This window comes from Mirounga angustirostris, unplaced genomic scaffold (assembly GCF_029215605.1).
Source record: "Mirounga angustirostris isolate CCGP_5_RB_7025 unplaced genomic scaffold, mMirAng1.0.hap1 SCAF_15, whole genome shotgun sequence".
Lineage (NCBI taxonomy): Eukaryota > Metazoa > Chordata > Mammalia > Carnivora > Phocidae > Mirounga > Mirounga angustirostris.
Window position 1 is genome coordinate 16064955 of NW_026991723.1, and position 288358 is coordinate 16353312.

Below are 288358 nucleotides of genomic sequence, written 5' to 3' on the forward strand. Positions count from 1 at the left end.
TTGTAATCCACAATATATTACTTTGAAAATCGCTCCATCTTATCAGTTGCCCTTTCAACAGGAGTTTCCTAAACACACTTCTGTGTGTTCACTTAAGTGTACCTACATGTGGTACACAAGGAAAATATTGTAAAAAGCAGAGGACTTCCCCTCATAGGGTGTTGTCTTATGCCTATCAGCAGCTAATCCAAAGTTTTGCCTTTCCCTTAGAATGCCACAGATACAAAAACAACAGGGAATATTCTCTGGTTCCTAACAATGTGGTCCCTATCTTTTTATTTTCAATATATCGCCATTTCTTTTTCAAAGCAAAACATATAATTCTTCAGAGCTAAATAAAAGCAAATCCTATTTTTTAATGATTTTATTTATTTATTTATTTATTTATTTAGAGAAAGAGTGAGAGCAGGGGGAGGGGCAGAGAACCTCAAGCAGACTCCCCTCAGCACAAAGCCCCATGTGGGGCTCCATTTCACGACCCTGAGATCATGACCTGAGCCAAAATCAAAAGTCGGATGCTCATCTGACTGAGCCACCCAGGTGCCCCAAAGGCAATTTTTAATAGAGACAACTGTATTAGATAAAGCCTACATAAAATTATTCACATGGAAATAGATGCACTAATTAAAGCAGGATGAAAAATTAGATTTTATACATCTTTAAATATGATACTATAAGCTACGGATTCTTTGATAAAGAAACTGAGTTCCACTTTCATTGATTCAACAATGACAATATTGAATCCATACAGCCCTCATCGATGTGAAGATGAATATAAAGTGCCCTCTACTTTCTTAGAAGAGACCCCAAACTGTCTCAGATATATTTGGAAGTTTTCAGTTCCCCATGATAAATGCACATTTCTCAAATGTAGGAGGCAGCAGAAGTAGGACTAAGGTATGAGCAGGAGAAAAGAGCAGCTATATCTCAAGGGACAAATGTCAGGGGTGGGGGGTTAATACAGGGAATAATCCGCAAGAGAAATGAAGGGAATGTGAACAAGGATTAATGATTCTGTCACTCCCACATTAAACATTATGGTTCTCTGAATGCCCTTGTTTATCTGAGCCATTCTGCCTGTTTGTCTTTCATTTTGTTGGCTTTAGTCTATGACTCTTCCCCTTGCTTCATTACCCTAAAGTAATTTTATAAATATTTTGATGTTATCAGATGTTGTAAGCTGAATTGTGTTCCCACAAAATTTGTATGTTGAGGACCTAACCCCCCCAGTACCTCCGAGTGTGACTATACTTGAAGATAAGGTCCTTAAAGAAGTAATTAAGATACTGCAGTAATTTTTAAAAGAATATTCATATTTTAGAAATAAAGATTGAAAATGCTAAAAAAAAAGTACTTAAGATAAAATGAGATCATTAGGGTGAGCCCTCATCCAATATGACCAGTGTTCTTATAATAAGAGGAAATCTGGACACAGATATATACAGAAAGAAAATACATGGAAAATCAGAAGAAGATGGTCATCTCCAAGCAAAGGAACGAACAGATCCTTCCCTCCTGGCCCTCAGAAAAAATCAATCTCTTGGTTTCTGCCAACACCTTGATCTTTGACTTCCAGCCTCCAAAACTGTAAGAAGGTAACATTTTGTTACTTACACCACCCAGTTTGGGGTGCTTTGTTAAGGCAGCCCTTACAAACTAAAACATAAAATTGTCTGGATTAATTTACATGTTATAAGTTATGTGTCCAAGAGATCCACTTGTCAGATCTACTTGTCAAAAATTAATGCTTTAGTTTTTGGAAGTGTTAGGGTTAAATTGGGAGTCTGGAGGAAATGAGTGGTTTGGGGGAGAAGACAGGATTCTGCCCCCAGATGGACAAATGCTATATAGAACCTGCCAAGAGACCATGAGAGTGACAAGCTATCCAGGGGATAACAAAAATAAACCAGAAGGTTCACCATATGTTCCTAATACAGATCAAGGAGAAGTGTCTTCTGTGAGACCCAAAAGGAGGAAAACTTTAGTGAGAGAGGTGCCACTTATTCCCATTACTGGGTAATATTGAAAAGTACTTGTTCTCAATTTAAATGAAGCTTAGGTCTCAGAAAGTGGCTAGTAATTCAAAATAAATTTAAACCTAAATGAATTGTCTTTTAAAAAACAAAGAAAAGCAGACCATTCTATATTCTACACTGTTGGTGGGAATGCAAGCTGGTGCAGCCACTCTGGAAAACAGTATGGTGGTTCCTCAAAAAGTTGAAAATAGAGCTACCCTATGACCCAGCAATTGCACTACTAGGTTTTTACCCCAAAGATACAAATGTCCAAAGGGGCACATACACCCCAATGTTTATAGCAGCAATGTCCACAATAGCCAAATTATGGAAAGAGCCTAGATGTCCATCAATAGATGAATGGATACAGAATATGTGGTATATATATATACAATGGAATATTATGCAGCCATCAAAAATTTGAAATCTTGCCATTTGCAACAACGTGAATGGAACCAGAGCGTATTGTGCTAAGCAAAATAAGTCAATCAGAGAAAGATAAGTATCATATGATCTCACTGATATGAGGATTTTGAGAAACAAGACAGAAGATCATAGGGGAAGAGAGGGAAAAATGAAACAAGACAAAACCAGAGAGGGAGACAAACCATAAGAGACTCTTAATCTCAGGAAATAAATTGAGGGTTGCTGGGGTAGAGGGGGGTGGGAGCGATGGTGTGGCTGGGTGATGGACACTGGGGAGGGTATGTACTGTGGTGAGCGCTGTGAATTATGTAAGACTGATGAATCACAGACCTGTACCCCTGAAACAAATAATACATTATGTTAATTTTAAAAATTTAATAAATAAATAAATAAAAACAAGGAAAAGCAGACCATCCTATATTCTAGTAACCTGAGTTTTGGATTTTCTTTTTGTTGTATGACATTTAAAATCAACATGAAAGTCTACAGAAAATGAAACAAATTACTCATTAAATACATCAAAAAGGTCACTGACCATGTTCAAGGAGTCAAACACTGGGTTATAACTATCTTTAACATTACAGAAATACTGATCTAAGAAGTCTTTCTAACGCTCTTATGGGCATTGCTATATGTTTTCAGACTATGATTTACAAAAGATGAAGCATGGGATAATGCTGGTAATCTTTTGGCCATTTTTAAAGGGAACAAGGGTTTCTAGATTTATCATATAAAGCCGCAGGATACCCACCTAAGTTTGCATTTCCAATAAACTATGATATATTCAGTAAAAATATGTCCCATGAAATATTTGAGACATGTTTATTTAAAAAAACATATTATTCCTTGTTTATCTAATTTAAATTTATCTTAGCACCCTATTATTTTATCTAGCAATACTATGTACATTCTCCATTTTTACTCAAAGGTGATAGTTTTTCATAATTTCCTCATCAGAGGTGTCCTGATTATGTTAGCTGAAGTTTTCTGGCTTTACACTAAAATCTTTAAAAACAATAAAGAAACATTTGAATTCACAGAGTTGAATTCACATCACCTGAACATTACATAGCATGGTACATGACAGCCAATGAGGTCATTGGTTCAGTGGGACACCCTGAATATTTTGGTGGGGAATCCAAGAGTCTTGTCCTGAAGTTAATTCACGTATGTTTCTAAAAGTGTTGATTTTTCTTCACTTTATTTCAAAACTATTCAACAAACCACACAAAAATATGAACATAAAGCATGAAAAATATTAACTATCATGTCATATTTTATAGTCGCAGGTTTCAGGATTCTGAAAAGCAGTTAAAGTTAACATTGTCAAACTTCCCACTGATGAGAAATCTTTGATATCTCATACAGAGAGTCACCTGTCTTCAAATTAGCCTTCTCTTTCATTGTCCCCAAACATGGATCTCCCCATTGTAGGGGGAGAGTTTATTCCAGTAGGAATAGATGTATCTGTCCTCACTCTGGGCTGTGTGCTGATTGGTTAATTTTTATTTACTTCACTTTATTTTGTATTTTCTAAATTGCCAAAGTAAGCATACATTGAAGTTAAAGTAAAAAAATAGATATTTTTAAATTAATTTCTTATATAAACTTCTGGATATCAAGACATTATTATCTTTATGTAACATCTCATTATTGGATTGATTTATGGCCTCAGAAACAAATAGGCAAGTAAGATTCTCTCTTTCATGCAATGATCCTTTTCAAATAACTAAAACCAGTGTTTGTCTTTTTCTTTTTATCTTCCTTAAGATAAACAGTCTGATTTTCTGTTAGGATTTCCACATTTCCACCATTCCAGATATCCAGATTTTCTTAAAACATAATGCCCAGAACTTCCACTGTGATGTGAGTAAAGGAAAATAGCAATGAACCCTTCCCTTCTTTTATCAGTAACACAAATGATTAGTACAGCTTACTTTTTACCTCCATACTGTTTTTGTAGAGTGACAGGTTAACTGAGAACTCTAACTCAGGAGGCTATAAATATAAAGTTATTTTTATTTCAGTTATGTGAATACCTCTTTTGTATTCTTCATCACCATGTCAGGCAGAGTCCATAACTTTCTGGTCAGCTCCAATTATTAAAATGAGAAATCCATTCAGATTAAAAACTTTTAATCTCATACCAGATTCGAAGTTCTACCTCTTCCAGTATGCTAAGGCAGGGAGAAGGGCTAGAACTTGAGCTCTTTTCTTGTTTAATCTCACCGTTTCTCTGGTTGACCAACTTTATCCTCTGTGTGATTCTTGTCAACCACATATGTCATCCCTGGTAGCATCCTGAATAGTTCCTTGATTTGGGAGATCCAGCTCTGTGTTATCTTCTTCCATAGCCTACAACCCCCTACCTCCCACACAAGCAGAAGGCGCTATGGCCTCTTACTGACAGAGTTTCAACTGGTGGAGAGCTTTCCAGGATGGAATCATTTCAAGCCCATCTTCTTCCTTAAGTATCTGTTCAGCTCATGGGAATTCAATTATCCATTACACCAAACCTTGAAAGTACAGGCTACATTACTGCTATATCATTTCTGGCCCACTATCTTTCATTTTTCTTTTCTTCTGCTTAGATATTGCACAGGAAAAAATCAAGAGATCTACTACTTAGGAAGATATCCAGCCAGTAATGAGTGTGCTAATCGTTTAATGAAAATTTTGGACCATCTCTCACAAACATATATTTCACATTGGTGGAAATCTTGGCTCTTCTTGTTCTCACCTATTCTCTGCCTACTCTTGATTCTGAGATAATAGAAAAAAGAAAAAAAAGGACAAAAACAAAAGCTAAAAACCTGTCAGCACCCTATTGTATAATTCAAGCACTACTTTAAATACTTTAGAATGAGTTCTTGGGGTGCCTGGGTTGCTCAGTGGGTTGAACATTTGACTCTTGATTTCAGCTCAGGTCCTGAGATCATGTCCCATGTTGGGTTCTGTGCTCAGCAGGGAGTCTACTTGAGATTCTCTCCCTCTCCCTCTGCCCCTCCCCCCACTTGTGCATGCACATGGCACATGTGCATTTTCTCTCTTGTCTCTCAAATAAAATAAATCTTTAAATACTTCAGAATGGGTTCTTGAATGGATTCTTTAATAATCTATAGATATGTATGTCAAAAATAATTTTCCCACAAGATAACAATGATAAAAGTGCTCACTACATCATTTTCAGGACACACTCCCTCCTGGCTAGTTACTTGCCAATTTTAGGTCAGCTTATGGAATTCTCATGGCAACATTCATCCTCCAGTTCCTCAACCACAGGTAAGTTTCCATCATATGTTAATTCTCAGATTTTAGAGTTAAACTTTTCAGATTTGTATAATTTATATTTATTTTTTTTAACTAACCCTTATGCCTTGGAAAAAAACAGAGTAGAAAAGTTGAAGACCACTCTGAATTGTAAGCATCCTCAGAAATGCATTCCAAAAAGAAGTCCTATCTCCCAACTCTTTTCAATAGTACAAGTAACTGATAAGTTTTCTATCAAACACTGTGTTAATCTTCATTAACAGGTAAATATTATTGCTATGGTCATTTTACATATAATGGAATGACACTAAGATTAAGAAGGCTAGAAATTGGCAGACCCATTGTTTGAAAGCGCGTTTGTCAGAAAGACCATTTGCTCTGTCTGACTCCAGAGTTTGGACTTTTAACTCACTTAACCCAGACCCTGCTGGAGCTCCTGACCCAACCCATCACCACTGGCCTATAGTTCAATGGTCTATAGACTATAGTTCAGACACTCTCCTATTTTCCAGCAAGGGATATCTCAATACCATTAAAATTGATGGAGGACATTTGAGTTTCTGAAGTTCTTCCAGTAACATGAGAATATATAATGCGCAAGATCTATAATGCCATTAGTAGAGTATTAAGAGTGCTATGTTTCAAAGATAACACATGCTAAATAAGTTTCTGCTATCTGGCTGGGAATCTACCATAATTGTTAAGGTGGAAAGATCAGGCTGAAATAATTAACTTGTACATGAACTCTTAAAATACAATCTATTCATAAATCAGAGTCTGCCTTTCATCTGCTCTTATTCATTTGTGTAAATTATACAAAGTCTGTGTATATGTCCATGTGTTTTCTTTTACATAGAGGGAAAAAGTAGATAATAAATAATTTGAATTAAATGTTTGTTTGCAGGTGTGATTAAGAGTGTGGGATCTGGGGCTCCTGGGTGGCTCAGTTGGTTAACCGACTGCCTTCGGCTCAGGTCATGATCCTGGAGTCCCGGGATCGAGTCCCACATAGGGCTCCCTGCTCAGCAGGGGGGGGGGTCTGCTTCTCCCTCTGACCTTCTTCCCTCTCGTGCTCTCTGTCTCTCATTCTCTCTCTCAAATAAATAAATAAAATCTTTAAAAAAAAAAAAAAAGAGTGTGGGATCTGGAACCAGACTGGAATCAAGCTGTGGATCAACCACTTAGTTCTGTGACCTTGAACAAGTTCCTGTGACTGATTCTGACTTAGCAGTTCTTCCTCTTAGGATTGCTATGAGGAGTAAAGACAATGAGACATAAATAATAATTTTAATGGTATCTGATACATAAGAAATGTTCAATAATTTTACATAACATTATTGTTGTGACTATTGCTACTGTTTTTGAATGGCCTTACTTTCTAAGAGACTTAATAAACCAAAGAAAGAAGACCCAGGTATTTGCACCTATGCCCTATAATGCTATCTGGTTTTTAGAGTGTTAGTTATGTGATAGAACCAAGAAAACTCATATGCTACTTGTTCACATATGTGGACAAACCAACAACCTAGATTTAAAATGTCTAAAAACAGGCTTATGTTCTCAAAATTTACTTGAAAATAAGTTAAGAAAATTAAGATCACCCCCAATATCTTGAAGGTACAACTTGCTTTAGCCTTATTCTTTTCTACTCGTATCTTCTGAGAGACTGAAGAACATTACACTTGCATGCCCTCTCTCATTTCCTAACTCCCATTTAAATAAAATACCTAAGGGTATATCTGTTAAAACATATTATCATTTTAGTAAGAATATTAGGAACCTCATAACAAAGTGAGAAGTCAAGGTTATATTTGGAACACTTCTAAATTCTTGAATCTGGTAAACGATAAAGCAGACTTCCATCACTATCTCTTCAAAGATACATCAAAGAATATTACAGAAATGTTATAATACAGACACTATGATTGCTTTTTCACATTAATGAAACACCAGATCAAGTTGAAATCTGGCATTAGAACTCAAGAGGAATACAATTCTTTTTTTGTTACTTCTTTATAAAGAGAACATTTTCTAGCTAGTGATATTACAACTAAGAAAACAACAGTACATAATTGAATAGACATATTTATTTGACTAAAGTGATACATTAGGCAACAACGTATTTTTCTGTTTTTGATTGCTTAAATATTGTACTACACCTCGCCCTTCTCTGACCTTCCATTCCCTCATGGCAATTTAATTTCATATTCATGATGCCTCCAAGTAGCTTACTGGAATGGTTTGTTGTCCTATTTTATAAATAAATACTAGGCATTATCATATGAAAACAGAATGCCCAGGTCTGGTTTCAATCCCAATATTCCATCTGTTACTTAAATAGAAAGAAGTGGTCATTGGTACATCAATCTGTGGCATATTTCAATAAATGTAACCATCTTCAGACGGTTAGCTGGATTAGAAATAAGGAGCATATTAAGAAGTAATGTCCTTTTCAGTTTCATCCCTAAAATTACCATAATTCACATGATTACATATACCAAACTCCCCAAAACACCTCTTTAAAAAAGCTTGCATTTATATACGGACTTGTTTACATGTATTTGAAAGAATTCCAAAGTTCTGCTTTTATATGACAGTTCCTATTATTTGTGTGTTGTTTATCCCTTAAGAAACGTAAAGCAACAACCCTAGTGTTTACCATTGAACACAATATCCCTACATATAAGTCTACGTAGAAATATGGCAACAAATTGAACAACCTAGATGAAATGGATAAATTCCTACAAACATGCAACCTACCAAGACTGAATCATGATGAAATAGAAAGTTTGAACAGACTAATTACTAGTAAAAAGATTGAATCAGTAATCAAAAACCTCCTAACAAACAAAAGTCCAGGACCAAAAGATTTCACTGGTGGATGCTATCAAACATTTAAAAAAGAATTAATACCATCCTTCTCAGACTCTTCCAAAAAATAGAAGAGGAGGGAACACTTTCAACTCATTTTATGAAGCCAGGATTATCCACACAAGGATGCCACAAGAAAAGAAAATCACAGGCCATCAGTCAGTTAAGCATCCAACTCCTGATTCCTGCTCAGGTCATGATCTCAGGTGGTGAGATGGAGCTTCATGTTGAGAGCTCAGTGTGGAGTCAGCTTCTCCTTCTCCCTCTGCTCCTCCCCACCACTTGCACTCACTCTCTCTCTCATAAATAAATAAATAAATAAATAAATAAAATCTTAAAAAAAAAAAAAAAGGAAAGAAACTCACAGGCCAATACCCCTGATTAACTCAGATGCAAAAATCCTCAACAAAATATTAGCAAGCCAAATTCAAAAATACATTAAAAGCATCATATACCATGATCAAGTAGGATTCATTCCAGGGATGCAAGGACGATTCAGTACCTGCAAATTAGTCAATGCAATACACTACATTAATAAAATGAAAGCTAAAAATCGTATGATCGTCTCAATAGATATAGAAAATGCATTTGACAAAATTCAGCATCTATTTATGATAAAAAAAACTCTCAACAAGCAGGTATAGAAAAAACATATCTCAATATAATAAAGACTATATATGGCAAGCCCACAGCTAACATCATACTCAATGGTGAAAAGCTGAAAGCTTTTCCTCTAAGATCAGGAATAAGATAAGGATGTCCACTCTCACCACTTTTATTTAACATAATATTGGAAGTCTTAGCCAGAGCATTTAGGCAACAAAAAGAATAAAGGGCAGCCAAATTGGAAAGGAAGAAGTAAAACTGTACTATTTGCAGATAACATGATATTATATAAAGAGAACCCTAAAGACTCCATAAAAGCACCGTTAGTAAATGAGTTCCATAAAGATGCAAGATACAAAATAAATATGCAAAAATATATTCTGGTTCTAAACACTAAAAGAAAATATCAGGAAGAGAAATTAAGAAAATAACCCCATTTACAACTGCATCAAAAATAATAAAATACCTAATAATAACCAAGAAGGTGAAAGAACTGGATATTGACAAATAAAAGACATTAATGAAAGAAACTGAAGAAGACACAAATAAATGGAAATATATTGCATGCTTATGGAACTGGAAGAATTAATACTGTTAAAATATTCATACTGCCCAAAGCAATATGCATCTTCAATGCAATCTCTATCAAAATTCCAATGACATTTTTCATATAAATAAAACAAACGGTCCTAAAATTTGTATGGAACCACAAAATACCCCAAATAGCCAAGGCAATCTTGACAAAGAAGAACAAAGCTAGATGCATTATGTTCCCTGATTTTAAATTACATTACAAATCTATAGTAATTAAAACAGCATGGTATTGGCATAAAAACAGACATACACAGAGATCAATGGAACAGAATAGGAAGCCCAGAAATAAATCCACGCATTTATATTCAATTAATTTATGACAAGGAGCTAGAAATACACAATGAAGAAAAGAAATTTTCTTCAATAAATGATACTGGAAAACTGAATTGCCACATGCAAAAGAATGAAACTTGCCAGCTATCTTACACCATCCATCAAAATTGACTCAAACTGATTGAAGACTTAAACATAAGACTTGAAATCATAAAACTCTTAGAAGAAAACATAGGCTGTAAGCTCCATGACATAGGTCTTGGTGATGACCTTTTTTAATCTGACAGTAAAAGCAAAAGCTATAAAAACACAAATAAACAAGTGGGACTACAAATTTAAAAAGCTTCTGCACAGCAAAGGAAACCAACAATAAACTGAAAAGGCAACTTACTAAATGGGAGAAAATATTTGTAAGTCCTATATCTGTTAAGAAACCAATATCCAAATTATATAAAGAATTCATACAACTCAATAGCAAAAAAAAAAAAAAAAGGAACAATCTTATTGAAAATGGACAGAAGATCTGAATAGACATTTTTCCAAAGAAAACATACAGATGGCCAACAGATACATGAAAATATGCCCAACATTATTAATCATCAGAGAAATGCAAATCAAAAATCACAGTGAGATATCACATCATACCTGTTAGAATGGCTATTATCAAAAAGATAAGAGACCCCCAATGCTGGCAAGACTGTGGAGAAAAAAGCACATTTTTACATTGTTAATGAAAATGTAAATTGGTAAAAAAAAAAAAAAAAAAGAAAAGAAAATGTAAATTGGTGCACCCATTATGTAAGAAGTATGGAGGTTCCTCAAAGAAAACTACCATATGACTCAGCAATTCCACTTTTGGGTAATTATAAAAAAAAAGAGAGAGAGAGAGAAAGACAGAAAGAGAAAGAGACAACTCTAACTCAAAAAGATATATACACCTCCATGGTCATTGCATTATTTTCAATAGCCAAGTTATGGAAACAACCTAAGTAATGATCAACAGATGAATGAATGAGAAACTGTGATATATATACATATATAAAAACAGCCGTAAAAAATTTGCAACAACATGGATGGACCTAAAGGCATTTGCTAAAAGTTAAATAAGTCATATAAAGACAAATGCCATATGATCTCTCCTATATGTGGAATCAAAACAAAACAAACAAACAAAAAACAAGCTCATAGATCCAGAGAACAGATTGGTAGATGCCAGAGATGGGTTTGGGTGATGGCAGAAGTGGGTAAATTGTTTTGTTTATGCCACTGTTACTATTGTTTTTAGTTTAAAAAAAATAAATTAAACAAAAGAATTCCAATTTCTGCTTTTATGGCAGTTCTAACTATTTATTTATATGCCTTATACCTCAATAAATCTAATGCATCAAACCAAGTGCTTACTATTCTACACAATACTCCTACATATAAAGCTACAGCTTCATTTAGATTGGAGAAAATGGAGATATCAGTCATTAAGTAAACCAGTAAACCACTCCCCAGATTTATCTTGTTTTAAATGAATTTAAAAAATACATTATTTTCTTGAGCTTTCAATTTTGTCCTTTTATTCAATTTACCCAGTTCAATATTGTGACTTATTCACTGGTACAAAAATGAATGGTAATAGTGTGAAGGTTCATGGAGTTTTTATGTGTTTGTTTTATTTTAAAATATTTACTGAACTAAATTATTTCAAAAAATAAATATACTGAACAGACAAGTATATTTCGTACCTTAGCAGAAAGATGATTTATAGAAAAGCAAATAAGACACTTTTTTTTTCATTTTGAGCAATAAGAATAAGAGATTATAATAAGCTAGCCATAGTGCTAAGAATATTATAAATGTTCAATGAATATAACTTATTCTTTTATTTTCATTATAGTTTTTATAATCACTTTTATGTCAAAAGAGAGGATACCAAAAGAATATTGATAATCAGAAGTACAAATGTTTCTGTTAAAAATAATAGTGGTACCAGAGTATTGTCCTTATAGTGAAAATGAGAGTTTAAATATATCCTATGAAAAATAGTTTCACTAATTTTAAGAATACAAATTCTTTAAAGTAGGCTCCATGCCCAGCGTGGAGCCCAACACATGGCTTGAACTCCCGACCCTGAGATCAAGACCTGAGCTGAGATCAAGAGCCAGACATTTAACCGACTGAGCCAGCCAGGCACCCCCAAGAAGGCAAATTCTTATATTCTGTCATAGAAAGCCACTTCTGGGAAAATAAATATACTGCATGGTTATTTATATCATCAGCCTGTATTGTTCTTTCAATATTCATGAGTAGAGTTGAAAGGCCTCAAGAGAAGTTCTTCAATAAAGTGATTCGTTCTTGGTTCTAGAGTAACAGTCCTTGCATTGTCCCAAAATGTTTTGTCATATAAAATAAACTTTTCGTGTAACTGTCACAATTCTTGGTGACCATCTAATTTGGCTCATTCATATGATAGTATAAATGAAGTCTGATGCACAAAATAGGAATCATTGTATTACAAAACACAAAATGGTTAACATTTTCCATCTTCTAAAAAAAACAGTGAATTAATATTTAAACACTGAAAAATATTTTTGTTGTCTCCTCTTCTAAAACAAAATTTGCAATGTTTAAAATAAAATTAAAAATTCTGTGCATTTTGTTACTCACAGATCTCAGTTAAACGATCATACTCTGAGGATAGAACCATAAGTAAGTTAAAGCCTGTGCCAGCAGAGCTTCATATGGATTTATAATGCTGAAAAATCTAAATCTTATTTCCTCTTCCCTCTAGTGATTGGGGCTTTTTGTTATTGCTAAGCAGATGAACTGGAATTATTTCCTACCAAATAGGCTAACAGTGTCAGATGCCTAAGAAAAACTGAATAGTAGCCAGAAGTCTTTCTCACTTTATAACAACAAGCTCCCTTCATTTTCCCTACAAATCAACCTCAGTGACCATGTTTGTGTAGTTCTGTCTAATACTGCTGAGGAATGTGTTTGCCTCTGAGGAGAGTTGGGAGAGATGCACAGAACTGGCTAGGAGATAATCATCTTTCATATATCACCACATACTGTGCTCGTCTCAAGAAACAAATATTAAATTTGGTATACTATGTGTTGAATTTGAAAAGAAAGTAATCTGTATTGAATAAAGCACTTAGGAAGTAGAAAAGCATAATAAAACTTGGAAGAAGTACATCAAGTTTAGTAAAAATTCAATGATAATGAAGTTTCTGGTGCGTTAACAACATATACAGGAATATGGAAACTCTATGCATTGGTGTGAGGTTAAGTCACCAAGGGATTAGGTGTGTCCCTTGTCCTTGTCTATATCGAAATGTGCAAATGCATTTTTTTTTTTTTTGCATTTCTATTGATACAACAGAAACAGCTTCAACAAGCAGATTGAAGTTGTCACTTCGTACCTTAGATTCATGATCAAAGTATGACTTGGAGGACAATTTATCACTGGAGCTTAAATACGGCACCATGGCAAGACATTGAAATAAAAAGAATGAACAGCAAGAAAAGTCTCTTCTTGTCCCACAATGGACCATAGACATTTTCTCACTTGTGTGAAGATAGGAAAGCAGGAAATTCCCCGAGCAGGAAAGATGCCTCCATGAAGCCTCACTTCATGCTGTTCCCTATGGCTACTACCAGATGGTTTAGAAAAGGGATGGCAATTGCTGCCTCTGGAAGCCAGCAGAAGGCAATCCCAGTGCTTCCTTAAAGACGGCTTTAATGGTGGGATCTGACTTTTGAATGATAATTCACCTAGGAAAAGTTATCAACACTGAAATGTAACTAAATACAAATAATAATGAGGATGCTATGAACAATGACCAGAATTTCATTAATGCTTTCAACATGCCAGGCACTAGCAATAGGCACTACTGATATTATTTCATTTAATTCTTAAATCACCTCTATGTGGTAAGAACAGTGGGTTACCATCATTCATGCATTTAACTTAACATCATCCGTGGCACTCAACACTCTGTCAGACGTGTGGTCTTTATTTTTTCTTTCCCCTCTTTTATAGAATTTAAGATAAAGTCATAGTTTCCATAGATGCCCTCTTCTATGCCAAATTTTCTCCATACGTTTGTGTATAGCTTCTCTTGCACAAAGCTGGATGCACAGAAGCATGCATACCGTACTTCCTAGACAATTTAATGCATTCTAAAAGATAATTTCACAGTACTCAATTTTTATTCTATTTACTCATCTTAGCACCTTAGCACATCATTGTAAGAGCATGGTAACAATAGCAATAGTTTGTCCAGAGATCATGTGAAGTGTTAGACAGTCTCCTAAGCAATCTACACCTAACTCCCAAAAACTGCTCAAGGTTTTCACTTCCGATATCCCATTTTACAAAGTAAGAAACTGAGGCAGAAGGCTATTGATTAACTTGTCCAAGATGACAAAGCAGTAAGTATTGAGTATTACACTCAGTATTCCTCTCAGCATGATGCTCTTGATCATTACTGTACACTGCCTCATTTCCAAAGCTACTGTACTACAATTATCAATAGTTTACAGATAAAGATGAATAGGCTTAGAGACTAAAGGAAATTGCCCAAGGTCACAGAGTTAATAGTGGTGGGGCTGACACCGCACTCCCCAAAGGACACACCTCTTAAACATTACATCATAACAGAAATTCACACCCCCTCTTCTGCGCCATGGGGCGAGAGTTTGGTTCATCCACAGCTACTAAGTTGTATGTTATCACCTCTGCATCACCGGGCAAGTTATTTGGCCTCCTGTTCCCTCAGTTTCTCAAAAAGTAAAATCAGGCCTCCTGTCCTCTGTTGGTAAGGACAGACAGCAGTGAGGCACTCTCTCGGGACGAGAGAACAGGGAGAGAGAAAACAAACTTTGCATTTCATGAGGCATTCACTGGAAAGCCGTATCTCCTTGCTCCCCAAAAGGATTTGAACAGAACTGAATTAAACAGCTACTAAGAAGTGCTTTGAGATATGTAAAGGAAGAGACCTTACGGGCCACAGTCCAGTGTTGCCATTGCTCCTAATGGTGTAAATGATGAAGATTTTTGCTGAATGATGCCAGTCATGAATTTGAAGCTATCCAAAAGACTGAGACAACCCTTTATGTCAAAGTAATTACTAAGGATTTCAATATAGAATTGAACAATTTCACAATGAAAGACCTGTTTTTTCTTCCCCCAACCATTAACACCAATGTGAAAATCTAGGTGCTACATTGTAAAAGGACTCCCACTTCTTCATGAGAGAAAACCGTGTAGCCATAAACTCTGTCATGAGAAATAAACCTAGGGAAATAAACTTCAGCTGTGGCTAAGTGTCATGGTGATTTTAGCTCCCTTTCACTAGTTACTATTTAACTACAGGTAAAATCTTCCAAGAACGATGCTTCTCAGTAAGGGAAGCCCAAATATTAAGTGGGAGAGCTTTGCCCATATCCATAAACAGAATGGCACTTTCATGCTTAAGTATATACCTTATAACGCTTTATATTATTATGCTATGGGATCGTAAAACTGATTTCACAGCAAGTGGTTTATTAAAACTCCGGCCGTCACACAGCATTCCTGTGCACTGGATTTTCAATTTTGTTGTCGCTCTTGATTCCCTTTTGCATATGTATTTGCCAGGAAAACCAATTACCAGATGGCACATGGTTATTTTTACATTTTGTATGGAGGGCTTCCAGCTGATAATTATGACATTACAGGAAGACTCCTATGCTTTGCATTAAGAATCTTTGGCAGAGGCCGTCACAAGCTTTTCCATTTGACTCTACACCTCCTGACTGATATATATTTATACATTATTTGTAGATAACTCCCATATATCAGGGAAGAATTTCCTTTCTTTTAAATGGGGTTCCACAAACATAACGTTCATGAAACAATGAACTGCTTTTTCCATTCCTTCAGTTCGTCAGCAAACTAATATGTATTTAAAATTTTCTAGTTCAAGGTAACTCAGGACAAATTGTCATAGTCATTGCATATCAGAAAAGCCACAGAGTCCAGTGGTCTATGTGTGACCGAGGCTTTCAGACCTGTCAGGTGGCATCGTGTTATAGCATCCAGTCATTTTTTTTATTAGCTCCCTTGCTTTAATGCCTCTGAGGGAGGTTTTAAGAGAGAGGCAGAGAGAAAAGGAGACACTGAAAGCAAAGGTAATAGTATAAAATGACTATAATTACAATTATGTAGTAGTAATAAATCCAGAATTGCGGTATAACACACCAGAGTAGAGTCAGGCCTTAAAACACATTAGGATTAGAATTAATAGGCTATACTTTTGTTAGTATATCAACCCCCAACCCAAAATACACCTCAGTTCCTAGAAAAACACTGTGTTGTGTTCCTGCTATGCTCCCAACTTGGACACTTCTTTCCAATTACTTTAATTATGTAGAGTATATGAAATCCTGTTTTCTTAAATGTCACCAGTGTTTTCTTTTGACTCACCTCAGTAACAAGAAGTGCATTTTCCCCCTGCATATATATAGTGTTATTGCTGCTGTTTTTACCTTTTTAAAATTATTTTTTAATGTAAGGGAAGAATGGTTATTACAGTGCCACCCAACTAATATCATTTAAATATACTATACGTTTTAGGCAAATATTGCTCTAATATTAATACATTTAAAGTGGGCTGTGAGGAAATGTTTTTAAACAGCTTAATTAAAATTCAGAAAATTTTGCCAGCTTGTTTCCCAGTTTCAATGATAAAAATAAAATGCTGTGTGGTTGATATGAGAATTAGTCCCTAGAGAATAAAGAAAGGACTCAGTAGAAATCTGTGTGCTTCCAGACTGTATTTTCCTGCTCAACCCAGTGAACACGAAGCATGCATAATTTGGCCCTGCTGTCTCTCTATTTGCATTTAGCATACATACATTAAGCTAATTAATCATGTTGTGCCCTACTCCCCCCCCAACAAATAAATTAACTATTCTGTTAACTGATGACAAAAGTGCTAATTTTTAAACAATATCCACACTAAAAATTCCAGGTTGATTCTATTTCTATTTTGGGTGATTATGTATTTATTGACAGCCGATGCTTTTCTAGACTGACCTTCCTCCTTCTCAACATAATTTCTGTGTGATTAATATGACAAAAAGAAAAGGCATGCGCTAAAGAAACCTATATGCACACTGACTGTTCATACAATTAATACTCCTGTTCTCCACAAAGAAAAGCAGAGTAGTGAAAGTATCATTACTGGAAGAAGCTCTTTATTAAGTTGATCCAGTTAAAAATTAGAAGCAGATGGAAGTAACTGGAGAAAAGCATCACGATGGAATGCCTCTTCAAAATTCCTGATATTAAAGTGACTTCTAGAGTAACAATGTTTTCTGTGACTGGTGTCAGAGAAATGTAGACAAGCCTCAGTGCTGACTCTCATTATGAGGACATGTCTTTAAACCTCTCGCTGTTCTTGACCCTGATTTTGAAGATTAGCATTCTGCAAAAATGAGTGATTGGGTTATTCTGGCAAGTTTTACAATCACTGACTTAGAGACTGGTTCTGATCAGTGCAGTACAAGGCTCAGGTAATGCTTGCTCTTCCTGACTTTTTTCTTCTCTCATTTTCTGTTAAGGAGACAATCTAGTGGCTGTGGAAGACTTTACAAGGGTCGGTGTTTGAAAGTTTTCTCTAAAACCACATTAATGGAACAAAATAATGGGGAACCAACTGAGACTGAGGCTTAATTTAAAGTCATTTTCCAAATTAAGGCCTAGCCTTTCACCCATAGCACCACATACCTTACCCGCATTTGTCTTTTCGGTTGGCTTCTATGGATTCATATAACATTAAATATCAAAACACTAAAAGTAAGCACTTTGAATAAAACCTGGAAGAAGTTCAAGATTAATACAGATATTGCCAACTTGGAGAATACATTTTTCCCCCCAAGTGGTGGCATTTGGAAGTTAGGAAGAAAACTCCAGTTGTTTTAAGAGAAGGTGTTCTGCATCCTGAAGGTGACAAAGACAAGGCAGGTAGGAAGTTATCACTTAGTAAATGGCCACAAAACAGAAGAACAATGGAATGGGTTAGAATTCAGATAAGGAAATTAACCCATTATACAACTGAGCAAAGACTTTTTTTAAAAAACTGAAAGAAAATGATTATTACATTGTGAATTTGAAGCTGTTAATATTTGAATTGAAATGTTTAAACTCAAGACATAGAAAATAGTGTTTTCCTCAGTCCTCTCTTCACTATCTCAAAGATATCACATGCAAATTGAGTTGCCTTATTTCGAATTCAAGATAAATATAGAAGGTCATCAAAATTGATCTTAAAAAAGGAAGCAAGAAAGAAAGGAACAAGGACGACAGGGTGGGAGGAAGATCCTTACACAGGTATCTTAGAAGGAAATAGTTAAATCCTATAAACCTGAAAAAAAATTTTTTAAAAAGGTTGTATAACATTGCAAACAAAAGGAGGGAAAATAAAGCTAAAAGTGTGTTTAGAGTTCTGTCTTCCATGGGATTTTTACTTTCTCAAGCTTATGTTTAGTCTTTTGTTCACAAGAAAAAGTTATTTTCTTTTCTTTTTCTCCTTTAATTCTTTATTTCTTGAAAACTTTTTTTTTTTAAGATTTTATTCATCCATTTGAGAGAGAGAGAGAGAGTGAGAGAGAGCATGAGAGGGGAGAGGGTCAGAGGGAGAAGCGGACTCCCTGCTGAACTGGGAGCCCAAAGAGGGATTCGATCCTGGAACTCCAGGATCATGACCCAAACCGAAAGCAGTTGCTTAACCAACTGAGCTACCCAGGCGCCCCTCTTGAAAACTTTTGATGAAAAAATTAGTTGTAAATTTGAAGCATGAGGGCGCCTGGGTGGCTCAGTCGTTGGGCATCTGCCTTCGGCTCAGGTCATGATCCCAGGGTCCTGGGATCAAGCCCCACATCAGGCTCCCTACTCGGCGGGAAGCCTGCTTCTCCCTCTCCCACTCCCCCTGCTTGTGTTCCTGCTCTCACTATCTCTCTCTCTGTCAAATAAATAAATAGAATCTTTAAAAAAAAATTTTTTTAAGCATGAAATATATCCATTTTTTGATCTAGGAAAAAGTCATAATTTTTCCTAGTCTCCAAAAGAGCCAACAGCTCTGCTTGCCACACTATACATACGTAAGATTTGGAAGGATAAGTAGTCCAGAACTTACCAAACCCTTTAAGTGCCTCAGGGAAAGTGAAAGCCATTGATAAGTACAGATATTGATGTAGTATCTTCTTTTGTATTTAAAAAACTGGCAGTGAGAAGACAACTATCTATCATCTATCTATCTATCTATTTTTTCACATGTATGAGAAAAAACAGGCATAGGATGTGTCTATAATAGAATGTTTACAGAAAGACTATCCTCCGGGTTGAAGCTCTTCTCTTAGTCTGCAAGTCATCTTGATTCTTTGATCAAAACAAATCAGGCCATCCCGAAGACTGCATGCTGGGTTGGCCGGCCTTTGCGGTTTCCTAGCATCCCACAGCTATGCAGCATGTCACGTGACAAGGTCACTACCCAGGAGGTGCCGCTGCTCTGCCCCTCAGCACTCAAGCGGCACACATCCACTGGCCTGACCCCTGTTGAAAAGAGGTGATGTTACAGTCAACTGCTGGAAGGCAGGCAAGAGTGGAATGGGCATGAGAGGGATGCTACCGGGCACAATCCGACAGTTTTATCTGACTGGTGGGTACTGAGACAGCATCATGTCAACCATGCTCAACAAGGTAGGATGAGAGTCATCACTCAAGCAACTGGGAAATACTTCCCCCACTCCAGCTCACTGAAATTATTTTCATGTCTTTTTATGTAATGTAGTTTAAAGTGTAATGGAGTATATAAAATGAGAATAAAGTGTGATCTCAGATTTCCTTACCCTTATAAAAGAACCTCGATGGAAAAATATCCCTTACGGAGGAAGGTTGTAGGAGCCCATATGTGAGTTGAAGGAAGGGGTCCTTCCTTGAAAGCGCTCAAGTGATTTGCAGATGGAGGGAAGAGGAGGAGAGAGGAAGAAACGCCGTTCAGCTAAAAACCAGTTTGGATTAAGATGTTCTCCAAAGAAGGACTTCTTGAGCTTTAAAGTTACAGTACAGAAACTTTGGCTTATTTACTTATTTACTTTCTAACAGCATTATTTCACCATGTTGAATACTTTTCATCACATGCCACTGATTTATTCAAACCAAAGCTGAGGGTTGATTTTTTTGTTGTTTTTTGAGGGTTTTTTTTAAAGATTTTATTTATTTATGTGAGAGAGAGAGAGAGAGCACACGAGCATGAGTGGGTGGGTAGAGACAAGGAAAGAAGAAGCAGACTCCCCACTGAGCAGGGAGCCTGATGTGGGACTCGATCCCAGGACCCCAGGATCATGACCTGAGCCGAAGGCAGATGCTTAATCCACTGAGCCACCCAGGCATCCCAAGGGTTTTGTTGTTGGTGGTGTTGTTGTTGTTTAAAATAATTAGGCCGTAAGAGGCAAGACTAAGAGGGAGAGGGAGTATTTTCATTCACCTTATGCCAGAGCAGCACTAAACTTTTTTTTTTTTTTATTTAAGATAATGTTGTTTTGACAGTTTCCAAAAAATCCGATTTTCTCCTATATATTTGTAAATACTGAGAAAGTACAAGACTAAAGTTGAGATTAAAAAATAAATTTGGACTCATGATCTCCCATGTTGATCCCAAATCTGCTTCTCATCTTCTGTTCAATATTTCAATGTTAAATATCAACCACTCACAGTAAATATACACAGTTAATTGCAACCTCAACTTATAGAAAAGTTTTCAATGCACACTTAAAACATAAGACAGAAAAAGGGATAAATGTACTAGCTGGTAGCAGTAATAGAATATTTTTGTGAGATAAAATGTGAGAGTAAAATGAAGCTATAAACATGGAAAGAGATAAAGACTTCTAGAAAAAAAGGAAAGAAAGAAAAGAAAAAAGAAAAGAAAGAAAGCCTGTCTCAGAACAGAAGCACCAATTAAAAAGTGAAAATTTCAGCCAAATCATCAGTTTGAGAGTATGCTTTTTTTTTCCTCCCTCAGAACATATTTTGACATATTGCCATATAACTATGGGTTTATTTTTTTCCAAGTGAATTGACCAAATTAACTGATTGCTTTCGCTTTACAAAATTTCAACCTAAGGATGGAGAAAGTTTTAAATTTGCAGGTGGGTTGTTGCTACTGTCTGCTAAACAAATGTGTTGAACATCTTGTGATTTGTCCATCATGTGCAGCTTGGGTGTTCTTTTTATTTTTGTCTTTAATTGCTTCTTGAGCTAAATATAAAACAAAGCCAGCCTTACTATTGTTGTGCAGTGTTAACAAACCACCTTAATAAATTAGTTTTGGGGTGGAAATCCTGGCAGAGAGCCATATATATTATTGTTTTTGTTGTAATTGCCGGTTTGGGTTTTGTTTTGAAGTACGCTACTCCCAGTTCTGTTTCCAGGTAGTCCTTTACCTGCCATTGAAATGTGCTGTTCTTCCTCCTGGCCTCCTCTGCCTAAAGGACAAAAAAAAAAGCTGGTTCTTCCTCCTGGCCTCCTCTGCCTAAGTGTAGGCAGCTGAAAGGGGACGGGACACAAGGTGACTGCTTCCTGTTGCGAGCTGGCAATTTCAGACTTTTACACTTTGACCTGGCCTAAGATTTACAGAAAAATCATGAAAATAGAAATAAAACAATATTTATAGGAAATAGAAAAAGCATGTGAGATTTACACAAAAATACTGCCCAAGGGCATGAGTTGACATTTCTTGTAAAAAATAGGACGGAATAATATGGACGATTGTCCTTGAGGTTTTTAACAATTAGTCAGCTAACCAACACATATGATTGAAGTGCCAGCAGGTGGAAGGTACCATGGAAAGTAGGATCTGGGCAAAGTGATGATAAATATCCATGCTCTAATACTTTCTATTTCCTAATCATATGGCCAAGTAGCATATCCCCTTCAAACCTCTATTCCATCATCTATAATTAGAGAAACATTTCTACCTCACAGTGATTTTGTGGGGATCAATAAGATAATGCATGTTCAAGTGTTTTGAAGACAACGCAACCCTATTCTAATGAAAAGTATTATTTTTATTGACACTTTTCACTGCTGTGGGGGCTGTCCTGTGCATTATAGGATATTTACGCAGCATCACTGGTCTCTATCCACTAGATGCCAGTAGCAGTCCCATCCCTAGGTTGTGACAACCAAAATGTCAAATTACCAAATGTCCTCTGAGGGGGTAGGGGAAAGACTATGTTGCAGTTTGAGAACATTAATTTTATACACACACACACACACACACACACGCATATATACCAAGAGTAAAAATTTCAGAACCAAGACCATAAAACACCTAATGTATACAGATGTCACTTAACCCACATGATAAACAAAGACCCACCAAAGAAAAATATCCATTTGTTTGGAATTAACAAAAAGCCCCTTTGGACACGTTTTGCCCTGTGCTACAGACAGCAGCACTTAATTCCTTAACAACCGTAACTGCCTCTGTCCAGTGAGGGAGAAAACTGGCCACGTCCTCTTGGGCACTTTCTCCTACCACAGCTGTCTCACTAGTTCAAAGAAATATTTATTTTCTAAGTGATAACATAAGTTAAACACCAAACTTCTCCTTTCTATCAGCCCTACTAAAATGTCTTTGAAATGGATATTCCAATGAAATGAGTACTCCAGTGAAATGGATCAAAATACCTACGGAGTCTTTAAGTTAGGAGAATCATCTGGAGCAGGATAATATAAAAGGAGGAGATAAGCTGAAACCAAGCTTGACATGGCCTTCTACATCCACTGTGACCTTGGGCCAGATGCTTACTGTTCTAAGCCTCAGTTTTCCCAACTGTAAAAATAAGAAAATAATGCAACTTTCACAAAACATGGTGCAGCTATGCTAAACTCTCAAAAAGAGCTCCTGGAATGTTACATAAACCCAATAAATGTTATCAGTTCCTTTCTTTCACAAAAGTAAGCATGTTTTACAGTTTTCCCTAGTTTATAAAATAATTCTACAAAACTTATTTCATTTGATCTCCAAACAACTCAATGAGTTCTGTATTAATATTCTGATTTTACATTGAAGACAGAAAGGGCTCACTAATTTGCCCAAAGACACACAGCTAATACAAAGCAGACAAAAGATTCAAACTTGTATCTTCAGGCCACAGTGCCCATTAATGCCTCCTGTGTCTTCTTTAAATTTATGACCTCTCTAACCATTTGCCTTCTCTAGGACTCATTTTTTTTTCTACATGAGGCTATAGAACTTAGATGACATCAAATATGTTTTTCAACTCTAAAAAATCTTAACCATTTTCTCTAATTGACATAATTTTAATGTACACCAAGGTCAATGATGGGATTACCATGAATAATAACCACTGATATTTATTTGGGGTCAATTATATTACAAGCATGACTTCACACATTTATCTAATTATTTTGATCAAAAATTTCTTAATAAACAAAAAAGGGTACACTTAAGCACTACGTGTGTGCGCGTGTTTGTGTGTGTATGTATGTATATTAAATTCAAGAGTGCTGGTGTATTCCTAAAAAAATTATTAAATTACTTTTGGTTCCATTTCAAATCACAGTTTTGAGTTGTACATCAGATAATTCCCTCCGATAAAAATTCTAATGGTTACTCAAGAGTTAAAATCTTCTCTCACTTTTGCAATTGTGACAATTTGTCTATTTCTGGTTTAATATGTGACTATCTCGAGGGACTTAAGGTGCCATTAGTGAACGCAGAGCTATTGCTGAGGAAATGCTAAATAAAATTAATGTCTTTGGAGTTACTAACCCAAACACAGCCCCATTCCCTGGGCATGTGACTATGGAAAGACTGTGCATATGAGCCTAAAACCCAGGAGACCACAGCATTGTACTATGAAGAAGATCTTGATTTAGTAACATCTGGTCTTTTTGTTAAGCTGAGAAAGGTAGTGAGGATGAAGGGAAATGCAGTTATTATAGCCATGCTAAAATTAATTTGAGAAAGATGACACAGCAGTCATGATTGTTTCCTTGAAGATCTTATCCCCACCAGGCTTCCCAATCCTGAACTTAGGCTGCCAATGAAGGCAGATTACTTTTTCCTGCCAGATCTATGCAGGGATGGGAAGGGATACAAAGAACAAGCTGCTCTGGGAATCTCTAATTCTTCTTCCAAAGCTCTCAAGAAAAGTGGTAAACTCCAGCTCACACAGAAAAGCTGGGGGGAGTCTCCAAAACCTGAACCAAGTGCAGCCCTCCCTTCCTGTGAAATTGAGGAAAGAGTGAAATAAGGGCATCCCACTGGTGCAGGGGATTCCTTCTCCACTACTTCCCTGCTAGGGAGGCTCCTCAGACCCTGAAATTGAGAGTCAAGATAGAAATCACATTGGTCATGGCTCAGAGTCAATGTCCACTATCCAACCTTGTATCTTCTACCTTCCTCTCATTTGGAGAGTCTGATGCCTTACCTCATGCAGGTAAAGTCCTGCCCAGTACCTAAGCAGCCCTGAACAGCCTGCATCCTTAAGCTTCACTACTATAGGGAAGAATGAGGTTTTTTTTTTTTTAAAGATTTTATTTATTTGAGAGAGAGAATGAGATAGAGAAAGAGAGAGCATGGGGGGGGGGAGGGTCAGAGGGAGAAGCAGACTCCCTGCTGACAGCAGGGAGCCCGATGTGGGACTCGATCCCGGGACTCCAGGATCATGACCTGAGCCAAGGGCAGTCGCCTAACCAACTGAGCCACCCAGGTGCCCAAGAGTGAGGGGTTTTTAAAAAATTAAATCATGCTTTTCAGATGCAGGGTCTGGTGTCTCAGTGATAAATTTTGCATGCGTAGGGGTGCCTGGGTGGCTCAGTCGTTAAGCGTCTGCCTTCGGCTCAGGTCATGATCCCAGGGTCCTGGGATCGAGCCCCGCATCAGGCTCCCTGCTCGGCGGGAAGCCTGCTTCTCCCTCTCACACTCCCCCTGCTTGTGTTCCCTCTCTTGCTGTGTTTCTGTCAAATAAATAAATAAAATCTTTAAAAAAAAAAAATTTGCATGCATAATACCAGCCATGCTTTAGAGACACTCTCTCTGCTAATCTGACTCAGATACTTCATACTAGATATCAGCCCATCATCTAAGAAAGCCTCCAATTCAAACCTCTTCATATCTCCTATATTAGCTTCATTTAGTTCTTCTTGGGTGTGTCAATTACATTGTTTAGCTCTCCACCCCTATTCTATCCCAGCTAAATTCTGAGTACATTCCATAGCTCCTGTCTACTCTCCATTCCTGGGCTGGATTCTTCCCTTTCTCTCCTACTGGTTGGAGGCCCTCAGATCTAAAGAGATGTTCCAAAGTCTAATAATAAATAATAGCCAACATTAATCAAGTATATGATACATGCCATGCATAATGCATGATACTTTATATGTTCTTTTCTCCTTACAGTAACTGGTATAAGTATTATTCTTCCCATTTTAGAGAAGAGCTGAGAAACATTAAGTACGCCATCATTATTATAAGCCCTCTATCCCCACCTTTAATAGATACATTCCTCCTAAAGTCCCAGAATACTGACCTTAAGACAATAGCCAAAATCATTCATAGAATCATTGTTTGAGTGATGCTAACCAGCCATTTTGGGGCAGGCAATATGGCATCTAACACCCAAGTTAGAGATGCTTTTAACAAATGTTTTATTAGTTTCTCTGTTGATTCGTATCTTCTTTTAATCGAGCTTATCTGCGTATCACTGTAACTATCCTCATCCCTTATAAAGCAGGACTTTTATTAAGAGAGAATGCAGGGTGCCTGGGTGGCTCAGTTGGTTAAGCGACTGCCTTCAGCTCAGGTCATGATCCCGGAGTCCTGGGATCGAGTCCCGCATCGGGCTCCCTGCTCTGCGGGGAGCCTGCTTCTCCCTCTCACACTCCCCCTGCTTGTGTTCCCTCTCTCGCTGTGTCTCTCTCTGTCAAATAAATAAATAAAATCTAAAAAAAAAAAAAAAAAGAGAGAATGCAGAAGAATGGAGCTGTTGATGTTTATCCAAATAGGAGAGAAGCACTTCTGGTGCCTTCATACACTTATTGTGAGTCTCTGACATTTTATAATTCAATTAACGCTGAAAGATTTCCAGATACATCTCATTTTCCCAACATCTGGCAGTAGGCACAACACTTGATCCAAGCCTCTGTTCTCTCCAATCTCAGTAGCTACACATAAAATAAAAAGTGAGCATCTAAGTTACAGAATTCCTATATAGAAATAAAAGGGAGGGAAATCCCTTCAATTCCTAACTTCTTTACTACATCCCAATTTTGTCCATATCTTTTCTTGTCTACTATTACCACTAGCTCAGATCTGCATCAACTCTGCTCTAGACCACTGGGATATCTTCCATACTGGGACTCTTGCTTCCTCTGCTGCCCCCACACAGCATCCAAAGTCATCTCTGGAAGACGTAATTCAAATCATATTATTCGCCTACATAAGATCTTCTTTTAAATTCCCCAAAACACTTTGAGTGCAGCACAGACTTCTTATCCTGGCTTGCAAAGTGGTATTTGATCCAACTCTTACATCATATTACTAGCTTGCCCACTCCGTGTTACCCACACTGGTCTTTCTTCTCCTCCTAACAAGATCACACATGCATTAGGGCTTCTGTACCACCTGTTCTGCCTGTCTCAATATTGGTCCTCTCAATCCTCCTAGAGCTGCTCTTTCCAGTCATTCAGATTTCAATTCACTCATCCTATTTAGGGCAACCTTCCCTGACCACCCAGTTGACAAGAGACATTTGGTCACTCTCTATCATGGTACCTTATTTTAATCCTCTGCCTAGTCTATCATTGTATAAAATGTGTTTGATCTCTCTTCACTTACTGCATTTTAACTCCTTTATGAGTGGGATTTTTTTTTTTTTTTGGTCTATTTTTCTAACTGGTGCATACCTAATTATACAGTAAAAAATTAGGAAATAATTTGGGGGGCACCTGGGTGGCTCAGTTGGTTATGTGTCTGCCTTCAGCTCAGGTCATGATCCCAGGGTCCTGAGATTGAGCCCCACATCAGGCTCTCTGCTCAGCAGGGAGTCTGTTTCTCCCTCTCTCTCACCGTCTGCCCCTCCCCCACTCATCCTCTCTCTCACTCAAATAAATAAATCTTTTAAAAAAATTTTTTTAAAAAGGAAATAATTTGGAACAAATAAATGAATAAATGAATAAATGAATGACTCCTAGTCAGAAGATGGAGGAAGGTAAAGATCCACTGGGCTAAAAAAGAGAACATCCAGGTCTTGAATAAGTAGATGAAGTACAATGAGAAAAATTATTTTGAAAAAACAAACAAAAGCCTCTAACGAGTTTAAGGATTAAAAAAACCCCATGGTTCAAGGATTGCTTCCTGACACCCTGCCTGACTACCAAATAAGGGAGCTGCTGGAAAGCTCATATAGGATTGGAAGTCTTCCCCATCTCCCAGATCCTGCCACAATCTTGTCTGAGTGTCTAATGCCCTTGAATATCAGACCACCCAGCTGTCCCTACCAATCTCAGTTTTTGCTTCTGAGTTTCAGTTCTTATTATTATAACTTGGCTTTAGGGAGGGGAGCTCTGAATTACTGCTCTCCACCAGTCCCAAATTGCTAAAATCTCAGCATACTTTTCAATACAGAACCCACAGAATGTCAACACCTCAAGGATTACCATGTAAATATTTTAATTTATCTTCCTGCCTTTCTGGCAGCCCTTCTGTATCCAGATTTAAGTGTTTCAAATGTCCTAAAAATTCAAAGTCCTCTAGGACATGAACATCCTTATGAATCAAATGTCTAAAAAAAAAAAAATCAAATGTCTCATAAAAATACTAATAACCACATATTCCATGTTATTTTAATTTTTATTGTAAAAAATATACATGATCTACAGCCACTCTAGAAAATATTTAGACAATTTCTCAGAAACTTTAACATACTTTTTTTCATATGATTCAATAATTCCATTCCTGGGCACTTACCCTAGAAAAATGGAATCTTATAACCACACAAAAACCTGTATATAAATATTGATAGAAGCTCAATTTATAATCTCCAAAAACTGGAAATGAACTCAACCATCCTTCATTGATGAATAAACCTTGGTAGGTCCAAACAGTGGAATACTACTTAGTAATAAAAAGGAACAAACTATTGATACATGCATCACCTTGGATATAGCTCAAGGATATTATGCCGACTGAAAAAATAAATCTCAAAAGCTCACATACTATATGTTATTTGTATAACATGCTCAAAAATTCAAAATGATAGGGTCAGAAACAAATCAGATCAGGGTTATGGGTAGGGCGAGGGAGTGACTTTTATAAAGGGATCAAATGAGGCAGGTTTTCAGGGTGAAAGAACTGTTCTGTATTCTGATTGAGGTAGGTGTTACATGAATCTGGATGTGTTAAAATTCATAGAGCTGTACACAGAAAAATGTATTATTGTATGATAATTTTTAAAATAAAAATTAACTATATATGCCTATACAAATGTGTGTGTGTTTGTGTGTGTGTTGTAAAACATCCAAACAGGAGAGGGGCGAAAAAAAAAAAATCCAAACAGGAAAAAAACACATCTAAAGAAAAATACTAAAGGCCTCTTCCTCTATTCTCCTAAATTCTATTTTCAACTGGTAACTGCTGTGGGATTATGTAGTTCCAGAAAAAATTTCAAGGTGTATACGTTCTCTAGTATCTATCTCTGCCTAGAGATAGATAGATAGATAGATAGATAGATAGATAGATAGATAGAGGTTCACCTATAGGTCTATATTTGCCTGTATGTGTCTACACATACACACACACAGATTTGGACTAATGGAATCAAACTATATTGTTTTTTTTTTTTTTTTTTTTTTTGTTTTTTTTTTTTTAAAGATTTTATTTATTTATTTGACAGAGAGAGACACAGAGAGCAGGATCACAAGCAGGGGGAGTGGGAGAGGGAGAAGCAGGCTTCCCGTGGAGCAGGGAGCCTGATGTGGGGCTCGATCCCAGGACCCTGGGATCATGACCTGAGCCGAAGGCAGACGCTTAACGACTGAGCCACCCAGGCGCCCCCAAACTATATTGTTATGTCATCTGCCTTTTCTTCTGTTGCCACTATACCATAGTAACATTTTTTATAACTACATTATATTCTAATGTATGGATGAAATGATTTATTTAGGTGTGCCTTGTCGGTATTTAGATTTTTTTCTAAATGTTTTAGTTTGTGTTTGTTTTTACTATTTATTTTAAGTAAGACTGGAGTGAATGTTCTTGACACATATTTTTTTGGCATACTTGGATGAGTATTTTTGTAAAAACAATCCAAGAGAGGAGTTAGTGAGTAAAAGAGTATACCCATTTTAAGTTTTTATAGACGTTGCTAAATTTCCCTCTGTCAAATAAAAACAAATCCTAACATAGGTAAGAAGAGGCTCTAGTCAATAATACTATTGAATCTAGTGAAGATGACTACAACAAAGATGTGCAAGCATCTCAAAGGTCTGGCAGAAAAGGATTTTTCTTTTATGGGAAAGAATAAGCAGGGCTATTAAGAATCACGTGTTGGGGAGTGGGCTAAACAGGTGATATAATGGGACAGCTGATCAGAAAATGTTTTTCCCTGAAGTCAGATGATTCTTTAGAGGGACCCTTCAAGAGAGTTTGCTCTGCATGCACAATGTTCAAGGCTAGGCCAAAATTCAGGAGCCTAGAGAAGGAAGGAAGCCTGACTAAAGTTTGATCAAGTTAAGTTAGCAGGTATTTTGTCCAGATTGGTCAGTGGGGACAAACAGTATAGCTAATCATTTATGAGACCACAAAACAGGAATTTGGAGGGTCTGTGTCTCATCTGGTCATGAGGAAACAAGGGAGTCAACTGTAAGTCTTATCCACGTCATATGGGGAAGAGTGAGTCTTTGCAATAAGCTGTTTCTGGGAACATAAAAGGGCAGGGGGAGGGTTTTTTGACCACAGTTATTTTCCAGAACCACAGCTGCTTAAGCAAAGTTAAATACTGCCCCTTCTAAGAATGACTGTATTGATTTATTCTCCTCAATAATATGCCTACTCAATATGCCCTTGCCAACTCTCAATTTTAAAGGGTTTTTAATCTTCAACAATGTGAAAGGGGGAAAAAGGGCATTTCATTCTTGCCTTAATACACCAACCTCTCTCCTCCCTGTTTGTCTCCCTCTCCTCCCCGCCCCCACCCCCCCCGCCACAAGTTAGGCTGAGCTTCTTCACGTGTGTTGTGGCATGCTACTAAGAGTCTGCTGTAGGTACTGTGGCTCAGAAATAAGAACAACGAAGGGTGCAACTTCTATGAGAACAGATGAATCCCTGAGGCTTTAGGAAATCTCTCCCCGACCAAATGGTGTAAAAACCATAAGCCCGCAGCTCTGAGATCCTCTGACCTTGTGGATTTCTTCTACCACAGGCCACCTGGACAGTAGAACCATAAGTCCACCTCCCCCACAGAATAAGGGAGGCCCTGGGGACTTGTCTACTCAGTTGTATGCTTGTTTCATACATATCCTTTTTTGTATTCTTGTTTGCTGGACCAGTAAGATAGAAATAAAAGCAACTTAAGCATGGAGTTATCCTTAGCACTCTTCAAAAATGAACCAGTCAGAGGTCTGGCCTTGCTCATGTGTGTCAGTCATTTATATTATTGTTTCTCTGAGTGAACTGTTTACAAACTTCTCTAGTTTTTCTTTGCTTTTCAAATGAAAAATTTAAAAATTTTTCTAATGAAATAAATTAGCCTTTTCTCATTCTGTATATTGCAAATATAATTTTTTCCCAGTTTATCTTTTGCCTTTTTAAAATATTGTGTAATGCTGTTCTAAACTTCTGGTAGACAATTTTCCATTTTTTTTCCCTTCACATCATCTCTGTTTGATTTCACACTTATAAACATCTCCCTGCTCCAATATTATAAAATCATTCAAATATTTTCTTGTAAATATTTTACTGATATATAATTTTTATATCTGCTTTGGTATTCAATGTCATCTTGACTCCACTCCGGTAATTAAAGCAAATCTCAGTATTATTTAATGGATTATTTAGTTTTTACTTTTCTCTTGGCAGGAGTTGATGTTTATCATGGCTTTCTCTTATTTCCTTTTTTGATGAAATAATTCCTAAAACTATGGAGTTAAAAGATGTTTCTGCCTCACTTTTTTTTAATTGGTGTAAACACCCACATTAACAACTGTTCATTCTCCAACAAAAATCTTCTTTGTGCTATCCCTCTTAGGCACACATCCACCTCGTCCTCCCCTCATCTTTAACCCTTGGAAATCCCCAATCTCTTCTTCACCTACATAATTTTGTTTTACATCAAAATGTATGTAAATGCAATGATACAATATGCAACACAATTCCTTGTGGATCCATCCATGTTGTTGCATGTATCTAGAGTCTGTTCCTTTTTGTTGCTGAGTAGTGTTCCCTAGTATGCATATACCACATTTTCTTCCACTTGGGTTTCCATTTTTGGCTATTCTAAATAAACCTGCTATAAACATTTGTGTATAGGTTTTTCTATGAACATAAGCTGCATTTCTCTGAAATAAATTCCCAAGAGTATAATTGCTAGGTTATATGATACTTGCACATTTAATTTTACAGGAAACTGCCAAAATATTTTCCAGTGTGGCAGCACCATTTTATATTCCCCCAGCAATGTATGAATAATTCAATTTCTCACCAATCTCACAAGACTTCGATGTGGTTTTTTTTTTTTAATTTTAGCCATTCTAATGTAACTATCATTATATATGATTATCACATCACCTTAACTCTCATCTTGGCTTTAATTTTAATTACACTAAGGACTAATTATGTTGAGCATCCTTTCATGTGCTTGTCTTCTTGTATTCATTCCCCAATGAAACACCTGTTCAAGTCTGTTGCCCATTTCCTAGTTGGATTTTTTTGTGTGTGTGGATGAAGATTTTATTTATTTGAGAGAGAGAGAGAGAGAGAGAGAGAGCACAAGCCAGAGAGAGATAGAGAGGGAGAAGCACACTTCCCACTGAGCAGGGAGCCTATCATAGGGACCCTGGAATCATGACCTGAGCCAAGGGCAGATGCTTAACTGAATGAGGCACCCAGGCACCCCCTTATTTTTAATTTTTGAATTTTGAGAGTTCATTATATTCTAGATGCAAGTGAGATATGTGGCTTGAAAATAATTTTATCTGCTCTCTAGTTTGTCTTTTTATTCTCTTACAAAAACAGATTTTAATTTTTGTGAGGTATAATTTATTAATTTTTCCTTTTCTGTATCATGTTTTTCGTGTCAAGTTTAAGAACTGTATACTTAGTTCCAGGTCCCAAAGATTTTTCCCCTATATTTCCTTCTAAAATTTTTGCAGTGTTACATTTTATATTTAAGTCTGTGATTCATTTGATTTAATTTTTGTATAAGGTGTGAGGTTTAGATCAAGGGTTTTTTTTTCTTTCTTTTTTTTCTGCCTATGGATATCTAACCCCAGTACCATTTGTTAAAAGGCTGTTCTTCCCCCAATGAGTTGATTTTGTACTTTAGTTAAAAATCAGTGGATCTATTTATGGGTCCTCTATTCTGTCTCGCTGACCAAAATCTCTATTCTCTGTCAATACCACAGTCTTGCTTTTATATATAGTAAGCCTTAAGATCTAATAGGGAGATTCTTTCCACTTCATTCTTTTTTAAAATGAAATAGTTTAAGCTATTCTAAGACCTTTGCTTTTTCATATAATTATTAGAATAAGTTTATCTATACCCACAAAAATATTTGCTGTGATTTTCATAGGAATTGCATCAAAATTATAAATTAATTTGGGGAGCACTGACATGTTTATTAATATTGAATTTTCAAGTTGATGAGTACATTATGTCTCTCTGTTTTGGTCTTTTTTTTTTTAATTTTTTTAATTTATTCATTTGAGACACAGAGATACAGAGAAAGAGAGAGAGCATGAGGAGGGGGAAAGGCAGAGGGAGGGGGAAAGGCAGAGGGAGAGGGAGAAGCAGGCTTCCGCTGAGCCAGGAGCCCGATATGGGGCTCGATCCCAGGACCCTGGGATCATGACCTGAGCCAAAGGCAGATGCTTAACCATCTGAGCCACCCAGGCGCCCCTGTTTTGGTCTTTTAATTTCTTTCATGAGCACTTTGAAATTTTTAGCATAGAGATTCTATACATGGTTTGTTAGATTTAGTTAAAGTATTTACATTTCTTTGCAGCAAATGCATTTTTAATTTGTTATCTACATGTTCATTGTATGTAGAAATGCAATTGATATTTTTTGTACTGGCTTTAAAGGTATTTTTTCCAGGTTTACTGTATAATTAGTAGGCAAAAACAGGCACATAATTAGTGTGTACAATTTAGTTTGGTTGCACATATATATAATATACTCATGTTATCACCAACCAAAGTAATAAACATATCCATCATTCCCAAAAGTTTGTGTGCCCCTTTGTTTGTTTTATGGTAAGAACACCTAGCACGAGGTCTATCTTCTTAACAAAATTGTAACTGCACTTATTGTTAATCATAGACACTGTGTTGTACAGGAGATCTCAGGAACTTACTCATCTTATATAACTTTATATGCAATGAACAACAACTTCTTATATCCTCTTCCTCCATCCTCTGATAATCACCATTCTATTGTCTACTTCTATGCATTTGACAGTTTTAGATAAAAGGAATCATGCCGGGGTGCCTAGGTGGCTCAGTCACTTAAGTGTCTGCCTTTGGCTCAGGTCATGATCCCAGGGGCCTGGGATGGAGTCCCACATCGGGCTCCTTGCTCAGCAGGGAGCCTGCTTCTCCCTCTGCTTGCCGCTCCCCCTGCTTGTACTCTCTCTCTCTGACAAATAAATAAATAAAAACTTAAAAAAAAAAAAAAAGGAATCATGCAGTATTTGTCCTCCCGTGATCAATCTTGCTGGACTCATACATTCATTCAAGAAATTCTTTTGTAGTGTCCTTCAAATTTTCTACATAGACAATCATGACATCTGTAAATAGGTACAATTTTATTTCTTCCTTTGCAATCTGGCTTTTACTTCTTTTTCTTGTCTTTTATTGTGGTGGCTATAAATTTCAGTACCCTGTCCAATAAATGTGGTAAGTGTAGACATCTTTGTCTTCTTCCACATGCTAAGGGGAAGACATTCAGGATTTTTTTTTTTTAAGATTTTATTTATTTATTTGAGAGAGAGAATGAGAGATAGCATGAGAGGGAGGAGGGTCAGAGGGAGAAGCAGACTCCCTGCCGAGCAGGGAGCCCGATGCGGGACTCGATCCCGGGACTCCAGGATCATGACCTGAGCCGAAGGCAGTCGCTCAACCAACTGAGCCACCCAGGCGCCCCGACATTCAGGATTTTAACATTAAATATGGTATTAGCTTCGGATTTTAGTAGGGTTTTTAAAATCAATGTAAGAAAGTTCTTTATCTCTACTTAACTCAGAGTTTTTATCATAAATAGATGTTGAATTCTGTCAAATGCTTTTTTTTTTTTTTTTTTAAAGATTTTATTTATTTATTTGACAGAGAGAGATAGCGAGAGCAGGAACACAAGCAGGGGGAGCGGGACAGGGAGAAGCAGGCCTCCCGTGGAGCAGGGAGCCCGATGCGGGGCTCGATCCCAGGACCCTGGGATCATGACCTGAGCCGAAGGCAGACGCTTAACGACTGAGCCACCCAGGTGCCCCTGTCAAATGCTTTTTTATATCAACTGGTACACTCAATGATTTTTTTTTCTTCTTTAGCCTACTGAAATGATGGACTGCAAGAATTACTTTTGAACATTATTCATCCGTACATACACAGAATAAATCTCTTTTTTGTCTTGATGTGAAAGTCTTTTTATACTTTGCTGGACTCAATTTCCTAGTATTTTGTTGATTTTTAAAATTAAGCTCATGAGAGATATTTATTTGTAAGCTTGTTTGTCCAGTTTTGGTATAAGGGTAATACTGGCCCCGAAACAATGAGTCTGATTCACAATTTTAAAGTTATCCTGTTATAGAATGTTGCTGACTTTGAGAAGGCTCTATCAGGTTTGTTAAATAAAAAATGTATAGTTTGGCTATACTCCAAGACATGTAACATTTTGTTTTACCAGTGCTGTTTAAGCGCTGTTTAATTCTAACTGGCATTTGTAAAATTTTTCTAGAGTTTCTTCAAGGGAATTTATTTTTATCACGCCCTAACAACAATCATGCTATGATATTTATGTGTTGCTGACCTGTTGCTCTAGTTAACATAAGAGAGTTGTATTTCAGTAATGAATGAAGTACTTTCCTAGAAATCTGATATATGAATACAAGACAAATCATTAAACAACTACTATTTTTCATGATGACAATTTCAATAAACTATTTTAGGCTTCTTACTTCCCCCCAAATAATTAGCAGCAGTGAGGAATTAAGCAAATGCATGTGTGCATGTCTGTTTGATGTGACACATTAAAGTATATTAGATAGTGTAGACATATCACTGAACATGGAAACCCAACATTTGAGGTCACATTCTGCCTCTGCCACTCAGTAGCTATGACTTCGGACAAATCCACCAAGTACTCATATTGATATAGTAGAGATATTTACCTTAATCTTATTATATAAGGGAGATTTAAAAAAAAATCACTTTGGGACTCAATATTAGGCAAATTTTTACTATAACAACTTGCATTTCACTGTACCCTTATTTGGCTTTGAGTATTAGCTTTGGTACAGAGATATATAGCACTGATGCTGACATATGCCAAATAATTTTGAAAAATACTCAATTTGTAGGGGAATTTTCAAGTATTCCAAGTTGGGAAGCTCAGAATTTTATGAATGAAGAAACTTAAAAAAGAACAATATTTTCCATGGAAGAATACTACTACTAAGAAATATATCCGGAAAAAAAGAGGGGTAAAATGGGAAGATGTTCTGAGTGCAAAAATATTAATATACTTCAAAATTCTAAGGTTCTCATTTCATAATTCATAATGCACATTAGTTACCAAAATCTCAGGGAAATTCTGAAATAAAGAAGTTGATAGAGCTTCATTTAACTTATTTATATATGAAGCGCCCTTTAAAAACAACAATAACAACAACAAAATCAAACTTGTTTTCTCCATAAAATTTTGTACATCATGCAGTAAGACAATCCCTTACTCAGAGGAAAGCAAAGCAAAGCCATCAATGTAGGACAAGGGTAACTGTGAAAAAGATATTTTCTTGCTAAAATTTAAAACAAAATTAAACCACATAAATGAAGTCAGAAAATCTTAAAATTTTTAGGAAAGCTAGAAGAGCTATATGGTTTATTTAACTCATATGGTTTTTGAAGTATTTTAATTTACTGAATATTCAAGCACTTTATTGAGTATATATTACATATAATAACATAAAATAAATAATATAAATATATTTAAACATATACTTATAACTTTATAATTTTATATCTCATGTTAAATTATGCAATATGTATTTAAAGATATATATTTAATAAAATATATTAATATATTTTCTAATGCAGATAACTTGGAAAGAAAAATTCTTTTATAAAAGCCAAAACGTGAGATGGGTATGTGCATCTGACATAAACTAGAGACATAAAACATAAAAGATAAAGTCACTGATGAATTTCTTAGGTAAATCTACTCTTTCCCTCTTACCCTAAGAATTACATGCAGGGATACTCAATTGCCTGAATCTCTTGGAGTACAAACTCTCAGGTTCTTTGAACTCTCTTTAGAGTGAGGATTTTAAAATTATACAAGGGTTTGACCTAATAGTTTTTTAGTCTAGCATGCTTTTCCATTTATTTTATGGTCCACATACACACAAACACAAATCACGATAATATCAATATAGCTCATTGTTATGAAGAAAAGTAGAGAAAATAAGAGCTAATGCCAAAGAAACATGCTTTTTCCCTTTGAATTTGGAAGAAATAGTTTAATAGTTGTATCAGAAGGGAAAATCTTACTTCAAGTGTTAGTGTTTTTATACCAGCCCTCCCTGGGATGGGAAGGAATGACAACTGGACATTCAAAGCCTGCTTTATCAAATTGAGGTGCAGTGCCCTATATTGGCTAATACTACATCCAACGGGACTATCTGCCAAATGGAGAAAACAAAGAAGCTTCAAAAGAAACAAGCAATGTGACACTGGCCATATTCAGAGAGTTTCTCTGAATTCTTCCACAACCACCTTCCCCCCCCCCCCCTTAACATATATCTCACATGAGAAAACTGTTATTCCCCAAGGAGCACAACATCATAGTTGGGGGTGACTTCTTATAGCAACTGGTAGTACCAGTAGTTGCTTTCTTCTGTAGCGACCTATGTAATGAACAGTAATGTTCACAGCCTTGCCATGTTTCCATGGACTTAATCATACCTTAAGAAAACCTGAAAACATTTTTGCACTGAATTTAAAACTATAGTAATGTGTCATCAACACCACAGCTAATAATACAAAGCACTTACATCATATGTTCAATGAACATATGTTGATACAACTATCCACTCAGCAAAGCCAAAAAGGAGAGAAAAACATAAAGCAAAACAAAAATATATATAGGGGTGCCTGGGTGGCTGTCACTTGAGTGTCTGACTCTTGGTTTCGGCTCAGGTCATGATCTCATGAGTCGTGGGATCAAGCCCTGGGTCAGGCTCTGTGTGGAGTCCACTTGAAACTTTCTCTCCCTGTCCCTCTGCCCTCCTCCCCTGCCTTCTCTCTAAAATAAATAAATCTAATATATATATATATATATATATATATATATATATAATATGTATATAATATATATATGCCATACATTTCTGCCTACCATTGGGCCCATATAGGCCTCAGAGTGAAAAAGTATGAACTTGCTGTCCCTATCTACCTATGACCCAGATAGGTGCTATCAACCCCTAAGCCACCACTCCATCACCTCCAACTCTTGTATGAGCCTCTCATTGGGCTAAAGGTGATCAGCTGTAGATACACACACATACGCATGTCAGTCAGGAATCTATTTTTTATATGAAGAAAAACCCAACTCTGTTGGACTTAATAAATTTAATTGTGTGTGACATATTTAATGTACTTTATTGGCTACTTAGGAAGTTTTCACAATTTTTTTTATTATTCTTGAACTTAGCTTTATGTACTGAACTGATCATGTAATAGTAATGACTACTTAATATGGACTAATGTGATTTTTAGTGTATAAGCTACTCTAATTCTAATTTAAACTTTATCTATTTACCTACCTAAATTACCTAACCTATGTGTATCAGGACACCAGAGTAGCAATACTATAAAAAACAGAAACAGACCCATAAATACAGAGAACAAACTAGTGGTTACCGGTGGGGGGGGGGGGGGAGGGTGGCTGTATGTGAAGGGTTGAGCAAAAGGGGTGAAGGGGAGTGAGAGTTACAGGCTTCCAGTTATGGAATAAATAGGCCATGCTGATAAAAGACATGGGAATACAGTCAAGGGTACTGTAACAGGATTGTATGGTGAGAGATGGTGGCTATACTTGTGATGAGCATTGGCATAATGTACGGAGTTGTCGAATCACTATATTGTATGCTTAAAACTAATATAACATTCTGTGTCAACTGTATTTCAATTTTAAAAAAGTAGTCTTATTACAGAAATAATTTTAAAGCCCCCATAATTTGCTTTAAATTTATATCTAGAAAGTCTGATGATAATTTTATTAGTAGCAGTAATAGATTTCTGTTGATATATTGATGAAAACACTCTATAGTTGAGAACCACTCCTCTAGAGAAAATTTCACTTTTTTAAATAGTGAGTGAAACTTTAAAAAGAAGGGGAGGAGGATAAAATATGAAAGAGAAAAAGTGAGAGAACATATTTTTCTAAATATATAAAGTTGTTTTAATTAAATACTTTAAGTGTACAAAATACCATTAATGATAAAATAAGTTTCATATTCAGAGTTAAGGATATTACATTATACACTGCTTCCAGAATTACTTTTCATCATTTCAAAATACAGATGAAGCAGTCTTGTTTCATTCTTAGATTGTTCACCCCTGTTTGGATGGAACGTGGTATTGAAATGGCAGACCTGCATACAGGCTTGTGTTAATATTGACCATCATAGGGGAACGCACCTCTACAATTTGGGTTCTATTTCCACATGACTAAACAAAATAGTGTAATTGTATTTGGCGTATAGGAAGGGTGTGAATTATTATAGCCAGAAGGAAGACTGCAGTAGGGAGTTTTTCATATGTGTAAATAGGAGAAGATAAGTCATCTACCCACCTCACAGTCTTATTGTAATGACCAAATGAGGTATTAGATGTAAGGATTTTGAAAAATTTGTAGCACTATCAAATAGGAGCTGTTGGTATATTGTATATATCTAAAATATGTCTGAAAGTGATGTCACAAAACTGCACCAACCTATTAATTCTATTTCCTTTCTGAAGTCTTAAATATAAATAAGGTTAACACACTGGAATAAGAATAAATCAGTTTCCTCAAGTAAATTATTTTGTTTTATTGCAACTGAGGTAGCCAGCCAGCCTCCATAATGGACCCTAATGATCCTTGCCTTCTTGTGTTTATATTCTTTGCAATCTCCTCCTGTTGAGTGTGGGCTGGACTTATTGATTCACTTATAACAAATAGATTAAGACAGAAGTGACCCACAAACTAGGTCATAAAAGGCAGTGTGGTGTAACTCTTAATTGCTCCTTGATCATGTACTAAAGCCAGCTGCCATGGCAGGTACAGCTTTACAAAGAGATCCATGTGGCAAGGAGACCATTTGCCCACAATCATTTGAGTGATTTTGGCATTAAGATTCTCCAGCCCCAGGAGAAGTTTCAGAAGAGTGCAAACATAAGCAGCATCTTGGGTGCAAATTCATGTGTGACCCTAAAGCAGAACCACCAAGCTATGATACCCATGGATTTCTAATCCTCACAAGCTTCATTAAATAATAAATTCTAGTGGCTTTAAGCTGCGAATTGTTAGGTTAATTTGTTACATGATGATAGATAATTAATGCAGATGTTGGTACCCAATGCTTCTGAGCAAAAAATCAAATACATGGGAATGACTTCGAAACCAAACAGCAGTCAGAAGCTAGAAAGATTTTGAAGAGAGGGTTAGTGAAATTTTAAAGTGTCTTGCATATGATTGTTTCCAGAATTTTGAATGTTGAACTGAGGGTAGGTGATCTTGCGAAGGAGACTGCCAACCAGACGGTGTTGAAGTTGCCATCTGGTTTCTTCTCACGGCTAATAGTGAAATGTGAGAGGCAATACATAAGCTAAAGGATGAACTATGAAACAAAAAGAAGCCAGCCCTGGCTGGTTCTGAAAATTCTCAGTCTCTCCAGATGGCAAACAATGCTGAAATTAAGAAATGGCTCCTGAGTAAAGGTCAAACTCTGGAAACTCGCAGGAAATTACAGTCTAAAGATGACACTGAGATTGTGACTATAAGATCCATTGTTAAGACTTCAGAAAGACCAAAGAAATTACCTTACGCCCCATTCATTTAGATAAAATGCCTCTAAATATATTAAGCGTGTAACTGACAGATCATCTCAACCAAGTTTCTGAGAAGTTTAAAGGCACTGTCCTTTAGAAGAAGTCCAATGAACAAATTTTCAACATAATGGCTGGCAAAAGGTGTACAAGTCACAGTTTTAAAACTATCTTTTATGAAATGGTTAAGGAAAGATGATAAAGATCAGTAGGAAATTAAGGAGAGTGAGGATCTGTTGATAATGCTACATAGTTCTGTAGCCCGAAGGAACAACCAATACAATGAAAGAGCACACTCTAGTGCAAAATAAAACATACCCTGTAAATAATGTATTATATAATAACTCCAAGTGAGAAACTCAAGTTCCGATTCCCAGTTTAGTTAAATCTCAGGGGTCCATAAAATTGTGCTAGAATCTCATTTGAACAGAATCTCATCAAAGTCCATGTTACTTTCTGCTTTCTATCAAGCCAGAGATAGAGGGGAAACATTCTTTTTCATATTGTTTCATTGCTGCTTCTGATCCTGGTCATATCCCAGGAATTGAAAGATGAAAGAAAAAAATGCAGAGCATATTTTTTGAACCTTACTACCTGAGTTTTGGTTCCTGTTCTTAATAGAGTGGCAGAAGAATTTCATTCTGGCATCCTGTTTCTTGTTCTCTTTAAATAACGACTCATGAAAGTGAGAATGGGTCCAAAGATTCTTAACAGCAAAGGCAATTATAAAGATAAATTCAGGGGAAAAAAATGTCTCTTATAATTAGTGTGTAAATTTCCAAATAAAAAATTTTAGCTACAGTTAAAAAAAAAGATGCAATAGGGCAAGGTGAATTTGAACACTGGGTCTTCCCTACTTATGTAATTTTATGTAGTATGTTCTTCAGGCACATCTTCATCAAGTAGGACCATACAACTACAGTTTCTCCCTGACTGTCTTTTGTTGTTGTTGCTTTTTTAAATTTTTGCTATCTATTGTTACATTCTCCCAAGCAACCTGTATCAGAAAAAAAAAAAAATGGTTAAAAGTAATTTTTCTACCATGTGCATTTGTTTCATTGATGCTACAACCTAGCTCTGTTCCAGTCAAGCTCTTTAATGAAGACAAATCTTTATATTTGATATCATTATACAAAACCACAGATTTGCACAGAAGTTTTAATCACCCACAAGGATTTTCCTTACAATTTTTTTCAGTTGTAGCAAACCGAACATACATGTACCATTAAATCCATACAAATATTGTATCATAAAGCCAAATGGAGGGAAGGCAGCTTGCTAGCTGAAGATAACAGGCAAACTTGGATTCCGTGACTCAAGCAACTAGCATGGTTCACTGTAGTGACAATAAATCACAAAGCCATGCAATGTCATCTTGACAGTCTTTCTATTTGTAAATAATGCAAATATTTCTAAATATAAGTAAGATATGTCTGATGGTTGATTAAGTGCCTTTTGCATGTGGATCTGATCTTTCAGAGGTCTAATATTTTATTACATCTAATATTTTATATAAAATATCTTATATCTAGTATTTTATTATATATTATATGTATATATTTGTTTTATATAAATATGTTGCATATTTTATTATCTATTATGCTTTATTATACATAACAGATATTATATATTATATGTATATACTTGTTTTATATAAATACATCACATATTTTACTATTAGGTTTTATTATACCTAATAGATAATAAAATATGATATAAATATATAATACAATACTATATATATATGATTATAATACATTGATGAAAACAAGCATGCAGATAGTTCAGGTAGTGAAAAGATAAAGTTCAGGCGACCAATCAGGAATTGTGAAATAATCCTGACATCTTATCTCTTTCACTTATATGATATCACTCTAACCCCACTGCAACCTTACAGCCCACAACAGTCTCGATACATCTACACCGCAAATGTCAATTCCCTGGAATGACCATCTCATAATAAACTATTGGGCCCCATGGACTTTTTATTCCCTTCCCTCAGGGCTTCCTCGAGAAGGCAAAAAGTGGCCACAGTCACTAGGAAAGGAAACAAGGAAGCAACTTGTAAGCATTGCCTCTTATCTCTGCATATTTGACTTCTATTCCTTTGTCTTTTGTACTTTGCACACACAGATAAATTGCTCACATGTAGTAATTCTTAAGGAACTGAGAAAATCTAAAACTTTTATAGTGGCACCCAAGTCATTAAAGGGTTTTGCTGAAGATATTTACGATTTCAGTGCTCTGAAGAGTTCCAGAAGTCTACAAAAACATGAATAACCTCAGAATATGAAAAGATGAAATCTAGCTCCTAGAACTGTGGCATTTACTTTTTTATTGATTTCTCCTGCCCAGTTTGGAAAAGATCAAAGAAGAGAGACCAAAATTTGTAGATCTGAATAAAATTCACCCAACTGGGCATCAGAACATCTGGGCTTTGGAACCACCTCAGGTCCTGTGTATATCACCTTGAGGGGGAAAAAAGTGTTTTCAGGACCTCAAATTCCTCCTATCTAAAGTGAAGGCTGATCTAAAATGTTGGTTCTCAAATTTTAGAGTGCATAAGAATCAAGTACAATGTTTGTGAAAAATTCAGATTCTTAGGACCAATCCACAGAGATCTGGATTAAATAGGTCTGGTGTAGAATCTAAGAATCTTGATTTTTGTAAGTTCTTGAGATTAGAGATGGTATTTTGATAAATGCTGAGCTGCACCTTCTTTGATGTTCCTTTCAAGATAAACTACCTTTGAGCAGCAAAGAAATAGATTTCAGATAGCTCTTAGCTCTATTTTATATCACCACACTGTCTTAGGCCAGGTGTTTCCTGTGTCCCACAGGTTGCACTTGAAGGTATAGCTGATTTTGAGTTCTAGAAAGGATCTTCCCAGCAACAGAGAACACACCATGAAGATAACTCTACATTATTAGTTTTTTTGTCAAACCATGCAATCTGTCATCACATCTCTTTTCTTTTGGATAAGTCATCGCTCAGGTATGAACCTGATTATTTTTGAAATGGTTAAAATAAAGGAAGGTGTATTATCGCTGTCTGTTTGGCAGCATGGATTTTCTTTCAAATCTTTATGCTGTAGGGGCAAGGTGAGGTTTAGCTTTAGTGAGCATATGAGAGAATTTGGGATCTTTTATGAGGAGTAATATGGGAAGAAACAAGAGCCAACTGAATCACTGCAGCTATCAACAGCGTTTTCTTTACAATCCATTAGGTCATTACATAAATGTTTACTATTTAAATGGCAATCAGATGCATCTATAGGCATGTTTGTTAAGATTGAATAAAGAAACTCTTCTCAAGCGGTATCTCTGTAATAATGCAATAGATACGAAACATATGTAACTTCCCAAACCAATGTCGATCAGTAACCCAAGGAGAGAGAAATACAGAGCCTAAAGTTCCCAATTAGAGAAAAAAAGAAAGACAACATCTACTAAGATACAAAAAACTTGGTACTTCAAAGACAGTTCTACTGTACATTCATAAAGTCCAAGTGAAGATACTTCATCCAAGTTTGTGACTAAAACTTGAATTTTATGTGAAAAGATGTGCTTCAGTCTCTGCCATTTTCTGGGCATTTGGACATTAATCAATACATAAAAAATCACTGAAAAATTAATTCCAGTCTCAATCTCTGTCCCCCAAGGATATGTGGCCCACCCAAAAGCAGAGCTTAAGGAACTAAAATGGAGGAATAAATCGTTACCGTGGTTTCAGAACTGAGGAGTCAGCAACTCACCCTTCATCTGCTATGTGTTTGTGGGTGAAGGCCAGGAGGTCGGCGGCCCTGCCCGTACCGTCACAAACCACCACCGGATCTTCGTCCCTCACTGTCTCCCACACAGTGAGGATGACATTGGGACCTCCTTCTACCACCAGCCCCATCACAGGCACACCTTGTCTTGAACCTATTTCAGAGGACAAACAATACCAAAGTGTTAACAAAGATGCTGGCCAATCATCCATTTTGCTTTCCTGGGCACAAGTCTTTCAATCACCCCAGATACCGGCTACCTGAGCTCACCCTTCTTCCTTCCTTGCCTCACTCAGGCTTCCCTAGTTCAAGACCGAGTCAGAAGCTTGCACTCTCAATAAAGTCGCAGAAATATGGTGAGAGCATCTTCAAGCTTTCCCCCGTTAAAAAGGTAGCTAAAGGTTTTCACTAGTTAAAAAAAATTTTTTTTAAGTAGTCTTCAAGAAATTACTACTTTTTTGGGGCGCCTGGGTGGCTCAGTTGGTTAAGTGACTGCCTTCGGCTCAGGTCATGATCCTGGAGTCCCGGGATCGAGTCCCGCATCGGGCTCCCTGCTCGGCAGGGAGTCTGCTTCTCCCTCTGACCCTCCCCCCCTCTCGTGCTCTCTCTCTCTCTCATTCTCTCTCTCAAATAAATAAAATCTTAAAAAAAAAAAAATCATTTGGGGAGGTTTTTTTCAAATTATCAAGTGCCCCACACCTCATTCCCAGCCTACTTGTCCCGAGCAAAGGATTCTAATATTCTGATATGCACAGAAAGACACACAACTCCAGAAAAACATAACACATTATTGTCGAGGAAGAGAAGGGTTGAGATATTTGAAAATGTTCTCAAGTCATTCTCATGCATACCCTCTTCCATACTCATTCTTGCACGGATTAGTACCACAGGTTAGAAAAACGTGCTCAGATTAGATTGCTATACAGTTAATGATCTTTTCCGAGTGAATCATTTTGAAAACAAAAACAGTGTTCTTCACACAAAATTTAGAGGTTGTCAGAGCAGTATTCTTTTCTTTAAAAATGAACGACTGTAGGGCGCCTGGGTGGCTCAGATGGTTAAGCGTCTGCCTTCGGCTCAGGTCATGATCCCAGGGTCCTGGGATCGAGTCCCACATCGGGCTCCCTGCTCCTTGGGAGCCTGCTTCTCCCTCTGCCTCTCTCTCTCTCTCTGTCTCTCATGAATAAATAAATAAAATCTTTAAAAAAAAAAAAAAAAAAATGAACGACTGTATTACTTCAGGTCTAGAAACAGTCATCCAAATAGTGTATAAACTGAGCAATGTGTTTTAATAATTAGATAGGTATGGATAGATAGACACGGAGATAGATAGATAGAAATAGAAATATGTAATATATATTTTCTGAAGCATAAATAAATTACAACTCAACAATTGTGCCTATATTAAATCTATAGTTTCCAGCATCTATAATCCATCCTTCATGGACTTTGGCATCAGGATTTGATAAAGGGAGGTAAGGGTTGGTATTGTACAAAATTGAGAACATGAAGGAGAAAAAGAAAAATAGACATTCAGCAGAGAAAGAGCATTTTAAAACAAAACACACCTAAGCTCAATAAAAAGGTAAGAGTGCCTCTAGTAATCAGCATCAGTGCAGGTGTTGGTAAACTAAGATCTGAGCAGATGAGTTATTTACACAGGCTGTACTGACAATTTGCAGTGGACTTACAGGAAGCTTGTTGGTAAGGACGGAGAGGAGGATTGTTTGTGATCAACTTAAAGCAAGGATAAGGCCAGGCCTTTATTAAGTACATACTACAATTTGCACATTTGCTATCAACTAAAAAAGGCCAGCCTACTGATTGGCCCTGGATGGGGAGCTGAGACTCAGAGAGAGACTCATAGAAGAAAAAAAAAGAAAGAAAGAAAAAAAAAAGAAAGAAAGAAACACATAAGTGCTTCTCATGAATGGCTCAGTTTTGTGAAGGAAGAGTGGATATGAATTAGAATTCTCAAAATATTGAGATTCAATTGCCATAATATGCTTAGGGGCATTATTGTGGAATTGAGTGCCTGGAGGCAGATGACGGATTTGACCCAATGCCCTTATCCAGCAATCCTCCAACTCCAATCTAATGAACACATACTCATAATTATTTCTCAAATAGTTTTTATCTAATTTTAAAGTGGATAATTTATACCACTTGTATAAAAATGCATTAAGTTTCATTAAAATATTCAGCATTAGTAGAACTTTGAGCAGAATATATTTCTTATGGTTTCACAAAGTCATACATATTTATAATATTAAAACTCTTCAGTTGCTTTAATAATAGAATCTCTATCCCATAGATCTGAATACTAATTTTAATATGCTCCTATAGAAGAAAGCTATGCGCACGCACAAAAAATGCATTTGCATTTTATACTTTCTTGTTTTGTGCTTCTTTTTTATTACACTTTCTCTTAAATAAACTTTGCTTTTCAGCAAAAAGCTTGTTTTCCCCCTTTTTTTCACTCTCTTACTTTCTTTTCTTTTTGTAAGTTAAAAATACAAGCGCTTGGAAGTCAAGGAAGGATCTCATCTTATCCTTCCAGCATGTTCTGCATTATTTTGGCTGGTTTTGTTTCAGCTCAAGGCTTCGCCCAATGGGTCATTCATTTTTGAGAATATAAGCGTTTGGGGCAAAGAATCACATACGGATGCTTTCTAGTCTCTTGTGGCGTCTCTGAAATGAGAAGTGGCTGAACCTAAAACCGAGGGAGATGGTTTGTACTGCACGCTGCCTCCCACAATTCAGTTTCATGAAGGGATGAATTAAATACGCAATGACTCTCATCAAATGGAGCTGTGATCTATCTACCATCCACCCATCTAGGTTCAGAATCCATATCTAAAGTGGCTGATGCACAGGACTCTCAAAAGTGGGCAGGTACACGCTCATAATAGCTCTCATCGGCCTGAGAAATAAGAGCCACTTTACTGAAAGAGGAAGGATGTGCCAGCACACAGGAGCTCCCGCTTTTTCTTTTCTCAAAGTGCTGTGAAATCCTTAGCTCTTCTGGCTCACATCCTTACAGTTCCAATGAGAATGTAGTGTGAGATTTAAAATATGCCTCTAAAGCAATCTATACACTAATACTGAGAGCCTGTTATTCCTGGATTCCTCCGAGGAATCCAGGCACTGAGAAACATTAAACTAATCTTCAGCGGCCTTGTGAGGTCCCACCATGGTGGTTTCCCTCTCATACAGGAGTCTGAAAGGCTCACACCTCGACCTGGGAAGTTTGAGTTCACAAGCTCCATAGAGTTATTCTGAAACTAACCTAACATTAAGCAATTGTTAGTCAGTGACCTGGGTTTTAAAACAAAGCAGGTGTGGAGATTTCACTCTAAGTTGGAATTTGGATTTCCTCACATGTTAAGTTTTAGTGTGGGCAATCATGTTGGTACTGACACAGTGAGGTCACGGACACGGGCCTGGGAATCCAGGGAGAGTGAGGTCGGCCCTTCCTTACCTACACATCAACATTTCACCAAACGACTTAAACTCTCTGAGCCTCTGTTTTCTTTTATAATAATAATTGCCACCACGTTAAAATGGATTTTTTTAGATTTGGTTAATGCTAAGGCCCCAAGATCATAGAGGCCAGCCTTTCAAAGTGAGATCCCGAAACATCTAGATGGAACTTTCACAGCAGTGAGAACAACCCAGTTCTACAATATGTCTGCCCTCATGCAATCTTTACCAATGACTTAAGGGTATAAAAGGATTAAAGTTGGCCACCACAGGGGGAGTTAGAGATTAGAGGAAGGATTTTCCTGGAAAAAGTTGTTAATATGAGAGGATTTCCTCCACTTCCATGGAGGGTAACATGGAACACTTTAGTTTTACCTCAAGGTTAGTGAGAAGGGTTTCAAGGAGACTACATAGTGGGTATGATGTATGTGCCTTACAGTTTTGGGGATACTATGAATTGGCACCTGGTTCCTGTCTGATAAGTCAAAAGTGCTAACAGTTGTAGCTGGAGTTGTTAAGGGAGCTAAATAAAAATAGCTGATGTGGGTCAAAGGTACCTGGTTACTTGCCCCTTTAGAACCCAACAAAGAAGGCCACCCTAGAGTGGTGAAAAGACCAGTGAAGATGTCAGGATGTACATACTCAACACCTAGATACAAGAAAGGAATGATAAGTACCAACTAAACAGAAGTGAGTATTCACCTACTCTAAACGCATTACAAGTGGTAATTTCCTAAGGTAGAGGGACTCAGAAGCCCCCACGAAAGTGACCTGTGAAAGAAAATATAAGCTTTAAGCATCTGCCACGACCAGAAGAAGCCAAGACCCAATGGGCACCTGGCCAGGGATGTAAGCCCTTTCTGGTTTCCTCAACTCTTCTTTTTTTCAATGAGTGGAGCTGGCCTGAGCCAGCCAATTGAGTAAACTCTAGACTGGAAATTAGAGAAGATACAAGCCATTTTTACCTTTCGTAGTGCTGGTATCGTGCTTTATGTGACAAGTTTGAAGTTTGTGATTATGGCACCGAATTTGACATACATGAGACCATATTATGACTAAAAGTAATAGGACTTTTAAAACAAATCTACAAGTGACAAGGAAATCTCTGGGGCCAGCTCTAGGCTTCATCCAGAGGCTGGCAAAGAACCAGCCCTTTAGAAGGTGTCTGAATGGTGTCAGTGGGAAAAGAATAAACTTGTCTGATTAACCCCCATATGTCCTGCTTGATCAGTATACCAGTTTCACTGCATTTCTTCTTGTGAGTTGTTATGAGGACAAAATGAAGTAATACATGTGAAAGCACGGTTGTACTATGAAGTGCCCAGAGTGGCAGAACAGTTGAGGCACGAGAGCTGCTTATTACAGCTAAGATCCCATTACTGTGGGCTGCTTTGGTAACAAACATTTTTGCATAAATCTTTCGATATACAGAGAGTCCAAAGAACAGAAGAGCTACATACATAATGGATACACATTAAAATAGAGTCCAGGCTTCTTCATCTCCAAGGGCTCTAGGAATGAGGGAATGGTGTTTGCAACTGGGTTCAAGAAAAGCAAGGTCTGCACCTTCAGCGGTTTAACAAGGGAGGCTGGGAGTGGTCTGGTCTGGTGGGGATATACCTGATCACCCCCCTTTTGTTTAGAATTGCTGGTGCAGAGTAAGTGAAAGCCAACTGACCTTTTAAGAAAGATTGTTTTTACATTTTCAACAGAGAATGCACTGCTTTATTGTCTGTACATGGGATGGACTGCTCTCATTTCTTCTCCCTCCTCTGCCTTGGTATGCCACTGCATCAGACCAGTGATTTCCTCCACCGTTCTAGTCCAAGAGATGAAATACTTTAGTGACATCAACCAGGTGTGGAGACACTATATGTCAAACTTTTATTAACCCACCCTTTGCCAGAACTGATTCTGGCACCCATGCTGGCTAAGCAAGTCTCCCCCTGCTCCTCCCTGTTCCATGCATATCTCTATACTGCCAACATAATCTACAATGGTGAAGGTGGTCTTCCCAGAGAGAGAAAACCTGTTCTCAGCCGAAAGCATACAGGTAGCTCTAAACTAGGGCTCAGGTTACTTTTATGGGGGTCAGAAACCTTCCAGGGAAAACATTTAAGCTCAGTAACATTGCAGACACTCGGACTACAGTCAAGAAGAGCCCAGAGGGTAAAAAATACTTATTTTGTCTGGCAGCACACAAAGGGGCCATATCCATTCATGTCCAGGAGAGGTCACAGTAGTTGATTGTTCTGAGAAAGGGGAAGGTGGGTGGCAGAAAGAACAGGAACTACAGTAGGCATGAACATCTAAGTGTGAATTCAGGTACTGCTACTTACTAACACAATAAAATCGTGTTAGTTAATTCACTTCTCTGGTCATTTGCCTCACCTTTATAATGGTTAGACCAATGCCTGTCTTGGAGCTGTCTGAGGACTGAGTGATAGGACACAGGTTTATAATCAAAATGATCAACACAGGGGTGCCTGGGTGGCTCAGTAGGTTGAGCCTCTGGCTGCTGATTTCCTGATCACGTCATGATCTCAGAGTCTTGAGATCAAGCAGCATGTCGGGCTCCACGCTGTGCATGGAGCCTACTTAAGATTCTCTCTCTCCCTCTCCCCCTCTGCCCCTCCCCACCCCACCCCTGCTCACGTTCTCTCTCTCTCTCTCAATAACAAAAACAAAATGACCAACATAATGCCTGGCCACACAACAGGTGACCAGTGTGCATTTGCCTAAGTAATTACATATTAAGGGTTTCAGAATCATGATAGGCACAGAGTTGACCCTCAGAAATGCATTCTCTCCCACTTTTTCTGTAGAATGTATAATATATTGGATGGGATATAAAAGCAAGACATCTGCAGGCAATGCTTTATGAAGGAAAAAGCTTATATGTGTAAACAATTTTTCGTGCCAAGTAGAAAATGCATGCATTTTGAAATTATCTTTTGGGGGGCGGAGCAAGATGGCGGAGGAGTAGGAGACCTGGATTTCGTCTCCTCTCAGGAATTCAGCTGGATAGGGATCAAACCATTCTGAACACCTACAAACTCAACAGGCGATCGAAGAAAAGAAGAGCAACAACTCTCTCATCAGAAAAGCGACCACTTTCTGGAAGGTAGGACGTGCGGAGAAGTGAATCCGAGGCGATATTCGGGAGGATAAACGGCGGGGGAGGGGCCTCCGTCGGCCGCTTCTGGCAAGTGATAGGGCCGCGGAGCACAAAATCGAAACTTTTAAAAGTCTGCTCCGCCAAGGGACGTCACTCTGGTGGCTAAGCGGGGGGTGGAACCCTCCGGGACAGTGTGGTCTCAGGACCCTTGGGGTCACAGAAAGACCAGGGGTGCCCGAGTGCGGCAGAGCTCCCAGGGATCTGAGCGGGGAAGCCGGCTGCAGGGACGGAGCCCAGGCGCAGGCTCTCAGCTCACGGTTGCCATAAACCGTGATCCGCGGCACAGTCGGGCCCCTGCTCCTCCAGCACGGACCCAACAAGCAGCAGATCCGGGGAGACTCCCCTTCTTCCCCCGGGAGGAGCCGCGCGGGAGCGCACCGCAGGGATCTGGGTTTGGAGACTCCACCCGGGGTCGGGGGCCAGAGATAGAAACGCGCAGTCACAGGCCGGGTGAGCACAGAGTGCAGCTGGAGACTGGGGAGCCGGAAGTGACTGACTGCTTTTCTCTGGGGGTTCACTGGGGAGCGGGGCCCCGAGTTCTCAGCTACTCGTGGGCGGAGATTGGGAGGCCGCCATTTTCATTCTCCGTCTCCAAAGCTGTACGGAAAGCTCGCAGGGAACAAAAGCTCTGAAGAGTGACCCGAGCAGATTATTTAGCCCGGACCAGGCAATGGCGGGGCAATTCCGCCTCTGGCAAAGACATTTGGAAACCACGGCAAAAGGCCCCTCCCCAGAAGATCAGCGAGAACAGTCAGCCAAGACCAAGTTTACTGATCAATGAGAATGGCAGAACTCCAGCGCTAGGGGAATACTGCACATAGAATTTGTGGCTTTTTTACCATGATTCTTTTCTTTAGTCTTTCAAAGTTAATTTTTTTTTAACTGTCTTTTTTTCTTTTTTTTGAATTTTTTTTTTCCCTTTTTCTTTTTCTTTTTTTTTAAAGATTTTTATTTATTTTTCAACAGAGAGAGAGAGACAGTGAGAGAGGGAACACAAACAGGGGGAGTGGGAGAGGGAGCGGCGGGCTTCCTGCTGAGCAGGGAGCCCGATGTGGGACTCGATCCAGGGACTCTGGGATCATGACCTGAGCCAAAGGCAGACGCTTGACCACTGAGCCACCCAGGCGCCCTCTTTTTCCCTTTTCAACCAACATCTTATCAATCCCGTTTTTAAAAAAAAAAAAAAATTATTTTTCATTTTTAGAGTCATATTCTATCCCTTTATAGTAGTTACCTGTATTTTTGGCATATATATATATAAGTTGTTCTCTCTTTAAAATTTTGAGATAGTTTCTTCTAACAGATTAAAATATACCCTAAATCTCTAGTATATGGTCTTTTCTACTTCCCTGCCTAATCACATTCTCTGCCTTTTTTTTTCTTTTTTCTTTTTTTAAATCCTCTTCTTTTTTCAAACAACTTCTTATCAATTCCTTTTATAAAATTTTTTATCATTTCCATCTTTACAGTCATATTCCATCCCTTCATCATATCAACCCTTATTTTTGTACATATATAAGTTTTTCTTTCTTTAAAATTTTGGGAGGCACTTTCTTCTAACAGACCAAAATACACCCCAAATCTAGTATGTGACACTGATCTATATACCAGCCTGATCATATTTGATCACATTCTGGTTTTTGTTGTTGTTGTTGTTTTGTTTTGTTTGTTTTTATCTTTATCTTTTTCTTTTTTTTCCTTTTCTTTTTTCTCTCTTTCCCTTTCTTTTCCCACTGCTTCAGGTCTTTTCTGATTTGTTTAGAGTATATTTTCTGGGGATGTTGTTACTCTGCTAGCATTTTGTTCTCTCATTAATCTATTCTCCTCTGCACAAAATGACAAGATGGAAAAAATCACCTCAACAAAAAGAACAAGACGTAGTACTGACTGCCAGGGGCCTACTCAATACGGACATTACTACAATGTCAGATCTAGAGTTCAGAATCATCACTTTAAAGATACTAGCTGGGCTTGAAAAAAATATGGAAGTTATTAGAGAAACCCTTTCTGGAGAAGTAAAAGAACTAAAATCTAACCAAGTAGAAATCAAAAAGGCTATTAATGAGGTGCAATCAAATATGGGGGCACTAACTGCTAGGATAAATGAGGCAGAAGAGAGAATCAGTGATATAGAAGACCAAATGATGGAAAATAAAGAAGCTGAGAAAAAGAGAGATAAACAACTACTGGATCACGAGGGCAGAATTCGAGAGATAAGCGATACCATAAGACGAAACAACATTAGAATAATTGGGATCCCAGAAGAAGAAGAAAGAGAGAGAGGGGCAGAAGGTATACTGGAGCAAATTATAGCAGAGAACTTCCCTAATTTGGGGAAGGAAACAAGCATGAAAATCCAGGAAGCACAGAGAACCCCTCTCAAAATCAATAAAAATAGGTCAACTCCCCGACATCTAATAGTAAAACTTACGAGTCTCATAGACAAAGAGAAAATCCTGAAGGCAGCTCGGGAGAAGAGATATGTAACCTACAATGGTAGAAACATTAGATTGGCAACAGACCTATCCACAGAGACCTGGCAGGCCAGAAAGGACTGGCAGGATATATTCAGAGCACTAAATGAGAAAAATAGGCAGCCAAGAATACTATATCCAGCTAGGCTGTCATTGAAAATTGAAGGAGAGATAAAAAGCTTCCAGGACAAACAAAAACTAAAGGAATTTGCAAACACAAAACCAGCCCTACAAGAAATCTTGAGAGGGGTCCTCTAAGCAAAGAGAGAGCCTAAAAGCAACACAGATCAGAAAGGAACACAGACAATATACAGTAACAGTCACCTTACAGGCAATACAATGGCACTAAATGCATATCTTTCAATAGTTACCCTGAATGTAAATGGGCTAAATGCCCCAATCAAAGGACACAGGCTATCAGACTGGATTAAAAAACAAGACCCATCGATATGCTGTCTGCAAGAGACTCATTTTAGACCCAAAGACACCCTCAGATTGAAAGTGAGGGGGTGGAAAACCATTTACCATGCTAATGGACACCAAAAGAAAGCTGAGGTGGCAATCCTTATATCAGACAAATTAGATTTTAAACCAAAGACTGTAATAAGAGATGAGGAAGGACATTATATCCTCCTTAAAGTGTCTATCCAACAAGAAGATCTAACAATTGTAAATATCTATGCCCCTAACATGGGAACAGCCAATTATATAAGGCAATTAATAACAAAAGCAAAGAAACACATCGACAACAATACAATAATAGTGGGGGACTTTAACACCCACCTCACTGAAATGGACAGATCGTCTAAGCAAAAGATCAACAAGGAAATACAGACTTTAAATGACATACTGGACCAAATGGACTTCACAGACATATTCAGAACATTCCATCCCAAAGCAACGGAATACACATTCTTCTCTAGTGCCCATGGAACATTCTCCAGAATCGATCACATCCTAGCTCATAAATCAGGTCTCAACCGGTACCAAAAGATTGGGATCATTCCCTGCCTATTTTCGGACCACAATGCTTTGAAACTAGAACTCAATCACAAGAGGAAAGTCAGAACGAACTCAAATACATGGAGGCTAAAGAGCATCCTACTGAAGAATGAATGGGTCAACCAGGAAATTAAAGAAGAATTAAAAAAATACATGGAAACCAATGAAAATGAAAACACAACTATTCAAAATCTTTGGGATGCAGCAAAGGCAGTCCTAAGAGGAAAGTATACAGCAATACAAGCCTTTCTCAAGAAACAAGAAAGGTCTCAAGTACACAACCTAACCGTACACCTAAAGGAGCTGGAGAGAGAACAGCAAATAAAGCCTACACCCAGCAGGAGAAGAGAAATAATAAAGATCAGAGCAGAAATCAATGAAATATAAACTAAAAGAACAGTAGAACAGATCAACGAAACTAGAAGCTGGTTCTTTGAAAGAATTAACATGATTGATAAACCCCTGGCCAGACTTCTCAAAAAGAAAAGAGAAATGACCCAAATCAACAAAATCATGAATGAAAGAGGAGAGATCACAACCAACACCAAAGAAATACAAACAATTATAAGAACATATTATGAGCAACTCTATGCCAGCAAATTAGATAACCTGGAAGAAATGGATGCATTCCTAGAGATGTATCAACTACCAAAACTGAACCAGGAAGAAACAGAAAACCTAAAGAGACCTATAGCCACTAAGGAAATTGAAGCAGTCATCAAAAATCTCCCAAAAAACAAAAGCCCAGGGCCAGATGGCTTCCCAGGGGAATTCTACCAAACATTTCAAGAAGAATTAATACCTATTCTTCTGAAACTGTTCCAAAAAGTAGAAATGGAGGGAAAACTTGCAAACTCATTTTATGAGGCCAGCATTACCTTGATCCCAAAACCAGACAAAGACCCCATCAAAAAGGAGAATTCCAGACCAATATCCCTGATGAACATGGATGCAAAAACTCTCACCAAAATACTAGCCAATAGGATCCAACAGTACATTGAAAGGATTATTCACCACGACCAAGTGGGATTTATCCCTGGGCTGCAAGGTTGGTTCAACATCTGCGAATCAATCAATGTGATACAATATATTAAAAAAAGAAAGAACAAGAATCATATGATCCTCTCAATAGATGCAGAAAAAGCTTTTGACAAAGTACAGCATCCTTTCTTGATCAAAACTCTTCAGAGTATAGGCATAGAGGGTACATACCTTAATATCATAAAAGCCATCTATGAAAAACCTACAGTGAATATCATTCTCAATGGGGAAAAACTGAGAGCTTTCCCCCTAAGGTCAGGAACGCGGCAGGGATGTCCACTATCACCACTGCTATTCAACATAGTATTACAAGTCCTAGCCACAGCAATCAGACAACAAAAAGAAATCAAAGGCATCCAAATCGGCAAAGAAGAAGTCAAACTCTCACTCTTTGCAGATGATATGATACTTTATGTGTAAAACCCCAAAGACTCCACCCCAAAATTGCTAGAACTCATACAGGAATTCAGTAAAGTGGCAGGATATAAAATCAATGCACAGAAGTCAGTGGCATTCCTATACACCAACAAGAAGACAGAAGAAAGAGAAATGAAGGAGTCGATCCCATTTACAATTGCACCCAAAACCATAAGATATCTAGGAATAAATCTAACCAAAGAGACAAAGGATCTGTACTCAGAAAACTATAAAATACTCATGAAAGAAATTGAGGAAGACACAAAGAAATGGAAAAACGTTCCATGCTCATGGATTGGAAGAACAAATATTGTGAACATGTCAATGCTACCTAGAGCAATCTACACATTCAATACAATCCCCATCAAAATACCATCCACTTTTTTCAAAGAAATGGAGCAAATAATCCTAAAATTTGTATGGAACCAGAAAAGACCCCAAACAGCCAGAGGAATGTTGAAAAAGAAAAGCAAAGCTGGCGGCATCACAATTCTGGACTTCCAGCTCTATTACAAAGCTGTCATCATCAAGACAGTATGGTACTGGCACAAAAACAGACACATAGATCAATGGGACAGAATAGAGAGCCCAGAAATGGACCCTCAACTCTATGGTCAACTAATCTTCGACAAGGCAGGAAAAAATGTCCAGTGGAAAAGAACAGTCTCTTCAACAAATGGTGTTGGGAAAATTGGTTAGCCACATGCAGAAGAATGAAACTGGACCATTTCCTTACACCACACACAAAAATAGACTCCAAATGGTTGAAAGACCTCAATGTGAGACAAGAGTCCATCAAAATCCTAAAGGAGAACAGAGGCAGCAACCTCTTTGACCTCAGCCGAAGCAACTTCTTCCTAGAAACATCGCCAAAGGCAAGGGAAGCAAGGGCAAAAATGAACTATTGGGACTTCATCAAGATAAAAAGCTTCTGCAAAGCAAAGGAAACAGTCAACAAAACCAAAAGACAACCGACAGAATGGGAGAAGATATTTGCAAATGACATATCAGATAAAGGGCTAGTATCCAAAATCTATAAAGAACCCATCAAACTCAACACCCAAAGAACAAAGAATCCAATCAAGAAATGGGCAGAAGACATGAACAGACATTTTTCCAAAGAAGACATCCAAATGGCCAACAGACACATGAAAAAGTGCTCAATATCGCTCGGCATCAGGGAAATCCAAATCAAAACCTCAGTGAGATACCACCTCACACCAGTCAGAATGGCTAAAATTAACAAATCAGGAAACGACAGATGTTGGCAGGGATGCGGAGAAAGGGGAACCCTCTTACACTGTTGGTGGGAATGCAAGCTGGTGCAGCCACTCTGGAAAACAGTATGGAGGTTCCTCAAAAAGTTGAAAATAGAGCTACCATATGATCCAGCAATTGCACTACTGGGTATTTACCCCAAAGATACAGAAGTAGGGATCAGAAAGGGTACGTGCACCCCGATGTTTATAGCAGCAATGTCCACAAGAGCCAAACTGTGGAAAGAGCCAAGATGTCCATCGACAGATGAATGGATAAAGAAGAGGTGGTATATATATACAATGGAATATTATGCAGCCATCAAAAGGAATGAGATCTTGCCTTTTGCAATGACATGGATGGAACTGGAGGGTATTATGTTGAGCGAAATAAGTCAAACAGAGAAAGACATGTATCATATGACCTCACTGCTATGAGGAATTCTTAATCTCAGGAAACAAACTGAGGGTTGCTGGAGTGGGGGGTGGGGTGGGAGGGATGGAGTGACTGGGTGATAGACACTGGGGAGGGTATGTGCTCTGGTAAGCGCTGTGAATTGTGCAAGACTGTTAAATCTCATATCTGTACTTCTGAAACAAATAATGCAATATATGTTAAGGAAAAAAAAGAAGAAGAAGAAGAAGAAGGTAGCAGGAGGGGAAGAATGAAGCGGGGGAAATCGGAGGGGTAGACAAACCATGAGAGACGATGGACTCTGAAAAACAAACTGAGGGTTCTAGAGGGGAGGGGGGTGGGAGGATGGGTTGGCCTCGTGGGGGGTATTGAGGAGGGCGCATTCTGCATGGAGCACTGGGTGTTATGCACAAACAATGAATCATGGAACACTACATCTAAAACTAATGATGTAATGTATGGGGATTAACATAAGAATAAAAAAAAAAGAAATTATCTTTTGGTATTTCTATCACCTTGATTGAATTAATCTATGTTGGTATTTTTTTCTTCATCTGTAAAACAAAAGGTACAAATACATTTTCTTTCACAAAATTAAATGATCTATATAAAAGTATTTAACACAGTGGTTGGCAGGTAGAAAGTTCTCAATGCAAGCTTTCTTTTCCTTATTCCTTTCTTATGCCAGTTAAGGAGGTTGGAAACAGGATAATCACTGAAACACAATACCACGTACACATATGTATCAATATATTGATATATTTACATATAAATATGTATCAATAAGATTATCAATTGGCCTATTGATCTACCTTAATTCTTCTTTTTTTTAGAGGTAGGGGGAGGGGCAGAGGGAGAGGGAGCCTCCTAAGCAGGTTCCACACCTAGCACAGAGCCCGATGGGAGGGCTTGATCTCACAACCCTGAGATCATGACCTGAGCCTAAATCAAGAGTCAGACGCTTAACTGACTGAGCCACCCAGGCACCCCTACCTTAATTTTCTTGGTATATTACTAACCAAATTTTAAAACCTGATGGGGGGAAAAAAAGATGAAAAGCAGATATTACTACAAGGAAAATGACAGTCCAGAGAGATAAAATCCTATACTGAGACACATAGTATTAAAGCTATTTTTTATTAGTTCTCCATAAAAATAAGAGACAACGCTAACTATATCAGAATTATAAATCACTGGTATAGGAAAGTCATTCCCCAATACATATGCTGACAGTGACTTAAAATGATTTTCTTTATTAATGCTGAATCATTGTCAAAATGCTCAGAGTTAGGGATGGAGGTGGGCGGGCTGTGGTTTGTGGATAGTCTCACAATTGGGCACTTTCTAAGTGATGAGCAAGCTGGTCAAGTTCACACTTTCTAAGAACAGAAAATTGCTATTATCATGGAAATTTACCCTATAGCGATGAAGGGGGAAAAAGATGTTATCTTTGGCTGGAATTGGTCACTGAGGAGTCTAAATTCAAACAGAAAGCCCATAGATCTACTTCAAATGTGCTTTAGAACTGAATTAGAATCATTGTGATTTCTTCCAAGTTAACACACTTTAGTCCAATTTGGCTAACTCCAATGGGCACTTATAAAATACTCTTCCTTAGAAAAGAAAAATAATGAAAGGCTTTCAAAAAGCATATACAAGGAAATCTTTATGACTGTATATAATACATTAATCTAGTTCTATTAAGAACAGTCCTTAGAGTTACTTCTCAAAGATATGTATTCCATCACTGACAAGATTTTTTGCTTCTCACGACAATTCTCCAATTGAGACATTGTTTTTTTTTTTTTGGAGAAAATTGTTGAAAACATGCAAAAACTAAGGTTTACCTCTTTTCTCTGTTTCATCAAGTTAGCTTAGATGTGACCTTCCTAGAATGAACTGAGAAACATGAACTTTCTAATATTTATAGTACATATATACTTCTTTCGGAGTTTAGAATGGGGTTAACCAAATACTTGGTTCTTTAGTCACATTTAAACTAGAATTTTAAAAAGTTTTTTAAGTCTCTGTACTATGTATGGCAGGAAAAAAAAAAACCTACTGGAGAAAAAAATTATACATCCTCAATCTGTTTCTAACAAATAGATCCTTATATCTAGAGAAGGATTTTTAGTTAAAAACAATCCATATATTGTACATTGTGGAAAATAATATTTATCAGTTGATTGTGAATACAAAATGCATTGTGGCAAATAGTATTAACTGGCTGATTGTGAATGTAAAATTGAAAAATTTGAGGCAGTTAATTTGCCCTGAATAAGAAATGGTGAGATCTGGAAGGACTTAGAATGGAATAGTTGATATCAGGACTGGAGGCTGAGTAGACACAAGTGGGGGTGAGGTTAAAAAGAAACACAAGTTTGGTGTCTTTTGAGTAAGAGGACAGACCTAAAATAATGATGTATGGAAATTTTCCAGTGTTGGGAAGATAAAATATTATGAGTTGAATAATGAAACCCCTATTGTCTTTCTCCCCTATGAAATCTTTAGTAAAATACTTATTTTTTTTTTTCCTCTAGTGCCTAATAGAGTATATCTTCTTTGAATAGAAGTGCTGAGACTTACTATAACATTGGGACAGAACTCATATGGAAGGACCACGTTTATTCAAATATTACATGGATAATCATTTGAAAAGAATACTCAATTCTGACTAAAATCAGGAACTATGTTCAAGTGGGAAAGTCAAAAGAATTTCAGTGATTTCAGTTGGAATTCTAATACTTCAATTGGAATTCTAGTAAAATAATTGGATAATTAATTAGTACATCTATTCAATTATTTATTTATCCATATATATTGAGCCCCTATTATGTATTGGGCATTAGTAGTAAAAGGATACATAGTTGAAGTAGACTTTGATTTTGAATCTGACGACACAACATCTTGAGAAGTTAATAGTTAATAAATTTCAAAACACCTTTAAAATCAATATCCCTATGACAGGCAGTCTCAATATTTTCCAACAGAAATCAGCAAAATTTTTTCTCTCCCCACAATCAATTTCCAAGACCCCCAAACTCCTTCTTAAGATCAACCATGTAGGCCTTTCACTGTACCCCTCTCATTGTAAAATGCTTCATTACTGGGAGCAAAGTGAAGCTTTCAAGAGGTACTGATATTTGACACGGGTAATGAGGCTAAGTAAGAATGGCCAGGCAGAGAAAAAGGAAGCAATGTTCATGCCAGAGGGGACATCAGATACAAAGATTCTGATTACTGATGAACATGGACTGTTGGAGTGTGTGGTTCCAGTCCATTGGAAGTGGGGGTAGGAGGGAGCAGGGTAGACTATGGCTATAGATTAGGGTAGATGCTTCACAGCTTGTGTGACAAACCAAAGAATGATTACTCCATTTTGTAGACTAGAAGGATCCAGTAAAAGTCTTTAAACAGGGAAAGAACATGATCAGATTGTTTACCAGAAAGATTACTGGCAAAGGATGGATAAAAGAGGGTGTATCTAGAGACTGAGATCTAACAGAGGAATTTCTGAAATAGTCCAGATGGTCTGTAGTAAGACAAGCGCTGCTGTGATAGGAAACAAATTAAAGGGATACTGAAGATGAAGACTTGATAATAACTGAATGATTGGAACTGGACATTGGGAGACGAGTTGCAGAGAATGGCTAGAGCTTCCTAGCTTGGGTAACAGGGCAAGCAGAAATGCCCACAGAGGAAGAGTTTACATATGGATGAGAGTGGATGATGAGATGAGCGTCCCATAACAAAATACAGTCTGTACACACTGCTTCTGAGTCAGTTCTAATATAAATGATCTACTCTTCAAACTCCAAGCAAAATTTATCTTTAAAATATACAATTTCTAAAATCAAATATTGGTTGCAACTAGAAGAGAGAGAGGAAAAGCTCTCCTAATTGGCAAAATTCATTTTCTAAGAAAGAAAAACAAAATCACTAAAAATTTTAAGTGATGGAGTAAAAAAACAAAAACAAACAAACAAACAAAACAAATTAAGGATAATAACTCACAAGAAATAGACTAAATTAGCTTCAATTAAAAAAAACGGATTTGTAAACTCAAGTCTTAATAATACATAATGTTCTTAATACCATGCCTCATACACCTTATATACCTTATATATATATACCTTATATATTGCTTACTCTAAAATGCTGATAATTTCCTATATTTTATTTTTAAATAAAAGGTAAAAATTAGTTTTTATTCTTAATATACAATGTGTATAATATGCTGAACACCAATGGCCTGTTAGATACTAACAGCATTGAGCTGTAAAAAAAAAGACTACTGGTTGTTTTTGTAGGTTTTGCTTCTAAAGTCAAGAAAAGGATCTCATTGGGTGCCTGGGTGGCTCAGTTGGTTAAGCGACTGCTTTCGGCTCAGGTCATGATCCTGGAGTCCCTGGATCGAGTCCCGCATCAGGCTCCCTGCTCGGCAGGGAGCCTGCTTCTCCCTCTGACCCTCCCCCCTCTCATGTGCTCTCTCTCTCTCATTCTCTCTGCTCAAATAAATAAATAAAATCTTAAAAAAAAAAAAAGAAAGTAAGAAAAGGATCTCATTTCCTATAACTTAAAACTGAAGTAGAACATTGCTTACATTTTTAAATGAGTCATTTAATAACAAATAAGTATAACAATTATTATTCTGGTTCCAGGTCAATTAGTATTCTAGTCCAACTAAAAAACAGTCAATTCTTCAATCATGAGACCTAAGAGTGGTTTGGAGACAATTACTGAGGGCCAATTGTTTGGAAAATGGCTATGGGATTTTCCAATCAGCCATCTGGCACCAAAGGTGGAAGGGTACGGGGTGGGGGTGCACTGAAGCCACCATTTGTTTTTGGTGTTTGCGTGCGTGTGTATGCACATGCACTTTGCATGGCAACTGACCACATAGAGAATAACAAATAATTTAACTTATTTCCTTCCCAAAAATGTAGTCCTTTCCAATTTTTGGTTTTTTAACCTATTTATAAAGCTATCAAAAGCACTGCTCTTATTGTCAGACTCTTGGTGAGGAATTAGTTTGGAATCAGCAAACTCCCTCCCGGGAAAATGAGTGACCCCAAAGACTGGCTAATGTCTCTCTGAGTTTTGTCTTTTATATATCTCCTCACTCCTCTGTTAGCTCTCAAATGCCTTCAAACCAATTTTTTAACAACCTATTTTGTCCAACTTTTCTAGAGGGATTTGTTTGAAGTACCAGGAGTAGAAGTCCAGGGTTTGTTTCAGAGTCAAGATACTTTTCTGCCTTCACTATTGGCTTTCCTTCCCCCATAACTATTCTTTCTAAAAAATCTTAAAGGCTTGGATTTACTAAGCCAAATATCATTTCTAGAAGCACTTTTACATTTTCAGCCTGCTTTTTATCTGCCCATTATCTTTAGTTTTGTATCTTATGTTTTACCATCATCAAAGATAGAATAAGGATTTCCACTTTGTTATGAATTTGGTTTATGCTAAGAGGTACTGAAAATCCCCCAATTTTAAGAACACTTCAGTTTATTCAAAAACCCACAGCTGAAAAAAAAAAAAAAAAAAAAAACCCACAGCTGGAGGAACATGTTTAGAGAGATGGTCTGAGTTAGACATCAGGAACTCACTGTCGGGGTACCTGGGTGGCTCAGTCAGTTGAGCATCTGCCTTCGGCTTAGGTCATGATCCCAGGTCCTGGGATTGAACCCAAGTGGAGTCTGGCTCCCTGCCCAGCGGGGAGCCTGCTTCTTCCTCTTCTCCCTGCTTGTGCTCTCTCTCACTATCTCTGTCTCTCTCTCAAATAAATAAATAAAATCTTAAAAAAAAAAAAAAAAAAAAAAAGGAACTCACTGTCTCCGAGCTCTCTGTTCTCCTGATTGGTCAGCCTGCGGGGCATAATTGGCTTCTCAGATCCCAAAGGTCTTAACTGGATTTTCCCAGCTGGACACACAGGAACAGACTGACAGCCATTAGCTGATCCACATAATCTGATCACTTCTTCATTTACATATGCCTCTGACTAGTTATACCATAAATACATTTTTGAGGAATGATTAATCATATTTTAATATTTTATAGAAAATTCCAAACTACACTTCTACACCACAGAATTTTAACATTACAAAACAGCACAGTTGGTTTGGCTAATGTGAGGCTTTTCCTAATAAAAACTTCCACTGGAAATCTTCCAAGACATATTTACTACCAGGATTATTCAGTAAAGCATTCTACCAGTATCTAGAGTGAATACGCATCCCACTACCACTGAAATCTTGGATAAAATCCATCTATACTCTTATTCTATAAATGTCTACCAAAAACCTACTAGAATGATATACTCAAAAAGACTAATAGGAGAGTTAAGGTTGATGAGTCGAGGACCAAAAAGCCAAGAATCCCATATGGAATAGGACCTAGCAAGCCAGAGTGTGGGGAGGCAAAGTGGCTACAGCACAGAAAGTAGAAGTATAGATTTGGCAGGGCTGGAGAATATATTACTAATAAGACACATTTCCCAGCAAATTTTGTAGTCTGGGTAGACTATAAATAATGTGTGATCACAGAAATTCTCAGAGAGTGAACCTTTTGCTTCTAAGTAGAAGCGTGTGTTTGGAGAAAGGGGGGGGGGTGTGTGCTAAATTTCAAGTCAAATGATTCCGTTCTGCCACCAAGGATTAGTATGACCTTGGAAGGATACCCAGACTCTCTGAGTTTCAACTTCCTCAGCTATATATTGAGGATTTAAGGATGTCCAAGATATTTCCCAGCACAAATATTTTATGATGTCATTCTCTTGAGTCCTTCTGCGATGAGAAAGAGAACTCAAGGTAAAAGTCAAATGACTTCCAGAAGAGACTGAAAGCAGAACAACCCCAAACAAAAAGACAGCAATCTATGCGACAGGTCTTGAGAGGAACAACAAGACTCTGCCTATGACTTGGGGCTCACTGTCATGTCATGCCTCCCTCTCACCTACAATAAATCCTAGAGCACTGCAGCCCTTCTCTTGATGTTGATAGTGGAATAAGTGTTTTAAAGCTCAGTTATCACAGATGCTAGTTTAGTCCTCCCTTTCAATCACTGAAACTTCACCTGGTATCAACTTTTATTTTTCGTTACTCCTTGACTATTTTTTGGGGTTATTGTATATGCATCCCTATGGGATCTTCCCCAGGTTATTTGTGTTTGATTTGCATGTATGACTTTACTTTTGAATGGACATCTGGGTGGTTCGTGAGCTAATAATACATCGTTTTTGACTCTTACCTAGAGGCTTTAATTCCTCATTATAACCCACTCTGCTATATAATACAGTAATTAAGTAAGCAAGGCACAAATACAAGTTGATGGAAAAAAAGACGTTTTTCAGAAATAAATCATTTGTGATCATTTTAATAAGGTTGGGTGAGTAAATTAGATTGATTTTACTTCATTGAAAAAAAAATTTTTTTTTAAGATTTTATTTACTTATTTGCCAGAGAGAGAGAGAGGGAGAGTACAAGCAGGGGGAGTGGCAGGCAGAGGGAGAAGCAGGCTCTTTGCTTAGCAAGGAGCCCAATGTGGGACTCGATCCCAGGACCCTGAGATCATGACCTGAGCCGAAGGCAGACACTTAACCATCTAAGCCACCCAGGCACCCCCCAAAATTTCTATTTTGAATTGTAAAGTAATATCTGTGGTTTAAAAAAATGCACATATGTGCCCTTCATAGATCATCTCACTTGGTCGTTCCTTTCCTGGCCTCCCCCCTCCATTAGTACGGGTCTATGCATACAAGGGAGAAAAAGCAAGGCACCAGACTATTCATTGATAAGCTAAGGATCTAGTGCAAGGAGGGCAGAGGCCCTCAGGCAAGAACAACAGATCTCAAGGGAGCAGTCTCCCTGGCCACATTTTCTAAAGCAGCAAGGAGCCAGGCTAAATAATGTACACTTTTAACAATTTAAAAATGACTTCACGTGATGCTTTACAAAGGCATACAATTTACACTTCATAGTAAATAATCAGCTAAATTGTTTAAAAAAAAAGTAAAAGGTCAATGAGAAACTAATCTAGGATGCATGATCGCCATTGCTAAGAAGCAACAAGTATAGGAACATAACAGTAGAGACACCAAAACAAGGGCTGAAAATGCACAAAGCGTGAGGATGTTATCACCACTTACTAGCTTTAGCTTCATCTTTCTGTGCCTCAGTTTACACTTTTACAAAATGGGGTTAAAAACTAGCACCTAAATTTATGAAGAAATCACGAGTCTTGCATAATGCATATAAAGTTCTTAAAACAGCACCAAGCACACATTGTCAATTTTAAACATTAGCTAACACGATTGCTGCCGCTGGGCCGCTGCTGATGTTGTTAGTCTAGACACTGTAATCCTCTTGGTAAAGAACTGAAGAATGCATGCTGTAACTGAGAAATTCGGTATTTGATATTTGGGCTATAGTCTTTATAGAAAAGAGATGACACACTGAAACGGATTAATTGGGAAGAGTTTGACAAAAAGGATTTTGACAAAGTCAGGGAGAGTATTTAAAAAACAAACCAGCAAGGAATGGTATACTAGCCCTGGACTAGTAACATCAGAGAGACTTTACCACTTACGTGCCAAAAAGGGGCAACAAGGAGACATCATTACTGGACCCCAGAATGACTAGCTATAAAGGAGAAGGAGGGATTGCATGGCAGGAGTTATGGGTTTCGATAGAGATGGGGCCAGGCCATACCAACCTCACAAGGAGGAAGCCACAGTCATGCATTTTCCTCCATCCTCCAGATTCATATAGGTGCTTCCACTGACATCCAACTGGACGTCAAAGGGCAAGGGGGCTCTTTAATGCTGTCTACAAAGATGATCTTCCTGAGCACAAGGAAAAGTAAAGAAGGATGGAAGGACAAAGGAGAACTACCCAGCACAACTGACCAGACGAAAGGAAATCAAAGATGAATACAGAAGCCATTTTGAAGGGCTTATTCGCCTCAGAACAGGGATTCAGTCTAGGAAGAAAAGAGAACTGCTATATACAGGAAAATAATGCTGAGGGGACAGATTCTGAGTACTGTCTTCCACCCAAAATAAAAACAAAAAAAATATTTTCTAATAAATAGCATAAATTAAAATTGTATCCTTCAAAAAGCTTAACTAGTCCGTGTTTAGAGTACATACTCTGGGCAAAGCTTTGCGTTTACATTCCAAGCTTCATTTTTCTAGCATAGTGCTTTATTCCTGTTTAAATTTTAATACTTCTGGATGGACAATCTATTTCACCAGGTTTTAAAATTTTAAGTCCCCACCATGAAGGAAGAGTCTGAAGTGACGAGGACGATTAAGAGAGAAGAGGGATGAAAAGGTATCTGGACCCTAGGGAGGGGCACCAAAAGGTGACTGTAAAAAGTCACCTCACCTACTTCACAGTTTAGGTATGACAAGATTATTTCCACCCTAATAAAAAAAGAAACAAACAAAACCCCTTTGGTTTATATTTACTACAATTTAGGCAATGGATGAGGTAAAATGGACACCAGCTATGTCAGTGAGATGCTCCAAGTCTAGCCAGGTAGACAAACAGAGCCAGAATAGAGCACCAGGGAAGAGCTCTAAGACTTCATTCCCGTCTGTATTGGTGCCCTCCTTCTTATTTCTCAAATATATTTCAATATGTTAAGTATACAGAATTTGTCTATCATATTGTTTTCTAAGACAAACATGTTTCTATGTAGCTGCAATTTTTTTCTGATTTATAAGTTATTTCTACTTTCACTTTTATTAATACTCTTGCTTTTCTTGTTTTCTTCACCCATCTCACTGTTTTCATTGCACTTTTCATTTATGTGCATTACATAATTAATAATGACAACACTTCAGGCTCTAAAGCTCCCTATAAATCTCCTCATTGGATGTATCTCAAGAGTATTTACATATGGGGCATGCATTATTGCTATTGCTAAAGTCTGTTGAGCCCTGAATTTTTATTTCCGATTTCACCCAGAGTTGAGTTAGGGGAATACAGGCATATTAACTTCTAAGTGGTTGTATTTCTTCTGATTTTTAATGTTTTTTTTTAAACAATTGTTAGTCTTATTCCATTATGGTCATAGAATGAGGTCCATATAATTTCTGCTTTCCAGTTTACAGATATCTGATCTCAGGATCTCTTTATATCGTGAAAAATCATAGAAGACCTTAATGATATTTTATTTATATGAGTTATATCTATCAGTACTTACTGAATTAGAAAATAAAACAGAAATTTAACAATAATAGCCTTATTATATCTTGGATGTTAATATAAAACACTTCAGGGGGGACTATATTCTCCAAGATAAAAAAATATATAGCATCACTTTACATTTTTGCAAATCTTTTTTATGACAAATTTAATAGAAAAACAGGTGGAATTTCCTATCTGCTTCTGCTTTTAATCTATTGTGAGCAGTTTTGGTTGAAATATATGAAGAAAATGTAGGCTCATGCAGCTATTTTGCTGGAAAAGGGAGGAGAATCTTAATAGACTTCTCAGGTAATTGTGGATATTTTTATTTTCTAATACATCAAAACTTGACAAGTTATCTTAAAGACAAATTTCTTAAAAGTTAGTTACAATGTGTGCAATGTAGAATCTGAAACTACATCAACTAATCTTTCACACTTTTATGTTAAAATCCATGGGTCTATCTTGCACTTTGAATGTATGATTTGTAACATCACTTAAAAAATATTGTCTCCACAAAGAAATGGAAAAACGTTCCATGCTCATGGATTGGAAGAACAAATATTGTGAACATGTCAATGCTACCTAGAGCAATCTACACATTCAATGCAATCCCCATCAAAATACCATCCACTTTTTTCAAAGAAATGGAGCAAACAATCCTAAAATTTGTATGGGACCAGAAAAGACCCCAAATAGCCAGAGGAATGTTGAAAAAGAAAAGCAAAGCTGGTGGCATCACAATTCCGGACTTCAAGCTCTATTACAAAGCTGTCATCATCAAGACAGTATGGTACTGGCACAAAAACAGACACATAGATCAATGGAACAGAATAGAGAGCCCAGAAATGGACCCTCAACTCTATGGTCAACTCATCTTTCACAAAGCAGGAAAGAATGTCCAATGGAACAAAGACAGTCTCTTCAACAAATGGTGTTGGGAAAATTGGACAGCCACATGCAGAAGAATGAAACTGGACCATTTCCTTACACCACACACAAAAATAGACTCAAAATGGTTGAAAGACCTAAATGTGAGACAGGAGTCCATCAAAATCCTCTTTGACCTCAGCCACAGCAACTTCTTCCTAGAAACATCACCAAAGGCAAGGGAAGCAAAGGCAAAAATGAACTATTGGGACTTCATCAAGATAAAAAGCTTTTGCACGGCGAAAGAAACAGTCAACAAAACCAAAAGACAACCGGCAGAATGGGAGAAGATATTTGCAAATGACATAACAGATAAAGGGCTAGTATCCAAAATCTATAAGGAACTTATCAAACTCAACACCCAAAGAACAAAGAATCCAATCAAGAAATGGGCAGAAGACATGAACAGACATTTCTGCAAAGAAGACATCCAAATGGCCAACAGACACATGAAAAAGTGCTCAATATCGCTCGGCATCAGGGAAATCCAAATCAAAACCTCAGTGAGATACCACCTCACACCAGTCAGAATGGCTAAAATTAACAAGTCAGGAAATGACAGATGTTGGCGGGGATGCAGAGAAAGGGGAACCCTCCTACACTGTTGGTGGGAATGTAAGCTGGTGCAGCCACTCTGGAAAACTGTATGGAGGTTCCTCAAAAAGTTGAAAATAGAGCTAATATATGATCCAGCAATTGCACTACTGGGTATTTACCCCGAAGATACAAATGTAGGGATCCAAAGGGGTATGTGCACCCCAATGTTTATAGCAGCAATGTCCACAATAGCAAAACTATGGAAAGAGCCAAGATGTCTATCGACAGATGAATGGATAAAGAAGATGTGGTGTATACACACACACACAATTGAGTATTATGCAGCCATCAAAAGGAATGAAATCTTGCCATTTGCAATGACGTGCATGGAACTGGAGGGTATGATACTGAGCAAAATAAGTCAATCAGAGAAAGACATACATCATATGAACTCACTGATATGAGGAATTCTTAATCTCAGGAAACAAACTGAGGGTTGCTGGAGTGGTGGGGGGTGAGAGGGATGGGGTGGCTGGGTGATAGACATTGGGGAGGGTATGTGCTATGGTGAGCGCTGTGAATTGTGTAAGACTGTTGAATCACAGACCTGTACCTCTGAAACAAATAATACATTATATGTTAAAAAAAAAAAGAAGAAAAAAAGAAGAAGAAGATAGCAGGAAGGGAAGAATGAAGGGGGGGAAATCAGAGGGGGAGATGAACCATGACAGACTGTGGACTCTGAGAAACAAACTGAGCGTTCTAGAGGGGAGGGTGTGGGGGAATGGGTTAGCCTGGTGATGGGTATTAAAGAGGGCATGTACTGCATGGAGCACTGGGTGTTATACACAAACAATGAATCATGGAACACTACATCAAAAGAAAAAAAAAAAAAACAAGAGTGATGTAAAGTATGGTATATCCATTAATGGACTTTGCCTGTCACATTACATATATCTAAGCAGTTTATAAGATGATGCACCAAGAATGAAAGTGTGATATTCTTACTTGAGGAAAAAAAAAAAATATTGGCTCAGTGAGTTATTTATTTTTTAGTTACAAAATACAAGAAAAATTACATTCATTAATACCATCACCAGTTTCATCAGAAAAGTCTGGGAAGTTGTCAAGTATAGAATGGGGAGTAAAAGTTTTCTGAAATTCTGTTTACTTACAAATTTGAAATCTACTTTGGCAAAAATACCATGAGATTTGTTTTATACATTTTCAATAAAATGTCTACCAATACTCAAATCTGGAAATTTAATGTTTGCTTTTAGTTTTTCTTTCAACCATAAATTGCATTCTAAAAAAAAAAAAAAATTAAAAAAGGCTACTTCAGCTTGCAACTCAAACAATTACACAGTCCTTTTCTTGAGATGATCATCATTCTTCGGTATACAACATAAATTCCTCCTAAACATTTCCAATGTAATCACACGGAATATTATAAAGACATGTTCTTAAGGGTTGAGAGTTAATAAAATTAATCATTTTCACTGTTTCATCAAATACTGTCTAAAACAAAATTAATATTGTTTTCCTTTGAATACATGGGGGCTAAAGAATACAACAACTAGTTGTCCAGTTTGGTGCCACTGCCTTGGTTTATTCAATGCACCAGCAGTTTCACCCACCACTGCTGCACCATGAGTGTAAATGTCCCCACGGTGAAAAAGATAAAGAATACCTCACTATTATTGTGAAAACAACGTGAATGCCTTTGATGCTCTAAAAGTTCCTGGGAATGCCCAGGGATCCAGAGACTACACTTTAAGAACTGCTGTTATAATAATGAGGCATATTCTCAATGTGCAGGGTAGAGAGTTCATATATCTATCAGTAAATTCAGCCTTACTCTCTTAAAAATCCTGATCTTTATTTAATTTGTAATATTTGATGTGTCATGGATGTAGTTGTGCTTATAGTTTCCACTACTCTTGTCTCTGACAATCTCCTTTCATTTAGATCAGCCCCATTGGTATTCTGACCTCTGCTTTCATCACTGAAAGCAGATTCCTTTAACTTTCCATTACTGTATAGTGTATAATACACTTTCTCCAAAAAAGTGTATTATGGATTGTCCCTTTACCAATAGAAGCTGACCCTTCTCATCATACTTTTTACTGAAATTCTGCTTTATATTATATTCTCTCTCTCCTCTCTCTACCTCACCCTCTGCCTCATCATTGACTTATATAAATACACATTATATATATGTATGTGTATATATATATTAGCTCAATCATTTACTTGTAACTTTTCTGTGTCACAATTAACGACCTACTTCTATAATTATAAAAATTAATAATTATACATTATTTAATAACATATGCATATTACACATATCTAATAGGTTCTCTTAGTGTAAAAAAAGTAAATTAATACAGTTTTCCTTTTTTCTAACATATTGCCTAGTTTGTATAGGTATAATGAGATATTTAGAAATATTATTTTGTTGTTACCATATTTAATATCCTATTTAAACATTTTATTCAAAGGATTAGTTATGACATACTATTATCTATACAAAATTCTATGAAATGGATTCAATTCTTACTACATTTGCTTCTATGCCATGGCTTCCTTATTTGCAAGTTCTTTATATTGTTTTATTAACCATTTGCCTTAATAAGTACATGTGTGCTTTCTTAATGGAAGGGAACACAGGCTCTATATTTATATAGCTGTATGCCTGATTTTTTTATGTTCTAAAGATTTTTATTTATTTATTTATTTATTTAGGAGACAGAGTGAGAGAGAAAGAGAACACAAACCAGGGGAAGGAGCAGAGGGAGAAGGAGACTCTCCCTGAGCAGGGAGCCCGATGCAGGGCTTGATCTTGGGACTCCAGGATCATGACCTGAGCCAAAGGCAGACGCTTAACCAACTGAGCCACCCAGGTGCTAATTTTTTTATGTTCTTATATGTTAATGTTAATGCCAACCTTAATGAGAAAAGAATGTCATTGCCTTCCTCATTATCCTTTCAAAACTGTACAGATATTAGTCTACTTTTCCTGACGTTTAACGTTGAAGAGAAGTTTGAGACCATAACTGATAACTTATTCTTTTGTAGATAACTGATTTTCTCCACAAATTTATGTGGGAATATTTTTTTAATCATTTCAAAACACAACTAGGGTATGTTATTTGTCTCCTTATATTAATTTTGCCTGTACATAGTAATCTTCGAGAGTCCTTTGACTTACAACTTAAAATCCTTTTTCAGTCTTGTATCATTTCTCTGATCACTGCTTATGTTCTATTTACTCCAACCACCTCTTTAGAAATTCTGATGATCTGTGTATTGAATTTCTGTTATTTACCCTCTAAATCCAGTAATTTTCTCACTCATTTTTCTCATTTCTATATCCCTCAACTCTGCACTTATAGAAAGCATATGAAGCTTTTTCTCCCCACATCGCTCACTGGAATTTCTCCAGCGCACATTCTTGTCTTTGCTACTTATAATGATGTGTCAAATTTCTGCAAGGCATTACCTCTGTCCTTATAGTTTCATTTTATACAGCTCATCCCCCTTTTACTCTGATCTGCCATCCTACCATTGCTTCACTGTATACATGAACTGAGTGCTTAATGACTGAGCTACCCAGGCGCCCCTGTATGAAGACATTTTTAAAGATTGATATAATGAGTATTGGGGTGCCTGGGTCTTGGTTAAGAGTCTGCCTTCAGCTCAGATCATGATCCCAGGGTCCTGGGATCAAGCCCCGCATCGGGCTCCCTGTTCAGCGGGAAGCCTGCTTCTCCCTCTCCCTCTACTGCTCCCCCTGCTTGTGCTCTCTCTCTCTCTCAAATAAATAAATAAAATCTTTAAAAAAAACTGATATGCATGAGTACATAAAAATGGAATTTGAATTTTCCTAACAATTAAAAATAATGATGGAGTTGTTATTTTACTGAAAGAAAAACATCATGAACTATCACTACAGAGTAATAAGAAAAATGTGATTATAAAATAAAAGAACATGTAGAGCATAAATCTATTTTTGCTTGATTTTTTGAATTTTTTAACAAAATAGTTATACACATAGTTACACATATGCACAAGCACACACAAAGATATACAACAATATGTTGACAGTATTTTTTCCCTTTAGATAGTGGGATGATAAGCAATGTTTATTTTCTCTCTTGTATTTTCTTAATTTTTTTCTACAGTATGTATTAATTTCACTAAAAAAGAATAGATATGTCCATTACACAAAAATATAAGGAGGGTCTGTCTTGAATGCTATGTTTTTATTGCCTTTTATATAGCAGAACTTTTCACTGAGTCCATGTTAACTCTTGGTTTTTGTTGCTTGTTTATCTAGTCTCAAACAATGAGAGACATCCTGGTATTTTGAATGTTCTCAAGGCAAGTTTTTTTATGGTGCATATGTGTCATGTTTCTATACTGAATTCCTATTATTAAACCATTTCTACATCCCCCGCTCCCCTGACAAATATTTTAGACTTCCACATTAACTGAATTATATAACTTTTGATTACTAGTTTAGTTATACAGAAATTTCAGCATCTATAAATCCAAGGGAAATCCCAAAATGGAAATAATGACTCTGCGGTTTTGCCTTTGGGTCTGGGGAAGGAAGCTTTAGACCTAAGCAAAACTTCCTAAATATGGTTTTGAGTTTTGACCTACTCCAGATTTTAGGTATTCACTCTTTTCCAATGCTCTGATCGAAACAGCTTCTGATAAGGGTAAAAGAGATTGACTAAAAACCATAGCCTCTCTATGAGTTTCTATTTACTATGGCTATATTTGTTCCTGGACAATCACTCTCAAGCATTTAAAAAACAAAAAGTACATTCTTAAGCTTCTGACCAAAGCTTCTGTATCAGAACAACTGGGTGGACCTAGAGGATATTCATAATCAAGAGCTTTTGTTGTAGGTGATTCTGGGACTGTGTTGAAAAACAGCACCCTGAGAAATGACAAGGTACCCTCTCCCTTAGTCTACTTTTACCTATATTCCTTTGTCCCATGGAATTAACATATTTACAAATGTGTGCCAAATTCTCCTCATGAATGGCCCTCAACACTGTACCATTATCTCATGAGAGAGAAATTGTGAGTGGGCCTGTAGTATCATCTCTGAGTCCGGCTCTGTCCATACTCTATAAGTTGAGAAATGCTTAGAAGGAAGACCTCCGTGTAGAAATTCTAGCAACCAAACAGATTTTTCTGTTTCCTATTCCGTTAGTCAGTCTTAGTCAAGGCATGCATCAATGAGTCATTAATAAGCTGAACATGAATTTAAATCTTATTCTAAAAATCCCCCTAATAAAATGTGAGATTTTAAAAAGTTGGTATTGGTTGGTCCTGAGTGAAGTGTATCTTCCAGCAGACGATGCTGTTTATAATAATATCAAACTCTGTATGAATCAAAATGCCTGGCCTTCTTTTATTTATGTAACCTAAAAATCTAAAATAACCCATTTCATCTCTTACTCTTACAAATATCCCCCCCGCCACATCTTACCTTAGCCAAATACCACCTTTCATACATTACACACCTACTATCATCCTTTACACATTATATACCTTGTACATCAATTCTATTTAAGCACTAAAAGATAAAAAATAACTATCAAGATTTTCAAGACATAGGGCTCGATATCATCTTAACACTACATCCTGGGTGTTGGCAGATTCTGATGTTCCACTGTCTTGTCTGGATAAGATATAAATGGGATTTCCAGAGCTCATCTGCTGTGTCACCACAATAAATAGGCCCACTACCTATTATCACAGAGACAGCCACTTTGTAAAAATGGTGGGGATATTATTATAAATGATAGAGCAGGACAGAGAGAGAAATAGAGACAGTGACTGACACAGAGAGACAGAGAGGCAAAAAGACAAAGAGAAACAGAGATTCAAAACCTATTGACTCCAATAATAAGCCAAAGGAAAAAAAAATACAAGCTCCAGGAACACTATGTATCTTGGATCATCCCTGAATTTGGCAAAAGGCAAACTGAAAACAAAGCAAGAAGCAGGCAGTAAAGGCAGGGTCCACAGTTACCCTAGGCTAAGAGTGGTAAGCTTCTAATCACACAGAGGTTCAATATACAATAGAAGTTTTAAACTTAGGCACGGCATTGAGAGGACTGGAGCTGATGTGTCTCCTTCGAATAGAATTGTACAAAATAAAATAACTGAGAGCATTTCTGACCCATAATTATGAGACTTTGTAAGGACTCAAATACAGATCAAACCACTTTTCTGATGCATGATTTTAGGGAGGTATTTTGATAGTTTATTTTTGCATAACAAATTGCCCCAAAACATAAAGGCTTAAAACGATAACTCGTTTTGCTTGTTTACTCACATTTGCAACTTGGGGTAGGCTTGGTGGGGAGAGCTTGTCTTTGTCCCAGGTGGCTTTGCTCTATTAGCTGTGGACGCTGAGGTCTGGCCAGGACTGCTTTACCTGGGCCACGCGTCCTGGGCTTCAGCTGCTGACTGTATTCCTCAGTTCTCCTCCATGTGCTCTGTGTGGACCATCTCACATCAGTCTGACTTCTTACCTAGCAGCTAGTTACTCTCATTGTACAAATATAAACCCTGCCAGGTCATCTTAAGGCTTAGCCATAAAATTAGCCATAATATTGGCAAATAGTTCCTTGCACCACATTTTATTGGCTGAAGCACATCACAAGTCCAGCTCAGAATCAAAGGGAAGGAACCATATAGGCATGAATGCCCAGAGGCATAGGTAATTTGGGGAGTGCCCAAGTAACATTTAATTACAGAGGGAAAAACTTATTTAACTCTCTAAAGAAACATGCCTATATTTTAAATATTTCTTTAGAAAGTCCTTTTTTCTAGTATTCAAAGTCATGGAGGAAAACTTATGACTGGATACTAGCACACATTTTCTGCAGAAAGAGAATGACAATAAAGGGTTGAGACTGCATTGTGCAAGTCAACAAGAGCAGTTAAACAATTAGAGTAGTGGAAATTTAAGCAAGGTTCATCTTAAATTTCATTCACAAGCCTCTAAGAGAAGTTTAAAAAGAAAGTTGATGAAGATAACACTATCCTATTGTGACCTAATATAGAATAAAATTGAATCTCTATAGATAATCCTATAAAAAATATAATGCATATCCTTCCTGCATTTTTTTTTTTACATGTGTATCTTTGAGTAACATAATGATTAGATTTAGTTCCTGGGAATACATTCCCAGATAGCATTAAGAAAGAATATAGATATTTTTAAGCTAAGAAGGAAATAGCCTGAATACAAAGAATCTATCAGGATCTTATGGGAAAGAATAAAGCAAGTTTTAGATATATAAGAATAATTATTAAATTAAATAGGCAAATAACACAGGGACCAGGCTTACATCCTGCTATACTTAAGATAAAACAGTTTGAAGGAAATTTGTAAAGAAATAAAAATTGTATTTAATGGAAGCAAAAGAATTAAACATAGTTAAAACATTAGCTAAAATTTTGGGGAGTTTTCTATTTTACTAAATATTGTAAGTTAATATAACTTGAATAATTCAAAAGTTTAAAAAGTCAATAATAATTATAAGCATTCATTCAAATTCAAGAACACTGTAAATATATAGTTTTTTAATTTGCAAAACAATTTCACTTACATCACCTATTTAATTTTTATAACTACTCAGTGGAGTAGATACTCCCATTATAGTTTCAGTGATCAAATGATACGCTCTTTTAATTGGCCAAAGTATTTTTTCTCCAATTTAGCTTTTATTTCCACTTCATTAGATTACTGCCTGGTACAGTAGATTTAAATGATACACAGTTTGTACTGAATCAGCAGCATGTTATGTGAAGTTACCAGGAAAGCCTCTGAGCATAAAGGCATGGTTTACATACCATGATAACAAGCTGCCAGCACATCAGCCACATCATACCCAAAGTCTAACAGGGCAATAACTAACTGAAGTGGAGTGATAACTGTTCCTCCTTCCAGATGGAACGTGCACCCTTCATGGGAGGACTTACGATCTCATATTTGCTCTAGTTCCACCACTCTATTTCCAGATATCTTGCCTCCTCTCTTTATTTATATTTTTGCCTGGCACCTGCAGGCATATAAGTCTTACAGGCCCTGAGCTACAGTGAAAATGGCAATTGGAAATTCATGTACTGCAGTTAAGGTATACAAGAGCTCCTTGAACTCTACAGTTAGTTTTTGAGATAAAGTCTTTTTTAAAGATTTTATTTATTTATTTGAAAGAGAAAGAGAATGAGTGAGAGTTAGAGAGAGCACAAGATGGGGGAAGAGGCAGAGGGAGAGGGAGAAGCAGAGTCCCCACTGAACAGGGAGCCCAACATGGGGTTCGATCCCAGGACCCTGGGATCATGACCTAAGCTGAAGGCAGATGCTTAACAGACTGAGCCACCCAGGCTCCTTGAGATAAAAGGTTTTTGACAGAGGGATAGATAGATGTAGGTTCTAAACACAGAGCAGCCCCTAAAAGCCATAGGCATGGGTAAGATGGCCCCAGTTATAGGCAGGCTTTGTGGAAGGAGGTTGAGAGCAAACAAGAGACAGCATTAGGACATAAAGATTCCGGAATAAGAGAGACCTTCTCATGTTGGACAGGTACCTGCAGACAGAATACATTATATGTTAAAAAAAGAAGAAGAAGAAGAAGAAGAAGAAGAAGAAGAAGAAGAAGAAGAAGAAGAAGAAGAAGAAGAAGAAGAAGAAGAAGATAGAAGGAAAGGAAGAATGAAGGGGGGGAAATTGTAGGGGGAGACGAACCATGAGAGACTACGGACTCTGAAAAACAAACAGAGGGTTCTAGAGGGGAGGGGGTTGGGGAGATGGGTTAGCCTGGTGATGGATATTAAAGAGGGCACGTACTGCATGGAGCACTGGGTGTTATACGAAAACAATGAATCATGGAACACTACATCAAAAACTAATGATGTAATGTATGGTGATTAACATAACATAATAATAATAAAAAAAAAAGATGAAGCTCAAATGGATGAAAATTGAATTGGGCCAAACTGCATTATTCTATTTACCTTGTTCTACAAATCAAGTACGCAGAACACTTTGTACATCAGCAATGTTGTGTATTAGTTCCATTTTACTGGACTGAATGCATTATTTCATGAAATGATCTTTCCCCCCAAAAATAGCAAGAATAAAGAGATGTGAATTATAAAAAAAAAAAGAACAAAGGCATTAGCTAATGTCAAAAGTCTTGCTGCAATTGATCACATTCAAGAGAGTTAGTCTGAGCCAGGGATAAGATGGATACTAATCTCTTAAATTTTCCATGATATAATTCCATGTTAGGATGTTGGACAGAAAATTACACACTTATCTCACAGCACTTTCTACATTTTTTTTTCCATGAAAGCTGATAAAAGCTGTACACAAGGATCAGGTTTAAATAGGCATCCCAATGGATCTGAGAATTCATTATATAAAGAATTTACCTGAATTATTTTTTCTTCCTCTATCAAGGATTTCATATATTTGACTACACAAATGCTCCTTATACAAAGACTCTGTGATAATTTTCTTTCAGATCTCAAGACCAAAAAAATATCTGCTACCAAGACAGGTGACATGCTTCATTCTACAAAGTTCCCAAGCCTCTTATTTTTCTCTTTCCCAGCTTAGAGCTAATTTATTCTTATGAAGTTGCAGTAGGTTTTAAGAAATGCGGATTAATGAAACCTTTTTTTACCCTCCCCTCATCCTTCATTGACTCATCTGTCAACTAAAAAAAAATGAAGCTTGTATTAATATGTGTATCATAGAATTTTTGTGTTTTATTGTATGTTAACTCTCTTCTTGAAGTGTGAATAAATCATTTTCATATACCTATTTGTATATTTTTCTTAGGGAAGCACTGATCCCAAAGTAATATGTTTGACTAATTCTCAATAATCACTTAACACATTTGTCAAATTACTTTTTCTGAGTATTTGAGAATTGGCATTAAAAAAAAAAAGGAAGTATGTGTTATTTCTCACTTAGAATTTATTCTCTGTGTTTTACTGAGCCACTCACTTAATTTCTCCTTTTTCCATTTAAAATATATAAGCAAAGGTGTTTATTTCTCAGTGTTGTTGAGCATATCCAATGAGATAACATATGTGAAACCCTTTTATAAGCTATGCAGTGGTAGTCTAAATTGCTACTGTCATCCCTCATAATAAAGCACAGGAAAGCTAACTTTTCAGTAATTTATATTCACGATTAATTGAAATTTAATATTAATTGGTACACGTTGGGACTTAAATGTCTTCTTTTTGAAATTAGCATATATATAGTGGTTTAAGTAAATTCCATAAGTTACTTAATGTCTGTCAATCAAAAAAAAAACAACAATCTTGGCACAGGTTGTACTATCTGATCAGCCTCAAAGAGCAATAAATAAATATTTATCAATTCCACTCATTTACTTTCCTTCTACCCTTGTCTCACCAAACTACACTTAACTTTGGACGGTATTTTTGATACATATGTTTTTTACTTACATAGTTACTATTGTATTTTTTCAAATATTCATCACCTTTGTCTGAATCAAAGTTGTCTGTCTTCAATCGCTACCCCTTACAGGCAGAGAATCCATCTACACAATTGCCGGAAACATCACTTCATAATGATCCAAGCATAAATTAACACATTATAAACTCTATTTGTTAGTAATCATATAGGGAAAAGAACATTTTCAAAATAAAATTAGATCCCTCCCTCTTGCTCCTCTCTGTAGTAACAGAAATCCAGAGAATTGAGATCTGATCTACTGATCTAACTAAAATATATTCAAGTGGAAGCATATAGAGATTTTAATATATGTTTTGCTACATTATTTTCAACTAAAAGTAATCTTTTAAAAATGCATTTTAGTATCCCAGATGGGAAAGTAGAAATGGAAAATAGGGAAGATGTTTCACTTGGTTTTGGAAGGAAAGCACATCAATTAACAGATTTTAAATTATTGGCCTGCTTTCACAAATTAATGTATTTTGAGGCAGTGCATATATGTAGAAAGGAAGTTTCATACTATCTGTTACTATTCCTTTAAGAACTGTAACTTCTGTAAGAAAGTAATGAGTTGAAAGAATTAGAAAGACATCAGGAGCCTTCTAACAATTAGAAGAATCTGTTAATTAGCACAGAATATGAATCTTAAGCTGCCTTGCTCATCAAATCATTTATTTTAATGAAGCAGTGTGGATCAGAAACCTTACTAACACAAAGAAATAATTGTAAGAAAAATACTTAAAAAAGCAAAAGCTTTAGATAAAAATATGGTCAAGGACTATAAGATGTATAGGCCCTTAAAACTGGAATTATCATGACACGTACCTTCCTCTTAGTGATTCTGTCAGGATTAATTAACTGGAATTTGCTTTATGAGTATTAGCGTATGGAGCATGTCTGTCAGGCCAAAAATTGTGCAAGTGGTCCATCAAGCTCACCATTTTAAGAAATTAGAGAAAATAGGAGTGGTGTATAGGGTCAGTTTAAATAGGGACCATGGGAATTCACTATATTCATGATTATTGTGAAGAAATGGGAAAATTGTATCAGCAATCATTCGGAGTTCATCGATTGCTATTTCATCGGATTTTAAAACATCAAGTAGATGGGATGCCTGGGTGACTCAGTCGGTTAAGCGTCTGCCTTTGGCTCAGGTCATGATCCCAGGGTCCTAGGATCGAGTCCTGCATTGCACTCCTTGCTCAGCGGGGAGCCTGCTTCTACCTCTCTCTCTCTCTGCCTCCGCCCAGCACTTGTGCTCACACTCTCTCTCTCTGACAAATAAATAAAATCTTTATAAATAAATAAACAAAATATCAAGTAGAAAAAAATTAGAGAAATATTAGTGAATGCAATGGAGACTTAGAAGAATATATAATAGAGAATGGTATGTATATCTGTGTGTATTCACAGATATGTATCATTGCATGGCTTAGCTAGTTCCATCATCTTTTGAGAATTTACTTTATGTGCCCTGTCAGTGTAATTTTTCTTAGTATCTCTAAAACTTAAGCAGTTTGTCCTTCCATTAGGAGCCCCTCCTCTGTGCTCCTACCGTGTATAGTTTTTAAGTGATTTTTTTTTCCTATGTAATGTGCACAGCAAAATGCTGGCTGCCTGCTTTGCTTACACACAGAATGGCTTTTCGTGAAGTCTTATTACCTTCTCACCTGAGAAGAAGCCTCTGCCTTAAATCTGAAGTGAGAGAGACAATGAGAGAAGGAGGAAGAGGGAAGAGGAAGAGCAGAATAAACTTAGAGCGGGCACAGTAAGCACAGTGCCTCCAGCCCACAATACATTTCGAAGCCCAAGACAATATTTTAATTTCTTTTAAAATCAGGGAGGAAAATGAAATTTTAGCTTAAAAAATTACAATATGATATTAAATATATTTACCTTTATATTGATACCATCATAGTCTTTTTTTTTTTTAAAGATTTTATTTTTATTTATTTGAGACAGAGAGAATGAGAGACAGAGAGCATGAGAGGGAGGAGGGTCAGAGGGAGAAGCAGACTCCCTGCCGAGCAGGGAGCCCGATGCGGGACTCGATCCCGAGACTCCAGGATCATGACCTGAGCCGAAGGCAGTCGCTTAACCAACTGAGCCACCCAGGCGCCCCTTTTTAAAGATTTTTTTTTATTTATTTATTCATGACAGACAGAGAGAGAGAGAGAGAGAGAGGCAGAGGGAGAAGCAGGCTCCCAAGGAGCAGGGAGCCTGATGCAGGACTCGATCCCAGGACCCTGAGATCATGACCTGAGCCGAAGGCAGATGCTTAACCATCTGAGCCACCCAGGCAACCCGATCATAGTCTTTTTATTAATCAATATTTAGTGAGGAAGAGATGTATGCAGGCAAAAGTGGCGAAAGCCCTCAAAGGTCATAATGCAGCCCCAAGAGAGACAAAGAAAGAGAGGGAGAAAGAACCTACTTCCCTCAGGGAAGAGAATCACTCTCTAGTTAATGTACGAAATAAAAGCACTGTGGTATCTCCCATGTGGCAATATTAAATGCCACCTGTAACTACGGGTTCAGGGGGTGTTTCTGTTTTTCACTTTTCTACCATCATGTAACTTAAATTGGTTATTCTATACTAATAAGAGTTCAGGTAATAAAACCACATGTAAAGAACTAAGTTCACATGTTATTGAAACTTACTTATTCAGCATTGACTATGTGCCAAGCTTGTACTGTCTCATTTATTTGTTCCAAAACCTTTTGAGATAAAGATTATTGCTAATAACCTTTCAACTAAGGGAACAAGTTTAAAGACAATTAAAAAATAAAGAGATCTATAGATTCCCAGCCATATTAGACCTCAACTGACTTTCAAGATTAGAGGGACAAAATCATAAATCCATCTTATTGTTCACCTATTTGTTGGGACTCTCAAGGGTACGTTATTTCAAAAATTTAACTTACTTTACCTATAAATATTTTCTGCCTAAAGAGTTATTATGGAAAGTAGAAGTTTAATCCTACAAAAGAGTTAATAACATTTTACTTTCAAATTGCTGATGTTATCTGTTAAATCAAAGAAAAGACCACTGCTGGAGGAAGTATAAATTGGTATAACATCTTTGGAAAATAGTTGGTAATATTTGGCAAAGCTGAACATATGCAAACACCACAGCCTGACAATGTCATGCCTAGATAAATACCCAAAAAACATGTGTACATGTGCACCAAAATATTCAAGAATATTCAAAACTGGAAATATCCCATATAACCAACAAAGCGTAAGTATAAACCAAGTGTAATATATTCATACAATGGAATACTCTATAGCAATTAGAATGAACTAACTACATCAACACACGAAACTATGAATGAGTTTTATAAATATATTGTGGAATGAAAGAAATTCTGTACAAAACAATGCATAGTACTGTATGATTTCACTTGTATATAGAGTGCAGAAGCAAATAAAACTACAGTTCTAGAAGCTGAGACAGTGGTTTCCTTGGGAGAAGCTACGACTGAAATGGATCACCAGAATGGCTTCTAGGTTTCAGTAATAACCTCATTTATTGACCTGGAAGTGATTTTATTCACTGTATTCACTTTGTTATAATTTATTGAGTTTGTGATTTATGCACTTTCATTATATATATCACATTTCAGTAAACAAATATTTTTTAAAGGTAAAAATTCATGCAACTAAATTTCTACATTATATTTAATACATTGTGTTAATATTCAGTGCAAATAAAATGGATTGGAATTTTTCTTACGAGACTTGCTAACTTGAGAAGGAAATTATTAAAGAAGAAGCAAGTGTGAATTATTCTGACATGCTTTTGCAGGAATAACTCATATGGCTATAGCACATGGGCAAACTTCTGACATGATAAATGGTGACAGAGAGAATTAATTTAATTGAGATGAGGATAAAATCAATGCAATAGATTAACACATTCCCTAAATTTAAAAATCTATGTATTTTCCCCCTTTAAAGATTTAGTTATCTGTTCTGAAGTAGTGTTATGATTTAATTATAAAACATTCCAAGGTAGGAACTTAGTAAATTGATGGTTCATAAAACCATGTTTTTTTTTTTAATATCATGTGTTAAAGTTACAAGACATGAGAAAAAAAAATTACAAAAATAATTTTAGAAGTTAAAAGGAAAGGGTAGCTTAAAAATTAAGTCATATTTGACAAATATTTATGGCTTGGTAAGTCTAAAGAGTTCAATGTCATCTGTATTCTCTCTGGCACATTTTGGTCTAAAATAGATTAAATAAATGGCAAAATCCATGCTGGGCTCTGCTTTAGTCTGCATGCTACTGAGCAATCATCAAAGTTATCCAGTAATTTAAGGGATAGATCTATTATTATCTCCTAATGATTAGGTCAAATCAGTCAGGTTGGAATCCTCATTAGTATGACAAGGGTCTCTGTGCCACTGTCCCTTAATAACTTACAACACAGCAATGTTGTGAGATTTAATCAACTTATGAGCTATACATTTGTGGTAAGCCTCCCTCCTTTCCTGCATGAACAACCTGCTATGCTCAGCACAACCCCCTTAAAAAGCCTCCTGCCAGGCAGCCACAGCTATGTTTTAAATAGAGGACAGGCTTCTCTTCTGATAGCATCTCATCATCACCTGGCCTAGAAGATTCACACAAAACTACTGAGGAAAATATATAAATATGATTAGCTACAATTTAGGTTATACAATATTACCTTTAGGCTCCCAGATGACCTGTCACTTCTGGGAAATCCATGCATACGAGAAGACTGACAGATAATCTTGACAAATGCCAGTAATGTTTGTGAAAAAGTAGAGAAGGTAAGCCACACTTTCAGTTCATGGCCGATCCACCTACCGGCTCTTAGCTGAGGTCCTCATTCTCGTGTGGATTCTATTTCCATATCCCACAGAAACCCATTATCTCATCATTATTTATCATATCAAACACCTTCTTTTAATTTTAACTTCAATAGACTTTTTTTTTTTTTGGAGGGGGGGTTACCCTCCCCTTTCCACTTTCCTTCCATCTATTTTTATAGGGATATTTACAACCTTTGGGGAAAAAAGGAATCTGTTTATATGTATAATTGTAGCTAAAAATCAGATTACCAATTCAGTGTAAACTGTTTGATCCAGAACATTGTTAGATATTTAATTACTTGTCAAAATGGTAAAAATACTTCTTCAGTTCTGGGTCCATTACGCAAGTAGGCCTGCTAGTGAAACATGAAAACACTGAAGCTTTGATGGCAGTAGAATTTTGATTGATAGACACTCAAAGAAAGAAAATGTGCAATAACCAAAATAAATTCCACAGTGGCTGATTTTTTTTTTTAGAAATTTTTAATGGAAAATCAGTGGTTAATTTGCATAGAGAGGGGGGGAATGTGCTTCATTTTCTTTAAGAGTAAAGCCAAGTTCTTCATCCTGGAATTTCACCATGGAATCTGTGATTTGAAGAAAACACACCCCTCTTTACATGAAGACAAAAACTGTATGCACACAAAATGGATCACAGAGCTAAATGGAAGAGGTAAAACTGTACAACTTTCATAAGAAAACACAGAAATAAACCTTGGTTATATTGGGTTTCGTAAAGCCTTGTTAATTTAAGGACTAAACTAAAAGCACACGCAACAGAAGGAAAAAAAAAAACAGATAAATTAGATTCCATTAAAATTAAAAACTCTTTGTGTTTGAAAGTGATACAACCAAGAAAGTGAAAAGAAGACCTACCAGAATCTAGAAAATATGTGCAAATTATTTATCTGGTAAGAGATTCGTTTCCAGAATATATAAAAACAACTCAGTTTTTAAAATGAGCAAAAGATCTGAATAGACATTTCTCCAAAGATATACAAACAGGCACATGAAAAGATGTTCAACATTCTTAGCCATTAGGAGGATCTGACGAGATGTTACTTCGAACCCACTAGGCTGGCTATAACCAAAGAAAGATAGTAACAAGTGGTGGTAAGGATATGCAGAATTGGAATCTTCATACATTGCAGGTGGGAATGTTACAGATGCTTTAAGATGTTGTTTGAGGGTTTCTTAAAATGTTAAAACAGAGTTACCATATGACCCAGTAATTCTACACCTGGGAACATACCCAAAACATACCCAAAAGAAATGGAAATACCTGCCCACACAGAAATTAAAAGAAGCCCACCATTTATATGCAATGTCCAGAAGAGGTACATCTCTAGAGACAGAAAGTAAATTAATGATTGATTAGGACTTGGGGGGAGGAGAGCAAATGAGAACACAGGGTAACTGCTAATGAGCAGAGTTTCTTTGGGGGCTGATGAAAATATTATTAAATTTACTGTAGTGTTAGTTACATAACTCTATGAATATACTAAAACCATTTAATTATAGGGGCGCCTAGGTGGCTCAGTCAGTTAAGCGACTGCCTTCGGCTCAGGTCATGATCCTGGAGTCCCTGGATCGAGTCCTGCATCAGGCTCCCTGCTCGGCAGGGAGTCTGTTCCTCCCTCTGACCCTCCTCCCTCTCATGCTCTCTGTCTCTCATTCTCTCTGTCTCAAATAAATAAATAAAATCTTTAAAAAAAATAAAATAAAGCCATTTAATTATATACTTTAAATGAGAAAATCTATAGTTGTGAATTACATAAAAATATGTTATCTACATGCTAAAATATGAAAGAAAATCCAGCTGGGAAGGAACATATAGCAACAAATGAGTGTGATATGATATGAAGGATTGTAACAGACATACCTACAAAGTGCTGAAGGATCACAGCAGAGGAAAAATCCAACTTATTTACTATGTCAATGACTCAGTTCTTCCTTACTGCCATGTGTCACTATGCATGTGCCTGTCAGTGCATGTATGTGTATATGTACATACGTGTGTGCAACAGAGTGACCTGGCTAGACTTGGATATATTTGGCTCATGGAGTAGTACAACACCTCAATCACCCAGATATCTGTTTATACTCGCGGTTCAGCGTAGGTTATCAGTAGTGGTGTACTAGAGCTAACTCATGTCAGTCCAAGAGCTGAATGTAGGCTTCACTTCCCAATTCCCCAACGATACCCTGAAATTGGCCACACTGAGATCATTTACACCATGGAAATCAGCAAATGCTACAAATCAGCCCCCCCCCCCCAACCCTCCACCACCACCCTTTAGGCTTGCTGGTTATTAAACATTTGCCAGCATATCACTGGGTTTAAAAGTTCTTTTGGAAAGTGACTCACATAATATCACACTTGGGATTCAGATATATTCATAAATGCCTGGAAAATTGAAGGAGTCATTCAGAAGCCAAATTGCCTGAGGACACTATTGAGTCTCTTGAGAAAAAATATGTCATAAGGGAGTACAGGATCTGGCATGATGAGCCCTCCTAGCAAAAGAAGCTGAGAATCAGGAAGAATCAAGTGTTCTGGGTAAAACTCAAAGGCACATCAGCACCTTGGAAGCAAACAGCTTTGGAGAAAACTAAGAAGTGCTAGACACAAACTTCTGGAATGACTCAATGCTCCAGGAATCCTGCTATGGGCCCTTTGTAAGATACAAAGGGCAGCTGCTTCAGAAAGGCTGCCCAGCACTCCAAGAGCAGCAGGGGCTGCGAAGAGTGGCAGGGATGAGCAGCATGCTCAGGCAGGCTGCCCCTCAGCTTGAATGGCAGAGGCGCTGAGCTGAGCACCAGGGCGGTGGCAGCGGCAGGTGGAGATGGTTCAGAAGGAAGCAACAGATAGCAGGACAGTGTTTGGAGGAGCATGGTGGCACATGCATAAGCAGAAGCCAGAGCCGCGGTGTGGCACTGGAAGAACAGCAGAGAGGAGAAACCTTAATGAATGTGTGAATTCACGAGTACTCCTCCTTGGAGATTAAGGAATTTTCAAAAAGAAATCTAAGCAACCAAGGTGTATGAGTGTGTCTTCTGGGGAGGTACCTGTTACCACAGTAAACTGATCATATATCATCTATCATAAAACTCATGCCCTATGTCAGAATTATTTACTTTCCAATATCTACCCCATAATATATTGTCAGCTCCTTAAGGCAGAATTTATTCTATTCATCCTAGCTCCCACGGCAATCATAGGGCACACTGTGAGCATTCCGTATTTTGTTAGTAACAGTAAGGCTAACAATTAACTCTGTGTATCACTTACTATGTGTTAGGCACTATTCAAAGAAATTCACCATTAATTCATTTGCAATTTATGAGAAGGTATTACTATCTCCCCATGTTAAAAATAAGGCACAGAAAAAATAAATAACTTGCTCAAGGTCATATATCCTCCAGATAGATAAATCAATAGACAGATGATAGAGAAATGATGGATGAATGGATGGATGGATGGATGGATGGATGGATGGATGGATGGATGGATATCATTCAGAGAATTTGGTTTATCTAAGTTCTGTCACTTTTTCAAAATGTGCTCTAGGTTTTTCCAAACTAGGAACAGAAGGCCATTAGTAGGTCACAAAATCAATTTAATGGATTGCAACCAGAAATTTTTTTTAAAGAATAGATCACAGTACATCATGTGTAGCAAATGTGAGTTGCTCTGTGAAACCTCTATTTCAGTTGTGTTTAAGTATGGGGGTGGGTTTGGGTATGCGGGGTTATAATGTAAAATGCATTTCCTACTATGGTTTGCTGTCAAAATTTGAGAAACCCTGATCTAGGGGATATTATTTTAATAGCTTCTGTTCCTTAGTTTCCTCAAAACATGTATCATGAGCATGCAGTATTCACCAAAGTAGGTATTTTAGAAGACACTTAGTTAAATTCCAGTATATAGGCTTGAAGCTTTCCTAATATCATTAAAACACCGGGAAGAATAATTTAAACTAATGATCCAAAATACTATGTATGTAACACTACGATTTGATTTGTCCTTTCAGAAGAGATGTTATAGTCATTATAGTGCACATGTAAGATTTTAATTTTTTAATTTTTCTTTTAATTCTCTCTGCAAGACAGCTCTGTCCAAGATGTTGTGGCCCTGGTAAGAAACGAAGAGAAGAAACCACCCATGAGAATACCTCCGATACATTACTGAAGTTATGACTGGCTCATAACACTACTTGCATTTCTTTACAGAGAATGAGATGATAATAAGAATGAGTAATAATGCGCGCCTGGGTGGTCAGTTGATTGAGTGACTGCCTTTGGCTCAGGTCATGATCCCGGAGTCCTGGGATCAAGTCCTACATTGGGCTCCTGGCTTGGTGGGGAGACAGCTTCTCCCTCTGACCCTCTCCCCTCCCTCTCATGCTGTTTCTCTCTCTCATTCTCTCTCAAACAAATAAATAAATAAAATCTTTAAAAAAAAAAATTCTAAAAAAAAAAAAAGAATGAGTAATAATAAATGATTAAATAGCTCTCCTCTCTGGAGCAGTCTCCTAGTTCTGAGGAAAAGCCTCTTCTCTACCTCCACTCAAGAAAAAGAGAAAATGCAGAACTGCTGAGACCTTTAGGGAAAAAAAGAAATTACCCAAGCAGAAAGTTGACCAATGCCAATAGTATCTGACTGTTGTTTAATAGTGTTTCGAATAAGAAATTATGTAATTATCATTGTCCTCTATTTTCCTGAAACTTATTGCTTATTATAAAAGAATGAGAATTAAGTATAGCTCAAGGCAGGGAATAAAATCTTCTTTTTGCATGTTTCTTAAAAATCATATATTTAAGTATTTTATAAAAGATAAACTTTATGAAAATATTATTTTATTACCTAACTAGAATATTATTTCCATGAGGTTAAAGGTGAATACTACCTTTTTAAAAAAATTTCCTACAGCAGCTAGCAATTCTCAAGAAATTAATTAATTAATTAATTAAATAGATTTGTGAAATAAGATGTGTTGAGTCTTGCAAGGTAGGAATCCACGTATTAATTGCCTGTCTTGGCTAGGAATTTTGTGTATCTTATCCCATTTTAGTTTCATAAAAATACTATAAAATAAGAATTATTACCCTGATTTTAGGAAAAGACAATGAAGTTATTTGGCTAGTAAATTGCTACACTAAGATTCATACTGAGGTCTCTATGTCTGCAATGCCCATACTCACTTCTTACATTTAAGAGTAGTTAAGCCATCACACCAAACTGGAGAGATAAGTAGTACCATACACCATCACTTCACAAAGCATAACCTAGGAATATTTTGCTCTGTTTTCAGAGGTGATATGTTATCGGAATGAGAGGGACTGATCCATAAATAGGAGACATTTAGGCACGAGAGTGACATTTTCTTTCATTATTTCATGTCATTTGCCACATGTTTGTCTCTAATCCCGTGCATGTTCCTGTACCTATGTAATATTCAGTGTGAAATTCTATGTCAGTATATTTAAACTTCCAAAAGTCAGTAGGTTCAGAGTTGTGATTCCCATAGCAACCATAATTCCACCCCTTTGTTTTTATATAGCATTTGTATAACTGGGGAAGTTGTTAAGTTTTATATCTTAATATAAATATGCAGTCATGTTGAGTGTCTTTTTATAGTTGCTGTGGGAACCACAATTTAGAATTTTCTTTGCATTTAAATTCCCAATCAGATTACTGCAATCACTGGCATTCCTCTAATTTTATTGAAGAAGTGGAAATGGGGAAAAAGGAATAGTAATTTTATTATAAATTCCCATAGTTTTTATTTTAGGATATTATTTAACTGCCAAAGGGAAATTAAAATTTAAAAAAAAAAAGGAAAGAAGGAAAGAAACATGGCATATTTTAAAATAAAATGGCAAAGGGAAAGAATACTATGATAAAGAAATATAAAGTAATTTTAAATATGTGCAATTCCCAAATATTTTGAAATGTTATCTTTCCTATCGGTCACAGAGTAGTAAGTGCTAAAAATTTAGACCTATAAAGTTCTTGGATCTATTTTTTTCTTTTAAGATTTATTTATTTATTTGAGAGAGAAAGGGAGAGAGTGTGCACAGGGGGAGGGGCAAAGGGAAAGGAAGAGAGAGAATCCTCAAGCAAACTGCCCCCTGAGCATGGAGCCCAACACGGGGCTCGATCCTAGGACCCTGAGATCATGACCTGAGCCAAAACCAAGAGTCAGCCGCTCAACTGACTGAGCCACTCAGACGCCCCTCTTAGATCTCTTATTGGCATGCACTTTATAAGTGAGGGGTGACACGAGTATATGTATATTGTGTTGTATTGGTTGTACTGTGCGTGTGCATGTGTGTCTGTGTCTGTGTGTGTGTGTGATGTATTTCTCTTTCCACTCAAAGGAAGAGTTTAGTGAAATTAACCTTATAAACACACAGTATTTGTATATGATTCAGTATTGTTTTAAGTCTTGTGGGACCATAATGTGAATGTGTTTAAAGTCCAGGTACTTTTTATTTAAATAAGAGCTTACAAAAGTCTTGTATAAAAGTGTCTGATCAAGGAAAGGAGTTTGAAGTCAGGATGGATATGCAGACAAATGCAGTAACCAAACTTAACTCATAACATTCCCCTACCCCAGAAACAGCCCCAGTTGGTTTTTGCAGCATTTCGAAAACTCACAAACTACAATTTAAAAACCATTAGTGTAGACATATTTCCTCAACAGAAAATAAGCCAAATATCATGACATGGTAGTATATTTCTTTAGTGTTTTCTAGACAGCATCTCTGAAGCCTTATAGGTGGTAATATTTATGATGACAGTTACAGTTTTATTTTTCAAAAAAAAAAGGGATTTTGATAGGGATATCGTTACCTTACAGTTGACAAAGCAATTTTGTGAATTATAAAATCATATCCTTTCACTATGAATTGTTTTTGTAAAGTTTTCCTACCACATTAAACTGACAAAAATGTGGCATTGGTCAAGTTAAAGAGAGACCAAACATACAAAGCTTTCTGGCTTTCCCAGGCAGGAAGAGAGCAAACCCTTCACTTCAGAAGACAAATCCAGGTCAAGGCTGTTCCTCAGGTTCATAGGTCCCCAAACTGGATTTTCTTCTGGCAACTCAGAGCTGAACAGACTCAAAGTTGCTGATTTATTCAGCCAAATTCATAAGAGATTAGGACGTAAACCCAAATGCCAATTTATTAATGTTTTGTAAACATGTGCGTGCCAAGTTGTCTGTATTACTTGTGAAAAAGCTTTTGCATTATTCTATTCTCTCCATGGAGGTCAGTCTTCTTGAGAAGGCTAATCTTAATCAGGTGGTGTTTGCAAAACCTGGAGTCAGAGTGTAAAGGGTTCATTGAAGTTGCTGAATGACAAGTGTCTTCTCCATTGAAATTATTTATGCCAAGACAGCTTAAAATTAAAAATGATGGCAGTGACTGCTTTAAGGGCCCAGAAGAGATGTTGCTAGACATTAGGACTCAAATCCCAGAACCGGTCATCACAGACCTCATCCCTTCCCCTAACATCCTTCACAGATCCATACCTACTACCCTTAGAGGTACGTCAACGAACATTTAACACTCTAGGGTCTACATGAAAAGAACTAAACTGAGATCTTTCCATGTATGATGGACCATATCCTAGCTTGTAAAATTCATAGATGTGATACCCTTTCCTATGACTGAACTAAACACAAAATTCACAAATGACCATTTGACCCAATGAACACAAAGGCAGTCAATGAATAGGAAAAAATTGTCTGTTTTGTAAAAGTTGACCTGATATGTATGTAATCACTACTGATAAGAAGTGTGTTACCTTTTTATGTATGTACAAATATAAACATGTTTTTAGACAAATGTGTATGGTGCATGCTTTCTTTAATACTGGCTTTCTTCCCTCTCTTTATTTGGCTTCTCCATATTAACAACATACTACCTTTATTGTTTCTATTTTATTATCACCTTTACTATGTTCCCTAGCTCCATATCATAACAACAAGAATTCTCTTGTTATGTCTACTCCCATGGACAATCCTAAAATTGGAGCTATCAACTTTAAATCAAGAACTTCTGCTGCCCTTTGAGAATTTGTAATAAAATAACATGCCAGATTGATTTCAGACATGCTCTTTTCTCTTCTCTGACAATCTATGATCTAAGTTATAGTCCCGCCATAATCCCTGGGTGCTATAGGATTTTGGAGCACGATTATTTGGTAGATTCAGATAAACCCGACTGATCTTCTGGTCCTCTTCATAATGGTTAATGGCCTGCACAAGCATGGTGTCAGCATTTCAAGGGAAAACAGTAAACACTATATTTAATTTTCCTATATTACAACATCCAGGCAACAGCCTTGGGAAAAATGCCCAAGGTAGGAGAACCTTCATTAAACAGATCCTAGGTTTTTGACATGGTTACTATTGCTATTTCCAAAAGATGGAAATATCACTACTGTCAAACCGACCAGGCTGCCATAGGGAGTGGTGGTCACTTTGAAGACTCTGCCGCGGAAGGATAATCTTCTACAATTTATGAGAACTGTTGCTCTGGGCAGGAAAGGTTATTGTCACCAAAGCGTAGGCTGTCACAGATAGGGAATATTAGCCTGTGGAGGTGGCTTATCTGAGGGGGAGTTGAGTTCAGAAAGCAAACTTCTCCATCTTTGTGTTGTTTCATATTCTCTCCTGGAACACACTTTAAACGACTGACAGATACAGAAAAAATATTTTAATTCCAAGAAAGTTTAATAATAAAATCAAGGTAAAATCTCCATCAGTAAAACATCTACTGAAATAATAAGATGGATTTTGCCAAACAGAAATTCTATAGTTGTTTCCCACTTAACCTATATTTCTCTGTAATCCTCATACTTGTATTTTTTATTCCTTCTTCATATTTAAATCCCAGATGAGGAATAAAATTGAAGTAAAAATTTCCATATTTAAATGAATGCTGTCAAATTTATTGGGACTGGGATCAACTGTAGATTATCAGAAAACTCTTGAGGGTGATAGGAGACATTTCAAAATCAAAAAGTTTACTGCCTTTGCCATCTGCAACATACTCCAGTCCAATATCCTAATTTTCTTCACTTTGTTTTCTCTATGGAACTTTTTTCTTCTTCCACTGAGATCACTGGTGTCTGCTCAGTTAGGAATATGTTGTCTCAATGTTCAACAATCTCACTATTGCCCATTCTTGCCCAATGATGCAAAAAAAAAAAAAAAGTCATCAAAAGTAGAAGAAAGCATCCAGATTCATTAACTTCACCACGGACATTTCCTAGGGACTGTTTTCTAGTGCTCTGATTCACAATATTTGAAATTTTTGACTCAGAGGCTCAGCTTCAACTCTGGCAGAGAAGTTCATCCCAGGCAAATTAGCTGACATTTTATATTATCTATGATTACACTCCCCTCTGCTACTTTAGGTAACTGGCATTTGACTGTGTGTTGGTACCTCTACTTTCATTTTAGTTCTTGTGCATGTAATAAATACATCACAAGAAGTCTCTTATATTATCCACTTCCTTAGTCTTCAGTATGACTAAAAAACTGATTACCTAACACTAAACTGACAACTTCATTCATGAAAAATATATTTAAAGAGTTCATCTTACCAAAACTTATTTGAACTATACAACATATTAAAAGGGAGAGGGTGGGGCACCTGGGTGGCTAAGTCGTTAAGCGTCTGCCTTTGGCTCGCGTCATGATCCCATGGTCCTGGGATCAAGCCCCACATCGGGTTCCCTGCTCGGCGGGAAGCCTGCTTCTCCCTCTCCCACTCCCCCTGCTTATGTTCCCTCTCTTGCTGTGTCTCTCTCTGTCAAATAAATAAATAAAAATCTTAAATAAAATAAAAGAGGGAAAGGGAGGATGACCTTTGCCCCTGAGGTATTATAGTCTACAGTACCTGAAATGAGTATGAGTGACAAATCTATATGCCTGATATATACCGGAAACAAGGAGGTAGGAAGGTATCCTCCACCTTTTATCAGTCTCTCCAATACGAAGAAATGATCGTTGAAGTGGTAAAATTTAGAACCTTCACTGGACCTTCTTTTCTGCCTCTTCCTTTTGTTAATATGAAAATGGTGCTTTCATTAGATATATATTGCAATGTAACAAATCTCCCCAAACTTGGCAGCTTTAAACAATGAATTTTTATCATCTCATGCAGTTTCTGAGAGCCAGGAATCTAGTTGTAGCTTAGGTGAATGGTTATAGTTCAAAGTCTCTCATGAAAGCGCAGTCAAGTTGTAGGACAAAACTTCAGTCATCTGAAGGCTTGATTGGGCTGGGGTGGAGGGATCCACTTCCAAGCTTCCTCATATGGCTATTGCCAGAAGCCTCAGTTCCTCATCATACGAGCCTCTCCAGAGGCCTACTCAACAACCGGTTTCCCCAAAGTAAGTGATCTAAGATAGAGGATGACCAAAATGGGAGCCACAGTGTCTCCTACATTTTAATTTTGGAAGTGTCTTAACATCATTTCTGCTAGATTTACTGGTTACACAAATTAAACTTGGTACGATGCGGGAGGAAACTAGACAAAGTTATAAACCCCAGAAGAAAGTATCATTAGGGGCCATCTTGAAGACTGAGTACCCCAGTTCTGTGTTCTCTCTATTCAGTGTGTACTCCCTCTCTGTCTCTCTAATATATGCTTGTTCTTGCTTCAAGTTCCTATACCCCACAATTCAACCACAAGGGTTTGGTTATGGGTTTAGAGGAGAGAGGGTGAGACTTGAGGTTAATCTACATGCTTTAAACCTTTTCAACAATAGTAGGTAGTCTCATTCTCATTTTTGTATATAGCTATCTTGATGGGAGGTTATTTATAGGACATAATTGGGCAATTCTAGATCCTTTACTTAAAACTCATCATAGCGATGCCTGGGTGGCTCAGTCGGTTAAGTGTCTGCCTGGGCTCAGGTCATAATCCCAAGATCCTGGGATCAAGTCCCAAGCTGGGCTCCATGCTCCTTGCTCAGCGAGGAGCCTGCTTCTCCCTCTGCCTGCAGCTCCCCTGATGGTGTGCTCTCTCTCTCTGTCTCTAATAAATAAAATCTTTAAAAAAAAAATAAAACTCATCACAAACCATCAAAACTCTTGCCCTGCACTATATTTAAATATATATATATATATATATATATACACACACACACACACACATATTTTTTTTTTTACTTTATCCAACATTCATTAAGTCAATAAATTTTTTGGATACCTATTATGTTTCAGCACTTTTCTAGATGCCTATGATAAAACAGTAAATAAGCATACAAAAATCCCTGTCATCCATGTATCATATGATCTCACTGATATGAGGAATTCTTAATTGCAGGAAACAAGCTGAGGGTTGCTGGAGTGGGGGGTGGGGTGGGAGGGATGGGGTGACTGGGTGATAGACACTGGGGAGGGTATGTGCTCTGGTAAGCACTGTGAATTGTGCAAGACTGTTGAATCTCAGATCTGTACCTCTGAAACAAATAATGCAATATATGTTAAGAAAAAAAAAGAAGAAGAAGAAGAAGGTAGCGGGAGGGGAAGAATGAAGCGGGGGAAATCGGAGGGGGAGACGAACCATGAGAGACGATGGACTCTGAAAAACAAACTGAGGGTTCTAGAGGGGAGGGGGGTGGGAGGATGGGTTAGCCTGGTGGTGGGTATTGAGGAGGGCGCATTCTGCATGGAGCACTGGGTGTTATGCACAAACAGTGAATCATGGAACACTTCATCTAAAACTAATGATGTAACGTATGGGGATTAACATAAGAATAAAAAAAAAAAATCCCTGTCCTCATAGCTCTTACATTCTAGTGGGGAAGAAAGAAACCACAAATCAATAAATCATATATTATTTTAAAAGATGAAAAGTCTTAGGAAAGAATATAGCAGTAGAAAGGGGATTATAAATTCTGGAATGGGGGTGTGTGATTTTTAAACAAAGTAGTAAGGCTAGGTCACATTTGAGCAAACACCTGAAGATAGGTAGAAAGAAAGCCATTGCACACACCTGGAGGAAAGGTTTTCCCGGAGAAGGATCAGCCAGGCCAAAGGGCCTGGGTGGGAGCATCTTATGTGCTTAGCTGGAGTAGTGTAAGAAGCAATAAGGAGTAATAGGAGATGACATCAGAGAAGTTACAAGGGAACGAGTTTTAAGAGTCTTGTAGGCCATTGAAAATGATGGCTTTTACTCTGGGTGAAATGGAGAGACACTGGATAGTTTGTTTTGAGCAGAGAGTAGATAAAAATTAATCCAACAAAGAAGCAAAGATATTCACTATACATAAGTAAGCATAGAGATATGTTTTAATCTTGTTTATGTCCAGTGCTATTTCCATGTCCAACTAACTGGCATCTAATCAACACAACTCCTCCCTCAATTCCACCCTCCACATCTTACCCTTTAAAATTCGGCTCAGGCATTATCAACTGGCTCTCTGGAGAAAGGAAGCCCTGGAAGGTAGCATGTGCAATTTCTGTGATTGATATATACACACATACACACACACACACACACACACTTCCAGCATGGCTGATTTCAAGGATGGTTGTGTTTAACAACCCACTCCTGGAATGTTAACAAATCGTCCTAAGAGCCTGTATGAAGCAGCTCAAGTATGCCCTGTTTGTGCTCCACAGAGCAAACGCCAAACATAGTGACTTTACAGTACATATTACACAAAGGTTTAATGTATTAATAGCAAAAATGATCACTTCTGAGCACCTTTATGTGTCAAACACATAGCTCACCCTTTATCAAGTATTTCCTCAAAAACCTTGCAATGACACAAAAAGGAAGTCATTTTTTCCCATTTTTTCTCATATTATAGATGAAAATACTGATGTTCCTGAAGGTAAAATAACTTTCCCAAGTTCACTAGCTAATAAGCAACAGAGTCATGATTTGAACCACAAACTGTTTATGCCTTTTTTTAAGATTTTATTTATTTATTTGACAGAGAGAGACACCGCATGCACAAGCAGGGGGAGCGGCAGGCAGTGGGAGAGGGAGAAGCAGGCTCCCAGATGAGCGAGGAGCCCGATGGGGGCTCAATCCCAGGACCCTGGGATCATGACCTGAGCGAACAGAAGGCAGACGCTGCTTAACTGACTGAGTTACCCAGGCACCCCTATGCCTTTTCCATTGTGCTGAATAAGTGACTGAAATTCAAAATATCAAGTGTCCACTATGTACTCATTGTATAAACTTTTCATCAGTGTGTAATTATTTGTTGTAGAAATATAGCATTGCTATGAATTCAGCTGATTTCCCCTAAATAGCACCACGCTATGGATACATTGAGATCCCACTGCCTTCAACAATTTTACCTTTTCTTAGGATAGCCAATACCACCAGCTCCCCATTTCCTAAAGAAAGGCATTTAAATCAAATCAACAGCACCACACCCACAATTCCATCCCTTCACATTGCATTCTTTAAAATTAGGCTCAACAAGATGTCCATCGACAAATGAATGGATAAAGAAGATGTGGTATATATATACAATGGAATATTATGCAGCCATCAAAAGGAATGAGATCTTGCCATTTGCAACGATGTGGATGGAACTGGAGAGTGTTATGCTGAGCGAAATAAGTCAATCAGAGAAAGACATGTATCATATGACCTCACTGATATGAGGAATTCTTAATCGCAGGAAACAAACTGAGGGTTGCTGGAGTGGGGGGTGGGGTGGGAGGGATGGGGTGGCTGGGTGATAGGCATTGGGGAGGGTATGTGCTATGGTGAGCATGTGAATTGTGCAAGACTGTTGAATCTCAGATCTGTACCTCTGAAACAAATAATGCAATATATGTTAAGAAAAAAAAAAAGAAGAAGAAGAAGGTAGCGGGAGGGGAAGAATGAAGCAGGGGAAATCGGAGGGGTAGATGAACCATGAGAGACGATGGACTCTGAAAAACAAACTGAGGGTTCTAGAGGGGAGGGGGGTGGGAGGATGGGTTAGCCTGGTGGTGGGTATTGAGGAGGGCACATTCTGCATGGAGCACTGGGTGTTATGCACAAACAATGAATCATGGAACACTTCATCTAAAACTAATGATGTAATGTATGGGGATTAATATAAGAATAAAAATAATAATAAAAAATAAAATAAAATAAAAAATAAAATAAAATTAGGCTCAAGCACCAACTATCCTGGGAAACCTTTTCTCTGAGAAATCTTTCTCTTCCTGGCTCCCCTCAGAATGAAATAGATGCCCAAAAGTTGTGTTTTCAAGTATCCTGTGAATATATACATAACATTACACTATAACATATAGTTATGTGACAAATACTCATTTCATTTCTCTTTTCTCCCTTAGGACAAGAACTCTTTTTAAAGAAGGAATTGTGTCTTATTTATCTTTACATCTCCAGCACCTGCTATGAGATGCATGTTTGGTTTTTTGTTTGTTTGACTACATGAATGATTAAACAAACGCATGCAAAATTCAGGGCAAATATCGTCATTTTACATTTGGCATTTCTATTTATTTAGATAATTCCATAATGTCACAAATTTATAATAGCATTTCAGCTATCATATTTCAGAACCCAGAATAAAGTCCTGGGTGGATGCTTGAGTTCTGTAGTGATACTACCTGAGTTCAGTTCAGTTTTGTTTTCAGCCTTTACTAGCTAGGAATTTACTTCATCTTTCAAAGCTCTTTTCTTAACTGTAAAGTGGAGATGATTTTTACAAAAGTTAAATAAATTAATACATACAAAACACATAGAAGAAGCTTGGCAAACAGTCAGCTCCCAAATAAAAATTAATTATCACTTCACTGGTAAACATAAGGGTAAACATGAAATACACTCAGCTGATGAAAGCATGATTCGTGTTCATGGCCAGGGCAACGGTTATGTTTTGTTAGTTTGTTTTGCTTAATACATTATCATTTATGATAATAAACATAATCACAATTCCCACCACTAATTTTCCCACAAAGGTATATAGATGACACTGAAACCTAACTTCACACCCTTATAACAACTTTCTCTAAGAAAGCTAGTAAGAATAATTTGATGTTGACCTCACACTGAGTTTGTTCCCTTACCTGTCTACTATTCACCAGCATGGGAGATAAATTAGAATCGACATTACGTCTTCAACCCTGGGTTATGCCACAGTGAAATCCAAAATTGGCATAACATAAACAATCTGGGAAGAACGAGAGGGACTATTTTAATACAGAAAAATAAGCTGGTGATGACCTCTCGCTGAAATTATTAGACTAATAGCTATTGTTAAACAAAAATCATGTTTCCTAAATTCTCTTATGTCTACCCCCTCCTCCTTTATTCCATCCATGTTAACCTGGACTTAAAAATATAATTTGAAGATCCTTTTAATAAATCCTATTCCCTCGACCTATAATGGATTTCCTTATTTCTAGAGATTAAACTTATTTTGTCCAATTTGGTTTTGTTTCCACATGTTAGGTCAACTAGAATATAGTTTTGGTATAGGATGCTTTTGTCTTCTTTCTTTTACTTTCCTTAAGGAGATTTCATGTTTTCTTGTGAATCTTGATCCAAATTATGGTTATTGTGATGTATACCCACAATTCTTAAGGTTGTATAATATGCACAAAAATTTTTGTGGGCAAATTTTGTCAAATATTCACCAAAATTGGCTAAGCCACAAGGACTGATAATTCACTGAAAATCCCTCAAAAATAATTCTGAAAATTGTTATCACAAATTCTATATTATTTTTCCTTTTGTAGTGATATATGCCTACATGAGCAACCCAGATTATTAACCCAACTCTGTACATACATGAAACTTTGGATGGTGTAACATATTTTTGACCTCTAGAAATACAGCTCAAATATAGTCATTGAGGCTTATTTATTTCTCCAAATACGAAGTTCTCAAGACCAGCTTTGATGGTGATTTATTATAAAATAATAACAAAAATCAGAAATACAAAAAAGCTCTGAGCTTTCACTTGAATATGGCCTTCTTTTTCCCTACTTCACCACTTCAAACTTTAAAATATGTTATACTCTCCTGGTTCTTCTTATGCTCCTTTTATAAAAACATTCAAATAAAACATCAGATTGCTTCTTGCCTGACCTACAAGGGCCAGGTTGATTAATCCCATTCCCCATTCCTATACTATTCCTTTCACAATCTGTGGTGTCAGCTCCTTTGTTAATGGCCAACTGAAAAAGGGAAGATTTGCTTTCATTCACCTCTAAAAAAGGAGAATTTTTTATGGAGAAAAAAAGTGGGTTCTGCAATTCTCCAGCTTCACTGGAATGCTATAGTTAGGTCCACTTAAAACAAACACTATTTAATAGAATTTAGCTTTACTGAGACCTGTTTTTAAATGGGCAAACTTATCTAAAAGGACACTTTCAGCACAGGACCCTAAAGAACACCCTGCCCTTTCTACTATCCCCAACACTGTGGCTTTGCATGGGATGTGTGCTGTCACATTAATAGAGGACATCAAGTCTAATGGAGACATGCTGGGCTTCTGCAGAGTGTGAATTATCAACTCAGGTATATGGGAGAGTATTAAACAATCCTGCGAGGCAGAAGGCATTGTTTAATGCTCTGTTTGTATCTGATTCCTCGTTGTTTTCATACACGGATGGAAACCAGGCAGGAATGCTAACAAGAAATTTCAAACAGATAAGAGAGAATTTTAAGCTGTTGTCATCAGTCCCAGCTTCTGTCAGTGCATAAAGTAAACAACTTCAGATGCATTAGGAAACAGTAAGAGAGACAAAGGATATGGCAGAGGCAGGTCAACATCAACACTTTTCCTGCACTATCATTACCAAAGCTCAATTAACTAAGCCTTAAATTCAAGTGAGACCAAGGTCCAGTCATTCTCTTTTATTTCTGTACCTCTTGATAGGGAATCTGAGAGCCTATTAGAGAAACTGGGCTAAAAAATTACTAGCTGATTTTTTATCACATCACTTTTCCGCTGAAATACAGATTTCTCTATAAAGTATCTCATTCTTATGGTAAAAACAAAGTAAACAAGAACAACAACACAGGAAAGAACATGCTCGCTGGGGAAATTAGGGCCAGTCTGGGTATTTTAATTAAAAAGTTGTTTAAAACAAAAATTCATAAAAGTAATACACATATATCCAAATACCTTAATCATTTCATCTTAAATCATAAAAAATGCATTTGCAATTGCCAAGCTTCTGGTGTGGAACCAAGGCTTTTTTCTTCTTCTTTTATACTAAGATCCTTCCCAAAATATATCTTACATGATTTTCAGGATCTAGGATCCAGGATTGGTTTTTTTGAAGTGGAATGAGGATTCAAAGGCTGTGAACAGACCTTATAATGAGTAGAGCAACTATTCTAATCACTCATGCCCTACTGGTCATTAAATATTCTTAACATCATCTTTGCTTGAAAAGTGAGTAAATAATTCTTCCAGATTTATAAGTTTTCTCAAATATTTTACAATTTTTTCTACATTTAACAATTTCTAGACTTATCTTTAGCAACTCTTTCTGAAAGTCACCTGCTTTCATAAAAGCCACTCTTTTTCTCTCTACACTTCCAACTGATATATTTATGAAATTGTTAATTACATAATACAAGTGTAATCATAGTACTACCACCAGAGAAAGTTTGAGGATAAACCACTGGCTCTTGGAAAGCATGGAATTAAACTTAGAAGTATGTACATATCCTAGAAAGTATCTATAAGATGCAAGCACTCAGTGAGTCACAGGCCATAATCAATATGTCAGAATATATTGGAACAGAAGGATGAAAAAACATCAATTAATCCAGAAGATCAATTACCTGGAATTAAGAGAGTATACACTATACTGTTATGTTAATAATTACAAGGACAAAACTATATGCATACTGTCATATCACTGTGCATAACAAAAGTATATGTAATATAACTCAGCTATAATAGAAAATTTGAAAAATGTGCTCAACTTGACCCAAAGTATTTGCTTAACTCAAAAGTACTTGACTCAAAAATATTTGATTCAAAGTATTTGTTTCATTCACATGGGGAAATTAAGTTACAATATGATTACTCCTTAAGATCCAATAGTAAATCCCTACTAAACAATAAAGATTTTACATTTCATGTTCATTGAAACATAGCTAAGGTGGTTCTTTGTGTTAAGTGGGTTACACATATTCCCACCAGAGATGATTTGGGCTGTGGATATAGAGATCCAAAATAAAATGGCTATTTGAGTAATTCTTAATGACATTTTTCAATATGTATAAGAAACACTGATAAATCAAAATGCCCCTGTGGTAGGAAGAATTGTAAGACGCACTTCCCCTCAAGATCTCAGCCTTAAAGGTAAGCACATTTTCTCCCAGGTATTCACTCAAATACTGATCTAGGTACTTCTCTGAAGGCATTTTGTAGCCATAACTAATGTCCAAAATCAGTTGACCTTAAAATTAGAGAACTGTCCCATTTGGGTGGGCCTAACTTAAGCATAGGAACCCCTACAAGTATAGAGTTTTCTCTGATTGGGAACAGAAGAGGAAATCAAAGTCAGGCAAAAAGTATAGCAAATGTTATTTTATACAAATCTGCAGTGTTTCATTATGGTAGACTGGGGTTGCTTTTCTGAGGATACAGTGAAGTACTGTGGGCTGCTTTATGGGTGGGCTAAGAACAAACCAAAGGCTGCTTATGGATGGCTAGTCACACATGGCTTATAGTTGTGCACACACATCAAATTACCCTCTGAGTTCCAACTTTAGCAATTGAGTCTTAATGACTATTATCCATTTTTCTACATTCTATTGAAATAGCAGAAAATAAAACTGAACCTAATAGCTGATAATATATTTAGACAGACCCCACAGAGAGGTGACTCTCAAAGTGTGGTCCCCAGATGAAAACATCAGCATTACCTGGGAACTTGTTGGAAATGCACACTCTAAGGCTCTATCCCACACCTACTAAATCAGAATCTCTGAGGGTAGGTCCAGAAATACGTGTTTTAATAAGCGTTCCAGGAGATTCTGATGCATGATCAAGTTTGATAACTGTGATAAAAGGGCCCTATTTTTGCTATAATCTCAATGCCTGATGCTGGTCACATCTCACTAGGGAAATTAGAAGCCTTGTCTGCCTCTATGAGAATCTTGGTATGTCCATTTTATGTTATACACATTCTTTTCCTTATAATCTTCTATAACACTGTGGGTTTTCTCTCCTCTAGAATGTAGGTGTGATATTATTAATATTAATAATTTATTAATAATTGATCTATTTGAAGACTGTTAAAAGTGATATTTTTGCAGGAGTCCATTATATAATAATACAATTTAATAATTTGAAAACCCAGAATATGTGATCATCCATGTGATTGCACAAATGTCCCATTCTGTTTTCCTGATATGTATATGCAAGCAAATGGCTTTCAAGAGAACAATGGTAATACTCCTCTCAAATAAATCTGTGCATAAATAGCATGGGATTCCTAAAGCCATTCACTTGTGCCTTGACACAGATTTGTTGCTATACTTCTGCAAAGATGGAGACTATAGGAATAAAATATATTCCAGCAGAACTTAAAGTAGCTCATATCACCCTGTCTTATGGACCCATTAATTATAAGGGGGGAAAAAAGAAGATAAAATGTGTAGGGAACATAAATGTTTAACCACCACATAGAGTTTGAATAATTAATGGAATGATACCCTTTAGTGCAGAGCCCCATATCTTTAAAATATAAGAGAATATGAGTGCACTATTTCAATATTTAAGCCAAAGTAAGTCATGTAGTTTCTGCATGTGAACTATATGTCTGGGCAATGGACTGAACAAATGCTTCATAATAATAAAATGGCTTTTAAACGTGAATTGGTCTCATAAGGTATAAGGATTTCCCTAACCAACACAATTTATTTAGAGTAAGATTAGCAAAGACAATTTTTGAAGCAATAATATTCACTACCTCCACATTTTATAATACTGCTAGTTTAGTGCATCTGAAGTGCTCCAGTGTGTTTAGACTGAACTTTCATCACGTCTAAACAGCTTAACTGATAGTTACTTGATAACTCTTTTATGAAGCAGTTTTTTTAATAATGCTTTCATATTTCTGGTTTATGATGCCATTAAAGTCATCATGTGTCACATTAGTAATAGAGAGATTCTTAAAATATCCCTAGCAGCAATTCAGGATGGCTTTTAATGTCAGCATAAATTCCTGTATTACTAAACTAGCTATTTGAAATATTAACAGTGTTGTTTGCAATTTCAAAATATATATGACAACATAAGTATATAACGTACATCCCTCGTTTGGGGAAAACCAGTTAGAAACCTAAAGGAATGAAGCTAAAGTAGGTTGGCTTGACCTTGTGATATGAATTAACAGCAAAGAAAAAAAAGGTCCTTTGGTTGTGGAATGGATCAATGAAGTCTCTGCTATAAAACTATTTATTCTCCATATACTAAGTGATTTAAAATGGGGAGAAAAGAAGGGGGGATAATTCTAACTTGCCCAGAATTTTATTTTATAGTGAATCCATCTCAATTCAAATACTCTTGGATATGCTTTCCAATTTTTTTTTTTTTAGAAGTTAAAACACTGCATAGCATGCCCCCCGTCCCAACACACTCATATTACATCCTGATATGGGGAATTTTTCTAGAGGGCCATGATGAGGCTCCAGGGCTCTAAAATTAGACCGGACCAGCTGTGCATAGTTGGTTTGATGTCGCGGGCGTGTGTGCATATGTAACACCATCCCATCACACTGTCAGCTGCTCCATTCTTGGAAACAAATGGAGTATTAATGTCCAAGAACCCCGCTGTTGGGCTGCCTCGGAGAGACAGGCTTCACATGATGTATGGCTCTGCTCTGTGTCTGCAACATCAATGAGATAAGAGAAGGATTTTTTTTTTCCTTCATCGGTGTGTGAAGACTACAGATCTGATCTTCTAAGAGGAGTTTCTCTTCACAGAGGTTTAGTTAGCTCTTATGTAGGTACACAATGAAAGCTATCTCAGGGGCCAAATCATGGCTTAGGCCTATGAGGTAAGATTATGTTTGCAAAATGGGGACACTAACCGAAGAGGACCATTTGTTATGACGATGGGTTACAGTAGAACACCATTCTCCTTTCTTGGACCACAGAGTACCTTTTTACTATTCTTGGTGTTTCTATTATTTAATCACACAGAGCACGTTAGTAATAAAATGAAAAGAGCACTGAAATAGAAATCAGAAAACTCTTATTTCTAAGCCCAGCCACGCCCCTCAGTATTGATGTACACTTGGCCAATCTTACAATCTTGCTGAACTCACCCTCCTTGTTTCTACAATTCTTAATTATATCTGTTTTATCTACTGCAATTGGTTATAAAAATATTGGGGTACAAGATGTGTGAATACAGGGTTATTAATCAAACTATAGTTGACATTTCAAAATGTTAGTTTATTAATACAGTTATTTGGCCTTGAAATTATCTATTTGTCAATTGTAACATTGATCCACATATTTTTCCTTTTTAATTGTACCTTTGGTCATGACAGGAAGACAGGAAAAGAGTGTCACAATCAAAATTTTTATGCTTGACTACACCAAATTACTACTCTTTCTAAAAGAACTATAGTCAAATTGTTGACTGCTGGCACTGTGAATGGACTGGGAAATAATTTTGTTACTGAAGAAGTCATTTATCCACTGGGAATGTATCATAATTCTCTCTGGCATAAGCCTTTCCCTAGTTCCAAATGCTGATGAGCCCCATGAGGTGTACGGCTTTCATGAAAAGAGACCAAGTAACTTCCAGCAAATGAGAATAGAGAATGGCCAAGATGATTTACTACCCATCTGCCTTAGTCAGGGTTCTCCAGAAAAAGAGAACCGATAAGGGTGTGTGTGTGTGTGTGTGTGTGTGTGTTTGAATATATGAGCAAAATATACAGGAAAAGAATGAGAGAATAAAATTTATTATAAAAAATTAGCTCACATGATTGATTATAGAGGGTGATAAATCCCAAGATCTGCAATGGGCAAACAGAAGAACCAGGAGCTAAAGGTGTAAATTCTATTCTAAAAGCTTTCTGGCTCAAGACTCCAGGAAAACTGTTTCAGTTTGAGTCTGAAGGCTGAAAAAAAACAAGATCCCTTCTTAAGACAGGTAGGAGGAGTTCCCTCTTATTTGTGGGAGGGTCAGCCTTTTTGTTCTATTCAGGTCTTTAATAGGCTGGATGAAGCCCACTAATCTGCTTTACTCAGTCTACCACTCAAATGTTAATCTCACCCAGATACCCTAAAGGACATTCCCAGAATAAAACCCAACCAAATATCTGGGCACCCAGTGGCCCAGTCAAGTTGTCCCATAAAATTAACCATCATATCATCAAAAGCTCACAAAGACAAGGAAATGCCTTATTACACCCTAAAACTCCTTGATAGACTCGTATATAACACCCAAAGTAGAGTGGGGTCGGTTCAACTAATCAAGGTGATTTAAGACCTAGTTAACTGTATTCCAAAGTAGTAAAACTGGAGCCAAATGCATGGCTTAATCTACACAGCCCAGAACAAAAAGCTTTACTGGAATAGTAGACAGGTGGAAGGTCTTTGGGTCACATCTGTCTCCATTGGCCCTGAACCTTGTAGGCTATACTTCTTTAACTTTGAATCCTGTACCAATTCCCCTCTCCCCCAACCCCACCCTCATAATCCTTGAAGTTTACTACAAGTGTTTTGAGGGTTATTGGACAACACACCCACAATTCACATTTTATTCCACATACTTAGCAAAATACAGACTCTATTTTCTCTGGATTGTAGGAGTTATTCTTATTTAATTAGTAATTTTCTGACGCATGATTATCTGTCTACATAAGAGTATTATTAATTCTTACATGGAAGATGTGTTTTTAATTTAATGATTCTTATTAGATATTACAATAAAAAACATTATTAAATACCACACGAAAAGCAACAATTTAGCTAAAGTTGTTCTTATTGACTATTACACTGAAAATCTAATTCTGAGATTTTAACAACTGTATTACTATTTAGTGAAATACATAAAGAAAACGGTCATACTCGATGGACTCTGAAAAACAAACTGAGGGTTCTAGAGGGGAGGGGGGTGGGAGGATGGGTTAGCCTGGTGGTGGGTATTGAGGAGGGCACATTCTGCATGGAGCACTGGGTGTTATGCACAAACAATGAATCATGGAACACTTCATCTAGAACTAATGATGTAATGTATGGGGATTAACATAAGAATAAAAAAAATTTAAAAAAAAAAGAAAACGGTCATACTTAGTAAATAGTTAAACTTACCTTTAACTTCTGACTAATAGAAAAAATGAAACCAATAGAAATGTAAACACAGGTAACAAATACAGATGTATGTGTGTGTATGTTCTACTAGGTAAAAATGATATGAACATTTGCTATCTTCATGAAAAGAAATAACATTCCCACCATGTATATTTAATAAAGAGCAGTAAAATTGAATAAATTTTTAAAAACTGTAATGTGTATAGTTTTTCTACTGCTTATATACCAAATTATAACAAATTCAGTAAGTTAATACAAGTTGACAATCTTATAGTTCTCCAGACCAGAATTCCAACATGGTTCTCACTGGGCTAAAATCAAGGTGTTGGCAGGGCTGCGTTCACTTCTGGAGGCTCTGGAAAAGAATCTGTTTCTTTGTCTTTTCCAGTTGATAAACCTGCCTGCTTTCCTAGGCTTGTGGCCCTATCACCCATCTTCAATGCATGTGACATCTCCCTGTCCCTTCTTCCATCCTCACATTCTCTCTAACCATTGTTGGGAAAGGTTCTCCACTTTTAAGGACTCCTATGATTAGATGGAGCCCACTCAGATAATCCAAGAGAACCCTCCATATCTAGGTCCTTCACCTTAATCACATCTGCAAAGTCCCTTTTGCCATGTAAGGTAACATGGATTTTGCCATTCACAGGATCCACGGATTAAGATGTGGACACCTCTGAGGGCCATTATTCTGCCTACCATATGTTATAAAATTACTTTAGAAATATATGTTAATAGACAAAGCCCTCTTATGTTTTGTGTGTGTGTATTTTTTTTCTTTTCAGCAAAGTAATCTGTACAACATTAGCTCCTTCATTTGGGAAAAAGAGAAAATGCTTTCATATGAGAACTTGAAACCAAGAACATATTTAAAGAAAAAAAAGTTACAGCATTAACCATATATCCTAATTAATAGCCCTTCTTAATCACTAATAAAGCAGTCTGTATTATAACTGAAATCAATTTGTCTTCATTTTTAAAATATTTTCTGCACAGTTGTGGCTTGATAATTAAAACACTGTGTCCAGGAACCATCTCCTTCTAACTCAGAGTCATTATTGTCTGGTGAAGTCATTAACTTGGATTAATTAAGAGCAGTATAATAATCTGTAGATGACTTCCAGCTCTTAGGAGAGCACTGAGAAACTATTTCTGTTATCTTTAGAGTAACCTATAAATTTAAGCTCTGTTAAATCAGGTGCTGTATCTCCTTTGGTTCACTTCTAGGGCAGTACCCATCACACAATAAATGGTGAGTAAATATTTTTGAAGGAACAGTGAAAAATTAAATGAGTCAGTAGACTGACTCATTAAAGTGCAAAGAAAGTGTAAGAGAACCTAGGACAAGTTAAGAATAAAGGTAAGTTATCATTTGAATGTTTCACATTAGATCAATTTGCAGAGACTAATGGTGATTTTCACATCATTCCCTACCTAAAAGCATAGTGGTCAGTTTGGAATATTTAATTTGCAATATATTTGGATCTGATGCATATATAGAACTTCTGGATATGTGAGGTCATTGATCTTTTCTCCACATGTACCGATGACTGTTCAGATACTAAGTAAAAGATTAGATTTTATGAGGCTGCAGAAATAATAGCAGATAAATGTAGTAAGATCAAAATATTTTTCTGATGCTCTTATGTTAGATGTTGCAAGGAAGAGTTTGCCCTTGCTGAAGAGAGCAGTGCCATATGAGGGAAAGAAAGTTCTCTGAAGTTCACTGAAGCTAAATGCTTGCTGACTTAAAAAGCACTAACTACTAAAGCAGACCAATCAGATTCTCAAAAACAGGCTTTCCAGTTCCTAAAATCTGCCTTTCTTTCAATTCAGACACCATCTATCCCTTCCTCTGAAGCAAGTCTTGTGAAGAGCAAACTCTTAGAAGAGAGGAAATAAATTCTGCCAAGGTATTTAGGAGAACTTGACGTAGAAATAGCCTGCAAAGCACCTTGCTTCGTACCAGCTCAACTGGTAGCAGCCATTGTAGTGGTGTGGCCTTTTCCTCACTCAGTTAGGTGTTTTTGTTGATTTCTCTTAATTACATTCTGACTGAATAACATGCCATTTTAGCATTGGACTGTCTACAGAAAGAACAGGAATAGTTATTTAACACCACACCCCAACATGATTAATTTGTACCCTGACTTAATGTCAAATTCCATCAACATAGCTAGTCAGGTTTTCACCTGAGTATTTTTGTGTGTGCATGATTAAATATTTCTTCCAGTGGCTAGAATAATGCCTGGCACATACAAATGGCTAAATATACACTTAAGCGACTAAAATGATATTTCTTCCCAAACAGAATTGTCCTTTTAATATTTTAAAAACATATTTTGATATATTCTTCATTTCAATATGTCTTTTCTTTCCCTCCTCTAGAAACCCTCTGCTAACTATAGTAAGCCAGATATATCATTGTTCCAGTGATAGAGAGGATTGGAATAGACTAAAGAGTCCCAGCAATTCTGTGTCAAGATGCTAGTCTTACAAAAACAATTTAAAAATGGGCAAAAGGAAAAAATAAATACATACAGGCATACATACATACATACATACGGGCAAAGGATTTGAACAGACATTTCTCCAAAGAAGACATACAAATGGCCAATGAGTACATGAAAGAATGTTCAATGTGACTAATCATTAGGGAAATGCAAGTCAAAACAACAACGACATACCACTTCAAACCCAACAGAATTATTATCAAAAAACAAAACAAAACAATGAAAACAAACAGAAAATAACAAGAAATGGGAAAGATGTGGAGAAACTGAAACTCCACTGTGAAAAATAGTATGGGTGGTTCCTCAAAAAATTAAAAACATGATAACCATATGATCCAGCAATTCCACCTCTAGATATATACCCAAAGAATTGAAAGCAGGGACTCAAGCACATGCTTGTACACCAATGACCAATGTTCCTAAGCAGCATTATCAACAATAGCCAAAAGGTGGAAACCATCCAATGTCCACAAACAGATGAATGGGTTACAAAATGTTCTATATATACAATGGAATATTATACAACCTTTCTAAAGGGGTGATGTGCTTTGAAGATGGAGGGAAGGAGCCATAAGCCAAAAAATACAAGCAACCATGAGAAGCTGAAAAAAGTCAGGTAAACAGATTCTCCCCTCAAAGCCTCCAGGCTTGCCAACACCTTAATTTCAGGATTCTGACTTCCAGAACTGTCAGAGAATAAATTCATGTTGTTGTAAGCCTGTCAGTTTGTGATAATTTGTTACAGCAGCAATAGGAACTAACACAAAAATCAGGGAAAGACTGAGGAACTGTTCCAAGTGAAGGAGACTATGGAGTCAGGATAAAGCAATTTATAATAAGAACTAAATCCTTTTACTAAAAGGACATAATTGAGACAATTATAAAACCTGAATGGTATCTACGGGTTATGGTTAATGCGAATTTCTTTATTTTTATCATTGTTTACTGTAGGTATATAGAAGAATGGTCTTGTCTGTAGGAAATACACAGTAAAGTTTTTGTGCATAATGGAAGCAGCAGGTTGACAACTTACTTTGAAATGATTCGGAAAAAAATGAGACTTTTAAAATGAGGAAATCGGAGAGAGTATCACAGAAGTTCACATCTGTCTTACATAGGTTCTCTGGAAAACAGACTCTGAAATACAGGTGTGTATGTCAAAGGTTCATAGGGAGTGCTTTCTGAATCACCTGTAAGAAAGTGAGGGCAGCAGAATTGGTCAGAAGGAGAATCTCAACATGAACATGGCAGCGATCGTGACCTTCACTGTTATGTGGCACTCTGGACCTGGGATGGTTCTTAAGAGGTGCCTTGACTTGAGTCCAGGGGGCTCAATTCAAACCCCTTATAATAAATCTCATTCTCTCTCCACCTCTATCTCTTCCAACTTCCACATCAAACAATCATTGGATGCCAGCTCCACCGAAGTACCGGTACAACCTTGGGTGACACAGCTCCCTTCCACCAGAGGCAATCTACAAACCCTCAGCAGCCAAGACTCTCAGAAGCGAGGGGATGCTGAGCAAAGCCCTCGGGGGGAAACCAGTCAGTGTTCCATAGCACTGTCTATAACTTCTAAGGGAAATTTAGTGTCCTTTTATGACAAAATAAGGAAAGTATAATATTGCTGGGGTCCATTGGTGATCCAGTACCCTCCCCAAGGTCAGCCAAAAAATTGAGTCTAAGAGGATCATACAACTCAACTCTGGCTGAGTGAGAGTCTAAGAAACATAGCCCGAAGCTGCACTGCCCTCTCCTATATAAGGTTGGGAGATATGTGAGGGCAGACTCACAGAGTTTTGCCCTGGGACATAAATGAAGTAGTTGAGGGTTTGGGGAGCCCCCAGAATCAACAGTTTGGGGAATAACATGAACAAATGATGAACCAGAAGAGGCCTAGAGCTCCTTTCTAGGGGGCAGAATGAATAGTTCAGGGGCTAACATGAACAAATGATGGACCAGAGGAGGCCTGGGGTCAGAATAAAAGGCCAGAACTAGGAGAGACCTCATGACGAGAAAGCATGTCCAAGACTAATGACCTCAGTGGTGGGTACTAATGGATGCCCAAAAGGATGACTCAGGCTCAGTCATACTCAGCAAGGATAAGCACTGGAAGGCCAAGGCCAAGACCAGAGCATCCACACCACACAGCAGACTAGATGAGACCCAGAGCCAGTCCCCGGATCAAAAGCTTACTGATACCTACTAATGCCATGTGGATTGTTATTGTTGTTTTTTTTTTTTTTAAAGATTTTATTTATTCATTTGAGAGAGAATGAGATAGAGAGAGCATGAGAGGGGGGAGGGTCAGAGGGAGAAGCAGACTCCCCGCCGAGCAGGGAGCCCGATGCGGGACTCGATCCAGGGACTCCAGGATCATGACCCGAGCCGAAGGCAGTCGCCTAACCAACTGAGCCACCCAGGCGCCCCGTGGATTGTTATTGTTAAAGTCCTTCAGCATTGAGTAATTCACTCATTCTCTCAGCAAATAATGAATGAATGCCAGTTTCATGCTCTAGGAATACATCAATGAGCAAAACTTATTTTTAAAAAACTGTTCTCATGGAGCTTATATTCTATTGAAGAGAAAGAAACATTTCAAAAAGCTAAGAAATTGAACTCTATATATTTTGAAGATAGGACTAAGAATCTTCTGATGAATTGGATGTGGAGTGTGTCAAAGAGACAGATTAAGAATGACTTACACACACACACATAAAGAATGATTTAATATAAAATAATGATGCTCAGTAATAAAAATAAATGAACTCTTAATACAACATGGATGAATCTCAAATAACTGTGTATAGTGAAAGAAGCCAGAAAAAAGAGAACATACTCTATAATTCCATTTACATAAAATTCTAGAAAATGCAAATAGTCTATAGTGACAGAAAGCAGATCCATGGTTATTTGGGGATGGGGGAGAGGTAAAGAGGGAGCAATTATAGGGAAGTTTTTGGAGGTGATGGACATATCCACTACCTTGCTTAGAGTGATGGTTTCACAGGTGTGATAATTTTACATGTCAACTTGACTGGGCCACAGGGTGTCCAGATATCTGATGAAACATTATTCTGGGTGTTTCTGGATGATGTTAACATTGGAATTGGAAGACTGAGTATTGCAGATTGACCTCCCCAATGTGGGCAGACCTCATCCCATCCACTGAAGATCTCAGTAAAACAAAAAGGCTGAGTAGGAGAGAATTTGCTCTGACTGCCTATCTTTGAGCTGCATCAATGTTCTCCTGCTTTCAAAACTGATCTCAAACAGGAACTATGTTATTTGCTCTCCTGGGTCTCCAGCTTGCTGACTGCAGATTTTGGGACTTCTCACCCTCCATAATCAGGTGAACCAATTCCTTATAATAAATCTCTCTAACCTCCCTAGTCCTGCCAACCTCCATATTCTCTCTCTCTCTCTCTCTCTCTCTGTCGTCTCTTTTTCTGTAAGTCTCTTGGAATCCTATGTAGAAGCTGTTCTCATTAAACACAAAACGGTTAAGTCCATTCGCTGGTCTATCTACAAATTTAGTTTCATATTCTACTTAACAACTTAAATAAACTGAAATATTTCACATATATATCTCTTTAACCTATTGGTTCTGTTTCTCTGGAGAACTGAGACTAATATAACAGGTATATACATATGCCAAAATTTATCTATATATACTTTAAATATGTGCAGTTTTAAGGAACTAAAAGGATAGATTTTTTATTTACCAAGATGGGAGAGACTACCAACGGAATGACTCATGAAGAAGGGTTCAGCTTGGAATAAAAAGAAAAAAACTCTATTCCCTTTGTACTCTATGCAGTCTACTCAAAGTGGTTCACTTCTGACATCAGGACACCAACTTTATATCCTACAATTCAGTTACGACACTAACTACCTAGAATTAGCACAGATGCCCCAAGTAGAGGGCTCATTCCCATAGGACTGCCACCCATTTCAAATGCCAACACAAGTGGTGGGTCTCCAGGTTACCTACACTTCTGTCTGTTTAGCTACAAATCAAGGGTGCCCACAATCCCCTCCTCAAGTGTGATAATTTGCTATCATAGCTCACAAAAGTCAGGGAAACATTTATGTTTACCAGTTTACTATATAATAAAGGATATGATAAAGGATATAAACAATCGTTGGTGATTTAATACAAAATAGAATAAAGAAATGAGGAGCTAGCCAGAGATTGATATGTGGCCAAAAAATTATTTTCTTTTTAATACGGGAGCAACATATTCAGTGCTGATGGAAATGATCCAGTAAAGAGAAAAACATAATGAAGGAGAGACGGAGAGAATTTCAAGTGATGTATTTAGATTAGGTGAAGGGAGGTGGGATCTAGTAGACAAAGAGAGAGATTAATCTTAGAGAGGAATGCAGTGACTCCACACATAGTAATAATAAGGAGGGTGGAGTAGATGGGCAAAGATACAAAGTACATGACCCATGCGGTGACGAGAGTTTGTGGAAGTTCTCTTCTGATTGCCCCTATTTTCTCCCAGAAAAATAAGAAAACTGTCCTCAGCTGAGAGGAGGTGCTGAACATGAGAGGAGGTGCTCACATGAGAGGAGGTGCTGAAATTTAAGCAGAGAAGAGAGTATGACATGGTCATTAACTGACATGAACAAATCAGAACAATGCATCATGATCTCAGGGCAGTACAATGGGCCTATATGAGATTAGTGGCCACAAACTGAAGTCTTGGCAGCATGGCTGTGTATTTTCCCCCAGCAAAATCTGGCTGTGCTGCTGTAGACACAGAGTAGTCAGAGGGACATATTTAAAAAGGTTTGGTGTTTTGCCAGATAAGTACCAAACACCACACAAGGGCAAAACACCTGCCAATGTAGCCAAAGGAGGGACTGAAATGAGAGATCATGAAACTAAAAGTGCATAAGAAAGTAAATGAAGATCGCGCAGTGAGTGAGGGATGCTGGGGATAAAACTGAAATAAGGCAATAGATTATATATTCTGATGAAGTGGAAGACCTATCGAGAGAGTGAACCAAAAAGATAGGGTGTGATAGTCAGAGACAACATATTTGAAGCTGAGATTCTGGAGGTGTTGGGAGTTATCAGTATGACAAGCTCTAGCATCTGCCATGGAGTGGTTAAGTCAATGAGATGGGAGAGAGCACAAGATCCATTATTGAAGAAAAGGTAAATAAACTGAAGGAGAAAGATGTGGAGAGAATATACATGGATATTGAAATTAGCAAAAATTATGCAGAAGTAGTACTGGAGACACTGACCATGAAACCCACCAAAATCTTCAACAATGATCAGAACTGTCTTGCGAATCAACAGATGACTGCAACAAGGCATGACAGAGAGTAGTATAATCTAATAACGTGAGGTTGTAAAACTGTGTCTTTTTAGAGGGAAGAGAGGAAGGATGGTCCAGAAGTGAGGATAAGAATATAGGTTTCCTCTGCTTATATTGGTCCAGTAGAACAAAAGGAGATGAAGAGAAAAAATCCTCCACCAAAGATCATTTGCAGAGAACAATGTCCTCTAGAAAGAGTCAAGTTCAAATAGAGAAGAAGATAAACAAACAAAGCAACATTCAGATGAGAGATTGAGTATACAATGGATTTTGATGAGAAGAATCTGAGTTCCAGAGACACAGCAGAAACATTTCAGGATTTGATGAGGGGTGAGAAATGTTATCAGAAAGGGCATATAATGAGCCATATGTGGACAACAGTCTGGGGTGTAAAAATTGTTCTCAGTGACATGTGCTTATGGAGCCTGGTGCAAATAAGGATATTAATTTGGTTTCAGGAGATAGCAGCAAGTCAAGGAGTATCAGTGGGAAAGAAGAGCTATGAGGGATTCACTAGAACAGGTGGAGTTCTGGGGCCCCTTCTGTTACCAGTGAAGGGGGTCTTTGCAAGGAGGGGGAGATGCAGACTTCAAAGAGTGTGTTGAAAGAAGGAAAGAAAAAAAGACAGAGGAAGGGAAGGAGGGAGAGAGAAAGAAAAGAAAAGGTTAAAGAAAAGAAAACTTACAGGGAGCTCAAACTTTGAACTGACTGAATACTTATCTGAAAGTGCCTTATAAAGCAGGAAAAATGAAATTACCTTCATCATTTTTAAATTTACACTTTATTTGGTCAACCATGGAAATGAGGGCACATGAAAAGTTTATTTCAGCTATAATATAGAATGTTTCTTCTCTTAATGAACACATGAAAAGTAATGGATGCATTTTGACCACATTACATGTGGGGACTCATGCAAGATTCCTAAAATTCTGTTTGCAGCAAATATCTGCGTATCACATGGTTATGAACCTTGACAAGAACAGAAACAGTACACCTGTTAGAAGATGCTGAGCTGGTTGTTGGATACATCAATTTTAAAGAAAAGTATGGGCTGAAGATGAAAATTTTGATGTCCCTGGAATAGAGACAGAGATAAAAAAAATAGATACAGATATAGCTACAGATATAGATGTAGTCTTAAGGAAATTGAAATACTGCAAAGACTGAGTATATATAGAAAAGAAAGAAGACCAGGTTCTCAGCCTAAGGCACAGTCAGGGATCTGGTAATGCAGTCACCTCTCAGTAGTGAAAGACCTACCTGGTGATCATGCTATTTCCTGGCTCTAAAATGGGGTATAGAAGGGAGATAGAAAGTGAGGGGGGAAAAGGAGACAGAGAGAGAGGTAAAGAGAATCTAACTGCTATGCTCAAATATTACACAGACTTTAAACATAAGGTTCTACAGAGAAAATAATCAGCATGAGAAAACGTTCTTATTATAATGTGAAGATATAATATTAAGTGAATAAAGCAGCATAAAGAACCATACGTGCATTATGATCTGAGGTGTGTTTGTGTAGATGAGCTTGAGTTGGAGTATCTATATATAAATATTATGACTTGGACACATTTAAATCAAATGTGTTGAAAACTGAATCTTAATTTTGCTATCAGAAGTCAATTCCTTTTTGAATTCTCATTCTTTAACAGTAGCAGAAAAAATAAATTATGTTGTATCCTGATATTTTAGCCACTGCTAATTTAAAATTTTGTCTATTTCAAATAAATATTTATTACAACTCAAGTATTATTATTTTCTCAGTCATTACATGGTAATTCTTCTTGAACACTCTTCCCACTGCCAAAGATAACCTTCCCCAATTCTACTGGGAATTTTTTTTTCCCCTGACATAATAACATACAATTTTAATAATCAAAAGAAACTTTAAATGGATCAAAATACTTGTCCCATCTTCCAAAGTTCTAATGGAGATTAAACAAGGTGATGTGTTAATATTTTAGAAAACTATAATGTATGCTATAAATCTATTCTTATATTTTCAGCTCATTGGGATGCACTAAACAATTGTTTCAATTTCTGGTAACATTTTAAAGACTGATATAATGAATCCTGCACATGTTTGAGTCCATGTGTGAAAATCTGCTTACTGAAGAAAAGCGCATCTCTCTATGTATAATCAATCAGGAAAATGTGGAACTTCTCTCTAGAAAGGCTGTATTAGAAATCCTCTGGAGAAAGGAGACAGGGCAGTATGTGTAGTTTGAAAATGATTACAAGATAATACCGATACATGCCTCATCTCCCCTACCCACCCAGATTATGAATCACTTCTCTCTGCTATCTACATTGTATTATTGTAGCAAATTAAGCCACCAGAAAGAAACATGATAGAACTGTATTATCTCAGTCCCTGTAGAAGTGTCTTTACTACTATGATTTCATTTTATGTCAGTGTTTGCTCTAATAAAGAGCCATATAGAGGTATTTCTGTATCTGCAGTAAAACTACTAAATACATTGCCCATGACTTTATTCAATGTCCTTTATTATAAAAGTACAAACGGTAGAATTTAATGCCAAAGATGTTTATTTCTGAAGAGTCAGACTTCTATTTTATCTGATACTAATAGATAATCTGTCATCTTTCCCTCTTTGGCTTCCAGGAAACATTAAATTTCAGGCTTAATTATGGAAATGTCTCACAATTCCCTTTTCTCTCTTTCTGTATGTTCTTCATATCTTTTACATCATTTTTAATCTTTTAGCTTCATTTAGCTAAATAGTATTATATGCATTTTAAGAGAAATTAAAGTAGATGAAGTATAATTATTTTAAAAAAGGAGAAGATTGAGGTCCAGAAAATCTCAAATGAGTGAAGTAAGGGGGAAAAAAAATAGGGCTTGGATTAGGGCAACAGTAGATTAAAGGCCATTAAAGAATGAGACAGGGACGAGGGCTGGACTTCTAACAATGAAGAGTAATGAGGAATATAGGAGAAAAGGTGAGCAGGGAGATAGACTAGGTGGGAGCGACAGGACATTTTGATTCAGCAACCTAAGCAACTCCTTAACTCCTGATAAACTGTGAATGAAAGCAGAGAATGCAAAAGGACAGAAAGTTTCAAAACAATGCCTGAAATTTTCCCAGAGAGAAAAGTGATTTTAACAAAGTGTGGTTGTCCTGTGAAATTCGTCATGTGCACACAGTGTTTGTTGGAGGGTAAGAGAGCCTACTTAATACAGAAGGGGGCCTGCCGCAGACACCCTATGTTACCTACATCCTTAGAATGCAGAACATTCAAATGCAAGTTACTTCTTACTTGAATTAATACCATGCCATCAGACTGATAGAAAATATCTTTACAAAAGTCCACTTAGAGAACTTAGAAATGTATAGAAAGGAAGCAAAGGAGTTATTAGAGATCTGTCTGTTCTTTATTGAATCCAGGAATAATATCTATCACTAGATACACTACAAAAGGTGTTGATACTATAGATTCTTTTGGGTTGACCTACTAGTTCTCTGAGTTTGGCAGATCCCTCTGACCATCCTCAAGGAGGCTTGTCTGTCTACAGCACCTGTGGTCTTAACATGGAAATAGGCTCCTCAGTCAATGGCCATTACTTAGTTCCAGTAAACTCTATTTCCCCATAGAATGGTGTCACCATTAGAAGATGACAGATATGCAGTGTTTACATCTCCTGAACTCCTGGTAATGACCTCTAAAATACTATGAAGGCTTCAGGCAATGCTCCAGTAATTAATATAGTGACAATAAACTCTCACCATGTTACCATGCTTATTTTGGACAGAGCTTCTAGTTTCAAATAATCCCAGTGTCCTTTCTTATCACTCCAGAGCACCAAGAGTCCTCAGAGCATTACACTACATATTTTAGTGAGTTTTCTTTTGCATGACAGATGAAACTTCATAGATTAATATCCTGCTAAAATTATTTATATAGTATGTTTTGCCTTAAGAAAAAGAAAGTTTCTTTTCTCTCCCAGACCACTGGAAAAGAGGAAACCAAGGGAGTTATGCACAGTATATATTTAGAAACTGCCTGTCTCTTGAAAGAAAGAAAAAAAAGAAAAAAGAAATCATCTAGCTCTTATTTTTTAAGAAATGACAAGTTTTAGAGGTGGCAGGGACATTATCTTTTTTAGTGTGTTGTTTGTATAGATTCCATTGTTTGTAAATAAAAGCCCAAAGGGAAGTAGTAGTGCTAGAACACAAATATTTATTTGAAAACCACAAAACTAACATGCTAAATAGATCTCATAATGTTATGTACATGCATATCTTGTTTTGTTTTAAAGTTTGGTAGAACTACTGTTGTAATTACAGAATGCAGAAATAACTCAATGAAACTGCATAGGAAACCCTTATTCAACACTTTGCTTTGCTCTCTCCTTTCTTTGAGTAAATCTGACGTTATAAGCATAACTGGTTCTCTGTGGACCTCTTAAATAATTTAAAGATGCTGAGCCTTATATTCTACAGCCCAAAGATGCTGACATTATTTTAAATTAGGTTTTTACACTTAAAACGTATTGAAGTGCATTTGGGGGAGATGAAGTTTTGCTACCTGTGCTTTTTTTCTGTGAGAACAGTGTGTAGCAGACAGAGTCGGAATAAAATAAGATCTCCGTGGTTTGTGTTTAATTCTTTAGCTCCAGTCAAATGACATGAGCTAGGGTAACACACACATGACAACCTGGTAATTTCAAAATAATGGTTTGGTTTTAATTCCTTACCTCCAGTCAAATGACATGAGCTAGGGTAACACACACATGACAATTTGAGAATAAATTCTGAATGCAAAAAAGAGTTGTTCAGATCAAGTGAAAATAGCAAAAGCTAAACATTTTCTAAGAAAAGCAAAAGTCCTCTTATTATGTGCCTCGCTGTTCAATGGATTTGAATTTTGCCATAATTCAAAAGATGTCTGTCATACACAAAGCCATATATAAGGGACCCCTGAAATGCTGAAATGTGGTCATTACTCTACCCTGTGGCACTAATTTCAATGAAGTCCAGCTGTGTCTGAATAATCCCAAACCTAAGAAGTGCACTCTTCTTTGTCAGCACATTTATCTCTCTTTACAGGGAGGCAAAGTCAGTCCCATCCTGTTCCCACATACAACCGCCAAATGTGGTTTTCAAGTCCCTAGGCTGGATGTATCTGGGTCAGAGGCAAAGCTCAAAGTTGAACCAGGGCTTCATACACTGCATGGCCTCGATCAGAATTTTCCTTATGTGATCAGGCATATTCCCAGTTGCCATGCAATGCAAGTTGGCAAGGGAGAAGAGGAGTTTTAAAAAAAAATCAAGAAATGGCACCTCGCCAAGTTTTCATGGAGTGAAAAATTGGAGCCCCTGAGAGAAACAAATGTTTGGAACTGCTAACCCTTCTGCCCTATCACATTCCAACTCAGTCAGATGGTCACACCCATCTCTGCCAGAATATGCCGCATTATTGAGCATGGAGACAGGTTTCTAGCCTCACAGGATATGGTATAATGTGCTGGGGATTCATGTGAGTTCACACGAAAGATTCTTATTTTTTTGCTTGTACCTGATGCTCAAGTTTCTAATGCCTCCCTTTTTTCCTTTTCCTTGCCCTGCCCGTCTTCTAGATTTATTTCCCACTGGAATCTTTGATTCTGTACTCAAATCATTCTAGTTATTACATTTTACTTGCATGAGTCAGATTCATGGTCACTAATCCTAGCTTTAATATCCAATGAGCAAAACTGAGTGTAGAAAAGAGAGGCATCCCTCTCAACAAAAAGAAAAAGAAGCCAGGAAAAGATCTCAAACATGCTCAGATTGGGTGTTTTGACCTTGGTGGGCATAGCAACAAAAAAACCTGGCTGGCGATCATCTTGGAAAAAAAATCCCAAGTCAGCCAGAAATAGTGAAAAAACATTGGACTTAGATTTTCCATTTGCTGGAGATATGACTTTGGGAAAACCACTTAATATCTCAGACTTGTCTTTACTCATCTGCCAATGTGTACGATAATGACTGACAGTTCACATTACAAGGTTATTAGAAGAAGCAACTAAGATGGCATATAAGCAAGCATTTTTCAGAAATGCAGAACACTGTATGAAGGTAAAGAACTATCATCTACTTTTTCCAAGGAGCCCTAGAAAAGTATAAAGTTGTCATTCCTTCCAGGGGCAGGTGGCCACAAAATAGTACAGTTAGTTCTTGATTTAAAGCCTTCAACAACTGTAGCTTTGTGTTGTTTTGTTTGGGATCTGTTTGAACAGATCTATCAATACATAATTCATCTACTATACAATCTACCCACTTAAAATATGTAACTTCATTTCTTCACATATTCACAGGGTTATGTAACCATCACAATCTAATTTTAGAACATTTTTGTCCACCAAAAAACAAAAACAAACAAAAAATACCCATTTGCAATCATTCCCTATATTCCCTGCTGACAAACCCTCACTCCTAAAACTTAGGCAACCACTAACCAATTTTCTGTCTGTATGGATTTGCCTATTCTGGGCATTTAATATAAAAGGAATCACATAATACGCGGTATTTTGAGACTGGCTTCTTTCACTTAACGTAATGCTTTCAAAGTTCCAAGTTGTAGCATGTATCAGTACTTTATTCCTTTCTATGGCTGAATAATGTTCCATTGTATGGATATACCACTTTTGTTTATCCATTCATCAGTTGATGGACATTTGGGCTGTTACAACTTTTTTATTACCATGAATAATGTTGCTATGATATTCATGTACAAGTTTTTGTGTGGACATATTTTCATTTCTCTTGAGTATTACTTGGGAGCAGAATTGCTGGGTCGGTAACTGTTAAGTTTTTGAGGAACTTCCAGACTTTTTTTTCAATTGGCTACACATCATTTTACATTTTCACCAGTGATGAATGAGGGTTCCAATTTTTCCCCACCCCCTACAGTATTTGTCATTGCCTGTCTTTTTTATTACAGTCATTCTAGTGTGTGTAAAATAGTACATCATCATAATTTTGACATGCATTTCCTAATAATGTTGAGCATCTTTTCATGTGCTTATTGGCAATTTGTGTATCTTCTTTAGAGGAACATCTATTCAGATCCTTTGGCTATTTGCTGATCAGGTCGTCTTTTTTTTTTTTAATTTAGCTGTAAGATTTCTTTATATTTTTTCAACAAATTCCCTTACCAAATACTTTATTGGCAAGTATGTTCCATTGTGTGGATCACTCTTTTAATTTCATTAAGGTACCATTTGCAGCTGTAAGTTACTTTTGCAGTCTAAATTATTTTGATATAGTCCAAATTACTTTTTCTTTTGTTGCCTGTAGTCTAATTATTTTTTAATGTAGTTCATTTTTTTTTCTTTTGTTACTTGTGCTTTTTACTTGTGTTGAATCTAAGAAACTATTGCCTAACTCAAGGTCAAGATTTACTCTTAGGTTTTTTCCTAAGTTTCATAATTCTAGCCTTTATATTTAGGTTTATGATATATTTTGAGTTAATTTTTGGTATGGTTTGAGATAGGCATCCAGTTTCATTATTTTGCATGTAGATATCTAGTTCTCCCTGCTCTATCTGCCAAAAAGATAATTTTTCCTCATGGAATTGTCTTGGCAAAAACCAATTATTCATAAATCAATTATCAATTATCCATAAATTTATGGGTTTATTTGTGGAATTTCCATTCTATTGATCTATTTTTATGCCAGTATTATATTGTCTTGATTACTGTAGATTTTTAATTTTCAAATTAGAAGTTTGAGGACTTCATTCTTCTTTTTCAAAATTATTTCAGCTATTCTGGGTCTCTAAAATTTCCATATGAATTTTAGGATCAATTTGTTAATTTCTGCAAGGGAAATAGCTAGAATTTTATTAGAATGGGCACTGAATCTGTACATCTATTTGGAGATATTGCCATATTAATATTAACCATATTAAATCTTCTAATTCATGAATATGGAATGTCTATCCATTTATTTAAATTTTCTCTTTTTTTATTTCAATGTTCTATAGTTTTCAGTGTACAAGTCTTGCATGTTTTCATTAAATTCATACCTAAATATTGTATTATTTCATTGCTATTGTACATGGAATTGTTTGCTCAACTTCATTTGTGGAATGTTCATTGATAGTGTATAGAAATGCAACTGATTTTTGTATATCCATCTTGTATCCTAAAACCCATCTGAATTCATTTATTAGTTCTAATAGTTTATGTAGTGGATTCTTGAGGATTTTCTATGTACAAGCTCATGTCATCTGCACATTGAAAAAGATTTACTTTTTCCTTTCCAATCTTAGATGCCTTTTATTTCTGTTTCTTCCTTAATTACCCTAGCTAGAGCCTGTACCAATTGATATTTAATAGAAGTAAGAGGCTACAATTTTCTACTTCAAGAGAAAATAGTCTTAGAAAAAGGATAGTAATGACAAGTACAGAGTAATAAGCACATTTACTTATGTCCACATGTTTCTGTTATAATTATTTTAGTGGATTTGGGATTTTAGCTGTTTATTGTTGATTCACATTACATTTAAATACGTAATCCTCCTGGAATTGGTGTCCTGGTTTGTTGTTTCTCTTAGTTTGTTTATACCTGATTTCATTTCCATAGGGATATTAGGGGACATATTAAGCTAACCCTGGAAGAGAAGAAATTAGTGCCACAGCCCTGTCAGACTTTTAGAATGTTCAGGTTGTCAAAACTGTCCCAAGGCCCCTCCTGTTTCACACCTGCCTTAATTCAATGGTCAGTCAAAACCTGAGGCCTGGAAAATTCGTGTATCTTTTAACACAGAAACTCTATCAAGTAAGCTGGATCTCGTTAATTTCACAAGTTTATAGAAATATCGGTAAGTAGAAGAAAATATTTAATCAAGTCTACCAACCTGAGTGATCACAGTATGTACAAAAGGTCATGTACTAGTCATTAATTTTGAATGAACAAAAGAAGCTAAATTTGTTTACATTTTTGTTGCTATTCATGCAACACGTTACTGGTTTTCCACTCTGCTTTCACTAGGTTCATCTGTGGAGACAATTCAATTTTAATTTTTTAATTTTTTTAAAGATTTTATTTATTTATTTGACAGACAGAGAGAGAGACAGCACAAGCTGGGGGGGCGGCAGGGGGAGGAGAGGGAGAAGTAGAGGGAGAGGGAGAGCCACCCAGGTGCCCCAACAATTCAATTTTAGAATTTTTAGAATTAGAAAATTTAGAATTTTTAGAATTGCATGTTTCCTTCAAAGAAGTCTTCTGATTTATCTTAACTTATGGACTTCATTTATTTGCAGTTAACTAATCAAACACCACTGAAATAGGAGTCTGTGTTTATTTTATTTTTCTTTAATATACATATATTTAGAAAATAAATATAGGATAATTGTAATATATGAAACAAAACTAATATGCACACAAAATTATTCTCACCCTGCTCTCTCCTTCCAATCACTAGCCTCCTCCTTTCCTGCCACAGGGACAAGTAATCCCTGACAGCAGCCTAGTTTGTAATCAAACTTAGCAAATATATACACATATATAAACTTTTGAGTTTATACATTTGGGATTTTATAAACATTGGAATAACCCAATACACACTATTCAAATTGCTTTTCTCATTTAACAATATAACATGAGCATTAATCCAATTCAAAACAACTTTAGGGACGCCTGGGTGGCTCAGTGGCTTAAGTGTCTGCCTTTGGCTCAGGTCACGATCCCAGGGTCTGGGGATTGAGCCCCACATTGGGCTCCCTGCTCAGCAGGGAGTCTGCTTCTCCCTCTCCTCCTGTTCATGCTCTCTCTTGCTACCTGTGTCTCTCTCTCTCAAATAAATAAATAAAATCTTAAAAAAAAAAAAACAACACTATAATTCATTGTTTTGTTTCTTTTTTAAAAAAGTAGTTATAGTGAGCGTGGAAGGCAGAAGTAGTTACATATTTAATAGCATGCCATTCCCCAATGATGAAAATGCAAGTTGCTTCCAGTTTTAGCCACTAAAAAAAAATCATCTTTACACATAGGTCTCTTTGGGTTTCCTTTTTTCTCAATTGTTTTGTCATATATTCTGTCTGTCATTCTATTGTTCCCCCCTCCAATATCAATTGGTAGATTTTTTCATAATATTTATTTTGTGCCTATCATATGCATCTCATTTTTCTCCAGTTCATTAGTCAGCTTTTGACATTATAAAATGGTATCTTTAATGGAGACTATTTTTGCAATTATTTACATATTTAAATGTATCCTCTCCTTTATGCATTCTGTGATTCCCACCTAATAGAAAAAGAAGATAATAGGTGACAGGTAGACAGACCAATGTAGACAGATGGATGAATATACACTTATGAGGATGAGGCAAATAAATTTTCTGGAAGGACACACTGGAATTTGAAAATAGCGGTTACCTCTGAGAAGAAATGAAAGGAAGCTCTCTCCCTGTGTGTTTCCTTTCACTGTCTGGATTCCTAGCATATTTAAATAGAATTGTATAACAGCAAAGGGTATAATCTCTGAAGTGAGTCTGCTGTATTCAAATCTCTGCTCTGACACTTACTAACTGTAGGAAATAGATCCAAGTTCAGACACTCCCCCAGAATGTTTCCTGAAAATCCATCACTCTCTTGGAACATTTTCAAAGCTTTTAAAAAGCATATTTAACAATTTCTATTCATTGTAGTTGTTTTTCAACTGTATATTTTGTCCAGATAATCAAACTCACTATTATTTGAAAAGTCTTGCTTCTGACTTGAATAGTAATGATTCTAGTGCTTTCAGAGTGAGCTAGATACAAACACACACATATTCATTAAATGTCTACTTATTCATGTTCTATGAAAGGTTTTTATGATAAACTTAATTCAGTATCTTTTCAACATCTATGAAAATAATCATAAGAATTCTACTTTGATTTATTGTTCTGGTTAATTATAGCAACAGATTTCATAATATTTATCTAACTTCAAATTACTGGCCTGGACTTTACATGGCAACCTGTTAATATTTTTATTTAGAAATTTGCATTAATATTTGTAAGTGGGACTGGTCTGTAGCTTTTACTGCCCAGTTTCAGTTTCAAGGTTCTATTGATTTCATAAAAAGATTTTGGAAAAAAAAAAAAGCAACGATTTTGAATCTTTAATCATTCATTGTCTATGCTCTGGAACAACTTAAATCTCATTAGAGTTTTCTATTTCTTAACAGCTTGGTAGAATTCACCTATTAAACTCTGTGGTTTAATGCTTTATTGAAAGAAGCAGCCCTCTGAAAACTATCAATTTTTTCTATAGTAAATGGCTTCCTTCAGTTTTCAGTCTCAAGGTTAACTTTTGTAAGTTATCATCATCATCATTAATTTCTTATATTATCAGTTTCTTTCAGATTATATATATGCATGCATAGAATTAGTCAAAGAGTTATCTTACTCCATGCTTATCATTTCTTAAAACATGTTTCTATCTTTTTTTCATATTTGGCCACCTAAAGCCAACTCTGTTTATAAATTTATAAATTTTCTATTTTTAATGTTTATAAAAGAATTGGTCTTTGGATTCACATAATAGTTCTCTTTATTTTTTTTTCCTTTATTTTAGAGCTTTTTAACATTTTGAGTTGGGTACAATTAATTTTTATTCCTTAGGTCTTAATAATATAACAACATAAAGGGTATAGGTATTACTGAGCTCTCTTTCTGCCGTTCTTCCATAGGTTCTGATATACGATACTTCATCATTTATTTTTTGAAATATTTTATAACTCTTAATTTATTCTGTGGCATATGAGTTGCTTAAAAAGATTTTTTAAATTTTTCTTTAATTTCTGGGGCAGTTTTTATTTTACCTATAAAAAGAGATAGAATCATTCATCGGCCTTATGAAATTAGATAGGTTTCCATTTATTTTTTTTTTTTTACTTGATTCCTCACAATCAGAGAAAAGTAAAGTCTCTTATGACACGTGTTTGCATTTCTCATATGCCACATCTTGTTGGGTTTTGTTTATAATCACATGGGAGATCTTTTTTCAATTCATTATTTTAGAAATTGAGTTTACTTCCTTTATATTATTTGACAGAACAGAAATATTTGGTATTAGTTCCTGCCATCTCATTGTACTACTTCTCTTTTTTAAGGCAAACAAGATAGTGGTGCAGCTGACTGGAAGATTCTATCAGACAGAATGAGAGGGTGTAAAATACCTCTGATGGCAAAAAAGAATGAAATCTATGGAGACAGTGATGTGAAGCAGGAGCAACCACAGTCCCCAAAGGGACATAAAGTTGCTATGAATATCACCTGCATGGAGTGAGAATTTCTCTGTGTTTTTTTGAGAGAGAGGTTTTCCTTTGCCATGCCTTAGAAAATCTGGCTCCTTTCCTGCCTGCTCACCAGATCCAGAAAAACTGGTACAAAACAGCCTTTAGCATATCCCCCAGTATTCAGAAAGAGATAAGTAGAGCGAAGATCAGTTTCCCAGGTGTATCATCCCTCAGCCGAACCAAACGGAAGGCCTGCCTGAAGTCTATTTCTGCCTCCTCTTTAATGATTTTAACCTTGAATTCTGCTTTGTCTGAATTCTTTCCTTCCTTCCTTGCTCTCTTTTTACTTCTGCATTTGCCTGTTACATCTCTATCAATATTTTCAATCTTTATCTGCCACTTTGCTTCAGGTGTCTTTCTTAAAAACAACAAAATATTGAATTTTCTTTGTTTTTTTTTTTACACCATTCTTATTATTTGATATAGAAATACATGCAAATTTGCTGATGTAACTAACGTATGAGGAATTATTCACTCCATTTTATTTACTATTTAACATATTTACTTATTATTTAACACATTTTATCATTAGTTTCCCTTACTTACCTTTCATTAATCTTGTCAGCTTAGTCAGCTTTCTCTTCATGCCCTCTCTCTCCCTTTTCCTCCTGTTAATTTTACAGTACTTCTATGCACGTCAGTTTTATTAACAGCTATAATTAAGCCTATATTGCTCCATTATTTTATCAAAATTAAATAAAAGCTATGGTCTTTCTCTAATATCTTATGCTTACTTTTCCTACCTCCCACAAGTTCACTGAGCTAAAGCCCTTTGGAATTGAGATTTCCCGTTAATAGAGCAGTCCAAGCAAGAAGAAAAAGATCCTCTCCTTTTCCAAAAATATGTACATGCTAACAAACAAACTCACCCACTTAAAAAACTTCAGAAAATGTTGACATCAAGAAAGCTACCGGAAATGAAGAGACCACAGAAGCAGATTGTTTTGTTTGGCAAAGCTAAGGGGTTCAGGGGAGTGTAGAAATCGAGGTTTCAAAGCCCGCCTGGGGAGGCTGGCCAAGGCACAGGTTCACTGCAGGGGATGAGCTGCAAAGGACAAAGAGCAGTCGTGTTTCTGTTTCTGAAATAGGGAATTGAGACGTCTCCCTACCTGCCTGAAGAAGGAAGCTAAATGCTTCTTTCTTCTTAGGGCCATGGGTAAAAATAGACTCATCTGTTAAAAATTAGAAACCCAAGAAGTTTCCTTTACTACAGAGCTTCCCAAACTGGATAGGAATCACCCAGGAATCTCACTAAAATTCAGGTCCTGATTTGGTAGGGCTCAAGAGTCTGCATTTCTATCAGGGTGCCCATACTTTAAGCAGCAAGTGTGGGTCTGAACAAACACTACCCTTAGGAAATGCAGAATTCTGAGTTACTATAAAAGCTGGGAATGGGAAGAAATCAGAGAGGGAGACAAACCATGACAGACTCTTGACTCTGGGAAACAAATTGAGGGTTGCGGAAGGGGAGATGGGTGGGGGGATGGGGTACCTGGGTGATGGGCATTAAGGAGGGCACGTGATGTGATGAGCATTGGGTGTTATACACAACGAATGAATCATTGAACACTGCATCAAAAACTAATGATGGACTATATGTTGGCTAATTGGATTTAAATAAATAAAATTTTAAAAATTAAAAAATTTAAAAAAATTAAAATTAAAAAAAAAAAAGCTGGCCTATTGTGAAACCTGCAGAAAAAATATAAAAACATACTATAGGGCACAAAGGACATCCACTGCAATCTCCTCTTCCATGTTGAATTCAGAGTCAAAAATGTAAAACTCACAATAGAAACCAGTCCGTAGGCCTAACAAATAAAAAATGGGCGATCTCAAGCTGGGCCAACAAGCAAATCAAAGAATGCTTCTTTGTCATTGAGGATACTTTTGTTTGTAAGTAACAGAGAAAAACAATGACTAGTAGCTTAAACAATCAGTACATTATTTCATAAACAGAAGTACAAAGTTAGACAGCTCAGTTAACGCAGCAGAATGGTGGCCAGAGGATTCTGGTGGTTCCCATTCTCTGTGCTGCCATCCACAGCAAGTGGGCTTTTACCCTCTAAGTTTTCCTCTAATGCTCCCCAAATAACTGCCACCATTCCAACCAACACATCCTTAATTGACAACATCCAAAAGAGAAGTAGGGGAGGGGCAGTTCTTCTCCTAGGTCCCACTCTTTCCATCAAAGCAAGAACCTTCCCAGAAGTCCCTGAAACTATCCAGAAAGTCTCATCTCATGTCTTGTGAGAATGTGTCACACCTCCATCTCTACCACAGATACTGGCAAAGGATGACTTTGCTTGGCCCAGACCAGTCAATAGTCTACCTCTTGAAGTTAGAGAGGGGCTGGCCTTCTGGGAACACATTCCTCATTCTCCGATCACTCTCTCAACATAATTGGCATTCTGTTCACTAAAAAGGGAATGGCTGTTGGTTAGGAAACCAATATTGTCTGCCCAATCTGAGGCTCATTTAAAATTTTTCAATTTCTGCATTTCTCTGATAAGTCTATTTCAGCTATCTGGGGTGAATGTGGGGTTATTTCAGAGTGCCAATGAGAATAAAACCTAGGATTTGAATGACAGTCACATTCCTATCTGATGTTCCAATATGTCTTATATCACCTTTTAAGTGAGATTTGCATATAATCAACTTACGGCCTAGAAATGAAAAAGAATGTCTAAATTTTACATTTGGGGAGCGACAAAGAAAAAATATATATATTTTGGAACATTTTTAGGACAAATGCCAAAGTGTAGATGTGATATTACTTAAATTTTAGATAATCCTTTTTACATATAAATGTTATAGGACTTCTTTTATCCTTTTGATGAGATAAATTTAAAAAAAAAATGAATTTAGAGAGTATTTCAAGTTTTGACAGTAGCCTGATAGCTGTTCAAATCATAATGCTTGAGAGTTAATCAAACAAGAAATAAAATTCTGTTGTCAAATCAAGACAATCACTTTATTAAAAGTAGTAAGTCAAGGGGCGCCTGGGTGGCTCAGTTGGTTAAGCGACTGCCTTCGGCTCAGGTCATGATCCTGGAGTCCCGGGATCGAGTCCCGCATCGGGCTCCCTGCTCGGCGGGGAGTCTGCTTCTCCCTCTGACCCTCCTCCCTCTCATGCTCTCTGTCTCTCATTCTCTCTCTCGCAAATAAATAAAATCTTAAAAAAAAAAAAAAGTAGTAAGTCAAAGGAGGTTTCCTGTCTTCTACCCTCAGCATATAATCTATAGGAAAGTGTAAAATTAAAAAACTTTAAAAAGTTGATACGGCAGGTCATAAAGAGGTTTCAGTGGTGTTTGGTTTTTTGTTTTGTTTTGTTTTTCAGCGAAAACTAGTTTTGAGAACTGGAGTGTACTATCAAGGAAAACCAAAATGCTTTAGGCTAACTACGATCTCTACGCCCTTAAGAGTTTTTTGCTGTTTTTTTTTTTTCCTTTTTGTTCTGGGCTAAGTCACATGTTTCCTCTCAAAGGTCATGAAGCCTCGGAGATAGAACAAGATTAAAATAGCTCCAAACTCTGTCTATCCGCTACTTTAATAGAAATGCCAGGTATTCCCCATCCCTTCTCAATTTGATAACCTCCCCCACAGTTCAAATGATCAAGAACAACCACTTGCTCATTCTCTCACAAATATTGTGTGAATTAAAGATAAAAAATCCAAATTCCAGGCCTGCCCTCAGCATATTGTCTTTTTCGAGTCCCATCACAAATTTAGAGTTGGCTACACTTTGTTTTGTTGGGGTATGTAATAATGAAGAAATAGACCTTCAGGGAAAATAGAACAGGTGGCTGTTGTTTCTAAAGCATACGTGTAGGCTGTGGATAGACTTCAAGCAGAGGATGTCACGCAGAATGTGAGACAGGATTTGGGGAAAGCTACAGGGATACCCACGCATATGGCGATTAGTCAAAAGCATTTGTCGAGGGCATGTAGCCATAACTCCACCTTGTCAAGGGCCTGTGTGTTTAGCTCTGTGAAAATATTAGATAAGGAATAAGGCTTTTTTTGTTTTTCTGAAAGATTCAAATTTAGGTGTTTTCATTTATTGCTGCAATCAAACAAGTAATTAATTGTAACTGCATTCTGAATGTGTTCCCATAGGAGTACATACATCATTTAAAATTGAAAAGCTCCCTGATCATGGACAAATATTGGAGAAATGAAAGGATGCTTTAGATTTACATAGTACTTAATAGTTGTGGAAAGAGTTAAAAAAAAAATAAAGCAGAAAAGATGTTGCACGCCCATCATTTTTGAGCCTCACAAAAACCTTGTGACAAAGAGGAAAATGGGATTCAGATGGATGACTTTCCCAAGGTCAGATAACTAAGGAATTTTCTAGACAGGGGCTAAACCTTCAGGCTACTCTTCAGTTTAAAGATCTTCTGATCTCAGGTCCAATGCACTTTCTCATTTACATAACACAATGAGGTTGGTATTTCAAACATAACACATTTTAGAAAAGTGCACTCATTAGAAAGAACAGAGCCAGGGACGCCTGGGTGGCTCAGTTGGTTAAGCGACTGCCTTCAGCTCAGGTCATGATCCTGGAGTTCCAGGATCGAGTCCCGCATCGGGCTCCCTGCTCGGCGGGGAATCTGCTTCTCCCTCTGACCCTCCCCCCTCTCATGCTCTCTCTCTATCTCATTCTCTCTCAAATAAACAAATAAAATCTTAAAAAAAAAAAAAAAAGAAAGAAAGAAAGAACAGGGCCAGAAAAATGGTACCACAAGTTTTCTGAGTTGGATCTCTCTTTCCCAGATTTAAGAGGGCAAATGGAATAGGAAGAATATTCTTTTCTTCCTCTCTTCCCTCTATTTCTCTATCTCATTCTCTCTCTCTCCTTTTGCTACTTATTTTAACTTTTTCAAGAAAAACATTCACATTAAACTGAATTTTCTCATGTGGCTATCAGTATTCAGTAAGATAATTACCTCTGTTCACATTAAAGCAGCATGTATCATCATTTGTTTCTTCTCAAATTTCTATACCTTATCTCATCTCATCAGGGCAAGCTTAAAACTCAACATTGTGGGCCTCATGTCTTTGGAAACACTTTATATATTAGAAAAGGAAAATTATAATCAAAAGTTTCTGGGGCACCTGGGGTGGTATAGTCAGTTAAGCATCTGCCTTTGGCTCAGGTCATGAACTCAGGGTCCTGGGATCCAGCCCCACATAGGGCTATCTGTTCAGCGAGGAGCCTGCTTCTCCCTCTCCCCACCCCCCGCCCCCCCATCATGCTTGTTCTCTCTCTCTGAAATAAATAAATAAAATCTTTAAAAACAACTTTTTCAAAAGTTTGTTGTTTTTTTAAAGGAAACTTTAAAGTTTTTTTTTTTAATTCTTAAACCAATGAATTAATGTCCAAAATCCTAAGAGCTGTCAACTGAAATCTTAAAACTATGTTAATGTTGATACTTTATTTCACAGATAAACTGGTTATGAAACTATAAAACATTTAGGTAAGTTACAATCCCACTTAGTCTTTTTTTTATCTCACCCTTTTTCAACAATTGGGGTTCATTAATTAATTGTTTCATACACTGATACAGGATGTAGGCTCAAACAAAAGAGAATTTCAATGAAGGATGTACTATAATCATGCAAATGTCCTGCTTTTCATAGTCATAAACCTTACACTCCACAAACCCCATTTCATAGTGTCAGGGACACACCTCAAGGAGAAGATGGTGGCAGAGTCAGCAAACCCTTCAAACTGAAATGTTAAAAAAAAAATTAGGAAACAGGGCAAAATTGCACAAGCAAATATGGTGGTATTTCTCTGAGACTAGAGGGCACACTTGGCTAGGTTCAGTAAAGACACTGATGTAACCTGACCACAGAGCTCAGAAACAAACGGACAAAAAGTGAATCCAGTATCCCCTTGACAGCTCCCCTTACTTAACTAGGGGGCAGCATGCTCTGGCTGTGTAAAGAACAGCAGGATAACTACATGCTCATTTAGGTGCAACTGGGCAGGTCCCTGTGCTTTGCCAAGGACTCTGAGGTCTTCAGGAAGCCTCGGGGATCAAGGACCAACTACAGAGACACCAAGAAGAAGAGGTGGCGAGGTGTAAGGGTGTAACAGAGGGTGTGCAGGCTACTGTGAGGTCTGACACACATCATTGGAAATTTTTCACCTTCTTAAAATAAAATAGAGCATTTGATATTTGATATATATATATAAATGGTTCTCTCACTCTGTTGTTTTTTTTTTTCAGTTAGCTTTCCAAACAGGCACAGAAATAGGTGGAACAATAGCCAGACTCCTGGAAGTTTCTATGGTTGGGAACTTTTCCTATCTCTGCTGCTGTCAGTAAGCCTCTGCAGAGCACATCCCACAGCCAAGGCTAAGCTCCTTTGAGACGGTAAAGCTCAAGGTAGCCACCTGCAGAGCAAGAACCTTTAATTAGGGGAGGAGGAAAAAGAAGAAAAGTCTCACTGCTGTGATTTAATGAAAGCCAAGGGACCCACTGCTTCCGTATTTTTTCTACTGCCACTCCCATGTGGAAGTGCACAACATCATTTCTGAAATTCTGAAACTATTTTCACAAACCCTAGGACTTGAAAGTGGATGGAGAGAGAAGAAAGGTGAAAGTATTCCAAAGATATCACAGGGCTGGGGGAGGAGAGGAAAGGAAGGATGAGTCTGGAGGGGCAGGGTATTAGAGACTGGCCTTGGGGAGACACAGTGGGTCTAGCGGGAAGTCTGTGCATCATGCAGAACTTTCATTTACAGTACAGTCATCTGCACATCGTTAGGAGAGCAAGGAGAGGGTGGTGACCGTAACTGGTATGAAAATATACAGACAATAAGCCCTCCAAATTAAACACGGAAAATTTGAATGAACGATATCTTGATCAAACCAACAATAACTGAAAAAAAGGAAAATGAATCAAACAATCGAAAACATCAAAAATGTATGAAAAGATGAAAGAAAAAATACTAAGAGAATGGACTGGACTCATGTATTCAAAACACAGGTTAAAAAGCAAAAACCACCTTAAAGAAACATTTAAATCAATGGGAAAATGATAAATAAAGGGAGGAGAAGAGAGATACTAGACAAAGATAAGCCAAAAGAAAGTATTCTGTTTATCTTGTAATTTTTTAAATGAGTTTTCTTATTCTTTCATAAGACACAACAATGTTTGTTTTCATAGTAGTGTTGAACACTTATAATTAATTAAAATGGAGACTCTAAGACAGTGGTTCTCAAAGGTGTGATTCCCAGATCTGGGAACTCTTTAGAAATGGAAATTCTAGGAACCCACCCCAGACCTCTAGAATCATAGATTCTGGAAAAAGGGCCAGCAATCTGTTTTTAACAAGCCCTCCTGGTGATTCTGTTTATTTTAGGATTTGAATGAGCCTATGGATATACTAGGGACTAGCAGCCTGAAGGCAACCCTCTACCAAAGAGACAATGCTACTGGATGTAGTGAAGGAAAACACAACAGGGCTATGGTAGCGCTGTGAATGGTGTAAGACTGATGAATCCCAGACCTGTACCCCTGAAACAAATAATACATTATATGTTAAAAAAAAAAAAAGAAGAAGAAGAAGATAGCAGGAGGGAAAGAATGAAGGGGGGGAATTGGAGGGGGAGATGAACCATGAGAGACTATGGACTCTGAGAAACAAACTGAGGGTTCTAGAGGGGAGAGGGTGGGGAGATGGGTTAGCCTGGTGATGGGTATTAAGGAGGGCACGTTCTGCATGGAGCACTGGGTGTTATACTGAAACAATGAATCATGGAACAAAACTAATCATGGAACATCAAAAACTAATGATGTAATGTATGGTGACTAACATAATAAAATAAAATAAAATGAATTAGAGTATTAAAAAAAAAACAGGGCTGATGGGCAGGAAATAGTAAAGAAATTTGAGGGAATGTGGATGAGCCACTACTATCTGCTATAGCTTTCTAAATGAACTTGATTTTTTTAAACAGAGTTAGAGACAGAAAACAAAACATCGTAGTGTTCTCAAAGTTGTCTAAGACTTTGGGTTCAAGCACTCTTGGATTTGAATCCCATCCCTGGTATTTATAAACTGGGATGACATTAGGCAAATGACTTACCTTCATCAAGCCTCAGTTTTTTCATCTGTAAAATGTAGAATTTTTTTGTGAGAATTAAATAAGCTAAAGTAACAAAGTACCTGTCATATTGCTAGCACTTAGAAATTGTAATCAGTGGTAGTTATTATAATAATAAACATACAATGACAGCCAGCCCAAACTTAGCTTCTCTAAGTGCCTTGATATATTTTGCTTTTGTAATCCTCATAGCAATCTCATGAGGTGTATATCATTAGCATCCCCATTTTACAGATGAGTGAACTAAGGACACAGACACACTGGCTGAAGGTTACCAGCTGGTAAGTGATAGATACAAGATCTCCCTCAAGCAGGCTGGCCCTAAAGACTTTATAGTAACATTGTGCAATACGCCCATCCATCATCAGGGACAATGATGCCAAAGATAATTATGTGGCCGCTCCTATGATGACCAGTCAAAACACTCTAACTCGGGGCGCCTGGGTGGCTCAGTTGTTAAGCGTCTGCCTTCAGCTCAGGTTCATGATCCCAGGGTCCTGGGATCAAGTCCCGCATCGGGCTCCCTGCTCAGTGGAGAGCCTGCTTCTCCCTATGCCTGCCACTTCCCTGCTTGTGCTCTCTTTCTCTCTCTCTGTCAAATAAATAAATAATTAATTATTAAAACATTCTAACTCAATTTATTTCTCCCCCCTTGGCTTTCCAACTCAGAAGTTTATTTATAGAGTGGACTGCCTACCTAGCGGGGTAATAAACCAGCAAAGTCAAGTCAGGTCTCTTCTGTTAATACAAAGGTTGTCTGAAGAAATTGTCCTTTTATTTATGGTCCACTCAGCCAGTGCTTTGGTGCAAAAAATCTGTCCTTAGCACCCCACAGCATACTCAAATGTTCATACTGTTTTACCACTCTCCTATCTAGCTGAGATGTATGATCTCTCCCCTCGACCTCTCTCATGCTAGACCATCAATTCCCTTTCTTTTTTTCTTTTTATTTACATTTCTATTTTTATATGTAATATATAGGTTACAAATATAATTTGATTCTAATTACATAAAACTTTAAAACACAGAAAATAATACTATATTTCCACAGTTCACCCAGGGGGCTGCAGGATCTTTTGAAATATTTAGGAAACAGTGATACTTGACATCCATCAATTCCCTTTCATCATCACCCTTCCATTGTACCATCTGGCAAACACCCAGACTTGAGTATCAACATTTTACTCTGCCTAAACTGGTGCTGCAGAGGGTTGGTGAAAAATCATACAACTATTATGCGACAATGCACATAAAACACTTACCACATCAGCAAGCACATAGTGAGTGCCCAAAAGAAAATGACAGCTATTATTACTTGTCAATTTTCTTTCATTCTTACCAGTAGCTATTTCAGGCATACTTTGCTCTCCTCTCAGTAAATGGCCTACAATCACTTAAGGATTCCCTCTGCTTCTTGCCCCCAAGAAGGCTGACTTGCATCCACACTTACAGTTGTGATTCCCCTATAATCAAGTAATTTATCTTGAAGAAGTTACCCCAAATATGGAAAGCACAATGATCACAAAAAATTCATGGAAACACATTTTATAATTCAAGACATCAAAAGTAAATTCGGTGACCACAGGTAAGAGATTGATTAAATCACTTTTAATATATCCGCCTGATTGAAGACCACACAACTTTTTAAAATGGCTAATTATGAGGCAATATGGCAACAAATATAAAATCCTTCCTAAGCTGACTTTACTAAGAAGGAACAAAATTGTTACGAGTACATCATGATTGCAACAATGGGAAGCTTACCATTTGAATGAAAAACAAAAAGAATAAAACCCACAAATGTTGTACTTGGTTTAATGTTTGTGTGTTGGGATTATGATTGATATCTTCCCCTCTATTTGCCAAACTCACTGGAATGTTGTGACATTGTTTTCACAATTAAAAAAAAAAGAGAGAGAGAGAGAGAGGCTTTTTTTTCCCATAGACCAGACAATTCTTACATAAGTTATGACATATCAGTAAACCTGCCAAGTTTCTGCAGCCTTTCTCACATTTAACGAATGTATTGAGGGACTGTGCATCTTTAGCCTGAAGATGGCTGGGGGCTAAATAATTTTTTCATTTCCAGCTGACATCCCCTAAGTTTCTTCTGTTTGCAGAACCCTCTATTAAGCTTGAGACTAGGGGCGCCTGGGTGGCTCAGTCATTAAGCATCTGCCTTCAGCTCGGGTCATGGTTCCAGGGTCCTGGGATCAAGACCCACATGGGGCTACCTGCTCGGTGGGAAGCCTGCTTCTCCCTCTCCCACTCCCCCTGCTTGTGTTCCCTCTCTCGCTGTGTCTCTGTCAAATAAATAAATAAAATCTTAAAAAAAAAAACAACAAAAAAACTTGAGACTAGTCAACAAGTGAATTGGAGTTGACTTTGATTGGCATAAATACCATATTTATCTTCTCAGATATGTAATCAGGAGACAGCTGTCTGGCCACACTGATTACTAACGTATCTAAGGTTACTGTAACATCCAAGTTTGAAATCTTGAGTATTAGAGATAAAATCTGAAGCCCTCTGAAATAGCAGGCCTCTTTTACTCTGCCCTCAGCTTTCAGAAAGAGATTGCAGTGTATTTATTCATAAATTAGTGCACACAGAGCAAATTTAAAGTATATATATGTAATATATATATTACATTTATCAGTGCAATTGAAGAAGTCTTTTTAAAAGTTATATGCATCGTGTGGCACCAGCAATATTCTGATCAATGAAAAAGCGAAGAGGAGACCAAAAGATGGACTACCTCACATAGTGTACCCATTAAAAATACACACAAAAAAAGTGTTGTAAGCAGCATAACTTTCATATATGCTCATCAAAATCCTCAGCCTTTTTTGTTGTTGTTTACAAGTTTTGTTTCATGTACTTTCCAAGAATGGATGGATTATAGGACAAAGTTACTCTCAGGGACTCACATTCCTGTACGTCATCATTTTTTTCCCTACATCTCGCTATTGAAAGGGGATGCAAAAATTATGCACTGTTATCTAGGGCCTGTCATTGTGATTAGCTTTTACAAACACAATTCAACTCCAGATAAGTGTTGCTGGAATTGAAGGGACAGTGTGGGGGGTAAACAATAGTCAATCAGACTTTGTTCTGGGCTGTTTCAAATAACATTCATCCACTGGATGTTCCTATTCACCCCAGTTTCCCCAGTTTGCAGTGCCCTCGCCTCCACTCCAATCCCAGTCCCACTCCATCAACATCACTGCTATGATGGGTCTGATTTCATATTGGTCCAGGTCAGATACACGGCTGAGAAGTCCCGATTTAAAAGACCAGAAGAATGCAACTCGTTATACGGCACACAGCTTAGAGCTCTGCAGACACCAACAAGATGGAACTACGTGTGAAGGAGGCAATACTACATAAAAGGAGATCCTAAAACAGTCTGAGGAAGATTAAGCTATTGTTGGATGTCAGAACATAGGAGCTGGTTCCTTTAGAGACCTGTCCTATAAAACCATCTATTGTATGTTCGCTTCAGTCCAAAAAGTGTAGGCTGGGTAAGCAGACAAAGAAATCTGTTGAAAGGATATGAGAGGCTCCCAGGACAGAGGAGAAGGGTAGAGTTTCAGATTAGGAGCTAGACTTCCAGGAAAGAGGTATAAGTTGTCCAGAACCAGTCTTATGATCATGTGGTCATGATCATAAGAGCTGCCATCACAAACTGGATGCTGGAATTTACAGAGCTGCCAGGAACACAACTCTACCGCCACCACTGTGGTCCCAGCACCAGCATCACGTCCACACCAGTTATTTGAAACTGGCCCCAAGTGCTTCACGCCTCTGCCAAACCTTCCTCTTGAAAGCAGATTCACACTACTCGCCTCCCAACCCCAGTATTTGGTAAGTGCATCTGATCTGTAAAGCCATAGTAACATAGACAGAGAGGTCATATCCCACCTGCAAGGGTATTTTCTGGCTTCTACCAAAGGGCGCTGACTCACAAGTAGAGAAATACTCCAGTAATCAAAAAGGTGCTTAACAGTTGTAGACAGCAAAACACATCACAAATACCTATTTTAACATTCTACTGTCACTTTGCTGTTTGGGTTATTTACTTAAAGATTTGTTTTGCTTAAAAGAGAAAAAGAGAGCAGAAGAATTGATATAACTAAACTCACCTGCTCTGGAAGGGGCCGGTTGCCCTGAGAATAACTACTATTTCTTGAGTTCTTTCTGAGTGCCAAACAGTGCAAGGTAATCCTCACACATAATCTTACTTAACCATACAGCAACTCCATCAGTTACTTATAGATGAGGTCCAGAGAAGTTGGGTGACTTGCCCAAGGCCACACAGCTAGGATGAAATGGGATTCTGACCCCAGAGGAAGCCTCGTAGATGTTCGGTATTTACCTGAACCACCTCCACCCCCTACCCCAGAGACCTCCTAAGGGTTAGCAATCCTTCATTCCTGGGGACATTCCTGCTGTGCTGATGTTGTATGTATTAGCTGGAATTTAAAGTTTATCTTATTCCCAGTGACCCTAAATCTCCACTATTAATTTTTTTGAATTATCATTTTATTAGTAATAAAACTTGATTTAAAAACTATACAAATACATAAATATCTTTGAAATGTTGATATATCATTATTACCTACGTCTAAGATTTTATTGGAAATACATGAATTCTTAATGAGATAAATGGAGTTTTTTTTTTTTTATCGCCCATGCTTCTGTAGGACAGACTCTAGAATGACTCTCGGCTGCCTCAAATTTTGTGGTTTCACATAGAACTTATCACCCTTTACTTTCAGTTTTGCTCCTTCGGCTCTCATATTTCCTACGTCTTTTAATGGACCTTTGGGCTGTCCAACCCACGGTTACCAAAGGATGCTCCTCTCTCACCGCTGTCCACCAATATCCAATCAATTTTCAAGTTCCATCTCTTGAGGGTCTATGTTGAATTTCTTTTCTTTTGTTACTTTATCTCTGCCACTGCCCTGAATTTCATTGGCAGCTACCAACTGGCCTTCTTCATTCCTTTTTCTTCCCCCGAATCTATCATAAATATTGCTACCAAGCCAATCCTCCTTGTTCAAAGTAAACTCAAACCTTATGACTGTTCTGTTTTAAAACCTTCTATCACTTCCCCATTACCTAAAGAATTCCTTCCAAGCGGTTTAGCCTAGGACTGCTTGCTCAAGGCCAGCCACAATGTGGTGTTAATCTTCCTTTTCTGCTGCTCATATCTGAGCGAGGACGTGCCCATGCCTCTCGAACTCAGAGCACACATACCCAGAGCTATGAGATATTCACTCTGCCGGGGGTAGGTGCAGCCACAGGCTAGTGGCATCTTCCTGAAAACAATTCAAGACATTGTTTATATCAAAAACAAATGTACTTGTATTATGGAATAAAATGCAAACTTTGTATGAATTATTAGGAAAAAAAGGTCAGGCTTCAAAGAGATTTAAATCCCGTAGCTGGCCATCTCTGGCTCCACTACCACGCTCCTCTTGGCTATTTGTATACTCCCAGGGAAGTTTTAAGAATCACTCTTGAGGGCGCCTGGGTGGCTCAGTCGTTAAGCGTTTGCCTTCGGCTCAGGTCATGATCCCAGGGTCCTGGGATCAAGTCCCACATCGGGCTCCCTCCTCGGGGGGAAGCCTGCTTCTCCCTCTCCCCCTCCCGCTGCTTGTGTTCCTGCTCTCGCTATCTCTGTCTCTGTCAAATAAATAAATAAAATCTTTAAAAAAAAAAAAAAAAAAAGAATCACTCTTGAATGTGAACGCTTCTTTATAAACTATTATCAACTGTAATAAATATTATTTTTAATCATCTTTTACTTCATTTGCACCACTCACTCCCCCTGAATATGCCCTCTACCTTCCTGCCTCCTTTGAATGCACCCATACAATTCCTCCCCTCAAATATACGTATTTTATAGATACATTGTAAAATTTCATCTATCCTTCAAGGGTCATATTTAAAACTCTTCCAGGGAAGCTTGAAGAATCATACATCCTTTCCTCGCCCTCTTTTAAGAAGTAACCCTTTGGCTCCTTCCTCTCAGGTGACACACATTATGTCATCCCTACTAAAGGATTCTCTAAGCATTAATGTCCTTGAGAGCAAGATCTAAACAAGTGCCCCTACTTCTCCAAGAGCGCCTAGAATAACAGGTGCTCAGTAATTAGGTAAAGGACTGACTGACTGACTGAATGAATGAATGAATGAATGAATGAATGAAGCACCACGTTATGCCCAGATTATCATCACCTTACTTTGGCTTTGCCTTATAACCCCATAATCCTTTTTGTTAAGAACACACAAAATATGTGCTCACCTCTCCTCAGAGTAGCAGACCATGGCCCACTCAGAGTTACTGAAAAGTGATTCTCCTCATACGATTTGATACTTAGTTCTGAACCAGAAGATGTTCCCATATCTTCTCACAGGTCAACAATGTAGCTAGAGGATTCAGGTCAACTGCCAATATGCCACCTTCAAAGGAAACCACAGAACTTTCAATGGCATTTTTAAAAGGTGACTATATCTGATACAAATAAAATACTTAAATATTTACTGAAACGTGAGTCTTACACAAGTATAAAAGAGAACATCATTGGAGGGTGTCTACCACACAGCTGCTAGGTCATTTCAGAAAATATGGGTCTGACAGATGGAGAGAAACTAGAATTAAACCTTCAGGTATTTCTTGTTCTTTCTCAAGTCATGTTTATTTTAATTAAATTAGGGAAAAGAGAGTCTCATTTCTTAAAAGGAGAAGTCTTAAAGGACTTTCATCTCCCTACCATTTCTTCCCCTGTAGAATTCTGAATGGGGGCAGGGTGACACGGGGGGAGGAGAAAGCCTGTGGCATTTTATGATTGGAATGAATAACTTCCAAGGGAATGATATATTTCTTTCTCTAGAAATGTTTAACAGATTATGCTATAAGAGCTGTTAAGGTAAAGAGTCTTCAATTTGAAGGTAAAATGTAAAGAGAAACATAAAACCAAATTAGGTATCAAACTAACTAGAATCAATTAGTTCTTGCCAATAAATCCTGCATTTGTGTCCGATGCATTATAAACCACATGTTATTTTAAAAAGGTAATTATCTAATTATCATAGCAAGATATGAATTTATAGACACTTTGACCCACTTGTGAAAAATGGATTTATAGACACCCATTTCCTCTGATGTCAGGAAACTTAATCTTACCAATTCAAAGTAAATTTAGTTCCTTCTGTTTTTGATTCCATTCCATCTAGATAATTACGCTGTCAATTCAATATTTCTCCTTCCCATTATTCTTTCCTTCCTGCCATGGGGGAGGGGATGAGAGGTGACCTACATTTCTAACAGTACTGGTATTTTCTTCAACCATCATTGCCATGACAATCACTTCAGCAACAATAGTATGTATCAGAAACTGTTTTAAGTACTTTCAAATTGCGCCATTTTACAGATTAGAAAACTGAAGGACAGAGAGGTTAAGTGGCATGCCTGGACCTCACAGCTAGTCAGGATTTAAACATAGGTGTTAGGAGAAAGACTTTTGGTTCCCCGTGACTGAGAATCCGTATATCGTGTTATTGCCGGGACAAACCATCTTTGATCACTGGTACCCAAGCCTGCTATACGTGCACTGAAACTTCACAATTTTTCTCTGCTGGCTGGTCAGAAACTCTGCACAAGGCACCTGCATCCTCCTTTATTTACCTATCTACAATGAAAAAGCTTGTCAATAAATGGCTGCTATGCTTTGTGGGTGAAAATATTTTGAGATATTAAAATCTACGTGATCCCCCAGTATTATTATTATTATTACTACTACTGCTACTACTATTATTAATTAAAGGAAGTAATCTGCTCTTGAGGAAATTATAGGATTTCTGAATCTCAAGGAACGGTGGATATAGAAACTGCCTACTATTAAGTCTGTCTGAATTTTTCCTCTCAAATGCATATACTATTAAGGAATCTGAAGTGCTAGAAATAGAGGCAGGGAACCCAGGAGAAGCAGAGTAAGCATAGAGGTCTCAAGAGTAAGAGAACTGGAGTGGCTGGGTGGTTTCATCAGTTAAGCGTCTGCCTTCGACTCAGGTCATGATCCCGGGGTCCTGGGATGGAGCCCTGCATCAGGCTCCCTGCTTAGTGGGGAGTCTGCTTCTGCCTCTCCCTCTGCCTCACCCCCAGATTGTGCATACGCTCTCGCTCTCTCTCTAATAAATAAAAATCCTAAAAAAAAAAAAAAGAGAGAGAGAGAACCTGTGTGCTGCTCAGAAAGAGGAGACACAATTCGAGAGAGGTGTTGCATGATGCTTCAAATAACTGAGACCACAGACAGCCTGGCAGAGATGTCTCCAGGTCACAAGCATGGCTCAGAAATAGGAGAAATGTGCCACCCATGAAGAGGCCATGTGGACAGGAGCAAGGAACATCTCAGCAGTCATCAATGTAGACAGGCTGTATTAGTCAATTCGAGCTGCTATAACAAAATACCATAGACTGAGTGGCATGAACAACAGATCACTATTTCTCACACTTCTGGAGGCTGTGAAGGCCAAGTGTAAAGGGCCAGCAGAAGCAGTTCCTAATGAGAGATTCTCTTCCTGGCCTGCAGATATCGACATGTTCTCACACAGCAGAGCAAGAGAGACAGCTCTGGTCTCTCCTCCTCTTTTTATAAGAACATCATTCTCATCAGGGGCGCCCACCCTCATGACCTAATCTAAACCAAATTATCTCTCAAAGATTCCCCTTCCCATACCATCACACTGGGGTTAAGGCTTCAACATATGAATTTAGAGGGGATACAAGTCCAGGACACAGATGTCCCATGATGAAAGATGAAGGGCCTCCCTTCTGATACTTTATCTCTGCAAAAGGTCCCAGATTCATGTCCCAACTCAGGGAAGGGAGAACAACTCCAACAAAAGAAGAAAGAAATCAAGCTTCCCAACATCACAGCAGGAAAGGTCCTCAGAATTTGGCTTTTAGTTCACTCACTGAACAATAAAGACATGGAACATTGTGTGGACACTTGAATATATAGACTGAAAGTCACCTCTTCTACTAATCATTACCATTTTTTTAAATCTGAAGGTGAACATGTGTTTTATCCCAAGAAAACAGAGAAAAAAATACTTAAGTAGAGGGATTTTTTCCCAGAGATAAAAGCTCATTTTCTCCAATATTTACAAATCACAGCCAACTAGGAAAAGATATTTGAAGAAGTATGTTATCTTCTCACATTATGCAACGCATCACTTATTAGCTAGAGTCATGGCTGACCACGTTTTGGGTCAGGGATCTTACAGGTATAATGGGAGATTTGCTACACTTGAGAGGAGGTTCTGACTGATTAATCAATAAACATTCCAGGGACGGGGTGCCTGGATGGCTCAGTCGTTAAGCGTCTGCCTTCGGCTCAGGTCATGATCCCAGGGTCCTGGGATCGAGCCCCACATTGGGCGCCCTGCTTGACTGGAAGCCTGCTTCTCCCTCTCCCACTCCCCCTGTTTGTGTTCCCCCTCTCACTATCTCTCTCTCTCTCTGTCAAACAAATAAATAACAACTCTTAAAAAAACAAAACAACATTCCAGGGACACTTTGAAATTGGTTTTGGTTTGGCAAAATGTTCTCTTGGTAAACGTATCTTCATATCATGAATTTCCTCCAATGTGAACAATAAGTAAAGTAATTCAAACTGATGCAGGCACCATTTGGCCTGAACACACAGATGCTAGAATTCTACTACGCCTGGCAGAGATGGCTGGCTCGCTCCTCTAGGATGAGCTCTGCGTTGTTCTCTAGACAGGTGTTTCCTGAAAATTGACACCAAAAGTGTCAAAATAAAACCACAATAACAGGTTTAATCAGGCACACTGAAAACATACATAGAGAAACCAACTTAAGCTTACAAATGATAGAAATTGCAAAGCAAGATGGAAAATAACAAATTCAGGGAAATATTTTAAATTCGCACATAACAGAAATGACAAAACATTTTCTGGCTCCTAACATGATGATGCTTTCAACATCTGGGATCCAAAGAAATAACTTCTGGAAAACAGAATAGGTGTATAATGCTATTTATGCGTGAATTCAGATACCCGAAGTAGGCCTCTTAGCCCAAAAGACCATGATGACGCTGTTCGATTTTGGTCATGGCTTAAGTTCAGTGGAAATCATCTCCCATGCTTTGAATCTAAATATAAGGAGATGGGGGAGGAGAGGGGGTCTTCCTCAAGGTAGTTGAAATGGAATACATGAATGTCTCAGGGTTTGTTATGACCTCAGAGGTTGGTTTAGCATATATGGCTAGACAGAGTCAAAAGCACAACCCAGGCTGAGTATACAGAGGTAGGCTGGCTACTGCACCTCCCAAGTCAGGCTACACTACAGGCCCCAGACTGTATACACGAGACCTAAAAGCAGCCAGGATTAGCCCTTTCATTTGTACCCGTGGAGGCTGCTGCAGGTTAGGTTTCTTGGGAAACTGACTCAGAAGGGATTAGTGTGCAGGAAGCTGTTGGGGGGATGCTTTGTGACCAGTATCTATAGAAGAGAAAAAAAAGACAGGGCTGAGCAGAGGGAGAAGCTGAGCCGTGACGTGGTCTCAATGAAAGCCTCAGCTGAATTCTTGGGAAGTTCCAAAGACAGAGTTGATTTGGGAGCTGTCCCAAATTGGGAAGAGAGGCCAGACCTTTGTTAACTGTCCCCTTCCCACACCCTGCTCATGTCCAGCCCGATGTGTCAGCTAAGGCAGAGGGTTCATTAAGGGGCTCCGGGCTGTGCTGCTACCCTGCCTCTCAACCACAGAGGCAGAATTCTATCTCTGCTCATGAAGGACTTTCTTAGGCTCTTTTTTTTTTTTTAACTAATTTGACATATTTTCAAAGACTATCTTTGAATAACTTCTTTTTTCAAGATTTTATTTATTTATTTGTCAGAGAGAGAGCGCACAAGCAGGGGGAGCAGCAGGCAGAGGGAGAGGGAGAAGCAGGCTCCCTGCTGAGCAAGGACCCGGAAGCGGGACTTGATCCCAGGACCCTGGGATCATGACCTGAACCAAAGGCAGATGCTTAACCTACTGAGCCACTCAGGCGCCCTTTGAGTGACTTTTTTACAGTCCAGTATCAGCAGGGGTCCCATCTACATAATTTAACCAATCACATAACAGTCCTACTTGGCCAATCTTAGCCTTTGAGGTGCCCATTTAGCATCACCAGCACAAAGAATGCATCATTCCCAATCAAAAGCAATTCCACTCTATTCACTGGAAGTTATCTAAAACATGTTTCATTAGTCATCTTATTAAAACATCATCTGTACCATTATTGCCTATTGGAAGACTCACTGAGACCAAATCTCAACAACCCCCACAAGCAATAACCTAGACTATAGGAGAATAAATTCAATAGCTTTAGACAGAGGAACCAAGGATCAAAAGACAAAATATTGTGTCCAAATAGAATTAACCACAAATCAGAAGGAATCCGTGTTCTTCACTTCTTACTCTATGCCCAAAGTCATTATGTTGCTTCTGTGTAGAGTTCACATCCCCATTTAAGGAGAAGAAAAAAATGTAGAGAACAATAATCATAAGCATATAAATGTTAGAGGTATGTCTTTGTATCCCAGATTTTTTATCATGAAAGATTTTTTATTATTTTCCACCATGTACAATAAAACTCTACATAATCATCCACAGTCAATCAGCCAGGGTGATACAATTATAGCAAACAAGAAAAAAAAATATATTTCATTAACCTTACAGCTCTCTCATGCTAGTAAATGTAGGACTTCTGGTACGCTTTTTGACTCATGGAACACTACATCAAAAACTAATGATGTAATGTATGGTGATTAACATAATAAAAAAAAAAAGAACAAAAAGCAACTCTGGTCTTGTCCTAGCTACTTTCAAGAACCTGAGAATTTGAAAACACTGGATCAGACACGTTTAAGAGGAGATATCTTTTATGGCAAAAATCAAGCCTTGCCTCTTCCTTTTTAGTTTACGTAAGTACCCTTCATGAATATGAATCCCGCATAAATAAGTTAACATAGTCAGCTGTTATCAGGAAAAAAAAAATCTTTGAACCTATATTAATCTAAGAATTTTCTCACCCAATTCAGTTCTAAAATGAGTATTGAAGAAAACTCATTCAAAAAATGGTAAACTTTTCAGTAAAATGGTTCAAGTTTCATTTCACTCCTTGGTCCCCAGGCTCTAAACATTTGCTAACTTTTGTGTGCATGTGAAAGTTTAGGATAGAGGGAGATCATGCACCAACCTATAGACAAAAAGAACAACGGAAGCAGGCGGAGATGACATGTTTTGCTCGAACTGCTTCAATTAAAGCTAGACCCTATGCCCAGAGGTTCAGTAACTCTGCTCCCTGCTACAAAAATGTCCTTCTTTTGACATCAGCATTGTTTCCTAGCAAAAGCATTCCACTGAGATTTGCTGCATCTCATCAACACCATTCCATCTCCTATGTTAAAAGTGCTATTAAGAAAGGTTTGCAGTGTCTAGAAACTGGAAGGGGCTGTGCACAGGCTATTCCAGCAGCTTAGCTATCGCACTGGCACATCTCCAGCTTCTCTGCTAAATACATAATTAAATCTCACGGTCGACATGGTGTGATTCATTCCCATAAAGTGTGAAAACAAACAACTGTGCATGCGCTGTCCCCAATTTCAAATTCAAAACAAAAATATCCTGGAATCTTCTATTTCCCTTAAGTTTCAAATGTAATTAGACCGTTTTTTAAAGACAAGTAGTCTTCCAGTTTCCATGTGTTAAATCCAATCTGTCGGTTACAAATGGGTAGGGGGGCAAACGACTGCAAAATGTAACATCTTGGTTTCCTCTCTTTATAATCAAGTGCTCAAATTGACTTTTTTTCTCCTAGAATTACCAAAATGCCATTGCTCTCTCATGCAGAGCCTTTGTTTATTTACCAGTTTACCGCTAAGAGCAAATGTTCACAAGTAAGTAATCAGACCCTCCAAGTGCTGTTTACTAATGCAAACTTACAAACGGGCAGCAGTGTGACAAAGAGCAGCCGGGATGCTGGCTTTGGCTCTATTCCATAGCCCTAAGTCACACGGAATTTAAAGGAGATGCCTAGCACCTCTCCATAGACGTCACTACCAAGTTCTTCTGGAGGGCAGCAATTCTTTTCATTCTTCCAAATAAACTTCACATATAATAAACCAGATTTTCCCTGCTGCTACTCAGAAGAAGTTCAGTGCATGAGGGACTAGAGTAAAAATTTCAATCCACAAATAGATTTCTACAGTACATTTGTATTAGAAGACCTCAGAATAAATCAGTAAATATTTCTGGAAGAGAGGGAAGTCAGGAAGGTATTTTTCTTCTCAATAAGTATCAATTTTGTGGCATAAGTCTAAAATGAACAATCCAAGTAAACTGAATATAGATTTTAGCTAATATATAAACAGAAATTTATGGCGGTTAAGTGCATTTTATGCAAATGTGTGTCATCTACAAGCATAGCATATATATATATACACACACACGTCTTCAATGACCAACAATTTTCCATCACATTTCTTTCATACTTCACATCTGATTCTATTCTACCATATCTACATACTTCTTTATGCTATATTATATATACATACATATATATATATATATATATATATATATACACCTCCTTATACTATAGTAATTTACTTCCTTGACACTTTAGCCATACAGAATTTATCTTCTCAAGCATGTTATATACATCCCTGCCTCTATAATTCTGCTAATTCTATTCTCTCAGCTGAGAAGGCCATTCCACAAATTGTCAAAACATCTCCCTGATCATTTCATAGCCCAACTCAAATGCCACCAACAGCTAAATGTTTGTCACCTCATAACCCCTCACAGTATTTTGTTTGTGCTTCTCTAGTTGCAGCGGTATATTTTTTTGATATATCGGTAAGTGCACTGAGATGTCTTTTTCTCTCCACCAATAAAACTGTAACGACTGATGACAAGAACTATGTCTCATTCATCTTTAAATCTTTTTCAGGGCGCCTGGGTGGCTCAGTTGGTTAAGCGACTGCCTTCGGCTCAGGTCATGATCCTGGAGTCCCTGGATCGAGTCCCGTATCGGGCTCCCTGCTCGGCAGGGAGTCTGCTTTGCCCTCTGACCCTATCCCCTCTCATGTGTTCTCTCTCATTCTCTCTCTCAAAATAAATAAATAAAATCTTTAAAAAAAAAAAAAAATCTTTTTCAAAGCCAAGGGCAGAATTTTAAATTTAGTCCCTACTCAAAAATAAATAAATAAATAAATAAATACTGATTGAACAAAGGAATAAATGAGCTAATATCACTAAGTATATTCACTGTAGAAAAATATTAAATGAAGAAGAGCAACACTAAGGACATTTAAAAACAGCCATAATCCATGTGTATATTGTATATGCTTCTATCTTTTTTGCGTTGTATGTACAAATAGCGTAGATTTGTATTTTCTATTTGTCAAAATATATTTTGTCTATTTTATAACCTACTACATTTACTTAACAGTGCCAGGTATCATGACTGAGTGTGCCATTATACATTCTTCTTACATATTATATGCATTTATATAGTATTCACTATATGGACACAGCATCATTTAGACAATACTCACCTGTTAAAAATTTTTATTGTTTTTCATTTTTCTGTCTTCATCTTCCTATCTTAAAAAATTGTAATGTTAAAAAAACAAAACTAAGTAAACTCTAAATATCTTATTGGCTTTATTCAACAATTTATGAATTTTGTAGCATTCAATCTAACAGAGAGAAAGGAGCTCCTAGGAGCTGTACAAAATGAAAAAGTTTTATAGGCAGAAGGGAGCAGGAACAAGGAAGTTATATTAGACAAAAAAACAAAAAACAAACAAACAAAAAAACCAGGTTGGTTATTGGAAGATCACTTTCTTTTAGGGGAGGGCAGGGGTCTATCAGGCATATTATCTAACCAGGGCTGATCAGGTAATTCCTGGTTGGTTTTAAGTTTCCATTTCTAGGAGAGCCAAAAATGTTATGCAGTTAGGTCCTGGTTTGGAGATTTGAGGCTTAGCATAAGCAACTCCATTTTGAGCCTGTTGTTTTTGTTTTGTTTTTAACAATAATACAAATAATTTTCCACCACCACTAATTCCATTGCTTGAAATTGTAGATATCACCACAGCCTCTCTCACATGGACTTAGTCAGCAGGCTACTAACTGCTCTATTTTCTTTCTTGGTTTTCTTTGGAATATTCTCAAGTGAGCACACAGAATGATCTGTCACATGTCAGATCATATCCCCTATCTACTCAAATGTCTTTCTGTTTTACTCAGAGTAAAAGACAAAGTCCTAAAAAGAGACCAGATGACTCTTTGTAACAGCACTCCTACTCTTCCCCCTCATTATTTTTCTGGTCCCATTTCCCCCCTTCCACCCTGCTTCAGACAAGCTGGTCTCGCTTCTCTCCCTCAAATATTCCAGAGCTTCAAGCCAGAGCCTCTGCACCTGTTGCTCCCCACCAGGGTCTACGTATCCCCAGACTTAGCTAAAGAAAATTTTTCTCCTTTGAACTGCATTGCATTTTGTTCATGTTCATGCCATGACAGTGTAAGTACTTCACCCTCTCCCCTCTTTCACATCTTTACTGAAACAGCAATTCTTAGGCCTTAAAAATCAGTCTCGAGGGGTGACTGGATGGCTCAGTCGGTTAAGCAGCTGCCTTCAGCTCAGGTCATGATCCCAGGGTCCTGGGATCGAGCCCTGCATCGGGCTCCCTGCTCAGCAGAGAGCCTGCTTCTTCCTCTCCCTCTGCCCCTCCCCTGCTTGTGTTCTTTCTCCATCTGTCAAATAAATAAATAAATTCTTTTAAAAAAATAAAAAATCAGTCTCTATCACAAACTCCACACTATCTCTTCCATAGACTCACTGCCATCCTGCACATCTAATTTGCTTAGTGTCCTTCTCCTTAAACTATGAACTACGTTTTATAAGAGTAGAGTGTCCCCAGTTCCTAGAATTTTATATCTGACACATACATGATACTTGATAAATACTGGTTGAGTAGATATTATGACTAACAGACTTTAACTAAACCTTTGCCTACCTTCAAGATTACTTCTTCTCGATGGCTCTTCTCTCAACTATGTATAATCAAAATAAATGGAGGCTTGTCTTTCCATCTCTAACAACATCTGTATTCTTTGGCATATTGAATGCTCACAGCTAGCAGACTACTCAGAAGTGCACACACACACTTTCCCCCCATCGTTTTATTGTATGGTTAAGAAGAATCACTTGCGTTTGTTGCCAAAGCTGTTCATGCCCATTGCATTTGTTATAATTATACAACTTCATTAAATATTCATATGCCAATAGACTATGGATCTGAAAATAGAGTGCATCACTATGAAAACGCTATTGAAGTGTTTAGTAAGACTCAGTAAAGGCAAATTGCTCAAAAAAAAAAAAAGATGCCAGATTTGATAATAAAATATTTTTAAGTTAACCATAAAAATATAGGAGGAGTTGCACTCATCGCTTTAAAAAATGCTTTTAAGTGCTTAACTCCACCCTCCACCTAAAAAAACTCTGGAAATTACAGATGATTCAATATGAGGCTAATTTATGAAAGAGAAATAAATCATAAGAAACTTCAATCACCAAAAACATGACCTTAGCCCTAATTGAAATGTACATTTTCCATGTTTGAAGTTAAAATAAAATGGGCATAGTTATAGACAGATATATAGACATAGATATACTTCTTAAAAATAATCAACTGTTGTTTGACTTACCACCAGTAATAACAGTAATAATAGATTTATATAATCTTTCTGCCTCTTAGTTTTATTATCAACAAAATGGAGAAAATACTAGTTGCGTTGCCTACAATGAAGCTCTATTGTGAGAATAAAATAAAGATACCTATCACAAAGTGCCCTGGAAAGCTATTAAAGATGTAAGCTGCTGTTATAATTAAATGGATTTAAGGAAAAGCTGAAAGTAATAAAAGACACCTTTCCTTCCTCATTCCCCTTAGACATATTCTTTTCTGGAATTATCGAGGCATTTTCACATAATACTGTTCTAAACTTGAAAATTCAAATGCATCAGGCATTCCAAGCATAACTGGAACAAATTCAAATGAACATCAGATTTCCATTTAAATCCAATTTCACTCACTTTCTCTTTCCTCTGTTTCAAGTCTCAGAACACCCTTTCCTCTTCTAACCAAGCTCTTGTCTCAAGAGTCAAGGAACTCACTTGGGTCAACTTCCTGCCTGGGGCAGTTGCCATCTTCAGGGGTTTCATCCGTACCTGCATACCAAGGAGATTCCCACAGCAGAGCCTTGGCAGTTTGCTGAGAGGAGTCCTGAAGTGCTCCATGAATGTAAATGACCTGAAACAATAGGACTGCAGATAAGGAAGGGGGCCCAGGTTCCTACCAGTCCAATCATTCCAACCTTTCCATCCATCGCCTGAACTGAACAGGTGGCAAGCAGACCCCACCTGGCTGGGGAGCAGCTCTGCCATCCTTCTGCGTGGGAAAGCCACTTCATCAACAGTGTGACAATGAAGCTCACGATGTACTTAGGTTCTGGTCTGAGAAAAAAAACGAAAGAGTTCCACAGTTTTCCCAAGGACTCCGACAGGACAGGCAGCAGACCTGGTGGGCTGGGCGTGGGCTTGGGATTCAGAGCTTTACTACTCAGCTTGTGATTTTGCACAAATTACTTAAATTTGATTAGTCTCAGTTTCCTCGTTCATAAAATATGTACAAAAATGCTTGCCTCAGAGTGAGGGGCTTATTTTTTGTTTGTTCGTTTGTTGCTTGTTTTTATAATTAAAAATAACATATTTGCATCCATTAGCCAGGATGAGTAGATCTTTACTTTTATTATTAATTATGATGATGGTATTTTAAAATTCTTTAACTTAAAGGTAAAACAGAGCTTTGTGATATTTCAAACTTAACAGAGAGAAGTTTCTCTTCTTTCAAATAAGGGGAAAAGATGTTTGTGTAACGTGAAGAAAGCTTTGTGCATTCTCTTTTCACACTTTGTCACACGTAGGAGTTCACTTATATATGGATACAGCACCCTTCCTGGCCATGTCGGGTAAGGAGAATGCAGCTGTTACAGAAATATTTTAAATAATAGATAACAGCAAACGTGAGCGGTAGGCTTACAGTTTTCATGTTCTGAACCTTAACTCTGTTCTCAGTATCCACAAGCCCCAGATGTTCAATTAAGCCTCAGAGAAATTCACTTTCTAGCTCTTTATTTGGATTAAAGATTTTACATAAATAAAGGTTTGAATAAAACAATCCCTAAAAAATATCTCATAATATATCAGGACATCCCACATAGTTTGCGTACTGTAAATAACATACTTCCTAATAATTTTAACAGAACGTCTTCTAAATGATGTGTCTGGTTTTTAAATTACCTAAACAGATGTCAATTAATTTAAAAACCAGAAACAAATCACTGTAACAATGTACAGTAGGTATATATAATGCCATAAGTTTTAAGTTTTCTAAGTAGCTTTAAATAGCTGCTAAGAAAACAATTATTCACCTTCTATTTTTAAGTAACTGACTGAATACAAAAACTTACCTTTCTCCCAGAGACAAAATCTGTTTCTAAAAATGTTTTCCAAGAAGAAAAAATGTCTTTTTTTTTTTTTAGTAGAAATTTAATTAAAAAAAGACTCAAGCAAATCACACACCAAGTGAGGGGGAAAAACAATGGTTGATTCAAAGGACTGTTGTGTTTGTATCTGACATTTAATAGATTTTTGTATTTTGTATTTCAGCAAAGCTGAAAATAATCATTTCTCATCATCTTTATCAGAAACACCAGAAGGCCAAGCCACATGCAGAACTGGTAATTGAGTGTTAAATTGGGTGGTGGTCATCCCTTCGGGGGAACTCATCTATTGTCAGATCCTCAAATCTTTCCCTCCCCTCTAGGTTCCTAAGTTCCTCTGTGACATATTTCTTTTGTATCTAGTGTGTTGAGAATTTTAAGAGCAGCCTTGGTTTTCAACTTGCTATAAACTGCATTATACCCTTCGACAGATACAAGAGGACATTCAATATTCTATAAATACAAGGATATATAAAAGGAAAGCAAAGAGTTTGGGGAGATAGAACTTTAAACATACTTTCAAAGCATTCTTGTGTTTTGAATAAGGAAGAACTCAGACTCTGGGTAATGTTAACTATAAAGCTCATGAGAAGAGCATTAATTCTCAAGAAGAAATTATAACTACCTTCCAGGTTTAACAACTAAAATGTCTTCCTATCATTTTGCATAATACTTTACACAAATTCTGAAGCTTTTGGGGGGGTTAACAGTTACCAGAGTTGCTTCAGAGCATAGATACAATCAGCTTCCAATCTTATAATGGATAAACAGTGATTGAACTGCTACTTTCGGAAATACTACTGAGTAAAATAAAGTAGCTAGCCTTAGTGCTTGCTGCCTTGACCTTAAAGACCATCCCATCATCACTGAGCAGTACAATACTTCATACAATGTGTTTAGAGAAAATTATTGTATACCTTCAGTATATTCATACCAAAGAAAACTCAACCCCACTGAATATATTAATAAATTCTAGCCTCAGAAGCCAACACTGCATGCAGATTTTTAGGGTACCATTTACAGGTAAAGGAAGTGTAAGTATGAAGAATGTCTTCGATTTTCCCCATTCGCTTCAAATTGTTTTATCTTTAAGAAAAACAAAATTCTTTTTTTTTTTAATGAATAAACCCTTTATTATGAGAACATGACGTGCTTAATTTCTTTCATTGATGTGATCTGAATGATGCTTAGAATATTATTTTTTGTTGGGGCACCTGGGTGGCTCAGTCTTAAGCATCTGCCTTCGGCTCAGGTCATGATCCTAGGGTCCTAGGATCGAGCCCCACATTGAGCCCCACATTGGGCTTCCTGCTCAGCGGGAAGCCTGCTTCTCCCTCTCCCACTCCCCCTGCTTGTGTTCCCTCTCGCTGTGTCTCCCTCTGTAAAATAAATAAATAAAATCTTGAAAAAAAAAAAGAATATTATCTATTCTTTTAAACTCCAGCTCAAATTCTACTTCCTTCAAAAACCTTTTTCTGAAAGAAATCATTTCTGTCCCCATGTATTTTATATCTTTCTCTCATTTGCACGCTATTATTTACTGATCATTTGCTAAGTAAGTGATTGCATATGACCTGCTGCCTATAAAGATCAAATATACACTAAGATTAAATTATAACAAGTATATACTTGTTTACACACATTTTTAGTAATATACAGAGAAAAAATTATACAGCATATACAGTAGCAAACATTAGGTACTTGCATTTATCTCAGAATTGAGATGTATCACATCTTTTATCGCACATTTCAGTCCACAAAAAAGCCCACAACCTTGCAGTGAAAGCATTCAATTCCTTAGCAATTCTGAGTGTTCAAAGACTGCACAAGACTTCATGAAGAATGACATCATTTTCTTAAGCACTGCTGGATCCCCAGTATCTCCTACAGAGCCAGGTCTTAAATGCAAAATTGATATTCATTAAAAGTTGAAGTACTATATTATCTCATTTAAACTTCAAAAAATATTAAAAGGAGACATTATTTTCATTGGCATTTATTTTACAGACAAAGCAACAGAAATAGACAAGTAACCTGTTTGAGAAAATGCAGGTAGGGACTTAGAAGATTCAACAGATCTTCCTGGCTCTAAACCTTGCTTTAAACTATTCCACTATGTTTCCTATTGTAATAACTACGCATCCCTCTTTTCTTTTTTTTTAAGATTTTATTTATTTATTTGTTAGAGAGGGAGAGAGCACAGCAGGGGGAATGGCAGGCAGAGGGAGAAGCAGGCTCCCCACCCAGCAAGGAGCCTGACACAGGACTTGATCCCAGGACCCTGGGATCATGACCTGAGCTGAAGGCAGACCCTTAACGCACTGAGCCACCCAGGTGCCCCTTTTCTTTACTTCTTTGTATTAGAGTAACATAAGAGCAGGAGTCTTGTCTTTATAACCCTATTATGTGGGACCTTATATGTGTAAGCATCAGTAAATATTGCTAAATTAATGTTTGAATTAATGAATCAATTGATTCTAATGCATTCAATAACAAATTTACTAGTATCATAAAGCAAGTAGTATTAAAAATAACTAATATTTGGGGGTGCCTGGGTAGCTTAGTCGGTTAAGCATCTGCGTTCAGCTCAGGTCATGATCCCAGAGTCCTGGGATCAAGCCTCTCATGAGGCTCTCTGCTCAGCAGGGAGCCTGCTTCTCCCTCTCCCTCTGCTGCTCCCCCTGCTTATGCTCTCTCGTGCTCTCTGTCAAATAAATAAATACACTCTTGAAAAAAAAAAATTGATATAAGTAAAAATAAAATTTGCATTTTCCTAACAATAAAATTTGAATTTGCCTACTTGTGCATGCTCTCTCTCTGTCAAATAAATAAATAAAATCTTTTAAAAAATAATAATAATAAATAATATTTGATGAGCTCTATGTGCCAGGCTTTTATTTTTAATTACTTCTTATTTTGAGATCATTGTCCATGCATAGGTAGTTGTAAGAATTAATAGAGATCTTATACCCATTACCCAGATGTTCCCACAGTGGTAATATCTTGCAAAACTATATAGTATGATGTCACAACTAGGATATTGACATTGATATAGGCAAGGTACAGTGTCTTTCCATCACAAGAGTTGCCCTTTTATAGCCACACACCTCACACACCTCCCATCACCATCACCACCACCCCATCCTATATTTAAGCATGATTCATCCAAACTATTCATGCATCCATAGTTTCTTCCTTTTTGTTACTGAGAAGTATTCCATGATAGAAGTTTATCACAGTTCGTTTAACAATGCGAATTTGTATTAAACATGTCTTTTTATAATCATGTTGTGACAACCAGGTCCTTATTGATCCCGGGGAAAATTCTCCCCACCCTCCGAGGCTAAACAATTCCTAGAGATAGTGAACATCTACCTATCTGCCATACCCCCACGTGCACACTTCCTCTATCCAGCACTTACACTGAAAACCAATATTCCCCCTGCCCTAATCACCCCACGGCCAGGTACCAGCCCCTACATCCCAGAATTGGCTGAAATTATTAAAATTGGCCAATCTTAAACCTTTGCATCACCTTTCCTGTTCCTTCCAACAAGAACTACCACAAAGACTTGCTCCTTTTCTTCCCACGCCCTCTGCCGCATGACAAACCCTGGGAAGCCTGAGCCAGCGATCCTGCCTCTCATGACTTTTGAACTGTCCCAGATCACTGGCTACGCTGAACCGCACAGCACATGCACGTGCATGCAAAGTACTCACTCATTCAGCAGGCCTTGGTCCGCAGGGGCTCTCCAGGACTGTGGGTCCAGTCCAGCCAAACTACCTGGATATCTTGCTCTTGGAGGGCCCCCTCCCGCAGAAATACGATGGGATCCTACGGCTGCAGCAAAAGTGGCGACAGGCAGTCCCCGTCTGGTCACGCTGCCGATCTAGCTTTCTGCAGGAACCAGGGTTCCCACTGCCTCTCATTCCAAGACACCGGTCCCAACAAGCAGAGCTTCAGAGTTCCCGCGATACCTGGCTTCAGCGGGAACAGGAGCCTTTGCGCACGTGCGGTCTTGGACCTCGGCAGATGCCTGGCTTCCCTCAAGAGCCCACAGGAGTGATCCGGGTCCTGACGAGGTACGGGTCCCCGCTGGTCCATAATCCCCCTCGCTCCAGAGACCCGAACGGAACCGCATGCGCAGTGCACCCTCCTGCTCCAGGCTCTCTGCCGCCGCCGGCGCCGCAGGATCAACGGCGGCTCCCAGATGTCTCTTTTTGCAGGCTTCCCCTCAGCAGCCCCACCCTAGCCGGCGGAGGCAAGATGTTCAAGTTCTCCCCAGATCTACCTTTGGGGTGAATAGGCTCTGTTGGTGAGATTATGACTCGGAATTAGTCAGATCCTTGGGTCCTCAAGAGCCTAACCAGTGACCCTAGGATGAAACTTTTGGAGATCCGGGGCTCAGAACTCCGGAACGTGCATGCGCAGTGCACGCCAATTCGCCAGGCCCGGGGAGGCTGTGGCCTGCCTGCCTAAGCGCCTGAATATCCTCCCGGGTGCAGGGGGGCCTTCCTCCAAATGGGATCTGATGCTGCACCTGCAAAGGCGTAACTGCAGGGCAAGGTATGCCTGCTCTTCTTGGGAAGTGTGAGAAACAAACTCTCTTTTCAGTGGCAGTCATCTCCTGATCTGTTGGCCTCACCGTACCAGAATAAGAACAAGGTTGTTTTAATCCGGGGCTATTATGGATAAAGTTTCTATGAGCATTTGTGCATAGGTTTTAGTGTGAACCTACGCTTCCATTTCTCTGAGGTAAGTGCCTAGGAGTGCAATTTCTGAATTACATGGTGGTTGCACAACTAGACTTCCATTTAAATGCTTACGTAACCCTTACAGCAACACTATGGTGTTGTTATTTTTCCCACTTGGCAAATGATGGAATTGAGGCACAGAGAAGTTCAGTAACTTACCTAAGATCTTACAGCTAGTAATTAGAGTAAGGACTCAAACTCAGGCAAGGTATGTATATATTCCAATGCTCCCAGTAAGAATAAACATTTTATTATGTGATATAATATGCTAATTGTTAATACCAATGAAAATACCGCGTCCCTTCCCAGCATCTCTTGGTTAACGTGGTTAAAAAAAAAATTCTTAGGAAAACTTAAGGATCTCATGGAACCAATTCGTGTCTTGGGAGATACCACACGATAGCTTAAAGAATACATTTGGACAAAGTTCGTGTAGAATTTATATCTCTTCTTCATATTGCAAAATTTTTCAAATTCCCCTGTCATCACCATATTAATCCTATAATGAACACAAGGGCCTTATTCTGAAAGACGAGAGCAGTGGAGATGTTTGTCCTCATGGAGTGCCCTTATCATAGTCTCTTGATATCATACCTTAGGCAACAGTAGAAATGTCCCCTGCTGGATTCAAGCAAGAAGTTGGCAGCAGGGCTCACTTAAATCCATACTTGTTCTTCCCAAGTTTAATGTCCAGAACAAACAGCTAAGAAATGAAGGATTTCCACTCTAACCAAAACTGCACAAATGTTACAAAAGGGATATAGGCTATCACCAGATGGCCTTATCCTTAGATAATTAAGCAAGATTTTAGAGGTCTGTAGGAACATTTTCTGTGGGATCAAAGGTAAGGACAAAACAACTCAAGTCAACTCATGCATCCTCTACCATCTCAAAAAACAAAACATTACAATTTCAACTGAACTTCAGACCTTTGCAGATCTCTAAACAATCCCATTCTTCTTCCCTAGAGCTAACCACTTTCCTAAGTTTGGGGTTTATCATTCTGATGCATATTTTTATTCATATTATATTCCTATGTTTTTATTCCTATATATGTTTAAGAAAAAAAATATTTATATATATTTGTTTAGCAAAAATGTCATTACAGAGGTATTAATTTTTATATACATGGCTTCTTTCTATCCGTATACTTCTCAAACTTACTTTACCCACTGGAAATTATACTTCTGAGTTTTATGCTCATTGGTGCATTATCTCTATGTTGGTACATTGTCTCTACTTTTTTTTCTTATTTCACTGCTGAATAATGCTACATTGTATTGTACTTCAATGTATTGAGTCATTCTGTTTTTAGACACTTAGATTGTTTTTGATTTTTACTATTACAGTGTTTCAATAAATATTCATGTATATCAGATTGAGCAAATGCACAAGAGTATCTTGAAGATATATATACCAAATGATTATCATTGCTGAATCATAGATATATACCTATTCATCTTCACCAAGGAGATCCTTAGGATCATAACAAAAATCAGATGACACATTCAAGGTGGATATTTTAAGGGGAATGTAATAAAAATTATTTAATATGCATTATCAAGGTTTAGAGACATAGGAAATAACACAGTACTCTGGAATTAGCAAGAACAGCTAGCTATCACTACTCTTAAGCCTTAAATAGCAAAGGGAGGAAGCAGTTTTAAGGATCTAAAAAATGTAAATCCATGGAGAGAGTTCTATGATAAGATCTATGGTGTAAGGGATAGAGTACAACAAATACATGTGAGAGGAGCAAGAAAATAAATACCATAAACTCACTTCCCTCTCATCCTCCGATTTTCAGTTGAACCCAACTGGAAGCCAAAGGACCTGGGAGACTTTCCATATAGGATCAGACTCATAGGGCAAAAGGCTGGGCAAAGAGAGTGGATCAGGAGGCATAACCAGAAAGTTTCCAGCATAATAAATGCAGCAAAATTGCTTTACAAAGTAATTGTATTATTTTACACGCCCACCAGAACTATGTGAGATTCCACATTCTCATCAATGTTTACTTTTAGGCATTTTACTTTTTGCTAATCTAAAGGGTGTGGAATGATACACTATACGCATTGTCCTTGTGTCTTTTGTAGGTAAGCAGCTTTTCTTATGTTTATTAACTATTACTATTTCCTCCTCTCAGATTTCTTCCTCAGATCTGTTGCTCATAGTTTTTCTTAAATTAACCATCTTTTTTTTTTTTTTTTTTAAACATACCTCCAATGACTTCTAGGTTTTTCCCTACTTCAGTTTGAATGTCCCTTTCTTAATCTGCCAAATACACTTGGTTCAACTTCGGACATCCCCAGTGGTAACTGCGTAACTGCCACATATTATCCATTTTTCCTGGTCTTCATGGCAGGATCTGAGTAGTGATACTGTGTGTTACTGAAGCCATAGCATTCCCATTAACTCTGCATTCCATCCATGTCTCAACTCAATTATGCAAAAAACGAAAACTTATGTGTGCTTTTTTTCATATGTATATTCTCGTCAAGAAGGTGCACTCTTTTCCATTTAAGAAATAGGAATCTAGTTGAAGGAAGAAGAAGAGGAGAAGGGAAAGGAGGAAGAAAAAGAGGGGAAGATAGGAAGAGAAAAGGGAGAAATTGAGCCCTTTGAACACTTCCATTGAGATGCACAGACATATTCTTTACCACTGGCCTTAGCTCTACTGGTACTCACTAAATAGGGATTGGTTGCTTCTTTTGAGAGATTTACATTTAAATGATCAAATAGATAAGCTCTAAAGTGCAGAGAGGTGGAAAAGAGTAGTTAATACCTTTGATGAGGAGTTCTCAAATAGCAGTACGAGAAATCACTTTGGCTACATTAAACATGTTCCTATTTGCTCTACAGTTGAGCATTGAGTCTCAAGGTGTTGAACAATGAACTATGTTGAACTATGAAATAATTGAAGAAAAAGTTTGAAATCAAAAAGTGCCCACATTTCCGGGCACCTGGGTGGCTCAGTTGGTTAAGCGACTGCCTTCAACTCAGGTCATGATCCCAGGGTTCTGGGATCTAGCCCCACATCGGGCTCCCTGATCCATGGGGAGCCTGCTTCTCCCTCTCCCCCTGCCTGCCGCTCCCCCAGCTTATGCTCTCTCTCTTTCTCTCTGTCAAATAAATAAATAAAATCTTTAAAAAAAAAAAAAGTGCCCACATTTCAGTTTGAGCCTTTTGAAATAAATATACCGTAATGTTTTAAGAAAACTGATCATAGGAGAATCTAATCAAAGATTTGACCAACATTAAAAGATGACAGCCTCTAATATTCATTTTTACTTCGTTTCTTACTCTCTCCCTTTGAATGTTGGATCCGAGGTTAATGGAGAGCTACCAGGTTGCCAGGAAAAATTATAATAGTTCAAAAAGTTTGCATGTAACTTAGTGACTTTTTATTTTCAAATACACAGTTTTCTCTTTAATTAGGCTGAAAAATGTGATCATTTTCTCAATGAAATCTTCTTCACCAGAAAAATATACTATGTTGGTGTGAAATGTTGGGGCTTGGGAGCAAATGGTCAAGAAAACATTTTTGAGACCTCTTCAGTGCAAAAAGGGTGGTTTTATTAAAGCACAGGGACAGGACCCGGGGGCAGAAGAAGCTACGCTGAGGTTGTAAGCTGTGGCTGATTATATACTTTCAAGTTGGGAGGGGGTTAGGGATAGCATAAGTCTCTAAGGAATTTGGAAGCAAGGTTTCCAGGATCTTGAGGGGCTAGCTGTTATTAGGAAAAGGTCATTTACTACTATCTAGTAAAACCTTAATCATGAGACCCTTCAGATATATATCAGTTAGCCATAAGCTTGGAGGATGATTGTTAACATATATCTTAGGGGAGAGGGAGTGTAGGGATAAAGAAAGTTTCCAAAGGAATTTTTACAGGATCCTGGAGGTTGGGCTAATGTTAACCTAAGGTTGCTTTTTGCCTCTAGCAAAATATTAACATTGAGGCAGCTGAGCTACAAGAAGATCACTGCCTATCTCAAGTACTTGTCAATGGGCTATAAAAGTTGTAAGGAAGTTTTTTTTTTCTTTTGCCTTTGTTCTCCACATCATAAGTATTTCAGATTATTTTAAAAGAGCCATTTGCCTATTCCTTGAAGGCATCGCCATATTATGTGTTTTAAATATCAGTGCTACAATTAAAGCCAGAGTGAAATATTTTATCAGGAAATCCTGGAAGATATCTGAGATAAAGACAAAAGCTATGAAAATAATACAGCTGATAGAGCTGAAGCATCTAGTGTAGCTAAAGAATCTTTAGAGGGAAATTGTTATCTCTAATTAAAAAATAAAAGCAGACATCCATTAAATAACAAATAATATAGAAAATCAATAAGGTCAACAATTGGTTCCTTAAAAAGACTAATAAAATTGATAAAAATCATCATAATATCCCGCAAGGAAAAGAGAAAAAAAAGCACAGATTTCCAATACCAACATTAAATGAAACGTAACTATAGATCCTACAGACCTTTAAAAGATTAAAAAAATATTCTGAACACTTTATGCTAATAAATTTAGCAATTTTGATGAAATAGAAATTTTTTTTTTAAATCGATTTACCACAGTGCCTGGGTGGCTCAGTTGGTTAAGCTTCTGCCTTCAGCTCAGGTCATGATCTCAGAGTCCTGGGATCCAGCCCTGGTTGGGGCTTCCTGCTCAGCGGGGAGTCTACTTGTCCCTCTCCCTCTGCCCCTACCCCGTTCCTGCTCCTACTCTCTCACTCTGTCTCAAATAAATAAATAAAATCTTAAAAAAAAAAAGAAAAATCAATTTACCAAGTCTGATACAATAAAAATAGATTATCATGAGGTACCTGGGTGGCTCAGTTAAAAATCAATTTACCAGGGTGCCTGAGTGACTCAAGCAGTATTAAGCATCTGCCTGCCTTCCACTCAGGTCTTGATCCCAGGTCCTGCGATTGAGCCCCACATGGGGCTCCCTGCTCAGTGGGGAGTCTGCTTCTCCCTCTCCCTCTGCCCCTCCCCCCGCTCATGCTTGCGCACTCTCTCTCTTTCTCTTTCTCAAATAAAATCCTTAAAAAAAAGAATAGGTTATCAGAATAGATCTATATGGATTAAATAAACTAAATTTGGAATTTAAAAACTTAACAAAACTCAGATGGCTTCACTGGTGAATTCTATCAAAAATTTAGAGAAGGAATAATGCCAGAAGAAGAAGAGGAATAAACACTTACCAACTTATTTTATGACAGCAGCATAATCTCTGATACAAAAGACAAGAACTTATCAGAAAAGAAAATTACCACAAATATCTCTCATGAACATAGGCCCAAAAATCCATAATTAAATATTGGCAATTCAAATCCAGAAATATATTAAAAAGGATAAAACATAATGACAAAGTGGAGTTTATCCTAGAAATGCAGTATTTATTGATTTAATACTTAAAAATCAATAAATATGATTTATGACATTCACAGATTAGAGGAGGAAAATCATATGATACAGATGCTGAAAAAGCATTTGGTGAAATTCAATATCCATTTATGGTTTTAAAAAAACTCTTAGCAAACTAGAGATAAAAGAAAACTTAAAACTGATAAAAGTCATCTATATAAAACATATAGCCATTATCTATAAAAAATTAATTATAACTAACATTAATGTTTAAATTTTGAAAACTTTCTCCCTGTAATCTGGAATAAGACAAGAATGTCCTCTCTCACAAAATTCTACTGAACATTTTACTAGAGGTCCTACTCAGTATAATAAGGAAGTAAAATAAAAGCATTGTGTTAAGGGGCGCCTGGGTGGCTCAGTTGGTTAAGCGACTGCCTTCGGCTCAGGTCATGATCCTGGAGTCCCGGGATCGAGTCCCGCATCGGGCTCCCTGCTCGGCGGGGAGTCTGCTTCTCCCTCTGACCCTCCCCCGTCTCACGCTCTATCTCATTCTCTCTCTCTCAAATAAATAAATAAAATCTTTAAAAAAAAAAAAAAAAAGCATTGTGTTAAGATAGAAAAGAAAAAAGTGAAATTGTTTTTATTTAAAGATAGCATGATTATCTATGTAGAAAATCATGAAGAATATATTAAAAACTACAACTAATAAATTTAGCAAAGTCACAGGATACAAAGTTAATAGAAAAATTCAGTTGTATTTCCATATTCTAGCAATGAACAGCTGTACAATGAAATTCAAGTATAGTAGTATTTACAATGTATGCTAAAATACACTCAGTGATAAATTTAACAAAAACATTAAGACATCTGCAAAATAAAATATTGCTGAGAGAAATTTAAAAGGGCTTGGAAGTCTAAAGACATACCATATTTGTGAACTCAGAAGATTCAGTATTTTCAGGATGTCACTTGTCCCCAAATGCATTTATAGATCCAGTGCACTCTGGAGCAAAATCTCAGCATGATTTTTTTTTTTTTTTTTTTTTGGTAGGAATTCACAAACTTATTCTGTAGTTTATTTGAAAATGTAAAAAAAAAAAAAAAAAAAACTAGAATAGCCAAATCTATCTTGGAAAAGAAGGATTGATATTAGAGGGATACATGACTTCAAAATTTATCCAAAAGGTAGGATAAATTGTAATTTATCCAAAGAATATGATATTAGCAAAAGAATAGAGAAATATATGAACAGAAAAGAATAGAGTGTCCAGTAAAAAATCCACATATATATGGCCAGATGATGTTCGCCAAGGAAGCCAAAGCAACTCAATGAGGAAATGCAAATCTTTCAACAAATTGTTTTGGGAAACGATATCTATATCTATATATTTTGACTCACATCTCATACGAAAAATAATCCAAGATACATCTTGGATATAAAAAGTGAACTAAATCTATAAACCTTATAGAAAAAAAGAAATATACAGACTATTTGTGTAATGTTGGGGTAGCCAAACATTTCTTAGAGAAGAAACAGAGAATGCCAATCATAAAGCAAAGAAATGATAAAGTTTAATTCATCAAAATTTAAAAACTTCTCATCAAAAGAAATAAAACACTGAGGAAAAAATAAACTATATGATGGGAAAATACTTACGATTCATATATCTGACTTGAATCTAGAATATACAAAAAGAACTCTCCCCCTCACACACAAAATGGAAAAATGGATTGAATGGACACTTCATAAAATAAGATCTATGAATGGACAATAAATACTCCTATGAAAAGTGGCCAACATCATTTGTCACCATGAAAATTCAAATTAATGAGATGACACTCTAGTACCACTAAAAAGCTAAAATGAAAAAGACAAAAAAGAGAATAAAAAAAGAAAAAGAAATAAAATGAAAAAGATAGCACCAAATGTTGATGAAGATGTGGAGCAACCAGACTCTCAGATATTTCTGATAAGAGTGTAAAACACTAGAACCGTTTTTGGAAATCCTAGCACTTTCTTAGAAAGTTAAACACATCTACCTTACAAGCAAGGATTTCCACTCTTAGATATTTATCTCAATAAATGAAATCATATATTCACAAAAGCCTTGTATAACAATGTGCATAGCAGTTTCTATTTTTGTTATAATAACCAAAAACTGGAAACAACCTGTTTTTCATTAGTAGGAGAGCTGACAATCAGTGACCTATTCATACAATAGAAAACTACTGAGCAATAAAAATTAGCAAAGTAATGATATTAACAAATACATGGATGAGTCTCTTAAAACATTTTGTTGAGTGGGGAAAAAAAAAGCCTTATGTAAAACAGTGCATACTTTATGATTCCATCTATATCAAGAGCTAGAATAAGCAAAACTATGCCGGGATGATAAAAATGTTAAAAACCAGAACAAAAGGCCAAATACTGGAGTTGCTTATGCTAAGTCCCACATCACCAAACTGAGACTGAACTCAGTTACTGTTTTGGCTCTCCCAGAAATCGAATCTTACACCCCACCACCACCTTGGCTTAAAAAACATATTTTCTCATAATTCTGGATGGCAGAAGTCTGAGATCAAGGTGTCAAAGAAATGGAATCTTAAAGCAGTCAGTCAGGAATTGCCTGATAAACTGTAGATAGATAATCTGTCTGATTGACTTCTACGATCCCCTAAAGGAAAGTGACCTTGCAGTAACCCACCTGCTTTTTTGCCTACTATAACTTCCTTGTTCCCACTCTTTCCTGTCTGCAAGTCTTTCATTTTCTTTTTTTTTTATTCTTATGTTAATCCCCATACATTACATCATTAGTTTTAGATGAAGTGTTCCATGATTCATTGTTTGTGCATAACACCCACTGCTCCATGCAGAATGTGCCCTCCTCAATACCCACCACCAGGCTAACCCATCCTCCCACCCCCCTCCCCTCTAGAACCCTGTTTGTTTTTCAGAGTCCATCGTCTCTCATGGTTCGTCTAACCCTCCAATTTCCCCCGCTTCATTCTTCCCCTCCCGCTATCTTCTTTTTTTTTTCTTAACATATATTGCATTATTTGTTTCAGAGGTACAGATCTGAGATTCAACAGTCTTGCACAATTCACAGCGCTTACCAGAGCACATACCCTCCCCAGTGTCTATCACCCAGTCACCCCATCCCTCCCACCCCACCCCCCACTCCAGCAACCCTCAGTTTGTTTCCTACAATTAAGAATTCCTCATATCAGTGAGATCATATGATACATGTCTTTCTCTGTTTGTGCAAGTCTTTCATTTTGTATGGCTCCTCGGAGCTCCTTTCTATGTGCTAGATTGGATGCTGTGCAATTCTTGAATCATTGAATAAAGCCCATGAGATCTTTAAAATGTACTCAAATTTACTTGAATTTTGTTTTTTGACAGTCTTGTGGCAGTGATAGGACTTGAAGGAAACATCTGACAGCTTCAGAGACACGGAGAAACACAGGCATTGTTATCTGCACACCTTTTGAGTTCTTTCTCCTGGTTTCCGAGGGCCATGGTAAGTTCTTCTCAAATCTGAGCTCCGCTCTCTTTGTGTTGATCAAATTGATCCTGATCAATTTGGCTTTCCAGTCCAGGATTAATGGGTCAGTCTAGACTGACAAAAGACTAACAGATCACCAGTCCTTAGCCCTTGGTTAGTCCACGTTCCAGTCCAGGGCGGCTTAGCAGATCAGCTTGAGCTGGCAGACAGTTCCACCAAGAACCCTGAGAATTTGGCTTGGCAACCACCAAAAATATGACTGGACAGAAATGTAGGTTGTACATGATTTGCAGCTAGGGATCTACAGACTCTTGCCAGTTTTTGAGGGAACTGCCTGTCTTTTTTCCTTCGGGCTATCTTTGGGAGTTGCTCTGGATCTCAGGAGGATAGTATCCTTAGCACTCTCTTTGGAGTGGTTGAGTATCTTGAGGCCAAGGGTTGTTCAATACTGCAAAAAATATGTAATTTGTCCTGGATGAACCTGAGAAGATATTTGAAAGGTTTTTTATAAGTCCCTCTATGGTCAGAAGCTGGCCAAATTAGAAGCTGATATTCAGAGCTTGATAGGAACTGTGTTTTAGGCATTTATCCCTAAGCTATATGAAAGTATAACCCAAAGGAAAAGAAAAACATTCCAAAGGCAAGCAGCTCTAAAATCTGGAACTTAGGAATCTTTGGATTTCCATCTTAGTTGGAGATCTTCTCCCTGATCTAAAGAAGCAAATGGAGGTAATGTAGTTGGGTGGGTCAGCCCATGATGCCATTCAAGTTGTAACCCAGTTCCATGAGGGTTTAAGAACCACTGTCCACATCTTATAAATGGAGTCTTTACAAGAACAAAGATGCAGCTCTGGAAGTTCAAAGTCCACCTATCCCTTTTACCAATCCCCAAACCTCTCCTATTTACCTCAAAAGGAGAATTACCCCTGTGTTGTAGTTAATGAAGAAGATCCATAGTCATTTTATGCCGGATGATTTTGTGGTGTGTCTGGCATTTTCTATACAAATATGATCCTCACTGTCTTCCAACCAGAATGATCACCAACCTCTGCAAAGGGATGGGTAACATGGATGCCAAAAGGCAGGGCCAAGTTTTCAAAAGGGAAAGAAAGGAAAGAAAATTTGCTTAAATATGTAAACAAGGACTTGGTGGGGACCCAAGACTTCTGTTGTGCAGGGTTTGAAAGAGAGGATTTGACTGGGACAAATTTCAGGGCCCTGAAGGTATTTGTATTCAGCCCTTGAAGTTCTTGCTGGAAGGTCAGTGTGAATCCCTGGAATGCCTGACTTTACATAAGCTGTCTCCTGCTGAGCTATTTGCATAATTAGTGGCAAAAAGGTAATCTTGCTACCCTCTTCAATTTTGACAATAATATTTTGATACGAACTTTTAAAAAGCATTAATAGATTAGCCTTAGTCTACAAATGATAGAAAAATGGAACAAAAATTATACTGCTTTAGTATCTCAATAAAATAAAACAAGATAATGTAATTACCACGATAAATTTTATGTAAAACCATTTTCCATTCATGGGTTATACATTCTATCCACAATAGATTAAATAAAACCAAAATTAAATACCAGCATGGATAATGTTGTATCAAAACTTCATCTTAAAATATTAAAAATAAAAGATCAAAAATGAAAACTAAAAAATTCAAAGCTGATTTTTATTCTATTTTTCTTACTATGCATTAGTCACTCTTCTAAGAGTTCTACAAATATCCATTCATTAAAGTTGGTCCTCCAAGCAGATCATTTGATTTGAGGAAATGTAGACAAATGACTGATCAACTTAAGACTTATTTTCTCCTTATATCAAGTGTCAGTAACCCATAATTATTATTCTAGTATTCATTATCACTCTTTCTCATCTGATGTAGTAACAGGAATGGTAATTTGACTAGTGATACCACTTAATCTGAAAGCCCAAGAATATAAATGTTCATGTACATTTAAGAACTTCAGATGAAAATCACTAAGTAAAGATTTTACATTCAGATAAGATTATGTAAAGGAAGTTTCAAGTTGGAGATCCGTTCTATAAGACAGTTGTTTCTTTTACCAGGTTAAAAAAATTTTTTGTTGTTTTTCTCTACAGCCAGTTTCCACAGGGACAAGATAAATATCTTCTCTAAAGAAATAATCTCACATTTTTTAAGATAAATGTCTACCTTCATTATCTTAGGAGGATACAAACATATATGCATAGTAACAGTTTTACCTATTTATAACAGGCTTCCAAACTGAAGTGTTGCTTCCATTCTTCTTTGGAAAATAGTTATGTAAGCCTGGATAATCCAATACACCTTGTCCATCTTAGAATGTATAAACAAGAGATCCCCAATAACACAGATCAAAACAATAGTTTTGTTGTTTTAATCTGCAATATGTTGTTACAGAAAATATCTTGATTGGTACACATACTTAACTTTATAAAATTTATGAAGGATAGGGCAAGAGAGATTGAGAGAGGACTTATAACACACTGGCTTAATTAGGTTTTTTTCCTTTAATTTTTTTCTTTATATCTCATGAATTTAAAATTAAATGGTACCTTTATTACCTGACTTGGAGTCCTCTAATGTCCATTATAAATATAGCAAAGTATCATTATAATATTAGTATTAATATTTTGGTATTCTAGGCTTTGGTGATATAGGGTCCCCTTCACTATACATCAGTAGTAAAAAGAAAATAGTTTAAGCAGGTTGTAAACTCATTCTCAGGATAAAATTAAAAGGCAGTTTTATAATTTATATATCAAAACATTTTGAAGTCTTAATACATGGTAGGAAAGAATATTAAGCTCACCAGATATTCCATGTGCTCCTCTATGTTTCCCAGTTGGGTCCACAGACTAGTTTGACCAGTACATGTGCCACTTTTGGGTGAAAGCAGTTAAGAGTCAGTGTGTCTCCATCATTCCTGTCTTCTCCTACCATGGAGACCTTGGAGACTACCCAGTCCTGATAGCAGAGCTGAAAGAGAGAGAAGGGCCTTTATTTTGTTAAAACACTGAAATTTCAGGGTGTATCCATTACCACAGCATAAACTACTCAATCATGTATAATGCATAATAATTTCATGTAATATATATAAACTGAGGAAGATAAGAGAAATATATAAAATCAGGAACAAAAATAATGAAGAGATGAGTGAGTATATAAGCTGTGATCTGTGGGGGAACGGGGACAATAACAAAAAAGTCAAATCTATTAGAACCTAACTGGTGGGAAAAAGATAGTGAAGATGATAAATAGAAGAGTTGAAGAAATTTTCTGGAAATTGCCTGCAATGGTGGCATTTTGCAGTGGTAGCTAGCTTTAGGATTATAAAAATGGGGTTGGTTTCCTCTTAAGGCATAAGATTAAAAAGAACTCAATCGTGAGCTAAAGAAGAGTGATTAGGAGATTATTCCGTTATGGAAGTCAAGAATCATGCCCATATGTATAGGAAATGGATCATCAGGAGAACACAATCAGCAAGGCAGTATTGTAAATACAAGCATGGACTCTACTGCTATGTCATCTAGCTTTGAATCTCAGTTCCACTATTAACTCTGTGTGACCTTGGACAAGTTGTTTAACCTCTCTGAGCCTCATGTGCCTCACCTGTGAAGAGATTTTTTTTTTTTAAGATTTATTCTATTTTTTATTTCAGAGGTGAGAAGGGGAAGAGGGAGAGGGAGAGACAGAATCTCAGTCAGACTCCCTGCTGAGCCCAGAGCTCTACACAGGGTCCCATCCCACAACCCTGAGATCATGACCTAAGCCAAAACCAAGAGTCGGGATGCCTAACCGACTGAGCCACCAAGGTGCCCCTGAATGAGATTCCTAACTTGACAGCATTAAAAGGCTGTTGTGGGGACTAAATGAATTACTGCTAGAGCACTAGCATATTGCCTTGCATGCACCTAGTGCTGTGCAAACACTCCCATTATGTCACTATCAATCTTGATAACTAAGCCATAAAAGTCAGTAGAACAAAAATACTAAGCATCAAGTTTGATGATACCCTATATAAAGTACAGAATTAAAATTTAAGACAATTCACTGATTAAAGGCTGTGATTTAGTTTTTCAAGTTGAGTGAAATATTTTCATAGGCACTAAGGCCCCAGAATATTTCATGTTCTCTATTCAGTTCTCTACTTACAGAAGTCTTTTATTTTTTAAGTGGGAAAGAGAAATGTCTAATTCATTCTGAAGATCAAAAGTTAAATCATTGTACTATTTAGTAGTAACAATTGTTTGGAATGAAATATTACTTAGGTTTAGAAGCTATTATTCAACTTTAGCTCAGTAATGCTGGATGTTTTCATTCCAGATATGGAAAATATGACAGTGATAGATGATTATTCAATCTGATTTCTTTCCCAAATTTGTAAAATAATTTGACAACGAGTCCAACAAGAATAAAGCATGCATCAAATAAGGAAGTCTACAATATGCATTCCATTTTTCATGCACATCAAATTATCCTTGACATAAGAAATTTGAATTTGTTATATTTTCCCTTCTGCCATGATGATTATTCTATCTTGGCATTGTTTGTCTTAAAAATAATAACTGTTAGACAATTCAAGAAGCTAAAGGAGGAGGGGGCACACAAACATTCCCTCAATTATTACAGATTTTATTGCCATTTCCATTAATTGATAATGAGGGTGTTTAGGCTCCCAGTTAACAATCACTATACACAGCAGTATCTTATTTAGAAGATGCATCATTCAAATTACAAATTGATGTAATGAATTCTAATGAATCTTTTCCTTCTACATTGAAGTTTAATCCCTATTCAAAGTGGATTAGTTAGTATTTAAATTTATCATAGGATCAAGAGTGATTAGTGGCCTATCATAAAAAAAAAAAAAAAGAATCCCATGAAATTCATGGCTTTTTATCCCATGCAAGACTGAGGGTGAGCTATTTGAAAAGTTCCGAGGATGGTACATTGTACTGAAAATCTTGCCAGTGATGCCTGTTCCTGAGGTGTTCTGCAGTAAAATGCAGCCGAGAAAGAATGAGGTCCACTTGTACAAAAAATTATTCTCTAAGGAATGAAGCAGCTGCATGCTAATGGTCTGCTAAATTCTTATTATCTGCATTCTCATTGACTGCTCAGCTTTGGAATGTGTGACTCTAAGTCTCCTTTGCCTGAAAGATTTTCTAAGGAGCTTTTGAAAACACTGAAGCTCCTGAAAGACTTAGCTCTAAGTTTGAAGTTTGACTGAAATGAATATACCAGAGATAATATGGTTTAGTAATTGAAATTGCCATTTTCCTATGGTTGTGTTTATGTCCTTTCAGGATAGGTATAGGAGTGAATTAGATTTGAGAGTACTGCAAACTCAGAGATACCAGAATAATCAGAGTAATAATGACGAAATGCCACACTTGCTCAGAGCTACATTCTGCTTCTGGGACTGTAACTGATAAAAATACTGAGGTATATCAGAGTTGCCTTTCAAAGTGGCATAATAAAAAAGTCAAAGGTCTTTCTAAAACATCCCAGGCTTCCATTAATAAACAGAATGGAAACATCTTCCCCTGGACTCACATAAACCCATCTCCACGGTTTTCAATGCATTTACTAGTTTAGAACTAGACCCGATTTTTCTAGAAAAACATAAAATGTTAACAGTGGTTATTTTTAGGAAGTATGATTGGTAGGATGGCATGGCAGAAGTTAGCTTTTTCAAGTATCTCCCCATTGTGTTTGCTTTAGGTGCCTGTTCTTTAGCCCTTTGAACTAGAGAAGCTCCACAGTTCAGGTTGCAAAAATATCCATCTTCCTCTTTGTAACTGAATCCTCTGATTTGAGCAAAGACAAACAGGTCTTATATTTTCTTTTCTTTTAATGTAGTTCTTAATCTTTTTAATTTTCACTTACAATTTTATATATGTTTTCAATATGAGAATCTAAACTCATGCCTTCTTTTTCTCCCCAATATCTTTACTATTATTGTAGCAGTCATTCTGGGGAAAATGGGAGACCTGGAATTTTTATTTTGCATATATAAATTATTTAATTATATGTATAATGTAAAACCACTCAGTCTATGCATTTTTTCAACTGTTGTTTTTGTTTGTTTGTTTGTTTGTTTGAGGTCTCATGGATATATCCTTCTTTAAGACACTCATGACATAAAACTAAAGTTAACACCCCCTCATCCACACGCTCCATGATTTTATAAACACCACTTAAATCTTTTCTTAGCTTTTATTCTGCAAAAGTTGGGTCACCTATGTTTGGCCTAGGGTTTCTAAACAGTGAAACTATTGACATTTTGGGCCAGATAATGCTATGTTGAAGAGAGCTGTCCTGTGCCTGTGAGATACTTAGCATCAACCCTGACCTCCATCCACCAATGTCAGTATCACCTCCCAAGTTGTGATGATCAAAAATGTCTTCAGACATTGCCAAATATCACACAGTGGCAAAATTGCCCCCAGTTGACAATATTATAGCAGTCTATGTAATTACAAAATGCTTTTATATGTATTATAGGGTACAATCCAAACATCATCCATTTAAAACAAACAGTACAAGATTAGTATTACATTTTGAAGATGGGAGTATTAAAGTTGAAGAGTTTTGACATAAGTAATATTGTTTCACCCTTGAGAAACTATAAGCATATGTTATGATCACAACTCAATGAAGTTATGATAGAGCTGGGAATATTTTGAGGAAAAAAACTTAATAATGGATGGTATCCACTTTCAATAATAGATAGAACTAGAGAAAAAAGCAACAAGGGAAAAGAAGACTTGAATAAATATAAACCAACTGCAGTTAAAGAGACATTTCTAGAACATTCCACCGAATACAACAGAGTATGCATTTTTCTCAAGAGCACATGGAACATTCTCCAAGATATGTGAGGCCATAAAACAAACCTTAATTAATTTAAAAAGATAGGAAAAATACAAATTATATTATCTGACCACAATGAAATGAAATAAACCAATAGCTTGGAAACTAACAATATGTGAAAATTAAACAACACACGTAATCAGTAGGCCAAAGAATAAATCAAAAAGGAAATCAGTAAATACTTTGAAGTGAATGAAAATAAAATCACAACATATGCAAAATCGTGAGATGCAGCTAAAGCAGTGTTTTGAAGGCATTTATAGCTATAAATGTTTATAGTAAGAAAGAAAAAAGATCTCAGGTCAGTAACATGAACTAATATGGGAAATAGAAGAATGAACTAAACTGAAAGCAAGAGAAGAAAGGATATGATAAAGATTAAAATGAAAATTCATCAAATACAGAAGAGGAAAGATTTGAGAAAAACAGTAAGGCCAAAAGCTGGTTCTTTGAAAAGATCAACAAAATAGACAAATTTTGGTTAGATTGATGGTGAGGGTTGGGGGGCGGGGTATGGGAAGAAGGAGGGTAGGAAAGGAATATAGAGAACAAACCCAAATTATTAGAATCAGAAATAAAAGAGGTGGGGCGCCTGGGTGGCTCAGTGAGTTAAGTGTCTGCCTTTAGCTCAGGTCATAATCCCAGGGTCCTGGGATGGAGCCCCATATTGGGCTCCCTGCTCAGCAGGGAGCCTGCTTCTCCCTCTGCCCTTCCCCCTGCGTGTGCTCTCTCACTCTCTCTGTCAAATAAACAAATAATTCTTTAAAAAAATAAAGTAAGTGATATTACTATGACCTTACATAAATAAAAGAAGGAACATTAATGAATGTTATGAACGATTATATGCCGACAAATTAAATCATGGATGGTATGTAATGGACAAACTCTTAGAAAGACCCAAAATACTAAGGTTCACTCGAGAAGCAATCTGAATGGTCCTGTAACAAGAGATGAGACTAAACTGGTAATCAAAAAACAAACCACCAATAAAATCCCAGGCCCAGATGGTTTCAGTGGTGAATTAAAAAAAAAATAACTAAAAGATTAATATTAATTCTTTTTTTTTTAATATTTTATTTATTTATTTGACAGAGAGAGACACAGCAAGAGAGGGAACACAGGCAGGGGGAGTGGGAGAGGGAGAAGCAGGCTTCCCGCTGAGCAGGGAGCCCGATGCGGGGCTTGATCCCAGGACCCTGGGACCATGACCTGAGCTGAAGGCAGACGCTTAACGACTGAGCCACCCAGGCGCCCCGGATTAATGTTAATTCTTCATAAACTCTTCCAAAAAATAGAAAAGGAGAGAACACTTCCCAAAATTCACCCTGCCGTGAGAACAAAAGCACTCCCTTCGTAGGATACATCAAAAGAATAAAGGAACATAAAATCCACAGCCATCATGTTTTCTAAAAGTGGGAATGCTGGAAAAATATTTAACATAAGTTGAACCTATGAACAAAAATGAGTTGCAGGTTATCTTTCCAACTAACTCACCTCCACTAAGATATAGCAACAGTATAGTTCAAAGGAGTCCTTCAGTGGCTCCTTCAAGATTAACGGCTACTTACTCAAGACAGTTATTCTGATTCTTAAACGTTACTGTCATATTCCAAGATAAATACCCCAATTCCCTCAACCATTGTTCCGATAGCGTAACTTCCAAGTCCATCATGCCCCTCTTCTCCATATGCTTTCTTTTGTCATTCTCATGCCAGATTTGGACTGATAAGCCTAGAGTGCAATAGGACATCTATCATCATTGGTTTGGTCGCTGTGCATCTAAATAATGAGGAAGATTATGATCCAATTACAGCGTGTGTTGCAAATTTCTCTCTGTTACAGAGGTTCTACCACCTAAACCAAGTTGGTTATAAATCCAATGTCATCAGCTAATATGTGTATGTTTCCTCTTAAATAAAATTTTGGAAAACTTAGAGAGACACATAGAATATGCTTAAGGGAGTAAATTTGATTCATCAAGGAAAGTGAAGGGCCTGTTGTCTCATAAGTAAGCAGACTGACTTGTATGTTATCTGTCAACTAAATGCAACATGGAGCCAGATCACTTCAGGGTGCTAGACTTTGGTCTATTGCTATATCCTAGTTATTAGGAGCCATTGCAGAAATTTAAATGGGGCTGATGACCTGAACTCCATTAGGGACTCTACTGCATTCCCAAATGTAAGCAAACATTGTATTGTAAATTGCATCAACTCATAATATGGTTAAAATTATTCACTGTGTAACTCTGCCAAAAAGAAAATCATAGCAAACGGCAAAGTACTGTGTCAAATTTTCATTAAGTTTCCAGTCTCCCTAATTAACACATTCTCTTCTCATTTGTCCACATTCCTCTGCAGAGCTGGAGATGGGCCATTCATTGGAGGTAGAGCAAAAAGTAGGTGCCCAGGAGACAGACTGAATGTCAACATACAGGGAAGTCAGAGGAAAACAGATCACAAAGGGAAGAGATTTTTTCTTTTTTTTTAAACACAAAGCATTATAGAGAACTGGGTCTGAGGGACAGTGGCCATACGTTAACTGTAGAAAGAATAAAGAAGTCCAAATCAGGTAGCTCCAAAACAAGTCAAAATACAGAGTGGAAATCAGGATTGTAAAGGCAGAGGAGCATTAGAGACCTACCTCGCTCATCTCTCATTCTGAAATAATGGGGTGGGTTTTGTAGCTGAAAATAGATGAAACAAAGCATTATCTTTTTTTTAAGATTTTATTTATTTGAGAGAGAGAGGGAGAGCACAGCGGGAGGAGGAGGGAAGGGCAGAGGGAGAGGGAGAAGCAGACTCCCCACTGAGCAGGGAGCCCGGTGCGGGGCTCGATCCCACCACCTGGAATTATGACCTGAGCTGAAGGCAGATGCTTAATGACTGAGCCATCCAGAGGCCCCAAGCATTATCTTTCTATATGCAACTTAATCTGGACCCAATCTTCACTCTACCTCAATAACTTAAAAAAAATGGGGACGCCTGGGTGGCTCAGTCGGTTAAGCGGCCGCCTTTGGCTCAGGTCATGATCCCAGGGTCCTGGGATCGAGCCCTGCGTCCGGCTCCTTGCTCAGTGAGGAGCCTGCTTCTCCCTCTGCCTCTGCTGTTCCCCCTGCTTGTGTTCTCGATCTCTCTCTCTCTCTCTCTCTGACAAATAAATAAATAAAAGAATCTTAAAAAAAATGGATTATACTTGCAGGGGACTTTAATCCAAGGTAGAATTTAAGGAGTCCAGATATTTAGATGGGGAAAAATTGCATTCTTATTTTCACTCAACACTGGAACTTATCATTTCTTTCAGTTATGCCTCTGAAAAACAAAATCACAGGGGTGCTGGGGAATTCCTGGCCTTCATCAGGCTGCCACAGTAGTCTATGCCACACCAAAGCTGAAGCACGCCAAATACAATAAATTTCAGTGGGAAACCATGGTTCCAGACGCTAGTTTGGATGCAACGTTTAGAACAAATACGGTAGAGCACAGATTCAATAAGAGGAACCACAGAAACACCGACTCCAGTCAGTATTCAGCAGTTATTTCTTCTTTCTAAACATATGATAGTCATATTGAAATTCTATTTAAATTTTTTTAAATGTTATACAAATATATATATGGCCCTGAAACTTGATCTAAGTGGCTTCTAGCTACTCCACTCACTTTAATCCAAACTTAAACCTTAATCCTTATGAGTCTCTTCACTTAACATCTTAGTCACAGTTCCTTTAGTAACAACATAAAACATCGTTTGTCGAACTTTTCTAGAATGAAAGCTCTTCATTATTAGGACTATATCTTTGGTTATTTGGGAAGTGTGAAGCCTAGGCCACCTCAGCTAAGAGCTGCCATCTATTCTAGAGATCCATGAAGCAAGTCATGGGGATCCCCAAGCTATGTTCAGTACTCAGAAAGATCTAGTGTATTTCTTCTATTTCCCCCTGAGAAGTTTATAAAAATTAAAATGACAGAATCCTTTGCTTTTGGCTGGAATTGTATTAGATTAATGTGTTGATCTCCTGCATCAGGTAATCTATTTAGCAGTTATATAATGTCTGTGATTTTTTAAAAAAAAAATGATAAAATGCATTTGTTACCACTCAATACATGGAGCTTTCAAGGAAGATTTTGATGATGAAATGATTGAAGAACAGGAGCCTATATGGGTTTTCAGGAGTTTCAAGTAAACTAATACAATTTCACTTTCTAATTCCAACATCTTAACTAAAAATTTAGCCACAGTGAAAACTGTGGAAGGGATGACACTTAAAAAAAAAAAACAAAAAAACAGAATAAAAAATTTGAGAGAGCAGTTAGTGGGACAGGGGCAGGGTAGAGCAGGGTTCTCGAGAACTTCTAGGATCCCGTATTGCCAGAGCATTAAGATAGAGAGACGATACATAGAGAAATGTTAGGAGTGTAAAACCAACTTTGATCATGTTAGCTGAGGTCTGGTCATGCAAGCGAGGGTTACAGTAATCATCTCTCTCCTGATTGGAGCGAGCGGGTTTCCTTTAGAGATGCATTGTGTTAGTTTGCATAAACTACTTCAGCCTGGTTACGTGGTAACACACTGGCTCCACCGTTGGCTTTGCTTTTGCTAGAGGATGTTATGGATTATCCTGTCTTTTGACCAGGTATTAATAGATCTCTCCTCAGCAACCCACAAGTGATTAATGAGATGAAAAGATAAAATCCCCCACCTGCTGCAGCAGCCCTGAAAGCTGAATTAATGAGAGAGTGAGAGAGTGAAAGAACAAGAAAGCAAGAGAGGGAGGGAGGGAAAGAGAGAGAGAGTTCTCCCGAAGCAGCTTACCTTCACTAGACAAGGCAGATCTGCTGCCTGTTTGGCTTGGCTTCTAATGATCCTCTTTGTGAATGAGTTAGTGCCTTGTAAACAAGTACACTAGGAGCAGCCAATTTAAGAGAAATTACATATTCCTAAAATGATTGCCATGTACACCGCAAAATTTTTACCTGACTCTAGGACTGTAATCTTAGGGAGATGAAAACCTTATCCTCATTACTCCATATTTAAGCAAAATAAATTGACTATAAAAATTAAAAAGAGAAACCCGAGCTACGAGAATGCATCAAAGGGAGGTTTTCTTGGTGCAGAGCTTAGACAAGCTATGGGCTGTGGGCATTCATACTTTCATCAGCTGTATTTCCAGAGAATGAATCCAATGAACACTATAGTTGCTGTTCTATGTTTGTGGGGGAGGGCAGCCCAAATAGGAGGAATTCTTTTGTTACATGGATAAGAAGTCCTTACATGTGAACCACAGTTCATGGGTTCTCATGCATCAGGGAAAGGATGGGGGTGGGGGACTTGCTCTCCCTGCATTGCTTCTAACTCGGAGGGTCGCTCCCTCTCCAGTATGCCAGTCCTATCCCAAGAAGGAGCTGAAAATTCGATTGGTCTAATTAGGATTCTATAAGGCCTGTTTAATAGTGGGCCAGATCACTGCTGTAAAAGCACTCTGCGTTTCCTCTTCTTGTGCTGTGGGTAGGGTGCATTCATCACTGTGAGCATGGTGACCAGCTGGGGTACAGTGAGAGTGTGGATAAAAGATGAGCCTAACTCACAAAGTTTAAATCAGTTCTAAGATAGAGATCTGCTTTGGAATAAGAAATGGAAGAAATGATCTAGATTATTGTTGTTATTGTTTTCAGTCAATCTGACATAGTCCATGTTTTATTGACTCGCTTACTAGATTGTAAGCTCAATATATAGGCATTTCTGTCACTTTTATTCACTGCAATGGACCTAGGACAGTGCCTGGCATAAAGTAGATGTTCAGTGAAAACTTTTGAAAGAAGGACATCTTGATTTCCACTCACATTATACCTTATACATGCACCTACTTTAGAAGTCTCACAAAAGAGGCAGCATTGACAAAGGAGGGTTTAGATATATCTGGATTACCTAACTATACTGTCACTTTGAGACAACCAAAACCTATGGTATTTCACTACTACTGGTTTTTACTAAAACTGGGGAAGGTGGAAAATCCCAGCTATGTTATGTTGTTCAAGGAGAGGAAATCTTTAACATGTACTAAATGTAAAAAAATTATATTTGGCTTAAGTTTAATTATATTTTGATCCAGTGAATAAAATCTCAGTAATACTTAAGATGGTATATCCCAATCCAAGTTAAGATGGATGGAGTATAGGGGTGCCTGGGTGGCTCAGTTGGTTGAGCATCTGGCTCTTGATTTGAGCTCAGGTCATGGTCTCAGGGTCATGGGCTCAACCCTTGCATAACCCTTTCTCTTTCTCCCTAAAAAAAACCAAAACAGAACTGGATGGAGTATAAATACCTCCAGGAAGTCCAGCACCTTTCAGCAAAACGTCTGCAAAGACCATTTCTCTAGTTGATTTCTTCAGATATTATAATATAGTCAGCTTATGTTCTTGGTTTTTAAAGGGTATGTGAGATTTATAGAGACTAGAATATCTTTCCATTATAAAAGAAAAAGTGGATGGATCTCCAGCTATATTTCATTCCTAAAGGGAATTCTGTCCTTTACCAAAAATACATAGGAGAAAAAAAATCTTTTCTTTTGTAAAAATATCACTTGTTTAAATTGTAAATCAAATTCCTTCAATTATAATCTAAAAATAAAATATTCAGCTTAGCATCAATCAGCAATTCTTTGTTTGGCTGTGTGTGTGTGTGTGAGCCAGAAAATGATCCTTCTACTGATGTTTCTATTTGTTTTCTTTTTAAATAAGATAATTATAAACTAGTTTTACAGTAAAAATACTTACATTTTGTTAGTTTCTCAAACAACAAGGAGTCAACATTGCCCCCAATTTTGCCAACAAAAAGGCTAAAAATATAGTCCAACTTACTATTTGATTATCTTCTAGTGGAATAGAAGAAAATTATTTTTTTCTGGCATTATATCCTAGTACTTCTGAGATATGACCTACTTCCCCTAAGTATTGTATATTTTTATTATTAGATCAATCCAAAGTATTCCCTGGAACACATTCTTTGGCCTCCATGTGTTTGCAATTCACTCAAACTTACTCTAGCTTGATGTGGCCAAAATGTATGGAAGGACTATATAAGATTCAGCATACAAAATTTGCCCTTAGCTATATTGTAGAGAGGGTACTGTAGATATACTTATCTCTGTTAAAGAGCGTCTACTTTGAGACACCTGTCTGGGTTCCCAGTACCAAAGAAACTTCTACTTCTTCTGAGCAACTGGCATTCTTTGCTCTTTAGGAGTCTGTGTTTTAATACCAATAACACCAATGCTTGAATGCTAAGGAACTCAGAGCCAGATTTAGCTATATTAGTACTTGTGGTCTGCATTTAGTGTACTGACTCAAATTCTGTGTTCCACACAGGACTGTGGAAAGGAAGGAACTCAAAATTAGTAATTGAAATGAAAAATGTTATGCTTGAAATAATTAAAATAGTCTCCAAACACATTCCTGGTTGGTTATAATTTAATAATTATAAAGGTTTCAACTATAATGGCAAAATGCAATGATCTTCGACTCCAGGTGTCCGTGATGAACCTCAATTAGGGAAACAGAAATAAATGAGAAAAAAATTAATAAGAGATAAGCGGTACTCTGATAATTTGAAAACCAGGTCCCATTTCCTCTGAATAGGTGTCTTTTTCAGGCTCACATTTTGCAAAGACTCTCAAGAGAAAATATAAAAGCTATGGTGTAAATAATAAATGCAATAAATAATAGAGAGCTCAGTGGGACTCGTTATGGGTCATTTCTCCAGGGTCATTTCTCTGCCTATTCTCCACTCATTCCTTTTTTGAGCAACATCACTGGGTTCTCCAAAATTTGCCCCTATTTTCCTTTTAATCATTCAAACTGCCATTCATTCTGTTTTTGGGGGAGAGATGGGGGTGATGGTAAGAGTGGTTCCCATCACCCTTAAAACAGAGCAAAGTGTGAATAAGTCTCCCAGATTCCTCACCCTTTCCTCATAGTACTTAATAGACCCAGAAAGGTGTATTTTTTGTTTCTCTTCTTTTATTTCCTATTTCTCTCTTTTTTAATGATCCTGGGAAAACTGCACAGTTAAAAAATAAAAATAAAAAAATGGGCAAAATACTAAAAGCTATAAATAAACTTTAAGTTAGTAGTTGACTCTACAAGCCCCTGTCTATAAGCAGCCAGAGTATGTCAGCGAGAACTCATTCCCCATGGCTGCATGTCAATGGCCTTTCTGCTCTTATTTCCATGGAAACTGAAGGAGTTTTGCCAGAATAAAGCAAGGGAGAGTTTTCATATAGTCCTTTATCTCCTCATGTTAACAGAAGAACAGTACCCAACCTCTGCCCAACCCCTAGAATTGTTAGGCCAAGGAGAATAATACATTTTGTTACTTCTCAAGCATCCTTATTTCTATTCAATTTCTACTTTATGAGAAAAGAGAGACAGATGATTCAAAGTGGAATTTCTCTTGGTTTCTCCCCAATACTTTAAGTAATATCAAACATTTCAGCCCTCTGTTATAAGACAAAGTGATGCAAAACCCAGAATTCTGTGCCTATGAATGAACTACATGCAAAAGCCAAGAATTTTTATGAAAAACTAGTAATCCTAATAGACACTTGCCAACAGTTTCATGATAGTATATCCTCAGGAGCAATTAACTTCAAAGCCTCTTCATTGTTGGGCTGACAAACAGTTTCTTCTGTGAGGACAAGTTTGATATAGGTCACAGATGATTAATGTCCAAATCTCAGTGAAAAAATCTGACTTTCCTCTATTTAATCTTCCAAACTGAGCAATTCTCTATTTAGGCTTCTTGTTAGAGCTCAACAGATGAAATTCAAATAATCACACTCCTTTACCAAGACCTGTCTACAATTCCATTTAGATATCTTCATGCTTTCATTCTTCCAGCAAATGTTGTTGAATACCTGTTATGTGCTAGGTACTAGACTTTCTGTCACTACATGGAATTGACAAAGTTCCTGCCTTCTGGAGCTTACAACCTAGGAAGTGACCCAATCAATCCATAAAGCCAAAATTACATAATCGCAGATTTAAAAAGGTGCTAAGATGAAAGGAAAATAAATACTGTAAGAGGGTCCTGATAGGAGCTAAGTAAGGCAATGAGGAAACATTGACCAGATAAGAAGGACAAGAAAGTGTGAGCGTTTGAAGTATCGGAGGAAGAGAGCTCCAGGCAGAAAAGACAGAAGTACAAATGATCCTAAAGCAGAGAAGGGACTGATGTATTTGAGGACCCGAAAGGAATCCCAGGATGCTGAGAGGCTGTAAATGAAGAAAAGAGTGAGACTGAAGATACAGTCAGAAAGATATATCAAGGCTATATCATCTACTACCTTGTAGAGCATAGTAAGAGGGTGGACTTTACTCTATTTGGGAGATGATGGAAACTTGGGTAAGTTGGATAGCAATGAAGATGGAGAGAAATGGATTCCTGTGGAATTCACAGGTCATACTGGTGAAATGAATGAAGAAGATAAAAAAAAAAGGAATAATAAGGATGATTCTCAAATGTCTGGTTTTGCAAGTGGATAAGGTCGTTTTCTGGGATGGGGAAGATGGTAAAAGAAATAGATTTAGAAGAGAAAGCCATGGACTCCATTTTAGAGATTTTTAGTTTGAGGTGCCTGAGAGACATGTAAGTGGAATTGTGAAGAATTTAGTTATGTGTTTAGTTATGTATTGGAGCTCAGAGGCTTGCTCTTGGCTGGAGATGGGGATTTTAGAGTCATCAGGAGTCTTGGGAATTAATGAAATCTTTTAGGAAAAGAGTATAGATAAGGAGAACATCCTCCTAAGATAGGAGCCTAAAGATCATCAACATACTGAAGTACTTTTTCAGAAAGAAGCTATATTGGGAAACAAACAAGAAAATAAGAATAAATTTCAAGATGAAGGAAGTAGTCAACTGCACCAAGTATGATGAACAGCTGAATTTCCTTAAATGGAGTTCACTGGTTAATAGGCATGAGCAGTTTCAGGAGGGTGTTGATAAAAGAAGTCAAGGTGGGGTGCAGAGAAAAGTACCTCAAAAATGAGGAAACAGGCAGTATAGTTAGGCAGCTTATGAAATGTAACACAGAAAGTAGCTAAAAGGTTATGAAAGACAATGGAGGGTTGTTTCGCTTTATTTTATGATTTAAAATTTTATATCAGGTTTATCTGATGACAGGAATAATACAGAGGCAGAGATTGAAAGAATGGTGAATAATGGTGTGATTTTTTTTTTTTAAAAGCAGAGATCTTGAGAAATAGAGATGTTGGGTTCCAGAAAGTATTAGCCTTCAAGAGGATGAAGGACACTTTTGTGTGTGTGTGGCAGAAGGATGGAGGGGGAATTAGATAAAGATGCTGATTCATGTAAGATTTGGAGGTGGGGGAAAACGACAGAACTTACAGCTCTTGATTTCTTTTTTTCCCAATGTAAATGAATAAATGTGAAGAAGGGAAATTTTGAAATAATCATTGAACATAGAGGAAAAGCTTTGTAGAGAAGTCCTGGGCAGTACTGAATACTCACTTAAGGCTGGTGATTTTAACTTATTCTGATACAAGTCAGCTACTTTACATGATTTTCTCCAGTAAGGCTTACCTGCAAAAGGAGTAGGCATAAAAAAAAATGAGCTGATTGGGGCTAATGTAGGATTGAGGTTTGTCAAAGAGAATAGATAAAGACTAGGAAGTGGAGAAAATTTGTAAGGAAATGATTACAATGATTTAATGATTACAGTGATTTAATGGTTACATAAAAAGTCAAATGAAAGCACGGGCTTTTACACAGAGGGCCCATGTAACAGATAATTTTACAAACTCAAAGGATTTTACCAATGCTTAAATTTAGGGTCTCTATTTGTAAAAGTGGTTGTAAATCTGTAAAGTAGAGGTTCAGTGCTTCTTGTTTCTGAATAAAAGCTTAAGTATGAATAGAGAGGTGTATACGGATGTCAAGTGCCCAAAGAAGTGGACTGTGCTCAAGAGTGTCTGTGGCTTTTATCTCCATCCTTGCCTTTCTATAATCCCTTTCATACCTCTGACTGAAAGCTTGCATGCCACATTGCTGAAACCCCCTTGCCAGTTGAATTTCTGATGGCTCTGTCAATGGAAGGCAGTACTAGGAGGTATAAAATCAGGGAGAAGGGAGATGCCATTTTTCCCCTCCTTCTCGTCAACTCTCCAGCAGCAGTAGTAGCATCCATGGGCAATTGAGAGTAACTCTAGGTGACTGGGGGCTCTAGCGGTGTTGGTGGCAATTTCAACAGTGTCAGTGGCAGTCCAGCCTCCTGGATGAGTCCAACTCAGTGACATCAGTGAGTTTCCATTTACAGCAGACGCGACAGCAACCCCTCCAGCAACTCAGTATGGAGGACAGGGTCCCTCCAGGCTAGGATCATTTAGCAGCTTTAGATCTTGAATTTTTTTTTCTTTAAGATTTTTTATTTATTTGATAGAGACACAGCAAGAGAGGGAACACAAGCAGGGGGAGTGGAAGAGGGAGAAGCAGGCTTCCCGCTGAGCAGTGAGCCCGAATCGGGGCTTGATCCCAGGACCCTGGGATCATGACCTGAGCCGAAGGCAGACGCTTAACGACTGAGCCACCCAGGCGCCCCTAGATCTTGAATTTAAACAAACAAACAACCCCCCTCCTTTTTTTTCAGTTTCCTTCTACTTCTCCTATTTGCTTTCCAAGACTTTCCAAAACCTTTTAATCAATTCCCTGAATTAAATCCTCTCTGCTTGAAATATCTTGAGACATTTCCAATTTCCTAGTTAAATACTGCTTGGTAAAGAGTAGAGAAGAATGGGGACCAAGAAGATGAGTAGAATCAATCAGTACTGTGCTCAAAAGGCAGATGTCAAATCATATCCAGAAAAATTACTTATGTATACCAGAATTCAGGACAAGCTCAGATCTCACAAATATGTCATATCCACGTAAAACTATGAATTCATAAAATGTGGTACAGACAGGAGTATCACAGTCAGACAGAAGTATGCCCTTTAGTTAGCATTTAATAATCCAGCAATTTTCTAAGGTTTTACAGGACAATAGTTTTTGAAAATGCTTTAAAACTTTAAAATTTCATGAAAAAAATGAGAGATGCCAGATATTATACATGTAATTTCTGTTTATTTTCACATAAATTATGTATGTAATATATATATATGTAATATATAAATCTTTCTCTCTCTCTTGTCTGTCTCTGTTCCTTTTCTCATAACACCTAGTAACATCCCATTTAACACCCCATGAAACAAGTATTCTGCTGAATGCACTTTGGGAAACTCTGCTGTGAGGGAAGCTGCCCATCTGGTCCGTCTATTCTGGACTCTTAAATCTCAACTACAGTTGGCAGTGCAGCACACTTTGACCAGATATCTATATATAAAAATGTTCTAGAAACTTTGAAGGCAACAGAAAGATTAGTGGGAATGATTAAGCCAACACTGTGAAATGAATAATTCCCAGTTTAATAGTTAATTTCATTCTAAATATACAAGTGTGGATTTACATGCACACATACGTACACAAACAGCAAACTCCATATAGTAGTAAACAGTGAGTTCTGATGTTATCCACCTCCCCCATAACATAGTTAGTGGTACTGTTGTCTAATGAATGACTGAATGGATAAATGACCTAGAAACTGAGGCAGTTCTCAACCTAACTAGATAAGCTGTTCATTAAGTCAGACCTTTTGCACTTTCATTCATCTTTTTCACTCAGTAAACATCTCTTTGTGCCCTTACTATGTAGTAGGTCCAGCTAGGTGTTGGGGAAATAAAGATACATAGGACAGAGCTGCTGCCCTTGAGAAATTGAGGTTCAGAGAGTGGGAAAGACAAACACATAAGGAGGTGTGTATGAAAGTAGTGTGCCTAGGAAAGTGCATTTTGTACAGTGGCAGGGAACAGTGGTAACAGTAACACAAATGCCTAATACAGCCCTGTATGTGAGTATGTGCTAATGTGAAAGGGAAGGAGAGCCATGCACAGTGTGTGTATGGGTAGGGATGTGGGAGAAGAGAAAAGCTCTCCTTCAATGCTGTTTGTGGTGGCAAAAGTGAAAGCAGGTAGGAGCAAGAAAACCATCTCAGGGAGTGGCTACATTAGCATACAAGGTTGGAATAAAAATCAGGAAGTTGCAATAAGAGAGGATCCTAAGTGCTATACAAAGGTGACTCTTGAGTTATGAAAAGGGGCACATTTCTTGTGCAATTTCTACCTTCAGGGAAGGCACAACTTAACTCAAACAAATGAATGCTTTATGAAAGAATCACAGATCTCAGCAATAGGTACTCTCTTAACCTGCATCCACCCTGCTCAAGGCATACCTGGTAAATTCTGACTTACCTCTTGTGCTTCCTACTAAATATGGTTGTCATATTCAGGGTTCTAAGAGTAAGAACAGAGAACACTGATACTCAACAGGCTAGTTCAGGTATTTCTGATGTCATCTGACATCCCCCTTTCATCTTTTGCTCATGGAGAAGAAAGCATCTGCTATTCTACTTAAGGAAAAAAAACTTACAAGTTTATAAAAACTCATTTTATAGACAAGTTAATATGAATACTAATATTCATATTAAATTTACAAGAAGTAGACACAAAATTTCTCATCATTGAATTCCCCCAAATCCTAGTCAGGTTCCTAGAATCATGTCTTTCGGAACTGACTTCTGTCTAGAGGGACGGGGGCAGATGGGCAAAATCTTTCCTCGTAGCTCTGTTACTAGTATAGTGTTTCAGATATTAAGGCTGTAATGGACAAAAATCATCTCAGACATAAAGAAGAAAAAACAGGTAAATTTCATAAAAGTAACTCAACAAAATGTTTCCATAACAACTATGTTGACCTTCATGAAGGCAATTGGAGGAAGGCCTATGAAATTTGCAGTCCTGACAAGTGAATAATTTTTCCAAAAAAGAACAATTTTCTATAATATGGCCCCTATAAAGATGGCAGTGATTAACCATGAGTAACCATGAGTACAGATTGTGATTTAGAGACTATCTAATACAGCTTTTTTATTTGACATGTGAACTACTAAGGGCCTGAGAGATGAGTCCCCTACTGAGGATCATTAGCAGTATACAAATTAGTACTCGTGTGTCAGTCCCTTCCTGGATTATAACAGGCTGCCTCATATATTCTTTGGAGGTGTCACACTGTTGATGTGACATATCACTCTGAATACAGAGCAACAATCAGACCCCCTAATCCCATTTCTTTTCTACACAGATATTACCATTTCAATTTGTGGCTTCTCATTTTGCTGTGAGTTTTTTCTTCCCCACCCACCCCCTCCTTAAATCAGGCAAAGAGACAAGTAACTGACTTCAGTTTTCAAAAATGTAACCCGCGAGTGCATAATTCTTCCTGTCAGATTTCCTTTTCTGTAAGTTGGTGAGTTTATTGTGGTAGCATTCAAAAGGCTGAGCCTGAAAAGTTCTATAACATATGGCATACATTTAACATGGCTTGTGAATTAAAAATAACAGCCTGCCATCTGCCTCTGCAAGTTGATTTTACCAAAGTCTAAATGAGAAACTCAAAGATGTGAATGTTGTCAATTAAAATAAGAAATACTCAGGTTCAATACAGAGTGACCAATCCATGCTCCCCACACCCCCCACCCCCTGCCAGTCACCACTGGACTAAAGTAACCCATTTCCTCCTCCCTGCACCAAAAAAAGAACCTCGTCACAATTTAGTTTCCAAAGTTACCTTCCTCTAGGAATATGTTGCATGGTTTTCTTTTCTGAGGTTAATGTCCTCCTAAACAATTGATTATAGTTTATAAAATCGTCCCTATAATATTTAATTTATTCTCTACTAAACTTGAGAGTCTATTAAGTAATTGATGTTGAAGAGAGGGATGTGATGATTTTTCACTATCCTGTAGGAATTTCTGGAAATGATCTAAAATACTGAACTCTGAGTCAGAAGCCCACACACCAATTTAGTTGGACTAGCATTTTTCGAGCAACTACACCAGGAATATCCCTAGGGAGGCAATGCCCAGGTACAAGGTTTAAGGCAATCGCTGCTTTCAAAAAGTTTGTATCATAGTCGAGATAAGATTTACACCCAAGAAAAATTTGAAATGAAGCCCATTTTGTATATCCAAGTGCTCACCTGAGTATATTGTCAATAAGTACAATAAGTGTTCTGAGAAGAGAGAGTTATCCTTCTGAGCCCCTGTTATTCTTTATTTAAGGGCAAGAGGTTTAACTTGTATATGTTTCCATTTTATTATTGTGTATACTGGTTTTGTGTGAAGGACAATAAAAGGTAGAATTATATGAAGTGCTAAATTTGTAAGCAATGTGTAAAAGCTAAAGAGATAACTATAGAAAACATAAAGTGAGCTATTAAGTAATCTAAGTAAAATGTCCAAGCCTCAAGACTAATTTGATTGAAATTTCAGAAGGAAAGCTTTATAGGAACCTGTAATTTCTTGACTAGGGTTAAAAAATAAATAAAAGTACAGTATAGAGATTCCATGAATCAGGCGTCATGGATGCCAACATTGGGAAGTAAATTTTGCAATGGATAAGTGGATATTTTCTAAGCATGAAGATCAGGGCTCTCTGGTCAAGTGATGCAGGTAGCAAATGACACAAATATTAGGAGGAGCCATTCACATAGACTACAATATATGAGTGTTGTAGTTTTCTAGGGCTATTGCAACAAATCACCAGAAACCCGGTGGCTTAAAACAACAGAAATTAAGTCTCTCAGGGTTCTGGAAGCCAGAAGTCTAAATTCTAGCTGTTGGCAGGATGAGAGAGATGAGTCCCCTGCTGAGGGTCATTCACCTCCTCTGAAGGCTCTAGGGGAGAATATTCCCTCACCTCTTGCAGCTTCTGGTGGCCCCTGCCATTCTGGATCCTCACTCCAAGCATCCTGCCTTGTGGCAACATAACTCAATTTCTGCCTCCATCTTCACAAGGTCTTCTTCCCTCAGTGTGTCAAACTTCCCTCTCTTATACAAATTATTGGATTTAGGGACCTCCCTAACTTTGGAATGATTTCATCTCTAGATCCTTAACTTAAATGCATCTTCAAAGACCCCATTTTCAAATAGTCACATTCATAGGTATGTGGGTTAGATCATGAATATATCTTTGGGAGAGAGAGCAAATCTTAAGCAGACTCCACATTTAGGGCAGAGCCCAACGTAAGGCTTGATCTCACAACCCTGAGATCACGACCTGGCCAAAACCAAGAGTTAGTGACCTGACTGGGCCACCCAGGTGCTCCTAAAATTTTCAATAAGTGTACCTACTTGACTACATTTATTTCTCCCTCTATACCAAATCATCCATTTAAAAAAATCACATATATTTTAAAAATTATATACATGATTGAGATTTCTTAGTAAACAGGGATTAATATAGTTCAATTACCTTAGTTATTGATAGTTCACAAGAGTTTCAGAATGTACTCTGGGGCCTGGGAAGAACCAGCGTGAGTTGGTTCTACTCTTTTTAGTGTTAAACATTGAACATCTCTCTGATTATAAATCTGCTTCCAATTCTAGGAGCAGATGTCTAAATAAACTGGCAATCAATGATATCAAGTTGAGGAGGCATCTAAAAGTTAAGAATAATAATGCTCATTAAGAGTCCCCCTCTCTAACCAAGAAAAGCATTCAGTGATTCATATCTTATTCCTTCAAAGGCAATACATTTCTGTCTAATCAAGAAAAGCCTTTCAGAAGAGTGTATGCTCAAAATTCCATTAGTAGCAATGCAAGAGAAGAGCCCAAATGATGAACTGTGTACATTTTAAAATGAAAACTCACACCACAGGAATGCCCACATATCAAATAAATCAATGCAAGCAATCAATCATCTTAATGAAAGCCTATGGTTAGCAGGTGTAAATGCCACTGTGATCTCTTACAATTACAAGAAAAAAACCCTGATTCTGGACATGAACAATTCACTTTGGTTACATACAAATCAACCTCAATAGCATGAACTAAATGGAAACATAATTGAAGTTGGTTAAACATCTACAGTCTCTTCATTTATCTTTCAAAAATAGAGGAGAGCTAGAGGGATTTTCCCACCAGTAATTAGATGCTTTTACCCTAAAAACCCATCAATAGCTGTTTCAAATAACACACTGCCTTCCATTCTAATCACATTTGAGTCAGAGAGGAAAACAGAAAAAAAAGGTAACAAAATGGCTCTTTAGATAGAAAGATGTCCAAGTTTAAGCCCAAATTCGAAGTCATCCACATCTAATAGAAATGAAAATTCATTCAGTGGTCAAGAGGAAATTGTCAATTGTATGGATAATCCACTATCAAATATGATGGACCATCCTGGAAACATTTTATTTATGTAGATTTTGAGTTGTGGCTAGCCTACACTGGACTGACCAGTGTGGTGATCTCCATTATGTAGGCATTCACCCCTCTACTTGGAATTAGTGTGAAAAATCTTCACCAAATTCAGTTGGACTGAAGTGTTATCAGTAATAAGCCCCTTCAGTTAACCTGAGCCTGTGGTTTTGCATAATTGACTATAATGAGTGCTGGCAATATCATCTATTAGAATTTCTGATGGTGAATCACATTTGAGGTTTTAGGTCACCAATACTGCTTAAGCATACATCCACAAAGAAACATCAGGAGATATCACCATAACCCCCTATATATGCACTGAGTGTATCAAGTGGAAAATTGACAAGAATTGACAGCATTTTAAGTGTACATTATTATTTAAACAATCATCTTGGCCAAATAGTGGGGGAATCCATCAGACTAGTATTTGACTTTATGGTGACAAAACAATTTGTTCACACTGAATTTTATTTTTATCCCATTATCTCACATGTATTATCTCACTCACCAAATGAGAATTCCTGCCTTGAAAATGAATTTCTTCCCTTTGGTTTTAGGTTTCCCCTTCTCCATCCATTCTTGTATTTTTATGTCATTTGAGGAACTTTAGGGTGGGAACTTTAAGAATTCATGCTGCATGTATTTAAGTGTAACATTGGCACCTCTGAAATATGATCTGTAAATCTATCCTCTATATTTTATTTTTTTATTTAAATATATATGTATATATATTTAAATAAAATGTATGTATATATCTCCTCTACATATATATATCTCCTCTACATTTTCAAGACTATTCTGTTACCTCTTCAATCTCAGTCCATAGACTTTCCATTTATTCTAAGAGTAATGAAACTCTGTCAACAATTAATCTTTTCTTAATGGCTTCTGCAATTACTGACACAAAGAACCAAAATAAGTACCAGGTACTACAAAATATAAGATGGATCAAAGCCCCAAAGAGCAATTCAAATCAAAGAGCCAAAGCTTTTAAAATTCTCTCAAAATAGGAGTGTATGTGTGTGGGGGGGTAGAATAAAAAGAGCTATCACTAAAGAAACACCATAAAAATGAGGGGGGTGGTAGAAAAGAAGATGCCAGGAAGGAAAGAATAAGAGTTTGAAAAGCTGTCCTCATTGAGAACTCTAAACTGACAAGTACATAGATGACAGTTGGCTGTTTTGAGTCCTCTGTTCCTCCTAGGAATACTCCATGTGGCTTAGTATTCCTTAAGATGTGGTCCTTGAGAAGTAAAATGTCCCATGGTGAGTCTCCAGACATAAAAGTTATTGTTTGCCCCTACTGAACCTCCTGACTCCAAAACTGGCAAGAATTCAAGTAATTTTTTTCCAGTTATAGTCTCAGCCAGACATACTGTACCCAGGATAGGAAAGGATGCGACAACAAAAGGCACACGAATTTTGCAAGGAGATTGAAGACCTTGCCAGTTGCAAACAGAATGAATCTTGTTGTACCTTCAGTGCAAGCAATAGCAGTCATTGAACATTGCAACCACAGACTAAAGTCCTCACACCTGAACCAGAAAAATAGCCATAAAAGAGGAAATATATTAATTCTTAGAGGTATTTTGAAAATTTTTATTAACAAAAATCATTCAATCTTGGAAAGAAAAAATGATGGTCTAAAATGATACTACCATGAGAGACTATGGACTCTGAGAAACAAACTGAGGGTTCTAGAGGGGAGGGGGATGGGGGGATGGGTTAGCCTGGTGATGGGTATTAAAGAGGGCACGTACTGAATGGAGGAGTGGGTGTTATACGCAAACAACAAATCATGGAACACTACATCAGAAACTAATGATGTAATGTATGGTGATTAACGTAACATAATAAAAAAAAAAGAAAAGAAAATGATACTACTGCAAGTATAAAAAGGGTTGAAAAATTATTTTTGTAATGGAGTACTCTAATAAATACATTGGCTTTGTAGGCCATACAAGCTCTGTTGCTATTATGCTATTGTAGCAATATATAAAGGAATGAATGTGGCTGTGTTCCAATAAAACTCTGTTTACAAAAACAGACTATGGCCCAGATTTGGCCCTAGGCTATAGTTTACCAAATCTTGAACTAGAATGTAAACATACTCTTCTGTGTATGACCATACTCTGACATGTTTCTCTAATAATTCAGTGGAATAGTTTTGTGTTTCCTACAAAATTGTAAGCTCTATCAGATTAAAAAAACTACATTTTGCCTTCTATTACCAGTATTATAAGCAAATTATATAATTATCATCTAAAGCATAGTTCTACCAATTGTTCATAGGAAGCACTTCATAAATATTTAACTTTAGCTTTCCCACCAGTATAATACTGCTATTTTTTTAACTTTTAGTGACTTCTTTATTGAGTCTTACAGCAAAGATTAATATAATACTAATTTTAAAGTGGGGGGCAGGATTCATCTCCAGATGAAATAGAGTAGCTTTTTACAAGTCAGTAATTACATTGAAAATATTTTTTAAATCTGGATTTAAAAAAAATACAGCTGTCCCAAAGCCAGTACTTAAGGGACATACAGTTCAGAGAGAAGGAAATGGTAGAGTAGCAAAGAGGTGAGCTGATACTTTATGTGAGCTACTTTTCTGCTCAAGGCATTTCTGTATTTTTTTTGTGCAAGTGAAAGGATGACATTCTGGGAAGCAGGGCACTACTAAGAGGCAGAAAAGCCAGAAGAGCTTTTGATATTTTCACAGGGCTTAGGAGATAAAACTTAAAGTTCAGGACTTTCACAGCAGCTAGCATGTATGGAGCAAAAATTCAAAAGGGAAGGGAAATGCAATGAATTGGGTCCAGCACTCAACAGTGTTTAACTTGAGTATCTGTTGAACTCTTTAACTGCACTAGGAAAGAAGCTAAGAAACCAAATAGAAAGGCTCTGAAAAACAAAGATAATTTTCAGCAGTCTCAGTGAAGAGAAAAAAAACAAAGAAACAATTAGACATGAGAATAGAGATCCTATTAAACATGCCAGTCCCAAAGTTTGGAATTCAAGAAAACTACATCTTAGCAGTGGAGACAAACCAAAGGTAGATCGAATTTTATAAAAACTGTAATTTAGCCTCCACTCAGTCCCAAAGTAAAATAAAGTGATCTGACTTCATTCAAGCTCTCTATGAGTGAGTAGGATGAATGGTCTCCAGGGGAAAATGTCATCATCCATAGCTATTATAATTTTCATACAGAATATCCAGTATTTAATACAAAATTATTAGGCTTATCAAGACAAAGGGCCAAGAGAAAAAACAGACAATAGAAACAGACACATAGCACAATTCAAATTTCAGAGTTATGAAACATGTACCTCAAGTGTGATTAATATGCACAAGGACATTAACAAGATGTAAAAATTCATAAGCAACTATAACCTATACAGTGGAATCAAATGTAAACCCAACAATTGAATTTAAGAAATAATGGATGGGCTTACTAATAAAAGGGACAACTCACACAAGAATGTTTGTAATCTAGAAAGCAGAATAGTAAAAAATAACCAAGATAAAGCATAGAAAGCAAAGGATATAGAATATATGTAAAAAGAATGTCAGTGACATATGGGATATTATGAAAAGGTCTAAGATACTTGTAACTGGAAACACAAAATATGAGGAGTAAGAATAAGAGGCTGAAGCAGTATTTGAAGAAATAATGAACAGCAATAGTCCAGAACTTATGAAAGAATTAAGACACAGATTTGAAAAATAAAACACTAAAAAGAATAAATGGAAAGAACTAGGCACAACATAAAATTCTTGAAAGTCAAATACAAGGAGAAAAAGTTGCCAGAGTAAAAAGACAAATTACTTTTAAAGAAAGAAAGAAATTATAAAACTATCAACTGAACTCTCAGTAGAAACAATGGAAACAAAACATAAGTGAATGGTATGTTTTAAGTGTTAAAAGAAAATAACTACAGGCAGAGAGCTCTACTCTCTGTAAAAATACCAACCAAATGTGAAGTGAATAAAAAACTTGTGGGATATAAAGGAAGCAATTAGTAAAATGTTTGATATAATCCTGCATCTAACAAAATCGTATTTTGTAATTATGCTTGTAAATTGAACAATCCAATTAGAAGATTTATATTTCAAGACTGAGGTAGAAAACAAAACATGATTTTATGCCTTCTATAATAGACAAACCTTAAATATAAGAAGACCAAAAGATTGAAGGTTGAAGAATGGAAAAAAGCTATGCTGTACAAACACTGCAGAAGAAATCAATGCAGGGGTGCCTGAGTGGCTCATTCAGTTAAGTGTCTGACTCTTGATTTCAGCTCAGGTCATGATCTCAGGATTGTGAGATCAAGCCCCATGTTGGGCTCCGTGCTGGGTGTGGAGCCTACTTAAGATTCTCTCTTCCTCTCCCTCTGCCCCTCCCCCACTGCACACTCTCACACTGTCTCTCAAAAACTTAATTAATTAAATAATTTATAAAAAAAGTCAATGCAGCTATACTAAAAAAGGTAGTAACATTAATTAAAGTAGACTTTAATGCAAGAGGCATTATTAAAAAAATAGGTACTTCATAATGATAAAAAGACCAATACTAAGGAATATTTTAAAATGTTAATTTTATATGCACTGAAAATATAGCTACAAACATAAAGCAAAAAAATAAATAAATAAAAAAGAACTAAAAGAAGAAATAGCTACACAACCATAGTAGAAAATTGTAATTTATCTTTTTCAATAACTGAGAAACCAAGTAGACATTTAATCAGTAAAGATACATAAAATACAAACAGTATAAATTCAGCTCATTGACATGTATGAATATAGGGAATACTTCACAAAACTGCAGATTTCTTTTTTGTGAACAAAGTTTCACCATATGTTGGGCCATAAAGCATGTCTAACCAAATTTTATAAGATTAAAATAATATGTATTGTTATCTGACCTCAGTGGAATTAAACTAGAAATAAATAAAAAGGTAGAAAATATCTACATACTTAAAAATAGGGCAATATATTTCTAACTACTCTGTGGTTAAAGAAGAAATCACAACAAAAATTAGAGGATATTTTTAACTGAATGATAATGAAAATACAACATACTAGAATCTGTGGGATGCAACAAAAGCAGGGCTTAAAAACGAGTTTATAGTCTTTTTTTTTTTTAAGATTTTATTTATTTATTTGACAGAGAGATAGCGAGAGCAGGAACACAAGCAGGGGGAGTGGGAGAGGGAGAAGCAGGCTTCCTGCCGAGCAGGGAGCCCAATGTGAGACTCGATCCCAGGACCCTGGGATCATGACCTGAGCCAAAGGCAGACACTTAACAACTGAGCCACCCAGGCGCCCATGAGTTTATAGTCTTAAATGCATATATATTAGGTGAGAAAAAAAGTTAAAAATAATTTATCTAAGTAGTAGTTTCCAAAATTAGAAAAATCACAGTAAATTAAACCTAAACAAAGTAGAAGGAATAAAGTAATAGAAATGAGAAAAATAATGAAATAGAAAACAAATGTACAGTAAAGAAAAATCAGTTAACTCTGAAAAGATTACCAAAATTAATAGATCTTTAGCAATACTGATCAAGGGTTGGGGGAAGGGAAAGGAAGAATGGAAGGAGCAAACAAATGATGGAATGAAGGGAGGGAGGGAAGGAAGGAAGGAGGGAAGTTACACCAGTATCAATAATGAAGAAGCCCACAGATGGTGTCAACAGTAAATTTTTCTAATTATAGAAGATAGAAATTTTATCACTCTTACAGAATTTTTCTAACAAAGGGAAAAATAGCGATCACTTCCCAATTCATTCTGTAGAGCCAGTATAATAAAACCTAATAAGGATGTAATTTGAAAAAGATAATTATAAGCAAGTTTTTCTCATAAATACACATTTAAAAATATTAAACAATGTATCAGTAAATTCAGTCTAGTGATATCTTAAAAGGATGACTAAGCTGTAATTATTCCGTAAATGTAAGGTTGATTTAATCTTCAAAATGAACTAGTATTTCACCACATAAATCAATAAATAACATGAGCTATTGGACATCCCAATAAATGTAAAAACTGTATGTGATAAAATTCAACAATCATTTATAATTTAAAGTTTAGCAAATTAAAAGTAGATAGGAACTTCTTTAATCTGATTTTAAATTTTAAACCTACTATAAACATCATACATAGCTATGAAATATTAAGAGGTTTCTCAAGATTGGGAGTGAGGCAAAAATGACCTCAGTGACTACTTTTATTCAAGATTTCACTGCAACAGATTCTCCCTGGACACATTTAACTCAGGCCATTCAACTCCACCAACCTCCATTGTGCTACCTGGGATTCAGAAATACATCTGAATAGAGCTCTGAAAGTTACTTTATTTATTTATTTTTATTTTGATGACACAATTTAAAAACTAAACATAAAAAGCTAAGCTTTGCATATACTTCTGTAACATTTTATATCTTTTCAAAATTTTACTTTTGTTTTTAATTTAAATTTAATTAACATATAGTGCATTATTCGTTTCAGAGGTAGAGTTCAGTGATTCATCAGTCTTATATAATACCCAGTGTTCATCACCTCATGTGCCCTCCTTAATGTCCGTCACCCAGTTACCCCATCCCCCTGTCCCCTCAGCAACCCTTGGTTTGTTTCCTATGATTAAAAGTCTCTTATGGTTTGTCTCCCTCTCTCATTTCATCTGAATAAATCTGGTAAGTCTATCTGGTCCAGTGTGTCATTCAAGCCACTGTTCACTTGTAGATTTTCTGCTTTGATGATCTGTCTATTGCTGTAAGTGGACTGTTAACATCCCCTACTATATTTGTTTTATCATCAATGAGTTTCTTTATGTTTGTTCTTAATTGATTTATACATTTGCTGCTTCCAAGTTGGGAGCATATATATATTTATAATTGTTAGATCTTCTTGAAGGATAGACCCCTTAATTATGATATAATACTCTTCATCTCTTGTTAGTCGTTATTTTAAAATCTAGTTTGTCTGACATAAGTATGGCTACTCCAGCTTTCTTTTGACATCCATTAGCATGATAGATGGTTTTCCATCCCCTCACATTCAATCTGCAGGTGTAAAGTAGGCAGCATCTAGATGGGTCTTGTTTTTTTTATCCATTCTGATACCACTATAGCAATAGTAGAACAGAAACATTGAAGGTGGTTGTATGGAAATCATATTGTTATTCCACAGATCTGAGCTGCATAGTTCTGAACTTGTTTTATACGAAAAAAATTAAATGTCTGTCTTGTTTAAGCCATTGTTTTTAAGGATTCATCACTGTTTGTAGCAAACATAAAAGCTAAATGATACACTATTTGTGAAAATATGGTTCAAGATTTCTTATTAACCCAAAGAATATAAAACACTAATTCAAAAAGATATATGCACCCCTATGTTTATTGCAACATTATTTACAATTGCCAAATTATGGGAGCAGCCCAAGTGCCCATCAATAGATGAATGAATAAAGAAGAGTGATATATATGTGTCTGTGTGTGCATGTGTATGTATATATATATATATATATATATATATATATATATATATATATAAAATATATTATATCACTGGGTTATGATGAATAAAGAAGAGTGATATATGTGTGTGTGTATGAAATCATATGATGAATCATATATATAATGATAATTATATATGTAATGATGAATGAATAGATGAATGAATAAAGAAGAGTGGTATATGTGTGTATATGTATATGGAATATTATTCAGCCATATAAAAGAATGAAATCTTGCCATTTGTGGCAACATGGATGGATCTAGAGGGTATAATGCTAAGTGAAATAAATTAGAGAAAGACAAATACATGATTTCACTCCTATGTGGAATTTAAGAAACAAAACAAACAAACAAAAAAATGAGAGAAACAAAAAAACAGACTCTTAAATCTGGGGAACAAATTGGTGGTTACCAGAGGGGAGGAAGTGGGTGGGGAGATGGATGAAATAAAGGGAACTAAGAGTATACTTATGGTGATGAGCACTGAGTAATGTATAGAATTGTTGAATCACTATATCATACACCTGAAACTAATGTAACACTATGTTAATTATTATTTTGTTTTTTTAAGACTTTTATGACCAAGCTTTAAAAAATACTTCTTAACCAAGGTTGGTGGGCAGCACCAGTTGCTTAGTACACTGTCTTTTATGGTGCTAACAGAAAAGATACATTGAGAAAGTTCCCTTTGATTTTTTTTCCCCCATATTATACCACTAGGTTATGATCATCAAGAGTGGAACTGAAATTATTCCATTTAAATGATTATATACCTATAAAAGTTTTCCCTCACAGAAGCAGTCCTCTTTTTCAGACATCCCAGATGGGACTCTTTTCCTGGCAATTCAAGTCCCACAAGTGATTACCTCTGCCATAGGATATGTAGAATAAATAAAGGTTAAAAGGTCAGAGAAATGCGACCATATGTCCAAACATACTGCATGCGCTTTGGCAGAGGAATATAAATGTTAAGCGAGATCATAGAGTGCTTGCCAGAAAATTATATTTTAAAAAAAGAATAAAATAGCTCTTATCATTTGATAAGATAAGGGCAGCTTGACAGCAGTACCCCTGAAACTTGAAGAGTAAGTTTGGCCAGCATACCAAAGTACCTTACTATTACTGCCCCCTTCCTTGACACTCTAATGACCAGAAAGAAAAAATTCCTAAAACCTTGAAAACAAGAAACTAATATGTGTTTACAAGCATAGAATTCTAAAATCCCTCAAAAATAAAATAAATAAAATTCCTTTTTTTTTTTTGATGTTGATGAACCCGTTTTTGTAAAATAGTCCTTGGTGACTGCGGAGCATAATCCAAGGGATTCCATCAGACCTAAAAATATTCTTCCGTAGCTCTTTTTGGCTCATCATCAGCCAGGGCTATAGCTTCTCATAATCCTAGGAACAAACACCCAGTGTGATTTGTCCCAATCTGGCAGATCAGCTGGGCCAAAATAGACCTTAACAAACCAGTTCCTGATAGAAGATGAGTTTACAGGCTTTCTAAACCAAGACATTAGCAGTGGAGCTATAAGTGAGAAAATTTAGATTCCCCAAGTATTTTCAGTAAGAGAAAGAGAAATTAGGAAAACACTAGGTCAAGAATTCAGTTTTCTGGGAGGTAGTCACTTTGAAATCCTATGTCTCAATGAGTGAAGGGCCAAAGAAGAAATTACCTTTGAAAATGAGTGTGTGTGAGGTCTACTGAATGTTTCAATAGGGTAATAGTGTTCCTAAAGAAGGAATCCACTCTCAGTGGTAACCTACAGAGGATCAAACAAGAGGAAACTTGCATAATATAAAGAGAATTATATTGACATTCCAACAATTTCCCTTGCTATGACTCTAATCCCAAGGATGGCATTTGAATGACAGATAAAAGATGTTCCTGAATCAGTGTTGATGCTTTCTAATTCATTTCCTGGGAGATGTAAGACTATAATTTGAGAGGAGATCAGTCTGTTTAACTGAAGACCTTGTTTTCTAAGAAAGTAAAATATTCCAAGCAGAACACCTAGGAAATTAAAACTGACCTGTTTAAATATATATACATATATATATATATATATATATGTGTGTGTGTGTGTGTATATATATATGTGTGTGTATATATATTATATACACATACACTCTAGCCATATGTATATTTTTTTCTCTCTTTGTCTATACTCTATGTATATACTCTCCACTCCAGCCATATATATACTCTAGTCAGCTTCTCAGCATTCCTAATCAGAAAAGCCATATCTTCAGAAAACCTTTTCTTGATCTTGCCAGAAAAATGAGATGAAATATCCCATTAATAAATAGCTTGTAAATTGGCTCTTTTGAAAGTGGTGCTAGGATTTTGACTATTAATTACTTACAGAGCTATTTTTCCTGTGTAATGTTTAAGGTCAAATAACTCCTTATTCCTCAGAAGGCTTCAGTTGGGGACTTAACAGAAAGAGTCCCACACCAACCCCTGCATCATCTGCTTTTGCCTAGTGGCATAGAGTTGGCATAATTTATCCAAAGTCCAGTAATATTCTCTGGAGACAATTATGTTTTTAAATTATTTTTACTGTGAAAGTCATGCATGCAGAAGTTTAAAATATAATTAAAATCTCTTTCCCAATCTCCAGTCCATTCTCTAGGGATAATTACTCACTGTTAACAAATTCTGTTTCTAGATCTTCTGGCAGTTTCCAATATAATTTATTTAACATATGGGTGCTCTTATATCATGATTTGTCCACTTTGGATATTATCTACTGACAGTCCTTTAAAAGATAAAACATCTAGTACATTTAGACTCTTCCTCTACTTTGCAAGTTTTGTTTAGAATTGATTGATGATTAAACTTAAACTTAATAAATTGGGGCTTGTACTACTTGATTTAGTAAGCTTAAGACGGTATCTACTGACTTCCCACTTGGAAAGATTAGGGTTTTAACATCCTTAAACTTCCTTCCAATCTTCCTTTTTTCCAAATGTGCCACTTATAATACTATTTTTAAGTTGTCAAGATTCATATGTTTTATTCATCTCTAACAATAATAGTCTTCCATATTTTGTAAATGGTAAATCTAAAACTTAAAAACTAACATTTATAGCACTATGATTATATAAGCATTTCATATATAGTACACTCAAACATACATATAAGAAAGCTGCAATAATTATATAAAAAAGCTAAAATATTTGAAACAATGTGGTAGTTCATGGAATCCAAGATGTAGATCAAAGTAACAAGAGACAAAATCAAGACACATACCCAAATATTTTTCATACATTTTAAATATGTATATATGTGTGCATATATATATAATCAAAAATAACATGATTTCAAATATGTGAGGAAAAAAGTTTATATTATACATATGGTTTTGAAACCAGCTAACCTTTAAAAAAAAACAAAACATGGTAAATTACAACCCTACATCATACTTTACAGTAAAACAAAATTCAGATAGGGTAAAAATATAAATGTGAAAAATCAAAATGCAAAATTGTTCTAATATGTAAAAACATGGATAAATTTCAACTCTATTATGTTGACTAAGAAAATCAAGTTGTATAATAATAAGTACAATGTTCCATTTATGTGAAATTTAAAATTCAAAAATACATACTTTTATAAATGTAAAAATAAATAGTATGACTTTATCATATAGATAAGAAAAATACACACCAATTTCAGTAAAGTGATTCTATATAGATTGGGGAAAGACTGGAATCAAGGAGTACAAAAAGAAATTCAGTTGCCTTTAAAGGAAGGACATCTGAAACAAATTTGGCAGAATGTTAAATAACAATTTGACAAAATTGGGTAGTGGTTGCACACAAGTTCATATAATCTCTATACTGCTCTTAATGTTTGTAATAGTTCAAATAATAAACACTCTGAAAATATGATAATAAAAATAGCTAGTGTTAAGTCTTTTAATGCATTCCATCAGTATTCTAATTAACTTACCTATATTTTGTCACTTTCTACCATTTAATATAGAAACTATAATTTTCCACAGATTTTAAAATGAGGAAAATATAAAATAGGGATTAATTTCCCCAGGTGTAAACAGTCTTTGGTGGCTATCTGATGCCACAATCTGTACTATAAATTATAACATTCAATCAAATAGCCTTTCTATGAAACGTGTAAGAAAAGCTTTTCTAGACTTGACACAAAACTCAAAAACTGTGAAGAGAAAGATTGATATACTTTGATTGGGTAAAAATTTAAATTTCTGTGTGCCAAAATTACCACAAATAAATGACTAAAGGAAAAGTGGTTTTTTTTTAAGTCAGCTTTTTTTTGAGTTTTATACTATAAATTATTGTAATTTTAAGTGGATAGCCTGATGGATTTTGTCAACTGTAAGCCTTATCACCACCCCAACATTCGAGATCTATTTCCATTATTCCAGAAAGTTTCTTTGTCCCCATTCTCAGTTAATCATTCCTCCTTCCTGACCTCAGCCCTCACCCAGGCTCTAAACAGCTATTAATCTGCTTTTTGTTACTATAAATCAGATTAATCAATCTTTTCTAGATATACATGTAAATGGAATCATATACTCTTTTGTGTCTGGCTTTTTACCTTAAAATTTTTGGATTCAACCATGTTGTATATATCAGTAGTTCATTTATTTTTTTTACTGCAGATAGTATTTCACTATTATATCATGATTTCTTTATTCACTTGATGATGAACATTTGGGTTGTTTGAAATTTTCAGCTGTTACAAAGACATCTATCAGAAAGATTCCTGTACAAGGCCTTGTGTGAACATTTATTTTCATTTTGGTTTTTAGGTAAATATCTGGGGAGTAGAATGGCAGAGTGATATATTAGGAGTATATTTAGCTTTATAAGAAATGCCCAAACTATGATGAGCACAGGGTGTTGTATGTAAGTGATGAATCACTAAATTCTACTCCTGAAACTAATATTATACTATATGCTAACTAACTAGAATTTAAATAAAAATTTGTAGGAAAAAAAAGAAAGAAATGCCCAAACTGTTGAACAAGTTGAGCATATTTTCAAATATGTTGAACATATTTCCATGCACTTATTAGCCATTCATAGTTCTTTTTTGTGAAATGCTGGTTCAGAATTTTTGCCCATTTTTTAGTTGGGTGATTTGTCTTCTTGTTATTAAGTTGCAAGTATTCTTCATGTATTCCAGATAGAATTCCTTTGTCAGTATATACATAGAGAATATGTTCTTTCATTTGGAGAATGTTCTTTTCATTTTCTTAATTATGCCAATACCAAAACCATTACTGTAGTTTTTATAGTCTTGAAATCCCAATTTGTTCTTTTGAAAATCAGATGGATTTGTCTAGATTCTTTGACTTTTTTTTCTAAGATTTTATTTATTTGAGAGAGAGTGAGAACACGAACAGAGGGAGAAGCAGACTCCCCACTGTGCAGGGAAACCTGACGTAGGGCTCAAACTCAGGACCCCAGGATCATGACCTGAGTCAAAGGCAGGTGCTTAACTGACTGAGCCACCCAGGCACCCCCAGATCCTTTGACTTTTTAACATAAATTTTATAATCAGTTTTTTATTTTATCTATTTTTTAAAAGATTGCCAGGATTTTGATTGAGAATATATTGAATTTGTAGATCAATTTGGGCAGATTGGCATTTTGACAATATTGAACTTTCTGATACATTATCAAGATATATCACTCCATTTATTTAGACCTTCTTTCATTTCTCTCAGCAATAGTTTATACTTTTCAGTGTAGAGGTGTGACAAATACTTTGCTAAATTATTCCTAAGACTTTCTTCTTTCCATTATAAGTGATTTTTTTTTACATTTGAATTTCCAATTGTTTATTGCTAGTATGCAGTTAATTTTTATTTTTTGACCTTGTGTCTGCAAGTTTACACAATTCACTTACTAGTTTCAGTAGGTTTTTGTAGATTTCTTAGTATGATATTCAGTACAGGACTACAGAGAAAAGTGAGCATCCTTGCTTTGTCCCCAGTATTAGGGAGGAAGTGTTCAAAATCTCACCCCCAAGTGTGATGTTAGTTGTACATTTTTATAGATGCCCTTTATAAAAGTGAGCAAGTTTTCTAAATCTACTTAGCTGAGAGTTTTTATCATTAATGCATGTTAAATTTTGTTAACTACTTTTCCTTCATCTACTGGAATAAGCATATAGTTTTTATCCCTTTTTCTGTTAATGTGGTGAATTACATTGACTTATTTTATGAATTAACATTCAATTAACAAACAGTCCTACATTCCTGGGTTAAACCCTATTTAGTCCTGACATATTAAGCAGTCCATGATCTAGTTGGGGTTTATTGTGGCTCTTAAATTTGGATGTCCATTTTTTTCCTCAAACTTTGGAAAAATTTAACCATCATTTCTTCAAAAAAGCTTTCTGCCCATTTCTCTGTCTTCTTTTTTTTGAGACTCCCATAATGAGTATGTTGATCCACTTTATTGTCGCCTGTAAGCTTTTTTCACTTCCTTCTTTTTTTTTCTTTTTGTTCCTCTGACTTGATAACGTCCAGTGACCTATCATCTATTTCATTGATTTTTTCTTCCTGATTGAACAAGCCTGTTCTTGAACCTCTAAGTGAATTTTTCAATTCAGTTATTGTATTCTTCAGCTTCAGAATGTTTGTTTTTTTTATAGTTTCTGTATTTTTATTGATATTCTCCATTTGTTCATGTATTGTGCATGTGTGTCTAAATTGTTTATCTATTTTCTTTTAGCTCATTGAATGTTTTTAAGATGGCTATCTTCAGTTCTTCATCAGGTATTTCATATATCGTTTCTTTAGGGTAAGTTACTGGAGATTAATTTTGCTCCTTTGATTGAACTGATTCCTTTTCCTTATATGTCTTTTTTTGGTTTAAGGTTTGGTTTGGTTGGTTTTTGCTGGAATTTGGACATGTGAACAGACAGCCACTTGGCTTCATACAATTTGAAGAGACAGCCACTTGGCTTTATACAGGGAAGAGCTTCACTTTCAGCCTGGATAGAGATTTGGGAGACCTTAACCCTTTTGAGGGATGCATCTTGGCTTGTCTTTGGTACGTCATTTCTCAGACAGGTTTGCCAGTTTCTTGTCTTTTTTTTTTTTTTTTTCTTTAAGGTTTTATTCTCTTGCTCCCTCTGGTGTATATCTCTGGTACTACAGGTTCTCTGATGCAGCAACAAGCTGCTGAGTTCTTCGTTCTTAGTGGTCCCCAAACATCGAAAATATGCTGGTACTCCATCAGCACAATAAATTAAGCAGGACAGAAACTAGTCCATCAGACAGTTCCCTGGAAAGCTGAAATACTGGATGTATATCCCACTTTTCCTCTTTCCTTCCCAAGGAAAAATCTAAAAGTTTGTGTTTTCTCCTGATTGCCCCAAGCTGTGTTGGCTTGGGGAAGAGGCTGTCAGGGGTTAAACACAACAACTTTTTTTTTACCTGTTTCACTGCAGTTGTCCTTGGTTTTGTGCTTCCCTGGAGTATTGTGACTTCTTAACTGATTTCTTGAGTTTTCATAAAGACTTTTTGTGTCATATATTGCTGTTAACTCAGTGTCTCAGTGGGGGACCAAGTTCTCGGTCTTCCTGTTGTCTTTCTGACCACTCCTATTGTCATCATTCTTCAATGATATTTTCCCTGGTTATAGAATTCTATGCTGACAAGTTTATGTTTTAGCATTTTAAAGATATCATACTTACTTCTGGATTTAAGTTTCCAATAAGAAATATTCAGTTATTCTTAAGTTTGTTCCTCTGTACACAATGTGTCTTTTTTTTTTTTCTGGATGAGTTTCTCTTACTCATTGGTTCTTAGTAATTTTATTTTTAGATTTGTCAGTTTATCATTTTTATCACATTTGGAAACTATTTTAGCCATTATTTCCTCTAATTTTTTCCTGCCCTATTCTCTCTATTCTTTCTAAGAGTCTAATTGCAAGTGTATCTTCTAGACAGGGCCCAACAGGTCACTGGTTTCTGTCAAATATTTTCAGTTTTTTTCTGTATGTGCTTCAATTTGGATAGTTTCTATTCCTCTGTCTCCAAGTTTATTGATGTTTGTTCCTCTATAATATCTAATCTGTTTTTACTCTGATTCAGAAAAATTATCATTTCAAATTGATTTTTTCTTTATTTTTTTTTAAGATTTTATTTATTTATTTGAGAGAGAAAGAATGAGACAGAGAGAGCATGAGACGGGGGAGGGAAGAGGGAGAAGCAGACTCCTCACCGAGCGGGGAGTCTGATGAGGGATTCGATCCTAGGACTCCAGGATCATGACCTGAGCTAAAGGCAGTTGCTTAACCAACTGAGCCACCTTCTAATATTTCACTGTGTTTCTTTATTTATTCCATATATTCCTCATTTTATTCATATTTTTCTTTAAATGAGCACACAAGCATATTTTAATAGATGATTTTGTCTCTGTTAATTCTAATATTTCTGTTATTTCTGGGTCTCTTTATATTGACTGATTTTTATTTTTAATGCTGTTTGCATGTCTAGCAATTTTTTCTTAGATGCTAGCATTAGCTAATACATGCTGTGTATTAAACTTTGTTGTCTTCCTCTATACACAGTTGAAATTTGTTTTAGAAAGCAGATAAATTACTTACAAATCAGTTTTATTTTTTTCAGATTTGTTTTTAATCTTAATTAGGGTGATCTGAAGTACGCTTCATTTTAGGGATAATTGAGCCCTACTAAAGAATGACTTTATTGAGGTCACTCTTAATTCTCTGAGCATAAAATGAGGAGTCTCTACTCTAAAACATTGAAAATTAATCAGCTCTCCACTCTATGTTAACTTTGGGAATTGTTCAACTTATAGTATTCCAGTGATCCTCTGTCCATCTTCATGAAGTTTCATCCTACCCATGCACAAAATTTGTATTCAGCAAAGACTGAAAAAGAGATCCCCATCCAGATTACTGAAGTTCTTTTTACTCAGTAGCTTCTTCTTCTCCAAAACTTCAACTTCCAATCTCTCAGCCATCCTCAATTCCACCGTCCACCTCCTCAATTTAGCAAGACTGCCATGTTCAGTTTGGAACTTCCTTCTCTGGGACTGGGTCCAAAATGTGCAACCTAACTGAAAGTAAGGGTGATCATAGGCTCACCTCAGTTGTTTTCCTTACCCTAGGGATCTCAACTACCCAATATTTGATAATAGTTGTTTCATACACTTTGTCCAGTTATCTAGTTGCTTATGAAGAGTAAGTCAGGACTGTCTTATTCCATCATGGACAGAAGCTGAGGACTTTTTTTTTCTTTAACTAATGAACAAGGAAAATGTGACCATCCCTCTCCCTCTCCCCCATAAGTCAAGTATATAAATAAGCAATAGATTTCTTTCTTTCTGAAAAAAGCAAATGCCCAATAGATTTATGCTCTTATTAGTAATTAAATTTTATAATACATAGGATAGTCTTTCCTCTCATCAGATTAATAAAGATTTTTAAATGTAATACCTAATGTGCCACAATCACCAAAAATTAACTATTACAAACACACTTTCATGATAAAAACTCTCAGTAAGTTAGGAATAGAGAGGCAGTCTCTCAACTTGATAAAGACCATATGCCAAAAAAAATCTATAGCTGTCATCATATTCAGTGAAACACATCCTTGCTAATGCTATAAGGTGTGAAAAGAAAATAAATACAGTTTGAGAAGGAAGTAATAAAACTGCCTTTGTTCTTAGATTACATGATCTAGGTAGAAAATCCAAAAGAATTGACCAAAAAACGTCTACCAATAAATGATTATAGCAAGGGTCTAAGATACAAATTAATGTACAGAATCAATCTGTTTCCTATATGCCAGGATAAAGTTTGATAGAATTTGATACAAATGGAGTTTGATATTAAAAACACAATACCATTTATATTAATACCTAGACAAATGAAATACTCAGGTATAAATCTAACAAAATATGTATAAGATCTATATGAAGAAAACTACAAAACTCTGATGAATGAAATGAAAGAAGAACTACATAAAGGAGAGATATTCCATGTTCATGAATAGAAAGACCATATTGTCAAGATGTCAGTTCTTCCCAACTTGATCTATAGATTCAAAGCAGTTGCAATAAAAATCCCAACAAGTTGTTTTATGAATATCAACAAACTGATTCTAAAGTTTATGTGGAGAGGCAAGAGACCCAGAATATCCAACACAGTGTTGAAGGGGAACAAAGTCGGAGGAATGATGCTATCCATCTTTAAGACTTACTATCAAGCTACAATAATCAAGACAGTGTGGTATTGGTGAAAGAATAGACAAACACATCAATGAAACAGAATAGAGAGCCAAGAAATAGGCCTACATAAATAAAGTCAACTGAATTTTAACAAAGGAGAAAAGGCAATACAATGAAGCAAAGTAGTCTTTTCCACAAATGGTGCTAGAGCAACTGGACATCCACATGTAAAAAAGGGAATCTAGACACAGACCTTACACCCTTCACAAAAATGAACTCAAAATGGATCGCATACCTGAATATAAAGCACAAAACTATTAATCCTAGAATATAACACATAAGTAAAACCTAGATGACTTTGGGCATAATGGTACCTTTCTTATTTATTTTATTTTTTATTGAAGTATAGTTGAGACACAATGTTACACTAGTTTCAGGTGTACAACATAATGATTTGACAAGCCTATATGTTTGCTGTTCTCACCACTAGTGTAGCTGTCATCTGATGGTGATGCCTTTTTAGATACAATACCAAAGACATGATCTATGAAAGAAATAATTGATAAGTTGGTCTTCATTAAAATTTAAAACTTCTGCTCTATGAAAGGCAATGTTAAGAGATTGAGAACACAAGCCACAGACTGGTAGAAATATTTGCAAAAGACACATCTGATAAAGGACTGTTATTCAAAATATGTGAAGAATACTTAAAGCTCAACTATAAGAAAACAAGCAACCCAATTAAAAAGTGGCCAAAGACTTTAACAAACACCTCACCAGAAAAGATATATAGATGTCAAATTAAGCATATGAAAAGATGCCCCACATCATATGTCATCAAGGAAATGCAAATTAAAACAATGAGATACCACTACAAACCTATTAGAATGGCCAAAATCTAGAATATTGACAATAGCAAATGATGATGAGGATGTGGAGCAACAGGAACTTTCATAGTTTGCTGGTGGAAAGGCAAAATTATACAGCCACTCTGGAAGACAGTTTGGCAGTTTCTTACAAAACTAAACCTATTCCTACCATATGATCCAGCAGTTGTGCTCCTTGGTATTTACCCAAAAGAGTTGAAAAGTTAATGTCTACACAAAACCCTGCACACAGATGTTTATAGCAGCTTTACTCACAATTGCCAAAACTTGGAAGCAACAAAGATGTTCTTCAACATGTGAATAGATAAATAAACTGTGGTACATCCAGATAATGGAATATTATTCATTATTAAAAAGAAATGAACTATCAAGCCACAAAAAAACATGGAGAAACCTTAAATACATATTACTAAGTGAAAGAAGCCAATTTGAAAAGGCAGCATACTATATGACTCTAACTATATAACATATGGTAAAGACAAAACCATGGAGACAATAAAAAGATCAATGGTTGGGGATGGAAGGGGGATAAATAAGCAGAACAGAGAGGATTTTTAAGGCAGTGAAAATACTCTTTATTATATTATAGTGATGGATACATGTCATTACACATATGTCCAAATCCATAGAATGTACAAAACCAAGAGTGAACCCTAATGTAAACTGTGGACTTTGGGTGATTATTATGTGTCAGTATAAGTTCATCAATTTTATTTTTTATTTCTTTTTTAAAAGATTTATTTATTTTAGAAAGAGAGAGTGTGTGCGCACACAAGCAGGGGGAGGGGAAGAGGGAGAGGACCTCAGGCAGACTCCACATGTAGTGTAGCTTCCAATGTGGGGCTTGATCTCATGACCCTGAGATCATGACCTGAGCCAAAACCAAGAATCAGGTGCTCAACAGATTGAGCCACCTAGGTGGCCCTAAGTTCTTCAATTTTTTTTTTTAAGTATTTAAAGTGTTCTTAGCTTACAATCAGGAAAACTTTATTGTTCTCTCTGAAGTCATTTTTCCATTAGACACAATTCTCTCAAGTTCTATTTTTTTATTATTTGCAAAGATTAAAATGTTACTCCATTGAAAATATAATGTTGTTATGTATTTATGCTGCTGCGTTTTTGTAGCAGTTTATTTATTTTAAGGATTCCTGTCATTAGTGGTAGGTAGGTAGTAACTATGCAGGATTTACATGCATACTAAAGTGGTCATACTGGTCTTGATTTTGTCCCTTACCCATGAAAACCATGAATCCAAACACAGCTAACAACTGGAGGGGACAGGAAGCATGGCTCCTCACCATTTAGCCCTTGATGAATGTTTTATGTTCCTACCAAAGTCCCAACAGAAACCAAATTTTAAGTATTATTTCTTTCTTTCTTCTCTACCCTTCCAATAAATATGTTGAAATCTATACCACTGAAACATAATTTACCATGGTCACTCCACTTGGCTTGCTCTTTAGAACCAGTCTGTGAAGGAAAAAACCACACTGGGACTGGGACTGGGATTGGGATTGTAAAGCAATCCAAACCATAGTACAATTGTCTCAGTTTGGGACTTTGAAACTAAATACGTGTCCTTCTTCTTGTCTGAGTCCTCCATTTGTTCCCTACATAACTTGTGAACATTTCTATCTTCCCTGCTAGGCTCTTACTTTCTTTAATATAGGGACAATATCTGATGGGTTTCTATACTCTGAAGGTGTATAACCTCCTCTAAAAGAAGAAAAGAAAACTAGAAGTCCATGAACAAACTTCTTTTGTCAATGATGTTTTACCAAAGTTTATAAAACTTCCAGAGAAGTTAAGATTATCTTTAATCCATAACTTACACGTGTCAGAAAATCCAGGTGGCAAGTTAACCTATACAATTTCAAATCACAGTGAACAAGATTTGCAAAGCTAAACAACCAACAAATTATTTTAGCTTAAAATAAGTATAAAATCTTAATAATGAAAAGCAAGAAAGTGTGGAAATCACATAAAAGTCCTGTATTCACACATATAAGATATATCTGTGTCAGTTTTGTTTACTACATCTAGTTTTATAAGCATTAAAGTAGGTGTTCCAGTAGTAATCAAAATCTGAATTAAGTGAAATACACCGAAAATTATTTCCATACCAAAGCAGTATTCAACCACTTACTGGTCCCATCTTTGTAGGATACTAAGAACTGGGAATCACCAACAGCTCTTTATTTTTGTAGAAAAGAGCCTTGAGTAGATCAATCCAAGTTCTTTTCTAAATGTTTCAAATGAAATCAGACTATACATTATTAAGCTAAGTCAGTTTGGATACCTATATTGTCCTAATACTTTATTAAATCTGTTGCTTTCCCATTGCAATTGAAAAGTACTCACCAGGACAATGAACAATCACTGGTTTCAGAGAACAGAACTTATGTAAATACATAACTTATATAAACTTATATAAATACATAACTTAACAGAGAAGTCCTTATGGCTTTGAGCCCCACAATATATGGAACCAAGATATTTTCATAAAGGCGGAAAGTCATGAGATAAGAAGGATCTATAAAACAGAAAAAATAATTTTATATAAGTTCTTAGAAATTTTCTAGGTTTCTGAATCTAAGATTCTGTTGTATCTTTGTGAAAATTGCCATGATTCCTTTACCAAAGAGCTTAAAAAGGAAGAGTTTCCAAAAGACGAAACAAATTATAAGATCAGATTAAAAACAACATACAAATATAGAAGATCAGAACTAAGGATGAGTGTAAGAGTAGAATGAGCAGATAAAGATGTGGGAAAAAGTTCTAAAACAGTAGCTATGTTGAAAGCATAAGATAGGGCCACAACAATGTGATATTAATGAATAATGGAATTAATTACTGCTCCTGTTTTGATTATGCTTTCTCCATCAAGGAGAATTACCTCAAACTCAAAAGTGTAGAGCACACTTTCATATTTTAATCATTGTTCCTGCTGAAAGTGATTTATGTTGGATCAGACATAGAAAACTTATTTTTATAAATGTATCACTAACCTGACTAAGGTCAATGTGTCACTAACCTGACTAAGGCAAAAACTAAGAGCAAACAGGAACCAGAGAGATGAGCAAATCCCACAGAAGTCTACTTGCTGGCTGAAATGAGGGCATCTGCTGAACTCCAGTGAACTTTTCTCAGTCCTTAAGGCATGGGAATAAAGTACATAAAGGCAAGGTACCAAGGTGGGAAGTCAAATAGGAGACACACATACACACTTAAATTTGAATTTCCCAAAATGCAAAGCCCTCAACAAAATTGTAAACAAAAACTGAGCACTAGCACTCCACCCTACAGGGACTGCAAGGAAAACTGAGTAACTTGGCTCTGGGTGGAGCAGGAAAACACCATGAGGGAGAGCCTGTGGAAAAAAACAGTCACAGAAAAAAAAAGAGAAGCAAGGAGGAATTAACATAGCACTTTTTTTTTTTCCCAGTGGGGGAGGAAAGACATGGAATTAGGAACAAGCAACCAAAGGACTTCACAGTTAATGGAAATGTTCTAATTATTAAACTGTGTATGCACATGGGTATTTTTATATCATTTTCTCCACAAATAGCACATCTTATAAATGTTCTTTTCATGTACTCAGTATTTAATTTTTTTAAAGATTTTATTTATTTATTTGTCAGAGAGAGAGCACAAGCAGGGGGAGTGGCAGTCAGAGGGAGAAGCAGGCTCCCCGCTGAGCAGGGAGCCCGATGCAGGACTTGATCCCAGCACCCTGGGATCATGACTCGAGTTGAAGGCAGAGGCTTAACCAACTGAGCCACCCAGGCGTCCCCTCATATTTAATTTTTTAAAAAATCTTAAAAATGAGAGAACATGCATCAGTAAATGGAAACTGAAACCAAGGGTTGGTTAGTAACAGAGTACAAACAACTCTAAATCCATTTGAAGTTAGGCTTATGTGCCGAGTTATTAAGCATGTGCACTTATGGTTTTCCAAAACACTAATATTGGGAGAATTTATGAATATGTGAGGTCCAACAAAAAGTCCTGAATTTCAGAAAGTTTTTTAAAAATTAAAAGTTTGCAAAACTTCCATCAATTCTTGACAAGATTCTAGAGTAAGGTACTAAACAGATTTGTGAACTCATAGAAAATAAAGAGGAGCTCTCTAAGCAATATGAGGAGTTTAAGACTAAATTATTTCACAGTAACTTCTTTTCCTTTTCCAATAGAGTTATAGATCTTAAACAATATCTTCCTTTCAGTATAATATCCGTAAATAGGCCTTCAAAGAATGTTTGTAGCCAAGGAAGAAAACCATAACATGATGAGTACACAGTTAAGCATAAACATGCATGGTTGAGCAGCAGTTCCAAAATGTCTGGGTTAACGGATGATCAGTGTAGTGCTAGATCCCAATATCATGGCACAGGGCTGTATTTTTTTGTTTTTATTTTTGCTTGCTTGTTTATCTGTCTCCATTCTGTTGGATATTTCTAACAATAATTTGAACAAGGACATAGAAAACATTCTGAAAGTTGCACAAGTCAAAAAAGGATAGATAGTGTATTGATTGAAAAGATACAAAAATATCTTGAGAAACTTGCACCATAATTAAACCTCAAAAGATAAAACATAAGGGAAAACATAATTGTATAGGACCTGATTTAACTATAGTCCATGTAAATAATATAAAACAAACAACCAAATAATATGGTTCTTAACAAAGCAAATGCATATGATCACCAGGTCCAGGCCGATCAGATAATATCCAAAGTATTATATTTAGTTAAAAAGAAACTCGGGGGTGCCTAGCTGGCTCAGTCAGTTAAACGTCTGACTCTTCATTTTGGCTCAGGTCATGATCTCAGGGTGGTGGGATGGAGCCCCACATCAGGCCCTGTGCTGAGCATGGAGCTTGCTTGTCCTTGTCCTTGTCCTTCTGCTCCTGCTCCTGCTCACGTTCTCTCTCTTTTTCTATAAATAAATAAATACATACATACATACATACATACATAAAATCTTAAAAAAATAGAAAGTTCAGTTTTTGGGGGGAAGGGAAAAGAGAATTGTTCTGGGAAAGAGGAGACCATTTGTGTGACATTAGACAAGTTGCCTAACTTCTCTGGGTCCCATTTCTACTTTTAATAAATTTGAATGTTCCTTTCAGCTCTGAAATCCTTTAGTTCTATCAACCCCATTCTGTTTTGTTCTCCACATAACACACTTTACAAGAGACCTAGATACCCTAGGTTGTGTCCACGGGAAGGATGCCAGGACAGAGATCTAGAAGCATAGGAATGTAAGACATCATCACAGAAGGACTTGCCTCTTGATAGTCCTGAAAAATGGACTCAGGTGTGGGAAGAATGAAATACTTAAGCTTTCTCTAGTCTTATTTTGTTTTGTTTGTTTTCCATTTATCTGAAGGGAAAATCTATAGAAGAGAGGCTCAGTTTTTTGTTTGTTGTTTTTTCTTTCACTGTAGAAACTACCTAGAGGCTGATTATGGCTTTTCCTTACTGCCGCTGTTGAAAAACTTATATACAATAACTAGAAGTATACAAGCAAGAATGACGATTTTCTCCCAAGAATATTGTGAAAGGATTCATAGATGGAATTGAACTAGATGACCCTAGGTCCTTTTAAGTTCTTTGATTGCACTCTAGAATTAGGGAACATAAAGTAACCTAAAATACCCGGCCAGGAGATGCTGTTCCCAAGTTAGCCGTGAGTATCAACAGAAAGATATTTTTACTTTGCTGCTTTACCTTAAATGACAATAGACAGAAAACAAAGTGAGCTGCTGTGGATCACAGCAAATAGAACAGCCATAAAGTCCCCAGCTATATGACATGTAAGTCATATTCTATCATGTCAATAGCCCGAGACAGATTTAAAGGTAAGGACCTTTAACCTGTAAAGCATGGGTTCCCTGCCCCCATATCCTTTCTCTCCCCACAGACATGTTGGTCAGGAAGCTGGTATCTACCATCCTATAATCAAAACAAACAGCTGGTACAGTCTTAGGAAAGATGGACTTACTGAAGAGATAAAAGAGATGATGCCCTCAAATTGACAAATGAAAGTTGAAATAAAGGCATGCCAGAGCATTACTCTTCCAGAGCAGGTGCCAAACAAATCAGATCACCTTCATCTCACCTGATTGATCTGTTCTTCCCTGTTCTGTGTGTTCCCTTTACCTTGTCTTAGCAAATTGCATTTAAAACGAAAAGGTAAAATATGATTTTGACATTCAGTCTGTATGATATTGTTGAAACTGGCTTCTTGAGGAAAACTCGTGTTGTTCCAACAGCCTGCAGTCATTTTGATGTGAGTAGCTCATGATTAAGAGGTCAGTTTTCACCAACAGGAGCAGATGTTGTTGGTGTTATCTGAGTAGACTGTTCACTGTCAGCAAACAAAGTTCCCATTAGGAGAAAAATTCTAAGTGTATCTTTCCTAGAGGATTACACTCATTTAATTTTTTTCTCCTGGCTTCTTTCCATGAGATTTGGGGTTGCTACAAAGATGTGCCATGGAAATTTTCCCTCCCAGCAGATGCCATCACTAAGTTGGATAAGAATTTCAAGATTTAAGGAGAGATTGGATCATGGCATACAGTCGAGTCCTGTTACTTGACTCTGTAAGCAATCAGCCTTCTTTATTATTTAACCATCATGAGGAGTTTTTTCCTTTCGTGTAAGTGAAGATGAACCTCAGAATAAAACATTGCACCTCTAATAACACTGAAAATGTCACACGTGTATCCTTTGCAAAATGTAACTGAAATAAACCCTAACAGAACCTCTTCAGCCTAGACAGCAGGAACCAGAAAATTAAAATATTGTGGTTTTGCAACACATGGGCCTTAATGAAAGTGTGTACCGCATGCTTGATTACTGACTAGTTCTGTCCCCTGATTATGCTCTCTGACCTCTTCTGGAAATAAACGCCTCCCTCTGCTCCTTCAGTTTTCCATATGACATGAGTGCCAAGATAGCTCGAAAAATTAAAAACAATTAATGTGATGTGAGGGAAAATAGAAAAGTCTCATTAAACATCACATATTTAGAAAAACTCCTTTTCTTTCATGTCTCTGTCTTTTTCCTAAGGACAAAATAAAAATAAAATTGTTAGGCCCAAAAGTTTATTGTGTATCTCTGAAGATTTCTTAGCAATGTTTCTCTTACCTTGTCTGGAACAAATAGACAGTATTTAGGAAACATGTGACAACAACAAACAGCTAGAGTCAGATAGAATGAAGAAGAATATTCTTAAATTTGTTATTTGAAAATATGACAGTGGAGAAAGGATAGATTATTCGGTAAGTGCTTTTGTGACAGTTTTCCCCCCTACCCACATTTCCTCACCAACGAGAGATAAAATGAAATCATGTTTTACAGAAAACTAGAGGATTCTCTTCTCTGTCAAGCTTAGAGCAAAATTCAAACTTGGAAATTATCTGAGCCAGTGCTTGATTTATATGAGGAAGCTGTGTTTCTAAAATTATAATCACTGAAATTAAGTGATCTTTTTTTTTGAGTCAGATAACATCGATAATATTTCTTGAGTCACACAGTTGATAGAATCAATACTCTGGAGCAAATATTTTATTTTTTAAGGTTTTTCTTGGAGCAAATATTTTAAAAATTAAATTTAGATGATTTAGCAAATGGACATGTCCCTAATGATTAAAACACATTTATTGGCAATTATTTAAGTATGATGTTGACCCAGAGAAGTTAAACTGAACTTCATCTCCCACCAAGTTTCTCATCTGGAACAGAAAATATTCTGATCAAGACTTATGTTACTTGTTCAAAGCTGTTTTTTAAAAAACAGTAATGTACCTTTTGTTTAATTTTGGTAAATAATATCTTTATCCCTTCATTCGCTGTTTTGCTGCTCTGAAAGCTTATGCTGCTATCTTGACTTTTGCTGTATGTTTGGGGCTAAGTTAATAAATTGTTCCAAAAAGTCCTCACAAAAGATCTTAATCAAATAGGACAAACTTATTCTTAAGTATGTATATTACCCAGCTCCTATCATACTCTCTGCTGAAATCATTAATAATACTTTCACTGTCTTTGCATAAGGTACAAATTAGGATGTTAATTTCTTATTTGAAAAATTTCTCTATTAAGAGCCCAAGTCTGATGGTGAAGAGGCTCCAATCTGATACTAATTAGCTATATGACTTTAAGCAAATTATTTAATGGCCCGGTGCCTTGATTTCCTCATCTATAAAATGAACCATAGTAATCCCCACCTGCTTATCTGTGAAAATCAAAGACATTAACGTGAAACTGCTTTCTCAAATTAATAATAACTTTTGGTTAATAACTTTCATTTTGAATTTAACTTTTTTAAATTAATAACTCTTTGATTGTAAAATGATAATGATGATGATGATGATGACGACGATGATTAGTGTAGCATGGGTCTGTAGGCTCTGTGATCAGATATTCATTAAGAGCTACCAGATCTCTGAATTACGCTATTTCTCTAGTGAGGTAACAGAGTAACCTGTCCCTATCATGACTTGAGTCACATTTGACTCACAACTAGGGTTTATGTGTTGCTTCCTGGTTGTTAAAGGCTAGAATCCTTCTTAACTATTAGATTTCTCTTTTGACTGACATTGGTTGACATTGGGTTATAGTTTCTCTCTCTTTTACCTCCCTCCCTCCAAAAGCACATGAATCCCTGTTTCCTGCTATAGCCTAAGCAAAACTTAAGAATGGCAGTCCAGAAAATTACCATGGATACAGTCAAATACATTATATGTCTCCATTTACATTTCTTTGTTGGACAAACAATCACATGGGATTGACTGGTATGTGTGTTGACTTTCTCTTCCTGACCTCCACAAATGATGCTGGGGTAAGAAAATGATATAAAGACAGGATTTTGTTCTACAGGACACTCAAATGCACTTTATTAGAAGGCTGAGTCATCTATTTATATTTGCTAAAATTACAAGCAAAAGTATGAGCCACTTACAAGATAGTAATGTTTTCAGGCGTAAAAGCGTCAGCAGGCAGGGACTGTCAGAAAAGTGAAACACCTCATGAGCAAAGAGAATTTTAGATCATGAATGTCCCCAGATTAAGGGCAAAGAGAAAATTCATCAAGCCTTGACCCTGAAAAGATATATATTTTCCATTTTCTTCACCCTTAATTTTATACCCACATAAAGTGGCAATAACCATTCATTCAAATCCTTATTATCACCATGAAGTGTAAAACAGACTTGCTGGGTGGGTCAGATGGTATTAGAATAAAGATATGGGCTTCTTTCCACAAATTACTGATGAGTTCATGGCTGAATTTGGCTAAATAATTAACCTCTTCTCCTTTCACTTAGAAGTTTCCCACTTCAAAAGTCAAAAGTGATTTGATTAAGTGTCTTTTCTCCAACAATTGCCAAATTAAGAACATCAGCTGAGTGTGCTGGGAGTGCTATCCAGCACAGTTGCCAAAATCTGTGTATCTACAGCTTGGTTTCATTTCCAGTTTTCTCTGTAAATTCCCATCACTGTGGAAGGTAAAAGTGCTATTCTAAGATTTCTGCCCCCCTCAAAGCTTTGGGGCCTTGTGTTTTGTAAATTTTGGATTGGCACAGCGCAGGGAGCTTAGCAGCTCTCCCTGGAGCCCTTCTTGCTTCTTCAGGTAATTCCTGAAGTTTTCTAAGATCTTTAGGCCCCTGAGCAATTCATAATTGCTGCCACAATAATTCACCCATTACGGATTACAGTAATACCTCTGAAGCAAGACAAGGTTTTCAGTTTGTTACTTTGCTCCTACATACTGAAAAATATCTTTATCATAACTCAGCATGGCTTAAATTTATACTAACTTTCTAAATACATTTAACCAAAACAAATTGTCTTCTGTTTAAAATGAGTTCCTGATTTCATTGTATTGTTTTTAACTTCTATATTGAATGTTTTCCTTTTTTGGCTTGCTTCTCCCCACCCCCAGCCCAGAATTGCCAACCTCTGTAGGGGAGAAAACCTCCTATCTCCTCTGCTACCCTCCTGTACTTATTACTTCCTACTACCAGATTCCTGGATTAAAAACCCATCCACAATTGATTATAAAAGTAAATCCTACTTGGCAGAGACCTCTAAGTTGTTTTTCTTCCCAAGTACAGTGAATTTCCAGTGTTAGTCACACTGCAGAGACTAATATAAATATGTATGTAGTGGCTTTCCTTATAAATGGAGGGTCTTGCTGTATTGGTTCTGAGTTTCTTACAGATAATTAACTGTATCATTGTCTCATTAAGTAAATGTACTGCATCAGCTAATAGTATTCACCCCAGGAGTTAAAATGCCTCATGGATATGAACTTAACCATATAAAAAGCACATGAAATACTGGTTAAATTTAAATTTTGACCAAGGAGAGAAAATTTTTAAAAAGAAATGTGTAAAAAATGAAGGACTAGAGTATGCTATTATAGCCTCTGTGATTAAAAAATAGTTCATAAAATTGCTACATATAATAAACACCTTATGACAGTTATTAAAAGAGCTCAAGCTTATGGACAGAGAGGTAGGTGGATAAAAAGTTTTAAAAAATTATTCTTTATATAAACAAAAGGTGAAGTCCATTAACTGTTGCTCATGACAAATTTTTTGTTTCTATCTAATTGGATATAAATTACACTCTTGAACTACTATTTAACTTAAAATATTATTTGCTCTTAATTAAATGAATTTTGACCAAATGGGATAATTACAAGTCATACTGATTATAATAGTAAACAATTTATTTTGGTTATATTCAGGAGAACATAGTGATTTCCTAAGTGGCATATGTGCATTTTCCCTAGTACAGGAACCATGAAAGTTACAGGTATCACTGATCTTCAGATCTGGACTGGCCCTGTGGAACGTGTTATAATTTTATCAATTAAGTCACATGAAATTCAAATTTCATCATAGGAAGCCTTTCCCCTTTTTAGCCTCAGTCATAAATATATCAGGGATAAGCTTTCATAATATGTTAGTGTTTTCTGTCCTCTTCCATTCTGTAACCCCACACTAAAGGCAATGTTGTTCTTGCTCCTGTGTGAATTGTAGCCTTTAGACAATGCTATAAATATACCCGCCATCCTTGCTTACCTGATAAATTCTCAGGCATCCTTTTTCCTACTCCTGTCTTTTCAAACTGTCTAAATCCTTATATATTAGATACATCTTTTTTTAAACAGCATAGGGTTTATTTTTTTTTTTTAAGTCTGGTATGATTTCATTGGTCCTTTAATTGGAGCATTTCATTCGATTATATTTTGTTATGTTCTTGACTTACTCAAGTCTAATAGCTAGTCACTTCACCCTCTACTTAGGCAATGCAGATATTTTTGACTCCATTAATACTTTTTCAGAATGTACTTTAATTGCATAAATACATGGTATATAATATTCTATTAATTAGATATATTAATTATGTGTTAATTATATACCACATATTATATACTACATAAGTATATACTAATTATATAATATATAATCCAATTATATGTTATAATATATAAACTGCCACAATAACTATAATAGTAATATTATGATGATATCATATTATTTATTCATTTAGATTAACCCATGAGTGTACAGTTTTCTTTGCTCTTCATTTCTACCTACATCTTTTCACTTCCTTCTGGGATAATTTTCCTTCTGCCTAAAAGACACTCTAGTATTTCCTTCACTAAGACTGTAGATGACAAATTAACTTCAATATACTGCAACAAATAAAATATTTGAAATGTCTCTATTTTAGCATCATTGTTGAAGAATATTTGTACTGAGTATACAATTAGTATACAATTGTATATTGGAAATTATTTTCTTTTAATATTATAAAGGCATCATTCAATTTTCTTTTGGCTTCCATTCTTTCTGTGGAGAGATCAGCTGCATGTAAGAATTACTCCTTTGAAGCAATCTTCCTCTTTTTTCTGGTTGATTTTAAGATTTTTTTTCCTTCATCTTTGACTTTGAGCAATTTTATTATAAGCCTAATTTCTCCCCTCCTTCGGTTTAACAGTTTCTTGAATCTATGCCTTAATATCTGTTACAAGTTTTGGAAAATTCTTGGCCATTATTTTTTTCCAGAAATGCATCTGACCCATTCTTTTTCTGTCCTCTTTTTGGGTTCCAAATAATGTATGGAGTACCTTCCTTCTGTATCAGTTTATATTTTGTATTTTCCATCTTTGTGGTCTCATTGCTTCAGTTTAGTTATTTTCTTTTGACCTGTCTTTCAGATTACCAACTCTTCTCCTGTTCAGCTGTGTCTAATTTGCTAATAAATGTATTCATTGAGTTCTTAATTTTGGTCATTAAATTTTTCCATTCAAGAATTTCCTTTTGATTTTCTGTTAAATTTCTGAATTTATCTCCTCTAAGTCAGTAAGCATGGTTATTTTAAAGTCTGTATCTAAAATAGTCGTACCTGTGTAATACATACCCTTACCACAATATAGAATATTTCTGTCTTTCCAGAAAATCCCTTCATGCCCCTTCCAGGGAATACCTCATTCCAAGTCCCCAAACATGACCACTTTTCTGATTTTTTTTTAACTTTAGACTATTTTTCTAGAACTTCATATAAATGAAATCATATACTATGTACTCTTTTGTGTGTGGCCTTCTTTGGCTCAGCATAATGTCTGTAATATTTATCCAGTGGTGCACCGGAGCCAGCTCAAACCAGGGTATGAGAGTCAATTGTGTGCATCTCTTCCGAACTCTGCATTCAGTGGCTACAAGTTGAAATGGGAATATTGACGAAGGAATACTTACATCATGGAAATTGGCAAATACTACAAATCAAGGCTTTCCCTACCCTGAAGAGCCAGTTGTCAGCACATCCCTGGATTCATTCATGTGGTTGGGTGAATTGGTAGTGCAATCCTTTGTATTGCTGAATAGTATTTTTTTTTTTAATTTATTTGACAGAGAGAGACACAGCGAGAGAGGGAACACAAGCAGGGGAAGTGGGAGAGGGAGAAGCAGGCTTCCCGCGGAGCAGGGAGCCCGATGCGGGGCTCAATCCCAGGACCCTAGGATCATGACCTGAGCCGAAGGCAGACGCTTAATGACTGAGCCACCCAGTCGCCCCGCTGAATAGTATTTCTTTGTATAGATATGCCACAAATTGTTTCTCAGTGTTATATAGATAATGTTGCACTTTGGGGCTTTTGGGAACAAAGTGGCTATGAATGTTCTATAAATAAATAAATAAATAAGTCTGTGTCTGTCTGATAACCCTGTAGCCTATTTCTTTCATTTGATATTTATATATTATGGGTTTTGTTCATAGTATTTTTTTCTTCCTGAATGCCCAATTATTTTTTTAATTTTTGTACTTGAACATCTTATTTACAAATTGTTTATAGAAATAGTTTGAGAACTAGGATGATTATTTCTCCAGAGAGGAGCTATCTTTGCAGCTGCCAAGTACTAATAGGCAATAACACTCTAGGATCATCTTTATACAAGGTCAGAAGCAGAATACTGGTTTATCTTTACTCTTAGGGTACAGTCCTTTGAGGTTTCTAGCCTAAGAGAAGGAGTTTCCTTGCCTCTTGGCCCCAAAGCCAAGAGCCTAAGGATTGTCAAGAGTGATGCTCAGTCCCTCATCCTCTCAGCTGTGCCTTCTAGAATTGAAAAGTACCCCAAGGGAAAAACACTCAAATGCCATGGCCACTTCCCGGACCTTTATATTCCCCTGGATCGCACTTGGTAAGTCTTCATAGTTTTTGTTGTTGTTGTTTTTGTGTTTTTAACACTTTCATTTATTTAAGATTTTTTTTAAAAGATTTTGAGTTTTTAAGTTGTCCTAAAGAGAAAGTTTGGTTCAGAACAAATATTGTTAAAATGTCCATACTATCCAAAGCCATCTACAGATTTAATGCCATCCCTATCAAAATACCAACAGCAATTTTCACAGAACTAGAACAAATAATCCTAAAATTTGTATGGGGCCACAGAAGACCCAGAATAGCCAAAACAGTCTTGAAAAAGAAAAACAAAACTGGAGGTATCACAATCCCACGTTTCAAGTTATACTACAAAGCTGTAGTGATCAAAACAGTATGGTACTGTCACAAAAACAGACACATAGATCAGTGAAACAGGATAGAAAGCACAGAAATAAGCCCACGATTATAGGGTCAATTAATCTTCGGCAAAAGAGGCAAGAAAGTGCAATGGGAAAAAGATAGTCTTTTCAACACATGAAAAGGAAAAACTGGACAGCTACATGCAAAAGAATGAAACTGGACCACTTTCTTACACCATACACAAAAATAAACTCAAAATGGATTAAAGACCTAAGTGTGAGACCTGAAGCAATAAAAATCCTAGAAGAGAGCAACAGGAGTACTTTCTCTGACATCAGCCAGAAGTGACATTTTTCTAGAAATCTCTCCTGAGGCAAGGGAAATAAAAGCAAAAATTAATTATTGGAACTACATCAAAATAAAAGGCTTCTGCATAGCAAAGGAAACAATAAAACTGAGAGATAACTTAAAAATGAGAGAAGATATTTGCAGATGGCATATCTGAGAAAGGGTTAGTATCCAAAATATATAAAGAACTTCTAGATCTCAAGAGCAAAAAAACAAATAATCCAATTTAAAAATGGGCAGAAGACATAAACAGATATTTCTCCAAGACGTTCAGATGGCCAACAGATGTATGAAAAAGTGCTCAACATCACTTACCATCAGGGAAATGCAAATCAAAACTACAATGAGATATCACCTCACACCTGTCAGAATGGCTAAAAACAAAAACACAAGAAACAGCAAGTGTTGGTGAGGATCTGGAGAAAAAGGAATGCTCGTGCACTGTTGGTGGGAATGCAAACTGGTGCAGCCACTGTGGAAAGCAGTAGGGGGATTCCGCAAAAATTTAAAAATAGAACTACCTTATGATCCAGTAATTGCATTACTGAGTATTTACCCAAAAAATACAAAAACACTAATTCAAAGGGATACATGCACCCGTATGTTTATTGCAGAATTATTTACAATAGCCAAGATATGGAAGCAGCAAACAGACTCTTAATTATAGAGAACAATCTGAAGGTAACCAGAGGGGAGGGGAGTTGGGGGATGGGTGAAATAGGTGATGTGGATTAAAGAGTGCATTTATCATGATGATCACTGAGTACTGTATAGAATTGTTGAATCAGTATATTGTACACCTGAAACTAATGTAACACTGTATGTTAACTATCCTAGAATTAAATGTGATTTTTTAAAAAGAAAGAAAGTTCAAATTACCTAGCTCATTGTCATTAGATAGAAGTCCCAATTCTGACCAATTCAAATTTAACCTTGTCTACAAAGCACTTTCTGCCACCCTGTCTGCTAGGCAGAATTAAATCCTATTTCATCCCTGTGCTCATAGCCACCATTTTAAACTAAAATTTAGACAATTTCTATTTGGCGTTAGAGAAAGGATGATATATTTTTTATGTCTTCCCAGGAAACCGAGAAACATCTTTTGGAAATGTACATAGTTTTATTATTATTTTGTTGTTGTTGTAGCACTTTGCACTGACTTTGCATTATTTTAGCACCCTCTCAACACACATGCCCTGAGGATGAAATAAAATAATTCAAAATGGAAAATCATCTGGAAAAATTGTCATTCTCATTTTCACTAACAATTTTCCAACTCACTTTTGCCATATACAAAGCATCATGTGGTATTCTAAATTGGATGATATGATTATTCCATTGTAATTTCGCTTCATAACTATCACTGCTGTCTTGATTATTGGATGTATAGCTTTCATCAATGAAGTGAAAACTCATTTAGTAAACTCTGGGAAATATAAAAGTAAATTTTTCAAGATAAGGAAAAAACAGCTTTGCTTCAGAGATATGAGACAATCTTATGGGACAGAAAAACTTGAAATAATTCAAGAAACTACTAATGGAGGGAATAACGAGACCCTGCTCTTGTCCCCAGGCTTTCAAATTACCTATATTCTATTCCAATATATATATATTTTTTCTTTCTTCCTATTATAAATCTGAGATATTGTGCCCTTTATAATTGAATCCTTTCCAATTGATTCTATCCTGGTTTCTGTTCTTCTATTCTTGTCAGCTTAGGTTCATGATGTGCTGTCACAAATGTTCCTTAGCTATGCACATTAATACCTACCATCCACTTGGAACAAAAACAAATTTTATATGTGTAGAGACAAATGAAAGTCTTTATTTGGATCCTCTAGTGTAGAAAATCAGTGGCCCTTAAGATGCTGTGGGGCAAAATGTGCTCAAGACTAGGCAATTCTAACCATAGAAACACCACTGTCCCAGGGTGCCTAGGTGGCTCAGTCAGTTGAGCATCAGACTCTTGGTTTTGGCTCAGGTCCTGACCTCAGGGTCTTGGGATTGAACCCTGTGTTGTGCTCTGCACAAAGTCTGCTTCAGATTCTCTTTCCTTCTCCCTCCCCCTCTGTCCCTCCCCCTGCTTGTGTTCTCTCTCTCAAATAAATAAATAAATAAATATCTTAAAAAAAAACACACACCAGAGTGCCTGGGTGGCTCAGTTGGTTAAGCGACTGCCTTCGGCTCAGGTCATGATCCCGGAGTCCTGGGATCGAGTCCCACATCGGGCTCCCGGCTCAGCAGGGAGCCTGCTTCTCCTCTGACCCTATCCCCTCTCATGCTGTTTCTCTCTCTCTCTCTCTCTCTCTCAAATAAATAAATAAATAAAATCTTAAAAAAAAAAACCACCATTGTCCCTTGGATTTCATGTCCTATGGTGTGGCCAACAGAGTGATTATTCAACTCAGACAGGTCTGTGTCACTGATACTCTGAATTGATGAATGACTTGAAAAAATTTAGTTCTCTATAAGCCCTGCCAGTTTGGCTTTCCATGTTCCTTCCTTACTTATGTTATTTGACTTTAGCAGACTACCCTCCAGTAGAACATTTTGCCATTCCCTTGTTCCTGCTCGTTGCATGTGAGTGCTGCTAGATATGAAAGAAAGCAGATGTGTGTGAATGTGCGTGACTGTGTGTCGTATGCATGGTGCCTGAGTGTGTGTGTGTGTGTGTGTGTGCGCATGCCCATCTGTGCCATCTATAAGAGTTTAGGGGGCTGGTTCTGAATATTAGAATAAGGCATAAATCTAGCTACAGCCTTAGAAGACACAGTTAGGAATTTAAAATTACAAGACAAAGTAAATAATTAAAAGTAAGTACACTTTAAAAATCCATAAAACAAGACTTCCAATTTAAAATTGTATCTGATTAGTAATGCCTGACATAGTCTCATCCAGCTTATCACTAACATACATATGAAAAGCAAGAAAAAGGCGAAAAATAACAATGCTACCAACAACCAAATGCTAGAATCTAAGTGGGATTTTCATTTACTATGGAACAGATGGAGCTAGATTGTGAAAAAGCTTGTGAAAACGTCACCTCATGACATTGCTAGGCTTTGTCTCATGAGGCAGACAGCACTTGAGAAGGTAGACAAACACTTTGTACCTCCTTCACTGTATGATCTTGAACTCAAAGATCATGGGTCTATGCCAAACTGAAATTCTGGGCAGTTCTCTTTCTTGTTTCCTAATTATCCTAGTCCACTTTTGGACTCACTACATTCAAGCCTCCCTGTTACCCTAGATCCACCACTTAAAACTGTATGATTTGGGCGGAGCAAGATGGCGGAGGAGTAGGAGACCTGGATTTCGTCTCCTCTCAGGAATTCAGCTGGATAGGGATCAAACCATTCTGAACACCTACAAACTCAACAGGAGATCGAAGAAAAGAAGAGCAACAACTGTCTCAGCAGAAAAGCGACCACTTTCTGGAAGGTCTTTTCTGATTTGTTTAGAGTATATTTTCTGGGGACGTGGTTACTCTGCTAGCATTTTGTTCTCTCATTAATCTATTCTCCTCTGCACAAAATGACGAGACGGAAAAAATCACCTCAACAAAAAGAACAAGAGGCAGTACCGACTGCCAGGGACCTACTCAATACGGACATTAGTACGATGTCAGATCTAGAGTTCAGAATCATCACTTTAAAGATACTAGCTGGGCTTGAAAAAAATATGGAAGTTATTAGAGAAACTCTTTCTGGAGAAGTAAAAGAGCTAAAATCCAACCAAGTAGAAATCAAAAAGGCTATTAATGAGGTGCAATCAAAAATGGGGGCACTAACTGCTAGAATAAATGAGGCAGAAGAGAGAATCAGTAATATAGAAGATGAAATGCTGGAAAATAAAGAAGCTGAGAAAAAGAGAGATAAACAACTACTGGATCATGAGGGCAGAATTCGAGAGATAAGTGATACCATAAGACGAAACAACATTAGAATAATTGGGATCCCAGAAGAAGAAGAAAGAGAGAGGGGGGCAGAAGGTATAATGGAGCAAATTATAGCAGAGAACTTCCCTAATTTGGGGAAAGAAACAGGCATGAAAATCCAGGAAGCACAGAGAACCCCTCTCAAAATCAATAAAAATAGGTCAACTCCCCGACATCTAATAGTAAAACTTACAAGTCTCACAGACAAAGAGAAAATCCTGAAAGCAGCTCGGGAGAAGAGATATGTAACCTACAATGGTAGAAACATTAGATTGGCAACAGACCTATCCACAGAGACCTGGCAGGCCAGAAAGGACTGGCAGGATATATTCAGAGCACTAAATGAGAAAAATATGCAGCCAAGAATACTCTATCCAGCTAGGCTGTCATTGAAAATTGAAGGAGAGATAAAAAGTTTCCAGGACAAACAAAAACTAAAGGAATTTGCAAACACAAAACCAGCCCTACAGGAAATCTTGAAAGGGGTCCTCTAAGCAAAGAGAGACCCTAAAAGCAACATAGACCAGAAAGGAACACAGACAATATATGGTAACAGTCACCTTACAGGCAATATAATGGCACTAAATTCCTATCTTTCAATAGTTACCTTGAATGTAAATGGGCTAAATGCCCCAATCAAAAGACACAGGCTAACAGACTGGATTAAAAAACAAGATCCATCGATATGCTGTCTGCAAGAGACTCATTTTAGACCCAAAGACACCCCCAGATTGAAAGTGAGGGGGTGGAAAACCATTTACCATGCTAATGGACACCAAAAGAAAGCTGGGGTGGCAATCCTTATATCAGACAAATTAGATTTTAAACCAAAGACTGTAATAAGAGATGAGGAAGGACACTATATCATACTTAAAGGATCTATCCAACAAGAAGATCTAACAATTGTAAATATCTATGCCCCTAACATGGGAGCAGCCAATTATATAAGGCAATTAATAACAAAAGCAAAGAAACACATCAACAACAATACAATAATAGTGGGGGACTTTAACATCCCCCTCACTGAAATGGACAGATCATCTAAGCAAAAGATCAACAAGGAAATAAAGACTTTAAATGACACACTGGACCAAATGGACTTCACAGACATATTCAGAACATTCCACCCCAAAGCAACGGAATACACATTCTTCTCTACTGCCCATGGAACATTCTCCAGAATCGACCACATCCTAGGTCATAAATCAGGTCTCAACCGGTACCAAAAGATTGGGATCATTCCCTGCCTATTTTCAGACCACAATGCTTTGAAACTAGAACTCAATCCCAAGAGGAAAGTCGGAAAGAACTCAAATACATGGAGGCTAAAGAGCATCCTACTGAAGAATGAATGGGTCAACCAGGAAATTAAAGAAGAATTAAAAAAATACATGGAAACTAATGAAAATGAAAACACAACTGTTCAAAATCTTTGGGATGCAGCAAAGGCAGTCCTAAGAGGAAAGTATATAGCAATACAAGCCTTTCTCAAGAAACAAGAAAGGTCTCAAGTACACAACCTAACCCTACACCTAAAGGAGCTGGAGAAAGAACAGCAAATAAAGCCTAAACCCAGCAGGAGAAGAGAAATCATAAAGATCAGAGCAGAAATCAATGAAATAGAAACTAAAAGAACAGTAGAACAGATCAACGAAACTAGGAGCTGGTTCTTTGAAAGAATTAACAAGATTGATAAACCCCTGGCCAGACTTATCAAAAAGAGAAGAGAAATGACCCAAATCAACAAAATCATGAATGAAAGAGGAGAGATCACAACCAACACCAAAGAAATACAAACAATTATAAGAACATATTATGAGCAACTCTATGCCAGCAAATTAGATAACCTGGAAGAGATGGATGCATTCCTAGAGATGTATCAACTACCAAAACTGAACCAGGATGAAATAGAAAACCTGAACAGACCTATAACCACTAAGGAAATTGAAGCAGTCATCAAAAATCTCCCAAAAAACAAAAGCCCAGGGCCAGATGGCTTCCCAGGGGAATTCTACCAAACATTTCAAGAAGAATTAATACCTATTCTTCTGAAACTGTTCCAAAAAATTGAAACGGAAGGAAAACTTCCAAACTCATTTTATGAGGCCAGCATTACCTTGATCCCCAAACCAGACAAAGACCCCATCAAAAAGGAGAATTACAGACCAATATCCCTGATGAACATGGATGCAAAAATTCTCACCAAAATACTAGCCAATAGGATCCAACAGTACATTAAAAGGATTATTCACCATGACCAAGTGGGATTTATCCCTGGGCTGCAAGGTTGGTTCAACATCCGCAAATCAATCAATGTGATACAGTACATTAACAAAGGAAAGAACAAGAATCATATGATCCTCTCGATAGATGCCGAAAAAGCTTTTGACAAAGTACAGCATCCTTTCTTGATCAAAACTCTTCAGAGTATAGGGATAGAGGGTACATACCTCAATATCATAAAAGCCATCTATGAAAAACCTACAGCAAATATTATTCTCAATGGGGAAAAACTGAGAGCTTTCCCCCTAAGGTCAGGAACGCGGCAGGGATGTCCACTATCACCACTGCTATTCAACATAGTATTGGAAGTCCTAGCCACAGCAATCAGACAACAAAAAGAAATCAAAGGCATCCAAATTGGCAAAGAAGAAGTCAAACTCTCACTCTTTGCAGATGATATGATACTTTATGTGGAAAACCCAAAAGACTCCACCCCAAAACTGCTAGAACTCATACAGGAATTCAGTAAAGTGGCAGGATATAAAATCAATGCACAGAAGTCAGTGGCATTCCTATACACCAACAACAAGACAGAAGAAAGAGAAATTAAGGAGTCGATCCCATTTACAATTGCACCCAAAACCATAAGATACCTAGGAATAAATCTAACCAAAGAGACAAAGGATCTGTACTCAGAAAACTATAAAATACTCATGAAAGAAATTGAGGAAGACACAAAGAAATGGAAAAACGTTCCATGCTCATGGATTGGAAGAACAAATATTGTGAAGATGTCAATGCTACCTAGAGCAATCTACACATTCAATGCAATCCCCATCAAAATACCACCCACTTTTTTCAAAGAAATGGAACAAATAATCCTAAAATTTGTATGGAACCAGAAAAGACCCCGCATAGCCAGAGGAATATTGAAAAAGAAAAGCAAAGCCGGTGGCATCACAATTCCGGACTTCAAGCTCTATTACAAAGCTGTCATCATCAAGACAGCATGGTACTGGCACAAAAACAGACACATCGATCAATGGAACAGAATAGAGAGCCCAGAAATGGACCCTCAACTCTATGGTCAACTAATCTTCGACAAAGCAGGAAAGAATGTCCAATGGAACAAAGACAGTCTCTTCAACAAATGGTGTTGGGAAAATTGGATAGACACATGCAGAAGAATGAAACTGGACCACTTCCTTACACCACACACAAAAATAGACTCCAAATGGTTGAAAGACCTCAATGTGAGACAGGAGTCCATCAAAATCCTAAAGGAGAACACAGGCAACAACCTCTTTGACCTCAGCCGAAGCAACTTCTTCCTAGAAACATCGCCAAAGGCAAGGGAAGCAAGGGCAAAAATGAACTATTGGGACTTCATCAAGATAAGAAGCTTTTGCAAAGCAAAGGAAACAGTTAACAAAACCAAAAGACAACCGACAGAATGGGAGAAGATATTTGCAAATGACATATCAGATAAAGGGCTAGTATCCAAAATCTATAAAGAACTCATCAAACTCAACACCCAAAGAACAAAGAATCCAATTAAGAAATGGGCAGAAGACATGAACAGACATTTTTCCAAAGAAGACATCCAAATGGCCAACAGACACATGAAAAAGTGCTCAATATCGCTCGGCATCAGGGAAATCCAAATCAAAACCTCAATGAGATATCACCTCACACCAGTCAGAATGGCTAAAATTAACAAGTCAGGAAACGACAGATGTTGGCGGGGATGCGGAGAAAGGGGAACCCTCCTCCACTGTTGGTGGGAATGCAAGCTGGTGCAGCCACTCTGGAAAACTGTATGGAGGTTCCTCAAAAAGTTGAAAATAGAGCTACCATATGATCCAGCAATTGCACTACTGGGTATTTACCCCAAAGATACAAAAGTAGGGATCCGAAGGGCTACGTGCACCCCGATGTTTATAGCAGCAATGTCCACAATAGCCAAACTGTGGAAAGAGCCAAGATGTCCATCGACAGATGAATGGATAAAGAAGATGTGGTATATATATTCAATGGAATATTATGCAGCCATCAAAAGGAATGAGATCTTGCCATTTGCAACGACGTGGATGGAACTGGAGGGTATTATGTTGAGTGAAATAAGTCAAACAGAGAAAGACATGTATCATATGATCTCACTGATATGAGGAATTCTTAATCGCAGGAAACAAACTGAGTGTTGTTGGAGTGGGGGGTGGGGTGGGAGGGATGGGGGGACTGGGTGATAGACACTGGGGAGTGTATGTGCTCTGGTAAGCGCTGTGAATTGTGCAAGACTGTTGAATCTCAGATCTGTACCTCTGAAACAAATAATGCAATATATGTTAAGAAAAAAAAAAAAAGAAGAAGAAGAAGAAGGTAGCGGGAGGGGAAGAATGAAGCGGGGGAAATCGGAGGGGTAGACGAACCATGAGAGACGATGGACTCTGAAAAACAAACAGGGTTCTAGAGGGGAGGGGGGTGGGAGGATGGGTTAGCCTGGTGGTGGGTATTTAGGAGGGCACATTCTGCATGGAGCACTGGGTGTTATGCACAAACAATGAATCATGGAACACTTCATCTAAAACTAATGTTGTAATGTAAGGGGATTAACATAAGAATAAAAAAATTAAAAAAAAAAAAAAAAAAAAAAAAAACTGTATGATTTGGACAACTCACTTATTTTTTCTAAGTCACTTAACATTTTAAAGATAGTGTCTACTTCATTGGTGTTGAGGAATTTAAGTAGGTAAACTACTCAATAAAAGTTAGCTCATTTTACTTTTAAGAAGACAAAGGCAAAGATTCTGTTATATAAAGACATATAGTTTTATTATTTCGTATTAGTAATGGCCTGAATCACCAATCCTATTTGCTGATTATTGCCAAAAAGAAGCAGAGGGAAATTATTCTAAAACTAAAGTAGTTATTTGTGGAAGCCATTCTATTTTTTTTAATTGGTATATAAATAACAACCCCATACAATGAATTACCTCATTTAGTTATTTTGGTGCATATTCACTAACAGTTTATCGTAAGAAGGTACACCAGGAAAAGGCACTACTGGAAGCTTAGCATTTTACGGGTACTTTATGGATATTTTACTTTTGTCCAGACAGGCATTTGATTTCACCTGCCGTAAAATTCTTCAGGTATAACGATTCCTGCAATACAATATGGAGTATATCTTGGGGGACTTTATTGCCCATTTGTGCAGGCAAAGAAGCCAATTCAAAACTATTTTTGAGCACAATTCTGGCCACCCGGCAAGATTACCTCCAAGCAGAGATAGCAAGCATATATTCACATTAGGTTTCTTAGTTTTCACCCAAAGACAGGCAACCGCACCCCTAACTTAGAGCTGGGTCTATATACAACTGGAAAAATTGAATAGCCATGCTCAGGCATTTGCCAGGGAGCATCATCTCAAACTCAGTGCTGTATACATTAGCCTTGAAAATCTGGATAAAAGAAATAAAATTCAGGAACAGGTTTTCAGAATACTCAGTCTAAACACTGTCTCCCATATTGTAAAATATGCAAGTCAGATTAGGTGCATACATAGCAAGGCTACACCCGTTTGTACCCTCTCTGTCCTCACTGTGAAGAATTACTCCCATTGTGTCATATGGTAATATAATGCTATCAGCATATATGGAGAGCACTTAAGGTATAGCCATACAGAATATGTCATGTACATAGTATAATATGTTACTCAGATTCATTATGTCACAGCATTCTCTTTGTGAGAACTTATGAAAACACTGCTAACTGCCTCTCCATCAATCTTTCTCAACCCCTTTCTCTGTGCCAGGTTCCCAGGTTCAAAAAAGGCAGATGCTTATGTCTCCAGCTTCTCTTGCATGTTCCAGTGGCCATGATGACCCAATTCTGGCCAAGGTGATATAAATAGAGAGTGAGGTGGGGTGGGGTGGGGTGGGGTGGGGTGGGAGATTGCAGGAAATTTTCCCTATCCCAATAAAAACAGAGACATGAGAGGAAAATTCTCCTTAGCTCTACACTTCCTTCCCCACTTCCTATTTTTGATGCTTGGAACACTGACATCTTGGCACCAAGAGAAGACAAGCTAAAAGATCAAAGACAACATACTGAGGATGGGGAAGCAAAGGATGAAAAGAACCTGGGCCCTTAATGATATTGAAGGGCCACTAAATAAAAAGTAGGATGCTTACCTCCAGATTTCTTATTATGTGAGGTTATCAAATATCTTCATTATAAATTCACAATTACTGGGATGTTTTTTGTTACTTACTTCCAATAGTATTGGTAACTGATCCGGGACTCGGGAAGAAAATTCTATTGATCTCCATATCAAGAATGTGGAATTCACCTAAGGATACAAGCTTTGTGTTTTTTCTCTATTTCCTAGATGTCATGAACATAGGAATGAACAATGTTTTCTTTTTCATGTTGGCTTCTATAAAAATTAAAAGCAAACTTTAGTTCTATAGTGTGCAAAGGGTTATGTTATGCATTTTATTTTGTTTTAGTTTATTTGTTGGTATCACTCTTGACTTTATTTATTTCCCCTTTGGCAAAAAGGTCTCACTCTTCCCCAAGATCCAGGTTTATTTCATTGTGCTTATTAAAGGAATTCCTATCTCGAGTTTCTTCATGGAACAGGGCTGATCAGCTAGATGTGAATAGATATGTCTTACTGCAGGTGCCCTAGAACATAAAGCCTGAAGCAAGGATGAAAGTGATGATGCTCTTTGGGGAGTTGTAAATTCAGAGAATCTAGGATGAGGATAAAGATAAGTGAAGTATGCAAGATGTAAAATGATGTTTCAATGATATACAGCTAGTCACTTGCAAATTTCATCTGTTCAATGTGCAGAACTTCTCTAGATGGACCAAGGAGAGGGCCCAGCTTTCCCAGGGCAAAAGACTAATCAATCCTAGATGCCCAATCACTTGCCCTGAATCATCAGGCCACTGATGGCCAAGGCAAAGCAAATACCTGAGGGTCAGAGAGGGGTCCAACACTGAAAGAATCTGAGAAGGTATAGATGTGTATCCAACTCAGAAAATGATGTGTGCAATCCCTTAGTCACTTTTCTTAAGAGGACTCTACTTGCCCTCCACACTCTTCCTACAATTTGATCTTCCTACAGACTAAAAGGTAAACACAGTGGTGCTGAACAATGAAAAAAGAGAGACTAAATCTGTGTCAGTGGATGCTCTCATGGAGCAGAGCAACTACCTGTCTTTGATCATTTATCTATCTCTGGACTATAGTATAGGGGGTAAATAAATTTCCATCTAATTTGAGCAATAGTATAAATGGGTCTTTTTGTTTGAATAGCATTTGTTTCTTCCTTTCTTCCTCCTTCCCTCCCTTCCTTCCTTTCTTTCACTGTATTTTAACTTGTACTACCTTGGGACATCAATATATCCTTGTGACAGTGCTTAAATCCTTTTTGGAAGAATGTACCATGCATCATCTGTTTGCATCTCCAGATCTTTGCCCAGCCTTCTTTCCATTAAATGGGTGACATCAATGGGCTTCATTGCTCTCTAGCTTCCAGTTACAGTTCAGCAATGGAAATACCAGCAGGAAATGAGATGTGAGGAGAGAATGATATTGGGGTATTTGTTCCCATGGATCCCTCGCCTCAATCTGGCTGTGTTCCTCCACTGTAGCTCTCTGTGAAAAATTCTCTCCTAGGTTCTAGTAACCATTCTCTCCCCTCATTCCTTCAAATTTAGATGAACAGCTCCGCAGTTACTCATCCGGAGGTACTTCACATTTTTCATAGTTCTTCTAACAAGCCCACACTTCTGTAATTATGTCCTATGTAAATAAACTTTCTTGTAATTTTCTTAATGTATGCTTGACATCTGTTTTCTTTTGAGACTCTGATTGAAACAAAAAGGACCATGTGTACATACATAAAATGCCTAGATATCTCTGTTCTTACTCCTTCTCTGACCATCTTTGCTTCTCTTTCTTGGCCCTTCATGGGTGTCAGGCTTTGTTGTTACTAGAACACTAGCCTAGAAAGAGGATGGATTTCTGCTGCTTTTCTCTTTTCTGACTTCATATAATTTTTGTCTTCATTTAGTTAAAGATGGTCCACATTTGATATCACCATAAGATCCGCAAAGATAACATTAGTTGCTTTCTATTACATTTCTTCACAAAAGGTTTGTTTTGTTTTTTAAATAATGAAGACCTATATAACAGATTTAGTTTGTATTTTGTTTTGGCTTCTATATGATCTTTAAAGTTCATTTAACCTCCCCAAGCCTTGTTTACTTGATTGTGACTGAAACAAAAATACCTTCAAGGTTTTTTCAACTCAAAATGTCTATAAATCTATTATTATGATTAAGTTCTGAATGAAAAATTAAATGTATTTTACAGACCATTAGTTTTCTACAGACTTCATAGAAACAAGATGCATATATATGCATATGTATCAATATAGTTTTATTTATGAAGCAATGTGTTGGTGTGCAAAATGATATCTCTCTAATCGTGAAGTGATTGTTCCAACAAACCAGGTCCCTCAAAATCCAGTTTTATACCCACAGAGAAGTGTAAAAGCCACAGTGTTTGTCATAAAACCCCTGAATATCATCCACATAGGAAGGGCATTCATTCAAAGATGTTTTAGCCTTTAATTTTAACCAAATCATGCTTTTATGAATCATACATGTAGTATCTGTTGCAGAGTCCAGCAATTCCACGAAGACACATGAACTATCATAGTGATTTTGTGAATTTTAAAGAAAGCGATATAAGGGCACCTGGGTGGCTAAGTTGTTTGAGCATAGGACTCGTGATTTTGGCTTATGTCATGATCTCAGGGTCCTGGGATTGAGCCCCACATAGGGCTATGCACTCAGCTCACGGGGAGTCTGCTTGGGATTCTCTTTCTCTCTCTCCCTCTGCTCTTCCCCCACCCTGCTCACACACATGTACATGTGCACACATGAGCCTGCAAGCGAGTGCACGCTCTGTCTCAAATAAATCTCAAAGAAAGGAAGAAAGAAAGAAAGAAAAATAGATTCAGAAATGGTTTCCCCATTTTATTATTCACTCCATCAGCTGGACATAGTGAGGAATAAATGACAGTTGTCAACTTTCAGCTTGGTTTGGCACCTATTGGGAAATAACTTGAGATTGAGAGGATTGCAAATAATGAAAATTGCTTATTTTGAAGCTATCAAACAATATATTAACAAATTGCTTGTCTCTTTAAACCCAACTGGACAGTGTTAATACCCATGTTCCAGAATGTGGGCTGTTGGTTTATTATTGAAACTCTAGCATCTAGCACAGGATCAGACCCACAGTAGGCATTTAGGAAATACTTGTCAAATTAACAAATGACTGGATAAAAGAATGTTCCCCCAAAACCCATTTAGACCATATGCAGCATATATTGATCTTTCTGCCGAAAAAATTTCTGGAAGTTTAAGTTCTAAGCTTTATATAAATGAACATAAAATTAGTGATCTAATTTTCTAACATAAACACTTAATTGTCCCACAAAATGTATATCCAGATGCAAGCAAGTAATTGCATATGCAAAACAATAATTTGCAAGTAAAATGACTTGCTTGCATGTGTGAGGACATATTTTACAGGTGCAATTTAGGTGCAAATTTCTGAAATTTTGAAACTAGACATTCAACCCATCTAACACATTTTTACTGTGATGTGAAGAATAAAATAGAAAAGCTGCTTTGGTTCTGAAAGTGTACTAGCACCTAGACTGCTATATCAAGCACCTTATGCCTTGGGGTATTGGGCAGGGGGAATTAAAAATAATAACAGAGTTATTTCATTTGGGAATATAGTTCTTAACCCAGAAGTTACTTTAGGTTTAAATATTAAGTAAGTTTTCTCACCAGCTTATACGTGCTCTCACAGGGCTGCCTGTCAGAAGGCAGGCAGCCCTGTGAGACAGGAAGGAGGGGAATTTGTCTCAGGAACCCATTTGTGTTTCTCATTCTTCTTCCTCTTTTGTTCCTCCAGTATGAGGGTCAGTCCTTGGTCTCCAAAGTTTTCAATAGTTAGCTGGCCTCAAAAGTAGTTAGCTGTAGTATCTTGTATTTCAGACCTTTCTGACCCTCCATACCAAGATCAAAATAAACTTGTTTACACATGTTAAAACATGGCTTGCAAAATTTGGGATGAATAATAATTATGAGGTGAGTTTATTAATAACTCAGATTTCATGGCTCAGCTACTAGAGATACCGATTCTAAAGGGCTGTGATAGGGCTCAAGAGTATATGTTTTTAAAAAGCAGTCCAGGTAATCCTGATGTAGAATGTATTTTTAGAAACACTGACTTCAAAGCTCTAGTCTTTATTTTCCAAGGTTATGCTTAACTTAAAATTATGAATTAAACTAGAAGGCACTACATGATAGAGTTTAGCATGAGAATTGAAAAGGCCTAATATTTTAACTCTGATGCTGGTAGCCCAGCATCATGGAAGGAACTTAAACTAGGCAAATACTTGGATTTTGCTTTGAAAATGTGCTCCTCTCCTCGTGAAAAATAAAGTGCTGGGCAAGTTCCTGAGCCTCTCTGAGACTCAGTTTCGTTACAAATGGGTTTAATTAAGTCATCCCTATCAGGTCCCTGAGGACCGAAGGGCAGCACAGGAGAAAGCCCACATACCTGGGATGCATGCGAAAGCAAAGTTCCTTCCCTGAGTGGTAGAGGAGCAGTTGAATATGTCCTGGGAGACTTGAACTCACCCTTAGAGGTTTTGTAGGAAGGAATGAGAGAGGTCCAATGGGTGACCTGTGTAGACCAAACTCTCAGAACCAGATCTGCATGAAGATATTTTAGCAGATGTCAGCACTGACAAATGAAGATAACTGGAATTCGTCCCAAACTGCTGGTACATAAAATCTGGAGTGGGGGAGCCCTAATTTGATTGATATTAAGTGGATATTACTTAGTAAACTAGAGATTCAAATTAGAGATTAAATTCAATTGCAAAAAAACTTGAGAAAGTCTCCTTTACTACATACCTGAGGTTGGGGGTTGAGCTGCCCCTCCTCATGTGCAATGCACTAGGCAAGATGCTTTACACAAAGTATGTGTTGAAAAAGTATTGGCTTGCTTCACTAGTCACCGATGGCAAGCAGTTCAGGAAATAAAAGCAAAAGCAAAAGAGGAGTTGGGGATTAGGCTCATTTACAGTGCCCTGACATGGTAGCATCAGGAAAATTATGTCATGGAGGAAAAGTAAAATTAGCTTGATATTGTGCTGGCTACTAAGAAATTTCTCTAAAACATGGTCCCTATCCTCTGAAAATGGATAAGGAAGGCAGATAGGACCAGACCTCATAGAAGGTAGTAACTGATTGAGGCAGATTTCAGAGGCAAATGAGAACCTGGAGGGGGTGACTTTATCAAAACTGAAGAAAGACTAATAGGAGACCAGCCTTGTGCAATAGTTTAGGGACAATTAAATTTACCTAAAGTCATGTGCCATCCCCAGTGGAGCAAAGTAATAGAGCAAAGCTGCCATTTCTTTTCCTCTCCCAAATAGGTCAAAAGAATAAAAGAGGATAATTTTGAATGAGCCTTATCTGTCCTATTAGTTGCCAGCTACTGATCCTCTATCGTAGGCGTGGCACTGAACTAGAAACTCAGTATGTTGTCTACTCTTTCAACAAGGCTGCTATTATTGTGCCCATTTTATGCAAGGAATACAAGGCTAAGAGAAGTTAAGGGACTTGCCCAGTGTCACAGAGTAAACTGGGATCCAGCCAGGTCTGTCCAACTCCCGAACCTACTATGTTCTAGCATTTTTGGCCCATGGTTTCCCAGAAAGCCACTGAGCCTAAAGATAATAATCAAGTTACCTGCCTCCTTCTGTATCTTCTACCTCTGTTCTTCTCCACTTAGCCCAAAATATTCTCACAACCATTTTCCACAAAGCAATGCACCATGTTACATCTGTTTCATATCTGTTTAAAAAAAAAAGAGTAAAAGATTAATAAACTAAAAATGAGGAAAGATTTGGGAAAATAAGTCAATGTAAATGTCAGGTTTGTTCTAAAATTTACTTAAAAGTAGCCTGTGGAGAATACTCCCAATTTTACTCTCTTCGGTTTCCTTCTTTTCTAGCCTTAAAACCCTAGAGAAGCTTATGTTTGTATTTTTTTTTCAAAAATATTTACTTTCTTATACTAGGAACACAATTCCAAATATTGGTCTCAAGCTGCTGAAAAGAGAAGCTTAAAATGAAAACAGCATCTACCATACCTGTATCCTCTGTGGTGTAGCACCTCCCTGTTGAAAATGTGCTGAATTTTACTCAAAGTGCATCTTTTCTTTTTAGTACATGATTTAAATTGACTTTTTTCTACTGATTTTACTAGGAGTGATACTATAATCAAATGTTATGTAACAGTAGTCAAATATTATGTACCATGCCTTTCATCCCTTTACATTATCCAAGTGTTTGTCCCAAGATGAATCTACCTTTTACTAATGAATAATTGATGCTTGGAGAGGGTTATCCATCTTGCCCGAGGCCACACAAAGCCAACAGTAGAACTACAAAGTTAATCGTGGAATCAAGTATTCCTGCTTCCCTTGAGTGTACTCTTAGATATCTCTACTCCTAAAACTTACATCTTAAAAAGATTCTTTATTTAGGGCACAGTTCCTCACAAGTCTGTGACTTGGTTGTAAACTTCTTGAGGGCAGGAGTAATTCTATTGACTCTTGGTACCTAGCAATGTACATTAATGGAAATTTATTCTAATCATGTATTTAATCACATGCCTTTCCCCTTTTAATTGAGAAAGCATTTAAAGAATCTTTCAAGGGAATATAAACTTCTACAAGATAACATAAATTAAAAGTGAAAGTGAAAAAAGAACATAAGACATAGATGAAAATGGATAAGCAAGATGTGAGATGAAGCCAGGGATATGACAGGGATTTTACCATCCTGCAAAATATTATACTGGCTGCAGTTGGATCCCATATTCATTTCTAAGCTTACTAACAGCAAATCAGAAAAGGGAAAGCTGAGAAGCTACACAATTCAGTCTCCTCAAGAAACCAATTATTACAGAAGAGAAAAAATATTCTTGATACTACAAGCAGATTTTCCTGACGCTACCGGTGCGCTGTTAAATATGCGTTCGGTAACTCACAGTGATTGTTTTTGGTTTGGATTGGTTTGGTTTGGTTGTTTTCTACACATTTCTCTGTCTTTAGGAACTCGACAAGCCAACTTGCTGATAAATATATAATCCAACAATACCCTGAGCTAAGCAGCTTTTCCTATTTATAAATTAGAATTTAACAGTACCATACTATGCCCTGTTACGCCTTGTGAAATACTGAAGACTGGCAGGATCCCCTGATTAGAGTTATTCCTGGGACGTGATAAATAAGGAATATTCTGATCTCTGTGTTATGTACCCATTCCTTTCCCAAACCGCAGAGCTCTCCAACCTTCAGACTTTCCTACAAAATCTAGGTTTCTGGAATTATCCCTGATGCAGGTATGTGGTAGCCAGGCGAGAAGGCAGCAGTGCTCCCTGGTGCTCAGAGACCAGAGCTCATCCATGCCTACTATCCCTACCTCCTACCCCCACCAGCCACCTCTAACAAGATTGCCTGTAAATAGTACCCCCTTGGGCCTTCCACCTTTTGCCCTCAGTATGCATTTTGCAATGCCTCCTCCCGTTCATCTCTTCTCCCTCCCAGGCTGCCCTCGATATTCATTTTGTTTTCACTTATAAACACATTGAGTGGTAGGAGGAGAGTCATGTGATGTGAGTAACCCCACAGTTCTGGCTGGTACCAACTCCAGTGTTAAAATAAGAATGTACCAAAGTAAAAATATTTATTGCATTTTTGGGCATTGAACATTGAAAGTATTCCAAATATCGAGGACCAGGGAGGAAATAAGCACAGATGCCACCATTTGGTGGGTTGTTGTTGTTGTACATTTTAGAAACAAAATACAGTAAATGTTTTACAGACATAGTTGCATTACCATGCGTCCCCTGACATATTGTGCTTGTCACTTTATTATTTAGCATTTATGTGGTATTTTAACTGCCCTGTATTAGTTTTCAGAAGCCTATCAAGTAGACTAGTTTTATCCCTGTGTGGAAGCTGATGACAAACAGCCAGAAATGTTAAATTTCCACCTCATCACACAGGAAGTTCATAGTTATAGATGAAGGGAATTTCAGTGCCATTTCATTTGCCTTCCATTAACTGATCTCATCCATGTACTACTCAATGGCCACTGAAATCCTGACATGCATGAGGAAGGAAGCAGTACAGGTCTGCCCTCATGGAGCTTTCAACTCTGGTATGGACTGGGGATTGACAGAAGCTAAAACGAGGATTTACACCACAGTGCTACTGAGTGCTGTGTCTAGATTAATGAAGTATGATCAAGTTACACTGTACAGTATAATAATTTACCCTGCTTGTATCAAATTATGGAAGCATAGCACAAGAGAAAAAGAAAAGAAAAAGTGACAATTTAAATACTGCAAGTAATTCCGCATACTGCTCATTTCAATGAGCATGTAAACCAGGTGTGCACGTGACAGAAAATGGTGGTCAACACTCCTGCTAGTTAGCTTCAGCTAGGCATGGGTGCCACTCATGTGGAGCATTGAGTAGGTGTCTAGTTCTAAAGATTATACATATATATATATGTAGATAAGCTACATACAAGCCAGCTGCTAGCTGCTTTACTGGTGCTTAATTCATGAAAGTACAAATTGCTCCAACATCTGAGGAAAGAAAATACACTGTGTAGGACTCATGGAGCAATAGTATGTCAGTCTCTGATGTGGCATGAATATAGACTTACATACCCTACTTAATGGGCAACTTAAGGGATTTTCAAGGCTGATTGTAACTCTGTGGATTTCTACTTTGCATTCCACTTTCAGACTCTAACACCCAAGGAGATATAACTGGGATGTTGAAGTTGCTGTGGTGGAAGGAGGAAGGAGTGGCCACTTGTTTATGTGTCAGGAAAAGTCTGACAAAGGAGGTGGCCTTTAATGAGTCTCAAGGAGTGATTGGTGTTTGTCTAGGTGAATGAGGAGAGAGCATTCTCAACAGAGGACTCAGCAATGTACAGAGACCAAAACGTTGGAAATAATGGCATTTTCTAAAAGTTCTAAGTAATTTGATATGGTCAAAGGCTAAGATCTATGTAAGAGAGATGTTGAACCTTTGGATTCCAGGCATTGTGACATTAGAGGTAAGTGTTAAACAGGGAGGGAAGTAGCATAGTAATTGTGTCCTAAAAGGGGCTGTCCGGTCACTGGATAAGGATGGCATTTGAAGTGACCAAAGCAAAAGCAGAAATAAGGTTGGAAGCTATTGCCAAGGTTCATGTGAGAAACCATGAGACGTTGAACTAAGGCATTGGCAACAGGAGGGGGTGGAGTACACATTTTTAAAAGAATTTTGGAGTCAGAAATGACAGAAATTTGGTGACAGATAGGATGCAGAAGTTGGCATAGTTCCTAATTCAAAGATCTCTAGAAAGTTGATTTAGTCAAACCCTGAAAAGAAGTAAAAGTAGCCACATATTTATAAATAATAATGTATGGGGGAAAATGATCTCTACTAAGGAAAATGTCTTCTTAAAAACTACATAAATGTGTTTTTAAAATTTTTTCCTTCATACTAGGAAATTCAGAATTAAATTTACAGTTAGTCTTAGTGTGATGGTTAATTTTATCTGTCAACTTAGATAAGCCAAAGTACCCAGATATTTGGTCAAACATTACTCGATATGTTTCTGTGAAGATATTTTTAGATGAGATTAACATTTAAATTAGTAAACTTTGAGTAAAATAGATTACCTTCCAATATATGGATAAGATTCATCCAATCAAAAGTCCTTAATAGAAAAATATATATACATATAAGATATATATATAATGTATATATTATGTATAATAAAAAAGATATATATATATCTATATATATAAAATATATTGTGTGTCCTGATAATTTTTTTCTTCTTTTGCATAATCCTGGGGGGGTTTTTTAGTTTGCTTTATTGCCTAGTATATTTACTATAAATATATCTCATGTTTGAGGGATTTTTTTTTCAAAATTAGAAAATGTGATATGAAATTTGAATGTATTAAAATCAGACTGTGCTAGGTACTTTAATTGTTTTATGACAATTCTTAAAACAGTCCTGCATGATAAATGATATATTCCTTCAATAAAGATGAGGAAACTGAGGCTTAGAAATTTATTTATTTATTTATTTTTAAGATTTTATTTATTTATTTGAGAGAGAGAAAGAAGGAACAGAGGGAACACAAGCAGGGGGAGAAGCAGAGGGAGAGGGAGAAGCAGACTCCTCGCTGAGCAGGGAGCCTGATGTGGGACTCAGTCCCAGGACCCTGGGATCATGACCTGAGCCAAAGGCCGGTGCTTAACGACTGAGCCACCCAAGCACCTGGAAGCTTAGAAAATTTAAATGACATTTCAAACTTCCAAAGCTTGCAGCTAATAGACCTGTGATGGAAAACCAGATCCAAGTGACTCCAAGTGACTCCCCACTACATAATGCAGCTCTACAAAGAAGAAAACCTTAAATAATCCGATATAATACAAACTCTGAAGGCTTCTTCTAGATTCACTTTTTTTTTCAGACTCACTTTAAAAGGGAAATCTCTTATGACTAAATTTAACATTCTGTTTAGATATGACAATTTCTAAAGGAAGGAGAATGTCTTTGTCAGCATTTTTCTTATAAATAGCAGAAATCCATCGCAGACCAGGTTAGAGCAAATGTCTCATGGCTGATCCTCAGGATAGAAATCTAGCCAGGTCTCAGAAATTTCTGCAAGTAGGAACTCAAACACTATCAAGGCTCTCTCTCCCTTTTGGTCTCCCTCTTCACCTCTTTCTCTCTCTCTCTCATTTCTGCTCCTTTCTAAAGTGTAGTTCTCTCCCCTTTAGACAAGGTTTTTGGAATTTCTAGACCACGTGACTAAAAATGGCTAACGGTGACAGCTCCTGGGTTTACATTCCATTAGTTTTAAGGAATAGGTAGAAGGAATTAGACTAGTAAAATTAGTGGGATCACAGGCTTTGAGTAAGGAATAGATACCGTGTGTCATGTGATGAGCAGAATTACCGAAAGTGAACCTGAGAGATCCCTCAGACTTGCCTAGACAATGAACCACCTAGGACCAAAGTGGGAGCGGGGGTAGGATGATGGGGAAGAATCATCTCACGATTCTCATGATAGAGGGGGCTGCTCGTGATTACCCAAGCTCATTATCCCATAGAAACACTAGCTCCCTCATTCAGTAGGGAATAACTCCCATGATCTGTTAAGTTCCCAAATGACAAATAGTTAGAATTTCTAGATTACTCTTTGTTTTGTTTTGTTTTTTGTTTTTTGTTTTTTTAATTATGTTATGTTAATCACCATACATTACATCATTTGTTTTTGATGTAGTGTTCTATGATTCATTGTTTGCGTATAACACCCAGTGCTCCATTCAGTACGTGCCCTCTTTAAAAAACAAGACCCATCTAGATTACTCTTGAAAAGGGTTGACAACAAAATCCAGACTACCTAACAGCAAACTTTACTTACTTTTCTTTACTGATAATTGCTCTCCTAATTTCTCTATAAAAAGGACACCCACAAAGGCATGCAGTCCCTCCATGGAACTATAGATAAATCCACACTGCTTGTCCAGCAGAGCAACGGGGAACTGAGAAGTTCGCAGTTGATGCGGGTATTGCTTCTGAGAACCACACTTAGGGAACTAGTGAGCTAGATGGTTACAGCATACTTGCAGAGAGCAGAAAGGAAAGCTTACTTCATCTGAGTGCAGGAAGGTCTCATAGCCAAGAGGAAACCTGCCATGATTTGGGGACACTTCATAGTAATTTGGATCATCATATATAATGAAAGTGAGTCAGAGAGAAAAAAAAAGGAAAGAAGAGGGAAAAGGATGAGAGAATCTCTCCCTCTTTGATCTAAAAAAATGAGAAAAAGAGAACTATTATCTTCAACCTCTACAACAATATTGGTAACTATTATTCTACTGGACCTGGAAATCTGTATTCTATTTCCACATTCTCCTCTCCCCATGATGTCTGCTTCTGAAATTTTCCTTTTGGACCTTTCTCCCACCAGCCCTGAACACTTGCCCAGTCTCCAGTTTTTCTAAGACCTACTCTGAGCCATCCACTTTTCAGCAGATTTCAGGCAGAAGTCCATTTGCTTCAACGTGCTTGTAAAACACATGCATATATACTATCTCCGTGTAATTGAAAACAACAACAAAAAAATATAATTTAGAGCAAAAACAGCTGAATATCACTGCTTTCTAAGAGGAGCACTATAATTCATAGAAGGGAAAAAGTCTGATACAACTACCTTTCTGTAATGCAATGGGAAGAGGAAAGGTCTGCATCTCCAACAACTGTCTAGAACTAAGTAGCAGTTATACCTCCCTTCTCTCACCTTTAGATGGCCCCTGTCCTGATAGTTTCCCACTGTCTGATTTACATCTGGACTGATACAGAACTGAGAGGAGCAACAGACACAGGATACAAGACATGAGTGAAAAGAAGTTTGCAGAGAAAAATGGGTACTAAGTCAATAAATCCTGAGGATTTGTGGAAATCTTAGAGAAGACTTGGACTGGACTCCCAATGAGAAAAAAGACAGTGCTATTTTATTTAAACAGTAAGAAGAAAAGAAAAAAAATAATTTTTATTTTAAAAGATTTAAAGAATTTTAAATAGTACAGGACCTCAGAAGGATGAAAAAATGTCAGGAAATCACCAACAGCCAATTCTTGAGTTTATACTAATCCTAATTGGTGGCCCTTGAATCCCGAGGCTTCATTACCTGAAGCACTGTGCAGATCTACAGAATCTACTTGAAGTTTCCTCCCTCCTGTTCTATCTTTACATAGTTTACTTCTAAAGCACTGCCTGGGGAAATGTTGGCAGCCTTGTGTTTCTTTTCATACTAATTGATTTTGGTGGGAGAGGTGGCCCTTGGTCCTATATGGTTATGCATATGTATAACTAGTGCATACAATGACTTTACATCATAAATTAATTGTAAATACTATTCACTCCTTAAGTGTGATTACCTGATAACCCAGCTTCTTAGTGTTCCCATCTTCCAAACACACAGCTGTGTGATTGGCCTATAGATGACAAGGCTACTAGGTATAAGAAATGGAGTTCAGAGATCAAACTAGATGGATCAGGCTATGCTCAAACCAGATGGCTCTTGTTTAGTCCACACAGTGTCTAAAAAATTTAAGCCAACATGTATATATCAGAAAACTAACATAAAAATCCCAGTTTCCTACTTCTTCAGCAAAATCAGAGATCTGGTAAACTTTAGGTGAAATACATGCTACTCATTTACCCCAGCTGACCTACTTTGCTTATTTAGGTTATCTGCCTGGAAAGGCATTTGAGTTTTGTCTACTGGTCTCACCTCTGCTTGAACAATTCCCATTATGGAAATGGTTTGTCTCACAAGGCAACTCAGTCTATTATTAGACTATTCAAATTGTTAGAAAGTTTTTCCTCATATTGAATAAAACTCTGTTTCCATGAAACTCAAACTGAATTTACCAAATGTCCACCTTCTGGTCTCAGTTTTCTATTTCCCAAATCTAAATAGCATCACTTTGATTACTAACAGGTAGTCATCAGTTTCCCGCAAGACTTAATCCTGGCTAAATATCCTGTTTTTTTAACCTTCCTACCTGTGTCAGTGATTCTCAACACTTTCTTCTTTCTGGTCATTTTCTTCTGGATATTATCTAGACATTAATGACAAAGAGAGAATTGTCACAGTCTTCTTTGTCATGATGAAATTAGTATCAACAGCAAAGTGCAGTGAAAGTCATAACTTTCCCTCTTTTCATATTAATACTTTTTCTTATTTTGCTACATTTGGCTATTATTTGATGCCCTCCCAGAGTACTACAGATATGTATCAAAAATTATGAATCTCAGGAACAAAATCCATAATATATTTATTCTGTCCATTCTGCATCCATAATGGATTCATCATAATTTGCCCTCTGCCCTCTGAGTGTGATATATAAGTAATTAAGCAAGCAAGCACTTCTTGTATGCTGTTACACATATACAAGTTATTTCAGATGAGGTAAGTTGACAGTGCTAATAACTGACATGAGATGAGTTCATGTTTGTGGAGTTTGTGTGTGTGTGTGTGTGTGTGTATAAATGGAAAAGCACTTTCCTTACCTTTTTGTACAATTTTTGTATACATATAGGAAAATAAAACTCTAGAGCCTTAAATGGGCTTAGATTAATTAGGAAAATGACAGCTTAAAAGTATGAATGACCTGCCCTTGGTTACAGAGATAATTGCTGACAGAGCAAACCTAGGATAGGTTTCTTGGCTCCAGTTGCCTCTCTTTCCAGCATACGAATATCTGCTTCTAATATCTTTTCAGTAGTTTCTCAAGTTAAGTGTATAATTAATGCATTTTAAAGTATATTACAGGTCTATGGAAAGGAATTAAGTTGAAGCTACTAAGAATTGTGCTACAAACATGTACAAATTGTAGTCAAAATCTTACAAATTATCCTCATTCATCCAGGATTCAAAGTTCAGGAGGGCAGGTACCCTGTTGCTTTTGGAGGGTGGAGGAATGCATGAAGTGTTTAATTTCTGGTAATAATTTTTGTTCACTGATGACCAAAAATGTATATATCAATCTTACTTCCCCATTTCTCACATGTAAAAACGTTGAAATTTTGCCCAAAGGTTAGTGAGTTTTAAACTTCCATAGGACTTTCCTGTTATCTAAACTCCTACATAGAATTCTCATGCTGATTTCTGCCTAACTGAAAGAGAATACTTTTTCTAACTGGAAGTCTGAATTGAACATAAATCTTTATTTAAAGCATCTGTGCTAAAGCAAGCATAAGGAGATTTATAGGTAACTGGATGGAGAAAACTTCAAGTGATCAATTAAAATACACTTTAAGGTATGTAATTGTAAGGCAACACCAAAGAAAAGTAAATTGAACTTTTTAAAAGAAAAGAAAAACTGATCTTCCTTTTATGCAGCAGTACCTGAAGCCAAAATAAGATCAATAACTACTACACTAAGTCCCTGCATATGCCTCAAAGGCTACAACAGTGACTACAGAGGTTTTCCATCAACAAGTTGCAAGGCATGTTGGGTAGAAGTCAGTGTAATGACCTCTGTGAGTTACAGTTAGGGTATCAGTATAGCACTTGATAGGTACTGTACATTTCACTGGGGGTTGACACTGACTCACAAAATTCCAACAACTGAGGAATATTCCTTTACCCTTGAAAATATGTTAGCGGGGAATATTCCTTTGATTACTTGATTGTCTCATAACAACTATCCATTCTGTGAATCTCAAAGTGAAGCTTGATTTAAAATTAGAATCATCCCTGTTTCAAGGTTAATTTTACTATCATATTCACATTTATGATGATTCATTTTCAAAACTTGGTTCTGACTGAATTAATAATATATCTATTTTCTAAAAAGCAACCATAACTATTATGCAATTAACAGAGTGAAAATGCAACCCACAGAATTGGAGAAAATACTTGCAAATCATGTATCTGATAAGGGGGTTAATACCCAGAATATATAAAGAACACCTACAAGTCAACAATAGTCATATATATATAAAATTTTTTAAATGGGCAAAGACTTGAATAGGCATTTCTCCAAAGAACTTTTATAAATGGCCAATAAGCACATTTAAAGATATTCAAGATCAATAATCATTGGGGAAATGCAAATCAAAACCACAGTGAGATACTGCCTCATACCCATTAAAGTGACTACTACCAGAAAAAGGAAAGAAAAGAAAAGAAAAATTGGGTGTTACACACAACTGATAAATTATTGAACAGTACTTCTGAAACTAATGATGAACTATATGTTGGATAATTGAATTTAAATTTAAAAGAAAAGAAAAAAACGAAATAGTGTTAGTGAAGACATGGAGAAATTGGAAACCTTGTGCACTGTTGGTGGGAATGTAAAATGATGCAGCCACTATGGAAAAAAGTATGTTAGTTCCTCAATAAGTTAAAAATGGAATTACCATATGATACAGTGATTCCACGTCATGGTATGTAACCAAAGGATTTGAAAGCAAGATCTCAAAGAGATATTTGTACACTCATGTATATAGCAGCATTATTCCAAATAGCCTGAAGATGGAAGCAATTGAAGTGCCTATTAATGGATGAAAGGATAAACAAAGTGTAGTATATATATATTAGGTAACTGGATAAAGAAAACTTATATATACACATATGTATGTATATATATATGAGTAATAGCCTTAAAAAGGAAGGAAAGTCTGACACATGCTACAACATGGATCAACTTTGAGGACATTATGCTAAATGAAATAGTCACAAAAATGCAAATATTATATGATTCCACTTACATGAGATACCTCATGTAGTCAAATTCATAGAGATGGAAAGTAGAAGGCTAGTTTTTAGGGGCTAAAGGGAAAATGGGAATTGTTTAATGTGTAAAGAGTTTCAGTTTTGCCAGATGAAAAGAGTTCTGGAGATTAGTAAGACTATTGAACTTACACTCAAAAATGGTTAAGAAGGTAAATTTTGGGGGCACCGGGCTGGCTCAGTCGTTAAGCATCTGCCTTCAGCTCAGGTCCTGGGATCGAGCCCCACATCGGGCGCCTTGCTCAACGGAGAGCCTGCTTCTCCCTCTCCCTCTGCCTGCTGCTCCCCCTGCCTGTGCTCTCTCTCTCTCTCTCAAATAAATTAAATAAATAAATAAATAAATAAATAAATAAATAAATAAATAAATAAAAAAGTGGGAAACATAAAACTTCCTTACTAAGGTCAGGTACAACACAAGGATGTTCCCTCTCGCCACTTCTTTTCAATACCATACAGGAACTCCTTGCTAATGCAATAAGAAAAGAAAAAGAAATGAAAGATATAAAGATTTAGAAGGAACTAATAAAGTTGTTTGGTTAGCAGACAACATGACCATCTGCATAAAAATCTGAAAAATCAACCAACCAAACAAACAAAAACTCCTGGAACTAATAAACGATTATAGCAAGGTTGAAGGGTACCAAAGTTAATGTACAAAAGTCAATTGTTTTTCTATATGCTGGAAATTAACAAGTGGAATTTAATATTAAAAACACAGGGGCACCTGGGTGGCTCAGTCGTTAAATGTCTGCCTTCGGCCAGAGATCGAGCCCCGCGTCGGGCTCCCTGCTCTGCGGGAAGCCTGCTTCTCCCTCTCCCACTCCCCCTGCTTGTGTTCCCTCTCTCGCTGTGTCTCTCTCTGTCAAATAAATAAATAAAATCTTAAAAAAAAAAAAAACACAGTACCATTTACATTTGCACCAAAAACAATGAATTACTTAGGTATTAATCTAACAAAATATGTACAATATCTACATAAGAAAAACTATAAAACTGTGATCAACAAAATCAAAGAACTAAATAAGTGGAGAGATGTTCCTTGTTCATGGTTAGGAAGACTTGATGTAAATATATCAGTTTTTCCCAACTACATCTATAGATTCAATGTAATTGTGATCAAAATCCCAGCAACTTATTTTACACATATCAACATAAAGCATATTTTATTTATTTTCTTAAAGATTTTATTTATTTGAGAGAGAGAGAGAGCACGAGTGGAGGGAGGGGCAGAGGAAGAGGGAGAGGGACAAGCAGACTCCCTGCTGAGCATGGAGCCCAACACAGGGATCAATCCCAGGCCCCTGAGATCATGACCTGAGCCAAAGTCAGATGCTTAACTGACTGAGCCATCCAGGCAGCCCAAAATATTTTAGATAACAGTCTTTTATCAGATGTGTGTTTTGCAGATATTCCCTCCCAGTCTGTGGCTTGTCTTCTCAATCTCTTGACATTGTCTTTACAAAGCAAAAGTTTTTAATTTTAATGAAGTTCAACTTATCAATTATTACCGTCATGGATCATGTTTTTGGTGTTATATCTAAAAAGGGAATCATCATACCCATCATTTTCCTGTGTTACCTTCTAGAAGTTTTATAGTTTTGTGCTTTACATTTAGGTCTGTGATCCATTTTGAGCTAATTTTTATGAAGGGTATAAGGTCTGTGTCTAGATTCCTTTTTTTTTTTTTTTAATATGGATGTCTAGTTGTTCCAGCACCATTTTTGGAAAAGACTATCTTTACTCCATTGTATTGCCTTTGTTCTTTTGTTAAAATTTGACTGACTATATATCTGTGGGTCTATTTCCTGACTATTCTGTTCCACTGATCTATTTGCCTATTCTTTCACCAATACCACACTGTTTTGATTACTGTAGCTTGATAATTGGACTTGAAGATGCATAGCATCAGTCCTCCAACTTTTTTCTCCTTCAATATTGTGTTGTCTATTTTGGGTTTTTTGCCTCTCCATATAAACTTTAGAACAGTTTGTTGATACCCATAATACAACTTGCTGGGATTTTTATTCTCTTTGGCCAAAAGAGTCACAACCCTACCTAAATTCATAACAGGGAACCTAGACCCCATCTCTTGATGGCAGAAGTGTCAAAGCACTTATGGTCATGTTTTAAATCTGTCACAGATTCAAAAGCCCTATTCCAGGTCAACGTGATATTTATTTCTAGGGATATGTAGATTGTTGTTAATGAGGAAAGCAGGAAAGAATGGGTAATTGATGCAGACTTTTACAATAATATAGCAATCTAAGAAAATGAAAGCATATATAACTCAAAGGCATTTTCATTTGAAACACAATGCCAACCTAAGAATATTTTTAAAACAGTCAATTCATATTAAACACAAAATGTTTACACATTTTTATTCTTAATGAGAAATGCACCTAAAATAGAGGAAAAGTCACAACAGAGACCAGTGCTGAGACTGTTGGCATCCGAGTAACAAAAGGACAAAAAGATGATGGATGGCAGTATGTATATTAGCAAGTGCCGAGCACTGTTAATAGCCACTTGCCTGTTTTGAAGGGCAACACTGGATTTACACCAAAGTCTTTACAAGGAGGAGAGCAAGTGGATGAGCAATCAGAACCCCTCAGGAGTTTAGACCAGGCTTGGAGGGTTATAAATAGAGATGCCCTAAACCCCTCAACAGACAGAAGTAAACCCATCAATAAAACTAACTATGAGGAGAAGAAACAGCCCTAAAATCCCAGGGAAAAAAAAAAGAAGCTTAGAATAAATGAAAAAACTGTAGGTTATTCTGACATGTGAAAAAGACTATCTTACCCGTCATGGAAAAGAGAAATATACGAGGTATTGTTTTTATGGCCCACTGAGGATATTTTCTTTAGTACATTAAAAAATGATTGTGAAGCCAAATAAATAATACAATTGAAGGCTGTTGGGTTTTTAACTACACAAGAAATAATGAAACAATTTAGAAAAGTTGTAAGTAGAAACTGAGCCCTCTTGAAAATAATGATAATTTATAAAGCAGGGTTAGTTTTGTCCATGAGAATGACGAGAAAAATAATCATGGCTTACTAAAGTATTGTTACCTTCTAGATTATTTTATGATTATTTTCCTATTGTATGACCTAAAACAACTGTTCTAACCTGAACTTGGTCTATAAAGAAACTAATTTGTTTTTAAGATCTACTCTATAATTTAACATAAGCATTTAGGAAAGAAAGAAATGTAAATAGATACATAAAAAGTTGCTTTATCCAGATTTTATCAACTAGAAATTACTGAGTCATTTCAGTATTCTAATTTTAAAAATACAGTACAGTTGTTTATAATAATGACTGCAAAGCTCTAAAAGATACTGAAGTGACTTGTGAGTCATCAAAAGGAAAATGAGAAAGGTTGGCTGGTGAAAGATTATGGAGGACATTAAATACAAGCCTAAGACATTTAAGCTTCATTTGATGGGCAAAAGGGAAACATTGAAAGTATTTAAAACAATGACATGACCAGAACAGCCCCATAGGAAAATTAATCTGGTGTTCAAAGGCAGTTAGACTTTAATAAGTAATGACTGGAGACCAGTTAGAGGGCCATTGAAATAATCCAGAGTGAAGGGAAAAATTAAGTACCTTAACTAGGTTTTGTGATCATGCAAGGGAGAGATGAGGGATACATAAGGTCATGGAGGGATGTAGGGCCACCAACTGTCCCAGTTTGCCTGAGACTGAGGAGTTTGCAAGAATGTGGGAGTTTCAGTGTTTAAATCAGGACAGTCCTGGGCAAGCCAGGATGGTTGGTCAATATTAGTTGAATGTCAGATATGAAGGAAGAAGAATCATCTTTTGGTTATAGGGAGACAGACTGAGGGAACCATTTAAAAATTCTCTGATAGTAAGAACCTTAGATTAACCAAAATGCACTCATTTACGCCCATTCCAAAAAAATCACAATACACCATACATATAAAACAAGAGAAATGAACACTCTTGAAAATGAATAGATAACTTTATAGAAAGCTTTGTATATCTCACCTGCAAAGTACGGTACAGCAAGACAGAAGCCAAAAACCTGAATGAGATAAGTTATAAAAAAACAGAAAACAAATGTTAAAATAGACTAAAAGGTAGACAGTGAGTTAATAAGTGAAACAATGTTGGCTAAGGATAAGGGGAGAGTGAATGTAAAAGCTGAATATGAGTTCAGATGCTGAATCAAGAAAGAGTAGAGGTGATAAAAGGACAGGAAATGAGGTTTAGGAAGAAATTTGTGGATGTCCAAATCTTCATCAATTTCACTCAAATTAAAGCTTTGCCCTCACCCAGTTTCATGCTCTGTGACCTATCATCCATTCATTTCCAATGGAAACTGCTTAAAAGAATAAATATATTTAAGATATATTTATATATATTTATAAATATTTTATTCAGTATATATTTATCTTATAATTTACTTTTCTACCCTTAAATTGCTCCTTATACTAGCTAGCATCAATAAGCTCTCCCCCCGCCCATGCCCTACCCCAAAAGAAACTATCATGGCAAAATTATATTTTAAAATATTATCACATGATGCCATTTATCACCTCTACTCTTACTTGTTCTTCTAGTTTCTCCTTCCTGTTGGCCATTCCAATTTTTGGTTAGGACAGCATTCTCCATTCGCTGCCTCAATGAGGGATGACAAAGCAGAATAACAGAAAAGGGTGGATGAGATGGAATACAACTCCACATTTTTTTGAGTTTCAAATGTCTAGGTATCTGGGGAAAAGGGAAGGTAATAGATGTTGGAGAAGAAGAAGAAGAAGATGATGATGGCAGTGGTGGTGGTGGTGATGGTGATAGTGATGGTGATGATGGATAGACAAAGAGATCTGGGTCTATAATCTGTAAGGTTTCCAAATTCTAGGATGTGAGGTTGAGAGAGGGAAGACCGCAGGAACTGAGGAGGGAGAGAGAGAGAAGTGGATGGAGTGACCTGGAGAGATTACATGACAAAGGCAGTGTTGCATTTGGACACTTCCCAGCCTCCATTAAAGTGTCCACTCTTTCAGAGCATGAGTTAGCACTACCACCTACCTTTTTTCTACCCAGAAATCTGGGAGAAATCCTTGACTACTCTCCCCTTTTCCACATCTTAGTTCTGTTGATTCTATTTTCTAAATATCTCCTGAATCACCTTCTCACCTTGCCCACTGCCACTACCCTAGTCCATTCAGTACATACCAGCCTGGGTCTTGCCCACATTATAGCAACTTCCTAATTGGCTTTTCTGAATCTCATCAGTCTCCAAATAAATGCATTAGTTTTCCTAATAGGCTTTACTGTTGATTGGCATCTCAACCTTATGTAAGAATGTTTTATTTCATGTTTAAATTTAGTTTAGTTGGGTTTAATAATAATACCCGACATCAGATTCTTTGGAAGATTCAATGAGTTAATACCTACCTGTAAAGTATGCTCACATGTACCTTGTTACCAGTAACACATAGTGAGTGTGAAGTATCATCATCGTTGTTGTATTATTAATATTTTCCTAATATTCACTTGTCACAGGCCAGTTTGGAATTGGCTTAGGAAGAGGGTTTGGCTGAATATAATTAAAAGTGAGCTAACTTAAACTAAAGGGGACTCTCCAAGAGTTCAAGGTCAGTAGTACCACTGGCCTCACAGGCTTCCAGAATAAGGGTCTGGAAAGCTTTATGATCCAAAAGAGCTTCTTTTATTTTTTCTTTTCTCTTCTTTTCTTTTCTTGTCTTTTTTTTTTTTTCCAATGCCCACATTGGCTTTTGTCCATGCTTCTCACTCTATCATTCTCTCTCTCTAAAGACTTTCCCTGCTGATTTTCCATGCTTATGGCATGGAAAATGGCTGTCCCAAGATTCTTTGTGTTCATGTGTTCTCAATTCAAGCTTCCAACAGAAACAGTTTTCAAAAATTCTGTGAGCCTAGAAATGATTGGTCATCTTGGGGAAGCTAAGAGTGTAAGAAGGTCTATAAGAAGGGCAGACAACCTGACTAACCATGTGTCCATGGCTTCCAACCACGTCTCCTACCACTTCCCTGCCATTTCCCACAAATGCTATCATCTGTCATTTTTTTTTTTTTTGAGAGAGAGAGAGTGGGGGGGAGGGACAGAGGGAGAGACAGAGAGAGAATCTCAAACAGGTTCCACACTCAGCACAGAGCCCTGAGATCATAACCTGAGCCAAAATCAAGAGTCAGACACTTAACTGACTGAGCTACCTAGGCACCCCTCATCTGTCATGTTTCTATACACTGCCACATTCTTTGTTCCTTCTAACTGAATGCCGCTTACCAATCTTCACCTAACCAACTTCTGCTTATCTTTCCAAGTTAACCCAAACACCACCACAGTGATGATTACTTCACTTCCCAGTTACTGCAAATGATTTTGTATATTCTGTATATTCTCCAATTACAGCTCCTAACATATTATATAAAATTATATATTATATGTTTTTCCTGAACTTCTTCACAGGAGGGATTCTTATTTTTAACTCATCTTTATATCTTCAGCATCTAGACAATTTGTTGATTGAACACTTAAATGAAAATTAATTCTAATCTTTATTATAAAACTATATTTATCGAGTCTATTCAGGAGAATCAATCTGAGATCATGAAAAGTCTAAATTAAATATTTTTAAAGTAATGTTTCTAAAATTATACTCTTCAGCATACATAGTAATGAAACTAAAGCTAATAATTTATTAAAAAATGAGTATTTTGATAGATCTGTTTTAATTAATAGAGTCATTAGATATAAGCATATTTTTTCATATAAATAGACATTGCCAAATGGTTTTAGCATTATATGGAAACAGTTTATTTCATGTAAAATAATCTTTTTCCTGACTTAATTCACCATGTTTTTTATTGCATGAATAATATTTCTTTTTCAGAGATGATGTAAGAGTAACTAGCTTGTGCCTGAATAAGTCTGAATAATGAATACACATAAGTCCATGTTAATAACTATACTCTGCCTGTCTCAATTTGTGATGAAACTAAATACACATGCTATTTTTTGAAACTAACTGCTGCTTTTAAAATCATTTCTATTGAAAATAAGTCTCTTATTAATATTATTGCATTTCAATCCTCAGATCTGCTTGCCTTTTTTTCTTATTTTACTTCTCTTCCTCATATTATTCCATGTCTTCTGAACAATAACTAAAGTCTAGCAACACCCTCTGTTTGATTCTTCTATTCTAATGACCTGAATTGTTTTTTATTCTTTCCTCTGCACCCTATACTCTGAAATATGGTGATACTTTATTCCACAAATATCTGTTTGCCTTCCGACCTATTGTGACTATACTTTCTCACTTCACTAGTTGAGACTTAAGCTTGTCGCTTGCTTTATAATGAATATTAGCAGATGAGCTTGAATGGTTTGTCTGGCTTCTTGTGCCTGGTGATCCAACACAAGAAGAGCTCACCTCACATAGATGCTGCTCCTTCTAATTGGACCCTAGATGAAAGACACATTGAGCCAACTTGGATTTAATTCACAGCCTGGAGCTGAACTTAACTGACCTTGCCACCTAAATCATATCTGCACAGATGAACCTATCCTAAATCAGATCTCCTAGTTGACCTGCAGACCTTAGAGCATGACAATAAATTCCCATTGTCAGTCACTATATTTTGAGGTGATTTGTTACATAGCATTATTGTGGCAAGAGCAGGCTGATATAAAATTATTCCTAACATTAGCAAAATATCTGATTCTAAAACATGAGAAAAAAATACCAAATTTATGGAATTCAAGCATCTCTCACATGACAAGATTTACATATGTAATTCAGAGCTAAAAAAGCTAATTGCAGTCATGATTGAGCACCTAATATGTACCAGACATTATTTATATACATTATTTCTTCTTTTTTAATTATTTTATTTATTTATTTGACAGAGAGAGAGAGCACAAGCAGGGGGAGCAGCAGAGGGAGAGGGAGAAGCAGGCTCCCCACTGAGCAGGGAGCCTGATACGGGCTCGATCCCAGGACACTAGGATCATGACCTGAGCTGAAGGCAGATGCTTAACTGACTGAGCCACCCAGGTGCCCCTATATGCATTATTACTAATCCATCATTTTTAGGGCAGAAAATTGAATCAGAACGTTTAGCTGACGTTCTCAAGATCATGACATTAAGTGGCAGAACCAAAATTCAAACCTAGGTTTGTACCTTCTCCTGTCTCATTGCACATTATCATTTATGATGTCATTTAGTGATAGTTATCATACTAACTCATGCAGCTCCCAGAATTAATGTTATATTCTAGATATAGTTTCTGTTTATGATCAATATTTGATGGGTAGCAAATCATTTAGACTTCCCTCATATAAGAAAGTGAAAATATTTAAAACATTTTAATTCCATACATAGCATAATTTGACATTTTCTGATTTAGAATTTCAACTTATTTTGGAAGTTACCAGAGCAGATTTGGGAGATTTTTTTTTTCTATTTGCAGTCTTACAAAGGTACCGAATGTTTGAAATAAAGTAAACTTATCATTCTGGGCCTTTCTCATAACATGTCCAGTGATGGACAATTGTGTTGGTGCACAAAACAACTCAGATTTGAAAAAGACCAAATGACCGTTATTTTACCATTATAAAGAAAAAAATATGTTTGAAAATATGACATAAAATGCTCTGAACAACAACTTAGTGAAATTATAGTTGAAAGATACCAATTTGAAGTAATTTACTCTTTGATTTTTAGTCCTTTTCACCATCCAAACAAAAACTTCTGTTTTGGATGTTTTGTTCTGATTTGTTTTGTTTTGTTCTGTTTTCATTCAGGGGTGTTTTATAAACATCATGGCTTTCCTAATACAGAGACTGTCTGGAAAAACAAAGGACAGTAACTTTTCTAACTCAAACAACAGCTGCTAACTGTCCTGATAGGCCACAGAGTACTTATGTACCAAAATATCAAATATATAATCACTCCAAGCAACAGTTTGAAGAAAGACTCCACAAGAATAGTACACAGTTGTGCTCTTGCTTCATCCTTGAAGTGCCAAAAAGTATAGGATCTTAAAAATGCCAGTATAACTAATATTCTGCTAGATTTGTTAACACATGGCATGTCAAAACCTTTGATACTTAAGGTGTCAGGGTTTAGATATTTATGATGTCAAAAATTGAAATTTAAAATAAGGATAAGAATCAAAGTTAGCAGTGGAGTCATGAATTGGGCTTGATATTGAAAGTAATGCAAATTTGTCACAGGCTAGGCAAATTCCAGGGTATATGAATGAAAAATGAGTGTTGTAATTCATCAGATGATTGTTAGCCACTGTAACAAATAAACCTCAGATGTTCAATATCTTAACTTTGTAAGAGTTTATTTCTTCATGACAGTTCCATGAGTGATCCTGGGGGTGACTGAGGCTCTAGCAACTTTTGTCTTGTCTTCACATCCCTCAAGGCCCCAGATTCTGAATCCAGAGTCCTCAGAAAGAGAGACAGCATGGAGCAAACACATACCCTTCTTTACCACTTTGACCTAAAGTGACATAATCATTTCCACTCACCTTCCATTGTGGAAAATAGTCACATGGCAAAGGAGGATAGGAAATGCAGTCCCCAGCTGGGCAACCATACCCGGGGACAAATTTATGTTATAAAAATCAACAAAAATTTGGTGGACTATTTGCTGTATTTCTTCAGTAAATAATTTACTGAATTTCACTGTGTGTGTATTGCTGTAAAAACCACAGTGAAGTTATGAACATGTTTTTCTTCCTTCAAACAGCTTCCTTCATACCTACAAACTAAATGGGAAGATAGAAAAGGTTAATGGTGTATGCTTATGAGCTTTATAGAACCAATTTCCAGTTACTCAAAGGACCATTTTGGTTTGGGACTGCTCAAAACTTTGCTTTTTTCATTTAACCATATTTTAAAAACACTTCTTCTGCTTGAAAAGTATACCCCTTTTACATGTATACACACAAACACACACAAAAAAACTGGTACAGTCAGAAAAACCATATGAAAGTCAAACCAATCATTTTTACTGCTTATCCTCAGTCTTTATAAAACACTTGGTTGGAAATAAATAAATAAATAAATAAATAAATAAATAAATAAATAAATAAATAAAACACTTGGTTGGAAAAAACAGAAAATGGGGATTTGTTGAGGAATTTCAAAGTCATGTTCATTCTCCCCTTACTACTACAAATATCCAAGTTTAATATAGTAATAAGTGACATTTTCACAGGCACAGTAGTGAAGGGAAGACATGTTTGAGATACAGGTTTGAGTTAGCACTGATAGTAATAGTATCTATCATCTGTTGAGTATCCATCATAGTGTATTTGTGCTAACCTGTGTATATCTCTGTATCCTCCTAATACAGGTTATGAAGTAGATTTTAATATTTGAATTTTGGACAAGCATTAGATAGAAGAAATAATACAATCCTCTTCATATTTTGACTAAGGATGTAGGTGTAATTAGTTGACAGAAAGAACATCATTTTTAAAATTGCCCCCAGGCATTTATATGAAGATTTTTGTTGTTTTCTTGATGTTCTATTTGTTTGTTTTCTTGCTGTTTTATAAATGCTCTCTTAGGTCTTGTATGGAAAGGATAGTATAAATATTATGATAATCATGAAAGATTATAGACTGTAAGATGGAAAATTGTAAAGGGTATATACATGAAGGAGGAGTGAGCACAAGCTTCTGGAAGGAAGTGTCAAATGCTCAAAAATTATTTTACTACTTGCTCAACATGGCTTGAAATGGAAGATAAGGACTTTTACTCTAGAATTAGAAAAGTCATTTTTAAATGCTCCTGTAAAGGTTAATATACTATCTTAAAAGTATTATATCATATAATAGCAGACCCTTTCCTGAAAGCAGGTTTTGATACTATGGGAAGGGCCATGCAGTAGAAAATAGATCTTAGAGTTAAGCTTTGAGCCCCAGGGAGCATGCTTAGCCTACTTCATCATTTTTGCCCATGACCAATCATAGCCATAGACATGACAAAATTAAAGTGGCTAGATCACAGATATCACTACCCCAGATAGATAGGGATATACAAATAGTGTTTAAAGACAAATACATAATTTGAGTGGGAAGTAAATGGTAGAGAATGACAACTTTGGAAGTTCAATTTGGGTGAGGCCAAAAAACCCATTGATGTTAACTGGCCAATCCAAGGAAGAGTTTCTGGACTGATTGGGTTTAATGTGTCAGAAAGGAAATTGCAAAGGTTAGGATGAAAAGAACTTCAGAATTTTCTTTCTACATAGGAGGATTGTCCAAATAAAACTAAAAGTTTATTCATCTAACTAGCAAACATTTATCATATGCCAATCTATTATAGGTACCTCCTTAAGCACAAAGACAGAGATAGCAAATACGTAGCCTCAAAATTATCCTTTCCATGCATGACCATGCCAGGCATTGCTAATCAGACACAACACTCTTTCCCGGTGATGTCAGACATAGCCTCATATTGCTTCTCTAGGCAGTGGCTAGTGATCTATTTGTAGTTGACACAAGAGATGGAATTTATTTGCTACCCCAGCACCTAGCAAACATAATGACATAGACATGGCATTATCCTTCAAGGAGCACCCCTTTTGCTATAGCTCAAAAATGCACAATCAAGTGTACTTTAAGAACAATGAAAAAGGAAACTAAACTATGAGAAGGATAAATTTCATAGGAATATTTCCAGCTGTGCACCCATCATTGGGTTATCATCCTATTAGATGGGGTCAGGGTTTTCTTTAAATCTAATAAAAGCAAGTAGTGATTCTAACTAAATTAAATTCTTGAGTAGTGGCTATTTTTGTTGAGAGATTATTAAGGAGCAAGCACCCTCAGATAACTGGACTTTTGCTCCAAGCAGAAATGTAAAGTTGTCATTGGTTAAGGATTTGGGTTAGTTACTTTGGATTAAAATAGAAAAAAAGTTTCTTCTTAGACTATGAAAAAAGATTTCATGTTTTTTTAAAACTTCACTACTGATTTCAGAAAGCAGAATATTTTTTAAAGATTTACTTATTTATTTTAGAGAGAGAGAGAATGAGGTAGGGACAGAAGGAGAGGGGAGAGAGTCTCAAGCAGACTCCATGCTGAGTGCAGAGCCCACTTGGGGTTCAGTCTCACAACCCTGAGATAATGACCTGAGCCAACACCAAGAGTCGGTCTCTTAACCACCTGTACCACCCAGGCACCCCAGAATGCAGAATATTTTTAAGGCAGCCAGCAATAGGGGAAATAAAAACCTGAATTCATGAAGATACGTTTTAAAATAATCTTATCAACAGATAATTGTTTTTCTTCTGTTGTCTTTCCTTTCAAAAATAAAATCTCTGTAAATATCCAATACCATATCCTTACCTAAATCTATCAAATTTTACCTTGCTTGATCTTCTAAATCTTTCATTCACATATTTTCATTCTCTCAAATGTGAATAATATTCAGTTTTCATATCTACTGTAATTTCTAAAGTAAGTTGATTATTAAGTGTTATACTATTATTTATCCATTAAAATCTATTGATTCATCTTCTTGTCCTTTAAAATGGTGTGAAAAATATTTCTTGAAATTAGGGAAACTAACACTTTTTTAGGGAAAATAAAATAAAAATTATTTTAATATTATAACAACTCTTTTCCAAGGCCTAGGCCTAACTTATGAATGTAAAATTTAAATACTTAGCTTATTATGTCCACAGGATAAACAGTGCTATCTGTGAATAAAAGATTAAAATACTACTTCCACTTAAATAGCTTTGAAAAAAAATTTAAAAATAAATCAGTAAATAGCTTTGAAAGAAGACAATGGCAAATGATAAGAACACCCTGCAATCACTAATGCTGTTTGCTCTTATGCTCATCACCTTAAAAAGTACATTCATTTCAAACTTAGAACTTGGAAACTGAGTCAAGAAAAAAATACTGACATTTTACTATTTTAATAAACTGGACTGCTAATGACTCCAAATTGGTAATATTTACCAATTGGCTGAAGTATGGTATAGTGGCTTTGTGATTTTAAAAAGTGATTTTAGAATGGAAAGCTATTAAATTGGTTTTGTTCAATAGTTGCCTTAAAACCTTGGGTTTCATAACTCTTGATATAAAATAAAATTTTGTTACATCCTGGTTATAACTAAGTATTAACCGGGGTTCTCCAGGGAAACAATCAGTTGGATATATATAGTTATATGAGAAGATATTTATTATAGAAGTTGGATCACACAGTTATTTTTGGATGCCAGTAATACTAATGATCTGTCATCTGCAAGCTGGAGAACCAGATAAACCGATAGTATAAATCAGTCCAAGTCCAGTGGTCTGAGAATCAGGGTGCTGATGGTGTGAGTTGATCTGAGTCAGAAAGCCCTGGAACCAGGAGCACCAATATCTGAAGATAGAGAAGATGGATGTCTCAGCTCAAGCAGAGAGAGAGGATTCGCCTGCCTTGCCCTTTATGTTCTGTTCAGAGTGTCAAGGGATTGGATGATGCCCACCAGCCTTGGTGAGGATGATCTTTACTCAGTCTGCTAATTCAAATGCTAATGTCTTTTGGAGATACCCTCACAGATATACCCAAAATAGTGTTTCACCAGCTATCTGGGCATTTCTCAGCCCAGTAAAGTTGACACTTAAAAATAACCATCACAGCCATTGACTGGAAAACGTTTGTTACTGGCACAAATTATAAACATCAGAGCACCATAACTTGCTTCTTGAGAGATTGATCTTGTCAGTGGAAAAACTGTACAATTTGATTGCAGCCAAAAGAGGACTGCATAAGCAAACCTAGCCCAGAGCCCAAACTTCAGTGTATGTAATTCTAAGTAAGCATAGACAAGGAAGGAGATGATACTTTTTGTCCACTCCCAGTTCAGGGCATTGCAGGGCATTGCTTCCCATCTGCCCTTCCCCAGTAGAAATTCCAGGGTAGTGAGGGTGGGACATAATGCAAACAGGATGTTATGAAAAACAAAGAAAAAAAAATAACTTGATTTACTAGGACTTTCATATCAGCAGGCAGATCCAGATATAAAGAATGAAAATCCAGACCATAAAAGGCATGATTTTTTGCAGTTCACCTTCTCATTCTAATACCAAAAATGTGAGTGAACTTGCAGATTTCAGTTTTTTACCATCAGCTATAACCGGCTGATATTTTCTCTAGTGGCAGACCAATGAGCCAAATACTTCATTCAAGTCAGTTTCACTGTGTGCATGGCAATCAATTTTTTTAAGAATTAAGACAAACTGCACAGTGCAAAGAAAAAATTTCCTTAGGTGAATTTGGCAGGAAATCATGTAGTTGAAAAGTAAAGCAGATGATTAATTTAGTCAGTTATCAACTAATGTATATTATGCATTTGTACCATTCTAGATGATGAGAATACAATAGCAAACAAGACTGCTTTCCTTTGATGAAGTTACAATATAGGGGAAGGGAAGAAATAATAAATAAGCTAATAATTAAGCAAGAAAACCAATAATGAGTGTTATGAAGAGCATTTCTTTCTAATGTGCAATAGAGTATAGTGAAGGAAAAGGAAGACAATTTGGGATTGACTCAGAGAGACTACCTTTGAACTGAGACCTGAAGGATGAAAAGCCACTAGCCAGGTAAAGATCTGGAGAAAGAACATTCCAGGCAGAAAGAACACATGTGCCCTAACTGGAAATAAACTCAGCATGTTTAGAGAACACACACAGAAATAACAGCAACTAGAGTACAAAGGTCAAGATGGGGAGCTCTGGTACAAGGGCAGTGTGATAGGCAGGAGCCTTCAAGATCTTTTTGAGAAGTTTGTAATCTATTCTAGAACAAAGAGAAGCCATTAGAAGATTTTTCAAAATAAGGTAAATCAAAGGACATAATCTATACTTTTACAAGATCTCTCTGCCATGGAGCTGAATTATAAAGGACTCTAGTAGAAACCAAGAAACTGTAAGCATGAGACTTCCGATTCAAACCATATGGATCTTTCTTCAGGTCTTTGTTTAATGTAGGCAATGCCTAAATTGCCCTAATATTGGCCAAACTTCATGTAAGAATTTATATGAACATATTTGCTTAACTTTTACTTATTAAGATTTTTTTAAGTTGTTTTTTTTTTTTTTTTTTACTTGAGATAGAAAGAGAGAGAGAGCATACCAGGGGGCAGAGGGAGAGGAAAAAGCAGACTCCCAGCTGAGCAGGAAGCACAATGCAGGGCTCGATCCCAGGACCCCAGAATCATGACCTGAGCCAACTGAGCCACCCAGGCAACCCTAACTATTTTTTTAATTAACAAAGTATTCTTATTGATCAGTGAAAAGTATTTTACAAGCTTAAAACTTCTTCCATTCTTATTTGTAAAATTTCCACCACCATTTTTTACTGTAGCACCTACCTTAAGATAAAAAGTAAAAGAAATAAAGGTGATCCTGAACTCTTATCTCATTCTGGTAATAAATAAGATTTATTCATAGATGCATTTTTTTTAGAAAAATAAACTTCCATACATTTCATTAAGGGATATGCTTCCAATAATGTGTACTTTTTATATTTAATCATTATTATTACAGTGTATAATATATGCAGATATGTACATATAGGGATGAATTGAATACTAATAATTGCAATAACTCAACCCAGAAGGGTAATCTTTTTTATTTTTTTTAATTACAGCAAAATAAATATAACATTAATCTGCCATTTTAATAATTTTTAAGTATACAATTTAGTGACATCAATTATATTGCTGTGTTGTGCAACCATTATCCTTATCTGTTTCCAAAACTTTTCATCCATCTAAACAGAAATTCTGTAACCAGTAAGCAATGACTTCACATTCCACCTTCACCAGCCCGATAACCTCTAATCTACTTTCTGTTTTTATGAATTTGCCTATTCTAAATATTGTATATTTAGAATGTTCTTTGGGGTTTGACTTATTTCACTTAACATAGAGTGTTTCAAGGTTTATCTTTGCTGTAACATATATCAGAACTTCATTTTTCTTATGAGTGAATAGTACTCCATTGTGTGTGTGTGTGTATTTTAATCTTTTGACAGTTTATTGTAATGTATCTTTGAGTGGGTCTCTGAGTCTATTCTATTGAGTTTCTTAAATGTGTGATTCCTGTTTTTCATCAAATCTGGGTGAGATTTTGGTCACTACTTCTTTTTTTTTTTTCTTTTTTTATTCTTATGTTAATCCCCATACATTACATCATTAGTTCTAGATGAAGTGTTCCATGATTCATTGTTTGTGCATAACACCCAGTGCTCCATGCAGAACGTGCCCTCCTCAATACCCACCACCAGGCCAACCCATCCTCCCACCCCCCTCCCCTCTACAACCCTCAGTTTGTTTTTCACAGTCCATCGTCTCTCATGGTTCGTCCACCCCTCTGATTTCCCCCGCTTCGTTCTTCCCCTCCCGCTACCTTCTTCTTCTTCTTTTTTTTTCTTAACATATATTGCATTATTTGTTTCAGAGGTACAGATCTGAGATTCAACAGTCTTGCACAATTCACAGCGCTTACCAGAGCACATACCCTCCCCAGTGTCTATCACCCAGTCACTCCATCCCTCCCACCCCAACCCCCACTCCAACAACACTCAGTTTGTTTCCTGCGATTAAGAATTCCTCATATCAGTGAGATCATATGATACATGTCTTTCTCTGTTTGACTTATTTCACTCAACATAATACCCTCCAGTTCCATCCACGTCATTGCAAATGGCAAGATCTCATTCCTTTTGATGGCTGCATAATATTCCATTGTATATATATACCACTTCTTCTTTATCCATTCATCTGTCGATGGACATCTTGGTTCTTTCCACAGTTTGGCTATTGTGGACATTGCTGCTATAAACATCGGGGTGCACGTACCCCTTCGGATCCCTACTTTTGTATCTTTGGGGTAAATACCCAGTAGTGCAATTGCTGGGTCATATGGTACCTCTATTTTCAACTTTTTGAGGAACCTCCATACAGTCTTCCAGAGTGGCTGCACCAGCTTGCATTCCTACCAACAGTGTAGGAGGGTTCCCCGTTCTCCGCATCCCCGCCAACATCTGTCGTTTCCTGACTTGTTAATTTTAGCCATTCTGACTGGTGTGAGGTGGTATCTCATTGAGGTTTTGATTTGGATTTCCCTGATGCTGAGCGATATTGAGCACTTTTTCATGTGTCTGTTGGCCATTTGGATGTCTTCTTTGGAAAAATGTCTGTTCATGTCTTCTGCCCATTTTTGATTGGATTCTTTGTTCTTTGGGTGTTGAGTTTGATGAGTTCTTTACAGATTTTGGATACTAGCCTTTTATCTGATATGTCATTTGCAAATATCTTCTCCCATTCTGTCCGTTGTCTTTTGGTTTTGTTGACGGTTTCCTTTGCTTTGCAAAAGCTTTTTATCTTGATGAAGTCCCAATAGTTCATTTTTGCCCTTGCTTCCCTTGCCTTTGGCGACATTTCTAGGAAGAAGTTGCTTCGGCTGAGGTCAAAGAGGTTGCTGCCTGTGTTCTCCTTTAGGATTTTGATGGACTCCTGTCGCACATTGAGGTCTTTCAACCATTTGGAGTCTATTTTTGTGTGTGGTGTAAGGAAATGGTCCAGTTTCATTCTTCTGCATGTGGCTATCCAATTTTCCCAACACCATTTGTTGAAGAGACTGTCTTTGTTCCATTGGACATTCTTTCCTGCTTTGTCAAAGATGAGTTGACCATAGAGTTGAGGGTCCATTTCTGGGCTCTCTCTTCTGTTCCATTGATCTATGTGTCTGTTTTTGTGCCAGTACCATGCTGTCTTGATGATGACAGCTTTGTAATAGAGCTGGAAGTCCGGAATTCTGATGCCGCCAGCTTTGCTTTTCTTTTTCAACATTCCTCTGGCTATGCGTGGTCTTGTCTGGTTCCATACAAATTTTAGGATTATTTGTTCCATTTCTTTGAAAAAAGTGGATGGTATTTTGATGGGGATTGCATTGAATGTGTAGATTGCTCTAGGTAGCATTGACATCTTCACAATATTCGTTCTTCCAATCCATGAGCATGGAACGTTTTTCCATTTCTTTGTGTCGTCCTCAATTTCTTTCATGAGTATTTTATAGTTTTCTGAGTACAGATCCTTTGCCTCTTTGGTTAGATTTATTCCTAGGTATCTTATGGTTTTGGGTGCAATTGTAAATGGGATCAACTCCTTAATTTCTCTTTCTTCTGTCTTGTTGTTGGTGTATAGGAATGCCACTGACTTCTGTGCATTGATTTTATATCCTGCCACTTTACTGAATTCCTGTATGAGTTCTAGCAGTTTTGGGGTGGAGTCTTTGGGTTTTCCACATAAAGTATCATATCATCTGCAAGAGTGAAAGTTTGACTTCTTCTTTGCCAATTTGGATGCCTTTGATTTCTTTTTCTTGTCTGATTGCTGTGGCTAGGACTTCCAATACTATGTTGAATAGCAGTGGTGATAGTGGACATCCCTGCCGCGTTCCTGACCTTAGGGGGAAAGCTCTCAGTTTTTCCCCATTGAGAATAATATTTGCTGTAGGTTTTTCATAGATGGCTTCTTGATATTGAGGTATGTACCCTCTATCCCTATACTCTGAAGAGTTTTGATCAAGAAAGGATGCTGTACTTTGTCAAAAGCTTTTTCTGCATCTATTGAGAGGATCATATGATTCTTGTTCTTTCTTTTGTTAATGTATTGTATCACGTTGATTGATTTGCGGATGTTGAACCAACCTTGCAGCCCAGGGATAAATCCCACTTGGTCGTGGTGAATAATGCTTTTAATGTACTGTTGGATCCTATTGGCTAGTATTTTGGTGAGAATTTTTGCATCCATGTTCATCAGGGATATTGGTCTGTAATTCTCCTTTTTGATGGGGTCTTTGTCTGGTTTTGGGATCAAGGTAATGCTGGCCTCATAAAATGAGTTTGGAAGTTTTCCTTCCATTTCTATTTTTTGGAACAGTTTCAGAAGAATAGGTATTAATTCTTCTTGAAATGTTTGGTAGAATTCCCCTGGGAAGCCATCTGGCCCTGGGCTTTTGTTTTTTGGGAGATTTTTGATGACTGCTTCAATTTCCTTAGTGGTTATAGGTCTGTTCAGGTTTTCTATTTCATCCTGGTTCAGTTTTGGTAGTTGATACATCTCTAGGAATGCATCCATCTCTTCCAGGTTATCTAATTTGCTGGCATAGAGTTGCACATAATAGGTTCTTATAATTGTTTGTATTTCTTTGGTGTTGGTTGTGATCTCTCCTCTTTCATTCATGATTTTGTTGATTTGGGTCATTTCTCTTCTCTTTTTGATAAGTCTGGCCAGGGGTTTATCAATCTTGTTAATTCTTTCAAAGAACCAGCTCCTAGTTTCATTGATCTGTTCTACTGTTCTTTTAGTTTCTATTTCATTGATTTCTGCTCTGATCTTTATGATTTCTCTTCTCCTGCTGGGTTTAGGCTTTATTTGCTGTTCTTTCTCCAGCTCCTTTAGGTGTAGGGTTAGGTTGTGCACTTGAGACCTTTCTTGTTTCTTGAGAAAGGCTTGTATTGCTATATACTTTCCTCTTAGGACTGCCTTTGCTGCATCCCAAAGATTTTGAACAGTTGTGTTTTCATTTTTATTGGTTTCCATGTATTTTTTTAATTCTTCTTTAATTTCCTGGTTGACCCATTCATTCTTCAGTAGGATGCTCTTTAGCCTCCATGTATTTGAGTTCTTTCTGACTTTCCTCTTGTGATTGAGTTCTAGTTTCAAAGCATTGTGGTCTGAAAATAGGCAGGGAATGATCCCAATCTTTTGGTACCGGTTGAGACCTGATTTATGACCTAGGATGTGATCTATTCTGGAGAATGTTCCATGGGCACTAGAGAAGAATGTGTATTCCGTTGCTTTGGGGTGGAATGTTCTGAATATGTCTGTGAAGTCCATTTGGCCCAGTGTGTCATTTAAAGTCTTTATTTCCTTGTTGATCTTTTGCTTAGACGATCTGTCTATTTCAGTGAGGGGGATGGTAAAGTCCCCCACTATTATTGTATTGTTGTCGATGTGTTTCTTTGCTTTTGTTATTAATTGCCTTATATAATTGGCTGCTCCCATGTTAGGGGCATAGATATTTACAATTGTTAGATCTTCTTGTTGGATAGATCCTTTAAGTATGATATAGTGTCCTTCCTCATCTCTTATTACAGTCTTTGGTTTAAAATCTAATTTGTCTGATATAAGGATTGCCACCTCAGCTTTCTTTTGGTGTCCATTAGCATGGTAAATGGTTTTCCACCCCCTACTTTCAATCTGGGGGTGTCTTTGGTTCTAAAATGAGTCTCTTGCAGACAGCATATCGATGGGTCTTGTTTTTTAATCCAGTCTGTTAGCCTGTGTCTTTTGATTGGGGCATTTAGCCCAATTACACTCAGGGTAACTATTGAAAGATAGGAATTTAGTGCCATTGTATTGCCTGTAAGGTGACTGTTACCGTATATTGTCTGTGTTCCTTTCTGGTCTATGTTGCTTTTAGGCTCTCTCTTTGCTTAGAGGACCCCTTTCAAGATTTCCTGTAGGGCTGGTTTTGTGTTTGCAAATTCCTTTAGTTTTTGTTTGTCCTGGAAGCTTTTTATCTCTCCTTCAATTTTCAATGACAGCCTAGCTGGATAGAGTATTCTTGGCTGCGTATTTTTCTCATTTAGTGCTCTGAATATATCCTGCCAGGTCTCTGTGGATAGGTCTGTTGCCAATCTAATGTTTCTACCCTTGTAGGTTACATATCTCTTCTCCCGAGCTGCTTTCAGGATTTTCTCTTTGTCTATGAGACTCGTAAGTTTTACTATTAGATGTCGGGGAGTTGACCTATTTTTATTGATTTTGAGAGGGGTTCTCTGTGCTTCCTGGATTTTCATGCCTGTTTCCTTCCCCAAATTAGGGAAGTTCTCTGCTATAATTTGCTCCATTATACCTTCTACCCCTCTCTCTCTTTCTTCTTCGTCTGGGATCCCAATTATTCTAATGTTTCGTTTTATGGTATCACTTATCTCTCAAATTCTGCCCTCGTGATCCAGTAGTTGTTTATCTCTCTTTTTCTCAGCTTCTTTATTTTCCATCATTTCATCTTCTATATTACTGATTCTCTCTTCTGCCTCATTTATTCTAGCACTTAGCGCCCCCATTTTTGATTGCACCTCATTAATAGCCTTTTTGATTTCTACTTGGTTGGATTTTAGCTCTTTTACTTCTCCAGAAAGGGTTTCTCTAATAACTTCCATGCTTTTTTCAAGCCCAGCTAGTATCTTTAAAGTGATGATTCTGAACTCTAGATCTGACATCGTACTAATGTCCGTATTGAGTAGGTCCCTGGCAGTCGGTACTACCTCTTGTTCTTTTTGTTGAGGTGATTTTTTCCATCTTGTCATTTTGTGCAGAGGAGAATAGATTAATGAGAGAACAAAATGCTAGCAGAGTAACCACGTCCCCAGAAAATATACTCTAAACAAATCAGAGAATACCTGAAGCAGTGGGATAAGAAAGGGAAAGAGAGAAAAAAGAAAAAGAAAAAGATAAAGATAAAAACAAAAACAAAACAAAACAACAACAACAAAAAAAAAACCAGAATGTGATCAAATATGATCTATATGGTATATAGATCAGTGCCCCTCACTAGATTTGGGGTGTATTTTGGTCTTTTAGAAGAAAGTGCCTCCCGAAATTTTAAAGAAAGAATAACTTATATATGTACAAAAATAAGGGTTGGTATGATGAAGGGATGGAATATGACTGTAAAAATGGAAATTATAAAAAATTTTATAAAAGGAATTGATAAGAAGTTGTTTGAAAAAAGAAAGAAGAGGATTAAAAAAAGAAAAAAGAAAAAGAAGGAAAAAAAAGGGAGAGGATGTGATCAGGCAGGGAAATAGAAGACACCATATACTAGAGATTTAGGGTATATTTTAATCTGTTAGAAGAAACTATCTCAAAATTTTAAAGAGAGAACAACTTATATATATAAGCCAAAAATATGGGTAACTACTATGAAGGGATAGAATATGACTCTAAAAATGAAAAATAAAAATGTTTTTTTTAAAAAAGGGATTGATAAGATGTTGGTTGAAAAAGGGAAAAAGAAAATTTCAAAAAGAAATAAAAAGACAAAAAGACAGTTAAAAAAAATTTAACTTTAAAAGACTAAAGAATCATGGTAAAAAAGCCGTGAATTCTATGTGCAGTAGTCCCCTAGCGCTGGAGTTCTGCCGTTCTCATTGATCGGTAAACTTGGTCTTGGCTGGCTGTTCTCGCTGATCTTCTGGGGAGGGGCCTGTTGCCGTGGTTCCCAAATGTCTCTGCCGGAGGCGGAATTGCCCCGCCCTTGCCCCCTCCCGGCTAAGTAATCTGCTCGGGTTTGCTCTCCGGGGCTTTTGTTCCCTGCGAGCTTTCCGTACAGCTTTGGAGGCGGAGAGTGAAAATGGCGGCCTCCCAATCTCTGCCCCGGAGGAGCCGAGAACTCGGGGCCCCGCTCCTCAGTGAGCCCCCAGAGAAAAGCCGTCAGTCACTCCCGTCTCCCCGGTCTGCAGCTGCACTCCGTGCTCAACCGGCCTGTGACCGCGCGTTTCTATCTCTGGCCCCCGACCCGGTCTGGAGTCTCCAAACCCAGCAGATCCCTGCAGTGCACTCCCGCGCGGCTCCTCCCGGGGGAGGAAGGTGAGTCTCCCCGGATCTGCCGCTTGTGGGGTCCCTGCTGGAGGAGCAGGGGCCCGACTGGGCCGCGGATCCCGGTTTATGGCCACCCCGAGCTGAGAGCCCGCGCCTGGGCTCCGCCTCTGCAGCCGGCTTCCCTGCTCCGTTACCTGGGAGCTCTGCCGCCCTCAGGCACCCCCGGTCTTTCTGCGACCCCGAGGGTCCTGAGGCCACACTGTCCCGGAGGGTTCCACCCCCCACTCAGCCACCGGAGTGACGTCCCTCGGCGGAGCAGACTTTTAAAAGTTCCGATTTTGTGCTCCGCGGCTCTATCACTTGCCAGAAGCGGCCGACGGAGGCCCCTCCCCCGCCATCTATCCTCCCCAATATGGCCTCGGGTTCACTTCTCCGCACGTCCTACCTTCCAGAAAGTGGTCGCTTTTCTGATGAGAGTTGTTGCTATTCTTTTCTTCGATCTCCTGTTGAGTTTGTAGGTGTTCAGAATGGTTTGATCCCTATCCAGCTGAATTCCTGAGAGGAGACGAAATCCAGGTCTCCTACTCCTCCTCTATCTTGCTCCACCCCCTGGTCACTACTTCTTCAAACATTCTTTCTAGCTATTTTCTTTCTCCTTCTGGTACTCCCATTTTGTGTATGTTGGACAGTTTTATGGTGTTCTTCAGATCCCTTAAGCTCTGTTTAGTTTTCTTTTTTCTTTCTGGTCCTTTGATTTGATATTTTCAATTGTCCTATCTTCTAGTTCACTGATTCTTTTTTCTGCCTGCTCAGATATACTGCTGTAATCCTTTAGTGCATTTTTCATTCAGTCATCCTTTTCAGCTCCAGAATTTCTGTTTAGTCCTTGTTTATAATTTTTATCTCTTTACCGATATCTTATTTTGTTCATACATCATTTCCCTGATTTTCTTTAGTTCTTTGTCCATGGTTTCCTTTAAGTTTTTGAGCATATTTAAGACAGTTTTTTTAAAATCCTTGTCTAGGGGCACCTGGGTGGCTTGGTCGGTTCAATGTCTGCCTTCAGCTCAAGTCATGATCCCAGGGTCCTGGGATTGAGCCCCAAGTTGGGCTCCCTGCTCAGTGGGGAGTCTGATTATCCTTCTCCCTCTGCCCCTCTGCTGTGCTCTCTCTCTCTCGTGCACCTGCTCTCTCTCTCTCTCTCTCCCTCAAGTAAAATCTTTTAAAAAATAAACAAAATAAAATCCTTGTCTAGTAAGTCCAGTTTCTGGACTTCTTCAGGGATGGTTTCTGTCAATTTATTTAGTTTTTTGGAATAGACCACTCTTGTTTCTTGGCATGCCTGTATTTTTGCTGTTGAAAATAGACATTTGAATATTGTAATAGCTCTTAAAATCAAATCTTTTCCTTTCTTTTTTTTCCTTTTTCTTTTCTTTTTCTCTTATTTTTCTTGCTGCTGTTGTTGTTAAAGGCAGTAGTAGTCCATTGGCTTAGTGACTTTCCTCAACCAACTTTGCAAAAAACAAAACAACACAAAAACACTATTCCTTATTATGTGTGGTCATTGAAATTTCTGAAATTTCTGTTCTTTAGCTTATGTTCAGCTAGTATTTTTTTTAAAAGATGTTATTTATTTGACAGAGAGAGACACAGCGAAAGAGGGAACACAAGCAGCAGGAGTGGGAGAGACAGAATCAGGCTTCCCGCTGAGCAGGGAGCCTGATGTGGGACTCTATCCCCGGACCCTGGGATCATGACCCAAGCCGAAGGCAGACGCTTAAAGACTGAGCCAACCAGGCGCCCCATGTTCAGCTAGTATTTTAACAGGTTTCCTTCGATGCCAGGAGCTATTTCTTCTTGGTCTTTTCTGGGGTTATCTGGTCAGTCTCTAAATGTAGCAGTCCCCAAAGACTCAATCCTTTACTGTCTTCTATACCGAGTTCCTGACTCTAAAAACTATTTGCTGATAACCACCAACTTTATGTTTTCATTCCTTATCTCTCCTCTGATCTTCAGACTATGACATATGCCTACTTTATATCTCTACTGAATGTTTAATATAACAAGTCCTAAAAACCTTAATAGAACAAGTCCTAAAAAGAACTCTTAGTTCTCTCCACTTCCACAAAAAGATTTCCTTACGCAGTGTTACCCACTTAAGCTAATGGTTCAACTCTTAACTCAGTTGATCTACCCAAACTTAATCTAGGTGTATATTTCTACCTTTGCTCACCCTAAATATATCCAGTCTTTCACAAGTTAATTTAGCACTAGCTTTGAAATATATCCTGAATGCAACAATTTTCTCCAATCTCCCCTGTTAACACTGGGTCCAAGCTACCATCCTCTTTCATCAGAATTTCTGATATAGCCTCCTCAACAATCTTTCTGGTTCATCCTATAATATATTTTCCACATTGCAGTCAGACTGATTTTATAAAACAAAAGTTAGATCATGTTACCTCTCTCTGCTAAACATTTTCCAAAAACTTAGAGTAAAATTCTAACCTTCTTACCCATAACCTACAAGACATCAGAGATTCTCTACCTAGGTCACATTAGAATCATCTAGGGAATATTTTTTAATTTTGTTTTATTTCGTTTTAAATACTGAGGCCTGTTACCACTCCAGAATTTCTGGAGCTAGGGCCTAGTATTGGTATTTTGTTAAAGTATTCAGGGTGAATCTAATGTGCCACCGGGGTTCAAAGTCCATTGCCTGTCCTTATAATCTTATCTTCTATAATTCACAAAGAATCTTTGGGCTCCAGTCAGATTGATCTTTTCCTATTTTTCTAACATACTAATTCTTTTCCATCTGAGGGCCTTCATACTTCCTGTTTGTATGTCTGGAATGCTCTTTCCAAAGATCTTCAAATGGCTATTCCTTGTTGTCAGTTTGCTTCATTTCAAATAGCTATCATGAGGCCTTTAGTAATCACCCATCCTAAATAAGATTCTCCCTCTCCATCAACCCAGCCATTCTCTATCTGAAATCACTTTATTTGTTTCAAATTATTTATCTATTATCTCCCGCTAGCTTATTAGTACCATGAGAACAGGGGTCTTGTCTGTCTTGTTCCCCATTCTGTCAGTCAGGATAGGCTAGGTTTGCCTTCAGTAATACACAATCCCAAAATCTCACAGGCTTAAAACAAAATTTACTTCTCACTCATTCTGTATGCCCGTAGTAGCTCAACTGAGGGTTCACTCTAGAACTCAGGCTGGTAGAACAGTTCATATCTGGAACATTGGCAATCTTCATGGTAGAGGAAAAAGAGCATTTGAGGATCTCTAACTGGCAATTGCTATGGCCCAGAAATGACATAGGTCAGTTTCACTGACACCTCTTTAGCTAGAAGTAGTCATGTGGCCCTATCCAACTACAAATGGAGCAAGAAGCACACTGCTTCTCAGCACCCATGAGGTCAGAAAGGCAGAAAGATTTGTTTACTAGCACAAATGACCACAGCCACCATATTCTCATTAACTGTAATAGCACTTCAGTACTGTAGTACTTAGTAAATATCAAATTAATAAACTAATATAATCTGATAATGGACAACTCTGCCAGTAATTCAGCCACTACATATTTCTGTCATTCAGAAGTGGATCAAATTTACCACAAAGTGGATGACTTTGACTTGCATAATTTTATAACTGGAACAGACTAAAAGATTTTTATCTACTCCCCTCAGTTTCAGAGAAACTAAGACCCAGAAGGCTTTCATGATTTTTCCAAATTGCTACTGTGAGTTTTTTAACAGTGAAAATCTGACTAAAATATGGAGTGTTCCCATCACATTGATAAACCCAAAACTCACCTTATAATGTTTTTAAATTTTGATAGCTCTGTAGAAGTTTTTGAAAGTCAGTCTTTAACCACTTTAGAATCATAAACTTATCGTACATACCACTCACTGTTAGAAAATCCCTTGCCTGTCAAACTAAACCAAAAGCATCATGGGAAACTCTCACATTATTAAAATGGAATGTAAGGTCCTTGCCACAGCATCATGTTATAGGGGAAACCAGACTGTTGGGTGTGATCTTAATCCAATTCAGCTTGAACTTTTTGTCAGAGTGAGTCATATTACACATAAACACCAATATATTACTAGGTATAATTTGCTAAACATTCTTTTTCCAGTCCATTGAAAATTTATCAGATTTTCTTTATTAAGGGTGAATACCACAGTAAAAAACCTAAATTTTTTATTAGTGAGTTTGTATGATGCTGAGCTTCAGCATAAATACTGGTATATATATAATAAGATGTAATGTGAGCTCTTGACTTCTTAGTGTCCTAGAATAAGCTGCAGGTTCCTTCATGACCTGGTCTTTGCTACTTCTCCCAGCTGGTCTTCCATCTCTGCCATGCCCACTGCTAAAATGTGTTGCAGTATTTCTGCAACACACTGCTTTTCTTGACTTAACATGTTTGCTGATAATGGTTTTCTTTGCGTGTACAGTGTCTGTTTTCTTTTCTTCAAGTCCTGGTTCCCATGTCACCTCTCAGAAAGTTTATCCTGATCTCTGTCTACAGAGATTGGGCACCTGCTTTTTGTGCCCTTTTGTATGTCCCTTCAGAATCCTGACAAGCCAGACATATAGTACATTTAGGATAATGCCTGATCCATTAAAGGGTTTCTAGAAATAAGAATTCATCAATTGATTTATTAACTAATTAATGACTCCCACTTGTCATGTTATACTGAATTAATTGCATGATTTTGTTTTCCTCTCCCATTAGAGAACACGTTCCTTAAAGGCAAGGATCATGTAGTACTTATCATTGAATTAGTACCTGTCATGGTAGTCAGCACAAAGAAGATGCTCTGTAAATATCTGCCCAATTGAATCTAAATTGTGCAGATATTCCAAGAAGGAAGGGCTTTTAATTCATGAAATCCCCACAGTAATGTTTAAGAAGGAATAGAGTTGAATCAAGACAAACCTAAAAACCATTTGTGAAGCAGAACATTTGGTTCACCAAGGGAATTTAGCAGCCCAAATGTGTTTTTTGGCTGAAATGTTTACTAACAAGCATTTTTAAAATGTGCTTCTGTTTTTGAGGCTGAAAAATTTTGTTTTAAAGGCATTAGGACATCGAGTGTTAAAAACATTATCTAGCCCTTAAACTAGAAAAGTGATTGTCAGAATTGTTTGCAGGCAAGATTTCAGCTTCACATGGTTTCAAAATGTTTTCTTGGGTGAAATGTATTTAGAGATACTTTAAATGAAAGGAATTTTGTTTGCCAGCTTAGCTACTAACATCATTTTGTTCAGATGGAAGCCAGTGCATTTTTGGAAAGTAAAAACAATATTGATTCCACATAATAAAGGAACAAAAATAAATAAATAATATAAATATGAAAATAACAAAAAAGGGAAGAAACACCATTTTCCATTATTTAAGTTAATTATCAGTCATAAAGCACTGTAAAAGGCAGTATTAAAATTACATTTTCAAATGCCACTTAATAAAGCATTTTGCAGAAAGATATATATAATATGATATAATTTATAGTTTCAGCAAATAATTATAAACATATCTATATGAGTTAAAGGTCTTCAAAAGTGTACAAAAGAATACACAATACCACATAACAATACACAAATCCATGGTTCCCTCAGGGTGGCAGGAGAGAAACTTAAGTATTATCCATAACATTTATATTATATTTTTTACACAAAAATACATATTTATATTATTTATAAAATTAGAAATTACTGTTTAAAATGTCTTTCAATGGCAAAGATTTAATGGGAGTTAAAATAAGAAGTAAGTGATTATACTAGGTAATTTTTAACATTCATTCCATCCTAAGATTAAGTAATCTTATTAAAATTATATGTAAGTGATGAATCACTAAATTTTACTCCTGAAATCAATACTACACTATACATTAACTCAAATGTAAATTTTAAATAATAATAATTTTATTGTTTATACTCCCAAAGGGAATTTGAAGAGAATCCATATAGTTAATAGACTTAAAGTGTTTCTTTATGTGTCAAAATGCTTTCTCCAAACAAAAAACAAAGTATAATTCTGACAATGGCGTTTTGTTCTAAAATTATTTTATCATAATTTGATTTAGATTTCCTTACACAATATGAAAAAGTGACTCCCTTGGTATTTTTCTTGCATGTGTGTTTTCCCCATTTCTAAATGAATATCTGAAATATAGAAAATAAGATAATAAACCTATAATAACATTTTCAAAACATTTATCAAATTTAATTTTTATACTGCCAGAAATATAGTGGCAAATTAATGACTATCCATAAAGAAATATTTGAATAAATTATGACAGATCCCCAAATATTATCCTGCCATTACGAAGAATTAATCAAACTTACATCAATTAATTTGAACAGAGTTGATAGTGTATGGTTAAATGAGAAAAGTAATGTTTAGAGAAACATGTTAAATAATCTGTTGTGGGGCACCTGGGTGGCTCAGTCAGTTAAGCGTCTGCCTCTTTAGCTCAGGTCATGATCTCAGGGTCCTGGGATTGAGCCCAGTGTTGGGCTCCCTGCTCAGCAGGGAGTCTGCTTCTCTCTCTCCCTCTGCCCTCACCTTGTGCGTGCGTGCTCTCTCTCTCTCAAATAAATAAAATCTTTAAAAATAAATAAATAATCTATTGCTACATAGCAAATTACCTCAAAACTTAGTGATTTAAAGAATAACAATTGTTATCTTAGATTTTCTCTTCATCCAGAGACCCAGGCATGTCTTAACAGGGTCCTCTGCCCAGGGTCTCTCACTGGGCTACAGTCAAGGTGTTGGTCAGGGTTGCAGTTATTTGTAAGTTCAATGGGGGCAGGATCTGGTTCTAAGCCACTCAGTAGTTATTAGCAAAATTTAGTTTCTTGCAGGCTATTGGACTGAGAACCTCAATTCCCCACTGTTACCCAAGGTCACCCTCAATCCCTTGCCACTTGAACCTCTTCAAAAGGCAGCTTAAAACATGGCACCTGGCTTCTTCTAAACGAGTAAAAGGAGAGTGCCATTAGAAGTCAGTCTTTGATGACCTGATCTTGGAATTGATATACCATCACGTTTGCTGTTTTCATTAGAAGAAAAGTGTCTGCTCCAGCCCACATTCGAGGGGAAGGGATTAGCCAAGGGTGTGATTACCAGGAAGAGGGTTCATTTTTAGCCATTTGTGGAGGCTTCCTACCCTAAATTTAAAATGATACCATTTTTTTATTGAGCAAATGAGACCAAAATTCACAATCATACACAATTTTATATGTACAAGCATGGTGAAAATTATAGAATATTATTTCATAGGTTAACACAGGAAATTTAAGTCACAACCTATTGGGGAGAGGCAAGAAATAAGAAAAAAAGAGACTTTACTAAAACAATAATAAAAAAGTATGACATCTATGTATATAAAATAATATGTGGGCTTATACATGCGTGTATGTGTATATATCCATTATATACTGTTATATATATATATATACATTATATACTAAATTTTAAAACAAAGACTACCAAAACTTAAAAAAAAAAAAAAAAGCCAAACTCACCTGGTTAGCCAATGGAGCACTCTATAGTGAATAAAATTTACTGAGTGGTTCTCTGAAAGAGAAAGTCAGGACTTTCTTAGTGTTATAAAGGTGGAGTTAATGTGGTTATACCAATTAGGATTGAAAACTAAACTCTAGATAATACTAAAAGGGTCCATGGAACCATACATATTTGCTTAAACACTTCCCGTTGTTCCTTGGTCAGGAAAGAGTCTTTAGTTAGGTCCACTAAGAGTCTGGTATCCTGGAATCACTTAAAATTCATGGTTATTTATCAGCTTCAGCTGGTTAGATCCAGTTATGTTGAAATACAGCATTCAGGTTTTTTTCAATGCTCTTTAAAGGGAAATTTATTTCCTTTTTTTAATCGGTAAAGAAGAAGATAGTTACAGAGAAATGTATGCAATTTCAGTAAAAGCAAAAGACAACAAACCACCTGTATTTGTTGCATGTCTGCTTATAAGCACAGTGTTATGAAAGGATGGGAAGGCAGCCAGGTAAAATGACTCGTTTTTCATTTTTACTGTATTTCCCTGTATTGTGTTTTGTCTCCTGATAAGATGACAAACTATCCCAGTTTGCCTAAGAACGAGAGGTTTCTAGGGACATAGAATTTTCAGTGCTAAAGCCAGTGAAGTCCCAGGCACTCGATTTCTTGGTAATAATAAGTGTGCATTACTTTTGAACCTTGAAAACATCAAAGATGTAAATGCTTTCTTTGACTGGATTTAATGATTTTGGAATGTTCTGAGAATAGAGTTTTAGCTCCTTTGAAAACTATTAACTGGCAGTGAGGTCCTGTGGAAGTTCTTCTATGACTGAAACCGGAAGCGAGGCCATCAGCTGAGTGTGATGACAGCAGAGCCCGGGAGCCAGTTTGAGAAGAGGAAGGAAAGGAAGTGGTCATCTAGGAGAGGGGGAAGTGAGTTGATGAGGGAAGTAGGGTTGGCTTCCTGAGCTATAGAAGGCCCACTTGTGGTTTGAAGTCATGAATTTAATGTGAAACCAGTGTGCATAGGTGTGTTCTTTTCCCCAGCTGTGTCCAGCTGCATAGGCAGGGTATCTGGGCAATCGGAGTTGGATTTTTTTTTAAGATTTTATTTATATATTTATTTTAGAGACAGAGAGAGCGCGCACATGTGTGTGAGCAGGGAGAGGGCCAGAGGGAGAGGGAGAGAATCTCAAGCAGACTCCACACCCAGCCCGGAGCCCAGTGCGGGGCTAGATCTCACGACCCTGAGATCGTGATGAGCCAAAATCAAGAGTTGGAGGCTTAACCTATGAGCCACATAGATGCCTCCAGAGTTGGATGAATCTAGTGTTGGGTTTTTGCTAGGAAGGTGATGAAGAAAGGGAGGGGAAATGTGGTTGAGAATGAATATATGCAAGGGAGAGAGCATAATGATAGTCTCATTAGATTATCCACAAGGAAATGAGGGCATGCACGGAGACGAGACACAGCGAAAAGGCAGTGGACTCAAAGAGGGTGGAGTGGCAGAATTTGGGGTGGTGGGAAACTGGAGGAGTGAGCTGGAAGGATAAGCAGCAGTGATGAGAATGAGAGGCAGAATTATGGCATCTTGAAAGAGAACACTTGGTTGGGCTTCTTTTCCAAAGAATCCAGTTGGGGTCGAGATTGTAGCCATTCTGATGACATGTGCAAATAATAACAGCACACCTCTTCGCCCTGTCATAACGCCAAAGCTGAGAGTGACATGATGCAGTGATACGGTTGTTGGGGATGACAAGGACCCAGAACATGTGGAGGAGAAGAGATGAAGAAGATGAGAGGCCCATTCCTCATGTCAGTAGAAAAATTATCAAGAATTATGACAAGTGGTAAGGCAATAAACGCAAACAACCAAACAAAAAACTCTGACTGAAGCTGTTCAGAAGACACATACAGTAGCAACCACAAATCACAGGAGTGATGTAAAGTGACTGACTGATTTAGGAATGATACAAGATGCCATTTTAAAAGGACAGTTTCAGGGGCACCTGGGTGGCTCAGTCGATTAAGTGTCTGCCTTCAGCTCAGGTCGTGATGCCGTGTCCTGGGATCGTAATCCTGGGGTCCTGGGATTGAGCCCTGCATCGGTCTCCCTGCTCTGTGGGGAGCCTGCCTCTCCCTCTGCCTGTGCCTCTCTCTCTGTCTCTCATGAGTAAAATAAAAAATAAAATAAAATCTTAAAAAAAAAAAAAAAGACCGTTTTAGATAACCAGAAAAATAAAACAAAATTAAGAACAATTAGTGTTTACCAAGGATAAAGAGATATCTTAGAAGTTATTTGTGCCCTTCATCTGAATAGCTATCAAAAAAAAACAAATATGGATCAATATGTGGCCAGGAGTTATGAAGAAAACAGACTGCCTATGGAGATAGCAGCCAAAATTGTAGGTAAGTAGCCTGAATACCATTAAGTTCAGCAAAGTAAGCAAATGTGTCCTTAGTTGTTACCTTTGTAACTTTTTAAAATACATGATCTACTGGTTACAGAGTAATGAGAAATATACGAGATACTTAACAAATGCTGATAAGATGATTTCTCAGTGCAGTAGAATTTTGTAGGGAAAACACATTTGGGTTCCTCTTGCTTGCTGAAAGAACATATTTCTCCCTATTAATCCATGTCTAAAGAAAGCCTACTCGGTTAAGTCTAAAAAGGGGAAACTTCGAAATGATACTACCCACCCAAAGTGCCGCTTTAAATTAATTAAGCCTCAAGCAGGCCTATTGCCCATTTTCACTTTTTGTATGTATGAGAGATGGAACAGCACAGAACTATTGACCAAATTCATTTTTTTTTTCAAAAATTCTAAAAAGTGATGGCGTCTTGAAACAGAACATTTGGTTGGGCTTTTTTTCCAGAGAATCTGGTCGAGACTCTAAGTTGTAGCCATTCTGATAACGTGTTCAAATGATAACAGAGCAGCTTCTTACCCTGTCCAATCACCGGTGCTAATTTTAGAGACCCAGATTTCCTACAGTGAACATTTAAAGACCCCATAACATTTGGAGGCCTTCTGTAACATCTTATTTTTCTTGAAAGAAAATGTACAAAGAGGAAAGATACATTAACCAAAATAATAACAACAATAATAATAATAGGCTCTGAAGAATACAAATTGTTATTTAACCAGAGGGTGTGCGTCTCCAAGGAAGCGCCTTAAAAAAATGTTTACATTCATTTTTCATATAAAAGACTCATCTAACAATGTATTACAAACAAAACCACAACACTGTTGATCTCAGCTGGAGTGAGAGCATAGAATGCAGACCAATTTATTGCCAACTGGTTAAAAGAAGTTATAGGCCCACATCCAGGGAAAAAGAAAGTAAGAGGCTTAGGGCATAGAAGGTAGGAAACACATTGTCTGATCATCAAATATGAGCAAGCCTTGTGCTTGGCACTTTACAGAATTTTTCTTATTTAATCCTAAAACTAACTTTATGGTAAATAAACTGGATGTGCTGTTAAGGAAAGTAAAGCTCAATGAATTTAGCAGATTGTTCAAGGTAGCACAGCTCATAAAAGATAGGCCTTCGCTTATCTGGCTCCAAAGCCAGTAAAATACACACAAAGAAATTCACCAGAGTAGTTTTACATCTTTATTTCAAAAACCAAAACACAAATGGAAGTAGCTTTAAGGCTCTCTCCCTTGTCCCTGCATATTTACTTAGATAGTAATTCACAAAGTCTAACTATACCAGCCATGTAATTTAAGGTTGTTAGGCTAGGTAGGTACCTTCCATGGCTCTTTCTGACCCTAAACCACATGATAGCATTTCAACTCCCTGAAAAAGTGACACATGCAGGATTAAATGCATTAATTGTTAGAATTAAAGGATTAACTTGTGTTTACCATTGGTAGCTGGTGGACCAAACTTAACCCTCAGATCTGTTTTCTGTGGTCAGAATTAGGTTTGAATTTGACAAGGTAGCTACAGGCTTTGCTTTCCTCCTCCCAATGATCTTAAGCCCGTCAGATTCACATATTTATGTTACCTGCCTGACCCTTGGAGGCATTTGAGTTTGTAGTCCCCAGACACAATGCTACAGACAGTTTCTTCCAGCTCTTATACTCCATGATTATTTGATTTAGAATTACTAAAATATGTACCCAGAGCCATCAAAACATTAAAGAAAAAATTCTAACACACAATTTGATATGAAGAAAAAGAATTTTTTTTAAAAGCAGAGACTTTCTCATCTTCAGAAGACATCAGTATTTGTAGAAAAGGAAATGGGAATGTGGCATCTCCTTAGCATCTAACTGGAGTAAAATCTTCATATCGTAATCACATGTCAAGCAGTCAATGAATGTCTGTTAGACATCAGTGATGTGCACAGCACTAGACTAGACATTGAGAAATATATAAACAGGAGTTCCACGTGCCTGTCATCATCCAAGAGGAAGCGTCTCATCTAGTTTATAAATTAACAATACAACAGTTTCTAAATGTAGTGTGTGGGGCGCCTGGGTGGCTCAGTCTTAAGCGTCTGCCTTCGGCTCAGGTCATGATCCCAAGGTTCTGGGATCGAGCCCCACATCGGGCCCCCCGCTCAGTGGGAAGCCTGCTTCTCCTTCTCCCGCTCCCCCTGCTTGTGTTCCCTCTCTTGCTGTGTCTCTCTCTGTCAAATAAATAAATAAAACTTTTTTTAAAAAAATTAAAAACATTAAAAAAAATAAAGGTACTGTGTGCCTAAGTCCCTGAAAAGTGGTGATAGATTTTAAAAGGCTGTATCAAAACTATGTTTCCTTATGAAATAAATAAAATTAAGGAGATTTGGGGAAGTCAGAAATTGCCAGTTATATCCCTTTTGGTCATACTGAATTAAATGAACAGCAACATGAAAGAGGAAAAGAGGTGTTTTTAAGTTTATGAAATAAAGGCATTTGTTGTGCCCCAGAGGCTCAAGTAGATGAGCATGAAATCATTAGCTGTCTCACTCTCCATCTTCTCCCCTTCATTATAAGAATACTTGCCCAGAAAGTCCCATTATCCTCTAGGTTCCAAAAAGTGTATTCTTCTAATTTTGGTGAGGTTAGGCAAAATTTACCTATCCTGTCACAAAGGTGAAGCTTGTGACCAAGACCTGTAATCTTTTGTTAATGTGCCTGCTAACTGCTATCCAATGAGTTGATATAAGCTTCTAGCACAATGACCAGCACATAGTAAGTGCTCAATAAACATTAGATGTTTGCAATTTTGATGGTCATCATTGTCATTATTTTGGTTCTGGTTGTAAAAGTCTACTCCTTCACTGGGGGTTCCCAATGTTGCTCACTGATATTTTCCAATATGATTTCACTTTACAATCAAAATAAGTACTTGGGAAATCTCCAAGTTCACAGGGAAAAAAGAAATCTCAGAATACTGAACAGTTATACATGCCTTGGTCAGATACTGGCCACGAAGATGTTTTGCATTACTTATGGCTTAGCATTCTACCTCTTTAGCTTATCCCTAGACTGGACTACACAGCCGCCATATATAGCCTTACTTGATATGGTGCTCAGTGTAAAGTCTGTCATTGTTAAATTAGCAAATGGCTCACAAAAACATTAGAAAGTGTTCACTTCTTCATGTATTCCCTCAAGGTGACTATTTAGATCTTAAATAAACTGTGACCCAGTTATAAAGATAGAAA